Source organism: Mytilus trossulus, chromosome 3, assembly GCF_036588685.1.
Source record: "Mytilus trossulus isolate FHL-02 chromosome 3, PNRI_Mtr1.1.1.hap1, whole genome shotgun sequence".
In the NCBI taxonomy this organism is placed as follows: domain Eukaryota; kingdom Metazoa; phylum Mollusca; class Bivalvia; order Mytilida; family Mytilidae; genus Mytilus; species Mytilus trossulus.
In genome coordinates this window covers 84,367,500-84,655,857 of record NC_086375.1, presented here as the reverse complement: position 1 = coordinate 84,655,857, position 288,358 = coordinate 84,367,500, and the positions used below count along the sequence as shown (strand labels likewise).

At 31.7% G+C, this 288,358-nt stretch overlaps 3 protein-coding genes across 8 annotated transcripts; 1 reads left to right on the top strand and 2 right to left on the bottom strand.

Annotated features, from left to right (window-relative positions):
* Positions 1-53,111: 53,111 nt before the first annotated feature.
* Positions 53,112-261,347, top strand: LOC134712681 (neuroligin-4, X-linked-like). 6 transcript variants are annotated; one of them, XM_063574455.1, is made up of 7 exons: positions 53,112-53,421; positions 248,473-248,622; positions 250,115-250,300; positions 254,105-254,903; positions 256,046-256,143; positions 257,627-257,680; positions 260,202-261,347. In XM_063574455.1, exons 1-7 carry the CDS (start codon positions 53,127-53,129, stop codon positions 261,131-261,133), a joined length of 2,514 nt encoding a protein of 837 aa, XP_063430525.1. In that variant the 5' UTR covers positions 53,112-53,126; the 3' UTR covers positions 261,134-261,347. The 6 variants fall into 6 exon arrangements, with proteins under 6 accessions (XP_063430525.1, XP_063430526.1, XP_063430521.1 ...); XM_063574451.1 differs by lacking the exon at positions 53,112-53,421 and adding an exon at positions 130,139-130,648; XM_063574452.1 differs by lacking the exon at positions 53,112-53,421 and adding an exon at positions 176,697-178,734.
* Positions 66,507-67,791, bottom strand: LOC134709643 (uncharacterized; the record flags this gene model as incomplete). The annotated part of the gene is made up of 1 exon (XM_063569795.1): positions 66,507-67,791. A coding segment is annotated over one exon (1,008 nt), but the record flags the coding sequence as incomplete, so codon positions are not given.
* On the bottom strand, positions 67,794-68,625 carry LOC134709637 (THAP domain-containing protein 6-like). The gene is made up of 2 exons (XM_063569788.1): positions 68,409-68,625; positions 67,794-67,978 (listed from the first exon to the last, which is right to left on the bottom strand). Exons 1-2 carry the CDS (start codon positions 68,614-68,616, stop codon positions 67,794-67,796), a joined length of 393 nt encoding a protein of 130 aa, XP_063425858.1. The 5' UTR covers positions 68,617-68,625.
* Positions 261,348-288,358: the final 27,011 nt, after the last annotated feature.

The following is a 288,358-nucleotide window of genomic DNA, read 5'->3' as shown; positions in this document are numbered from 1 at the left end:
GCACGAACTTAAGCCTTGATAAAGGCTAACTACCATACAAAGTTATAGCTTTATGAGCTTCGGAATAATTAGAATCATAAAAGAAGATGATAAAGAAAATCTTACTGTGGGTGGAGTCTGCTGCTCTGAAAGGGTAAGGTCAAAAGGTACAGAACATATAATGTTCAAAAAGGTTTTGAAATGTAAGAATATACATGTAGAGATTGATTTGTGAAGAAAACAACACTACATGCTATCTTGAATGATTACTCCCAAAATATCGTAGAACACAGATAGTCATATAAAAATTGAAGCTTTTTATTACAATACATAAAATGATTCTATTCTACCTGCTTCACTCAGTAGTTGAAAATATTATTCATGCATAGTGCTTGCTGTTTGTAAATACAAATAAAGGTGTATGATATAGTCTAAGAACAAAAACAAAATAATATAACATGCCGTATGTTTTTATAATTTCCGATTCGTGAATTGCTATTGATATAAACATAGGACAATGGCTTTTCTTGTCTCTGCTTTATCTACATGTTATCCGTATAATCAGTAGAGGATTAAGTTCCATACTGTACGATGTTCATAAATATGTGCCAAGTTACTATATATAGGTCTCTATTTATATCTACAGTTGCATTTGTTAAATAGAACAAAAATCTTAATGGAAAACAATGTACTTATAACTTATAAGGTTGACTATAAATTCAAATTGTTTGATTTAATCGATTTCATTGTTTAAAACGGCAAAATAAAACTCAAGGAATTGGATGACGATGTGTCGGAGTTTATGAACCGTCTCTCAATATAAGACTAAAACGATATACGGAAAGACAAGGTACGAAGACATTTTTATCTTTCATCTTTGTTACGTTATATCTGGTCGACAGCTTTATGTGAACTACTTTACCGACCTAAATTGTATGCAGATTTTGGATTTCAAACAAATTTAATCAACATTGTTTTTCATTTATTTGTTTGATCGTGCAGTGAACCAATTACATAGGCAAGATGTTAACTTTCTGGCTAGATATGAGGGCAAATTATTTGAACAATTCTACTATACAAACAGTGCGATTGTCATTCACAAAAAGATTAACGTTTAAAACTTTTAAAAGGCAACCACCTAACAAATATAAATAAAACTATGTTTATGCAAACAACAAGCTAAGTATTCAACCTTTTTTGTTTTGTCCGACCGTAAGTCATTCATTCGGTGCATTATCCTTTGAATGAAATCAAACGTCAAGAAAAAGCATTCGAAAATTAGCTGGAGTTGATAATTTTTCATAAATGATTAAGGGTTTCTAAAAAATATCGCAAAAATAACACAAATTAGCATTTCTTAAATGATCAACCCTTGATTATAGTAATTGATCTAAAGGCAAAATATGTATCGGGGGTTAATATTAATAGGCCTAAAATTACAAATTTTATTTGTATCGTTTTTAGATCAATTCAATTCAATTTAATATATTTTTTTTATATTGATCGAGGTATTGTTCTTTTGTATAATTTTGAATGCTAGTGTTATTGATCATAACAATATCTTTTAGTGATACCTGGGTGTTGTCGTGAGATACTCACCTTTGAGTTTTCATTGTCTGATGTAGCAGAATGTAGGATAGTTGGCATACCATTGAAAATAATCCAATTCATTTGATATCATTGCTCTTGTCAGTAGAAACTTCACACAGAATACCCTTAATATTTTCATCTATGCCTCTCAGAGTTCACATAACGGGTAACTCAATAAGGAATTACCTTGCAAACTATCTCACCCATTCGATGTCATGATTTATGAAACGAGAAACCCTGTTAGGAATTACCTGGCAAATATTCACATCCCATCGATGTCATGGTGCATGTTACGGGAAACTCTATAAGGAATTACCTGACAAATTATCACAGCCCATCAATGTCATGGTTCATGTTATTCTTCTTCCATTTACGTCTAACCTTAACAATCCAATGATTACAATTAATCACCAAGCATTCATTATCCAGCAATTATTGTAAGATAAATATTGAACCTAACATACGCCATGATTAATGCAAACAAAGGATTGTAATGAGCAGAGAGGGAAATGTTTGATTTTATTCATTATATATTTATAGTGGCATAGTTCTTTTTAAAGTGATGTGTGATTTTGCCCTGTATTTGTTTAATCTAAAGTTAATGTTAAATCGTTTAATAAACTGCCACGTTAATTAGTACGAGCAATCATATTTTCAAAGAACTTGCTTTGAAACAACGAAAAGCAACACATTTAAAAAAATAAAGGCAGCTGATTTAAAGCAAGTGTTTCCGCACACTTTTATCACAAGCTACGGAATAGCATACAAAATAGGAATGGAGGTTATTTTAAAACTATACCCATTCCAAATACTTGAAATAGTTTTATTACTTCAATCGTATGAGGTTTGGAATTATAGGATAGAACCACGTGTGTATTTTACCCGATATGGTAGTTGTATTGGAACGATAAGACCATTTAAAGATAAAACATTACGTCCAGTTGAGGTACTTAGTGGATTTCAATATGCCTCAATGAAAGGTAATAAAATGAGATTCATCCCACCAGCAAGTTCTCTGGAAAAGTGGCTTTTAAATAGAATATTCTCTGACAGGAGTTATCGCGGAGTATGTCCACAATCGTTTAATAGTGAAAGTCAATTGAAATTAGGCAGTTCAAAACAATATGTGAACCGTTTAAGAAGAATAGAACCACACGGTCTATATCTGAATGAGGATTGCTTGGTGCTTAACTTATATATTCCAGTCACAGGTAAAGTCCATTTGAAACTAATTTATCACTTGGTCGATGATTGAGAACTGATTCATACTAATTTAATCAAAGTATCAACAAAAGTATTGTTCATCAATGTTTTTCTTAAATAGACAATTTTTTAAATGTCTCCGTTTGTTGCTCCGACTTATATCTATTGACAATATTTTATCGTAATTTGAAAGATTCCATCATTTAAAATATTCTTCAACATGTCGTAATATTATAATGGTTTCTTTTAAAACTTAGAATATTCACAAAAAAAAAGTGATCAAAGGTACCAGGATTATAATTTAGTACGCCAAAAAAGTACATAATTATGAAAGATAATCTTGACCAAAATTCAATATGCTGGTTGAAATAAGGTTAACATATACGTTATTTTATTTCTAGTAAAATTGAGAATGGAAATGGGGAATGTGTCAAAGAGACAACAACCCGACCATAGAAAAAAACAACAGCAGCAGGTCACCACCAGGTCTTCAATGTAGCGAGAATTTCCCCACCCGGAGGCATCCTTCAGCTGGCCCTTAAAGAAATATATACTAGTTCAGTGATAATGAACGCCATACTAATTCCCAAATTGTACACAAGAAACTAAAATTAAAATGATACAAGACTAACAAAGGCCAGAGGCTCCTGAATTGGGACAGGCGCAAAAATGCGGCGGGGTTAAACATGTTTGTGAGATCTCAACCCTCCCCCTATTCCTCTAGCCAATTAAGAAAAGTAAACGCATAACAGTACGTACATTAAAATTCAGTTCAAAAGAAGTCCGAGTCGGATGTCAGAAGATATAACAAAAGAAAATAAAAAAATGACAATTATACATAAATAACAACATACTAATAGCAGTTAACTGACATGACAGCTCCAGACTTCAACTAAGCTGACTGAAAGATTATGATTATCTTGGCAATTAAACCAAATGTTCCGTTTTAATATTACATATCTCTTTAATATTTTCTTCTTCTGGAATTAAGTAATAATTCTTGATTTGCTTTAATGTTGGGAAAGGTCCTCAAATTTTATTCATAATTTACCTGAAAAATAGGACGACCAGCGAGTGAATATTTAATTTATTTAAACAATAAATAGCAAATATTGCTTTGTAACAGGCATAAATGCAACCTACGCCCCCTCCAATCTTGAAAGTAATCTAACAAAAGGTATTGGAGATTTCTTCCAAATTGCGATTGCAAACATCATATTAGGTACGCAAAAATGTAGATATAAAGGTACAAAATAAGTAGCCTGAACTGTAAATTATACCATTGTGTTCAATCCCGAAAGTGTGAAATTGAAATCTCATAGCTTGGGGTCGATTCATAGAGGGAGACACTTGTCCCGTCGATGCATCGTGTCTTGCTCCGTTTTAAAAAGTAAAATCACAAAAATACTGAACTCAGAGGAAAATCAATTAGGAAAGTCCATAATCACATGGCAAAATTAAATAACAAAACGCATCAAAAACGAATGGACAAGAACTGTCATATTCCTAACTTGGTACAGGCATTTTCAAATGTAGAAAATGGTGGATTGCTCCGGATTTCGACAATAAATGTCTCTTCAGTGATGTTGGTGGATCTAAACGGAATTTGGAAGGCCATATAAAAGTACCCTCATTTTTAGATCCTGACACTTGAATTTTAAGAGTCAATAAAGGATGAACGGATCGTATAAACCGGAGAGAAAATATGATACAAGCCCAAGCAGAAAATATAAACGAGTCTAAATTGAAAACACGTTCAAACCTATGATTGCGTTGGATAAAAACCGCAATTTTTATACGTGTGCATGTAAAACAAATTTCGTTGTAGAAGGGTCTAAAAACAACACAAACAACATTTTCCAAAAGACCAACAAGTAAAACTGCGAGCTACTGCTCACTGATGATACCCCCGCCGCAAGTGGATAATATTAATAGTGTAAAAATATGCAAGTGTTCGGTAAACAGGAAGTTGTCGAGTGATGAATCTGAAAACGCATCACACGGTATAGCTGATTTATATAAATCCTGAAACCAAATTTCCGAAATCCTTGTATTGTAGTTCCTGAGAAAAATGTGACGAAAATTTTCAACTTGGCTATCATGTGTAAAATCATACAAGTGTTCGGTAAACAGGAAGTTGTCAAGTGATCAACCTGAAAACGCATCACACGGTATAGCTGACTTAGATAAACCCTGAAACCAAATTTAAGAAATCCTTGTATTGTAGTTTAATTTCATGCGATTCCCTCTGTTTTATTGTTTACCTTCAATATTGGTCTTCTAAATGAATCTAAGGTAAACTTCTGTTGCAATTGATTAAGGCAATTATGTATATATCAATATCAGGAACTTAAACAACGCATAAATACTCGTTATACTCTTAAAAAAAAATCAAAGATAAAACGAATACTTCATTAATTGTTTATAAGTTCACCCCTGGTTTTGGCTTGGTTTTTGGCTTTGGCTGTTCAATCTTTTGTTTTGTGTAAGCTGTTTTAATAAGGATTGCAAATGGCTATGGTGATGTGTTTGTATTCCTTCATTTTATGGTGGTAAATCGCCATTTGTATTTTCTCCCTTTTTGAAGTACTAGTAGTGTTCAAAGTGTAAATTCATAATTCGCCATTTGAGAATATCTAGAGCTATGGGTAATTCCTTATTCCTACTCATAAAAGAGATTAGCGCTACTTCATGATATAAAAAAAAAAGATGTGGTATGATTGCCAATGAAACAACTATCCAAAAAAGACCAAAATGACACAAACATTAACAATTATAGGTCATCGTACGGCCTTCAACAATGAGCGAAGCCCATACCGCATATTCAGCTATAAAAGGCCCCGATAACATAAGTTCCTTCGTTAAAAGCCATTTTACAATCGCAACGTTTTTGGCTGTTGTTATCAAATAGTTCGTTTCTATGTATATAAACTTATCACAGATACCAGGATTAAATTTTGTATCTATGCCAGACGCTTGTTTCGTCAACAAAAGACTCATCAGTGACGCTCGAATCCAAAAAAGCTAAAAAGGCCAAATAAAGTACGATATTGACGTTGTTTTTGTTGCATTTCAGTGTTCCTGTTGTTCCTTTCTTTTCCTAGTTGATATGTTTTCCTCGGTTTTAGCTTGTAGCCCATATTTGGTTTCTTTCAATCGATTTTGTCTTTTGAATAGCGATAGCGATATTTTTCTGTTGACTTTATTTAACAGACTCTAAATGCATATAGTTATCCTTTGTTTTGTAGGTAAGTGAATATCCAACATATATATATATTTCTATATGTTCAGTAAACCAGGTGAGTACAATTTACAAATCGATTAGACCTAAAGTTCTATGTATACTGTGAATGTCTCGAGATGGTGTGGTCTATTTGGCAAATTAAAATATTAACGTGCTTTTGTCTGTCAACTAAATGATGATTGATAAACAACATGATAAAGGTATGAATGAAACTTAAATTAAATTTCCTTGCATGCTTGCAGAGGTCATTGACCAAGTGAAGTATTAAACATCTTTTATTTATACACGTAGATTAATGAAACCACATGTGTACATGCATCTTATATTTGTGTCGATCGCTTTAAGTCTTATTTTTCTTCTGTTTTTTTGATTTTGTAATTTGTATATGAAATGCATGTTCGCGTTAGAATTCTACTTTGACGGCTATTTATGAATTAACTTTCTGGTTGATGTTTCAAAATTCAATGAGCGCACAACTTCTATTTCGTGCAATTACAGAGAAGCTAATGAATCAGTAAACATGCAGCCGTCAATTAGTGTCACTGCTCCTATCAAAAGAGATTTAACGTTTGTCTACAAATAAAGTAATTGACAGCTAATGAGTTAATTACAGAATAGCAATGAGTAAATTTATACTTAAATAATAAAATTAGATTTCCTGTTGCCCAAGTTAAGCAAGTAAAATTGGTAATGCCTTGTTCTACATAAAGAAGTGTGTACGCTTTCGCTGAATTACATGTCATAACAGGGCCATTGTGTTGTATTTGAATTAGCAGGAAAATATTATGGGAACGAAACTTCATTAGAATTTGTTTCAAGACTTCAACAACTTATTTGAACTGCAGAACAAGTTTTTTTTTAATATTGTTGGGTTATTGTGACTGTTGAATGAGTTCAGATATTTTACAAACAATGTAAAATAATCTTTACTGTAACAAAATTGTTTCAAACGACAAAGTTTGATCATGGATGCTTTACTATATTGTCAAACTGAATACTGTAACTAAAAGGGAACGAATCGCAATGCCATATATTGTAATTGAATTAAGATGAATGATGTAAACAGTTCTGCTTTTTTCTCTGTGTGTAAATGTAATATATCAGAAGTGTCATGCAGACTCAGCCAATATATATGACTATTTATCCATATTAGTTTATAGATAGTTGATCCAAATGTCTGATCAAAAACTGATAACATAATCAAATGAATTAAACAAACCAATAAATATAGGCTATCGAAATAATCTTCCAATAAACAGTCATTAAAGACAAACATTTCTCTCAATGTTTACAGACTAACCTTTTATGTATATACGTATATTGTTACTTTATTGAATAGAAACACAATTTAACTGGTAACTGTGCAGTATTTATTCTTAGTTAAAGAAGTCTTGTATTGCATTTTATTTGCAAAAGTAAATGTTTTGACTGTAAGATGTCAATTTGTCTTTCAAATGCATATTGTTTTTTATAAAGATAGGACAATCTACATCTAGTTTTTGCAGTTAGAAGCACATTGAATGGACCATTTTTTATCTGTAATTTTTGTACCAATATACGATTGCTTATGGTTGTAGTTGCAAGGGTTTTACTTACACATGATATATATTCATTGACTGAATTTTAATGTGCGTATTGTTATGCGTTTACCTTTCTACATTGGCTAGATGTATAGGGGGAGGGTTGAGATCGATTTTGAGCCTGTCCCAAGTCAGGCGCATCTGGCCTTTGTTAGTATTGTATAATTTTAATTTTAGTTTCTTATGTACACTTTGGAAATTAGTTTGGCGTTCATTATCACTGAAGTAGTATATATTTGTTTAGGGGCCAGCTAAAGGACGCCTCCGGGTGCGGGAATTTCTTCGCTACATTGAAGACCTGTTGGTGACCTTCTGCTGTTGTTGTTTTTCTACGGTCGGGTTGTTGTCTTTTTGACACATTCCCCATTTCCATTCTCAATTTTATCACTTTAGATTTTACATTAAGGAATCGATGAAAAGAAGGATTTGTAAAATTGACTCAACTTTCCTTTTATGTAGTAATATTTCAACAGCAGTCTACAAAACACTATATTGAAACTAATGACTGATGAGACAGCCCAAACGCCACCAGAACGAGACTGAGGCTACAACAATTAAAACGTATAACAGCTGTGTCGAAGATGTTCGAAAAAAGCGTCAATCAAATCACGATATCATGCGTCCGGAAAACTTTCGAAAGGAGATTACTAGCTTCCTTGTAATGATCATGATACGAAATGCAACCTCTTATAATGTATCATATCAATTTGTATTTACGCCATATAGAGGCGCTGTTGAAGTATTACCATATAAAAAAAACCCCGGAAACTTCACAATATGAAAGTTGAGTCCATTTTACAAATATTTGTTATCATCGATTCCTCAATGTCAAATCTAAACTTAAACTTTAGATAACGATTGAAGGTAGAAATAATTTTGGTTGTCTCGTGGTTATTCTTTCTCATTGGTGCTTTATCTATGTTTGATTCCTTTCCGCAATTATACATGAACAGCGTTACATCACTAGGAATTTAGCATAACCATTATATCAGTCTGTCAAATGTTGAATGTGAGAAATGTGTTTTAAAGTAGATTATAAGAAAACATAGTTTCAAATACTGGCTTAGCAGCAAGTATGATCAATTGAAAATATAAAATATTTTTTTCAAACATTATTAACTGTGCTTTATAAAATCTTATGGGTGGTACAATGTCATTCATCATATTAATTATTATAGAAGTATCTGTGTTGTTTATACAAGACTTATTCATATGACAAACACCACATTTTCATCAATCACTTGAACTGAATCCAGAGCACACCATTACTAAAACAAACATTACGTTCGGAAAGGTTGATTGGACAACACAATGGAATAGTGTTCTCTATATCTGATGAGTGTATGGCTTCTTGGAAATCAGACTTAAATCTAAGATATACTACATAAATGAATATATATTTTAGCATACATGAAAAGTCCAAATTGTCACTGGATATAAAAACAAGCTGTTTTCTTAACAATAATAAATAACATAATATTGCAGTTGAAAGACACAATACTGTAGGACAAAGCGTTTCGTGCTGTTATATAATACATGCATATCATATATTTGCGTACGGCGGGATATTCTTACGAACGATAAATCACAATCTATAATACTATTAAACTGTTAAGTATACTTTTCCCAACATACTAAAGACGCATTTATTCCAATTTACTGTCAGTTTACCTAGACAATTGTTGTCATTAACTGAGATCGTTAATTTCTTTATGTCGTGCCTAAAGTCAATATTTGGAAGTATTTTGGTTGGATTTTCGACATGTGAAGATGGTATTCTGGTGTCATATTGTAATCAGAAATAAGTTAATAGCGGATAACACTAAACATTATAATTACATACACACGTGTGTTGACTTGAACATAAACTATATTTAACACCATAAGGGAATAAAAAAAATAATCATGAATTCGATTATGATAGGGTTTATGATAAAACTTCCTGCATTCTCCGTTTAAAAAAAAATAAGAAATATTTATTATACGACAGCAAGCCGTTGTTTATATTTTTTATCCACTTGAAAGTTATAGTATCGATAGTCGATATATCATCTTAGAAAGTCTTGACCTATAATGGTTTACTTTTTTTAAATTGTTATTTGGATGAAGAGTGGCACTCACATCACACCTTTTATGTCTATTTACTGATTAAATACTACAATAGGGAACAATTTGACAATGATTGAATATAGGAGTGTCAATCCTGTGATTATGACCCGTGTAACTGTATAAAGCAAAATCCTAAATACACCGTTTGGTGGTGCGCCTGTCAGACGCGGAACGTACAGGTAAATTAATAGGTAACATATGAATATACTATTGGTATCGTTATCGGATTCGACCCGGAAATTGTAAATTATTGGCAATTTTAATTATGTGGAAACTAAAAGGGTCTGAAGTGGTGTAATTTGTTATCAACACCATTGTCCTATTTTAGCTATATATAAAGTTTGATCCTTTAATTTGTGGTTTTTACCCCATGACGGCTGACAAATTATTCGTTACATGTCCGTCCGTTTTATTCGGTCAGTACATCAACGGACTCCCAACGGATAACAATTTTGTCAACTTACAACTTGTATTTTCATCCTTTAGGCGTATGTTCGTGCTATCCGGTTAGGTGTGACCGAGGCTTAAGATTGACAGTCTATATGGCATATCCACCCTACGAAAAAAACACAATAAATCTTTTTTGCGTAATTCTTTGAGTTACAATTTAGATCTCTTCCCGGTAAAACAAATCTAATAAGCTGCTTTTACCAATTCACTCGTATAGAAATCGCCTTAGACGTAACAAAAGATTTCACAGCCTTACTGTTTATAGACATTTTACAGTTACAAATGATGTAATTGTATTCTTCTTTCTATTTCGTATTCCTTCTAACAGAATTTATAGCCGGATTCAATTACATAATCCTTGGCCACTAGTTTGATTTATATACTTTTTATAGCTCACGTTCTGATCGCTGACACAGTTCTAAAGTTGCCAATGGAAACCATATATGGTAACATTCAGATGTCTATTTTCTTTGTCATTTACTTGCTACGTTAACGTACATATATTTGTTAATAGCTTCTTAATTAGAAATAAATCCTGCATTATATTACTTTTAAACATTTTTTTTGTAACTACGTTATTCTGTTTACCTTGGATCATTTACAAGCAAGGAATCCATGTGTTTAATTCCATCAAAACTAAAGTCACTTTTTCATTACGTTCGGCATACAGTAGATCACAAAGACACAAACATCTGTAAATTGTTATAATAGGATAACCTCGAGTGAAAATTTGGCTGACAAATATTTTACACAGAATAATAAAAAAAAAAAAAAAACCCGGTCGTGTAACTAGAACACGTAAAATAAATACGTTTTGTCTTAATTCATCCCATTTTAAATCATTTGCCATTAGGAGTAAATCAAGATGTACATCCAGAAGTGTTGATGTAAGAAATAATTGTCTTTATGCTTTCAGGTGGTTTACTTGATATTAAACTGAAAGGAATATGGTGATGGGGATTATTTTCTATAATTATTAACTAAACAAATGCTAGACGGAAACATCTTGAATTGAAAGTATGTAGTTCCGTTTCTGTTATGATTAAATTTTCAAATTGAAATTTGAATGTGTTTTTTCCCCCACATCAATCTCTATTTTTCTTATTTCGCTCTTCCAAATGGTTGATATTTTTATTCAACACTTTACTTCAGAATAATCCAATATGTACACAGACGTGAAAATAAGGAAAAGAGGCAATGCGTCTAATTTAATATAAACCGACTACATGATAATTAAAATTAAAGGGTGTCAGCTATCGTAAATACTAACAACCCAGGACATAAAATTTAAGTATGACATCCTACGCTTCATGCCCAAGAACACATTCAACTGTATCCAGTATGAGCTATGAGCAATAATCCCTGCTAAACCAATAACCAAACAAAATAATGAATATTAAGCAGAAGCAGCTCACTCACAAGCAAAATATCAAACAGTGTAAAATATAAAGGCATACCTGTACCAAGTCAGGAATATGCCAGTTATTTCCGATTCGTTTGATGTGTTAGAGCTTTTGATTTTGCCATATAATGAAGGCCTTTCTGTTTTGCATTTTCCTTGGAATGGGATAAACATACGTTATGCTATTTTAATAACTTGATCAATTCAAAAACTGAATAACATGTTAATTTAAAATGTTCCTATTAAATGTTCTTTAATCTTTTTTCTATGTACAGATTGAATGATTGAATACTTTTCATTCCCACTACAGTTCAAAAGGTTATCAGATTACTTAGTATGTGTTTTATGGGATATTCAATAATTCTCCTAATGTCTTGAAAGGTTTTAGACGCATAAATCATGCTGTAATGATATTATTACATAATGACATCGGCACAAAATATTGATGTTTTACTATTTGCAGATGAAGGAATAGAAATAGAACGGATTTTTTTTTTATATTTTGAAAAATGTGGTGTTTTTTTTTGCCTGAACAATGGCTTAAAGTACATTGGAAATTTCAACTCAATTATATCATACAGCGACATCAACGATTATCAGACATGAATTACAAATATATAAAATACTTCCTCAGAGTCAGATATGTACATACAAATCCAAATTCCGAACTATTCTATAGTTTTTTAACCGGTCATTTTATGATTGAATTTTTAAGATAATAATTACAGTTTGTCAGAATGCTGCAAAAGCCAATTACAGTAATTTGGCTGTTGGCAGATAATTTATTTTATCATTAATTATTTAATCCAACAGATGATATTCTTTAAATTGGAAACCTTGTCTGAAGATGAAACTATCCAATAAAAAGGACATAGTAATGTTTAAAAATTGAATGAGTTCCGTTTTCAGAGTCTTTCTGTACTTACTGACCAGAAACAAAAGTTCTAGAATTCAGATATAGATAATCGTGAAAATGATGTTTATAAAATGATTCAAGAACTGCATATTTTTCTCTGTTCATTCAAATATTTTGTTATCGATTATGTAATACTGAAGTAAACATTAAATACATCACATGTAAAGATCAATAATCGTAACTTGTTTAAAAGAATAATTTACGTTGTTCGTTATTATTTAATCTTTAAAATTTCATTCTTTTACGATTGTTTAAATTAAAAACTTTAAGACTTTGTCGGCTCAAAATATACCAAGTTAACTTAGAAGACACTCAAAATATCTGCAAACAATTTACTAGAGTATATATGTTATGACCACAACCATCTGTAACATATGAGGATGTAAATGTAAAATTGGGTACACATACGAAGAAGTCAGTTAAACTACTTAAACGGTATGAAAATATGAATTATTCAATATTGATAATGCAGCTAGTTGTGTTTATTTCCTCAAAATAGTAACACAGTTATATTCTGTGCAATGCCAATTTCATCATTGAACACCTTTTCCACAGTCAGGGGTTTATAAAGGGATGAAAATAAGTTCGAAATTTGTGTTCCAATTTAAATAGCTATCAATTTATTTTAGTTGCAGTATACAAAAAATATTAGGTCAATGTCAGAAAAAAATTCATCTTTTTTTTTATACTCGGCGCAAAACTTAGGGAGGGCTCGGTAAAACCTCGCTCTTTCCCAGTTTCTCAGCCTCAAACAAACAGTTGATATTTTTTGGACACTGACCTAATATTTAATATATATCCTAAGAATATTATTGAATATAGTTATTATTAGTTGTCTGTTATTTCCCAATCATCAAAATTTCTGTACAGATCATACTGAGATACTTTAAACAGTATACCGTGCTCAGCTCATTGAGGGTAACGTGCTCATTTTTATTTAACTAATTTCTTAGCAAGTTATTCCTTCAAATGACTTTTTAAGATTCTATTGTTATTTTTCGAAATGTGTTTTTCATGTTTCAGTTTTAGTGTTGATTCTATCAGAAATAGCTTTGTCTATCCTTTTTGCAGCAAAAACAATGTGTTTATCTTTTTATTATTATTTCAGTCGGTCAAATTTTATGATTATATAATTAATGGATGAGTTGTATGTAGATAAAACGTCTAGCGTAAAAAATATAAGCCTAAAATGTTTAAGAATTATTTCGCGTACCGATGATTTATTTTGGTTCAAAAATAAGACTGGAGACATTACAATGTAACTAAATTGTTTTTGTATAATTCCATTTTACTAGATAAGACCCCATCATATATGTATACATACCAAATGCCGCGGGTGTAACTGTTCACGTAGGAATTGATGACTCTATCGGAACACTTGCGTTCAGTCCTAGATTTCGTTTTTAAATCTAAACTGTTTCAATTTCAGATTTAAACATTGCGTTTAAAATAATCTATGATTTTTTTCTTCTTCTTTTAGTAACGTCTTGACGATTGCAAAACGGAAATTTTTTTTTTTCAAAACCAGAATTTTTGACCTCTGCAATTGTAAATAGAGTAAACCATAATTATGTTATTGATAAATAAACAGGTCACGTGATACTTTTATTAAAAAGGTCACTATGAAGGTACAATCATGCTAAAATTGAGTTCTATTTTAAAGACATTATATTCAAGCTTATTCATATTTCAGTGAATACGATATCAGGGATGCGTTTCTTATCTTGATACTTTTAAAAAGAGTTGCTCTACTTAATGAGGCTATTGTAAAGTTGAAGTCATCACCTTAGCCGTAATAGAATATCTTGTCACAGATGAATATGGACATATCTAATTGTCGTAGCCTTAATCCATGCCATGGTCGTTTTATCGTTCATGGCATCCCAAATAAGACTTTTAGATAACTGTTTACTTCAAATGAGAAAAATAACAGGTGCTTGATGTGGAGCTGGATCAGTTTACCAAGCCTGAGAACATGAGATTGATCATCCCCTGTTTTTTTATTGGTTCGATTTGCTCAGACATTTTTCTATGAAATGTTTTGATGACAGTTAAAAGTCTGTTTTTTTTTGTGTATTCGTCGAATTCGTATTAAGTCAAGTTTTTGTCAGATTCTTCTTCTACTGATGCTTTTTCGTGATACTTCTTGGTGTCTTCTGTTTCTGTTTTTAAGGGAATGTTTCATTGCCTAGAAAACTATCTTTCTCTTTAATATCGATCATAATGTCAATTACTATAGATAAGGCGGATGTATTACTGGAGTTGAAATTAAAACAGGAAGTTCCATTAATATTTTAGTACCTCTTAACATTGTCTCATTTGATTACATAATGTAAGACGTTGTCTCGTTAGAACGTTTAGTGTCCGGTTGTCGGCTTAAAATAACCATAAAAGTTTCAAAGATGATCTTTTTGCATGCAACATTATGATTAACCTTTGTAACATGGCTGTAACTTTTTAATTTGACATGATTGATGATTTTATATCTCTTATCAATTTGATATTGTCAGTTTTTGATTGATAGAAAAAAAAAAAAAAATTTCGTCCCCTTTCTAATATATATTGGGAATTTATGTGTACATTTTAACGTGCATTGCACTAGATCTTGATTATTTTACACTATGTATATCTCTCTTATATGAAACGTAATAATAATAAAATAAAACTACTATAATGGATGCTGTTATATTGGGAAAACGCATAATGATATAAATACGTGGTCAGTTACTTAATATATATGCAAAATCAATTACAAATTCGTCTATGGTGCCAGAACGTTAAGTATTCCAGTGTTTCAAATATAAAACAATTCCTGTAGACCTCTGATATTAAAATTTCCATTTGAGGAAAACGCTTGTTTGGTCTTTTCCGTAATAATCAGTTCGTCAACGTGTGTATCAGGTTTTGGGATTTCAACGTATTTTGTTGACCAGAATGGATGCAAAAACATAATATTTTGAAAATGCCTCTTTCCCCTGAATCATTCTTATCGTTCGTCATGAACTGTGATAGTATATGATACTGTTTTTGTTTTAATATTTTAAGATTGCAATCATTAATCACACCAAAATATCTATGCAAAGGGTCTTTGATTAGGTTATCGCAGATATTGTTAGTTGTGAAGTTTGACGTGGAGACAACAACTCTGTGTTAAGGAGTGAAAATAATAAACATTTAACAAAATTATTACGTAGACGATGACGACTAACTGACAGAATGTTGCACGTTATTAAACTATTTCTTTAGTTAAAACACCTTTTATTGTTCACAAATGACAAATGGATTAGGCACAAGTTTTTCAACTTTTCTTTCCATAGAGAGTTCACAAACGAAATATAAACAAACTGAAATAACAGAACACAAACTGCATTTTAGCTGAATGAAAATAGCCCTTTAAATGATGTGAGGATGACGTTGGTTGTATCTTTAGATAACAAATGTATCATACACACGTCGATGTCAATATTGTTATTGTTAATTCGTTGGAAAATTTGTCGACTTAGTAAGAATAAAAAATATTCTGTATTTTGAGTTATGGCCTGAAATTTAGGTTTTCTTTTTATTTTATTTTCAGTTTGAAAGTTTGACATTGACTGGATATATATTTGGATATCGCGAACTATGGTCAACGATTTGTATGTGGACATGTGTTCAAGAAGTGAAATTCAGCATCTCAGTAAGATTACAATATGGAACTATATGACCCTTCTAGGATAAATAAAGCCAGAACTATATTGTTCATGTTGATGACGAATTATTTGGTTTTGGTGTTACAGGCTGATTTTTATCAGTCAAGTTAATAACATCGTATTGACATATCCACATGGTTTTTTTTGGGGAAAAAACATCAGCTCCAAATGTTTGCTAATAAAAACATAGATTGTCAAACATATAGTGTGAAACATGATCTGATTGATTACTATTATAGTAGCTTAGGTTTTTATGGGTTTTTTTTTATCATATTTTGGAATACACTTAGTGCGAATTTACGTGCCAACATCAAATCTTGTTTCTCGACTTGATATTTTTTTACAAAAAACATATTACTACAAAGGGAAATTAGCAGAAAATGTAATGTGGGATTGTGATGTTTAAATTTGCTATACAGAATAAAGCTATGGTGATGGCATATTTCAACGGAATTACAGTTCATCAATGATATCGATAAGCTTTCACAGTGAATTTGAAAAATCAAATTCTTTCACTTGTGTGTTTTATCAAAATACTAATGTAAACAAAGTTAAAGTTTGCTGTTTCTAGTTTGAAAATGCCATTTCGGTGTGGACTAATATATTTATATGGTAAATGAAAACAAAAACATGAATCGAAACTCAGTCACAATGCGAGGACAAAAAAAAGGTTCATTCAACCGACATTCTGGTACTTTAAGATTAAAAGACAGCAAACCATGTCTCTCGTGGGTTATGACACTATCTGTCATGTGTAGTGTCAACTGAAGTTATTCTTCTCTTAACGACGACAAAATAAAAGTTCCAGAGCAACAAGATATAAAAGGCTTAATAAATAATAAAATTGAGAATGGAAATGGGGAATGTGTCAAAGAGACAACAACCTTAGGGGCTTAATAAATGAATAGCTCAAAACAATTCAACTGCAAAACCAACAGCCTTATACATAACGTATACATATTTACTCTACGAACATCTATATTTTTTTATATTCCATTTGCAATTTCCTAAACGATTTTTGGATTACACACATTTTTAAAGTTCTTACAAACGCATATTTGTCGTAATATAAAGTAATTGTGGTTTTGCAATGAGTTTTAAATTGTTTTATGATACAAATACGGAATTAAAAAATACAGATACTTCTTGATCTCATACAGATAAGTTTTGTCTTTAACGCCTAGCTCTGGAGATGGAATGAAATATTAAAGCTAAAGATAAAACTCATAAATTAGATGAATTCATACGCTAAAGATGTGAAGTGCAACCTTTTTATACACAATATGGAATAATGAATTAACTTGATGACGTGTTCTCGGTATTGAACGAAATACTTTTTCCCATCTAATAGTGTTTTTTTGTAATTGATTAATTTGCCTGTAGCATTAACATCATATCAAAATTGAATGTAATTAAGTAATTACGTTTACTAGGTCAAATTAGGAAGAAAAAGGTGTCAAGAACAACGTCTTCAGACTATTTTTTCTATCTTTATTGAGTTTCTTTCCAACAAAAGTCACATTAGTTTAACAGTTCCTTTGAGTATTGTTATGTTGCCTGTTCGCACTGCATGATATAAATGTTATGAAAGGTTATACGAATATGCCGTAGGAAACGTCTGCTTTATGTCGAGACTACAACATGTTAAATTCAATATATATTAAAATACAATTGTAAAATTTGTTGAAGGATGAGAGGAAAATAATAAAGTATGACATTTTAAAATACATTATAAAATGAAAAATAACAGGAGTTGTCAAAATACTAGACATAGAAGTGCGGGATACTCATTTGACCACAATAACACCAACACTCGACTTATCTAGATGACCCGCATATAACTAAAGTATAAAGACAATTAACAATGAACAACTTATTGTCTAGATAAAATGACAGGTACATGCTTAGAATGTGATGACTATTCCATACGTGTTCTCGTGAAAGTCAAACACATGATATAAATCTTATTCTGTGAAACCACCAACAAACATGATGAGCTCTAACTTCAACAAATGAAAAGTGGCGGAATGTAACATGGGAAACAGAGTCAACACGTACATGACTAAATAGAGTATTGATTAGATCAAACTGAACGTTTAAGACTTAATTCAGTTACTAGTTTTCATCCAGGTCTGAGGTACTATTGCTCAATATCAGTCGGTTTTCATACTCGTCGACTGCAGTTAATTCGGTCTGGTTCAAAGAGTTCACGTGCAGTCGATTCAGTACATTTCGTTAACTTTTCAGACAATTCAGATTGTTAATACATTACATGTGTATAGGTAAAAACCAATAACTGCACAGTCTGAAAATAGACTGAAACAATTTTAATTGAATACAAAAGACTTATATGTAAAGTACCGACGTCAACACGATGATTTAAACATGACAACAATTTGTTGATCAGTCTTTAAGTTCAAGTTCAGGCCCAATTAACGATTTTAAATCACGGTTGTTTTACTAGTACACGCGTAATATTCAAACTTTTAATACTTTGTCAGGCCGACTCATTTAGCGTTAGACGGTAAACTTAACCTTTTTAGGAATGGTTGTTTATTTAACTGAAACTTTTGTATGCACTCTAATTTTGTTGTTAAAGTCTATAATTTACAAATGATACCATCAGATAATAACCCTATTCGATCGAATGCAAACAAATTATGACCACAGAAAGAAGATAAATATAATTTAAGAAAAACTTCAACGAAAAACATAAACATTATATCATTATCAAAAACATATGTTTGTCGTGGGTCTCTATGTGAAGATTCTCACTATGTATTCCTCTGTGTATGTAAAATATAACGTTATCTGAATGGATTTGACAGCTAGTTTAGATCACAGAATAACTCATTACATCAGGTCAACATCTTTTGATAGAAAAACTTAATATTCATCTGTCGAACTGTTATGTATCATAGCATACGAGATTACTGTAACCCATATACGTCATTGAACTTTGAATTTCATGTGTCTTCATTTCATTTTCCAAACTTTCTTTTGGTGTTCTTATAATTAATAATGCGTTCATTTATATTGACTCAAACTCATTATATTCTTAGTATGTGTATGCTAATTATAAATGCCTCTTCTAAAATGATGTATATTTGCACACGATATTGTAAGACACGTAACTCATCTCACGATACCACTCTGAATGAGTTGTGATTTAGCATCAATGAATGTCTAGTCAAAACAGGATATAAAACTAGTCCAGATTTTATTACTTTTAGAAAATATATCAATTTTTGTATCTGTTGCAATGGGTTTTATTTATTAATATCCAAACCAGAACGGAAATGATATACTGAATTTTATCCGTTTTTGTACTTAACATGTCGTTGATGCTTTCAGACTTTTTACATCTAAAAACATAAATGTCAGCTGTAATTAGGAATTATTTCAAATAAAGAGCAAGTAAAAATGGGACAATCACAAGTGTATATTAACAGTTGCAAATACTGAATAGAAAACGTTTGTTTCTTGTATACTTATATAGTGACATATAAGTAGAATTGTTCTTTCTTATTTTAAATTTGAACCTCTAATTAATAAAGAAAGTCACCAGTAGTATACCGCTGTTCAAAACTCACAAATCTATTGACAAAAACAAAATCGGGATAACAAACTAAAACTGAGTGAAACGCATTAAATATAAGAGGAGAAAAACGACACAACATTAAAATGTAACACACACAGAAACGGACTAAGCATTAGACAAAATCCTAAGAGAATAACAAATATAACATCAAAACCAAATACATGAATTTGGGATAGATAAGTACCGTGACACGTCTTATAGTAATGACAAACATACAGACAGACTGTTTCATTATCATAGTCCAAAATATTCCATATGAAACAATATCATATATTATAATATAAGTGAAAAGTACAAAAACATATTTTGATCTGAGTTATAATACTGTTATCCAACCACAACTGACTTATTGACACTTTCAATTTAATATCATTATAACATTTATTTTTAAATTTCATAATAATAAATAAGGAAAAAGAAATATTGCATAGAGTCATGTAAAAAAATTGAAATGCGTCATTATCATTTAAATCATTGATATTTGTATTACTCGCTTGTAGATATTGTTTCGCTCATAAAAATAGAAGGCACATCATCCAGCTTGCTAGATCATTCTTGTTGAAATAACAGTTACATATTACAATGACCGTTATGTTGTCCATAGCAAATATTTTTTTTATAACGAACATATTGACCAAAACTCAATTTTTCACTCATGATATAGGTATCTGAAAATCTACAGCTCTCACGTAAAAAATATTTACTTAAAATAAACTTATGATAAAATATATGAATATTGGATTGTTGTTCAAGACATTTGTTTTTACAACGACCTTGACTGGCTATAAAGCCCTCGTACTGTTGGATTGGTTCAAATACGTCTTGTAAATTAACGTGTTTTGTTTAATATAGTTTGAGTCTTCCCCCACTGTTGCAGGTCGTGTAAATTGTCTCCCTTGCCGGCATACCCAATCATGCTCCATATTCCCATTACATTGTGTAATATTGATACAGACGGAAATAATTATTTGATGAAAAAATTATTTTCGAAATAGAATTTTATGAAATATTGTCAATGTTATTACTTTATATGAGTTATGATTGTTATACAGCAGTCGTATCAAGCAGCTTAAGACACAATTTATGACTGGGTTATCATATTACATTATGAATAATTGAACGAAATGATAGAAATAAAAACAAAGGTTGAAAATAATGTCAATATAGTGTAAAAATGCCATCAAAATAATTTGATTAAAAATTAGTTATTCATAATTGATAAAAATAAATATGAAAAAAGTAATAAATAAAAAGTAACGGATTAATCAAAGCATTAGAAATAAAAAATAATTGATTGAATACACAGAAGAAATGAACATAAGCAAAGGTCAACATAATTATGTTAATGTTGAAATTAAAATTTAAAATTACGAGATAAAAATAAATCATGAAATCGCTACTCTTCAATTTGGTTTGGTTGTTTGTTTAATTCACTATTAATACTACAACATGACTGTCGGTATATATCGAAAAACAACAAAGAAAAAATCATAATAAAAGACAAGAGGCAACACAAAACATAAATTAAAAGCAGTTAAGCTGGGGTCACACATTCACGATTTATACTGCCGTCCTTGACAGGATCATTCCCGATAAAAATTTGTCAAAAGTCTGATCAAGATCCTATGAATCGTGGATGAAAATTCAAACTTTGATTAAAATTTATAAAACAAATAATTTAATCACGACAACAATCAGATATTGTTCAGGAAGCGTCGATATTCAACCGTTTCCAAGCGAATTTATCCCGACGATCCCGTTCTCAATCGGCTTCTAATCCAATTTGTATCGAGTATGTTACGACTTCGTCCCAGAGATCAGACATGATCAGACAGTGAACCGACGCTGACGGAAGTTATCCGTTCGAAAACTGTCGGCATAATCTGAATGAGCAGATACTGTCGGAACGTTATCCTATTAAGGTCTGATCCATCGCATTGCAAACGGCTTTGTCTGGTCTCAGTCGTATTGTATTCTGTAATTGTCGGGCCTCTGACGTGGGTATTATTGACGAAATTCGTATTAATAACGGGACAATTCCGGAACGGTTTCGGAAAAAACGGTTCGCAATCCTCACAAGATCTGGATGCAATCTGGACTCAATCGACAGAAAAACAGCAATGAAAAATTTCTCCAGGTCACTCCCGTTCCACAGGACACCGTCCAGAATACACAGAACATTGTTAGGAATTTGATCCGATACAGCAGAACCTGTCACGACATAAGCACGATTGTAATCCGACTAGACTATATCGGCTGAGTTTCCCCGAATGTAACGGGACGCACCTAACTGTCGGGGTGCTTCGCCGAACTATTCGGAGCCTTCCTGATCCGTAGGAATATGTTACGAAATTAAACGACTGCGTTCAGATGATGATAGGACATTCCAAATAATTGGGGATAGTAATCCGACTTTTTCACTTTTCGTTTCGTATCGCTGTCTGATCTCAAACGGGAGCAATAATCGGCAATGTGTGAACCCCGCATTAGGACAAGTTTCAAGTTAGAGACGTGATTGAAAATTTCTCTAAAAATATCTCTGAGTGTAATTACCTATATTGTTTAGATTAATTTCTAAACCAACACTACAATTCCTAAATTTTTAGTGGTTAAAACATTAAGAGAGTATTACACTACATGCCTCTATTCCTGGCGGATATCTATGCATTTACTGAATTATTTTTTATTCTCCCTATTGTCTACTCAAGCACCATTTTAATAATTAATTGAGTATTTTATTCAGTAAACACATGAAACAGATACTGACTTTATTCACCCGGAACTAATCTTAAATATGAGAGACACGTTATGATACCATATATCTTCTCTCAAACTTGTTTTAATTCCTGCATCATATGTGTACTACATGTAGAACACGGTTTTTAGTTCTTTATAATATTGTTAATGAATTCAACCTGCACAAAATGAATCAGCAACTACCATCATTTGTTACTTACAATGCTGATCGGAGACAAAGAATATAAATGTAGGAAAGTGTGAGTGAACCAAAAAGTACCTTAAGGAAATAACGATAAAAAAAGATTAAAGTTAGCCCCCCAAAAATGCGTTCATTTTCGCCAATAATAATATGCGCAAATGTTACTTTTACATCACTAAATTTTTGAAAACTAAAACTAAAAGTTTCAATTTAACTGAGAATCTGCTGCCGAAATTTGACAACAGTAACTGCATTTTATTTTTTCTTTAAGATATTTCCTATAAAAGAGGGACGAAAGTTACCAGGTACAGCTAAACTCATTAATCGAAAATAAACTGACAACGCCATGGCCAAAAATGAAAAGTACAAACAGACAAACAATAGCACACATGACACAACACAGAAAACTAAAATATAAGCAACACCAACTCCATCAAAAGCGAGGGGTGATCTCTGGTGCTCCGGAATGGTTAGCAGATCCTGCTCTACATGTGGCACCGTCGTGTTGCTTATGTGGCAACAAATCCGGTAAATAGTCTTATTCGGTAGGTCACATTCATGAAAGGGAAGGGGAAACATGACTTACATAAGCCATCAATCAGATCTTCTTTATTATGAAGGTGTCTTAAATATAAAATAGGAATATTGAAACATAAATGGTAAAAACAAGGGAATGCGACAAAGAGACAATAAAACCAAAGAACAGAAGTCAATCCATTGGTCTTCAACACAGCATAAAATCACTCACCCGGAGGTGGGCATCAGCTGGCCCCTAAACAAAAATGTGTACTAGTTCACTGAAAATGGACGTCACACTAAACTCCGGAAACTTATAAGTGGAACAAAATTAAAATATATATATATTTACATGACTAGCAAAGGCATCTTCCTCCACTATACCTCCATCCAATGTAAAATGAATACATACAGCAATACGCACAGTAGAACTAAGTTTAAAAGAATTCCGAGGTCAAAATAGGTATCGGAAGAAACTAAGCAAAATGACAATGAAACGTAAATAAACAAAGGTCAACGAACAGTTACTTTCATGAACGCTCCATACCATAATTTAACTGATTAAAGATTATATCTTCATCATATGAAAATCAAACACACTATTTACCGTAAGAGGTTTCGTATCATACCATCGTTAAATGTACGAGAATTTCATAATCCGCCTCATGCCAAGAACTGGTTTCAGAATAATGAAAGTGTAAATGTAGATTGAATGCATTGACTGGGTTTGTTAGTCTTGTAAAATATGGACATAACCAAACAAACAAAAGTTTTGTTCTATGGCGTATGAGGCAGTGCTGTACTTATGCCTAAATCATTAATTAAAACAAGTTCCCAATGACAACAAAAAAGGCCTTATTATTAATAAAAACAGTGATAAAATGGAAGATGCAGTGCTCTGGATAATATTTTAATATGTTAAAAACCAATATGTATGAATCATTATCACAATTCATGTATTTAAACGCATAACGACTAACTTCAGTAGATAAAGATTTATCATCTATAGACATATGTTCGTGCATTATTATGTATACTATGGTTGAATATATTCAGTAGGCTAGGGAGTTGTTGGTAAATAAATGGATCTCCAGCAGACATCAGTAATATCTAACATGTGATCTTCAATGATTAAATTGTGTGCTATTTGTCTCGTATATACATTTTAAACTTGTTGTCTGAACGCAAAAGTAAACTCACAAAAATACTGAACTTCGTGAAAAATTCAAAACGGAAAGTCCGCAATTAAATGGCGAAATTTAAGGCTCAAACACATCAAACGAATGGATAACCATAACCAGTATCATACTAAAGTATTCTTATGAAACGTGTTCACAAATTAGAAATTTGTTCACCATAAGAAATTTTGTCCTCATATATAATATCATCATTGATACATTGAACCAGGCCTTAATTGAACAAAAAGCTGAAAAGTTAAAACAAATACAGTACGAAGATGAATAGCACCGAGGAACCAACATTCCAAAATGTTTTTTTAATTTTAAATACAGCTTAGATAATATATTCCTAGGGTAGTCAATTTTTCGTGTTTCGAAAAATTCTGGTAAACAATTGAATTATTATAATTATGACCATATCCCTGATAATTAATGTCAGCACAGACGATATGCTGAAGCATAACAGAGCTAACATTTAGTACTATTATTTCATATCTGATTCATACAAAACCATTCTTGCATGTCAAGCGCTATTTCCATTCTAATATCAGTGGGTATTTCATTTGGCAAGATCAAAACAGTCTGCACAGCAGAAGACAACAATTACGAATGTTTTGTAATATTATATATACATAATCTCCGTCTCTTCTTTGAAAAATGGATTTACCCTGTGTGCAGAGAGAGCACAGCTGTATTTCGTTAAAAAAAGTTCCAGTTTTCGTTAATTGTAAATTATACCTTACTAAAGAATCTTTTAAACCATACACTACAAGACTATACAACAATACTGATATGCTTATCCGAAATGCAGATTATATCTCAAAATTAAAAATTCAAATTAAAAGGAACAAATGTTATAAGCTAAGATGTACCTGGGAACTATTTACTTAGACCGACGAAACTGAATATAACTACATGTAATATGCTCCTCATCTTTCTAGGATAATGGCTTGTTCAGAACCAGCATAATTTCTGACAAAGTTTGGCTTTGTAGGTGTAAATAAAGGCAACAGTAGTATACCGCTGTTTAAAGCTCATAAATCCATGGACAAAAAAATACAAAAACGGAATAACAAACTAAAACTGAGGAAACGCATTAAATATAAGAGGAAAGCAACGACACAACATTAAAATGTAATACACACAGAAACGGACTAAGCATTAGACAAAATCCTACAACAATAAAAAGTATAACATCAAATCCAAATACTGAATTTTGGATAGATAAGTACCGTGACACGTCTTATAGTAATTTGAATTCACACTGAAAAATAAGAGAAACAAACGACACAACGGAAACACAACGGTAAAATAGAACACACATAGAAACGAACTATAATATAACTTTGGCCATATTCCTGACTTATTACAGTACATTTTTAAAGGAAAAAATTGTGGGTTGAATCTTGTTTTGTGGCATGCCAAACCTCCCTCTTGTATGGCAATGTGAAATATAACATTAAAATGACAACACAACATTACAGGACTACAATATAAATAAATAGGAGAACACAATTGACAAAGAAACAAACGAATAATAGCTGACAAAAGGCAACAAGTTTAAATTGTAATACGCCAGAAGTACATTTTGTACACACAAGACTTACTAGTGACGCCAAGATACAAAAGTTTGAGAGCCGAAACATGTACAAAGTTGAACAGCATCGAGGACCAAAAATTCAAAAGAAATGTGCAAAAAACGGCCAGGGTTTTCTGTTAGGTACCAGAACATCCCTATTATTTAGAATAACTTATCCTTTTGCAAACAGTTTTTTTATAAAATGACTATACAAAAGATATACATTATAAATCTGAAGTTTAACTAGTTACAGGAAACACTCGAAATACTCTACATAACCCGACAAAATGCAACACAAGAAGAAGATACATACGAATAAGTCAAAAAAACCCAAGTGACGTCATATTTAACATTGAGACTGTATGTACCATTTTCTCTTCGACTCCCATTTTACCTTAAGTAAGAAAAATAATTTAGACTTATAAATGGCATTGTTAACTATTGACATTATTTTGCATAACCTTATTAAGCATTTTCTTCTATTTTCAGTGGAAACATCTTAAATTTCTTTTAGTTCTGTGCATGGGCATGCTATAAACAAGACAATTCACATTTAAAAGTGTAACAACTTAAAATTAACTCACTTTATCAAATATTTAACATTGAGCTATTTTCGAAATACTGCAAAATTTACCTGTAGGGAATGAACTATTGTTTCTACGGATATATAGAACCTGTCGATTTTAAGAATGCATCATCATTGCCATTTATTTTGCGATGAATCTTACGATAAAAATCCTCGCAAGTCATGCAAATTTCATCATTACTTACTTTAATTTTTCATGGTTATATTTATAAATTTAATGTTTACAAAATTTTGAATTTTTTGAAATACTAATGCTTTTCTACCTGAGGCATAGATTACCTTAGCTGTATTTGGCAAAACTTTTAGGAATTTTTGTCCTCAATGCTCTTCAACTTCGTACTTTATTTGGCCTTTTTAACTTGTTTTGGATTCGAGCGTCACTGATGAGTCTATTGTAGACGAAACGCGCGTCTGGTGTATATACTAAATTTAGTCCTAGTATCTATTATGAGTTTATTTACAACCACTGGGTAGATGCCACTGCTGGTGGAGATTTTTTCCCGAGGGTATGACAAGCCCAGTAGTCAGCACTTTTTGTGCTGACATGAATTGTCATTGATATGGTTATATTTATAAAAAAAAAAAAAATTTTTTTTTAAATACTTATGCTTTTTTTACGTCAGGCATAGATTACCTTAGCTGTATTTGGCAAAACTTTTAGGATTTTTGGTCCTCATTGGTCTTCAACTTCGTACTTTATTTGGCCTTTTTAACTGTTTTGGGATTCGAGCGTCACTGATGAGTCTTTTGTAGACAAAACGCGCGTCTGGCGTAAATACTAAATTTAGTCCTGGTATCTATGATCAGTTTATTGTCAAAAGATTTTGCTGTGCACAGTGATCTGCTTTAACTTTTTAGGGGTTCCAAATTTTTAATGAAAGTAAATCTGGAGAGGATGCACAGACAAAATATTTTCCAAATCATTTTTTTTTTTCATTTCATAAACAATATATATAAAATGTTCATATATAATTTGGTCTCGCGCATCACTGAACAGACTATTAGTGTTGATTCTCACATCTGGTGCAGAAAAATGTGTACCTCTAAACTTATTGACATCGTATTTTATGAAACGTTAAGAAAGTTTTAGACTAGTGTTAAGGGTAATTATACCCTGTCAAAATTAAGATATGTTAAATTGTATGTACTATTACCAAATTCATTGTATGTACCCATATCGTATTCACGTATATCTGTATCCCTGGCTTTCAAATTTGGGTATCTAAACTTCAACGTTAACCCCATAAAAAGCCTCGAACGCAAGAAATGTATACATCACTATTATTTCTTTATATATGAAATGTGCTTTACATAACTAGCTCATCCAAGTGTTGTTCGATGATGTTATGTATGTTTGTACACTTTAGTTTTGGGGAGTAGCAGTTTGCCTGGTCTGTTGATCTTTTGTTGAACTAAATGTTTCTCGTTATAGGTTATATGATTACATGTATAATATATAAGCCAACTAAGTAATTGTCTGCTTTCAATGTCATCTCTTAAAAAACAAAAGTATTACCTTACATCAATTATATACTTGACAGACGTAGTTATTCCAAAAAGAAACATTTTGATGGTTTCTATTGTGTTTTTTCGTCAATTGACGTTAGTTCATCATCGCTGTTCATATCATCGAATACAATGCTAATATCTAAATAACACTAGCTATTAAAGGCACACAGTTTTCCCGATACAATTACACCACGGAGTATTCTTATCAATTAAGAATACTTTAGAAAGAAAGCAATTTAGCCCATACATCTAATACATCAAACCATATTTGAAGTAATTTAGCAATTTCTACAAACATTGTGTCCTGTCATGCGCAACTGGAACTAGCTATGATTTTTAATATGAAAAGCAATCTCGACCAATAAACAACATGATATGTTAGCATACAAGTGGTTTAAAGAACATGTCACGAGATTGTTATAATTCATTTATTGTCTTCTCAATTGTTGGAAACAACTAATAGATTTAAAAGCATTGCTGCTGGCTAAAGTTATAGAGACCTCATGCAACCGTCATACCAATATGTTTTAGAAAATAAATCATAACATTAATCTTAATACGTGTTTATATAGTTTGTCAGACGTCATTTAAAAAAATGAAGGACTACATGTTTAAATTAAGCATAACTTTCCTGATAACATCAATGCAGATTCTCCTACATATGACATTACTGGAATGTAAGCTGTCACCACGTGTGTTTACTACTCGGTACGGAAGCCTGATAGGTATGATGATTCACAGGAATGGTTTAAGGCCGGTAGAAGTCTTTAGCGGATTACAATATGCATCTACAAGACAAACGAGATTGCGCTTCATTCCTCCCTCAAGTTCACTAGAAAAATGGATTGGAAATAGAGTATTCTATAATACAAGTTATCGTGGTGTGTGTCCGCAAGCTTATATGTCAGGACAAGGAATTTCTAAACGTCCAATAAATTATCTGAAACATCGCAAGAATATCGAAAAACATGTTGTACATCAAGCTGAAGAATGTCTAATGATGAATTTGTATATTCCACGGAAAGGTAAGATTATATTTCTCACTATAGAAGTCCCCTTTAAAATAATTTGAACAATAAAGATCATTCAAATGATAGCAAGAAAACTGGTTATTATCTAGTACAGGAAATGCATAATATTTGTTGTCATGTATTTTTGCACTCATTATCTTCTTCATTTTAATATAATACCGGACTACTCCAAGACAAAATAATATAATACCGGACTACTCCAAGACAAAATAATATAATACCGGACTACTCCAAGACAAAATAATATAATACCGGACTACTCCAAGACAAAATGCACTCTGTTCACACTCGGACTCAAGGTCAAGTTCGAATACATAGAAAATATTCTTAAACAACGTGGACATCAAACGCTCGATTAAAAATAAATAAGTGTTTACATGTAACACATTATCTTTAACAATTCTATTTTAAGCATCAACTAACAATTTATTGTTCATGCACATGAATGACATACATATCAAGTATTCATAAACAAGCAAGGTTGGTGTTACAAACTGTTTTCTAGAAAACATAAACTGCTCTTACATGGTCGAAAACGTAAAGTGGCATCAATTGTGATCTATATGGATAGGAAAAATATATTGTGGAAATGTAATCGAAACATAAGAAAAACAAATGGAAGTGTTGTATAAGACTTGAAAATTTATGCTTATGTGTTTTTTTTTGTATTACTGATGTTTGTATATGTCAGGATTCTGTTATTCAGTGGTTGTCGTTGCTTCACCTAAAAAGATGAGACAACTCTTCACAAAAGACCAAATGACACAGAAAATAAAAACTGTAGGTCATCGTGCGGCTTAAAACAATGAGCCAAGCTCATACCGCATAGTTGATAATTAAAGGCCCCGAAATGACAAACGTAAAACAATTCCAACGAGAATGCTTTGATCGCGTTCCCTTCTTACAAATGTGACCCCCCGAAATAGACTATTTACCAGGTATGTAATACATGTGAAGCAGGATAGGATAACCTTTCCGGAGCACCAGAGATCATCCCTATTTTTTGGTGGAGTTCGTGTTGCTTATTCTTTAGTTTCTAATGTTGTGTTTGTTGTACTATTATTTGTCTTTTTCTTTTTTAGCCATGGCATTGTCAGTTTTTTTTCAATATATGAGTTTAAATGTTCCTCAGATATCTTTCGCCTCTCTTTTATTTACATGAAAATGAACGAAAAACAAAAATGTTACCACAAGCTCCTGACTTTTTAGGAAAGGCAAAATACATAAATACAGAGTGTGGCGGGGTTACACATGTAACCGGGATCCCATCCCCCTAACCTAAGACAGTTGTGTACCAGTACATCATAAGAACGAACAATAATAAGAATCAGTTGAAAAAATACTTAAATCCCCGGATTGATACAAATATAAATACAGCTAACAAAAACATAGAGTAGACGTCGTTTGGTACTTGTACATCCCTACAACAAAAAGACACTAAGTATAGTTCTTAGAGAACTTGCAGTTACTGACAGCTTGTTCAAAGGCAAGTGTATTTTTGCGGAATGACTGCCTCCTCAAAATCAAATGGTCTTCCACTTTGTGTTAAGTTCGTATTTGTTTTTCGCCTATTGCTTGAAATTAGTTTCTGATGTGCCGATGCATGCCTTTTATTTCCCGCATGAAAATTATTCATAATATGAAAGGATCCATGGGTTATAGAATGATGTATAACATTATTTTGTTGTCTTGTCTACTTCGAATTGAATCAGACACGTAATGTGTTCAAGTAACAAGTATACAAAATGCACATAAATGGGCTATTTCTCAGACTTTTATGACTACTTGCATGCAACCAGACCTCGACAGAATTATATGAATATCGAAAATGATGCAAGTAATTGTTTGATTTTGCTACCGATATTTCCGTTTAATTGAAATAAAATGTATATAAAATTGAAATATGTGCAGCAGAGACATCCGGCGGTTTACATGTAATGGGTTATTGACGATAAACTGCCAATGCTATGATAAAAACAAAAATCTAAAAAAAAACAGAAAATGAAAACTAAATAAATTTACGGTTCTCTTTGAAAATAAAAATAAATTCAGATTTTAGAATACTAAGAAATATTTTCACTAAGTAAAGAGAGAAAATCTGGTCGACTTTCTAAATCTCGCCTATGTTAGTTTTTCCGACGAAGAACATCTGTATTTGTATAAAAAGAACGTGCAATGAATTCAGGTAATTGTCAACCAAATGCCTCTTTTTATGACTTTTTTGGGGAAGTTTTGAGATATACAGACAAATGTTTGAAACTGTCCTAAGTCAGGAATCTGATGTACAGAAGTTGTCGTTTGTTTATGTAATTTATACGTGTTTCTCGTTTCTCATTTTTTGATATATAATAGATAAGGCCGTTAGTTTTCACGTTTGAATGGTTTTTCACTAGTAATTTTGGGGCCCTTTATAGCTTGTTGTTCGGTGTGATCCAAGGCTCCGTGTTGAAGGCCGTACATTGACCTATAATGGTTTACTTTTATAAAATGTTATTTGGATGGAGAGTTGTTTCACTGGCACTCACACCACATCTTCTTATATCTATCATTGAAGTAAATTGAGAAGAATAGAAGAATCTTGCGTTTCCATTTGCGGTTACAATTGAAACTTCACATTAATTTAAAATTACTTTTGACATAGAAAGATACAACTGTCCTAATTCCAATTTCCGTAAAGCATATTGAGGAATTTTCTCAAAATAAGTCTTGATAGAAGAGACGTTGCGACCAACAGCCAGTCGTCACAAGGACGAGTAGACAGGATAATTCCATCACTAAGCCTCAGTTCAATTAAACAATAATTTTGCCCAAAACCAAACATTCGGATTGACAACATATAACACGTGTTTTCGTTAAATATCCAACGGGTATGAAGAAAAAGACAATCTACGCGGTATGGCTTATCCTGAATACTAAACTAACGATTGCAAAACAAATAAATATGCATAAATGTCGGACTTTTACACTCGACTATAAGGTATGTTTTTTTCATTGTTGAAGGTCACACGGTAACCTATAATTGAACTCAGATGAATAACTTTCTCATTGGCAATCATGCATTCCCCATCTCCTTATTTTTATAAATATGCCTTTTCTCTTATTTAAGAAAAGAGCTTCGACCACATGTACAACAGCTTTTTGAAGTGTCATTTTACATTTTTCTTTTTCTTCTTCTCTGTGACGGTAAATTGAATACTTAGCGTTTATATTCACATGAATTAATATGCAATGATTAAGTTTTCGGTAATTCAAGCGTAGTACGTGTAAGTGAGGTGTGTTTTTATTATGTTTAGATACTAGTAAAACTGCATATTTGAAAAAGTTAAAACCGCTGATTTATGTTACACGAATACATTTTAAACGAATCTGATTTTAAGTTTCAAAATTAAAAAAAAATTACATTCTGAAACCAAAGTTCTACGCCGACTTACATGTATTTATGTATAAAGTTGAAGTTTTCAGCAAGAATTTACTATTCAATGCACTGAAGCATGCACATCGATCTTAAGTAGGACATACATGTCAAATAAACAATTTTTTAAATTCTATTATACCATTCAATTTTATACACTTTCTACATATTTTGAATAATTATCCAACAAAAAAGTCTTATAAGGTTGCCTTTTTTAATGGAATACAAATTATGATTCTTCACTAATCTTTATTGGCGAATACAAAAAAAAATAATAAACTTAAGCATCATACTTTTTCAGACATCAGTTTTCCTTTTTAAACAAAGGGGCAATACTCTAACGTAAATAATACAATTATTCTAAATGTGTCCAATAAATAACTTTCTCAAAGAACTAGGATGGTTGTTACAGTTCGTTAACGTAAGGACTTAATGGGACAAATATGAAAGAAATCTATACTTTTACGACATTATGATTTCTGACATTGAATTGCATCATGTTTATCGAGAGACAAAAGATTGTTAGAGTTCACAATGTCAGTTCTTTCTTGACAGTTCAATACATCACGTCAATTAAAGCACATTAAAGATGACACTTAATCTTTATTCTTAAGACTGAAACATACATTAAGATGTATATCATAATTGAGATTATTATCTTTCTCTCAAATGTCAATAAATCTTTTTTTGAAAACTGTGTACATGTGTACTTATAGAAATATAAAAAATATGCAACAAATATTCAGCACACATATCACGCCATCTAAATGATTATTCAAATAAACGTGTTATCCACCTTTTTAGTTTCAGATTCTAATTCGTATTTAAATAAAAAGAGATGTCGAATGACTGCCAATGAGACAGCTATCCATCAGAGATTAAATAACGTAGAAGTTAGCTTCAATTGGTCACAGTACGGCCTTTATCAAAACATCATAACACGCTATAAAATTCATCGAAATGAAAAATTTATATCATTTAAATGTGAAAACTAACAATCTTCTTATAACTTACGAACACAATAATTAACGAAAACCTACCCAAGAAAAATTTGCTCACATGAATTTCATCTCAATCGAGCTTATACATGGAAATTTTCATGTGAATTTCACGTGAATTATATTTTTCATGATTTCAACTAATTTGAAATTTATAGATGTTATTTGAAATACTATATTTAAAAAGTTCACGTGAATTTGCATGAAAAAAAATTAACGCGATTTTCACGTAAAATTCACATGAGTTTCGCATGAGATCACATGAAACTCACCAAAAAGTGATTTTATAGTAATTATTAATTTTGTTAAACTGCGTCATAAGAAATATACATGTAAAGTCACCATGATTTACTTTTTTTTTTAGCTTTCATCGAGATAATTCCACTGGAAACTTGTCATACTGAATTTAAAAAAAAAATGGCAAACCTTTCTACATATCGATATAAAAAATTTAAAAAATCTAAAGATCTTTCTGATCACCAAGTTTCGAAGTGTTCCACAAGTACTCACATCATATCATGTTACCATTTCCCAAAGTATACCTATTTTAACACCTAAATAAACTCATCATAGATACTAGAAATGGAATTTTGGTATTTGCGCCAGACGATCATTTCGACTACAAAATCCTCATCAGTGATGCTCGTATAAAGAAAAATAGAGACATATTCTCTTTACGTGAATATAAATATCTAAATGTCTATCTTTGTAGCCTAAAAATTAAAATTCTAAACTTGTAAAGTATTAATCTTTCTACTATTTTTTATTAATACAATTTAAAGAAAAGGTTGTCTAGATTTTTGTACATGTATTTGCAGCCTTCTCGATCTTTTAACATTCAATGTTTACATCGAGATAAGGTCCGTTTAAATGAATAAAAGTCATAAAGGTGCCTCAGATTTTTAAAGTTGAATATGTTTCATATTCTTGAATGGTTAAGTTTGACTATAAAACAAATGTACAATGACTTTCTTTCAATACAGAATTGTTTACTTTATCAAATTCTTTAGAAATATACTTACAAAGACCACTGCCCTTTCCTCGATCTTGATATCTATATCATTAACGGGAAGCTTGATACAAAAAATTATGATAAAAGAGATGATTTTTCATTTCCTATCGTTAACTATGCATTTTTAGATGGTGACGTTCCCTTATCAACATCTTATGTGGTTTATATATCTCAACTTGTACGATTCGCTCGTGTATGTAACAACGTATTAGATTCTAGCGAAAGAAATGTATGTATTAAACTAGTCAAATCATTTAATAAATTTTATCATCGGTATAAGGAAATAATTCGTAAATATAACTCAACATGCAGACTTCTTATATACGTTCAGGTATTTCTCAACCAATCTGTTATATTCTTTACAACTTACAACAATTTCAGTATTCTCCCCAAAAACTTACAAAACCTTTAAACCGACTTATTAAGAAGAGATATGGTCGGACACCCGAAGATAATATGGCAACCAGATAGATAGATGCTTTAAAGTTAGAAAACACCGTGGGATACACAAGTTGGTCTGTATTATCCAAAATCCTAAAATTTCATAGTTAATATTTTTATTCTATGCAGCGAATTTTGCCATTACTGGGAATCTATTTATGATGCTCAAAGTTCAAATAAAAGTCACTTTTCTCAACAGCAAATAAGTTATAATCATCAGTCAAACTTGTATCACCACAGACCTAAAAAATAAATACAAAAGAGCAGTATCTCGTACAAAAAAGGAGTTGGAGGGCAGGTTTTCAATTTTACAGCTTACAAAATTTAAACAGCTTGCATGTTGCTTGCTGCGATGAAATCTTAAAAGGACTAAATAACGTCACAGAATATAACGTCACTCATGTTAGGTAAATCTAAAACATGAAACACAATCCGTCAGTGGCCCCAGCGATAACTGAATTTACGTATATTTACTTAAATTCCTTTATAGGGTCTTTGCATCGGAACTAAACACTTTTATTTAAAAAAAACCAGTTGTTGGCATGACACGGGTTATGTTCTTCTCATATATTTTATGATTGTATGATACTAAACCCCTAACGGGAGGGATTGTGCCTGACATTCATATGATGAAGACATAATCTTTCAATCAGTTTAATTGAGGTCTGGAGCTGGCATGTCAGTTAACTGCTAATAGTCTGTTGTTATTTATTTATTATTGTCATTTTGTTTATTTTCTTTTGTTACATCTTCTGACATTGGACTCTAACTTCTCTTGAACTGAATTTTAATGTGCGTATTGTTATGCGTTTACTTTTCTACATTGGCTAGAGGTATAAAGGGGGGAGGTTAACCTTAAAGTTTGTTAGTTTCTTGTGTATAATTCGGAGTTAATAGTTATCAAAAGTACCAGGATTATAATGTTATACGCCAGACGCGCGTTTCGTCTACATAAGACTCATCAGTGACGCTTAGATAAAATAGTTAAAAAGCCAAACAAATACAAAGTTGAAGAGCATTGAGGACCCAAAATTCAAAAAAGTTGTGCCAAATAAGTATGACGCCATTATCACTGATTTAGTATAAATATTTTTTAAGGGGCCAGCTGAAGGACGCCTACGAGTGCGGGAGTTTCTCGCTACATTCAAGACTCATTGGTGGCCTTCGGCTGTTGTCTGCTCTATAGTCAGGTTGATGTCGCTTTGACAAATTCCCCATTTCTTTTCTTAATTTTATTCTATTTATGTATTGTCTTCCGTACTATGTTCTATGACTGACCGTAATGATTCATGCTTATGTAAAACTGTTTTTAATACCCCAGTCCCACTAGGCCACGATCGCGCTACGATCTGTGAAAAAAATGCAAATTTTGACGAGCGTAGTGCGATCGTGTAGATCGCAGTGAGGTTGTAATACGGTCGTGGTAAGGTCTTGGAGATCGTGATGAGCGTGGCCAACTTTGAACATGTTCAAAACAAGCGTGGTGTGGTCGTGGTGAAATCAGGTCGTAGTAAAAGCGTAGTGAGAGCGCAGTAAGGTCGTGGTAAGATCGCAAAGGTCGCTGTACCATCGTAGCGAGAGCGTGATTCTATTCGGGCAGACAACGCTACGATCTCACAGCGACGTTATCACGACCTCTCTACGATCATCCCGTTCTCACCGCGACCCAACTTCGCTCCCATTACGACCATACCACGTTCACACCACGCTGTTCAAGACCATAGATATAGGAAGAAGTGGTGTGAGTGCCAATGAGACAACTCTCCATCCAAACAACAATTCAAAAATTAAACCATTATAGGTTAAAGTACGGCCTTCAACACGGAGCCTTGGCTCACACCGAACAACAAGCTATAAAGGGCCCCAAAATAACTAGTGTAAAACCATTCAAACGGGAAAACCAACTTACGATTCTAGCACGCTCATACCGTCCTCATCACGCTCTTGCTACGACCTGTCTACGTTCGTACTACGACTATTTAGAGTTCTTGTCATGCCAATTGTCATTGTCACATAAATGTATTAAAGCTCTCCAGGTTTTGTTTGAAACATCAATTGCAATTGAACTATGGAAACACAAGACCCTGTTAATGTAGTAATGCTTCTTCAATCAATAACTCAGATACAAAATCTTAACGACCAAGCCATGGTGTTGTTATTGAGAGAACGAAGAAGAAGGATTTGAAGAACATTCAGACGACGTAGGTCCTTTTGGATTCGTCCTTGGTTAGCAACGGATAGGAGACTCCAGATTGGTCATTATGATCAGTTGATGAACGAGTTAAGAATTGAGGATGAACCTTCCCTCTTCATTTTTTTAAGAATGCCTCTAGTGATGTTCGGTGAACTTCTTAACCGAGTTGGTCCAAGAATTGAAGACGGATACGCTATTTAGAAAAGCCCTATCGCCTGGTCTTAAACTTGCCATCACTTTAAGACATTTAGCTACTGGTGACAAGTATTTGACCTTATAAATGAGAAATAGAAGGAATGAAACAGTATTTATATGGAGTTCGGTGCTGACATTATTGTTGAGAGCGTAGTAAGATCGCGGTATGAGCGTGGTATGGTCTTAGTAAGGTCGTGGGACGAGCGTGCTATAATCGCAGTAGAAGCGTGGTAAGATCGTGTTACAATCGCATAAATCGTGGTATAATCGTAGTGAGAACGTGAAGAGCGTAGAAAGGTCTTGATAAGCGTAGTGAGGTCGCAGAATAAGCGTGGTGAGAACAGGGTAACATCGTGAAAGCAACGAAAATGTATATTTTCATGCCGTTCATACCGCGACCTCATCACGATCTGATTTTATTTTAGATCGTGATGAGCGTAGTGCGATCGTGGTCTAGTGGGACTGGGGCTTAAGATATCAATTTTCTAATCTGAAGCAGAAAAAAATAATTCGTTTGTGTTTGGTGTTATAACTCTTTATACTTTATTCTTGCATTTGACATCGCAAAATGTCTTGTATCATGGTTATGTTGCTGATTTGGTTATATTCTGTGAAGTAAAGTCACCTGTCTTAAATTTTTTCTCAGCAGAAGTAATTTCAGTTAGCCTTCAGTAAAAGCTGTTTTGAAGATAATAGAAAAAGCTTGCATTTTACCCTCGTGTTCTATTTTTAGCGATATCGGCCATTTGCGTATTGGTTTGCAGACGGGATTATTGGACACCTTTTAAAACAACAGGTCTGAGTACACAATTATGTCGTAGTGCATTTCTTTTAGACAATAAATGTTAATAAAAAAAAATCCCACCAGCGCTTTCTTAATAATATATTGAAAGTGTGGTATACTACTGTACTGTACTGGGACAAATTATATAAAAATTATAGAAAACTTCAACGGCTCTAACTAAAAATATGTTAAGGGGGTCTTGAAATCTTTTGAATAACTACTTTACTTTAAAATTCATGAACATTTTTTCAGTGTTATTTCATCCCTCTACTTGCTATATGAGGCAAATCACATGAAGAAATACATTTGGAAGGGGTATACAAAAAAAATGGCAAGCAATACACTGTCCACACTAGGGACTATATTCGTTGTCAATCAAAGGAAGATAACTGTGTACTCGGATCAACATACACATATATAATGATTGTGGTCAAGTTTACTTCAGTAGTTTCAGTGGAGAAGGTTTTGATGAGATACTAAAAGGCGGACGTTAGTGTGATGCGAAAAAATGACGTCAATTTAAAATATAAATGATCCAGCTTTAACTGACATAAAATAAGGACAAACATAGCATGTAAATGCAGAACTGAATGATACCAGCAGTAGTTAATCTTTAAGATCAAATTCATTTTTGATTGATTTCAAATTTCTATACGTTGTGGAATTCTAACCTTTCTTGGAACTTTTAACAAGATTGCTATAGCACAGGTATTGTGGCGTAATAAAGACGAGCAAATTACGACACGGACAATCTGCGTGACTTCTACTTCACTTAAAGCATCAGTGTCAATTACTGTCGGACAGATTAGGAAATTCAATAATAGTAGACACAATTAAGACGGGAAATACCATTAATGTAAAGGTAGCATCTGACAGGGTTCCAATATAGAGTACAATGGCGAGGCTAAAAGCTTTTATGTCAGGAGATTACAGAAAATATTCTAACGCTATAAAACAAGTGGTTTTGATGTAAAAGAGGAATGTGTAGGATCTTTAAAAGCTGTTGCAGATTTAAAGCATGCCATTACATAGTCAGCTTTAGTTTTTACCAGAGTACTAAAACTATTTAAAGTAACTATGCAAAGCTACAAAATATAAAATTCAACATCTTTTCAGTGTTTTTTTTTATTATCAAAACTGATCATGCTATTCCCAAATTTCTGTTTAGAATGTCAAACTTTTTTTTATTCTTTAATACATAAGCATCTAACAACAGCATTAAGGTTCGTGTTAGCTACAACTAAACATCATGTATGCATATACATTGATATACGCTTAAAAGTCAAATATATAAAACATGTGTTACAAGAAATCTAAATAATTTAAACAGTAAAGACAAAGGCCAGCATTTGACATACTTAACATTCTTTATAGAGTTGACAGATACATGTTCAAAATACTCAATGATAGGTAGGATTGTGTACCATATACGAAATAAAACCTGCTGATGATCTTATAGAACTATTTGATTTATTATTTTAATTTTAACATTTCTACACTATCTAAAATTATAAAAAAAAACTATATTCTTGAGGTAATACTTTTTTTGTTTATTTTCACCAATTTTGATTCGGTAATCTTGTGCCGTGTGAGTATTTTTTTCTTAAATGATCTAAGTGAATAGCTTTTTCCTGGATTATCATATTCCCTTATATACATTTTAGATGGTACTTTTTGCCAAAACATATTTGGTAAAAATTGTCGGGGAAAGCTGGCGACATATATCCAAACTAATAGATTTGGATGGCCACTTTGGTAAACATTATTACAATGCACTTTGTAACTCTATCCAGGAAGAAAATAATATATCTTTTTTGTTGTAATTTTACAGCACATAAAGTAATCGTTAAATTTGCTTGACATTATGTAATCAAATTTGATACATGTCAGGCTACTAAAAAGTTAATTGTAGTTACATTTATGATCTCTCCTTCCTACAGAAATTAATTTCAATTCGTTTTTTTATGTTCGGATTGGAATAAATGTCGGATCTGACTAATTACCAACATCAGGCGAATCAGCCAATTTAAATTACTCTCCTGGCAGCTGTAAACGAACATAGCTGACAGTACCAAAGTGAGCTATCACATATCAATTATGTCAAAAGAAAATGTACATAACGTGCCATTTTAATTGCTTACATCCATAAAATAATGATATAATTGTGCAGAATTAATAATTATCTTAATTTAAAATAATATTAAGAGCAGAGCACTAAAAAGTCGCGTGGATTTTTTTTATTACATGCTACGCCAAAGATATTTTTTTAATACAACTATGGAGGGTTGTAAAAGTAAAAGTGGTTAAAAAAGATTTTTGTATCATGTTAAAAAAAAAAATAATAATGCCACAGTTGAGACATATTCAATGAATAAAACCCATTCAGCTTGCTATGAATATAACTATGTTTTATTTTTTAAAAGTAATGAAATATATATTTTACAATATGGAAAGATAAGATAATAGTGATGAAAACATTATTAAGAGACAACCCTTCGATATTCTGAGGGGGTGGAGTTATGAGTACATCTATTTTGAAAGAATATAGTATTGTCAACTTTTGCTAGTCTGACTATTTGTATTCTTCGATGTACTGTATTTTTTTTTGCCTTCTGCTATGGACAAGGTTACTTTTTTCAGATCTTACGAAGGCAGAATTTTCATATTCAATATCCCCCTCTTGCCTTGAAAATGTGTGTGGGATTTGAAAATAAACGTTTTACCGTTAAAGTTTCATTACATTTGTCACAAAAGTACATATAAATACAGTTAGTTACATGTGTCTGTTCATATATTACCCAAAACATTCTTCTGTAGGATAGTTATTGGTTAAATAAGTATGGCTATTGAGACTTGAATTACATTGTATCATATGTCACTGGTTTATATATTTGATTAGTTCTACTCATTCTGTCATCTCTAATTATAATGTACTATAAATGATTGACGCGCGTCTGGCGTAATATAAAATTTTAATCCTGGTATCCTCCATGATGAGTGTATTGATGCTCATTTAGCGCAGCTTCTGCGTCTGAGTTTATTTGATAACGTTTTAAAATATAATGAATGAGATATGTTATACAAACGAATACACACGTTTTATTTAAAAATGGAATATGAGGGTCACTGATAAGTCTTTTGTAGACTAGACGGACGTCTGGCGTAAATACATAATTCAATTATTGTATCTATGATGAGTTTATTTATAATAGTATTATAACACACTTGGCTTTTCACACTTTTGATATGGGTAGCATCTGATGCAGTGAGTATTTTTACATATAAGGTTCCTAAACTTTATACCTGTTTTGGCTTTCGACCATTTTTTATCTTAGCGTCACTGATAAGTCTTATGTTATTATATCAAATTATAAGCACCTTTTGATATCTATTATTTGTGTGTTTCCCTGTCCTGTATACTCTCTAAGTTATATGTTTTGTAGTCCTGTCATGTAATGCTGTCATTTCAATGTTATATTTATCATTGCCATAAAAGCGGGAGGTTAGGCTAGCCACAAAACCACGTTCAATCCCACATTTTTCTTAAAATGCCCAGTACCAAGTGAGGAAAATGGCCATTGTTATATTATAGTTCTTTTTTTGTGTATGTTGCATTTTAGTGTTGTGTGTCTGTTATGTCGTTGTTTCCCTCTTATATTTGATGTGTGCGTTTCCCTCAGTTTTAAATTTTTATTTGGTTTTTTTCCCAATCTATTTATAACATTCGAACAGCGGTATACTACTGTTGCTGTTATTTTCTTCTGGTTTTTCATTGCCACTTTTGATCTTAGAAATGGTGTTGGGATTACCACTGAAACAACTGAACACATAACGAAATTACGATGAGCAAAACCCGTACCATATAGGTAACTATAAAATGCCGCCAAATTACAAAGTTGAAACAATGTAAACTGTGAAAAAAAATATCATAAGGTTACCAACGCAAACCACCTGAAACTGGCTCTAGATCTGGGACAAGCACATGCACCTGAGAGTGTAATTGTTCCATTAACTGAAACAGTTGTGTAACATCACAACATAAAGTAAAAACAGAAATTGTCTTGAAATTAATAATAGACTTGAATCATTTGATCTGAACTATTAAAAAACCAGAAAGCAACTAACAAAATAACAGAATTACACAACGTTCCGTTATAACAATCGTCGAAGTTCCAAATATGTTTATGAGTATATTACATCGTTCTATGTTGCTTATAAATGACATATCGTGAAAATTTTCATTTTGTGTTGTTCTTTCTTTATCTGGATAAAATTCCAATTTCTATAAAACAGTTTTATAGTAGTAAATTTGAGTCCACAATGTTGATATATGCCATCAACTATGTCACATATTGTCTGTTGTTTTTGCAATCTTTAATCCATCTCATTTATAAGTTGTCAATTTCCCGTGTCCTGGACGTTTTCAAGATGTTCATTTTATTGATTCTGTTATTGTGCGAATTCCCTACAGTCAAAAGATAAGAAAAATGTCATTTAGTCGAACAACTGCAAGACATACAATTCCATAACATATTCAATAAGTGGAATCATTAAACAAAATTCATTTCCTTATCTGTCTTGGTGGGCATGTACATAATTATTATCAACATAAAAATTTTCTTTTGAACTTATGGCAAAAAAGATTTCTCTCAAAATGCCAACGAAATTAGTATTTCATTATCATGATTAATTAAAAGGATAAATAATGTTTCAAATAAAATGAATATATGAACGAACCTGTTTAATTATACTATTATTCTCGTGTGCTATTATAAATTGAGCAAATATACTCATCATAGATACCAGGTTGACAATTCTGAACGCCAGACGTGCGTTTCGTACCTTTTTTTCTAGATATTGGAAGAATTTATTTTGTGAAATGTACTTTTAAATAAGCAATTCAGACTTCTTTCAATAAAAATAAGATCCAAAGAAATTTCAAAAAAAGGGAAGTACATAAATCATGAAATAAAAGGTACGGCTATACCAAACCACCGAACATGAAAAAAATAAAACAAAAATACCTATCTCCAAGGTGAATTAAAAAAGAGGAAATCTATAAAAATGACTTAATCAAACACATGACTCTATCAATCAACAGAACAAATGGAAAACAACTGTCATATTCCTGATTTGGTACAAACATTTTTAACTGGGTGTCTAAATTCAAATTTAACTTATTGATCTTTCATGAAATGTTGGGCTCAACTTTTCATATTGACATGCTATTAGTGTTATTCATTAAACTTACATTTCATTTAAACTGAAATAAGTTTGTCATTATAAACTAAAAGTGGGCCGAAAGATACCAAGAGGGACAGTCAAACTCGTATATAATAAACAATATCGTTTAGTAGGATAAGTCTTAAATAGCTTTCTTATCTATGTTGAAATTCTGGGTTTTGTGTTCATATGATATTGAAATAATCTTTGAGATTTTCTTTTGTTATGACGCCTACCCTAATCTGATGCTATATGTTACAATTTAAATCTGGTTAGAATAATGCTTTAAAGTTTGAAATCATATCTATTATCAGTCATTATGAAGTGTATAGATACAATGTATTCAAATATGCTTGTAAAAGAGGGACGAAAGATATCAGAGAGACAGTCAAACTCATAGAATGAAAATAGACTGACGGCACCATGGCTTAAAATAAAAAGAAAAACAGACACATAATAGTGCAGAAGACACAACATAGAAATACAGATACACACATTTAATATTTGCATACTGTCGATTATTTTACCTAATGGGTTTGTCATTTTGTTTTCGACTCATGAGTTTGATTATCCCTTCGGTATCTATCGCCTCTCTCGTCTTGAATGTTCTTTTGGGGTCTTAACATTATTTACAGTTTGTAGACGTATACTCGTTATAGCCTTGCTAAGGTTTTAATTGCTTCTCAGATATCATTGCCGATAATTCCACTGCAGTCAATTCAGTGCTGTTCAAATGCTGTTTAAACAATTCACAAACGTCAATACCAGCTTTTCAACAGACTGTAGAATGACAGAACAGAACTTTGTTGACCTAATGTTGGATGTTCCAGTCGAACAACAACAGTTGATGTGAGTGAATAACTACCAAAATATTCAGTAGCATTTTCTAATTAATTATCGGTCTTTTTATATTGATTCACATCAAAATAGACATTAATTTCAATATTAATTTACTGAGGATTAGACTGGAGCAAACGATGTCACTTTTTACAAGAATTCTTGCTTTACTCCTAGACTTGCACTTAAAAGTCGATACTGATGAACGACTGAGAACTGAGAATGGATTCACTGTGACATTTTTTTGTTTAATTCAAGAAACATAATAGCAGAGTTTCCCTATGGAGTTTGTATCTTTGTGTTTTTATAAATTTGAAAAATTTGATTTATTTAAAAAACAGATATGTGTATTGACATAATTTATGTAATATTGTTTATTATATTCTGAGTTTGTTCCTGGTAACTCAGAAGTTTTTCACAGAAATAATCTACTTGCGATTGGACAGTGAAATATAGTTGTAACATGCAATCTTAAGAATAAATCTGTTGTTAAAAAGAAAGATTATAGTTAATTGTTTTGCCATACTATTCCTAACTTAGGTTTTTTTTTATGGTGAGTTATTTAAAATATTACATCTTGACCTGATATGTCTCAATATATTGTAGACAATGAGAACCTAACCGATGCCTTTCTCATATCTCATTGAGTTATTCTTTGTATGATGCAATTTCGTCTTCATTTTGTCTGCAGTTAGAATGTAATCTCATCGACGTTTATCCCACGAATCTCTTTACACATTTAAGTTTTAAATTATGCTATTTAACAGAACAGGTTCAGTTGTGATATTTACTTTCCCTAGTGAAGTATCTATTTTGAATAAATTAATCCTGTAAGAGTTGTTTACCTTTCGCAGTGTGTTTCCCTGAAATAATACTCTTGTATCAGATCTCTGAGAACTATATTGGATTCCTAATTTTACTGTCAGAATCATCAGACATATATTTACACATGGAATTATACAACACGGATCAGCTGTAATTGATATTTCCATTAATGAAGTCCTGTGGCATCTTTTCCCCTGTAAATTGATCGTAAAGCTTCCATAAAAAAGCAAAAACAATTTAATACTTAAAATAAAAACTCTATCTGCTTGCATATACGTAATTTTAATTATAAAATAATGGTTTAACAAATATGTAACGGTTATAGTTAAAATAACACAAAACAGCACACGACAATGTTGTACATAAATACAGAGTAAAAGGTTTAACCATGTACGTAAACAAATGGGACAACGATTAGGTATATGGACAGGTTTAGTAACAATAACATCTACTGATCCATCATAAAATATAATACAATGGGTTAATAACTATTGAGAAATTGTGGTTTAATCGTATAAATGACGCCGGTTTTTTTTTAAAGTACCAACGTTGATATTGAAAAAAGCTAAGCGATATGATTATCGAGTACCAATAGTGGTGTCAAACAATTCCTGCGGACGTTAAAGGCGACAATAATTTACCGATGGTCAAATCTCATTAATACATTAAACAAATCAAGGTAACAAATAAAAACAAAGGAATTACATGAACATCTACAAGAGAAGCGAGATCAAGTGTGTATCGTCAGGCTTACCTTCTCTCCAACAATACAAGCACCATACTCTTTGCAAAAAAAAAGTAATATAAAATCACTTATATACTGAACTCCGAGAAAATAAAAAAACGGAAAGTACCCCAACAAATGACAAAATCAAAATCTCAAATATATCAAACGAATGGACAACAACTGTCACACTCCCGAATCCACACTCAGTCAAAAATTTTATGATCCAGGGATAGGATATAATCAGTAAACTTACAGATCAGACGACTATACTGTCATCTAAAGATCTAAGAATGAGTAAGCATGTATCTATTGACAAAAGTGCACTGTATATAACAGTCTATAATCTAATGATGCTATTGGTGTTAAGAAACCTCAGTATTACATTCTATGGACACATTTATTCCAATTTACTGTCAGCTTACATATACCTCTGTTGCATAGAAAAGCCATGATGGATTCCAAGATTCCGTGCTTTGAGTAAATAACGAAAAGTCATACAGTATTTTGTACGTAACATGCATTACTGTGATACGGTGGTAATTTAGATATAAATGCGACATTTACTTTATCATACTATTCACCATGTGCTATTGTGTGGGTTTCAAAATCATCCTTTATAAATGATCATATTTGATATGATAGATATATTGAAGAGCAAAAGTAGAAAACAAACCAATTAAAACAGCAGGACACTTTTTAATTTCCGAATATTAGATATTTATTTATGATTTATTAGATCAATGAAAAATTGTTATATTGTTTATTTCACAGCTAATGCTTTTACATAATTAGTATAGACGGGCATATTAAAAGTGCAAGGTTCATATTTTTGATTTGTGGGATTTATCAATACGTTACAGATAACATCCTGTTCGAAGTTAAATACATTACAATATTATAAAGCATTTAAAAAGTTATGAATCTAACTGTATAAGCTTGATAAGTTCAATAAAAATAGAAACAAAACATTTGTATATTCAGTGGGCCGAGTCATATATAAAACAAATGTATCATGTTTTAAAAGCAATAACTGTCCAAGAGCCTAATTGTCTCTGGTATATGATAACTTCTTGGTTTTTATTTTCTTTGAAAATATTTACTGTTGACGATGTTAAAAAGATAAAGACGGGCTGTTTTTGTTTTGTTCAATATTACCCCGACTTTGAAAACAATGTTGTTTGATTTGGTCTAATTTGGTTAGGAAGTGACGCCTGTAATTCTTTATAAGCAAGCCTTTTTATTACGGAAGTGTGGCTACCTACATATTTATACACTTATATATGGGTCAAGTTGTAAAAAAGTCCTGTCTTTGACAAATGTAACATCGCTGAAGTTTTTATGACCCAGCGTTGGTTATACAATGAATTGAATTAACGTAAATGCATGGACATTTTGAGAATAAACAGATATGTTATGATTGATATACAGGGTTAATCCAGGTATCTTTGATGGGTTTATGTCAAATGAAATGTTTGACAACAGTCGATCTATTGTAGCAAATGAACCAAATAAGGTAATCAAAGATAATAAGATGATAGATATCGGGGTGTGTCGTATTAAGTGATTAAAACGGAAGATATCATTTAGGGATAAATTATTGTTTGATTTAGAGTGGAATGGTGGGTAAGAGTATAGATAACGTTAAAGCGAACTTTTAATTTTTTTAACATGTAGCCATACCAAAATGCATATGTTTATATAAACCTTTCTTTGTTCACGCAGGCGTGTGTCTGATATGACCATATGTTTATATAAACCTTTCTTTGTTCACGCAGGCGTGTGTCTGATATGACCATATGTTTATATAAACCTTTCTTTGTTCACGCAGGCGTGTGTCTGATATGACCATATGTTTATATAAACCTTTCTTTGTTCACGCAGGCGTGTGTCTGATATGACCATATGTTTATATAAACCTTTCTTTGTTCACACAGGCGTGTGTCTGATATGACCATATGTTTATATAAACCTTTCTTTGTTCACACAGGCGTGTGTCTGATATGACCATATGTTTATATAAACCTTTCTTTGTTCACGCAGGCGTGTGTCTGATATGACCATATGTTTATATAAACCTTTCTTTGTTCACGCAGGCGTGTGTCTGATATGACCATATGTTTATATAAACCTTTCTTTGTTCACGCAGGCGTGTGTCTGATATGACCATATGTTTATATAAACCTTTCTTTGTTCACGCAGGCGTGTGTCTGATATGACCATATGTTTATATAAACCTTTCTTTGTTCACGCAGGCGTGTGTCTGATATGACCATATGTTTATATAAACCTTTCTTTGTTCACGCAGGCGTGTGTCTGATATGACCATATGTTTATATAAACCTTTCTTTGTTCACGCATGCGTGTGTCTGATAGGACCATCGTCAGGTACGTTTTTATAAAAGGTTTAAAGAGTCTAACAAACATATATAAGTTTGATAGCGTATCAACGTAACATGTCTTCGCATGTCCTTATTTGTAAACACTTTCATATACAAATATGTTCCGTTCTAAATTATAACCAGATAACTAAAACAGTATTGCTTTTAAAGCAGATTTTGAAGACATGATTATACAAGTTATCAGTTAATCTAAATGAATGAAAAGTAAGAGAACGTATAACACATTCATCTCTTCGTTGGTTTTTATGTTGTTGTTAGACACACATTTTAGTAAGATAACAGTAAAACAACTATTTCATCATCACTCAAGTAAACTTTGAAAATGACACAAACGTAGTCTATTGCCACCTACGTGAAGTATGTATCTGTTTAATGTAACAGTTCATTAACATGGTGTTACATTAAACAGAATCAAATGTGTTAACAATGATAGCGTTGATGAAACTGAAAAAGAGCATTCATTTTTATTCTCCTAGGCCTTTTCCTGATATTGTAATGCAACCATGCTTCATATCTTTTTATTTTATTTCAATTACAATTTTGAACAGAACATATCAATACTTTTTGTAAATGCATTATGACAGCACCTCAATTTAATATTCATAAACTGCAATTATAGTATTGATTTTGTAAATGCTAGATTTGTTATTCATGATTTCCTGTTAACAACTGTTAAATCTTGTAACTGCACTAAAAATTCAATTAAACTTTTTATTTCAGCTCATTCATGCGATTGGTGTATGTTGTTGACGTAAATAAGAATGTTTTACTCTTCATTAAGCTCAACATATCCTCCTGTTGGTGTTCAATAAGCTGTAGAAAAGTAGCATAGATATTAAACATGTCTTTTTGGATTGACTTGTCCCTATACTGAAAAGGTCATATAACGTTCGGTGAAATTACAATCGTTCCTAAACGAGCTTTTTGTAACATATTTTTTTCCATAGTCAATAAGATTAAAACACAATGTTGAATGCTGTATCTCTATTATTGACATGTTTACCTATTATGTCTGTTTGTTTTGTTCACACATCGTTGTCAATATAATGGAATTTTATGCAACTGTCATACAAGTGAAAGGTTTACCTAGCTTTAAATCAGGTTTCAATCCGCCATTTGCTACTTAAGAAATGTATATACCCACTCAAGATTATGACTAATGTTTTCTATACTGTTGATGTGTTTGAGCTTTGATTTTGTCATTTGATAAGGGACTTTCTGTTTTGAATTTTCCTTGGAGTTCAGTGTTTTAGTTTTTGTGATATTTTATTTTATAAACTATGTCATACCAAAACTAAAATTTAACTCGTTTCTTCGTTTTTTACTTGTCTCAATAATTCATTTAAGTAATAACTTTATTGTCTCGACATCATCAATCATACTTCATCTCCTTATGGGATTGTTTTCTCATAATTTTATAAATAAAAGCCAAAAATGAAACTGACAAATAGAGGTAAAACAAGGTTATATTAAAAATATTGAGCAGGAAGTATCTATCCAAAATTGAAAGGTGTTAAAAAAGAAAAGCAGTTGCGGTAAAACTGTGATATCGCTCGTTTTACTTATGTATTGTAACTGACTGTTCAAAAGGCTTAAAATCAAAACAGCTGATCTTGAAATGAATAAATCTACAAAGAAAACATTTTTTATGTCAATATCATTTATTTAGTTATATAATTTTGATTTAATTGAAACTTTTCCCTCATGCTACATAGAATAATAAACTATAAGACTTTGAAGTAATGCCTACTTTTTGTTTAATTCCTGTATGCTGTTTTACAAGTCCACACCGCTTTGAATAAACCTGTCATGGTTGTTATTCCTAAAAAGATGCAAGTTTTTTGTATACCCAGGTATATTTCAATTTAGCATATTGTATGCAAAAATTGGTTCTTCTTATTTATTCGTGTGTTCAGTCTCGTTTTCTTTGATGCATTTTTTGTCTTTTTTCTTTCTTTTCCTTTTCCATTGCGTTGGTAGATTTATGCGTTTAAAAATCTCGTTTGGCATCTTCTGCCTTTCTGTTATTGATGAGTGTGTAACGAAGATGCTGGAAGAATCTAGTACTTTATTTGGCCTTTTTGACTTTTTTTTATTCGAGCATCACTGACGAGTCTATTGTAGACGAAACGCGCGTCTGGCGTATATATAAAATTTAGACAACAACCCGACCAAGGAGCAGACAACAGCCGACTAATTAAATGAAATTGTATTGTAACAATTTTGTAGACGTTTTTTTCAATTTACTGTCGAATGTTTGTAGAATTCTTTGCTATTCTGAAGGAGGAACAAAACCTTATCATGTACATTTGTGAAAGAATAGACACATTTTGTTCTCAGTATGTTAAAGACTAAGAGGTAACGGTTATGCTCATCGTCGAAAGTCGTCCGATTACCTTCAGTTGTTATCTGCTTTGTCATTTTGGTATCTGATGGAGAATTGTCGCATCTGCAATTACACCATATCTTCTTATTTTTAAGTTTGCACTTTTGCAATTTAAAACAATGGATTTTGTATTGATTGGTATTTAAGTCTGGTAGCAAATGATTTATTGACTATTTGAAATCCACTTTCTTCTAGCATCCAGTAACTGCACTATGCTTTCTGTCATTAATGCTATGTTTTTTTATTTGTGTTTCGAGCCGATCTATTGAGTTTAGCCATTTTTTAACTGACTTTTACATTTTTCTTATGGTGTATTATACACAACTATTCGGCACAGGCGAGAGGTGATTGGGTGCTCACAAGCATGTTTGAACTCCGCCAAATTATTTAGGTACCTGTCGTTGTCGTGGGTTCAAGTCTGTCATATTTGTTTTTTTTTCCTTAAAGAATTGTTATAAACTAGGTCGATAGTTTTCTCGTTTGAATTGTTTTACATTATTCTTGGCGGAACTCTCAAAGTTGACTGTATGGTATGGGTTTATGTCATTTAAAGGCCTATAATTGCTTACATACTATTGTAATTAATCTGAATCAAATAAGTATAGAGGAGAAAACGTTATGTAGGTAGTATTTACTGTCATGCGTGTCCGGTCAGGGAATGCATGGTTCATTAAACCTAATCAGAGTAATTTTATATTCTTTCAACGAAGACAAATGGCATATTTTCAATATCTAGACTGTGTCATCTAAAACCAATGTTATCGTGATAATATACCTTGTAATCTTTAATTTTGATATTTTGATATTGTTTCTATTTGACTCACGATCATACGAGTATCTATTTGTAGTTAACAACGTTCGAGTGCAAAACAGTTATTTGGCTAATCAGAAAGACAAAAGCTTATCCCTGTTTTGTTTTATTGACTTCGTGTTGCTATTCTCTGTGGTTGGTTGTGGTCTGTTGTTTGTCTTTAAGGCCTTAATGTTGACATTGTGTTCAATATTTGTTTTTTGTTATTTTTTTTTTTACATAAATAAGGCCGTTATTTTTCTCGTTTGAATGTTTTCCATTGTCTTATCCGGGCCTTTTATAGCTGACTATGCGGTATGTGCTTTGTTTATTGTTGAAGCCCGTACGGTGACCTATAGTTGTTAATGTCTGTGTCATTTTAGTCTTTTGTGGATAGTTGTCCCATTGGCAATCATACCACATTCTCTTTTTTTTACATTGTCTGATTTTCTCGACTTAACGTTTATGATTCCTCTTTCTCTTTTAATACATAGACGATTGTTGATTCTAATAAAGCATTTAAACATCGTGGCACCATAATCCAAACAAACAATGCCTCCACGGGACACCACTGGTGCCAAATAAATTTCATACTGGACCATTCTGGTGCCAAACATACTCCTTATACTTTCTCTTGTGCCACAGATCTGATTGAAACCTAATAAAGTGAATAATTGATTTACTTAATAATGAGATCTTCTCTGCTCAATTATATCGATCTTTACTGATCTTATGCATACCTATTTCTTTATAAAATGTGTTTTATATTCATTCGACAGTGGTGTAGTTTGAACAAAGCAATTTAATTATCTTAGATGTTACGTTGATAATTATTTCAAATCTCACAGGACTACTTTCTTTTCTATATTCAAAAAAGGATAAAAATTTCAATTTCGTTGAAGATTTTAAAATTTAAAATTGCACTTGATCATATTGTAAAGCGAATGTGAGTTAATAACTTTGATCCTTGATAACAAAGATTACTACCAGTGGATAATGAAACAAATCGCTTGACTGGGTATTTGTTCTGAGCACATTATTTATTTGCCTGATCGTAGAATTGTAGCTATTGATGTCAGTCTAGTATTTACACAGAGCCTGTGATTCCAGTTTAAATTATTGGACTTCATACTAAATGACAGAAACTGTCTGCTATTATTTGTCATCATTGATAACAGCCACATCATACATACAAAACAATAGTATCACTTTTTATCTAATTCATTTCCGTTCGTAGATCATTCGTTATCGAGTATATATCATAAGTTATGATGAGTTAAAGAAAGAGACATTTTGTAACGATCTTGATGTGAAACGAAGTGTTTCATATACATAAACAGAAGGCAAATCTGGACTGGTTGTCTGTTTTATTGAAGACAAATTGTGTAGACTTAATAAGGTAGTAAATGAGGAATCTGTAGACTGGATGATGGAGTACTTGCTCAGAGAAATAGTGTGATGTATGTTCCTGCTTTATTGATTGTTAATTTATGGGAAAATTAATTCCAGAAAAAAGATTAAGGAACTGATAGTTGATGTTGTAAATCAATTCATTTTCTGCTGTTCAGTTTCCTGTTCTGTTCCATTCCAACCTACTTAACGAGAATTTTATTGTAACCAGTTTGTCATGACGATATAGTTAGTGTTTTATTTTCATACTGTGACATCTAAAGACCGAAAATGATCGAACGGGGGAAGTTTAGGATTTCGCTGCTCACCTTAGTGTACCTATTTGGATGTATTCAATGTAGAAGACATAGTGTACCACGTGTATTTAGTACACCTTCGGGATCTTTATCTGGAATGCTTATTCCATTCTCTAACCCAGTACTTCCACCTGTAGAGGCAATAGGTGGCATCGAATATGGAGTAGCAAAACGGTTTCATCAACCACTTGATTCTGACGAAAGATGGACAGGAAGAAAGATATTTCTAAGTCGAAGTCTCCGTGGCGTTTGTTATCAGCCAATTAGTAATGTTAAAAGATCGAATGCAAACAACATTTATCACTATGAAAGTTACTCTAGAAGATTAGAGCCGTATATTATCCGCCAATCCGAGGACTGTTTGACCTTTAACCTGTATATACCAACAATAGGTAAGTATTGTAAAATGTTTTAAATAAAGTCCTTGTACCTATTTATGTAACTTCAATTGTTAGATAACTACTTTTCCGCAAGCTATTCCGAGTACTTAATTTCTCTCGATGTGGTTAAGATGAAATTGCTAATTAATGTTCATAAAGCTGCAGTTCAAAATTGACCTCAAGCAACATGCACATTCCGTCAGTTGTATTCTATACAATGTCCTCTCAATACTTAACTCAGTTTATATTTATTAGTACAATTATGTGTTTTATAGAAACGCCTGCTTTTATGATTTAAAGAGAAAGTAAGATAATAAAATCGGATAAATGATGTGCTGGAGTTATTGATTTTCACAGAAAATTCTGTCTTAATATAGTCGCTCATTAAACCGTCTGTGAAATTGGTTTTGTCTATTTAATGCCATTTAACGTTTATTGTTATATTCTAGCAGTTTTCAAAAAAATGAATAATTAATTGATTAATTATAACAGCAAGGAAAGTCTCATTTTTATATTTGTTTTTTTTTTCTTGTAAACAAGGACTAGGCTTGTTTAATCTGTCGTTGAACTTGTAAAACTCAAAGCTTACTCAGGCGTTTAAAGAGTAACAATATTTACCCTTTTCCTGGTACAAAACCTGCTGAATATCTTTTCATTATATTGATGTTGTACTCATAAGTGTAATGAACGATTGCCTTTTTTTTTACATAAATAAGGCCGTTAGTTTTCTCGCTTGAATTGTTTTACATTGTCTTATCGGGGCCTTTTATAGCTGACTATATGCGGTATGGGCTTTGCTCATTGTTGAAGGCAGTAAAGGCCGTACGGTGACCTGTAATTGTTAATGTTTGTGTCGTTTTGGTCTTTGTGGATAGTTGTCTCATTGGCAAGCATACCACATCTTCTTTTTTAGATTGTCAGTTTATTAAAATTGTCAATTCTTAAGGGGATGTTAACATACAGAAAAATGTAGAAAAAATATTCAAAATAAGGTTTCACAAAAATAGTAGTTTTTACCTGGCTTTTCGGGTAGACAACTATACCCTATTTTGTTGAAAAGTGACAAAATGGTAATATTGATCATGTGATGTTGTGAGGGAATTTGACGTCTGTTCTACAACAGTATATTTTCGGACTTCATGACAATACTATTTGACTCACCAGGTTGAACGTTTTCGAGTGTTTTAAGAAATCATCTTATATAACGCTTACATATGTTTTACCAAAACCTGCTTTCTGTATGAATCTAAAACGCTAGTGAGTTTAGAACCCCTAGCATTCTGTCGTATTTATTTTGCATTTGGAATATCAGAGAATGGCGCTAATACAGGTATACACGCTTTATTTTCTTATTGCAATGTGTTTGAAAGATGTTTTTCAAAGATGACTTTAAATATCTACATTATTCTCCCTGCCTAATCACCTGTTTCTATCACGTATTTATAAGTGGCCTTATGTCATTGTTTTAGGAGACTTTATAATTCGGTTGAATGCTGATATTATAGTTGATGGCTCGTGCATGATTTTGTAGATTTCAGTCAGAAAGTTGTTTGCAAAATTGCATGTATCTGTAACTTGACCTAAGACTTGACGAATGAATTTAATTGTCTGTATGTACATAAAAGGTTAGAGACTAGGTAAAACATAAATCTGTACGTAGTATCCTGTTTGTTGTTAGGGAGGAGGAATATATAAATATCTTGCCACGTCCGGTCTTTATTTCTGCTTGTTGTATTTGTATCGATCTGAAGAGGTAATGGATATTAGAAGATGTGGTGCATGTATGAGTACCAATGGGACAACTTTCCATCCAAGTAATAATTTAAAAAAGTAAACCGTTATAGATCAAGATTCAGCCTTCAATACAGAGCTTTGGGTCATGCCGAGCAGCAAGCGACAAAAGACTCCAAACATAACTTATGGAAAACCATTCAAACTAGAAAACTAAAGGTCTAATCTATATAAAAATTATTCAACTGATGACATAATTTGTTCTTATAATTCAAGTAGCACTGTAATTTACAATGCACTGTCAATTGCAACCACAGAGCACATTCTGTATGTGCCTGTGCCAAGTCAGTAGCCTGGAGTTCAATCGTTGTGGTTGGTTTATGTCTGTCATATGTGTTTTTCCTAAAGGGATTGCTATTGCTAGACCGTTATGTTTTCTCAATTGAACTGTTTCATATTTTGAGAAGGTTTTTGTTACCCTTGTGATGCTTTAAATTATATGTTCTTATGTCTACTTTGTGCATACTCTGAATGTTTATCTGTCAAATGACTTTCATAATCTGGATATGTAGCAGCATAATTAAATACGTAATACTGGACAAATATTAAACAAATACTGATTGCCGTATTAATCATTTTTCTATGCTTATTTATTCTAATGGATAGACGTTGGAGCTTTTTAGATAGCTGCGGACTAGTTCGCTCTATCATATTTTAAGGTAATGTGCGTGTATGTGATTGTTGATTGACTATTTGAAATCTTGGTATTTTCATAGATATTGATAAACATAAAATTGATTTACTTTTAGAGTGTGCGTTATTATACACCCATGCTTTTTTAAATTGAGTTCACTTTACTTGTTTAAATTAATACATTTACAAATAGAAATGACTCTGGAGATGTGCCTATATTGGTTTAAGTTAAAAATAAGGATAATGTATGTTTGTAAACATTGTACATAGGAAACAAAACAAATCGGGAATATTGCAGCCTTACCAAAGCAAATAAACATGTATTAATAATTGATATTTCAATGTTGAGTTTCAGTGTGCATTATATGCATCGTAAAACGAATAAGAATTAATGACAGTTGATCAGAACTGAAATACACATACTTAATTTTCAGCAAAACAACCCAAAAGATTGTTGTAAGCACTTGATAACGTATGCTAATATAACGCTGTTGGAAATGATATTAAGATTTTTTTTCGGAAAAATATGTTTTACATCATATAAGACAAGTATTGCAACTGTGGTTTGTTTTGCAAATTAATTCTTTTTTTGTTACTTGATTAAAAACAGAAATGATAGTTTTAATTACACACAGCTATTCGTTTTCCTTTCTTCATTCAGTTAAGTGAGCGACATATTAACGAGATAAAACCGCAAACAAGGCATGATTTAATAAAACGGCGTATCTTCCATGCAGTCGGAGTTCACATGCTGTGGACAACACGGGAACTAAAACAGTGATTATTTTCCTATATTAAACTATTGATGAAAGCACATTAAGTATGGTAAAGTATAAAACATTGATCAGACTGAGTTGCACTCTTTTATTTGACGTTTCGATAGGACTAATGGGCTGGAAGGGAAGATGAAACGATCATTTGAAATTGCATGTCGACCTTTCATGATTTAAGGTAATTGTCTTGTGTTTTTTTAATACTACCATATGCATTACTTTTAAAACTAAAACCTTTTACTTTCTATATCTTGTCATAAATAAACACTGGCTTTCCGTCTAATTATGTTTGTCTCATTCTGACATTTTGTCTTTTCTTCAATTAGATTTATCCGTTTAAAAATAAATTGATAATTTACACTGTCATGCACGCAATGAATGAACATTGCTAGCTAATGTCATCTTAATTACGACCTCAACTTATGCAAAATAAAATAGATGGTATTGTTTTCACATATTAAAACGGTATCAAAATGATTTGTTTGGGAAAATAGATTTGTATCGTACTAGAGTCTGAAAAAAGACTGATTGGATACTTTTGAAACTCATCACGGCAATTTTTAACATACACTAATTTGCAATAACTATCCTGGAGCTCTATACAAGAAATTCTATTATCCCCTTGACCACTGTCGTTCTTTTGTAATCTATTAAACAACTGACCACATTCTCCTGTAGTACCCTAACTACTTTCTCATGTAATACACTGACCAATGTCTTCCGTAATCCTTAGGTCATTGGTCCTGTTATATCTTGACTTATGTCACTTGAAACCCTCTTTACCCCTGTTTCCCTAACACTCAGATCACTATCTCTTGCAATCTCTAACCGATGTCTTAGCTTCTGAAATCCCCTGACCACTGTCTCCCGTTGCCCCTGCCCCTATCTACAGTAATCTTCTGACCACTGTCTTCTATAATATCCTGCCACTATCTCCAGGTATCCCCTGCCCGCCTTCTCCTATAATCGACTGACCACTATCTCAGTTGCCCCTGTCACTATCTCCAGTTATCTCCTGACATCTGTCTTCTGTAATCCCCTGTCACTATCTCCAGGTATCTCCTGACATCTGTCTTCTGTAATCCCATGCCACTATCACCAGGTATCTCCTGACCGCTATCGCCTGTTATGCACTTACCTTTGTTTTCTGTGATCAATAGTCAACTTCAGTTTGTGTTACATAGAAAGATTGCTACTGGGGTCAAGCATTGACGATTTATAAGATGTGGTGTATTTGCTATTTACTGATTTTGAAATCAGTAGTTGATAGATGTTTCTAACAATGAAATTGACTTTTGAGAATTCCAAAGTATATTCAGAGCAGATCAATTCTCATATAACTTTCAGCAACTAATGTATATTTCCACATGACATTGCATACATGTTATTTGTTATAATCTGAAAATATAAAATATCACAAGAACTGGGGTGTAATAGTATATCTACATTTATTTCGAGATAGTTATTTGTCTTTATTATTACAAAAAACTCTCTTTTGTAACAATTTACGGTGATGTGATACCCTGACATTTAACATTCTAAATATACTGTTAAATACAGTTTCTTCAGTTTCAGTGTTCTGGATAGATGATCTGTTGTTGTACATAAAAATGTGTCCTTTGGGACGTAGTTTTTGTGTAAACTATGAATAATGATCATGCATATCACTTGTTCAACTTTTAAACCTTGGAATAAATGTTTAAATGCAATATTCGAATTAAAAAAAAGAACCAAAGTAAAATGTTGGGAGACATCAATTATAATACACGTAAGCAATTTGAGACCAATAGACGACCTTCAAACATATATACATGTTTGCAGTGTACCTACTGTCAGAGTTAATCAATAATTCATTTGTATGTTTCTTGGTCTTTTGTGGCATGCATTTCGCTGAACTAGTAAACATCATTTTTAAGGGTCCAATTGAAGACCGCTTTCAGGTACGGGATTTTTGTAACCTGCGAGAGGAACTCATTTGTTGGCATACATGTAGATTGATTTCTGCTATTTGGTGTGATTATTATCTCTTCTCTGTTTCTATTCTCTATTCTAATTAACCGTGTAAATACACAATGAATTGTAATTCAAGCTTTTTGTATTAACAGGCAATCTTTGATCTACAATTTTGTTCTCTTTTAGATAAAATTCCGAGCATGCTATTTATAATTTTACGTAGATGATACGACTTATTATTCTTTTGTTTTCTATGTTGTGTCATATGTATTATTGTTTGTCTGTTTGTCTTTTTCATTTTTAGCCATGGCGTTTTCAGTTTATTTTCGATTGATGAGTTTGACTGTCCCTTTGGTATCTTTCGTCCCTCTTTTATCAGAGCGTGTAATTGTTTTTTTTTTTTTATAGATTTATGGCAATTTTCTGAAGTGTTCAAAGATATGTTGTCTTTTTGCTTTTCAAATGTATTGTTCTCTTCTTTCAAATTTTTACCCGTCATGTGTTCTTTGTTGATGGACATATTATTCAGATTTTAGATGCCAAGTAACTGCATTCTTTCTTTTGGGAATGAAGGAAAATATTGTGTATGCTAACTAACATTTCATATTTGTTTTTCACCAGTGACCTCAATGCAGCAAGGTGAGCTTCCGTCATATATCAAATCAATAATTAAAATTCAGGCAAAACATTAATTTTGATTGTGACACTGCATGCCTACAAAAATTGAAACCGACAACTTTCAATAGCTTATATCGATTAAACGTCATTTTAGAAAACAAATATTCTAGTTAAAACGAAAAGATGACTATTATTGGTTATTCACTTAAAGAGGTAAATAGTTTTTACTCCGATTATATCAAGTAACATGCATTGATGCGTGTAGTGCAGATTGAATGCAAAATTAAGTAAGATAATTGTGTAATCATTGTAATTGGGTATTTACGTTAACTTCAAATTGAGACAGTTTTGTATTAAATGAACCACAAAAAAAACAAACTAACATCGATCGCAGAATGCCGACGACTCAATGCCAATAAAACGTACCCCACCAAATACCTAACTCGATCTGAGGTGGCCCAGAATTGTGAGCAGACATTGTGTTGCTCATTCATTGTTTACCTGATTGGTAACCTCTTAGAATATATAGCACGTTTCTGCAGGAAAAAAAAACCTAAAATGACAAAATAATATTTCCTTCTTATTTAGTACCGTTGCGCAAATATTTAGACTTATCCATATATATTTATAAAATGTATCAATATAAAGATTCTATGTCATATTTTACAACTATCAGAATGTATTGCGTGTTCTTTAAACCATATGTAGTATCATTTCCATTATCGGAAGTCCTCACGGAATAGATACTGTAACTTTCCATAACATCAAAACATCTTAAACGGAATATTTGGCTTCCCTTCTACTATTTAAATGTATCACGCAAAAAGTTCTAAACGCAGATTCTATATGATATGTTTTTATGACTATAATTTGACAATAGTTTTATAACTGATAAATACGGCCAGATGTAATTGAATCAGGGTTCAGTATACTGTCTGGTAATAACCGAGTATTCTATCATCTAGGATAGAATATTACAGTAAAGCATCGTAACAGGTAATATCTAAAATACGTTAATCGTAATGCAGAGTTGTAACTCATTTACTGAACATGTAGATGTAATATAAGAAATAAAATTGAAGACATGTGGTATCAGTTCCATTGAGACAACTATTTACTGAAGTTAAAAAGTTGTTGATATAAGCAATAATAGGCAACTGCAAGCCGTCAAAAATGAGAAAAAAAACCCATACCATATGGTCGGCTATGAAAAATATGAAGAAAAACATTGAGAAAACTAAAGGTGCTTTATTTATAACAAAACACGATACGAAAAACATTTATGACAGACATTTGATCAGACATGTGAATTAATGGCAACCGCTGAAATAAAGGCTCTTAACTTAGGACAGGCACTTAAAAAAAAATTAATGGGGTCAAACATGTTTATGATTGCTGAACTCCCCCTAGCAGCAAACTTCAGGTGAAAGGGTCTTCTCATCAGATCGATAAGAAGCAGGAAATGCTATAATAATAAAAAAAAACAACCAAATCGAACATGACAGGATATTATGTTTCCCAGACAAAAAAAATAAAACGTACAGATCTAAGATACCTCACGTCACTGGCAACTAGTTCAAAGTTAATAATAAATAATAAATGTTCATGAGTTAGAATATATAAACACCGTAAGACGGTATCAAAAACAAGATCATTGGTTGGCGAAACTTCCGTTCTCTGTTATTGCAATTGAAAGTAAATTGTATGTTTAGAAATAACTGAAATTATCAAATGCTGATAAATAAATGCAAATGATGTAAGACCTTTTATCCAAATAAAAATACAAGTATTTCATTCGAAAAAAAAAAAGTTTCCTACTTTATAAAAGATAACCAGGATAAGTCAACCAATACGTTTTTATAGAATATTGTTCCGTCTGTCAATTATTCATTTTATTTAGTAGAAAGAAGATGAATACATAAACGCAGTCTTTTTTTAATATTCGAGACCCTTCTTTTGATGTATCTTTTCAGAATTGTATCATTCACATTATGATGCCTTTCTAAGAATAATCAGTACAAAATATCAAAATTTTAGACCATTGTACTCATCAAACCAGATTGTTGACAACACGTTTTATTATGATTGTTTTCCGCCAAGGATGACTGGGGAATAGAAATATGGTCACTTGTTCTTCTTCCGACCAGCAGTAAAACGCTTGCCGAAGTGGGGCGTCCGTTTGGCTGTGCGGTATGTATCAAGTTCGCAGTCACTTCCGGTCAGATTGGGGACGTTAAATCCGATGCCTCGTGTAAGGAGAGTGACACTCTCTTTGCACGTTAAGAACCTTTACAGCAACTTTTTGAGGGGTCCGTAGGTTCAATATATCCCCATTTGCCAGTGGCAGTTCAAATTTCCCCGACCATTATCCCAGATGGCCTCTATTATTCCAAGGCCTTCCTATAGTATTTATTGTGAACTTGTTCTCGTCCTGAATATGCATGAAATATTTGCCACTGGACGTTAAGCAACCAACAATCAATCAATCAATATGACTTTTTTTTTTCATGAAGACAAGTATACAGGAAATGGTGTTATAGTATATGATTTTATTTTCTGTTTTGATTTACACATTCAGAAGAAAATCAAATGACGAAATTTTGTAGACATATACAAATGCTTTTTATTTAAACTTACGTTTTGCTTTATTACGAAATATTTTGCACATAATTTAGTTTCGTAAAATATGTACATTAAAGGGGTGCTAGCTACGAGATATATAACACATTAATAATTTATGAGAGTGAAAAAGTTTGAAAAGAATTGAATCTGTATTCGTGTGACATTTAGTTTAACCTCTTAGCTATTAGTTGTGCGTGTTCAGTTATTAAAAGGGAAAAGAAAGTGAACGTTGAAAGTTAACAAAGTTTAATCATTTGATTGACTGATTCGATCAACATGAAATCATTCATAAATAGGTAAAAACGATGATTGATATATATTGTACGCTTTATATGAAATTAAATAAACTTTGAAAAACCCAATTGTACGAGTATTTATATCTACATGGATGTTTAAATCACTTATATCACCGTCGGCAGTCTTCGAAGGTAAACTCTATAATAAATTAGACGGCGACTTGACTAAAATACACACGAAACAATGATACATATCATCGAGCCCATGCCCTGTTCATTCTTTATTTTATACTTTTTTATGATTTTGATATACGTTTTAGTATGTTATAAATCAAATACGAGAATTTAAGTCAAATCGGTGAACATACATTTGAAAGCCAATGTCTCTTTGAAATAAAGTTAACTCAATGAGCACAGCTACGGATGTCTTATTTGAGATACAAATGAAAATCATTCCTTTCAAAAAAAGTAGTTTATTGTATGTTTCTGTATTATTTACGTTATTAAAGTTGTCAAAATAATAGTTATTGAGTATTATATTTCATAAGTTTGATCGGTTGTTTTTAAACTATGTTTAACGTCCAGTAGCAATAAGTAGTTTTTGTTATTCCAAATTTTCAGTGTATTAATACATTATAAGATATAAAGTGTTTACCTTGGCACTTTATACCGTCCCTGAATAATATTAACAAACTTTATTGTACCACATTCCATTACTAGTAGTGATCTAAATATACAGTATAATTTTGTAACAGAAAAACATAATCATGTTCTTGTGAAATCTAACTAAAGTAAGTTAATTTAGAATATTCTTATATCACTATAATTGATTTGTTTAATTTGAGCTGTCTGTTATATCAAATATCATTACGTCTTGTTTATTTGATTCGAAAAATATTGTTTTCTACTGGTAAACTTCAATAAAAATAAATATTTCACTTCAAAAATAGCGATTTAATTTGATAGCTAAAGTTGTTGTTAATCACGGTTACATAACCTGTTTTCTCGGAAGCAGTTGATTACACCATTAAGTAAAAATTCGCATGCCGTAAACATGCAATAATATTAATTTCACTTTATTTTAACCTGAAAATTAAATTGTGCTCCACTGGAAAACCAATAATTAAATCATCCAGGGATTGAAGCAGAGATTTAATTTCATCATGATTTCTAGAAATTGATTAGGGACTCTCAAAAGAACAATTTATCTTATCATTTTCATCGCTCTGATTAGATGAAGAAGTATGTTCCCGGTAGTTCAGATATTAAAAAGGTCCTCCCCTTTGAATGAGCAATTATTGTCTATAATTGTTCACAACTTAATGTAAATAGCAAGTGTGCAATGTTAAATACAGATTTCAAACGGTCCATCCTTTTAGAGAAGACTTTATTATCATGTGGTATATTAAGTTGCACAGAGACAGTGTTTACGTCAATCACAATAGTTTGATGCTATGACACATCAGGCAAATGTACTTTTCTTGTAGAAGAATCAATTACCATGCACAATTAAGTATCTGCAGTTTAAATGGAAAATTCGAATTACATTATCCCAAAATGACAATCATACGAAAAAAGGGATACCCCTTGCAATTTATTTTTCTTTGTACGTTATTTAGTTAAGAGGAATGATTTACAGAAATAGTTCCTTCCAGTTTATCTATAAAATAATATTAAGATATACCTTGCACGATATGTATCGAGTGATATGTCTAAATACATTTAGTTTTTTCATGGCCGAGATCTTCAATGAAATGTTTTATAACAAAATGATTTGGTATATGCGATATGTCACACGCTTTGGTATGATAACAAATCATTCGTTTGAAATTTATTTAGATCAATGACGACCTATCAGATATTAATAGAAAAAAAATAACAAAAATACTAAACTCCAATGATAATTCAAAACGGCTCATGCACATAAAGCGAATGAAAAAAACCTGCCATATTCCTGATTGCTACAGGATTTTTATATGTGGACAATGGTAGATTAAAACTGGAATTGAAGCCAGCTAAACCTCTCACAGTTGTTTTTAATTCCATCATATTGACAACATTGTGTGAGAAAAGCATTAGGACATAAAAGGTAAACTATTAAAACAATTGTGGTACATCAGTCAACATTGTGTTTAAATTTTATTCACTATAAAAACAAATCACTATAAAACAAATCACTATTGCAAGCAATGAAGCATTTAAGATTATCCAGGAAAAACAGAATGAATATTCATGTGTTGATACAATATCATTTAGGGTATCAACTTGTTGTTGGGTTCCTGAGAAATTTGAATGTGATAACAGAGTGATCAACTAATGTCCTGTCTACGGTTAAAAAAACCAAAAGCAAATATTCCAAGAAAGGAGCAAGAAATTTAGTTATCATATTTTGTGGCTGTCTGTCAGTTTTTAATACGTTTCAATCTTTCATATTTCAAGGTCTTTTTTGGTTCTCTTTTTAATTGGTGGATGTTTTAATGCATTTCATAGCTTTCCTATAGTATGGAGTTTATGCATTGTTAAACTAAAGCTGTCTACAACCTAATCATTTGGTTTCTATTTGATAGTTAACCAATGAGGGACATTGGTGAAGATTATCCCCACTTAATTACAGATGGCGCTGTGGTAGATCAGGTCCAACCACATCTGTTGTATGATAAGAAAGCCAGCATGCATTCATTGATACTATATACAAACATTTTTATACTGATAATTTAGATATTATAAATTCCTTTGGTTCATTATTATTTATTATAAACTGTTTAATAGTCAATTTCACTACAAATATGTCAAATTATGGAAGCTGGACACTGCCTGAGCTTAAAAAAGAATTAAAAACAAGAGGTGCACGTGTATCAGGAAGAAAAAGAGAATTAATTGAAAGGTATGTTTTTAATGTTCATATGATTAATTTAAAGTGTATATATATATTTGTCTTCTTTGTGTTTAAATTGAAATATTGAAGTCTCTTTTAGATATAATTAAATTTATTGCATATTCAAACATATTACAAGAGAATTGTATATTTCAGACAATATATTACTATTTAGTAGCTAAATATACATGTATATTTAAAATAGATATTAGGCAATGTCTAAAGTAGCTATTTGCAAAATTGTACGGATTTTCCAACTATTCAATGAATATATTTTTACTTATTCTTAGATTGGAATCATATGACAGAAATCAGAACTTTGGAAAAGAAACTGCTGAGGATGAATTTAACATGACATTGCCATCTTCTTCTATATATAAAGATATGAATTCAGAGACAGACTTTTCAAATTTTACATCAAAATCAATAGACATATATCTGGAACCAATAGGAAAAACACTGGACACTAAAGCTAAGCAATTGTATAATAACAGATTTTTGAAATACTTGCGACTGGGGACTGAAAATGATTTTTTTTTTGTAAAATCGGAGTGTCATGCTGAGATAAAAAGAAAAATCACATACAAGGTTGATGTTTGTATTAATAAAGAATTAACTATCATGGAGGCCCAGGTATGTGCTGCAGGTATGGGCCCAACAGCTCATTGTAAACATGTGCAGTCCTCTTTGGAATGACCCAGTTTTCTTGTTTCAAGGAGTTGAGAACAGAAGAGACTTGTACACAACGGTTACAAACTTTTCATCAATGTAAGCCATTTTCTGGTTCACCTATAAAAGCTCAGAGATTGCCAATTTCGAACGAGGGTTTGAATGTAAGTTTTGATCCACGGCCGGAAAAGTTTAGAAGTGTTATTGGATATAATGACTATTTTAGAAATATTTGTCTGAACCATTCAAACATTGGTTCATTTCCTATCCTATATCACACCTTTTTCAACCAGCTAATCCGTATGCTATTGCAGTAGATCATGATTATTTCAAGCTTTCACCTGAGGATCACTGGCTAAAAGACAACAAACTATTTCAAATTTCAGACGAAGACATAATTTCAATACAGGCATTAACAGTAGATCAATCCAAGAGCAAACAATGGCTTAATGAGAGATGCAAGCGTTTGACATCTTCAAATTTTGGCAGAATATGTAAGGCAACAGACAAAACAGACTTTCACAATCTTGCTTTATCATATACAAGAAGTTCTGCATTATATACAGCAGCTATCAAGCATGGTAGACAGTATGAACCAGTAGCAATAGAGAAATATGAATCGATTACGAAGCTAGAAACTGTTAAATGTGGATTATTTGTGTCAAAAATGCATCCTTTTCTAGCTGCTTCTCCAGATGGACTAACAGAAAACAATACATTGTTAGAAATCAAATGTCCGTATACTGCACGAGATGAACTGATCACACCTAAATCTGTTCCTTACTTGTCTGAGGTAAATGGGGAGTTGATTTTAGACCCAAAACATGACTATTACTATCAAATTCAGGGACAACTGTTTTGCACTGGAAAACAAACATGTGACTTTTTTGTTTACACACATGAAGATCACAAATTAATAACAATTCAAAGAAATGACAGATTTATTGTTGAAATGAAAGGTTCTTTAACTTCATTTTATGAAAAATATTTTAAGCAGGTTGTTCTTGACAAATTTATGTACAACAGTTATGATAAGTATTCCTGGTGACACGGGTGATTTCAATGTATCAATAGAAGAATATTTACGTTGTTTACAAATGTATATTGAATTATATGCATACACTAAGGCTTTAAATATTGTTTATGCATTCATTATGTTTTAAAATACAAGTTCAATTACACTTTGATTTTGTCATTTTTAGGTTTACGCATGTCTTGGTATGATACATTGCCTAAGGTTGCAAAGCATGAAAACTACAAAAATTATATCACTTGAAAGTTTTGTTTCTGTTCTATTCATTGCAACAGTAAGGATTTTAAATGTCTTTGCTAATCCTATGAATCGTTCAATGTGGACACGTTTACTGGATATTTTTCTATCTCTTAAAACTGATTTCCCAGTCATTCTGTTACGTTTCTTAAAAAATGTTGGAATATTAATAGTTACGTCGCTTGGTGCAAATAAGTCCTGAACGTTGAAGCCTTTATCTGCCATAATGGAATCCCCAGGATCACATAAGTTAATAAGATTACTCCTTTCCACTATTTTACGGTCACTTACTGATCCGCCGTATGAATCAGAAACATAAGACACCAGACCACTGGGTGAGCATCCTACCAAGACTTTAACTGTGTTTCTGTTCTTGTATGTATAATAAGTAGACTGTTGAGCAATTGGTGACTTCGGTTTCTTAACAGGCATTTCTGTCCCATCTACAAGCAGTCTAGTTGATGGAAATTTCAGCTTGAAATCAGATGGACTAAAAAAGCGGACTAAATCTCGACTTGGCCACAAATCTAACTCCTTCCATTGTCTAGACATAAAGTTCAGCCATGTGATACATATGTTTGTCACTGAATGTTCAGAAATGCCAAACAGTCTACTAAGTTCAAAATTGGTTTTGTGTCTTCTTAGCTTGATAAGGGTTAAAAAAAAATCAATATTAAGTTGGTCCACTCTGTTATACAAGTAGTTCATGTGGTATATTCCCTCTCCAAAAGAAGCCAAGACAAATATAAAGTCATTGTAATTTGCCAACCCTGTATAAAACAATACACCAGCATCATCATGCCTAAAATTTTCTATAGAAAGGGAAACCCAGGATGGCGTTTGACAGCTAAATTCACTATTCAGTGGAACAGCAGTATATAATATGTGCGACTCTGCATCAGGTACTATTGGTGCTGTTGTAGACTCGACACATTCTTCCCGTCCTATATCAGAAGTAATGGATCATTTATTTCAATATTTTCTTCTGTGAATGATAGTTCAGATTTTGTTTTGTTTCTTTTAAAAAGTCGACCACTTCTGTCTGGGGTGTTTGAGGATAATTTTCTTTTCCAACAAAATACAGATGGAACTGATCCTTTTTTCAACTGTTTTCTGCTAACATCTGTGCCTACAAGAATAAACACATAATTAATTATTAATATTGAAAAGATGACCTGATATTTTTTTTTATCTGTTTATCATACACTGTTTTCATTAATCCAGCTTACTTTTAACAGATTAAACAACCACATTAGAAATCATCATAGCAGGGTATGACATGTGAAAGTACATTATCTGTATAAACATTGATAATTACCAAATTATGCTACATATAATAATGACACATTACAAATAAATCTTTCTATCATGTGTTAACAAAATAAAATAAAGAAAATATTCTATTTACATTTCTATTGCAACAAATGTTCTCATTTTATTCTTCCCTTTATGAGATTAAATAAGAATTAAAGAAAAATATCATAAGCGTATTTTAGACTTTTTTTTAATTATTTTTTTAAGTATTAATTCTTTGGAATTTAATTTCAATATACACTTACCAAAACTTGTAATTGATGTGTAATCATTTTGCAAAAAATGATCATGACAAACAACACTGCTTTTGCTTGGTGTCCATTCTTTGTGTTTTTCTTCATAAGAGTTTCTTTTGAATTCATTTAACCATTTCTTTTTTAATTCCCCATTTGTGGGGAAAAGATGTCCACCTCTGTTAGAACATCCAGGTACACAACAACAAGTAAATGGCATTTCAATTAACAAAACTTATAATTATTTATATGTAAAGAAATATCAACACTGTAAGTTTATATAGGATATAGACAAGAGATGCTGTGTGTGTTGGACTTGAACTACAGCACTGCAACCTGGGTAATCATTAAAGGGGAATAATTGACCAATGTCCCTCATTGGAAATCATACCAGATCTCGATTTTGAAATGACAATGTCATAATTTATACCAATCATTCTATACATGGCACATTCTGGGCTGGTGATACTCTCGGGGACGAAACGTCCACAAGCAGTGGCATCGACTCAGTGGTGTAAATAGTTATAAAAGGTACCAGGATTATAATTTAGAACGCCAGACGCGCGTTTCGTCTATATAATACTCATCAGTGACGCTCAGATCAAAATATTTTCAAAGCCAAACAAGTTCAAAGTTGAAGAGCATTGAGGATTCGAAATTCAAAAAAGTTGTGCCAAATACAGCTAAGGTAATCTATGTCTGGGATAAGAAAATCCTTAGTTTTTCGAAAAAATCATAGTTTTGTAAACAGGAAATTTAAAAAAAACACCATATTATTGATATTCATGTCAACACCGAAGCGTTGACTACTGAGCTGGTGATAACCTTTGGGACGAAACGTCCACCAGCAGTGACATCGACCCAGTGGTGTATATAGTTATCAAAGGTATCAGGATTATAATTTAGTACGTCAGACGTGCGTTTCGTCTACACAAGACGCATCAGTGACGCTCACATCAAAGATTTGACAAAGCCAAACAAGTACAAAGTAGAAGAGCAGTGAGGTAAATTGAAGTAAACAAATATTTTGTTCGAAGTATTTACGGTAGTTTAAACAGGTCTCCCTAAAAAGTATCATATACGTTGAATTGTTTAAACAGGGTCCCAGATAGTTTTAACTTGATGAAAAACTTGTGTAATTTTAGAACTTATCCGGAATGGAACAAATAGCGATTAGGTGTTTTAGTACGATTACACTATGAGTTATCTTTTTATCAAAACTTCAAATGAATAGGATTCGTCTTATAATTTATTTTATAGTCAAACGTACTTTATGGAAAAAAACTTTAGTGCAAAAAGGGTTTATACTTTTAGAAATGTAAATGTTGTTTCACTTGCAATTTATAACAATGTGGTATAATAAGTTCACATTATTGAAGCTAATTATGCTAAAAGCTTTTTTTAATGTCGAATACCCCATAAATCTTTCGGATTTGAAGGATTATGTACTATTTAAATATAATCAGCCCTGTGTTTACAGTATTGTTACAGTTTGTATTCTATCGTCGGGATAACATGCTATAATAGTTATTTTTCTACATTTTTATTGAAAATTTTTTGTCCATCTGTACAATTTAATAGTTACAATTATTTTCCATTATGACTTCTACATCTGTTATTATACTTAGGCTGTTACTGTTTTATCACTTTCTTTGTGTACTTTCGGTCATCGTATCTCACCAAATGCTTTAACCAAATTATGAAGGTTACAACTCCGATAATTCCCTGCTGCTAGATAATAATCGATAAATAGAATATCGTAATGGCTACGCTTCCTTTATATTTACTTCAATATAATATCACAAATATACAAAGTTACATCTCAAGTCATTTAACCTTTTATAGAGAAAAATTGCTAAACGCAACACACAGCCAGACTGTTATTATCAAAGTCAATCTTTGGCGCTAAAAAGGTTGATCAACTTTGAGGAAACAATTGATAGAGTGGAGTTTCACAGAAAGACTATGATTATTAATAATTGTCTTATTTGCTAAAATATAACGACATATCCAGTATGTTCGGTTTGGAGCAAGCTTAAATACTTAGTATATTTAAATATATCAATCAAGTGCCTATGTAAAATATGGAACTTACTGAGAAACGATTTATTCACAGAAATTACATAGTATTTGTTATTCTTCTTGGAATATTTTACGGTCATTGTGTTTTGGAACCCCGAATGTATTTAACTCGATATGGGCGTTTGAAAGGGATCCTTATTCAGTTTAAAGATGCACAGTTAGGTCCAGTAGAAGTTATCAGTGGCCTACAATATGCTTGGACTAGGCGTAAAATGTTACAGTTTATGCCACCTATCAATTCACTAGAAAAATGGCTAGGTATAAGGATCTTTACAAATGTAAATTATCGGGGTATTTGCCCTCAAAAGAATTTATCGGATACAAATATACACAAAAGAAACATTATGGAAAAGGAATCAGAAATGATGCAAATGAATTTCTTTCAACAACGTGAAGATTGTTTAAGTTTAAATCTATACATTCCTTTTAGAGGTAAGCCTTTTCAATTGATGCAAATATAATTCTTTATTAATTCAATTGAAATGACACACTTGATATTCAAGAAGATCGAAAACAATATCTTAGCAATTATATAGTCTTATAATAATTGTACAGCTATTGACGATGGTACATTGGAATTCATCAGAGTAATCAATTTCAATTCATGGGAGCTCTTTTCAATCAATATAGTAAGATCCTATGTCATTATTTAATTTTCGTGATCCTTGGGAATAGGTTAGGATCGGATGATCAAAATTCTGTATTACAAATTTCTAACTTCAGTACATGAATTGAAATTAAGTGCTATTTCCAACCTATTTAATATAAACTTTACATAAACCACATGACATAGTTTCTTGAAATTGTCGTCAAGTTAGCGCGAGGTAACATAAAATAAGACGAAAATTTTAAAGGCAAAATACTTTTATTTTTATTTTCAACTGTATATATGTGTATCCCACTAGACAGCCCTCAAATTATTCTATTAATAACTCTCTGTTTCATCAGCAACTGGTAACACTGCTGTTCGGTTACTACACATGAAATGCCTATCTTTTTTGATGAACGAATATGGACAATGGCCACTATGTTTTTAATACTGTTTACAGAGAATTTACCTTATAATCTTAAAACTGAAGAATATACAAATATGATGTCATTTGTAACTATTTCCGTTCTTTGTGTACCGCTTCAGCATAAGTACTTCGTCCAAATATCTTAGTACTGACCAAATGATTATTGCAGTCCTATTCATTTAACATTAGAGTACACATTTACAACAGGATCTTATTGTAACACACATTGTAGTTTTGATGATTGTTTTTCACAATTCTTAAAACAAAAAGCAAATAATAGTTTGATATTTATACCTCACATATATTTTTCATTTAGATATTATTCTATTTTACCATAATCAAACACCCCCTTGTTTCTGAATGTGAACCAACAACATGATGTGAATATTAAATAAATTTCATATTGAGTGCTTACTGATAATATAGGATAGGTTTTCATCTTTCAATAATAGAACAATTTACAGATAAAACAGTGTCTATTAAGCCACGAGATGAATTGTCGATCACATCCAGATTCGTTTTACTATGTAAATATTGTCTTTGTGCTGTTTTACGATTACTTTGTTTGGTGTTAATGAAAGTTGAAAGTATTTTCTATGATTTATCATACTTTTCTATAGTAAATTATATTTATACATTTACGGTCGTATTACTAAATCATCAAATAACTTCCGTAATGCTATTCTGGATATGTTATAGATTCTAAGGTCACAAAGTCCTTGTATCAAAGACTTTGTATTTAAACAATTTCTTTTCTAAGACCACAGGGATACACCAATTAAAGCTAAAAGACAATATAGATACAGATATAAGAACACCGGGGATCTGCCAATCATTTTTTTCATACACGTCTAAAAGACAATCTTAATATTAAAACCTTTCAAACTGTTTTATTTAGTATCAACATTATTGTGGATCTTTCGTTATTTTTCTGCGATGTCTGTTGTAAGTACATTCATTTGTTTTGGTTGTGTCCTAGCATGGAAAGGTTTACAATGGTGTGCTCTAGTGTAGACCTTTTCCGCTATTCCTAGGTAAATGAATCAAACAACAGATAAATTGAAAATGAGTTCTGATTTGTTATCTTCACTGAATCCGTTTACATTTTCATTATGTCGTCGGTTTCTTTAATAAATAACTCAGACGATTGCAAAACACATGCCATTTTTTGTGTATTATAATTTTATGCATTTCATGAATATATTTTCTTCTGATTTTATATCTTTGTAAACACGTCGGTATAAACTTGTATCAATACCCGGTTGAAATAGAACAAAAGAATCGAAGCTCTTTGTAAGAGAAGGCGATACATGTGTACTGTAATGTTTACTTTAGTGACAAAAAATTTTAAAATTTCAAAGAAACAAATACAATTACAATTTTCTTCTCAATTACGAAGTGTTTATTTTAAAAACACCATTTGCATACATAGCCAGAAATTAGAAGTGCTTTTGCTAATTAATATTCATAATATGTAAATGAAAATTGTACCACGTGATTATAGTTTAAACTAGACTGGCTTGATATTGTTAACATCTTTAAAACACGGATATTATAAGTTGCCCGTCATAGAGTCCTTGTTTTTAATCATTCTGATATTTCCGTAAAGTTTTCAGGCGGAAAAAATCAAAACAATAAACGCGAATAAAGTGAATTTTTGTGTTCTCGTGAGTTTATTCTTTTTCAAATATTGGCATTTTAACTTTACGTGGGAACCTAGAGTTCAACGACTACACTTACAAGGTTTGGACTTGCCTATTCTGTGGACATCCAAGTTTCAGGTTTCACCCCGGCAACTTTTTTTTCTAATGACCTTGTTAGCCATTTTTCAACACGAAGTTTGCAAATTTGACGTTTCATCCATTTCAGCCTGTATTTTATACTGCATTGTTAAAAGCCTCTCGCTTCGATTTCAAAATAGCTCAGGAACCTTGATTTTTGCAACGACAGTCATTATGTTTCGTTTAAATTGTGTACATTGTTGTGTATATTTATTTCCTGCCCAGGCAACCTGTCTTTCACTTAAATTAAAGTTATAATAGACATTTTTTCAAAAATGCCTATCATTTCAATATAATTTCCGTGACCCGTATCCGATTTTATTAGTATAATATTCAAATGAGCAAAGAGGCGTTGATTTCTGGAAATGAAGTTTTCAATTTATCTAGTACATAGTTAAACAGAACAATTAGATATCAAGTCGACGACATGGGTATCTTTCAAGTTCGATGAAAAAAATGCATAACCTTCGATTTTTAGAAAAAAAATTACCACGGACGGAAAACATATCAATCTATCAGTTCAGTAATTTTTGTGTCTACCCTTCCATTACATGACTCAAGAAAAATTTCGAAAAATTGAGTAACAATAGTATCGAAAGGAGAAAATCGAGTGCACCATTTTATGTTAGGGCGTGTTTGAGTTGAATATTTTGTCTTGATATCGTACAAATCAAGAATATTTCATACATCGTCTCGCTTCAGATTCTATAATTTTTATTTATCAAAGCTACAGGTTGACTTTATAACATAAAAAAATCACAGTACTAAAAGATGCAATATATGGGTCAAGTGAAATACCTATTAATGAATCACAAAAACAGAGTAGGTGGGTTCGAATAGCTATTTTTTTACTGAAAGTACTTCACGACAGTCTTTCAAGTTGGATGATGAAAATCCATATCTTCGAAAAAATATTTTTTTTTATGTGTGATAATTAGGGGTAATAGTCTTCAACCACTAAAAAAATTTAGTCTGCCCTTCCACGAAATATTATTTTTTCTAAATGTTTATGAATTTTGGAAAATTCCACCTGACAACTGATCATACAATAGTTTTAAGTTGAACCAATGCAGACACGATCATTAACTAATGCTTATTAGCTAGTTGATAAATTTGTCTTTCAAAATTCAAATGACATATAAGGATCGTAATGGTGCAATGTGGAAAAATTTATCGGTTTCCAAGAGCAAAATTGGTAGCGCGTCATCCCTACAATGGCTTTCATTTCCACGATTGTGAAAATGAATTGGCGTAATGGGGAGATAATTTTGACTAAGCAGAATCCTGACTGAATAGTTATCAAAGGTACCAGGATTATAACTAAGTACACCAGACGCGCGTTTCGTCTACATAAGACTCATCAGTGACTCTCATATCAAAATACTCATAAAGTCAAACAAGTGCAAAGTGGAAGAGCATTGAGAAACCAAAATTCCAAAAAGTTTTGCCAAATACGGCCAAATCAAGCCATACGATGAAATTAATAAAACACGTACTTACATTTGATGGTTGTTATATTTCTCTATCTGGTAGTTTTACATTTATGTAAACATTTAAGGTTGAAAATATATTTATATAAAAAATAACACCATAAAAATCGATATTTCTGAGAAATATAATAATCAACTTTATCTGACTTCAAAATTATGTAAGGCATATAAAGTGATATTCTTTATTAAACGTAATATTCAATTTTATAAACTAATTCATAAGTATTAGAATGTATGCTGGTTTATCATACAATAAGTTTTAGTTCTCCTATAAATCTTTCATAGAAAGATAAGTTAACCTTTGATCACGTTTATATACCAAGGAAAACAAATCTAGTATTATTGTATTTAATGTTTAGTTATTAATGACTACTCTAATGGAAATTGGTAAAAATAAACGAAAATAATGACAGAGCAATATTGAAAAGTCTGGAATCCCCTGATGACCAGACTAAATCAGCAAAGGTCAGTAATTATACTCAACCTATGTTGTAGTCAGGAACTTCATATCCTCTATCATCCCTTCACGGCATTCAAGAAATTGTTGTTGGGAATATTCTTTGATATTGACAATAATAGGAAACAGACGCCTTTATAGAAAATGATGTATTACAGACGCAGTGAATTTCGGTATCAGAATACTACTTCGTCAATCCATTTGATTTTTTGACGTTTTGAAGACCACTTTATCATTTAAGTTAGCCATATAGCTTGGCATCATTGGGGGATATCATATGGTCATCAGTCATGTTGGTAATTGTCATAGAAATCAGAGTTAGCGGATATATCACAACTGATAGGTAATTGCTATTGCAATGTAGCCATAACTTCTATTCTTATAATTATATTCAATGCCTAAACAGGAAATTAAGAATTTAATCAAGTTATTGTTAGTTATATTTTTAAATCTGTCTATGAATTTTTGTACATTGACAATGAAAACACGTTTAGCTATAATGTTCCAATCACTTTAAATGGGAAAAAATAAAAAATCAAAAGAACCACACGAGTGTTGTTGGCCAAATACAATGTTTGGAACCATCTGAGTAATCATGTAATGATATATCTAGAAAAGGAAACACATCCAAAGCGCCTTTATAGAATCACCTGCATCAAGAACACTAAAAGCCAAATATTTGAAAGCCTTTGTATAAGACCGAAACATGTGAAAGTATCTAAACTAAGGATGCTTAACTATCTTTTAAAGTTTGTTTTTTTCAAATAAAGGACAGTAGTATTTATATACCTCGAAAATTAATTCAAATGAATGATAGCGTACGAATGTAGGTGACACAGGTGCTCTCAACATTTTTTTGTGCAACACATAGTATTGAAGACTAATTGGATATCAGAAATTAATATTTTGGAGAAAAAATGTAATAAGATTAACTTCAAATGTCCTTATGTTCAATTAAGAATATTGTGAATATTCTTAGACATAAATTGATTTGGAAAGGAAAGTTTATTGAGTCTTCAATTTTTAATAATTCACAAATTAATAATTAAGGATAAAACCTAAACCTCAATTGGTCTTAGCAAAAATGAAACGTGTTTTAAGAATAAATTAAAATCTTTGTGTTAATCAATTGCATTTTTTCATGTATAACTTTTAAGAAAAGAATAAGCTAAAACAATTTAACGTATCGTTAAATAAGTTAGTCTTTTGATATAAGATTCTTTTACCAAAAGTATTTTGGTTTGAATTGTTTCTTTTAAGATTTTCAGGTTTTTCTTTTTACAAATTATATCAAATATCTAAAAAAAATTGATTTTTAACGTACACGAAAATACACTAGAATATAAAAAAATGTTTAACGAAAACAATTGAATTTTTTTTTACTAAAGGCAATGAAAAAAAGTATCCAAAATTTAATAGAAAAATAGAAAAATGCACAAAACTTTTAAAAGTATTTAAAAAAAACAGCTGTTTACTACTTTAGGTAATTAGTGGAACATAACAAGATACTGGGAACTAAGCCTTGACTTCTTATGAAACTATTTTACAAACGTATTTGTTGAATAAATATATTTAGTTTATAAAAGTAAACCTCGTTAAATAATATGACATATGAGAAAATATGGAATCATAAAATTGAGAATGGAAATTGGGAATGTGTCATATCTATCTTACAAAAAAAACACCAATAAGCATAAAAAAACGAACCAACCCAACAGAAAATTTATAACGAAAAGTCCTTATTAAATATCAAAATGATAATCTCAAACTCATCAAACGAATGGAAAACAACTGTCATGTTCCTGACTTGAAACAGACAGACATATACAAGTATAAGTTGTTTTTCTAGGCACTTTACTGATGCCAATTTATTTATCCGTTCGTTTGACATTTGTGAGCTTTTGATTTTGCCATTTGATTTTTTTTTAGAACTTTCCGTTATGCATATCCCCTCAAGTTCAGGATATATTTTATTTTACTTTATAAAGTGCATAAAAATTCAACCTAACGTTGTTTGGTCAGAATTGATTTTTTAATTGCTCCCTGAGTGAAATTGAAGCTGAAAACAGTACACTCATTGATTTACACTTTTACAAGTGCGAAGAAAATTAATTGTTCTGAAAATAAACTCGCTAACGAATAGCCGAACAATAAGATTAACCAATTTTTACTCGTGACAATGCTGTATTGCAGTCTATTCTATTATTATTTTAAAAAGACCCCGATATAACAAGTGAGTAAAATTAACTTTAACAGTTAGAATAACTAGATCAATGGCAAACAAATGGTACTTCAGACGGATTAACCAGTGTTTCCTCGAGTCAAAGGTTTTTAGAAGTGTGTAATAAATCATTTCCTAATGAATAGTTGAGATGTAGTTGGTATATCTTAGTATTCCGATATTAATGACAAATTCTTCTAGTTTGTTATAGCAACTTCAAACTCAGGATTTGTTTCATGTCTACGTATATATCCATTTGTAGAAATAAAACACAATTAATCCTTATAAGGGTAATTGTTATCCACGGAATATATGTAATACAAGGAAATAAAATAGCTGAAGCCATTACTGTAATGTAATACAACCCACTAGAGAACCTTTGGAGATTTATAATTGATTTCTTCTTAAAATCTCATTTTTGGGTTGTGTCTGATTATGTGCTAAGCCATGTCTTTCGTCTCTGTCTTAGACACTAATCCAGTAACTGTAAAAGATAACAGTAAAAATGATGCAAAATTAAGGAAAGCCCATGTTTTCCTGTTAATAAAAGGCATGTTTCTTATATTAACTCGGGGGGAAAATCGATCTTTAAACATGGCGATATAACACAATTCAAGGGAGAGATAATTTGACTAAATAACTCCATTTCTGTCTCATATTGTTTGTTATATTTGAGGGATTTGACATTTTATCGAATACGGCAATACGTCTAATGCCAACAGCGTAACTAATGCGTTTGTTTGTCTGTTGTTTATACTATAAATCCTTCAAAATCGTGTGATAATAGTAGACCACTAGTGTGTTAATGGTAAAGGAACTGGTTTTTTGTCAGCAGTGTTATTTTTTCGCATCCTTACAGAGTCGTCAGTGCTATTATTTCATATCCTTACAGAGTCAGCAGATATTTAATAAACAAAGTGTCATTGACTTCTCAAGTTATCTAAATCTAATCAATACACTATTACACATGGCTTAACAAGTGTTTTCAATAAACAGTGGCGTCTCATACTATCTTAGATTGACAACATGAAATTTTTGCTGTGGACAAGGCTAATATATTTACTAATACAGATGTTCCAATATTCCTCAGCTGATTTTACTGGATTTAAAAGTATAGAGCCAAGACGGTTCAAAAACAATTATGGCGATTTAATGGGTATGCTTATAACTTTTAGGAATATCAAACTGCGACCTGTACTAATCATTAAGGAATTACCATATGCTTCAGTCTTTGATAAAAAGGGACGATATTCTCCTCCTAATAAACAAGAAGCATGGTCAGATAAACAGACTAATGTGTTGACAAATAAACGTAATTATGGAGTTTGCAAGCAACTTCTTTTGCACGAAGGGAAATTGGTTCAGCAATTCCCGTTGCTATACATAGAACGTATGCAACGTAAATCTAAATTCATTGTCTTTCAAACAGAGGATTGTTTATTCATGAATCTGTATATTCCAACATTAGGTAAGTAAATATCTCGTATAAAATATCTTCTTTCCTGTCACAACCAAATGTTATGTCTAGGCACCGAGTATATTTATAGTAGCATTAGCAGTCGATTATGTTGTTAAAATCAAGAACCACTAATGCGCTAAATATTAAACGACCTAGTGTTAAGAACTATCTCTTTAAATTATGCGCTGAAAGTGCACCGGAAATGTCTAAAATATAAATAGAATGTTTTGCTTTCAAACAAATCAGTGCACAAAAAAGGAATCACTATTCATTTTCTGTGGATATAACTATATAATGTGATTGCTTAGGTGCCAATTGTGTATGAATGTTTGTATCATTCTCTTATCAGTAAGATGGAGAGACCACTGACTCAGAGGTGACAAAACCAGTCCATTTTGTGCAATTTAGTAATCATTAGGAAATTAGTTTATCCGTGTATAGAAATATCTACATTTCTTTTTTGTATGTCATGACACTTAATTGATCTTTGACAGGACATATATTGGATAATCTTAGTCACGTGTATTTGACTCGGGGCATCCTAGAAGTTTACGTATTCTTAATGTCCAACCGGATATTTTTTTTAAGGTTTTTGATTATGATTTTACACCAAAACAGGCTTGAAAGATTTCAAATGCTAGTAAGAAATCCTCATTTACTGTTTTGCAACATAATCTTGTATGATATCCAGACAAAATTTCGCATTAAATTCGAATTTGAATGTGGAAACATAATGAAGCATTTGGACCTGTTTTAAACTACAAATGAGCAAAATGATGTTCATCAAAACTCAGTATTAATCCTAACAAGCCATGATACTTTGTCGTAAGAGACATGTGACTGTTCAATGTATGATTGGCCTTATCTAGTCAATCTTTTTGGCCGTAGACAATGGAAATTAGACCAAGCATCACTTCGTTGATGCAAAATTAGAACGATACTGCAAGTAATAGATCTTCAATGACATTTTTTTCAGAGTTAAACGACATAATTCGTATTTTAGCACAGATTATGTATAAAGTACAAATAATCATTCGAAAGAATCTTCCCTGTATACGATAAGTGCGAGGCAAACACAACTTCTTCAATATCAATATTTTTGTTATCTGTACATTCCAATATAGACATATGTTTTGTATTCGTCAAAATAGATCAACTAAAACATTAATAGAAGTAAAACATCCATACGATTACTTGATTGATAGAACAATAGTTATTTAGAGGGTCGTCCTCTAAGGAATCAATGAATGATAGTATCTCATTGATACAATGTACAAACTGATTTAGACGACTGTATTGGTGACTGTTTTCGATATGACGCATTTTATATAGGCATTATAAATGTATAACATTATTTTAATACCAGCTAATAGACTCAGTAAAATTCATGCATACATATAAACAACTAGATCGAGATTTTTCATGTTTCGAATTACTGCAGTATGCTTCCTATTTGTGAAATCATGAAAGCGAAACAAAAAGACCATACGAGTACTGTAATATTTCTGCAACGCAGCAAAAATTCAATTGCCACTGTCCAAAAGTCTGGAAGCAGAAAACAGCCTAAGGCCATTAATGTATCTTTAACATAACTGTCGGGACAGTCTTCATCTGACCGCTAAACAATCATGTATTCTACTTCAGCGAAAATGGACGTCACATTAAACTTCGAAATATATAGGTGTAATACCACAATTTCCCCTATTAGTCTTTGTATTATGTTTACTTTTCAAAAAAATGTGCAAACTTTATCAAATAAAGAAATATTTTGTTTTTTGTATTTAAGTTTTATTATGTCCAGTATTATCAATAAAAATCACATTATGTTTAATTGCATATAAGAACATAATCATGGTAGTTTACCAATTACATGTACACCTTTTTTATCCCGTGTTTAATTTTAAACATATTTATTTATAGTGGATTGGGAAACAAGTTTTGCAACTTATATTAATCCCTTTCCACTTTGCGTGTACAAGCTTTAATAACCATGTAACCACAACAGCAGCACAAAATTCCACCTGAACAACATATGTTAACAAAGGACCAGCTACTGACATGCCAACTCAATACCTCTATTGAACTGATTGCAAGGTTATGTCATATATAAATCCATTTGTGGTTTATTATCATATCGTCATTCGATATACGAGAGGAATATGGTTTTAAAATAAATGCGTTTTTTTTTATGATATGAGTTAATCAATTTGATTTAAAAAAAAAAGTGTTACTTTAATGGCATGACAATTATATCGTAACGTGTTTTCTTTAACCGAAAATCGAAGAAAAAAAGTATATTTTTCATTTTCTTCTCTGAAATATTGCTGATTAAATTCTTTCAAAATATATTAACATGCGTACAACTTTAGCAAAATAATTTCTGAAATTCATCTTGTAGACGAAACGCGCGTCTGGCGTATTAAATAATAATCGTGGTACCTTTGATAACTATTTACACCACTTGGTCGATGCCACTGCTGGTGGACGTTTCGTCCCCGAGGGTATCACCAGCCCAGTAGTCAACACTTCGGTGTTGACATGAGTATCAATAATGTGGTCATTTTTATAAATTTCTTGTATACAAAACTTTAAAAAAATTTAAAAAAACTAAGGATTTTCTTATCCCATGCATAGATTACCTTAGCCGTATTTGGCACAACTTTTTGGAATAAGTCGTATGTAGACGAAACGCGCGTCTTGCGTACTAAATTATAATCCTGGTACCTTTGATAACTATTTAGAGTCACCAAATCTCTTATTTCAAACATTTAAATGTTTTCGTATTTCATTAAGGGTGTAAACCGTTGATTTGTCATACCCATTTCATCTGCAAGTAAGCAACAGATTAGCAAAAAATGAAATCACAAAAATACTGAACTAAGGCGAAAACTTAAAACGGAAAGAAAGTCCCTAATCAAATTGCAAAATCAAAAGTTCAAACACAGCAAACGAATAGATAACATTTCATATTTTAATACACTCAAACTGAAGTCAATAATTACATGATTATATTTACAAAACATTTGCAACGATTGAAGGTATTTCATATCCCCTTACGTTTCATTTCCTTCCCCACTTTACTTTTCATACTTTTAAAACATTTCATTTGAGTGTCATTACCTGACTTGATCTGTTAAATACATCAGATTTGAACAGGTTGCAATCAGGGTGCTTACATTTGCAAAGAGTCTTATTTGTATTTTGATATTGGACTCATTATTATTTCATAAGCAATGGTTTTATAATGTCATCCTTCTATTTATTTTACTGTAAAAGTTAATGACATACTATCCAACCTCTGACGGCTACACATATCAGCCAATCGGAAATAATTTACTGTGTGGATGCGCTTTATACAGACAAGACAAGATCTGTTATCTACGTCCCGTCACGACTTTAATAGATACAGATATTTTCTTATCGGTAATATGTCTCGGCTACTCTTAAGACATATATGGATTTCGTATCGGCTATCTTTGCCTCTTCAACCCTTTAATAATACAAAGAGACTCTCTTTGTCGGTCATCTATTTTCATGGTTTTCCTAATCATGTATCCATGTCTCGTCAAGGCAAGTCTTTTGTTTTTTCATATTCATTGAAACGTATTACCGAATCTATATCTACCGAATTTATATAAAAATCAGCAACATCATGTATGCCACAAGAAGACACGATTTGTGTACCGCCAGGAGCACTTGTGATCATTTCAGGTTAAGATGATATTCGTGTTCCTTAGATTCCAAATTTCTATGTTGTGTTTTGTTGACTATTGTTTGTCTTTTTGAGACAGGGTAACCTTTTTTCCTATGTCGTTGTCAGTTTGTCTTTGACTTATGATATCCTTTATAAATCTCATGCCTCACTTTAAGTATGATTTAACATGGTTATTAGTTGAACAATAAATTTAAATGCATATTAACTCATTAAAGGTCAGTGTAAGAAAATTATTATTATTAAAACCATCTGAATAGAAACTATCAAAATGTCAATATGTGGTATTACTGTTTGTTGGGGATACAAAAACATGTATTTTGAAGGTAGTTTGTGTGTAAAGAAATGTTTCTCTGCTGACCATCCTGCTGTTTCAGAAATCATCATGCAACTCAATTTCAATTGGTATGAATATATGACTTTCCGTAGAAGCCATGTTTCAGATCACTGTTGTGGTTTCAATCAGAAAGTAGCTTTTTGTTTGTTTGAATAGTGTCACATTTTGTGATGCTGAGGCATTTATATCAGGATATAGTGTATGGATTGTTCTATAATCACCGGGGACCGCATGGTGTATGTTATTGTTCATATCTTTTTCTTTTAGCGTATGGATAGTTGTCTCACAGGTAATTAAGCCAGATCTGCTTGGTTTTTGTGTCTTGACAGTCAGATTTGAACTACTAAGACTAACATTTAATCTGTAACATGCTATACAGCCCGTAACAGAGAAGTGATCGAATTGGTGTTTCTTTACCGTCAAAATTAGCTACGTAATCGACAAACTTAATTGAGTAGTGACCGAACTATTGGTACTTTAACGTTAAAAAGATTGACAATGCAGACAAACTTTCATGTGTCGATAATCAAGTTTAATACCGGTAATATTGAAAATAATTCTAATACTATGAAACAAAATATTTCCATGCACCATTTCGATTGAGCGAAAATGGAATTTTCTTCAAAGTCAGAACAGAAAAAAAAGGTTTATGGAAGGACGTCTTGGCATATTACCCAAAACTAAAAGAAATATACTAAACAATTAAAAAGGTGTTTGATAGGAATGAAGTCCTTTATTTTTTCGGACTACAATGTGTACCGTATGTGTGATGGATTTGAATTCAATCAATAACTTTGAAATGATTTCTCATATGTATACACAAAAGGGAGGACTGGTATTTGTACTTCTGTTAAGATATGTATTCGTCCGTTTCACATGCCAAGCTTTTTTCTAGTACAGTTTAAACGGGAAAATTTTGTTGAGAATTTTTTTAAATATGACAAAATAACGAGCAAAACTATTTCTTGCAATGGCACACTTAGAGAATTTTTTTTTATAGTAAAAATCAGTAAAAAAAATTCTCCAAAATATACCATGACCAGGACCTCAGTCCTGACAGTTTTTATCAGTGTACAAATAAAAATCGTCCGCAAAACTCTGCTTGCTGTCATTTTGATGGATCATGCAACATTTCGCCTATTACCCATGAACAACATAGGTTCTCAATTACTAAAACAAGTTCTATAAGATAGTTTCAAATCAGATTAAACATATTAACTTCCTTATATACAGTCGAATTTGTCTATAGGTTACACAAAGCTAGTTCTTAAAACGTTTGTATCAGGGAAAACATTTTCTTTGACTTTTAAAACATGTTGGGGAAACGGATTTCCTAACCATTCACTTATAATATTCCATATTTCTGATTTTTTGTTCGATAACGTAAATTATACGACCTTTTTTTATGACTACGTGAACTTGTGCAATTTATTTTTGCTGGTCTTTAGGAAGACAATTTACAATTGTGCAGTGAACTTATACATAACCTTATAATTATGTTTGGAAACAAAGATAAATTCCCAATATATAAATATCCATGTATGAATATACATGTATTATATGTCGTGTACATGATTAGATTTTGTAGATATAACTACCGCACAGAAAAAGTATCATGGATTTCGAGGCTTTCATATTCAAGGTTTTGAATTCTACCCTTTTTGAAAACCTGTGGAGTTCTAGATACAGTTCCTTAAAACATCAATTATTTTTTTGTAAATTGAGTGCCGTCTCCCTGAACATGCTAACACTTAAGTCATATCTTTTCATTTTCATATTTTTTTCCCGGTTTGTCTCTGCTGTCTTGATTGTTGGAACGATTAGTGGTATCTAACAATATTTACGAAAACTTTCTGAGAATTATGAATATTTCTTCTCTGTCAGATATGGATCATTACCAATGATAAAATGAAATGCCGTACATCACATCTTATAGAGGTTTAAATTTCAAATATTCGTCAATAACTTAAAATAAAGAGCGATTTTGTCTTTTTAAACATTTATAATGTTACATGTAAAGGGTACATTTGTATTTTTTGCTTCGATTTGATAGAAATTTATTTCAGTTTTGTCTGTGACAAAGTACAAGCATAACCGTACGGTTACCTATAGTTGTTAATATTTGTGTCATTTAGGTCTTTTTGTGGATAGTTGTCTCATTTGCAATGCTACACTATCTTCTTTTTTATATGTCAGTATTGCAACAATGTATGATTAACATAATCCCGGGGACATAATCAACAGAAAGGTATGAAAAAGAAAAGATATGGGGTATTCTGTATCAGACGAAAGAAAAACTATTACAGTGTTGAATCCCATAAATATTCACAGTGCAAGCAGTGTATAATAAATAATCGGTGATTTCTACAATTAAATGAACCTGGATACAGTGATGCAAATAATTCTTCATAACAACTTTCAAAGAAACAATGTATAAACTACAGCATGTACAGTGCAATTCGTTCTTGTTCTATGTAAACGTAAGCTATATTTGCCTTTTCATGGAAACGAAAGTATAGAGAGTATAGACGATATAAAGAAAAACACTTCGACTTTAACAATGAAAACTTACACATTGGACATGAAATATTTTGTCGATGAAGAAAATTAAATTATGTCACTTCTGAAATAAGTTTGTTGATAACGTAACTTATTCTGGCGGTAAAGAAACGCGAATTCGATCACTACACTGTTACAGGCTGTAAGTATATTTAGATAAAGAACATATGAGTTAAACTGTACTAAATTAACTTATTTACAGCATTTGGAAACGTTTCTGCTCTCGACTGTTCTAATTGTGAGTATTTATAGGTCCATGTGAATCGATGTCAGAAGTCAAATGTAGATAAATTTTGATTAATTAGATTTATAAATATTTCTCTATGTCAGTTTGTCAATACAGTTTCTGATCATTTAAGCAATTTATATTGAAAATCAACAACACTTGCATTGATCGCATATCTACATAAGACATTAATCTGTTTTACACGATTTGACTGCTTCAGTTCAGTTTTAAGAAAAAAATCATGTTTTATTTAACGTAAGTGAAGGAACTTAAACTTTATTCTGTTTATTACGTTTCTAGATGGGCGTGTGCTCCCCTGCATTCTAGTTTCTTTCGGGTAGTTATTTTTAATTATGTTTTTTGAGAATGTGTACCTCTTATTGTTCGCTTGACATTTTTAATTTTTACCTAGTTTCTAACAAATTACAATGAGAGATAAGCTCAATGACCAATCCCACTGTATAGTTGTAGAATTTGTTCATTCTGGTCTTTAACAGACAGAGGCAAATGTTCTAGTTTTTTCGTGATTAAAAAAACCAACATGCTATACACATAAATTGAAGACGCTTGTTGATAACTGAAGCAGGAACTCAATAGGTCTTTTTTGACTTACTGTCCTTTTGGATAATATCTAATCAATGTCAACAGATATTTTACTTTAATTAATGATGATGTTATATACTTTTCCTTTTCAAATCATCGATTAGAAGGGCAGTCACTTAAAAGTAATTTGTTGCTGCTTTTTCTTTCTTGAAATATTTCTATACTGTTATTGTGTATTAAATATCATAAATCTCCCATATTATATCATAGTATCTCATAAAATAATCCCTGCATGGTCGCTTACTGATTGCTTTAATTGAATTATACATGATTGCTTCTATTTTATCTAAACCTATGGTTTTAGGTTTGCATTGAGCTATAGTTTATTGTGGTATTTTCTATAGATGGATACTGGTTTTATTATTATGACGACAGGATGTTCTATTCATACTTTATTATCCCTTGTCGACTTCGAGAACAGCGCTAGTCAATAAAACATTACAAGCTACATTTGATTTTTTTTATTTGCTGCATAATTACTTTGACAAATATATGTCGTTGGTCTATGGTGAATGATTGTCTCATTGCCAATCATTCCTATCTTTTACATTCTTTTTATTTCAAACCAAAAGTAAAGTAGTATTAAATCAAGGTAACAGCAAGTAGTATACTTCTGTTTAAAATAAGCAAAAATCAAATCCGGGCCACAAACCAAAACCGCGAAAAAAACATAAAATTATAAACGGTTATCAATGGAATAACAGAAAACACTGAACAGCAACAAAAACAAGCGCCAACATACATAATAGGTACCAGGATTATAATTGTATACGCCAGACACGCTTTTCGTCTACATAAGATTCATCAGTGACGCTCATATCAAAATATTTATAAAAATAAGTACAAAATTGAAGAGCATTGAGGATCCAAATTCCAAAAAGTTGTAAAAACAGACTTTTTGAAAACAACTGTCATATTCCTGACTTGATATAGGACATTTAAAGATAAATGGTGGGTTGAATCTGATTTATTGGAAAATACCAAACCTCTCGCGTAAATGACAATGTTAAAAATACCACTAAAATGACAATAATAAATCACAGGAATATTATACAAATAAACACAAGAAAACTCAGGACAGAGAAATATATAAAAAAATGATATAATCGTACATTTAAATATGTAAACAATTTGATAATAACGAAAAAATCATATGAATGTACGACAGTACACAAGTACACAACAGACGAATTATAAACTGCGCGGCACACGAATGTTTTATCGCGACTAAAAATGACGTATTTTGTGTTCATATTATCACGTGCAAGAATATGAAATTGGGATTGCATAATGTTGTAATTATGTGTATTTTCTAACCGTAACACAAATATTAAAATGAACGTGTGTTTGTAATGGTGTTATAACTTGTATTTTCCTTATAAATTGATACTGTGTTTAAACGAAACCATACTGTGCATATAGTAGCCTTTAACTAAATAAAGTGTAAATGAAAAAGCTAAACATCTTAGATAAATTTGAAATAAAAATAAAAAAAACTGTTATATAAAGCAAGATGATGTAAGACCAAACAGTAAACACAATTAATAAAAAAAAACCCATAAAAATCCACTGAAGACAAAACACAAATTCAAGTAAATAGAGGATAGTTGTCTCATTGGCAATCATACCACATCTTTTTTTTTTTTTATATTTATTGACAAATATGAAATTTGTGAAATGTACCGAAAATACAGAATTAAACATTTTACCTGAGATATGTAAACACGATACACGATGGAGCAGAGGGTATGTTTTTGCTGAGAAATGAGAAATTGATAATCGGGAAGTTGAAATCATCCTGTTTGTCATAGATTTTAGTGTAAAGTCGTCCATAATTGTCAATACTGAAGGCAGTAATAAGATCTGAAGCAGTCCTTCTAGTACCAGAAGTATACTATATTGTCAGTTCACTGTAATATATAAGTATTGACTGAAATATTAGTAACGATAGTTTTTGAAAACTAATAGATGATATACACAGCATTAACTGGAAGTCATTTTGAACTGACATTAAGTAAATAGATTTTGTGTTTATAAATGAAACTTGACTGCAAGTTTTTTACATATTCTACATATTTTATATGTATTATACAAATATAGCCTTTGTATGAGGTCGATACATGGATATATTGACCTGAAAGAAGTATATTGACTGAGGACGAAGTTATACGATGATGACTGATGTTCCCATATTTTGACTATTTTATTGATTGTGACTGTTTATTTAACGCATCATGTAAATGTAACGGAATTTGATGAGACTGTTATTAAAGTGAGAGGGTTAGCGCTTTAGAACCAGGTTTAATCCACCATTTTCTACATTTGAAAATGCCTGTACCAAGTCAGGAATATGACAGTTCTTGTCCATTCGTTTTTGATGCGTTTTGTTTTTTGATTTTGCCATGTGATTATGGACTTTCCAAATTGATTTTCCTCTGAGTTCAGTATTTTTGTGATTTTACTTTTGACCTCATACAAAGGCTATATTTGTTATATTATTAATTTCCGACCATGTTTGTATCAAAATCGTTATTTAGGTTTGTTGGAACTTTATAGATATTGACACTGTCTCCTTGACAATAACAACATAGTAGTTGTTATTTCATTTACTTTTGTTTTGGACATCTTATGTATTTGAAGATTTTTTTGTCAAATAATCGATCACAGATATCATTTGTTTCAAAACAATATCCTGAAATTCATCACACGACGTCACATATCGGTTTTTAGATATTCTAAAAATAACCGTGCAATATGCTTTTTGCAGGTCAATATGCTTTTTGCTATCCGCCGTTTTCTCTCTACCTTCGAAAATATAGTTTAACATGTGACTATCCCTAAACGAATCAAATTTGTTAAAATATACGAATTAATAATATATGTCTATATATACCTTGAATATATTAAAGTAACACATGATATATATTTGGTGCGTTTTAACCGAGTTTCTATATTCACTTCACTATTAAAATGTACGTTCAAAGAAACTGAAATTCAAATCATATCGTGTTTCTGATAATTATATATCACTTTTTTCTTTGCTACGTTTTAGTCTATTTTAATCAGTCCAACCATCGTATACTATGACTGCCACATTGTTTTGTAATGTCTTTTAGTCATGAACATTTATATAGGAGATGCCAGATAATTGATATGTTGGTAGAACGATCATTCTAAGTAAACTAGAAACATTGATGTAGACATTCAGTACATTTGATATATCGATTAGTCTTTAAAATTAATTCATTATCAACGTTTAAAGTCATTTTCAATATTGACGGTGACATGTTGTCTATATCGAGGAAACTGTTTACAATGACCGAGTTTATCGCCTGTACTGACACGATCGATGATTTCGTTAGATTATAGATGACTTTTGTCATTGTTGTCATTTTTCATCAAACAAACGTTGTCTCTTGTTAAAATGTGTATTTCAACTATTAGAGAATCAATACGGTCATAGCGAAAGGATGGAAGCACAATTTGGTAAAATAGTTAAACTGATGTAAATAAGCAGCTAAAATGTTCCCTAAAATAACAATTTGTTTTACAAACCCATTAATCCAAAAAGTCAAAGAAAACATCGAAACTGAAAAATTTGGTTTGCAAATAATCTCTTCAACGATATCAGGCTCATTATTAAGTTCGACAGACGCATTTTGTATAGATACTAATCATCAATGATTTCGGATAACATGTAGCTGTCGGAAAACATAAGTTAGTTCATAATCACACGATTTCCCTTGTACCTACACATTTGTATTTTTTGCTATTTTACGTTTTAGATATATATAGTGTCATTTCTAGTTGATCTCCTACACACCATTGTTTGCAAAAAGTACCCCCTTTAATTAATCCTTTAAGTGAACAAACACGCGCATAACGTATTTGATGAAATATGGTATGTTGCTACTGTCTGAATCATCAAGGTTACCAATTATAAAGGTGAAGGTCTTTTATATTCAAATGCGGTTGTAACTATTGCGCAGTTATGGTGTATTTTGGGTATGACATGGTCTGTGGTGTTTTATTTTTGAATTGATCGTTGATAGTTTGAACACTGATTTTCTTGTGGAAAAGTTTGATAATTATTGAAACCATATAATTCAGACAACTGCAGTGTACCGGTGTTCCAATCTCGTAATTCGGTTAGGTTACCAATGCAACAAAATAGCTATTTCACACCTTTTAGCGAATTATGAATTTAAAAACAACGTCATAACAATTCGAACTTTTTTTTACAATTTTTTTTTTACACTTCCATTTGTTTTTTTAACAGATTCTTTATTATCAGTTTACATGTATTAAATGTGATATACATTTACATTGAATGTTAAAACATACTGTTTTGTGTTACCTGTCATCTTGATCTTTTACTATTTTAACTCTAGTGGTATTTCTGTTTTTGACACACTTAATACTAAGTTGTATATGTTTTTAGCATTAATAGTTAGAACATCATTACAATCTCTAAGTTTAGTTTTTGTTCGGTTGATATGGACTTTTGTTTTGATTGATTCTTCTGATTTTAATTTGTCCGTCCATTGCTTTGGTATGGATTTTTTTAGTTTTGAGAATTCAGAAATCCAATTCCTTTTATTTCTTAATTTTGAAATAATCATTTCTTCTGATAAATTTCCTCTTTTATCTATTATGTAATTTATATATAGTATGTTACTATCAATCCAGTTATCAAAGAACAGACACTTTCCTTGAAATTTTATGAATTTGTTTCCCCATATGACTTGTTTTCTGATTTCTAAATAATTATTGATTTGATCATGATGATTGTTTTCACAATTATTTACATTTATCCATGTTTTTATCATCTCTTGATAGAAGGTTGGTGTACTGTTCCATATGTTTTTATCTAGCAATTTTGTGTTATTCACATTCATCTTAAAAAAAATTTTCATTATACAAAATAATTTAACAAATATCATTTTTGGGTGTTTTTGAATATTTTTTTCAAATGAGACATTTAAGGGGAGATAACTCTTTTATATTTAAAATTTATACTGGACTAATAGGGATTTTTTAAATTTTTACATGTAGCAAGAAAACAAGTTCGGTGACACCATGTTTTCTTTTTATTTTCTTAAAACGCATTATGAAACCTATCTTCTCACAATTTATTAAAAAATTGGTTTTTTTTCATGAGCAATTAACCAAAATTGACCAATTTTCCACGACTCGTACCTTAAAAAATAGCATGCAGACCCATACTTTTTATTACATTTTTTAAAAAAGATTAGTAAAATTTTCATTTTGGCAAATTATAAGAAAATTCTGTCTAACAAAATAAATATTCATGAGCTACCTTAAATAAGATATTGATGAACATCAGTGTTAAAGTCATGCAAAAAAAAATTACAAACAGTATTCCTCATGCTGTAACAAGTGAAATAGAAAATTTTCTGAACTTCAAGGAATATTCAATACAGAAATCCTTTATTAAATGGCAAAATTAAAAGCACAAATCTTAACTGTGTTGAACATTCAGGTTATGGTGTGGTTATACTAAGAATGTTAACATTGAATAGATAATAATAAGCATGTTTTCTGCTGTTGTTTTTTTATTTTGGTCGGGTTGTTGTCTCTTTGACACATTCCCCATTTCCATTCTCAATTTTATGTTATCATTGATAAGGTAATAATCAGGATGTTAACATTGCTTAGGTAATAATCATAGTTTGAATGATTTATAAAACATAGCACAGATTAAGTAATAAACAGAGTTTAACTTAAAAATGAAAAGCAAATGTGATATATTGTTTATTACACTAAGGTAGAAAAAAAGAATAGAAATATCATAGTTTCTATTATTATTTTTTTTTATAAATTAACTGTTTCTAAATGTAGGAATGCATGAATTATTCGAAATATGAAAGATTTTCTTTTCCCAGGCAAATATTTCTTTAGCCGTAATATATAATATAATCTTTGGTCTTCAATGCTTGTCAATTTTTATAAACATATTAAAATTAACTTCTGATAATTGTTAGCAGAATAAAAACAAATTTACAGACGAATACATTGAAATAGTTCAGAATATATGTTTCCAGATTTATCAGACAGTGTTATTTTATGTCTAGAATGTAACGAAACAAATCCAGACAGTTAAAAATTCTAAGGAAATTACTACAGTACTGAGAAGTTAGGTGTTATTGATACTTTTCCGAATATTTGACAAAATTCATAAAAAATCTAAAAACATTTTGGTTATTTTCGACTCTGATGACTTTGTGATACATGCAATTAAATGAAAAACGATTATCATTTATCTATCATTAAATCTCTAAAATAAATGGCTTTTGGTTTCCGAGGCATATCGGAAGCAACATAGCATACTTGAATTTGTCCTTAATAAAAAGTTTCGTTAAGAAGCAATATCTTCTACAACTAAAATCAATTCAATATGCTCTGTATCGTATAATTAAACTTTCAAATTCGGAATTTTATCGCGTTTGAATGCTTAATTGGCACCATAATATTGATGTTCTAAAAGTGGAAAGAATCTTTTAACCTTTTTGTTTGAAATCAATAGGCTGGTGATGTATTTTCGAAACTGATTTTAGTCACATGTAAACTATATGATAAAACAATCAAAAAGGACAAATTATCTGTAATAAAAACACACTTTCACAATTTAAATGAGGACACTTTAATTCAACTATATATGATAAAGGTCTGTCATACTCGACCCTTCATACAGGTTTATTGTTTATGTCTTGTTTAAACGACACTAAACTAACAATTAAAGCTGAAATGGTAGTTTTATCTTACACAGTCAATAATCAAGTGTATCAATATTAATATAGAAGATGTTATCATATTACAGAAGGCTTTGAAATACACTTGTTTTTTTCTATATATGACTAGATGCGTGTTTTATTTGATTGACTCAACCAATACTTATTTACCAAGCTGAACGTGGTTTTAGTCCAGTAAAGCTAACGTATATTTATATATGATGGACATGATCTTGTCATTAGAATACTTGGAACTGTAATAGATAATAAATGTTTTTAAACAAAATGAATTTCTCATTCTCGTCTTACCGAAGAGCCATAGCCCTAAGATGAGATGAGAATAAGAAAATGCATAAAGTTTTAAAACATTATTAATCTATCTATTACTATATATATCATGTGTATTTTTGAATATTTTTTGAATAAAAAAATACAGCAAACACTATATCAAATAAGAATGCATTTTCTTTTTGGATATTTTTTCAGCGCAGGCTTATTTGGTGTATTTAGTCACACAACGACTTTCATCTGTTTTAAAGGCATTGTATGTAGACGAAACGCGCGTCTGGTGTACTGAATTATAATCTTGGTACCATTGATAACTATTAACTGATCAGCCGGCTTGTTTAACGAACACCTTTTTAACCGTTTTTAAAGCTCTCTTTTGGTGTTAGAATATATGCAGACGGACAGACAGTCGCTTGCAGCAGATTGATGGAAACATTTTTTATTTAACAGAAACATGATATAATTACTATTGTTAATTTCAAGGTTATTCATAAGCATAATTCAAGGTAGTTTGAAACGAGAAAATACTTTATTATTGATGTTTCAGCGCAGTCATTCGATAACTTTTTTTAATAGTTCCGGTTAAACTTTTCTAATTGGTCGACACTCCACCGTTTGAATATGGAGTACTAAATTGTTGCTATTGACTTGAGAAACTAGCAACAACTTTTATTCTTAAGCGAGTCGAGTGAGAAGAAAAATCATCACATAATACAATCAAAGTAAAAGTACATAACTAGCGATATTCATGTATTAAAATGGCGTACATCAGTACATTTGAGTTGTTCCTGATATTATTTGTAAAATAAATGAGTATCCATTTGATTCAATTATTCAAATTCATTTATAAATCCCTTTTGTCTCTTTTAGGTAAGTCAAGCTTTTAAATCAAGTTGTTGTCAGTTTTTAGTTGGTAAGTACAAGACATTTTTTATTTATGCTTCATATTTTGTATGTACATAAAGAAATAAGTGTAGTACAAAGTCAGGAGTATAGCAGTTGTTATCAAATAGTTCATTTCTATGAATGTGCGGGGTTGTTTTGCACTTCATTGCCCCTATTGTTCCGTTGATTTCCTTTTACATTTTGTTTTCTATTTGTCAATTTATGACTTTCGAACAAATGTATACTATTGATACCTTTTTCTACGCGGGGAATTTTGAACTTTCAGTATTTATCTAACAACTTTCCGGCAGCGCCTGTATATAAAGTATATATCTCCCAATTGTTTTAGAGTATGTGGTTTGATGTTATCTCTTTGGATGATTTTACGGACGCCATCATGAGTTTCACAAATGCCTATACATATGCTCCAATTATGTGCCAAAATGAGCAACTCGAATCGTGTCACATGTGATGCAAGGTATTATGTTTTGTATGTTGTGTTTTGAGTACTATTCTTTGTCTTTTTGTACTTTTCTTTTTTAGCCGTGGTGTTGTCAGTTTATTTTCTATCAACGATTTTGACTGTTCTTCTGATATCTTTTTCCAATCTTTAATCCTTATGTAGGAGAACCAGATAACCCTTTTCTAATTGATGCCTGCTGCTTAGTCGTTAGTTTTTTTTGTGCTTTTTGTTGTCTTTTTTACGTGTTCGATTCTTATCAATGGCGTTGTCAGCGTGTCTTCGGTGTATGAGCTACATTTCCTTTCATATCTAGATTCTCTTTATGATTAGTCCCAAATAAAACAAATATCGTTGACTAATGTTTCTTTGGTAAGTTTGATGTTGAGCTACTAGTATTCCGAAACATGCTTTTACCACCCTTATATGTACAGTCTAAGTAGACTCGAGTATATACATAATATACTTCTGTTATAGTCTATATTTGTTGCTCTTCTTTGTTCTTTGTGTATATCATTTGCTTAGTTTTGCTCGTGGGCTGAAGTTTTCTTTTGTTTTTATCTCTTAATATTTTTCAACCTATTCTATATTGCAATAGTTTTCTTGTTTTTGTATTCGTCATTGTGTTTTATAAAAAAAATTGAGTTTTATGTTCATTTTGTTTGGGGTAATGCCTTTAACTCTTCTAATGTGATGTCCAGCTATATTTTCATTCTTTTTGTGTCAAGTTGTATTAAATGCGTCTCGTACTCGGTCATAACACTGCTTACGTATCGAACCGTTTAAATATCAATGGCTATAAACAAATATAAGTGTCCTATTATGTTCATTATAAAATATCTTTTAACTCTAGTCATGGAGGTGGCCTAAAGAAATTAGTTGCTTGTAATTTCCCTGCTGGTATTGCAGGGGATTTTTTTGTGTTTTTGATTTCAGCTATTTTAACTTTTACGTTTGTTGGTACCTTGACTTTTGACCTTAGACATTATTGAATGAGATGAATCACCGATAATGTTCCTGTCATGAACAACATGCATGAAAAATGACTGGCACTTGAGCTGCTTACATTTTCAGGATACCTCGGCTCATTACTCCTGAATTCCCCTGAGGTACCTTCAGTCTTTTTTTTTTTTTTATAATTTTGAAACTTACAACCGTATAGCACCTTCATTTAATGTGTACAGACCTCGTTTTCTTTTGAATTTTAATTAGATTGGGATTTTATTCGCGTCATCATATACCTCTTGCTCAATATTTTAGGAATCTGGTGACCTATAGTTGTTAACGTTAATGTCATTTGGGCTCTTGTTCCAATTCTAAAAATATCTTGCTTGAATAAAAAACCTCGTTAAATCAAAAAAAGATAATTTACGGACGCTGTAGAACTTACTTTTACTTCAATAAGTCGATAACATTTGATGTGACAGTTTTTGTTGTACCAGTTTGTCTCAATTTACCGAGGTGTTCGCTATTATTTTTATCTTTTTTTCAATTTGTGTTCTTATATTTTAATGATAAGCATTAAAACATAAAGGAATAGTGATTATCATTTCAAAAAGGAAATGAGACTGAAAGAAAATATCAAATGTATGTATTGAAAATTAGCAGTTGTCCAAATAAAAGCGAATCTCTTGAACAAAAGCGTTGGAAACTGACTCAATAAAACACCCATTTCATTTAAACTTGTGTAGATAATTGTCTCACACCAAATCTCTTTTTTAAATTGCACGTATTTGCACTAATACTTTACAAATCTGTACTTCATGTATGACAACTATTTTGTCTCGAAATTCTCATTTGTTTAGTTCTCATTGGCGGAGTATTCCTAAATTCCGTTTAATGATCTTCCTCCACCATGCACACTTTTAAGAGGTTTTACAATTTATAATATCCGTTAGCACGGCACTAAATGAAATGTCATTTTAATAGACTATTCAAATATGTCCATTCAAACTGATTTTGAAGTCTTAGATTTAATTGCTGGCAAATTTGTTTTGAGTATTCTACATTTTTGAATTTCAAAATAGCAAATGTATATAACACAAACATAATTTAAAATTTTATATATTAGCATTTTTAAACAAACGTGTTTATTTATGTAAAAATAAGTACAATTTGATGAATTATTCGTCAATTAAAGGACAAGCAGTAAACATTTTAGTATTATCTGAAATTTTTATCGATATTTGATGTCTATATTTAAGCTCGAGTTATTCCGCTTAATACAGGATTGAGATAAACTGAAAGAACATTTTTTTAATTATCTTTGTACTAAAAGATTGACATGAAATACAAGAAGAAACAATCATAGGGACAATCATAACTAGCAGGTCTAAATAAAACCTTGAAAAAGACATTGCCAACACGAGACGACGAATATAAGAATAAGTCTAAAGATAGATCAACTACATTAAATTTCATTTGCTCCTGAAGGGTAAACTAATCATTTCAACTAGTTATGATATAGTCAATTGTGTATTTGTGAAGTATATGGTTGTCATTATTATTGTAGATTAAAGATCCCACCGAAAGTAGAATGTTCGTCTGGCGTTCTAAATTATAATCCTGGTTCCTTTGAGAACTGTAGTATCTTGATATTTTCCTTAATACCGACACAGGTGGACAGCTTCATGCTTGAATATTTTGACAAACGTGTTTGTTTTTTAAGAGTTATTTTTAAGCGTTACGTTTGTGAATTTTTTGACTATATGACGTCCATTATCACTGTACTAGTATACGTATTTATCAGGTGCAAGCTGAAGGACACCTACAGGTGCGGGAATTCTCGCTACATTGAGGACCCATTGGTGGCCTTCGGCTGTTGTCTGCTCTATGGTCGGTTTTTTTTCGCTTTGACACATTCCCCCTTTCCTTTCTCAATTTTATTCATTTATAGTGGTTTGCAATTTACACAGAAACCTTGCTCCAACAGAGATATAAGGAAAACGACTAAAATTGATACAAAATTTGTTTTACGGCAAAAACAACAAATTGATCGAAACGATGTGTCGGTGTCTCAACTCATAGCGACATGTTTTTGGGGTCTTAGATTTTAAGAAACTGATATGATCTTGAAAATAACAGAGTTTCTCGCTTGTAACCTTATTTGCTCCTATTGAGTCTAAATATTATATGATATTCTCAATTATACAATGAGAAGTCATATCGTCCGGTTTACCTCCATGTCACGGAGTTACGACGACATTCTTGAGAACCTTTAGTAGTTTTATGTCATTGAAATATTTGTATATTCACCGATTGTGGGATATATCCGATTGTTACATTTTGATAGTCTGAAAAAGAGGGACGAAAGATACAAGGGGGACCACGCCATGGCTAAAAACGGAAAAGACAAACAGACAGACAAAAGTTCACATGACACAACAAAGAAAACTAAAGAATAAGCAACAAGTACCCCACCAAAAATTAAGTGTGATCTCAGGTGATCCGGAAGGGTAAGCAGATCCTGCTCCACCTGTGGCACCCGTCGTGTTCCTTATGTGATAACAAATCCGGTAAATAGTCTAATTCGGTAGGTCACATTCATGTGAACTTGCATTGTAGCGGTTGATGCATGAATAGATGGGGCCGTTTACTCTTCTTTTTTTTGTAATTTTCCACGATTTGTTTCTACCGGTTTGATTTGAACAGAAAAATAGTTTTTCCTCAGACAATCGAAATGTTTTTTTTTTTGTTTTTTCGTTCTTTTCATTACTCCTGTGTAAATATAATTATATGGTTTACTTGTTGGAATTTAGATCAGAAAACATGTTTAACCCCGCCGCATTTTGGTGTCTGTTTCAAGGTCGAAGCCTCTGACCTTTGTTAGTCTTGATTTGTTTTTAAAATTCTAGTTCATTTATATTTTTTGGCGTTTAATATGACGTCAATTTCATTGGACTAGTACATATTTTCATTTAGGGGCAGTTGAGGTCCACCTCTGGGTTCGGGATTTTTTAGCTGCATTTGAGACCCATTGGTGACCTTTGGCTGTTTTCTGCTCTTTACTCTGATTGTTGTCACTTCAACATAATCCCTATTTCCCTTTTTTGGATTATATTTATGTACGAATGAAAAAAGCTAACTTTATAATATATTTTTTTTAAACGTCACAATCAGCAGTGTAGACAATGTCTCTACGTTTGTTTATTCAAGGACAAGACACATGTCTTATTAGTAGGCGGTTGGTAGTCAACTAGTCCAGATGGAATTCAACGCAGTAATCAAGATATAACCAAGGACTTGATATGCTATGGAATTAATGTAAATGGTGTGGTTTTTTTTATCAGATTAAATGTGTCACAGTAAAACTATATTGCAAAAATTGCTTTTTTTATATCTGGTATCATATCTAAGATACGGATAAGTTTTGCTTCGGAATGATTTTAGATAAGTATGTCTTACTCTATTGATTTCTTATTTGTTTCTAAGTAAGGTTCATTTGTGGTCTAATCAATGTATTTCTCCGATAAGTATTCCAATCAATTCGTTAATTATGCGGAATAAGACACTTGACGGATTACACCGACTGGCCTAAAAACAACTGGCAATTAGCCAGGCTAAATTAAGTATCTCCGATCTATCATACTGTGTGGTTATAATTGGATGTATTTCAAAGTTTAATTTCGCTAACCAATTTTCTTTTTTTACAGTTATAACATTTCAGTGCAATATGTTGAGTAGAATGGCAAATGTGACATTTATAAAATGAAGACTTACCTTTTTCAATAGAATGATTTTCAAATTGCAAATGAGCTTGGGAATATTGAATATATTGTAACTTGAACGTACAACGGTCTAATTTGTATTTTATAAAACCCTCTTTTGTAGTTTCTGGTATCTTGTCAATGACAGAGTTTCTCGCTTGTAACCTAATTTGCTGATATTGAGCCAAATATGTTAATTATTATGCAACGATTAATCATCGTCCGGTTTATCTACATGTGGCTTTATTAAATGTTTCGGAGTTACGATAACATTCCTTAAAACCTTAAACAGTTTTATTTTCATGAAATTTCATTTTATAAAATTAATGCGTCCTCTTAGCTTTTCTCAGACGTCCGGGTATTGAGCTGATATTTGGGTGATAATTCTAGAAATAAATAGTATACAATAAAAAAAGAGATGTTCAGGTTGACTTTAAATTATATAAACGTAATCTTGCAATGTTTGTTTTTGATTTTTAATATAAGTATAAAAGATGTGGTAATGAGACAACTCTCCATCCATCTCACAATTTGTAAAAGAAAATCAACCCATGGAAAATGCAGTTTCTCATTACCTCTGTAAATTTTATATTAATTATTTAGTTTTCCATTTTTGGGCAGAAGAAATAGTACCGTAAATATTAGAAGCACCAATAAGCGTAATCTTCCTGATAATACCTGTCATGTTAAATAGAAAGGGGGATCGTTATTGGCATATTTGTTTCTACTGTTCAACTGCGTTTATAATATCTCCTTATATTTATTCTTACAAAAACATTGCTGTTGTCGATTGACAGCGTAAAGTTCTTAATCCGTGTGTCAAATACAATGCATGCAGAAGTCCTACAACAATGTTAAAGCATCCTTTTCTAGCTTGCATTTCAGATCTAGGTAAACAAAAATATACGACAGTTATAACTAACACTGAGTTTAAGTGTCACGTAGTGTTTTAGCGATCTTTTTAACATTGTCATAAAACTTGAGGTTTGGCATGTCATTAAACCAGGTTAATCCATTGTTTTCTTAAAATGTCCTATATAAAAACAGGTTTATTGCAGTTATAACCAAATACTTCGTAAATATTTGTGTTTGTGTATGATTTTGTTGTATTTCGGTGTTCCTGTTGTGTCTCAGATTTGTTTGTTTTTCACATCGATTTTTAACTTTTGAACTTCGGTATACTACTGTTGCTTTTTTACATAGATAAAAGTTGACTTTCCCCTAAATAGATGATATCACTAAATGATACCGACCTATCATCTGACCATGATTAACTCTTCTACCCATCCGAACTTGAAATATCGGATACATATATACATACTCTCAAAAAGGTCTCATATTTTGACTTGAATCTAAAAAGAGACAGTTAGGAGAACCCAAATGTATGGACAAAATAATTATTTCAATATCAACGTTTCAATTTATAACTGTTTTTCCGTTTGACTCATTATCTGTATCAAGTTGATATCTGCAGTTTCTGGTTCCTATCATTAAACTAATCACAGAAACAAAAATTGTGATGTTATAATTGCACCGGACGCGCGTTTGATCTACAAAAGACTCATCAGTGAAGCTCGAATAAAAAACAGCTGAAGAGGGACAAACAAAATACGAAGTTTAAGAGCATTGAGGACTAACATATTTTAAAAGTTTGCCATATACAGTTCAGGAAATCTAGAAAAAAAAAAAAAAAAAAATTTCAAAAAATAAAGGTTTTGTTGCATCTACCCAATGGTTGTAAATAAACCAATCGTTGTTTACAGACGCTGTCAAGAGTTGGTTGGCCATTTACGAAATGTCTGTGTCACGATTGATCACGATTTTATGCAATTGACGTAGCAATTCACTCTCATACCCTTTGATTGTGAAATCACTGAAGGCGACTAACGCAGAATATTTATTAAACCCTGAGCAGTACAAAGTGTGCATCAAATTAAGCTGCATCTACTTAATCATTCTGAACACCTAAGATCAACACCGTTCTTTGATAGGGATCTTGTTATTTAGTCTTCAGTTTTGATTTTACGTTTTATAGAGTGTTTTCATGCTTTTACTAACTGTGCACCACTTATTGCGGACCTGTTTTTGTATTGTTATGAGTTACAAATTATGTCAAAAGACCCATCGAAACAACATCTGATAAACAAATTTAATAATACTTTTAGATCTTTGGATGATATTTTGGCTCTCAATAATGACGACTTCAGAATGTATATTAATGAAATTTATACTGTTGAACTCACTTTAAATAAAGCTAATACTAACAATTACCACTGCCCTTTCCTCGATCTTGATATCTATATCACTAACGGAAAGCTGAATACTAAAATTTATGATAAAAGGGATGATATTCATTTCCTATCGTTAATTATCCGTTTTTAGATGGTGACGTGCCCTTGTCACCATCTTACTGTGTTTATATATCTCAACTTGTACGATTCGCTCGTGTATATAACAATGTTTTAGATTTTAACGAGAGAAATTTATGTATTACTGAAAAATTATTACACCAGGGTTTTCGATATCACAAACTAGTCAAAACATTTACTAAATTTTATCATCGGTATAAAGACATCATTCGTAAATATAGCTCAACATGCAGACTTCTCATACGTTTAAGTATTTCACATCCAATTTTTTATGGAAATATTCTTTAAAAACACAAAGGTGTCAGTATTCACCTCAGAAACTTACAAAACCTTTGAATAGACTTATTAAGAAGGGATATAATTACGATACTGTTGTCAAGTCATTCAAGATTGCATATTTTAATATTATTAATATTGAGTCACTGATAAGGTCTTTGCATCGGAACTAAACACATTTATTCGAAAAACAGTTGTTGGCATGACACGGGTTATGTTCTTCTCATATATGTTATGATGGTATGATACTAAACCCCTAACGGGAAGGATTGTGCCTGATGTTCATATGATGAAATCATAATATTTCAGTCAGTTTAATTGAAGTTTGGAGCTGGCATGTCAGTTAACTGCTAGTAGTCTGTTGTTATTTATGTATTATTGTCATTTTGTTTATTTTCTTTGGTTACATCTTCTGACATCAGACTCGGACTTTTCTTCAACTGAATTTTAATGTGCGTATTGTTATGCGTTTACTTTTCTACATTGGTTAGAGGTATAGGGGGAGGGTTGTGATCTCACAAACATGTTTAACCCCGCCGCATTTTTGCGCCTGTCCCAAGTCAGGAGCCTCTGGACTTTGTTAGTCTTGTATTGTTTTAATTTTAGTTTCTTTTGGAAATTAGTATGGCGTTCATTATCACTGAACTAGTATATATTTGTTTAGGGGCCAGCTGAAGGACGCCTTCGGGTGCGGGAATTTCTTGCTACATTGAAGACCTGTTGGTGACCTTCTGCTGTTGTTTTTTTATTTGGTCGGGTTGTTGTCTCTTTGACACATTCCCCATTTCTATCCTCAATTTTATTTTATAAGTCTTATTTCTGTATTTTCTGAAGTATTGTTCTCAACTTAAAAACATTATCAATGTGATGTTATATATATGTTCGAAATACAAAATTGTGGTTTTCATTACTTACAAAACGGTAAATCGTTGCTATAAACACCTGAATTATATGACATCATACATGAAATTCTTGATTACAATAATTTGTATTTTTTTTTTTTTTTTTATAATCAGTATTTGGAACTAATTTTGGATAAGAATAAAAGGTCGTTCATAAAACCTGAAACTTTTTTTTCTTTTGGCCGTTTAGTATTCAATACATTAACTATAGGTACCAGTCTTGTATTACAACTCAAGTTTCCGGTGCATGTCAAAACATGGAGGAAAAAAAATAGTGCATTTTTTTCTGATTTTCTTCCTGAACTCATTTTTTTTGTTTGATTATAGGTTTATAATGAATTGAAACATATATATAGACTTTAAAAAAAATCTTGCATCTTTTGGAAATATCAATCCAGGAAAGTGGAAGGATATCTTGTTTACTGGGAGTGGTGCGGCCTAGTAAAAATAGCAAACAGAAAGTAGAAAAATGTTTTGACTTCAGGATTGCGTATCTTCTTATTCTTCGTGGCAAGACCCTCTTTTTTCGATTAAATCACAATTTCACATTTACATACATGATATGAACAAGTTTTTTTTTCTATGTTACATTTTTTTTATTTTTTTGTTTTCATAGATCAGCTGTTTTGCATGTAAGCCTATGGAGCAGTTAATTACAAGACTGCAACCTATAAGTTTAAGAAGTTGGTATGTCCAATGGTTTTATAAAGTTAAAGATCAGTGATTTGAATTGAAAATTTCCTTTCTGTTTTGATCAGATCTTTCAACGTTTTTATTAATTTTAGATTATCAAATATTACGGCCTCAAGCACCAATGAAGAAACATCAGTTGTCGAAATCATATCAGGTTAATAAAACTTTATACTGTTAATGTTATAATTATATCATGAGGATATGGTATTATCTATATAGTTCAAAAGGGTTCATCTGATTATACATCTATATTTGATATCAACATTTCATTCCGAATATTGAAAGGATTTTTTTCAATGAAATCGATTGATTTAGAACAAACTTTTTTATATTTGATTCTGGCAGGAAATCATTCTTGTTACGGTAACAATTCAATGAATTCTAGTATGAGTCGGATGATACAAGGAAATGAAAAAAATCGCTTGATAATCTTCAACAAAGATTACACAACTTAGCGTCAAAAATCAAATATTTTAACAAAAACATGAGATAAAGTCAATCAGCTTTCTAGAACATCAATACTCATTTCCCATCAGTAATCTCTATTTTTGTGCTAAGTATCGGACTCTTTTGTTTGCCTCAAGAGACGATAAGAAGCAGAACAAAATAAGAAAGTTTGATTTATATATGTCGTTTTACATTATTGTTGCAGAACAACTATATTTTTTTTCTATAGTTTTTTACTATTTTTGTTTATTCTAGACGATAAGGTACATTGTAAATTTGCTGGTTGGTCCTTTTTATAGACTTCTATATTTATATCTATATTTATAAGCACGTCTGAGTCAGTGACATCTCTACAACAGATTTATCCATCGGATCACCAGCAGTGATGGTGATACATGGCTGTATACATTATGTATATACAACTCGTCTAAACATCAACCCAACAATGTTAGATCTGAAAGCAAATTTACAGATCGTACATTGTTGGGTTGATGTTTAGACGAGTTATATATACATATATATTCAACTCGTCTAAACATCAACCCAACAATGTTAGATCTGTAAATTTGCTTTCGCAAATTTTGGTTCTTCCCTCGCCGGGATTCGAACCCATGCTACTGTGATATCGTGACACCAAATCGCCTGCACTGCAGCCGTCCCGCTAGACCACACGACCACCTATGCTCTCAAAAAAAGAGCTTTCGGTGGGCATGTGTTACCTTTCCACGTCAGTTTTAATCTAGCGGCGTACTACAGTACATGATATATAAGGCATGAAGATGTTATTGTTACAGATCAGCTAAATTATCTATAGTAAAGGATCCTACAAATTAATGTAAGATACAGTCACAGAAAATAATTATATTCATAAGTACGTCTGAGTCAGTGACAACCCTACAACAGATGTATCTATCGGATCGCCATCAATGATGGTGATACATGGCTGTGTACATAATGTATATACAACTCGTCTAAACATCAACCCAACAATGTTAGATCTGTAAATTTGCTTTCGCAAATTTTTGGTTCTTCCCTCGCCGGGATTCGAACCCATTCTACTGTGATATCGTGACACCAAGTCGCCTGCACTGCAGCCGTTCCGCTAGACCACACGACCACCTGGGCTCTCAAAAAATGAGCTTCGGTGGGCATGTGTTACCTTTCCACGTCAGTTTTAATCTAGCGGCGTACTACAGTACATGATATATAAGGCATGAAGATGTTATTGTTACAGATCAGTTAAATTATCTATAGTAAAGGATCCTACAAATTAATGTAAGATACAGTCACAGAAAATCATTATATTCATAAGTACGTCTGAGTCAGTGACAACCCTACAACAGATGTATCCATCGGATCGCCATCAATGATGGTGATACATGGCTGTGTACATAATGTATATACCACTCGTCTAAACATCAACCCAACAATGTTAGATCTGTAAATTTGCTTTCGCAAATTTTTGGTTCTTCCCTCGCCGGGATTCGAACCCATGCTACTGTGATATCGTGACACCAAATCGCCTGCACTGCAGCCGTCCCGCTAGACCACACGACCACATGGGCTCTCAAAAAAAGAACTTTCGGTGGGCATGTGTTACCTTTCCACGTCAGTTTTGAATATATATATATATATATATATATATAAGTGCCTATAAATAGCAGCACATGACATACAAATCTATGGGAGTGTGGATTAATCAGTACAGAGATTAATTCAATTACACAAATAAAATTATAGATTGCCTAACAATGTAATTTTAACACTCTATTTAGTATGTAAATATAAGAATGTTTAAAATATTTACAAAATGATGAAAATAAACGCAATATTTCGCTAGACCAACTAGCTTTATCAAGCGTGCATCTATCCAGGTGAAATCGGATGTAGATGATAAGAAACTTTTGCAGCTCATTGTATATGTTGAACTTAGCTGCCTTGAAAATAAGAAAATTTTGCAGCTCAATGTCTATGTTGAATTTGGATTGAGCTGCCTTAAAAATTAAAAAAAAATTGCAGCTCCATGTATATGTTGCTCTTGGATTTAGCTGCCTTAAAAATACATAATTGGAAGTTGAAATTAGCAACGTCCATTGGCCGATATTACGGGATAAAAAGGACGATGCTTTGTTTTTTAAATTATTCTTTATCTTTCCTGTATCTTTTCTCGATAACAACTTCTCTTTCAATGAAAAACACTATCTTCAGATAGACGGTACTAGTATGGGCACAAAAATGGCCCCGTCATATGCCAACATATTTATGGGCCAACTTGAAAAACGCCTCTTGGCTAGTGCTCCATATCAGCCCTGATCATGGTTCCGATTCATTGACGATATTGATTTCAAATGGACAGATTCACAAGAACATCTTAATGAATTTCTAGAACACTGTAACTCTTTCCACCATTCAATAAAATTTACATATGAATCCTCTATGGAGAAAATTAACTTCCTCGATACTACGAGTTACATCAAGAACGGAACCATCATAACGGACCTTCATACCAAACAAACGGACAAACATCAATTCCTTTCTCCAAAAAGTTGCCATCCTAAACACTGCTCCCGTGGTATCCCATTCAGCCAGGCATTACGAATCAAGAGAATATGCTCTAATGAAAATACGAAAGATGCTAGACTTGGACAACTTCGTAAACATCTAGTTGTTCGAGGATACAATAACAACATCATTGATAGCGCTTTCGAAAGAGCAAACAAAACTAGTCGCCAAGAACTTCTTGAGTACAAAGATAAGAATAAAGCAGCTAACAGAACACCCCTTGTACTCACTTACCATCCTGATTTTAAAAATGTGTCATCCATTGTTCAGAAGCATTGGAAAATCATAGAAACTGACTTAAATCTAAAAAAAGTATTTTCATCACCACCAGTCATGGCCTTCAGAAGAACTTAAAACATCCGTGACAAATTAGTGACTTCTGTACTAGCAAAGCAGCCTACTCCATCGCCCGGTTGCTACAAACAATGTGGTCGAAGGAATTGTTTGTGTTGTAAAGCTGCCAATACAAGCAGTTCATTCATCAGCTCCGTTACTAAACAAAATTATACCATCTACTCAAATTCCAACTGTAAAACGGAGAACTCAATTTATATATTAACATGTGACACTTGTGGCATTCAGTATGTGGGAGAAACAATGGACAAATTTAATATTCGGCTTAATAACCATCGTTCATCGTACAAAACCAACAAAAACTGTCCTCTCACAAGACATCTTCGTTCAACGAAACATCATTTTGAAAATGTCACTTTCCAAATTATAGAAGTCAACACCGAGTGGGACACCACGGCGAGAAGGAGAAGAGAAAACTTTTGGATCCACCAACTCCACACTTTAGAACCTGATGGTCTTAACGAAAAAGACGAGAAAAGATACAGGAAAGATAAAGAATAATTTAAAAAACAAAGCATCGTCCTTTTTATCCCGTAATATCGGCCAATGGACGTTGCTAATTTCAACTTCCAATTATGTATTTTTAAGGCAGCTAAATCCAAGAGCAACATATACATGGAGCTGCAATTTTTTTTTAATTTTTAAGGCAGCTCAATCCAAATTCAACATAGACATTGAGCTGCAAAATTTTCTTATTTTCAAGGCAGCTAAGTTCAACATATACAATGAGCTGCAAAAGTTTCTTATCATCTACATCCGATTTCACCTGGATAGATGCACGCTTGATAAAGCTAGTTGGTCTAGCGAAATATTGCGTTTATTTTCATCATTTTGTAAATATTTTAAACATTCTTATATTTACATACTAAATAGTGTGTTAAAATTACATTGTTAGGCAATCTATATATATATATATATATATATATATGTTAATGGTTGAAGGGTGCAAGAACATTAGACGTTCGACCTGTTAGTCAAATGCGTTTTGTTTAAATATACTTTTTCACTTTTTGCTCTTTTTTGTTTGTGCTGTTTTTAGACCCTACTACAACGAAATTTGTTTTACATGCACAAGTCTAAAAAGGACGTGTCAAGGTTATTATCTATCACAAATTCATGTATTTGGTTTTGATGTTATAATTGTTAGATAGCACTCCACAGTTAGGTGTGTAGTTCGCGTTTTGGCCCCTGTGGATTTTTCAAATATGAGAGCTAGTGTGCAATAAAATTTATTTTTGAATAGCTGAGTATTAAAATAGCCTTTTTATTGGGTTAATATGAACATCAAGGTTATGTAATGTATGTAATATAGATATAGGAAGATGTGGTGTGAGTGCCAATGAGACAACTCTCCATCCAAGTAACAATTTTAAAAGTAAACCATTATAGGTTAAATTGCTGTTTTCTGTATGACAGTCCGTATTTGCATGTCCATACCATACATTAATCCGGCAATTATTGTAATGTTTTTATCAAACTTTTTATCGCACGAACTTTGTGATTGAAAAAATGAGGCGAAATACACCCATTTTTCATTTGATCATTAGGAAGATTTATGAAAACAGTTTCCAAAAAGGTATCACTCAAAGGCATTGAAATCCTTGTTTCATCAAAATTTTGGGGGACATGTGACATGTTTGCAATATTTTATGGTATATGTTGCCATGGATACACATAAAAGGAATTAATTTTCACCCTTTCAACTTTTGAAAATCAAAACTATGGAAGATACTGATAACATACATATGCACATGTACAACACAAACAGTTAGGTTAATGTATTAGAAATCCTGGAATAGGAGATGATAAAACATTTTGGGGCTCATTTTTAATTTCATTTTCTAACTGTGGAGTGCTACCTTATTCTTATAGGATTTTGTCTTATGCTCAGTCCGTTTCTGTGTTTGCTACATTTTAATATTGTGTCGTTGTTCTCCTCTTATATTTAATGCGTTTCCTTCAGTTTCAGTTTGTTACCCCGATTTGGTTTTTTGTCCATGAATTTATGAGTTTTGAACAGCGGTATACTACTGTTGCCTTAATTTATCCAACGCAATCATAGGTTTAAACGTAGTTTTCAATTTAGACTTGTTTATATTTCTTCGTTTGGGCTTTTATCATATTTCCCCTCCGGTCTATATGATCTGTTCATCCTATATTGACTCTTAAAATTTAAGAGTCTATCTTAAATTGAGGGTAAATCATATGGCCTTCCAAATACCGTTTCGATCCCTAACATCACTGAAGAGACATATATTTTCGAAATCTAGATCTGGTGTACAAAAAAAATATTGACCCCTTGTGTTTATGGCATAACATCTTGGCCACAAGTTTATTGTTTTCTGTTTAGTATTAAACTTATATTAAGATCCACTTTGTTATATCTCGTGATCAATTTTATTTGGCAACCGCCAATGGCAGTCAGCAGGGTTAAAAAACATCAGTTGTTCGTTCTGTTAGTCAAATGCGTTTTGTTTAAATATACTTTTTCACTTTTTTGGTTTTTTTTTATGTTTACGAATTGCCTATACAGCAGTACCGAATATTCAGTTTAAAATATTTAAATTCAAGAGAGCCATATGCAATCTCATAATTTCGTATTGAAAATCGACAATGTCATGCAATAAATTGACAAAGAACAAATTGTATATGCTATTTGTATACAATACCAGAGAGAGCATTGGGTTTCTGAGTGCAGCCTCTGCATCACATACCTTACACGTCTTTCTTTTGATCCCTTACTGTATAATGCTGCAAGTATTTTGCTGATAGTGACGTCAGAGCTCAGTTCAATACATGCAATTGACTTTATTTGTATAAAAATAAAAACGGGAGAATTATAGCCTGACAATATTAGAAACACTAATTGCTCTGTATAAAACTAAAGCAATCCGCTTATTGGAGATCTGTATCTTTATGTCACAAACATGTCATTGACTTCCTGTTCACACAATCAAATACCATGACCAGAATCGTCCTTTTTGTTATTTTTTTCATTACGTAATGGATCTTGCAATAGAAACGCGTCAAACTAAATACTGTTTAGAATTCCATCAGTGATTGTACCAGATAAAAACTTCAGGTAATATGTGACAAAGAAAAGAAGATAGAGAATAGTTCTTCATGTCAAAACAAATCCGTTACAGAGCTATCAAAATTATTGGACTATAATATTCTTACTAAATATCAGGACTGTATCGACATTTCTATCGTTCGGGCAATAACACTTATATATATTAGCTTGCAATTATAGCATTAATTGTTTGTGAGAAAGAATCAGACATAAAAATATTCTATATTTATGTAGGAAGTATTGGAATTATGGAAAATGATTGAAATTCTGCTGAAATTTAGAAAAACGGTTACTGTGTTCAATAAGGCAAGATAAGGATTTAAATACTGCGCAGAGATTAATGGGGTTAATAACCATGACAACATTCATTGTATGCATTATTTTTTGTAGACGAAATAATAACAACGGAACCATAAGAAGTATAAAAACATATTAAGGTCATCAAACATGAAATTTTAGGAAACGCTATAGCTTTATAGCTCTTCAAGAAAACATTTATTTGGTAATAAGGATACCATATTTTTTTTTATTCAATATTAAACAAGATAATGGACGACCATAAGTTCGTTAATTCACTTTCGTGACGATTTGCCGTAAAATGAAATGTATTGCTTAAAAAAGAGTTTTGTTAAAACGGCAGTCATCCCAAGTAAAATGGATGGCCATTTGTATTGACAGAGCTAATTAACTGTATGGCAGTGCGGGACTTAATGAATTATCAGCGGACGTGAATAAAATATCGTTATCTTACAGGTGAATTGATTTTATATACTGATTTTATATAGAAAATCATTCCAAACGAACCCTTCCTAAATCGATATGGTTTCGGTTTTTATTAACACATTTGAAAATGAAAATCATTAACGCAGTCATAATATGGTTTATAGTCCTTTTTAAAACCTACTATTTTGAACAAGGATTAAATTCTGTCACATTAGAAACGCATTATGTTAAAAATAGACACGAGAAATTAGTTGGACATTTGATGACGTTCCCAAAGGCGACAGGTTTGTTACCAACTGACAATTTTCTCGGAATTGGATATGCATCACTTGGGAATGGAAGAATGAGATTTATGCCTCCGTCATCAAGGAAATGGCGACACAGGAAATCATATTTGAAAAAAGGATACGGCTGTATGCAAAAGGAACCGAACTGGAGGAAGTATGTCCGACAAGTTCCGAAAGAAGTGGCGCAACACATGTATGCAGTCGTGAGCGAAATTCCTGTTAAATCGACGGAATGTTTAAACCTGAACATATACAGGACTCAAATAGGTAAATGCTTAAATATTCTTAATATCTTACTATCGTGATGGAAACATCAGTTGACTTAAATAAGTAAATGTTTTATATTCGAAATGTCTTAGTATCGTGATGGAAACATCCGATGACTTAAAGAGGTAAACGACTAAAAATGCATTTACTACTGTCTAACTTACTATCGCGGTGGATACATCACATAACTCAAGTAGGTAAAATGAATTTTGTTCCTATTTTCAGCATAATATACTAACTGTTTTGGTTGAAACATGACATGACATAAATAGGTAGATAATGTATACCTTTTAAACCAGCATTACATGAATATGTTTTATTGTGGAGGTTGAACAATCACATACTCAAATAGGTGTAAATTCCTGTCTTGGTTGAAACATCATATGTTTGAAAAAGGTAAATGAATGCTATCGTTAATACCAACATTATATGTATTATTGTATCGTTTGATATATCACATGGCTAAAATGGATAATGATTTATTATCCTGATTCCAAAATTATTCGTCTTATTGTCTTGATTGAAACAACCCTTGAATGAAATAGGTATATGCTAAAAAAAAAACAATCAAGCATTATTCATGTATGCCTCATTAACTATCCTGGTGAAAACATCACCCAACTCCAAGAGGTAAAAAAATATGTTCCTATTGCAAGCATGATATACCTAACTTTGTTTGTTTCAAGTATTCCATGTTATATATTGTACCAGCAGTGTGTGTCTTATTATGGAGGTTAAGCAATCACATGACTCAAATAGATTCTGATTCCCGAATCAAGCAACTGACTGTCTTGATTGAAAAATCACATTACTAAAACAGATAAATGTTTTAAACCCTTAATACCAGCATTAAATGTATATGTTATTGTTAGGGATGAAAGATCCAATGACTAAAATAGATTAATGATGTATACCCTTAATTCCAGCATTATAAGTATTACTGTCTTGGTCGAAACATCAAATGACTGAAATAGATAAATGGTGTCTATCCTTAATACTAGCCTTATATGCGTTATTGTGGAAGTTGAAGAATCACATGGCTCAAATAGGTAAATGATTTCTATTCCTGATTTCAGGATTTAACCTCTTTCTGTCTTGAAAGATTCCATGACTAAAATAGATAAATGATTTATACCTTTTATTCCAGATTTAAAAGGTCTAACTGTTTATTATATGTCTACTCTCCTGGTTGAAATATCCTATTACTGCAATAGATAAATGAGTTCGCCCTTAATTCTAGCATTATAAGTATTACTGTCGTGGTTGAAACATCAAATGACTAAAAATAATAATAATAATGAAAAATATGCTGTTGCTGTCCGTAAATGTATACACCTCTGTAATCTTTTACACTTAATGTTTTATTTTGACTTCGATAAATAGAATTGCAGTACTAAATGTTGGCCCCTTTGACGGCAATGCTAATTTTTTTTTAGCAATTATCTCCTAAAATGGCGTTTTTTATAAACTATTTTTGGAAAATCTGCTGTTGTTTAATTGGAGATTGATATCAATTTCTGATTTTAGCACACTTAAATATATATGGTCCCGTAGGAAATCTTGGTGAATTTCTGTTTTTTTTCTACAATACCTTTACAAAATAAAGATTTCGCAAAAAACTTTCCAATTTTTAAAACTTTGATTTTTTTTTATATATATTAAGGATTTTTTTTTATCCAAAGCTTAGATTATCTTTAACCCGTATTTTGCACAGTTTTTTGAATTTTGGGTCCTCAATGCTCTTCATCTTTGGACTTGATTTGATTTATAAATATATTGATCTGAGCGTGACTGATGAGTCTTATGTAGACGAAACGCGCGTCTGACGTATTAAATTTTAATCCTGGTACTTTGATAACAATTTACACCACTAGGTCGATGCAACTGCTGATGGACGTTTCGTCCCCGAGGGTATCACCTACCCAGTATCAGAATTTCGGTGTTGACATGAATATCAATTATATGGTAATTTTTTTTGGAGTTTGGGTCCTCAATGCTCATCAACTTTGTACTTGTTTGCCTTTTAAAATATTTTGATCTGAGCGTCTCTGATGAGATTACGTAAACAAAACGCAAATCTGGCGTATTGGATTACAATCATGGTAACTATTAATCAAAAGAAAAAATACATGTCTGGCCCTTGATTATATACATTTGAGGACAAATTTGTGCTTGCATTAAGCGTTTTGCATTGGAAAATATATAAATGATATAAAACCCAATCACAGATAGTCAGTTATTTTTATCTCTATGCCATGCTCCCTTCATAACATGGCTGCGCCCATGTAACTTTATTTAGTACATTGTAACCTATACCAATGCACTTTTCTTGGTAAATATCTACGACATCTTTCTGATAACCTTAAATAAAATGTTTAGCATGTATGCATGTACATTCCATTTTTAGAAATCCGTTTTATAATTCTTGTTAAACAGATGTCCTGATATAGACAATTCTAATTACATACTGCAATATAAATGCTGGATTAAACATTTTCTTTTTTAAAATGTTTATTTCATAGAGTTCACTTTGTCATCAAATATTTGGAAACAACTAATTTTAGTGAGATAATTTTAAGCACCATACCGTTTTGTGAATTCATGAGTTCCGAGTTCAATTCATGGAAGGGGGATCTCTTTTTTTATGTAACTGATAACGAAGCGAAATGCCATGAGAAGACAGGGTAACCGTCCTTGTGTTTTACTTTCATTTATACATATGAATTGCATTTGCATTCTAAGACTTGTGAACTAAATATGTACACGAAATAGGCATAGTAAAGCACGAAATTATTTTCAAACGATTCTTGTTGTTAAACTCGATAGATCATACTAAAAGCTCTCCTATACAATTGCTTTTTAAATTGGTACGGTAGGAGCTGAGAGAATATAAACAATAAGAACCCCACATAGATTTGTAATTTATTCTTTGAGATTTAAGACATATCATGCAATTATTGCATCACTATTCTTCTAATAAATCATGTAGCAGAAAAGGAATAGCAGTCTGTCTTTGTTCGAAAACAATAGGTATTCTTCTGTATCTTGATAAATAAGGAAACATGAAATGTACGTGTTTTGAAAACAAATCTTTTAAAGTTATTGTGCAGAAATCTTACTGTTAAAACCTCTGCAACAATCGATATAAAATGTAACATTTCAGTGAACATGAAATGTAAAATATCGGTGAACATCAAATGTATAATATAAGAAAATATAAAATATAATGTTTTAGTGAACATCAAACATGCAATATCTGTGAAAATCAAATTTAAAATATCAGTGAACTTTAAATGTAAAACATCTGTTAACATCAAATGTAAATTATTAGTGGACATCAAATTTTAAAAATCAATGAAAATCAAATGTAAAATTCCAGTGGACATCAAATAAAAAATATTAGTGGACATCAAATGTAAAATATCTGTGAAAATTGAATTTGAATAAAGGCAACAGTGGTATACCGGTGTTAGAAAGTCATATATCGATTGAGATATATAATTGCAACAAAAACAAACGCCAACATCCAAAGAAACGAACTATTTTTCTAATTCATTCTTATGTTGTATTGTAAAACCACTGTCCCAGGTTAGGGGGAAGGTAGGGATCCCACTAACATGTTTATCCCAGCCATATTGTTTATGTATGCGGCTGTCCCAAGTCAGGAGCCTGTAGTTCAGTGGTTGTCGTTTGTTTATTTTTTTTTATATAAAGAAGGCCGGTAGTTTTATCGTTTGAATTGTTTCACATGGGTATATCGGGCTTATCATAGCGGACTGTGCGGTATGGGTTTTTTTCATTATTGAAGGTCGTACGGTGACCTTTAGATGTTAATGGGTTAAAGGCTAGCCACACCTCCCAGTTTATGGCTATGTTAAAAATTGCTAAAATACAGTACAATCACACGTAAGAACATTCATTATAGAGAAACATACAAAGAAATAATAAAGTAGGCGACACCACAGACAAACCCCAGAACAATAAAAAAAAAAACGTTCCCCATCAACGACAGGCACCTAGTGATATCTGAAAACAGTGACACGCTAATGTTTCTAACTTGAAATCTCAAATATATATGTGAATATTAATTAAATATAGTTTGTCGGTGAATATAAAATATAAAATAGCAGTGAAATAAGAAGATGCGATTTAAATGCCAATGAGACAGCTATTCCACCAAAGATTAAATGACGTGGATGTCAGTCACTTTGTAGCTCATCGTACGGTCGTAAACCGTGAAAAAAATCAACAACAAAATATGATTAATCTACAATATCATCAACATTTTTATCTTGATGATATTTTGATCTCTAGTTGTTCACAATTATTCACAATTAGTTACTGTAGATGATTTCTGCTGACACCCTATTGTACTCTTCTTTTTTTTTAATTTTTGCGACTGCCAATTTCAACAACCTGCATTTAAAGTCATTAGCATTTTGATTTTTAGACTCAATTAAAATGCAATAAAAAAAACAACAGATTGTTGTAAACTACTTAAACAATGTATACAATTTTCTAAGAGCTCTTTAGGGAAGTAAAGTTTTCATACCCTTTCAATTCTTCGTTTAGATTCGTCTTATTCAAACTAATGGTTTTCTTCAATGCGACGAACACATCTATGTCGTTTCAGCTCATTTTTATCTACCATGGATAGTCTAACCAATAAAACTTAGAAATATGTATACGGATAACAAACATTATACAATGTCTATGCTTGAAATCAAACTCATAGATTTTTTTCTGAAATCAAACTCATAGATTTTTTTCTGAAATGGAAATTCATAAAGTTTAACAACTAATTATGTTTTTCTTATATTGCAATTGATTGAGTATTTACATTTTAGAGTTGCTTCGCTTTTTATCTAAACTAAGATAATGCAATGAATTCTACAACTCTCATCGGAACTGTTAGTATATAAACCATTCATTCTCACCAGTGATATTATAAAAAAATCTGTGAGATACTTTGAAATTTAACCCAGATATCATAAATGTCGGCTTTCATCTGTTACACACATGTTAATACATGTAGAGAAACTCAATATATAATTACTTTTCAATTGTTATATGTTTAACAACCTACTCATTGTATAATGAACAACCCATAAATCATCAAAGGCGAAACATTACAGGTTTGAACGTAAAACAATATTGTAAGTATGTTTTTATGTGAAGCACTTTTATCAAAAACTTGATGATTTGGAATTTTCATGCAAAAAATTTCATTTATCCAGTATCCCACCACTAGATTTGCTGAGCCTTCTGTAAACATCTCATTTGTGAATTCAAATCCCTAATGATTAAAAAACGGATACATTTAGGTGATGTTTTGAAACACCAGTTACCAAAACTCGGTCGTAAAATAGTCTGATATTTTTATTTGTATCCATTCGACTGATTTTTATAGTTCGTTCTTATGTTGAATTGTTACAACACTCCAATGTTAGGGACAGGTTGGGATCCCGCAAACATATGCAACCCAGCCACATTATGTATTTATGTGCCTGCCAAAGTCAGGAGCCTTCAACATAGTGGTTGTAGTTTGTTGCTGCCTTACATATTTGTTTTACGTTATTTAATTTGTACATTAACTAGACCGATAGTTTTATCCCAAATTCATGTATTTGGTTTTGATGTTATATATGTTATTCTCGTGGAATTTTGTCTGATGCTTGGTCCGTTTCTTAGTGTGTTACATTTTAGTGTTGTGTCGTTGTTCTCCTCTTATATTTAATGTGTTTGCCTCGGTTTTAGTTTGTTACCCGATTTTGTTTTTTTGTCCATGGATTTATGAGTTTTGAACAGCGGTATACAACTGTTGCCTTTATTTATTGTTTGAATTGTTTTATATTTGTCTTTTCGGGGGCTCTTATTACTGATTATTAGGTATGGGATTTGCTCATTGATGAAAGCCGTACGGTTACCAATAGCTGTTAACTTCTGTGTCATTTGGTCTCCTGTGAAGAGTTGTCTCGTTAGCAATTATCACACATCTTCTTTTGTATATGACGTGGTAAAAAATACGAGTTAAGTGATGACATGGTTTTTTTTACAACAAACATCTAACTTATGTTCCTGTTGATATCAGATGCGGTATGATTGTCAATGAGATATATCTCCATCCAAGTTACAATTTGTAAAGGTTAGCCATTATAGGTCAAATTACGGTCTTCAACACGGAGCCATTGCTCTCACGAACAGCAAGCTACAAAGGTCCCCTAAATGTTTAGAGAAATGCTTTCAAACGGGAAAACCAACGGTCTAATATATATACTAGTAAAAGACGAGAAACGTAAAACACTTATGAACTACATCAACGAACAACAACTGCTGATCATCCGATTCCTTACTTAGGACAGGTTTAAACAAATGCAACAGGTTTAAACATTTTAAAAGGTACCAACCTTCACCCTTATCTGAAACAATAGTGTAACATCACAACATAGAAAGACTCACTATAATGTTTACCTGAAATGACTTGACTCAATCAAAAGACATATTAACACTAGAGAACATTACACTGAACGAATAAATTTCATCTATGATACAATGAAAATCAAAAATTAATAAAATAATGGGTTTATAAATAAAAGCAACAATAGTATACCGCTGTGAGATTTTATGTTAGAAAAATAATAACCTTGAATAAATAGCCGCTATATACAACAATATATAGTTTTCATTATTTCTAGAGTTTGATTGTACCATTGGTTGTTGACCAGAGGTCGTTGATAGTAATTAAGCGATACATTAACTTGCATATTTCAACTTTATCTTTTCCTTAATATGTTCTGACACTAATTTTGTCTTTTTTTCTTTTATATTTGTAATACGGCTTTCTGGACTGTATTAAAGTAATATTTTTTGGTGGAGATGACTTAACGATACCCATGTGCCTGTTTGAAAATTACCTCATTATAGATATTTGATTTTTTTACAGTGAATTGCCGTTTTTAGAACGACTATATTGATACTCGGGTAAATTCCGTAAGAACTGACAGTTCAGACTAGTCTCTTCCAATGTTGATAATGTGTGTGTATAAATCTTTTGTTTATAAAATACTATTACAATATAGAATCCACATAATTGCATATATTACGACCATTAGAGAAATCTTCTTTTATACAACGTGGTATTTTTGGTATTGGAAATGGAAATTAAATTTCGCATGCTAAACCAACGTCGTAAATCTGTTCTGTATCCATTACTATAATGTGATTGGAAGCACAACTCGGACAATTTAAATGACTTTGTCTCGACAAAGGTCTTCCAATCTTGTTTTTTATATTTAAAATATTTCTATACACAGCATTTATTGCATGATTTAATTTTACCTTGTCAGTGTTTCATGTCCTGTTATATTCTGATGCTTGATTCATTTTTCTTACTATATAATTTCCTTTTATACTTTGTCACGTTGAATACATTATTTAAAAAAAAAGGAGAAACAAACGGTCCAACCATGACATTTGAGTATATAACATCGTTTAAACAAAAAAAATCTTGGGTAGAACACAAATCGAGGGTGCTCGCATAAGGCAGCTTAACTACCTAAAAATTTAAGGGTCCGACTTTGAACCGTCACATGTTGTGGTTGCTTTCCAAATTATGGGGCTATGTTTTACTAATTTACTTATTTTATTCGATTTGAAAGATACATATAGTTGAAATTCTGTTAGATTAAGTTGCACTGTACGTTGTCCTTTTACGGCCTATGGTGTGTAAAAGGGATGGGAGGGTTGTGTGCACGTTATCGTGGTTCAACTCAACCTCATGGTGTGCTTGTATTGAGTAATGCTATTCATACAATGTGTTTTTATATAGATAAAGGAAGATGTGGTGTGAGGGTCAATGAGACAACTCTCCGTCTAAATAACAATGTATCAAAGTAAACCATTATAGGTCAATGTACGGCCTTCAACACGGGGCATTGACTCACCACGGACAACGAGCTAGAAAGTGCCCCAACATTACTAGCGTAAAACCAATCAAAAGGGAAAACCAACGATATTTTTGGTTACTCATGTTATCCTTTTTTTTATATTATTTGAACATCTATATTTTCTTTTTCATGTAGATTACATAGTTAGATTGTTGACTTGTATGAAATTGACTTTGAGTAACGTCTTTGACTAATTTCTTAGTCAGAATCATGGTTTTCCTCTGTCTGTGCTGAAATCCTATACTTGTACCAGTAGATCTGAAATGTGTATATTGATACTAAACGAAATATTCAACAATAAACTAAAACAGCAATATGCTGTTAAAAGAGATATCTAATTCATTTACTTTCGTAACTTTAGTAGAATAATCCTTAACCGAAGCGTTGACAAAGGCATGCATTTTGAAGGTAGGGAAAAACGAATGATTTCAGACATAAAACTCTCAGTGAATTCGATATATTTTAGTTTACATTCAGACTATATATGACATACACATAGTACAGTCGTGAGTGCATCATCCAGTATGTTTTCAGTGTCCATAACGGCAAGATTAATTTCATTACAATTCGCAATCAACAGTCTAAAGATTTTGCATTTTTTCCGTTGAAGTAAGTTTAATTTCATGCTACTAAGTTGAAATAAACCAATATTGTTCGTATGATTAATATTGAAAGTTTTCTTCCAAGTTTTTTTTTATGATTTTGGAATCCGATATAATTACTTATTCCTCAAAGTATATTTGAAAGGTTCGAACGTTTATTTTAATATATTTCTTTATCTGACTGACAGCAATTTTGAATCATCTTACTGAAATAATTAAATTTTGGGAAACAAAGATTTTTTATCCGGATAAAAAATACAAGATAAAGACTGATGCATGTAATAATCAATAATCAGCTGATTTGACATATGCATACAGTTTATTATTATTCATTAACGTGTAGAGAAATCTATGTGTACAAATTACACCTCTTCTTCATGTATCGTCGTTTTGCTGATGAAGCTAGTTATCAGTTTGAGTATCCCACGTAATGATTGAATTATTATCGAGACAAATGTTGTAAAAGACAAGATTAATGAGGGATGGCGATACTAGAAATGCAGCCTTAATTGGTGACAGACAAACACCTGATGTCACAGAGTATAAAACAGTCAAATTAATTGAAATGTACTTCCGAAATATTTACATATATGTGTCTCGAAATATTTTAATTTTTCAGAGTTATTATTGAAAATGTCTTCAAAGATTGATCAAAGCTTTTACGGGTGTTATGAAAGCTGTCATGTCAGCAAAATTACAACGAAGAAGTTGAATACTTGATTCTAATTAAAGGTCCCGGAGGAGATAAATGATTGACATTACAATAATACCACTAAGTAGTGAAGCATTTACAGTACACAATGCATACATCATACGATATACGTTTTGTATTGAGTGTTATAAATTTCATTCACTGTGAACGTTTTTAGTACTTTTTAAACGTTTGTCATTGCTTATATTTTGTGTTTCGAGAGAGAAAAAAAACTTCTCGTTTTTAGTACTTTTGAAACGTTTGTCATTGCTTATATTTTGTGTTTCGAGAGAAAAAAAAACTTCTCGTTTTAAGCAAAACCATTTGGAATTTGGTTCCTCGATGCTCGTCAATATTGTACGTTATTTGTCTCTTTTAACTTGTTTTATCCTAGCGTCACTGGTACGTCTTTTAATAAAAACCGCAATGCGTGCAAGATTTCATTAAATCCTGCTACGTATGATGAATTTACATTTATATACCGACTTAACAATAAAATGATACCGACAATATTGCACGTAAAAAATCCTTAAGGAAATCACCACATTACGTAAGGTAAACATTTAAAGGAGACTAATCTAAAGCTACATTTAATAGCTTGCTATGAGGTCTGTGACCAATTATCACTATGAAAGTCAGAAGTAAATATTCTTTGATTCATAATAATCTATTTCATATAAAAGTACCACATACCATTCTTTAATAGCTCTGAGAACAGATTCCTAAGATTGTGTTATGAGATTGTTATTATGGAATAACGCCATAGCAGAATGGTTATATCTTCATTATAGACCTCCAGACTATAATAACATTCTGCTATAGTTGTTGATTACGACTAATTCTCCTTTCATACTCATAATTTACATAAGTTGTATCTAACAATCAATTTGTTCTATTGGGACTGTCATTTAGATTATTGTTTTACGGACATGTAGGTTTCAATTTGTCTCATAGTTGTTCAACTTGTTGTTTTTGTGTAACTAAGTTGAAATTTTTAAATATGGATAAAGAACAAAACATGTTAAGTCAGATGACTAGCTATCTCTTTCAGTATTAAGATAAATAAGTTGATTTAACTTCAAGCGAAAAATATCACACGAATGTTCAAGTAATATGTAATAATGAGTTTTTTCATGCTTTGTAGTCTACTGACTACCGCAGAATTTCGACTCGTAGTCAACCAGTTATAATCTTAGATCTCGCCTAAGTTTTTCGTGACGCGTCTTTTCAATTGACTTTAAATGTACGTGTTACTGTCATTATCAACACATCATCAGAGTAGGATCTGCGTACCCTTTCAAAGTACAGGCAGGTTTTTTTATGATCCCTATTCAGTAATCCCGTCGCTATCAATTAAACCATAGAATTTCGTGTCCCTCAGCAACGTATACTCGTGATTTATCTGTTGACTATATTAATTTTGGTATATCCTTCGACTAATATTCTAAGTATTTCCGCCGTCTGGGTATTTCCTTTGACTAATAATCTGAGTATTTCCTTTGACTAATAATCTGAGTATTTCCTTCGACTAATAATCTGAGTATGTCCGTCGACTAATAATCTGGGTATCTCCTTTGACTAAAAATCTGGGTATTCCTTTGACTCATAATCGGGGTATTTTCTATGACTAACAATCTGAGTATTTCCGTCGACTTATAATCTGAGTATTTCCGTCGACTAATAATCTAGCTATCTACTTTGACTAAAAATTTTAGTATTTTCGTCGACTATTTATCTGGGTACGTTCTTTGACGAATTATCTGGATATTTCCTTTGACTTATAATCTGAGTATTTCCCTCGACTATAAATCTTGGTACTTCCTTTGACTAATAATCTGAGTATTTTAGTCGAATAATAATCTGGGTATCAAGTCAGGAAGATGGCCATTGTTATATTATTGTTCGTTTCTGTGTGTATTGCATTTTAACGTTGTGTCGTTCGTATTCTCTTATTTTTGAGATATTAAGATAAAACGTGGCACGGTACTTGTCTATCCCAAATTCATGTATTTGGTTTTGATGTTATATTTGTTATTCTCGTGGTATTTTGTCTGATGCTTGGTCCGTTTCTGTGTGTTGCGTTTCGGTGTTGTGTCGTTGCTCTCCTCTTATATTTAATGCGTTTCCCTCGGTTTTAGTTTGTTACCCCGATTTTGTTTTTTGTCCATAGATTTATGAGTTTTGAACAGCGGTATACTTCTGTTGCCTTTATTTATGTCCTTTGACTAAAAATCTGGGTATTTCCTTTGACTTGTAATCTGGGTATTTCATTGACTAATAATCTGAGTATTTTCGTCGATTAATAATTTGGGTATTTCCTTTGACTAGAAATCTTGGTATTTCTTTCTTTCTTTCTTTTGTTACAGAAAACCATCAACGTACTGATGTTTATTTTCCGGCGCATGCCTGGTAAATGTTTTTAAAACAAATGTATGTGAATAATTTTTGTCAAAACATAAATTATCAAAATATTTCTTGTTCAAAGTTCATATATTTTCGTATTTTCAGTTTTTACAATTTTTCTTTGTTTTTTATTTTATGCAATTTTTTAAGTTTTAAACATTACATTTTTTATTTTTATTTTTTGGTATTAGATAAAAACAAGAGTATCTGTTTATTTCAGATGAGGGTAAGTATCAAGGAGCACGTTGTGTGTGAGTGCACGCTTGAAGTTTTCTGTAGTGGTGTTTTTAGTAATTTCAGAGGATAGTTATTCCAGTCTTTGATGGTTTGACAGCAAAAAGAAAATTTATAGCTGTCTTTATTGCATTGGATTTGTCTGTATGATTCTTTATTGGTGGATCTTGTAGTAGACTGACTCTGTTGTAATACGTTTTGCGATGGAATGGCTATATTTTCATTTACAATTTTGTGAACATTATAAGCCTTGTTCGTAGTCGGCGTTCTTGTAAGGTTTGCCATTTCATGGTGTCTAGCATCTCAGACACACTGCTGGTATTATGATGTCTATTGCACACGTACCTTGCTGCTCATCTTTGTACTTTTTCTAGTGATTTTATATTTTCATTTGTAAATGGGTCCCATACAGTACAACAGTATTCCAACTTTGGTCTGATGAGTGTTTGGTACGCTCTTTCTTTAATTGTTTGCGATTGGACTTTAAGGTTTCTTCTGATGAAACCTCAGGATTTATTTGCTTTTGCAGCTGTTGGTGTTCCATTTTAGGTCTACTGAGATGGTGATACCTAAGTATTTTGCATGCTTTACAGATTCTAAGATGTGTCCATACATGTTATAGTAAAAGTGGATGGGACTTCTTTTTGTTGTTATATTCATGATGTTACACTTGTCTGGATGGAAAGACATAAGCCAATCTTTTTCCCATTGTATGGCAGATTCTAGAACTTCTTGAAGCTTGAGACAGTCGTTTTGTGTTTTAATTTGTCGGTAGATTATACTGTCATCTACAAAGAGTCTGATTTTGCTATGTCGGATGTAATCTGGGAGGTCATTTATGTAAATTAAGAATGGTATTGGTCCTAGCACTGTACCCTGTGGGACTCCTGATGAGACTGGTATTTTTAAAGATGACATGTTTTCTAAAATTACTGTTTGTGTTCTGTTTGAAAGAAAGGATTCTACCCAGTTAATGATTTGATCTGATATGCCAAAGTATTTCATTTTGCATAGTAATCTTTTGTGTGATACCTTGTCGAAAGATTTAGCAAAATCCATGATTATAAGATCTGTTTGTATGTTCTTGTCGTTGTTTTGGAATAATTCATGTATCAGTGAGATGACTTGTGATTCACATGATCGTTTTGCCCTAAATCCATGTTGTAATTCATATAGAGTGTTGTTTGTTTCTAAGTGATTCATCATGCTGCTTGCAAAGATATGTTCGAGTAGTTTGCAAGCTATACATGTTAAGGATATAGGCCTGCCTATAGTTGCCTGGGTTGTGTTTGTCCTCTTTTTTGAATACAGGTGTGACATTTGCGTGGTTCCAGTCAGATGGTACTTTGCCTGTTTGTAGTGATCTTGTACATATAAATATGAAGATATCTGTACATATATCGATGTTTTGTTTTAGTACCTTGCCTGCGATGGTGTCAGGACCAGTTGCTTTATTTGGGTTTATGTTTTTGATTAGTTTGTAAACACCATCCCTAGATATTCTAATGGGTTCCATTATAGGGTGTTTACTAGGACCTTTGTCTGGAATGTTAGTGTTTGTTTCAGATGTAAAAGCAGACTGAAATTGTTTGTTAAGTATATTTGCTTTCTCAGATGGACTTGAGTGCAGTGTACCTTAACTTCGCAGAGGAGCTATGCCGGTGTTTTCGTTTTTCTGGCTTTTAATGTAGGTGTACAGTTTTTTCGGTACATTTTTGAAGCATGGTTGGTCTGGCTCCTTGATTTCAATATCGAAAATCATATTTTCTATGTATTGCCAGTACGAGTTTCTCATTTCTTTCTGGAGCTTGGTTTTTATTTCTTTGTATTGTTTTTTATACTTGGGATTTTTCTTTTTCTTTTTGTATAGTTTTTTTTTCTTGTTGATGAGCTTTTTAAGTTGGTAAATTACCCAAGGTAGTTTCGATTTGTTACCAATACTTTTTGTTGGAATATTCTTGGTGATAGATTTTTGGATGTTAGTTTTGAAGGTGTTCCAAAGTTCATCAAGATTTAATTTATCTTGATCTTGTTTGATCTAGATCTTGTTTAAGTTTTTCGTATGTTTCAGTAAGATCTGTTTCTATTTGCTTCCAATTTGCCTTTTTGTAGTGAAGTACTTTATGAGCCTGTTGTTTATTTTGTGGCATGATCACTTGCTCCAATTGGTGGTAATGTTTCGACTCTATTTACAAATGATGGATTGGTCATACACAAAAGGTCTAGGGTTGTGTCGTTTCTGGTGTTCTTGTTTATGACCTGTGTTAAATTGTTGTCGTTTAATATATCGAAGAGTTGTTGGTGTAGTGATGCATCAGGTTTACTAGGTATGACTGCTGGTGTGTTCCAGTCTATGTGGCCAAGGTTGAAATCGCCACTTACCCAGATATTTGAGTTTGTTTTCTTGCATAGAACTCAGTTGAGTGAGATACCAAGTTGTTCTAAGGATTCTCCTTTCTCTGATGGTGGTCGATAGTAAGTGCATAGGTAAAGTGATTTGTTACCTTCATAAGATAGTTTTGCCCACACATTTTCACAATTTGTATCGAGGTCTTGATCGGTACCTGTATTTGTGATTTGTGTGGATGTAAACTGGTTTGAGATAGGTAGTAACACTCCCCCGTAGCCATCCTTTCTGTTTTTTTTGTATAGATGTTGTATTGGGAGGCTGTGATGTATTCATATGGAGAGGTGTCATTTGAGAGCCATGTTTCAGTACCAAATACTATGTTGGGCTTACAAGAGTCAATGATGAGTTCAACTTCAGGTTTTTTGTTCTTATTGACTGAAAGTTTATTGTAAGCACTCTTAGTGGTTCTGAGTTTTTAGCTGTGTGATTTGTTTTTTTTTGTTTTTATCTTGCTTTTTAGTTTTTGATTGTGTTTGATTTTTCTGGATTGGTGATGATGTATGTATTGGTGAACCAATATCTTCATTGTCTGATTCAATGCTTGTTTCTAATTCTGAGTATGTATTTGACAATTGAAGTATGGTGCTATTGAAAAAAGTGGTTGAAAAGTTTGGCATACCACAGTTTATACATTCCCATGATAGGTTGCTTTTGTCAAGTATTTTATACATTTTATTGTCGATACCTTGACAATTTATATGGTACCATTGTCACAGCATACAGCTGTTTGTTTCCAAGTGCAGGCTTTATTACAGGATCCACATAGATATTTTGGTGGACCAGGGTTTGGCTCTGGTGCATACGAGTTTGTTAAGAGAATGCTATATAGGTATGTCAATACCAGTCTATCATATTTGATAGTTTTAGTTTTTCTTGTGAGTACAATCATTGATGTTGTATGTATATTTGATTTACATGTTTCTTGGTTTGATATTGTTACTGACCAAGATTTGTCTGGTGCCTCTTTATTTACTTTGATGTTTCTGTTTGAGCTTACAGTCTTGCAGTTGACAATTAAATCTAGCTTGACACAATAACCAAAAATAATATGAGGGTGGTTGTTGTGAGTACTGCTTTTACCGTGTTCATGGTGTTTGAGACAGTGGTAAACGAATAGAACATAGCTGGAAGTTAGTAAAGATAGACTTACAATACAATATTAGTTCTTCGTCCCTTGGGCAACACAAGGGTACAGGTAACTGTCTCGTTTAAGCCTTGAATATTTTGATAGTTTTCTACAGATTTGTTTACTTCCGGTTTACATGTGTCACATGATCAATCTTGGCGGTAGTTAATGTCAACTTGAAAATTTAACAAAGTTTTGAATTAGGGTTATTTAGTGTTTGAATTGAATGAGAATATATGTGATATCATCAAAATATGATGTTTCCAGGATGAAGATATTTAAACAATTAGTATTTCAAACAAATTTCAACTTTTCATTTCATTTGACAAATAATCTTAGTGTTTCCGTCGATTAATAATCCAGGTATTTACTTTGACTAATAATCGTGGTATTTCCTTCAACTAATAATCTGAGTATTTCCTTTGACTAAAACTCTGTGTATTTCCTTTCGCAATAATTTGGGGATTTCATCCGAACAATAATATGTGTATCTCCTACGACTTGTAACTCGGATCTACTCTAAATTGTTATTTCGGTATCTTCAACGATTAATAACTTAATTTGATATCTACAGCGAATAATAACATTGTTCACCGCATACTTATATGGGTGATTTCACCAATTAATTACCTAGGTGTCTTCCCCAAATAATAATCTGGGTATTTTTATCGAATGATAATTTGGGTATATAGACTGAAAAATAACCTAGGTATCTTCATCAAATGATTACCTGTGCATTTTCATCGAATAATAACCTTGATATTTTATTCAAAAAATAACCAGTGTGTCTTCATCGACGATTAATCTAGGTATACTCGTAAGTCTTATGGAGCCAAGTCCAGCAGATGTCCAAACCTAAACTTAAATATCAAACTAAATTCATAAACTGGATTTACAATAGGAAGATGTCCATCATGTAGGTAACGACCCACTGGCCTCCAAAAAACAGTCAGAATTGCTTATGACAAATGGTCCTCCATAGACTACAACCGAAAAAGATATTTAGATACAATGTTATCTTTAAAATACGAACAAAGGAGACAGATAAGTTTTGTTTTCGTGTATTTGCTTCGGTAATGTTAGTCTTAATCAGACATCTCTCTTGTGGTTAATTAATATCTGCTCATTCTAATTACAATGTACCAGAATTTCCAATAGCTGATATTAATTTTGCCTGTGTAATGAAAATGTTCTGCTGTCTCTTTAGACATTCCCTTATTTATATAAATTATTTGAAAATTGATCGACCAGGACTGTATTGACGGCAAACCTGATCGAATAATACCTGAAATAGTTTGAAAAATCACTTCCATTGTTAGCATATTTGATGTTCCGAAGCATCATATGATATTACGACCTTGGAAAGCACTCAAATCTAAAACTTGTAATAAGTTTCAAGTATACCTTCAACCCACTTCAATAGACCTATACGATGGTGAAAAACAGTTCATGACTAAACACATCGAGTCATTTCTTGGTTTTGAGATTTTGATATTTTAGTTATGAAACAGTATACTAAACTTTACCATAAATAGTCTGTTTTTCGCTACCGAATTTTCAGCTGTAATTGATGATGTTCTTTGTGTCCCAACTCATAGTAGTTGTATCTTTTTTTTTTAACTTATGCGCTATGAAATAATCTGCAGTGACATTCCCAATTTGTTGACTGTTGTCCGTGTGTTCCTTATAATTGTCCCATTGTATCATAAGCATATTGCCTTTATCTATAAAAAGTTATTAAAAAAAGATAACAGATTATCATGTTATGGTAATATTCTTTATCTGTTATATTTTTTACTGTTTAAACAACATTCCATTTTTAAATGGTACCTTCATCACATGCAAATGTAGAACAATGTCTGTACGCAACCTAGATCGCACGAATTCGGCCTACGCGTTTCTGTTTCCAGAAGCTGAGTTGATACAATCTACTATAGTACACTTATTACTTATTCATAATTAAGGATCTCATTAGGCAAATAAAAGTGCTTCACTTCACTGAACAAATTTAGTTTTGAGACTAACGTTGTATCTGTATTGTGAAAAATGACAGAATAGATTAGGGTTGATACTAAAATGGTTACATCTGCAATTATTGACTATAATTTCAATAACACCCTTATGCCACAAAAGCTGATAATCACTAACAAGAACCATATCACTTCTGTGACACAAGTATTCATGTCATGTTTAACTAAAGACGACCTTGCCAGTATCGATAACTATCTAGTAGATATCTTGTGTGATTGAACAGCCTCTCAGTCCATATTAGATTTGACAACATTATAAAGTTACCGAAACATAGTTATTAAAGCACGCCTTTAATGACACTTCTACATCCTCTCAAATAAGTCTCACAGAGACGTGAATAAATATATTGTAATGAGACGAGGAAATAACTGTCTTTGAAGATATCGATGAATTATTTCGCAATTTGTATCAAAAAGAGTACTTGCAATATTCTCAGAACTTTACATATACCACATCGAACAAAGAAATTGTTGTTATCTTTTCCTCGGAGAGAAATAAATGTGCTTGCTTTCTTTCTCTGTTATTAAAAAGGAGAAATTATATTACGATATTCTTAAAGTAGTTATTACTGATTGGAGGTTAACCATTTGGAAAACGAAGTTAAATGAGTTTAAATGATACCTTTCGACAGATGGTGACGCAAGATTGAAGATGCCGTTACAATAATCAGCCAGTTCTGGTTGTAATGATTATTTTGGAATAAGATATTTAGGATCCAAGTCAGGTTCATTTATTTAAAAACGGCAGGAAACTGTTCGCAATCAGAAATATACAGGGAATTGAAGACTAACTACCGGAGCGGTTTCGGAATCACGAAGCAAATTACGGTATCGTCCTCATCGGGAGTTACTTAATATACCAATTAAGATGAACGCATAGACGTATATTCTTTTGCAGAAAACTTTGTTGTTGTTCAGGACTTTGATTTATAGTCAAATTAAATGGAGCAACGCTCCTAATGGATATTAGCTTCTGACTTTATTATCAAATAACGTAAATCGGATCAATGGACAGGGTTCTACCGATATAAATTTTCTTTTTACTTTCATTTCTATTCGACTAATCCGATATTTCCTGTAACTGGCTTGTGAATATAAATTAGTTTAAGTTGCATTTATCAGGAATAAATCACTTTAAAAACGGCTGTTTTAAGCCAATTTAAATTGGACTAAGGGTTTTGTTGAGACCCATGAGTTACATGCCTAATGGAATATGACACTAAATTGTTGGCTCGAAAATAGAAAAGGCGAAAGTTTTACGTATATATTTATAACTGTATGTGGAAAACATCTTGTCAATTAATGTTCGTAGCTGTAGAACACTCAAGAAAAACAGCTGTTTAGTTTACGCTGGAATGACATTCTGAAAAGAGAAATGTGTTCGCTTGGATTATTACATTTTATACTTTTCGTTACTTTGTTACCTTATCTACTTCCTGGTTGTCTGTGTTTAATTGAGAAAAAGAGTTGGGGACAACGGAAGATACCTATACGGACAGGTGTGGTACGAGGTGTGACTGTTAATTTCCCTACAGCGCCATATTTAAGACCGGTTGAGGCATATTATGGAGTTGATTATGGCTCTTTGAAAAGAAATGTTCTATTTACCTTTCATCCGCCGTCTGCCCCTGTTCCTAATAGAAAAGTCGAATTCATAGATTGTTCAAAACCAAAAGGTATATGTCCACAGCCGAAGTATGATTTTAAACAATTGTATGGAAAACTGCTTACGGATATGGTTGAGGAGTATATCAAAATATCGAAAGAGCCCAGATCACAGACGGATGACTGTTTAAGCCTAAATATTTATACCACCATACCAGGTAAAGCACTATCAATTTTATTTCTTATTTCTGCTTTTTGTAAAACAGTTTAATCCTTGGTGAAACATTTATCCCTAAATGTATTGGTATAAAAGTGGTTTTTTTTCATATTTACTTACACTTATTAGAAGTAATATAATTACCGATCATACATTTTTTCTCAATTATTGGAAAAGAAATGGGATCAAGTTTTGTCGAACAAACTTATTTGCTTGTAAATAGAAAATGTATATATGTTGCGTTAATTTGCAAATTATTTCTGATTGAAAGTCCTTAACAATTAACCTTTGCACATTCTGACACGTGCAACATCTACACAACGCAACATTGTTTGTATAAATCTACAGTTGCATATACAAGTCTTCTTCAATTAAGAAATATATTTCTCAGATATGATCTGACGATCAAATCGTCATTCTTAGCTATTTACAAATTTCTATTGTCCGTTCCGATCATTTAATAATCTGGCAGGAAGCCGGTTGTCGTTCTTTAAATCTCTCTATTTGATTGGTCTTGACAATTCATTTGGGATTAACGTCAGCGTAGGTTTTAAGTGCCATTCGAGCACCTGCAGATGGCTGATAAGTTTCTTTCTTAAGGAAAAGATTATTTGTCTTTGCTTATACACTTGAAACGGGACGTTAGTTGACATTTCTGTTTGAAGACTAAAGTATATATTCACTACCACATCTGATGTAGACACTGTAGTCATTTTCAAATTGAAATAAATGACAAAACAATAAAATAACAATTTACAAAATGATAAATGATAAAACAATAAAAACATCAAGTCTAACTGATAAAGTTTCTAAAGTGTTCTTTCTTATTGATTATAGCATTTAATGGAAGCAGGAATGGAAACTGCATTTTAAAATTAAGTAAACACAAAATTACTCAGTGAAATAACTTTTACGAATTCAAAGACGTCAATTATAATATGAAATTGAGATTTATTCTTACATTATACAAAATTGGTGAACGTTTTTTAGTACCCTTGGAGACTTTTTTCCAATTAAATTAATAGCAGGACTTTGTCCAACAAAATAGTTACAAACTCAAAAAGCATGAAATTGTAATATATTTTTTTTCAACTTAGTCTATAACACTGTTGATGGACTATCAGTCCCCGAGGGTACCATCAAATCAGTACGCAATATTTCGGCACTTGCATGTTTTGAAACAAAACTTTTTTAAAAAGTTCATTTATAAGTTTGGAAATTATCAAGAACTCCATCATGCAAAGTTGACCTTGGCTGAATTTGGATATTATTTGTATGACCTTTTTTTGTCATATACATGTAGTTTTTTGACTGTATGCGTTCCTGAATGGGATAAATCACGAAAATCGTTTCGAACGCATCAATTATAGAGTGTGATGTTGGAGAATCATCAATAAAAAAAAAATAAGGAAGAAATAAGCACTCTAAGGTGAAAAAGCAAACTTTGCAATAAGGAAAATACATTCAAAACTATTTTAAAAGGAGTAAATGGTTAGTACGTTTAAGTAAAAATGTTAAATAGTCTATTTATGCTTGATTTGCAAGTTCCGCAAATAATGGTCAAGTCTTAACGAAAAATGTAAAAAGTGAATTCTATCACGGATTTGAAAAAAATATCACAATGATCATCACAAGACAGGGAATTATAGTTAGGATTTAGTCATTATGTCTTGCTTTAATATAACATTGCTGCTACGATACTAAGTACAAAAAAGTTGACAACATCTTGAAGTTCGTATCATTATTTGGAGGATTTCAGTGAACAAAGGGTTATCAATTTGTATAAAACTAGAATATGCGGTATGCTTGTCAGTGAATATATCTACCCATAATGAAAGGACAAGGATGTGTAAAACATGACAATAATTCTGAAAACATTTACCATGTAATATTATTACATAAAAATTTGTTTTATACAATTACAACCATTCCTATAAAACATTCACCAAGTATATCAAACATGGAGGACCAATTAGAACATTTATTTTTATGAATGAAATACATATATTTGTAGTAATATTATTGTTTAAATTTATAAATTTATTGTATGAATTGGGATTTCTTCAGAAGTTTTCTGTATTCAAAGATTTGCCATTTTAGAAAAAATAATGATGGTTGCATTTATAAGGTGTGTCATTTTGAGAAGAATCTCGCTACCTTAGCTGGTTATCGGTAACTCCAAATTTTGACCATAAATTAAGATATATAACAATTCTCAAATTTCAAATTAGTCAAACACAGAATTGGTTGGTTCACATATATATTTGAGGCAGTCATAATTGTGTGATTTTACTTTAACGAGTTTTTTAAACCTTTTGTTACCTTCTTGTTAGCAAACTACATGTATCAAATGTTTGACGTTCCATAGTTATCAAAAACAATATCAAGATGACATCCAACATATATAAAAAGAAAAGAAAAGTTGTGTAATTGCCAATGAATCTACTATCCACCAAAGACCAAAGAAAAATAATGTTAACATCTGAAAGTCACTGTACGTCTTTCAACAACGAGAAAAAATCGTTCGGTAAAGTGCATGTACGTACATTGTCAATTCTAATTGATTAACGTACATGTAGACAGAAATTTAGAAGAAGAAGAAATACAAAAGTCTACATTAAGTAATTTTAAACCCCTAAATCATGGAAGGCTAACAGCTATTGAATTGGAAAAAATATACCAGTTACTGAAAATAAATCAAATCTATTCTAACTATAATCATCTTCCATTTAACATTTTCAAAATGTATATTTTTTTTTGTGTTTATTTTTACGTTGTTAGACATTTCTTATAACTTGTTACAGCACGGTTCTTCGTTTTCTGAACAATTTCGAAATCCTAAAAAAAGAATTGATGTTGTATTGATATATACGAAAAATTTCAAATGTTTCTATATTTTATAGTTACGATTTGTTTTCTCGGTACAGATAATTTATTTCTGATTAGGGTTTTAAAAGCGTACTGAAGTTACAAAGAAACCAGTTGAACTCTGTCTGACAGGTTTGAAATGTTAGAAATACATTGTTTTTAATAAACTATGTAATGTATTTTAAGTACTTTATTGCAGTATTCATTTTTCTACTGTCCCTCGGAGAGCACTATCCATCGGACTAGCTCTTTAATTTAACTTTTTCATCAGTAAATGTAAATGATATTCCATTTTAATAAGTCGGTACTCAAAGAACGCTGATTTTATAACAGAAACATCAGATAAATAAAATGATTTAAAAATACACATAGGAGAGTAAGTGCCATCAGTAAAACCAAGTTAAAACAATCCTAATTTGTTCAGATTTTACTCAACAGAATTGTCTACAAATAGAAATAAACTCCATCCATCGAAAGAACAAAGTTGAATTCCAGCGGGAAAAGGTATCATTTGGTCTAGATTGATTCAATACTCATCAAACAAATTTGATTACGAAGGCTGAAATATGTGTAGCGTGATTGTGTTGCCTGAACGACCTGAAACGAGAAACAGATAAGCAACATGTCTTTCTATTAACATACAATAAAATCTTCATAAAAATATAAGATACAATTATGAATCAACAGAGACTCCAAGGGTAACATAAAAATATATCATTTCTCAATCAGTCGCTTTTTACGATTCTGCCGGAAGTATTTACTGCTACTCTAAGCTACCTATATTAACTGTCATGTTTTTCATTGGAGTTTTCCTTCAATAACTCAGTCTTCTTGTCATAAGATAAGTTGTTTTGAAAGACAAAGATACTTAAATGCCGGTGGAAAGTATTTATAACAATGTATTACATTGAATTAATTAAAAACACAACACAGCAATATTAAATAATATCAAGATGATTTAAAAGCGCTATTAAAATATGTCACAGCTAAATCTCCGAGATTATTTTATTTTGTCGTAAACTCCTTTTTTTTTTTTTAAAGATTTATCATGTAAATGTTTTCTAAAATTGAGTAAGAATATAGAAATACAGAATTTTCAATATCAATGATTTACATGTACAAGAAATGTTTTCAAAGGCAATGTATAACCTTAACTACAAGTAAAGAAATAAATTTGCATTTATTTTATTTTCCTATATTATTTTAATATATTATTTTGGAACTTTACTTTAGAAACTACGGTTTTGTTTGGTAAAGAAGCACTTTCTTAAGAAACAAATAAAATTTTTGAATCATTGTTGATTAAGCATACGTTTTTATGAATCGATATTTCTTGCAGAAGTCCCCTAATCTATATTCTGCTACATTGTATCACTAGATTGCTGCATCATCTTTTCAAACAATATTTCATTGTTTTCAGTTTTTAGCTGCACTTTAAATGATACCTTAGGTTTGCCAGCCAAGACAAATGTGATTACGAGAAATGATAAATGGGTCTGAGAATTTGCATGTCAAAAGAAAGATTTAATTACCATCAATAATTGTTTGTCTGTATTATCTCCGTTATAAATGGATGTAGACGTGGAGTCAAATTTACGTTGATAATGTTTGGTATTAAACATAAAAAAATCACAGTAAAGTTATAAGGGTCTTTGTTTTACCAAAACATCACGCATGTTATTAACTCACTACAGGTCTAATTATTTCCTCGATTTTGCTGGTTAGCTTGTAAATCCAAGCATTGTCTAGTACTAAACTCTTCACACACGTCACACAACTCCTACACCCTCTTGACCACAAACTGTTTGACACGTCATACAATTCCTACACCCTCTTGACCACACACCGTTAGATACTATCACATCTCACACAATTCCTACACCCTCTTGACCACAAACCGTTTGGTCCTACCACACGTCACACAATTGTATAATCCCTTGTCACCATCTTACGGTGTTTATATATCTCAACTTGTACGATTCGCTCGTGTATGTAACAATGTTTTAGATTTTAACGAGAGAAATTTATGTATTACTGAAAAATTATTACACCAGGGTTTTCGATATCACAAACTAGTCAAAACATTTACTAAATTTTATCATCGGCATAAAGACATCATTCGTAAATATAGCTCAACATGCAGACTTCTTATACGTTCAGGTATTTCACATCCAATTTTTTTATGGAAATATTCTTTATAAAGCACAAAGGTGTCAGTATTCACCTCAGAAACTTAAAAAACCTTTGAATAGACTTATTAAGAAGGGATATAATTACGATACTGTTGTCAAGTCATTAAAGATTGCGTATTTTGGCGTTAATATTGAGTCACTGATAAGGTCTTTGCGTCGGAACTAAACACATTTATTCTAAAAACGGTTGTTGGCATGACACGGGTTATGTTCTTCTCATATATGTTATGATGGTATGATACTAAACCCCTAACGGGAAGGATTGTGCCTGATGTTCATATGATGAAATCATAATCTTTCAGTCAGTTTAATTGAAGTCTGGAGCTGGCATGTCAGTTAATTGCTAGTAGTCTGTTGTTAATTATGTATTATTGTCATTTTGTTTATTTTCCTTGGTTACCTCTTCTGACATTAGACTCGGACTTCTCTTGAACGGAATTTCAATGTGCGTATTGTTATGCGTTTACTTTTCTACATTGGTTAGAGGTATAGGGGGAGAGATAACATGTTTAACCCCGCCGCATGTTTGCGCCTGTCCCAAGTCAGGAGCCTCTGGACTTTGTTAGTCTTGTATTATTTAATTTTAGTTTCTTGTGTACAATTTGGAAATTAGTATGGCGTTCATTATCACTGAACTAGTATATATTTATTTAGGGGCCAGCTGAAGGACGCCTCCGGGTGCGGGAATTTCTCGCTACATTGAAGACCTGTTGGTGACCTTCTGCTGTTGTGTTTTTTATTTGGTCGGGTTGTTGTCTCTTTGACACATTCCCCATTTCCATTCTCAATTTTATTAATGCATCAGATGGGTACAAATACATCTAATAAAAACACAGAATGGACGTGGCCGGGAACTTGTATATTACAACAACAAAAAGACACTAGGCACAGATCTGAGAGTACTCACAGTTACTGGCAGGTAGTTCAAAGTCACTAACATCTAATAAAAAAATCATGCATATAAGACTTAATTATCAATCAGTACACATCCAATATCCAAGTTTGTTCAAAAGACATTAGATTCTGTCATGTACATTTAAGACGGCTAATGCATTCAGTGAATTAACTATTTCAAGAGAAATGTTTATTTGTCATACCGAACAGATATTTTGTCTTCACGTAATTAGTACAAAAAGAGTAAGCAATATATAAAAGAGCGATTTGAAGGGTTAGATGTAACACATTTGCAGTAAACGATATTTAATTCAAATGAATACAACAATTACTGAAAAGATGACAATTACAAAGCAATGTTGTTACAGGTAATATACACAACTTTTGTTTAATATAATGGTAACGCTTATTTTAAGGTATCATTATGTAAAGTAAACGTGTTGGGTGATTTTGCAAACTCATGTGTATGCTAAAGGAAAGCGATACAATTTAGTTGGCGGTAACATTCGTTTGATCATAGCTTTGCTTTGTAAAAAGTTTATTTAAATGTTCGTTCGAGACTATGTGCTGTAAGTGTAGCCCTGTTGATTGTGTAATAAATCGTCTATATAGAGGCATAACACACAAACGGGCGTATTGATACACCTATACGATTTTACAAAGTCTGAAAACTATGGTCTTTGAATGGAAGTATATTAACAGTTGTCTAAATAGGAGTAGAACCGAAGAACCTGGTTATTTATACAACAATGCAATATTACAAAGTCTGAATACTATTTCCCCTGAAAGGTAGTATTATATAGGAGTTGAAACTAAGAACTAGGTTATTGTCTTTTCAAGAATACAGTATTATAAAGTCTAAATACTATTTTCCCTGAATGGTAGTATATAACGATTTGTCGACAGATGATTTGGACTTGTGATGTAACTTTCCGTTATAAAACTTCACCTTTAATCTTTTCTCGGGATCTCTAAATATCGATTCCCGAAAATCAAAGCTATAAGTATACAGTCAATCATGTCTCCCTGTTGCAATAGGCATGATAGATTAATCACTCTATAGATCGCTTTCAAATTTGTATCCCATTGTTAACAAATCTTTGTATGTAGCAACAACAGTTTATATGTGTTAAAGAAATCGCTTCGCTCGCAAACAATTTAAGAAATGTACGACACTCAGCAAGGTCCTGTCTCTGATGAGAATTACAGAAAACAAGATATATCCTCATGTACATACCAGAAAAAGTCATTCATCATACGTCAGAAACATTCACTGATATAATTAATTATGAGAATCCAACTATACAACAAAAGTGCATGATATATTGTTTATAAATTACTTATTCTAAAACAACTGATATATTGTTTATAAATTATACATTCTAAAGCAACTGCATGTTACGATTATATTGAAGTGGGACAGCTGAACACTTAAGATACCATTGAAATAAAACAAAAAGAAAGCAATAAAATCCATTGTTTAATTAATTCTAGGCAAAAAGTACTTATGATGATTGTGATTTGATAGACCTTATTTCTCGTTGTACTGCAGTTTTGTATCTAAATCTTTGGCATTGTAACATATTTATTTGGCGAGTTATTTGAGACCGTCTAACGTTGTGCACTGTTTAATACTGTATTTTCTGTCCAAGTGACTGTCTCTTTGTCAATTACATCGTAGCACTTCATATTTCTTCCCATAAAGATATAACACATGTATTAGCAGGGGAAATGTTCGTGCGTGTGTACACAATAGACAATTGTTGCTATATTGTGTAAGCTGTGAAGTGGTGTATTTATTTCAGTTGAATGATAGACATTCTGGTATATGTGTATGACATTAATTAACGTTCATAGACTGTTCTATTGTGAGCAGAGTAACAATATAGTAAGTGCGAACATTCATCGTCCGTGCTAGTGTATCAAGAGTAGATTTATGCAGTGTAAACTTCCATACTTTTTATCGTATATTACCGATCGCCGAAGATTTGTTTTCGGCATTTGTTGACGAAGCAATTATATTAGTTATCTAGAATTTTGAGTGGTTTTAATAGATTTCCCATACCTCCTGTTTATTAATGATCATAATACTTATAAACCATTTATTTTCTGCCAAACAAAATTGCTACACATGAAAACATAACGCCTCATTTGAGAAAACTTATTAACCTTAAGATGATGGGACGACATTAGCAGAGTATTGACAGCAGCCTTCATAATCGTTTGTATTTTAGTCGTGCAGGGTGTTAACCTAAACATTTAAAGGAAAGTACAATGATGCTTACATGTTAAACGATAAATATTAATGTTTGTTGTCATTTTCGTACAATTCGTTGACGAAAAATAATAAATAGAAGGGAAATAGAGAATAATGAACTGCAACTTCGTACTTTTTTTGCCTATTTACTTTTTGTGATACTAGCGTCTCCGATTTTGTAGACAAAACGCGCGGCTGGTGCACATACATAAAATTGTAATCCATTATCTATAATGAGTTTATTTATAACCACTGCGTAGATCCCACGGCTGGTGGAATTTTCATTCACCGAGGGAATCATCAGCCTTGTAGTCAGCAATTATGTATTGACATGAACTATCATTGATATGGTCATAATTAGAAATCAACTGTTTTCAAAACTTAAAATGTTTGAAAAACAAATGCTTTTATACCTCAAGATTGGATTATCTCAGCTGTATTTGGCAACAATTTTTGGAATTTTTGGTCCGCAATGCACTGGGACTTTGTACTTTGTTTGGGCTTTTAATTGTTTTTGATTCGAGCGTCACTGATGAGTATTTTAATATTTCAAACACTGTTTGATAACAAGAAACCCTTTCGTCGCAGCAGTATAAAAGAAAACGTTTTATGAATTTATATTATTTGTGAAAAAAATGCTTTAAATCTAGTTTTTAATTTTTTAACCTGTCCCTAAAATCAGCTCACCAATTCTGTTTCAAAATAATATTCAAACATAGCTAAACATTGTAATGGTTGGATGCGAGAATAATTTTAAATTTTCTCAACCAAAGACAAAATATAGTATAATGTTTTAACGTGAGAATGTTTTAAAATGTACTTCACTACAAACATTATTCAGTGTCATATATTGAGGCGACAAAGATTTTAGATTTTGTTCATTTTACAAATCCAATCATTATAAAAGTAGAAAAATATTTCGCATATCTGTCATATTTATTTGTGTAATAAATATAACCTTACATTAACAAAGTGTGCAGTGATTATGTAGTGATTGTACTAAGTATGATTTTTTTTAAACCTTTAACTTTGTTTTGCTATACACATTTACGTACTATATTTTTAACAGACGAGCAGGCGTTTGTCTGAATACATACAATTCATACACTATATCTGCAGTGATGAACACATGTTTGATGAATTGATTCAAATAATTAGGCCACAAAGTAATTAACACTAAAAAAGATAATTAAGTGCGTGACTTCTTTCCATCAATTAATAGTTTTCTACAAAACTTCACCTTCTACTTTCAATTTGACACGTATTGTGAACATATTTTTCATTTATTATTTTTAATATATTCATTTTGTATGAACCAAGTTATTTGAAGATGTCCCGTCCCTTTTTTCAAAAGTTCATTGCTCAGTTCCAAGACCTAATGGATAAATACTCTGAGTCTACTACACAAATAATATAAGATAGTCTTGAGTTATAAATTCTAGGTGCTCAAGTTATACAAGTAAGATATTTATATAGATATAAAAATGGGCTTAGTCCAACTTTGTCTACAGAAAATGTATGTACCAAGTCAGGAGAATGACGGTTGTTCCGTTGTTTGACAACTTTTGATTTTGTCAGTGTTTATTTCTTTCACCACTTGCTATATGATATTCTGTTAGCTAAAACTGCAAAATTAAAATTTTTATATTGACCGAATTCATTCATTGAACCTGTAATAGAAACAATTTATCTGCATGATTTTCAATAACATATAAAACGGCAGGTCCGTTCAGGAACTATGTAATTAAAGTCAAATACAATTACTAAAGTTTCTTAATTCTGTTCGACTTGCGGTTTTGCTAGGGCTTTGTGTCCTTTATAGATGTCTGTCTCATATAGACGAAACGCGCGTCTGGCGTAACAAATTATAAGCCTTGTTTGATAACTATTTCTACTCTGACCATTTAAAATCTGTAAAGTATGGCTATAGTAGTATACCTCTGTTCAAAAGTCATAAATCGATTTAACTGAAACAAAGCCGGGTCACAAACTAAAACCGAGGGGAAAAGGGAATACTTTAAATTATACAAATACGCTTCATTGTCTATCATAGACAATTGTACAACATACTCCGATAACAGCTAGGAAATACCGACCAAATTGTTGATTTGTGAATAATTGCAATATTCATGATAGTATATATATATTTGTCATTATTACACATTTCTTAATTTTTACTGCATAATATATCGACTATAATAAATATGTCTTTTTTGACAATTCAGTAATAACTTGATCACATATTTCATTGGCAATCATTACTCAATTTCCTGGGTTTTTTTTAGATACTTTTCATGTACCATTTAATGTATCTACATTTTTATTACCTCGATTGTATCTTCCGCTTCTTTCAAACATACTGACATAAGCTTAAAAAAGTAAAATTAATTGCACCAGGAATTAGGAATGCTGTTTTAGCACCAAAAAAAATACTTTCAATTAAAAATATACAGTCCATTTCTGAATAACAGTTTGAGGTGCCGTAACTTTTCAAATAAGAATACTGATTGAAAACCGTTTTACGTTTCACCAGATTTGTTTGGGTTAAAAATAAAGTTGTCAAGACAAAAACATACATCAATTAGCTTAAAGTAAAAGCTTAAATTTATCTGTTAGATACCATAAAAGTAGCAGACAGTCAAATGTTATCGTTCAGTCATGATTAGAATCGTTACGGGAAACCATTTCCAGGATACGTGTTTTCGGGCATTAAGGATTGTTTCTGAAGACACAGAAATCATGAATAAAGTAGAAACAGGTTTCTTGTCGTTTGTGTTAATAAATAACTAGACACATAGAAGGTAAACATACTATTTTTAAAGTTAATTTGTTTTTATTTATTAAGAAAAAAACTAAACAATGAAGTAGATGTCTGGACATTTTTATTTATTAGAGATTATCTTGCGGATGGAGTGAAGCGTATTTATGAATTATTCACTCCGCGCTGAATCTAATCATAGAATACTTCCATATTCAAATTGTAAAAAAATGTTTCTTATAGAATTCAACAGAAACAAAAATAGTTGGTTCACTGTATCTTATTAATTTTTGTTGATTCCGGCATTTAAGGTTAAAAATAACTCATAAAAATTACCAGGCTTATAATATTTAGCGCCAGACGCGTGTTTGTCTGATAAAGTTGAAGAACTTTTAGAACCTAAAGTACCGAAAGGTTTTGCCAAATTCAGCCATGTTAATATACTTCTGGAGTAGAACATCCTTAGTATTTCCAACAATTTAAAGTTAAGATAAGTGTTAACCTCTTAAACTCTACATTGAACTGACACGAAAACTTTTAAGTCTTTAGAACTGTACGTATGCCAATACACCCTAACTGTAAAATACTATTAATAATTGAAAACTTTTGACAGTTCTACCCTATATGTTCTTTTAGGGTTCTACCTCATAAACAATTTGGAACTAGATGGATAGATATATATTTTGATCAAGTATCATCATATATCATTGATAAAAAGTAAAATAACAAACAAAAAAAAAACGAAATCAGAGGAAAATCAAAAATATCGAAGGGCAAAACCATAAAACTCAAACACATCAAACGAATGGATAACAACTGTCATAAAACTGTCTTCAACCTCTGACTTGTATGACAGTCTCAGAAAATTCCAAAATTTTATGAAAACAATATCTGATTATACAAATTTCTTTAATTGGCTAGTCGCAGTGCCCCTTCGTAAGTTCTTCCATAGGACAGAATAATTATATCACAACAGTTCTACTGTAAAAGTATTTTCAACATTTCTAACCTTGTAAATAGAACGAATCCTCTTTTTTCAGTCTTGTAGTGTTTAAAACAAAAACGAGCATGTCAACCTTAGATGTTATTTAATTTTAAAACAATAAGCAAGATAACCTATTGACTTATTATATTCATTGCGAATGAAATGTATGTTCACTTGTGTTACTATGTCTTTTGATTGAGTTAAGCCATTTCATTTGATATTTTAAAGTGTGTTTTTCTATGCTGTGATGTTACACTGCTGTTTCAGATAAGATAGGAGGTTAGTACTATTTAAACGTTTAAACCCGCTGCATTTTTTTTGCACCGGTCCTAAATTATGAATCGGATGTTTAATAGTTGTCGTTTGTTGATGTTGTTCATAAGTGTTTCTCTTTGTCTTTTTTTGTTTTATATATCAGACCGTTGGTTTTCCCGTTTCAATGGTTTAACACTAGTCAATATTGGGTCCTTTATAGTTTGTTGTTCTATGTGAGCCAGGGCTCCGTGTTGAAGACCGTACTTTGACCTATACTGGTTTAATTTTATAAATTGTGACTTGGAGGGAAGGTTGTCTCATATAGCACTATACACTCGTGGTGTTTTGTCTGTTGCTTGGTCCGTCTCTGTGTGTGTTGCGTTTCGGTGTTGTGTCGTTGTTCTCCTCTTATATTTAATCAGTTTCCTTCGGTTTTAGTTTGTTACCCCGATTTTGTTTTTTGTCCATGGATTTATGAGTTTTGAACAGCGGTATACTACTGTTGCCTTTAATTATATACAACATCTTCTTATATCTATTGAAACATTTAAGACTTTTAAATGTGCACATTTCCAGACAGTATGCTTCATACATCTCTGCTACACCTAAATACAATTAACTAGTGCTTAATGTAAATACAATTAGGTAAATCCAATGTAGAAGTCTAAAAGACTTTACATGAATAATTCTAAATAAATAATTTAAAATAAGCGTTATTTTTCACTTGAAATACATTACATGGATTCCGCTTTATATATCTCCCTGTAAATTACAAAGTATCGAAAGAAGTGGAATTTTGGGAAGTAAAACGACATGAAAGACAGTTGAACACGTCAATCTCATTGATTTAATGATCCGCCATGAATCTTCATGTCTCTGAAAGATGCAATTACTTTGTCACAATCGGAACCTATAATTCACAATTAAGATAAAAAAAAAAGAAGCACAGAGAAGAATATCAAGAAGTATTTGTGCAAAGTGAAACACGTCTACCAAATTAAACAACTAACATCTATTTCACTAACACGGTTATGTATAAAAGAGGGACGAAAGACACCAAAGGGACAGTCAAACTCGTAAATCTAAAACAAACTGACAACGCCATGGCTAAAAATGAAAAAAACAAACAGAAAAACAATAGTACACATGACACAACATAGAAAACTAAAGAATAAACAACACGAACCCCACCAAAAACTAGGGGTGATCTCAGGTGCTCCAGAGGGTAAGCAGATCCTGCTCCACATGCGGCACCCGTCGTGTTGCTTATGTGATTACAAATCCGGTAAATAGTCTAATTCGGTAGGTCAAATTCATGAAAGGGAAGGGGATTGTAGTTACGACGTTAGGAACATATCCGATATCATTTGTGAAACGGTTATTCCATAACGGTCAACCAACTCGTGATGGCGTCCGTAAAATTTACGAAGGGATGATTTCAACTTCACCATTTGGAACTCTTGGTTTAATAGCTTCCTTGTGAGCAGTAACCCTCTATCAAGAAAATCATAATAGGAAATGCAAGCACGGGAATATCGTATCAATTGGGAGATATATACCCCGTATGCAGGTGCTGCTGGAATGTTGCTACTTAGAAATGGAAAGTTCACAATTGGAAAACTGAAATCATCTCTTTTGTCGTAAAGTTTTGTCTTCAACCGACCTTCATTGTCAATTTCTAGATGTAAGTCAAGATATGAAGCCGACTTAACTGTATCTGTAGTATAAAATGAGGTGTTTTTTTATTGCCCTGTTTCAAGCACTGGATGTATATGTGTCCTTCGTTGTGTTGCCTATTTATCTTGAATATTACATCGTAACGGGATTCCAACGTTTCATCTGTGAAATATCATTGAGGATCAGATAATTTTATGTAATATGTTTATACATTTCCTACGTTAATAAAAAAATATAACTGGCTCATAAATGCTGTGTTGTTGTTCTCCTCTCATATTTAATGATTTTCCCTCAGTTTTAGTTTGTTACCCGGATTTGTTTTTTCTATCGATTTATCAGTTTCGAACAGCGGTATGCTACTGTTGCCTTTATTAATCTATCTATATAAACATTTGCGAAAACTAAAACAACAAAAATACAAAACTCCGAGGAAAATTCAAAACGAAAAGTCTCACATCAAATAGTAAAAGCTCAAACACATCAACGGAATTGACAATACAATGATGTAAGAATATATAGCAGTCAGTTTGGTAAATTTTATTATCATAAGCCCGAAACATTGGTGCTATACTTTATATAGGAAGATTTCAGTTGGACTGTAAATAAATTTGTTACAAATCATATGCCAAATTTTCATATAAAACAGATTTTTTTGTTTCACTTTTTTTGAAAGATATGTTCGATTTTACGAGAAAGTGTGAAAGTGTCGTTAAAGAAGACCTTTTTGTTCAATAAACTGAATGTGATTTTTTTCCTTTGTTATATTGGTAATTTCAAGCATTTCTGTCAAGTTTTGTCATAATCAGTTCAATAGTTATCTAGTATATAAAAAAATCTGGTATAATTAAAGACGACATCTACAGCGATTCGAGCAAAATTTCTTCGACAAATCCAAACCAAGCCGCATCAAGATAGAATGGAGTGTGGACCAATAAATGATAAAATATCTATCTTATCTGCATACAAACAGTTAAATAGGATACACAAGCTGATTTTAAGAAGATAAATGAACCTCTTTGTCTTCTTTGTAAGGTCTCTTTGGGTCAATTGTAACCTCTTATTTCCTCAAATTTTAACTTTTCAGGCCAATAAATACATTTAATGGGGTAACTTTCACTCCTTTATGGTAGAAATGTTATAAGAAATGAGTAATTGAAGCATTTTAGCAGAATTAACTATCCATATAAAAGTTTACTGTCTCCAAGGAGGTTTCAATAAGTCCTTACGTAAAAATTAAATTTACGCCGCGTTCCAAAGAGGGACATAAAAGGCTTCTCTTTTCAAAAATAACTTCTCGTTACAACATTAGAAATAATTTCATCTACTTATAACTATATATGTATTTAAGTATATTACCTAGGACTATGTTATATCACAGCAAAATATAAGAAATAACCATCCCCTCCAAAAAAATAAATATATGCACTTAGTATGGCTTGTTCTGTCAACTGAATAGTCATGGTACAGGCCTATTTCAAGACAATTTTCTCATAAAATGTGTTTTGGCGACTCAAGCCACAATTTGTATTATTTCACTTAAGCAAGAAATTTTAACACATGAGAATACTCACAAGGCCATAGGTGCATGTACAGCTTCCCATATTAGGTGTAATACCACCATTGATTTTCCCCTATTAGTCTTTGTTAAATTTGCACTTTTCAAAAAATTGTGCAGAATTTATATTTGTTTCAAATAAAGAAATACTTGGCATGAGTAAAGTTTTATCCTGTCCAGTTCTATAGAAAAATTTCCACATAACATTTCATTGCATATAAGAAAATAACAATCATTGGAAGTTAACCAATCAAGTTTCTCCCTTATTCTATATGTGCACAAGGTTTAGTCACCATGTTACATCAAGATTACAAAATTTTCTATAGAAATCACAAATAAAAAATAATGGTGTTTTGAAATACCCAAGACATATGTTTATGACTCCGAAATAGTTTTACTGCAATAAAATGTAGAATTAATTACCTACAACGGTCAAATTCAAGGGAATATTTTTTTCGACCTACTTTCGTATACAACCGGCTGTGACATACCATGATTTGGTGGTATTACACCTTAACTAAATGCCTTATATAAGGTTAATTCAGTTTGAAAATTTAAAGTGGTTTTAGCGAGCTGGGAACTAAAATATGCTCTTAAAAAATCGCAATAATACACCTCTGGTTCTATTTTTCATTTTACCACGAACATCGTGCGTTACATATGATAAGACTTCGGTTCACCATCATATCAATTGAACTATCTATCAAGTTCGATGATAGGTGATCAGATATTTCGAGGTTGAAACCACATTGAAACCACAATTTGTCTATTAATTATTTAAAACGGTGCACACCATTATGATCACGTGAACGAATAATTGTTTTAATTTTGGTGAAGTATATTTTCCTCCTCTGTTTTGATTGGTAACCCGAATTTGTTACCTCACAATCGGTGTATTACTTTTGAACACCAGTATAATACAGTTGTCTTTATATAGAAGGATGACGTACATTAATCCGTGCAAAATGAGAACAAAGGTGTGATGGAGTGGCGGAACTGTTTACTTTAAACAGGTTAAATATTCAAAGACCCTTTTGAAAACTCATTTATTGGACTTGTTTAAAAATTAGAAATTTTCAATTTTCAATCATTTTCCTAAATTCTTAAGTAATTTTTTTATACAGTGCATAGCTGTATAGTTCAATGTCAAAGTGTTTAACAGGGTCTTATCAGAACAAGCTAGTAAACGTACCGTGACAAATGAAGCAATGAAAACTAACAAACACAAACCAAAAGCAATAATGTTGAACACGGACAACTCAAAACACACCAATATAAATATAGTTACTAGTATTCGTACGATTTAACGTCCCCCACTATTTTGAAATGTTGCGCCCACAATTATTTGACCATTACTTTTGATGAATTAGACATCACGAAAAGCTTTCATGTGAAACAAATTCCTTACATCATTCTGTTTCAGCAACCAGTTTCTTTGAATGTATCTGTTAATAACAACAATACATCAATAGACATAAATAAATCAACAAACCCTCCTTCGTGTGTCAATTATCATTTTATAGCCATACTGTACCAACGTCGGACAAATACTTGTAAGAGAAAAGTTTTTTGTATTGAAATTTTTTGTCTATGCCAGCAAAGGTGTTTTACTCGTTTAACCGTTAATGATCAACATACAAGAAGAAAATATGCAGATTAATGTTCAAGCATGTAATGTGGTTTCTTAAAAACAAGATCCCAGAGAGGTTCACAGATTTTCAATTTTTCAAAACCATTTAGAATATACACAACAGATAACAACAACGGAGCGAATAAGATGAGTTCGAAAAGACTTTTTTTGCCTATGATGATTTCGAAAACGTATAACTAAAATAATAAATACTTCAGTTAATTTAACTGTTAAGTACAACAATTAAACTAAGGGACTTTAAATCTGTTTTACAGATCCAAATTAGAATATATGAATACACAAATGAAAATAAAAATTGAGCAAAACGTAGTTAATAATAAAAAGTAGCATTTAAAATGCCTAGTATCAGTGTTATATTTAAATGTATGAAATACTCACAATGAACACTTATGATTCCCATTATTTACTGTATGAAAAGCAACCAATAGATATAGGAATAGACTTGATATCTAATATAATATTTGGTTGGTATACAGATAGGTATTCGATTAATTTTCATTTACTGAATTCTACTGTAGTATTATCCAACACGCACTTATGAAGCAGCATGTGTGACATTTTGTTATATTGTTTCATTGCATACTTAATATTGTTTATTAACAATGAGGTAACGGTACTTTACTCGTCCATTTTACTCAATAAAGTTATAAAACAAAGACGATTTGTGATTAAAATGAAAGTAGTTTACCGAAGTTCAAACTTCGTTCAAACATTTAAACAATTTAAAACTAGAAAAAAACCTGAGTGAATTAGATGGACTTATATTGGTTTATGGTTTTTAAAACAGCGAAAAATATAACACACACACACAGAGCAATTTAATTACTTACACGCAACTAATATATATTATACAAGACACTCCTTCCCCTCAAATACCAAAAAAAAAACAACGAATTAAAACATTATAAAAAACGTACATGTTAGAGCGAATTAACTATTTATTGTGTAATAACGTAAAAGCATTTTTATTTAGAGATATATACAAAGAGAGAGGAAATGGTTTGGTGGTATTACACCTTAACTAAATGCCTTATATAAGGGTAATTCAGTGTGAAAATTTAAAGTGGTTTCAGCGAGCTTGGAACTTAAATATGCTCTTAAAAAATCGCAATATTACACCTCTTGTTCTATTTACATTTTACCACGAACATCGTGCGTTATATATGATAAGACTTCGGTTCACCATCATATCAATTGCACTATCGATCAAGTTCGATGATAGCTGATCAGATATTTCGAGGTTGAAACCACAATTTGTCTATGAATTATTTAAAAAGGTGCACACCATTATGATCACGTGAACGAATAATTGTTTTAATTTTTATGATGTATATTTTCCCCCTCTGTTTTGATTGGTAACCCGAATTTGTTACCTCACAATCGGTGTATTACTTTTGAACACCAGTATAATACTGTTGCCTTTATATAGAAGGATGACGTACATTAATCCGTGCAAAATGAGAACAAAGGTGTGATGGAGTGGCGCGAACTGTTTACTTTAAACAGGTTAAATATTCAAAGACCCCTTTGACAACTCATTTATTGGACTTGTTTAAAAATTTGAATTTTTCAATTTTCAATCATTTTCCTAAATTCGTAAGTAGTTTTTTTATACAGTGGATAGCTGTATAGTGCAATGTCAAAGTGTTTAACAGGGTCTTATCAGAACAAGCTAGTAAACGTATTGTGACAAATGAATCAATGAAAACTAACAAACACAAACCAAAAGCAATAATATTGAACACGGACAACTCAAAACACATCAATATAAATATAATTAGTAGTATTCTGATGCTTTAACCTCCACCACTATTTTGAAATGTTGCGCCCACAATTATTTGACCATTAATTTTGATGAATTAGACATCATGAAAAGCTTTCATGTGAAATAAATTCCTTACATCATTCTGTTTTAGCAACCAGTTTCTTTGAATGTATCTGTTAATAACAACAATACATCAATAGACATAAATCAATCAACAAATCCTCCTTCGTGTGTCAATTATCATTTTATAGCCATACTGTACCAACGTCGGACAAATACTTGTAAGAGAAAAGTTTTTTGTATTGAAATTTTTTGTCTATGCCAGCAAAGGTGTTTTACTCGTTTAACCATTAATGATCAACATACAAGAAGAAAATATGCAGATTAATGTCCAAGCATGTAATGTGGTTTCTTAAAAACAAGATCCCAGAGAGGTTCACAGATTTTCAATTTTTCAAAACCATTTAGAATATACACAACAGATAACAACAACGGAGCGAATAAGATGAGTTCGAAAAAGATGTAAAATTAAGTTTAAAACGTCATTTCAATCGTCAACTGATAGGTTATTGTACGCTGATTCCAGAAATATATGGTTTCTATACAATATTTTTTTACATAAGGGAGATAATTTGTTACTTCCGGTTTGAAAAATGTTACTTCCGATAATATTTGAATATTTAATTGACACTGATTCCAAAATGATCTGGTTCTATATACTTTTTTATTAATAAAGAACAAAAAATAGCTACTTCCGGTTTACACAAGGTCACTTCCGGTTGTTTTTTTCAAGGTTAAATGGTTTGATACCTTTTGCCAAAAGTCTCATGGCTATATCATGTATACATATGAGCTGAAAACAAAGGTCAAAAACTAGAACGTCAAATTAATCTATGACCTTGAGATCAATTTCAAGGTCATAAACCAAGGACCTCAAATCAAAAGACCATAGGTCTTAATAATATTTGGTTAATCAGTTATATCACCAAACGCGTATTTTTAAATACAAGAGGGGAGAAAACTCACTTTTAAGTTTAACGTACTCTTGCAATCAAAATTTATGTGTTACGACATGTCGCAAATAACAATTTAGAAAAAATAATATGTCGATATCTTATACGGTTTCTGGAAATTAGTGGAAATAAGCCAAATTCAAAAATTAGAATATGACCTTGACCTTTGACCTTGACCTAATTTTTATTTTTTTGGACCAAGGACCTCAAATCAAAATATCCTTGGTCTCTAGCACTTATGGTTTTCAAGATAGAAATGCATATCACTTATATCAAATGCATAAGGGGAAATAACTCTCATATGGAGCGTTCATATCACTTCGGTCAAAATAGGACAAATCATGCGAAGGATATAACGAGCAATTTTGTAAAATAAATTTGTCATAATATTTTACGGTTGCGAAGGAGATGCGCTAACAAGGAAAACAGTGTTTGGGGAGATAACTCCTACAAAGAAAAGTATTCGTTTACGCAGGGTAAATTTCAAAAGCGCATAAACTGTTCGATATCATATACCAAATATTTAAGCGACATATTGCGAAACAAATGTTTATCGCAAGAAGAAAATTAGGCGGAAGAAAAAAAAAAAAAAAAAAATAATCAGAAGAAAAACAATAGGTCTTTCCACAGAAAAGTGGAAAGACCTAATAAATACTTCAGTTAATTTAACTGTTAAGTACAACAATTAAACTAAGGGACTTTAAATCTGTTTTACAGATCCAAATTAGGATATATGAATACACAAATGAAAATAAAAATTGAGCAAAACGTAGTTAATAATAAAAAGTAGCATTTAAAATGCCTAGTATCAGTGTTATATTTAAATGTATGAAATACTCACAATGAACACTTATGATTCCCATTATTTACTGTATGAAAAGCAACCAATAGATATAGGAATAGACTTGATATCTAATATAATATTTGGTTGGTATACAGATAGGTATTCGATTAATTTTCATTTACTGAATTCTACTGTAGTATTATCCAACACGCACTTATGAAGCAGCATGTGTGACATTTTGTTATATTGTTTCATTGCATACTTAATATTGTTTATTAACAATGAGGTAACGGTAACTCGTCCATTTTACTCAATAAAATTATAAAACAAAGACGATTTGTGATTAAAATGAAAGTAGTTTAGCGAAGTTCAAACTTCGTTCAAACATTTAAACAATTTAAAACTAGAAAAAAACCCTGAGTGAATTAGATGGACTTATATTGGTTTATGGTTTTTAAAACAGCGAAAAATATCACACACACACACAGAGCAATTTAATTACTTACACGCAACTACATGTAATATATATTATACAAGACACTCCTTCCCCTCAAATACCAAAAAAACCAACGAATTAAAACATTATAAAAAACGTACATGTTAGAGCGAATTAACTATTTATTGTGTAATAACGTAAAAGCATTTTTATTTAGAGATATATACAAAGAGAGAGGAAATAAAAAAAATATTCAGAAGATTTTTTTATATCGACTTCTGTTGAAGCATTTATTCGAAATGGATTCATTAATTATTATAGACTGCAGGTTTTAATGGTGCATTCTATAATCATTGACGTAATAATCATCACTATATAGGGGAATAGCACAGTTTATATAATAATTGATATCCATGATTCTAGCTTATGTCTCGATGTAAAAAGTATTTGTCATGCCATATATTGATACTTAATTTGATAGAACTATAATTTTGTATATATAAAGGGAAGGTTTGTGTCAGAATGTGGTATTTCAACTATCATGGGTTGGAAAATCCTTATATTACATTTTAGTAGGAATAATTCATCAGAAAGAGCCGACCTGTTGCAAACCAATATTTAGGTACTTATAAGAAGAACATATATAATTTGACAAAAATGTAAGTTAATGATGAACAAGTCACTATGTATTTTATCAATCGCAGACAAATGTCAAAGAAACACTTTACAGAAAACACATGACTGTGAGGATTTTACTGGTAAAGTATTATAGTTTGTGTTTTAAACGCGTTGAATATGTACTGATAGCATGCAAGATCAATTTCAATAAAATTTCCCTTTTTTGGTTCAGTTCATCTTCCTATATAGCAAAAATGCTAATATCTTTTAAAATAAGGAAGATTGTATATGATATATTAGCTATCAGAAAATAAGCGGACGAGGAGAGGTAAACAAGTTTTATTTCTAACATTGTGTGATCAATAGGTAGATTGAAAACAAATCAAATTACATTTGTTTGTTTCACGTTGGAATTTTATATTGTTTTTCTTAAAAACTTAGTCTTAATATATATACAGATATTGACTGAATGAACAACGTAAAGCTTAAAATAGGTAATGTGTGTATTGATATTTAAATGAAGCCTGGAAATGCGCTTATGCAACCAGCTTATAAAGCTTATATAGACATTTATACAGATAAGCGCCCCCTGAAGTTAACAGTATTGTGCATTTATAATGGCACACCACCTTCATGCGAAACATTATACAACTTTTTTAGTTACAATCAATCCGTTGAAACGCCTTTTTTAACACCAAAAGTTCAGTACATATTTCTTCATCCTGATATAGACATTTTGTAAAATGTTTTCTGGTAAGTGAAATTTGATAGTATCAGTTGAATGTTCTTAACGAAGCAATATTTAATTGGTATTCACTTTCTTCAGATCGATATATTTCATCACAGGAAAGAAACATGATATTGTTTGTACGATTTAACCAGAATTGAGGTTATTAAAGTAAAGATCAAATAAGTTTGTATTGAGTTTTCAAGCTCTCTCTTGTGTATATGTATTTCCATCAATTGCACAATTTGATGAAATAGATATAGATAATATGGAAATTAGACCTTTTGATTATAAACATGGCTGTCTTTATCAAATACTACTCCGTACTATCTTTCAAAACCAATAAATGTGCAATAATGCCGAAGGGACATAACAAATCATTGATAAAAATACTGAATATCAATCCTTGTATATGGTACTGGTAAATATTTATGGAGATGCCTGTTAGCCTGTTTATATTTTATCCAAATAAGTTACCTGATCATACATACAATCTTACTGATTTTATTAAAATTTCACACGATTCAGGCAGTTCTAAATAATATTGTGTAAATTTAAAAGTAAGTAATACAGCATCTTATGCTAAATGTGTTTATATTATGTAAAGTTGTTATACTCAAAGTATATATATTGACATAAGAAAATGAGTAATAAAATCTTTGATTGTTTGACAGATACATACTTCTTGATAAATATTGATGACATTACACACTAATAATTGAAGCAAAAGGGTAGATAAATCCGAACGGACTATGTTCTCATTATAGAAATAGACTTAACAGTTCGTTGATCATTGCTCTTAAAATTTACCATTCATCAATATAAGGATTTGTTGGTAATGACTTGTTTTCTGTGTTAATAAATATCTAAGTTATATTTCACAGATGGTATTGTACACGTGTTGCAATTCTGTAATTTTGTTTGGGTCAAAGAAAATATAAATTTATTCATTTTGTTACTTTGTGACGATAACCGACCACATTATGGATATTCTTTTGTCTCGCAATGGTCTTTATTTACTTATTTGCAGACCAATCAGAATATACTTCCATTTCGACACAGACAGTCTTGCTGCGATTGAAATTCGTTGAATTCACTCCTTTGCTTTTTCTCTCGTTTTATGTTTCAACATTGTTCAATTTTGTTAAGGAGTTTTTAACGTTGGTAACCTGCTGTTGTGTAATGGCAATACACAACCGTATTTATCATTTTCATTTATTCAGTTACTCATTTTATACATCATTATTTCTATTTCTTTCATATTTATGCATATACATGAAGTGAAGTTAATTTATTTATTTCTTTTATTTTAGGTAAGTCTTCACAATATATGACTGATGCGGTTTAAGGTAGGAGTTTTCATATATAAATTGGATAGCAAACGCCGTTCTGTGGAATCAATTACCTGGAGTTTAATGGCGATAAAGGCAAACATTAGAGGCAGTAAATGTTAAACAAAGTGAACATGTCATTTAACAATCCTTGAAATCAGAGAAATTTAATTCCCAACAATGGTAGGAAAACAATTAAACAAACTAAAGTAATCAATCAATACAATGTTTCCACAAGAAATGGAAAAAAAACAAGTTACAAAACATTATTTTTTTATGTCAGAAAACGATTTGAATTGGCGATGACAATGATACCTTTTATCTGCACATAAAGGCCATGTGAAATATTGTCAACACTTGACGTCTGTCGTCGTCAACTTGTCTTTTACAATCTTTTCGAAAACTAAAGACAAATGTTACGTAACTATAATACCTGGATGTTCCTTAGTTTGTCTGGATAAAATTGGTATCCGGGGATTTGACCTATCAAAACAATAACCGATGTTGTTAAAATAGATCATAGGGGGGACATGCAGAATTTTGGCTTATATATCAAAAACTAAGAAAACAAACTGGACAACCCATGAAGAAGTTATTGGCCATGCAATCTCAATTTCTATTAAATTTCAAATCTTTGCTTATATCTCATAAAACTGAAGTTAGAGCAAACGTACTGGTAGAAATAATCAAAGTTTCCAGAGCCATCGTATGCAGAATTTTCTGAAACATCGGACAATTGATTTTAGGGGGAACATTTTTTCAGAAAAAACATTCAGAACGACTAGATGCACAACTGTTCATTTTGAAAGAAATTGTCATTCCCTTTTAGTTAATGGTTACAATGAGGATTTCTACTCTTTTCCGAAATATGTTTTTGAAAATAATGATAGAGTGTATTTTTGAACATTTAAAATCACAATTTTACCCATTTTATAATTTTTTGGCCAAACGCTTATGGATAAAGTCGACTTTTTATTGAAAAACTGTTAAGCAAAAATAAAGACGATCTACAAAGAAGACAACATGGACGAAATCGTCAATCGAGCGCTACATTATTGTTCTTTTCAATGACATTTGTCTATCTGAACACTTTGATAGATAGGTAATAGTACAATACAAGACCTACAAAACGGTCGAAATAAGATATAAAAATAAGCAAACATAACTATTTGCAATTAAGCAGATATTCTTATAATAGTATATTTGTTTAGAGGTAAGTAACTGCGACATGCGAATTTTAAAGTTACAGCCTGAGTGTTGACTTGATACTTTCAATGAAATTCTTAGACATCTTGGCCACCACGGACTCATTAGATTGCTGTTCTCTCTCAAACTATATATCGCATATATAGCTTTTTTATAGTTGAAACGAGAAATGTTGGTACTTGTATCCAAATGTCTGTTTATGATTAACAAGTTGTCATCCCCAAAACAGTTACAAATCCAAGCACTCAATTCCTAATTGAATATGACTACAGGCGAACGTTTACTTTTGGAAACTGAAATCTAAATAATATTCTGATGTTTAGATTTTCAGATTCCGAAAGTGTTTTGTTTTCCCTAAGTAATCATTAACGGAGCTAATTTTACCGCAGCAGGTGTGGTTTTTTTTTTTATATAATACATGCCTTTTAAGTGATGCACGAGTTTAATACCTAAAACTTAGAAAACAGATGAAAATCCTATACACAAATAAAGATTTTAAAAATATAACCAAATCGAGGCATGCTATCGGAGCTTTGCATAAGGGAGAAATATTTCTGTAAATACAATAATGTCAAAATTTGTCTAATTAAATTCAAGTATAACTCAATCGTTCAAAAACATTCATTAACGTGGAATACATTGACTGGTTTTGTTTTGGCTTTTTAAATTTACTGTTTACAAATTTTACTCCGAGGGCATCTGTGATAACAAGATCTTTTAAATCGAGTTTATTCTACCGATTTTGAGTATACCTAGTTTTTAAAAACGAATGATCTGCTTTCATATTCTTAAACAGATACATTGAAAAACATTATGTGTAAGACGAGCTTATATTACGACAAAAATGGCTTGTAATGATTTGCATTGGTTGGTCAATGTAGATGCAATACTTTTTTTTAAACTATCTTATAATTGAACTGTATCATCGGAGTTGTCTCGCTTTAAATACTACTATCTATTTGCTGCTGATTTGATCGATGCTTACACTATTATCTATAACAACTGTACTAAAAATCAAATAGGAAAATTATCTAGCAATTATGGTCTCATATTCTGTAATATTTAATATCAAAAGACTTTTTAACAACTGTTATCCATCAAAGCTTTTGTCTGGTCGAAGATAATAATCTGGTTCTATAAAAACTTCTGTTAAATGCGCATTGATCCGCTGAAGGATAATATATCTTCGTTTGAAGTAATAATATATATAAAGATTTAGATGCTTCCGATTATTTATTTTGTTATCATAAGTATCATATTCAGTCTGTATCACTAGCTGGTCATATTGCTTGCAACGTTTCTTCGAATTTGTGTACATTAGTAGTTTTCATATTTTAAAAGGTTTTAGCGTTTTGAAAAAAGGTAAATCAGACAAACTATTACTTAGACGGACTAAATTTATAAAGCGTTGTTTTCATTATTTAGCATACTTTTGTAGCAACGTAAGGTGTGCTCGTCAAATTATTCTTAATCCCTGCATTAATTGTTTTCTTGCTTTAAAAGAATCAAGGTAATTTACAAAATGATTTGTCAATAATGGTTTTTTTTAACTTTTAGATAAATCTTAGTATATTTGTAGTAAAATATGTGTATTATAATAAGAAAATACAAACAGAATTAAGTTATCAAGAAGTCGACCAAGGGTTTGGTTCAGGGCATTTTGATCTTCTTTACTAGAATACACACGTTAAGATACACCAATCCAAATATTGAAGACACAGTTACGTAGAGATACTTCTCAACTTATTATGTAACTATACTTTATAAAAACTTGAATCCTCCGTACTTTAACAAACCTCGAATATTCAATTTATTTGAAGTATAATAAAATTAACGGTATCAATTTTCGTCAATTTTCTTGCACCAGATGCGCATTTCGACTTCAGTGATGCTCGTGGCGAAAATTTTTGAAATCAAAAGCTTATATAAAGATGAAGAGCTATAATCCAAAAGGTCCAAAAAGTATAGCCAAATCCGTGAAAGGAATCAGAGCTTTGCATGAGGGAGACACATTCCTTAATTTATAATAATTTATATTATTTTAATCAACCGAACCATGATCATTCGTTATCTATGAAAGTAAGCATCATCGAGAAAATTTATCACCACACTAATAGTCCAGTACTTAGTACTCCTTTGCGAAAAGATAGAGAAAATTTCTGGATAAGGGAACTAGGTACTGCAATGCCATATGGTTGCAATGACAATGTTAAAGGAGTAGGAAATTTGTCAAGTCCAGCCTGCAGTGATGTTAATGTAATGAGTTTATTTAATACTACCTTACGAATCCAACGTAGTCATGGACAAAAACGTTACCATCGGCCTAATGTAAAAAAAGGTCTTCCAAATCGAGATCGGCCTCTTGAAGCTTTGATGATCTTCTTTCTCATCTTCATCATCCGTTAGGGTGACATTACATTAGAACTATTCTTTTTCACTGCCGGTTAATTTTCTAAAATGTTTGAGAGATTATGCACTTGACAAAGGAGGAACCAATAAATTTTCTCCAATATACAGACTTGTCAGTATAATTTGTGATGTTGCTCTTTTCCGTCTCTTTAAACCCGTAAGATCGGAACCTTTACATGAGGAAAAGAGGAAATTCCTTCTTGTTCACTTTACCAATAGAGGAATTGATGCAATCAACATCAGCAACATTCTACATTACAAGGAGGTGACATAAAAAAATCCTATTTATTTTCAAAATCAGTCTGTTCCTATTGTATCATACAGTTACACCAAAACCATTGCACCCAAAATATTTAACTATAAACAAGCATAACAGGACCTTGATTTAGAACAATACATAATAAAACCTCTGACATGTAACTGTTCCCACTCGCCTTACAATTACAACCTCTCTGGACATGTTATTACTGGGGATCTAAACATAATTCAACATGAAAATCTCCGAAAAGTGATTTCTCGTGGTCCTAAGTTTAAAGAACCCCAACACATCAATTGGAACCATAACTTCAAAATAATTATGGATTCCATTGAGAACTACACCAGAGCATGGGCTAAACGAGAAGAAGTTCAACTGGACACTTTGTCAGAATGGGTCAAAACAATCAGGTCTCTGATAAAACGTCGCATTCATAAGTTGAAAAACTGTGTGAATGATCGACCTTAGTCCATTTTCAGTGACAATAAGGCTGTAAAATGTCTATCATCTCTTCAAGATAAGTATGTTGTTGTTCCTGCGGACAAAGCTTCAAATATTATTGTCTTTATATGTAAATTGTATTACTACGAGTGTCTTATAAGAGAATTAGAAATAAATGAGCACTCAGGTAATCCCACATACAAAAACATATCATTTGACAAAGATGAGATTTTGGCGAATCATAAGTCCTTCATGGCTTCTTTGAACATTGCATTGAACAACAAATCGGAGGACTTACCTTGTTTGTATTGGATACCTAAACTTTACAAAATTCCGTACAAACAACGGTACATTGCCGGTTCATCTGCTTGTTCTACTCAAGAATTGACCATTAGATTGACTAAAATTCTGTCCGCAGTTTAAGAGGGTCTTCAGATATAATGTGAAACTGTTTACTCACGTAGTGATATTAATCATATGCGGATTCTTAAAAACTCTAAAGAACTTCTTGATAATTTCAAATCTCCGTCTTTTTCTGAAATTAGTTCTATTAAAACTTTTGATTTTTCAACCTTGTTTACAACCATTCCCCATGTGAAATTGAAAAACCGTCTAAAAGTAATAATCCACAATGCTTTTCATCATAAAAATGGTAGCATACGCTATAAATGTATCACTATTGGATACCATAAGGCATAGTTTGTTAATAAGGAACAAAAGGGTAAAACATACTACACAGAGGAATAAGTGATCAGTATACTAGAGTTTCTTATTGGCAACATATTTGTTGAATTTGGAGGTAAACGTTTTCAACAAATTGTCGGCATTCCTATGGGAACGAGCTGTGCGCCTCTCCTTACCGACCTCATCTTATTTTCATATGAATCGGAGTTCCTTCAGACACTTATCAAAAACAAGAAGATCAAAGAAGCCAGGTTATTTATTTCACTTTCAGATATATTGATGATGTTCTTTCCACTAACAATCCGAACTTTTCTGATTGGGTTCCATTAATATACCCACCAGAACAAGAAATTAAAGAGGCTACAGACACGACTTCCTCCGCCTCATTTTTAGACTTATACCTCGAATTTGACACACACAGTCATCTCAGTACCAGAATCTATGACAAACGAGACGATTTTAATTTTGAAATTATAAATTTCCCCCACCTTAGTAGTAATATACCAACTTCACCTGCATATGGAATATACATTTCCCAACTTATTAGGGATTCAAGAGCTTGCAGCTCCTATTCAGACTTTGTAAAATGTGACCAGTGTCTGAGCAGAAAGTTGATGAACCAGGGGTATGTCAAAGAACGTCTTGTCCTTTTTCTAAAAAAGTTCATCGGAAAATACCCAGAACTCGTTGATAAATATTCCGTATCAACTTCACAAATAATACAAGATGGTCTTGAAGTAAAGATTTTGCGTACTGACGTTGGTTATCATCTTAATAACGTTTTATAGTATTCTTTTATTTGTCTTTATTAATATAACTTGTTCTGTTAAGTCAGTTTCTTTTAGATATTCTTTTGAAGTAACTCTGTGGTTATGTAAAAAATCATACTTTGAACGACAAAATTATTTCATATACTTATATTACTTTTACCTATGGATCTTGACATACTACGAATTACTAAAATATTTTATTCAATAATACTACTTTTTCTGTTAAGTCTGTTTTTTATGATATATATATTTGACTTGAAACTGTATCCCATCATATTTTGAACCACACATTATTTTATTTATTATTTTTACTTTTACTGTTAAGTCTGTTTTTTTGTTATATCAGAGACATAAAATACAATTGTATTATATGTCTCTGGTTATATCTACTTTACGTGACTATGCATGTATGTATGCCGTCATATTTTGAAAGACAAAATTATTTTTATGTCTACCTGTGCGAATTTTAAACGCGCAATTTTACACCAGCAATGAAAACCTTCTATCCTTTACGGGTAGACTTTACATAGATAAATTAAGTCGTATAAGAAAAGCAAAATGAATATGTTAAATTTGATGTATGCCTTTTTGTCTTCGTTACATTTGTTGGTTTTATAGTGATATTAAGATGATTACACAATATTGACTGCTGTACCCCTATTTTTGACATTTTTACTCTTTGAGTATGTTTGTTTTGTTCATACATCGTTGACAATGTAATGGAATTTGATTCGACTGTCATACAAGTGAGAGGTTTAGCTAGCTATAAAACCAGGTTCAATCCACCATTTTCTACATTATAAAATGCCTGTACCAAGTCAGGAATATGACAGTTGTTATCCATTCGTTTGATGTGTTTGGACTTTTGATTCTGCCTTTTGATTTTTGATTTTCCCTTTTGAATTTTCCTCGGAGTTCAGTATTTTTGTGTTTTTACTTTTTTCTAATATTTTGTAACAGCAAATTGTTATAACACAAAATATCTGTATATTCAAAATTCCTTACAGAAAAGATAAATTTTCTTACTTACTATTTTTGTTTGCTCTGTGATAGAACTGTATCTGTTTGTTTTGTCGTAGTATTTTTTAGAAGAAAACAAATACGATTTACCAGAGTCTTTGATCAATATGATAATATATAATATACATTTGATGGCTAGTATTTTTAGAACAGAATTTGTACATGTTTCATTGTCAGAACGAATATAGCATTAGTATTGTCTGATGTTGTTTCTTTCTTTGATCTCCGTATCTACAACATATTGAAAAGAACATTAACGACGCATTCAAGTCAATAAGCGAAGTAATGCCGATACTGTGGCTACTTTATAAGTAACAATAAATGCTTAATATGAAACAACAATAAAACTGTATTTAATAATAAAAATATATAAGATTTTATTAGAGACTGATTAAGACAAAACCATTTATCTGTCTTTTAATTGTTTTTATTGTCACGTTTTATGTAAGCACAGCCTTTACCATCTTGAAGTATATTCTTGATGCTAAAATTGCTATTGCCCGTGTCACACTGTCCCGATTTTTATATACGATGGACATCCGAATGCGAAAATTGTAAGTTCGTACGAAGTTGATCCCGATCTCGTTAAAATACTAAAAAGTGACCGAAGCAAGTACGATGAATAACGAAGTCTATTCGATGGTTCCGAAATTATATACGATAGCAAAAGATGGACATACGAAGGTTAACCGAATACGGGTATTTAAGCTCCATATCTCAACCGAAGCCTACACGATGGACCACGAAGGCTATACAATGAATTACGTAGGCTACACGATGGATTACGATGATGGCGCGATGGCCATACGATGCCTAAAAGTGTACAGCTTACGATGCATTAAAATCATATGCCGAAGGCATCACGCGTTTTAATTGTTTGATCAATATTGAATATATATATTATATTGTACATTTAATTTCTGGTTTAATCATAAGACGTCAAAATGCGTTCTACCTGTTTTGAGCTCTTCAACGATACGAACAGAATTTCGACAACAAATCGTGTCTGTACAAGTCTGCCATGCATCGCGGGAAATCGATCTTTTTGTCTTATTCTTATAAACTTAGTTTAATATCTCCTCGCCTACTACATATAAGTTGCGTGTAGATAAAATTGTTATGGACACTCTAGAACCAAAATGCTCAAAACTTGGTATGGTGTTACTCGTTAAGAATATCTTAAGCGCTATTGACTTTAAAGTTCAAAGGTCAAGGTCATAGTGGCAGTTGTAATACAAGGCAATATCACCCTTGTGGACACTCTAAAATCAATATGCTTTTAAAGATTTTAACCACATTTGGTATATTGTTCCTCCATGTAATGATCTTACATTTTTTTACGTTCAATCTCAAAGGTCAAGGTCATGCATGGTTCTAAAGACAATATTAAAGGTATTTTCAGATTCTGATTGTTTTGGTTGATTTCTAAAAAAAATAGTTTATGTATCAAATATGTATATTAAATTTACCATTTTCTGCATATGTCATATACAAATATAGTGTCCATATTTGTCCCCAATTTGTTACATACGGGGGATGCCACGCTCGGCATTGCCTTGTTTGAACTGTAAAATGTGTGCACTAGTCTGAATAATCACCCATAATTAGGCCCATGTTTACTGATCTATCTTAAAGGTAAGGCAATGGGTTCGTTGATCCCTTTTATTCAAAAAGAGCTCTTTCCAGGAGAATATCATAATAATATAGACAAAAGGAAGGATGTGTAGAAAGCAACAAATGCGGCAAAATATGACATATAGAATACAAAATAGTTATGGAGTAAACATTCGTGTGACAACAACCTAGAAGATACATAAAAAATCAGAATAATGAAGAAAAAGTTGTATCCCTAAATACGTGTACCTGCAGTGTTGGTGTACGAGGCGCGTTTATGATTTTCATTATGTTACTTGATACGAAAAATTGACAAAAAATAATATTTAACTTGTAAAAGTAAATCCTGAGCGTGTTATAGCTGCTCTTCTTGTTCCATTTGAATTAATAGAAACAACGCTGTCGCCTTTCTTGTTCTCATAGAATCATATGACATAAGCTCCATGTTTTGTGAACGTCTTTCTTAACTGTCGATTTAGGCTGACCAGTGCATATCGCGCATGGCACTTTAAATGTATTTAAGCGCGAAAATTAACTTACAATAAGCTGGATTTATTGCAGTCGTTGTTCCATCTTGTCGTCTTCGTACTTTTATTCGATGGCAACACGACGGGATTACGAGGTAATCACGAAGTCGTGTTGCGATTGTAAGGCTTTCGGGTAGCTTCTTGATTCATTCGTGTAGACATCGTAATGTCAAAACTGCCCGATGGAAACGATGGAATCACGAATGCAATACGATGCTCAAAGATGCATTCCCGGTGACATTACGATGGTGAGGATGGTGATACGAACTCAATACGAACCCTCAACATCGGACGCACCTTCGGGGATTTTTTAACTGTTAAAAAAATTAGAACCCTTCCCGAAGATGTCACTGAAGACTACAAAAAGTGGCCGATGGTTCTACGATGGTTAAAGATGGAACTACGAATAGCCCGATCTGGATACGATCAGTTCCGATTTTGAAAATTTCAATAATCGTGTTGCCACCGGCGTAAAAATCGGGACAGTGTGACGCGGGCATTAAGGAACACAATTTCTGTTTTAAATGTTTGACTTACAACACTTTAATCGTTAGTGTGTGTACATAAAATAGACGGTTAAGATAGGTTCTATCAGTCTTGCATCGCTTCTTGGTCTTATCATATTTGTGATCATGTATCCTGATTTATGAAAATTCCTTTATACAAAATATAGAAAATTTCTGATTTATTATTACTTAGATGGTTAATCTACATTTTATGGTTCCCTTGACACGAAATTTTTGTCATAACTAATGGCAATTATTTGTTGTTCAACTGGTAAAATCTTAAATATGATATATAATATCTTAAATCAGTATCTTATTGTCTACCCTTCAAAATGTCTTAAAACGTTTTCATCCCAATAGAATATTCTTAAATATGTCAGCATCTTTAGAGACAAATTGGTTCTATTCATTATTAGAAAATTACAAGCAAAGGAAGATTGAAGCTCAACATGCTTCAATGTACGTTTGTAAAATGAAACAGCAAAGTTTAGTTAGAACTTTTGCCGTAGGCTTGATTTAGCTGTCAGGATCATACATCCGTGATTCTCAATCACTAATGTTTAGAGGAATACTGAATTACCAACACTGATTAAATCTTTTAATACATTGAAATTGTTCCATTTGATATTAGACACTTTGTGGGAAACAGGAATTTCCCATAATTTTAAACAAAAGACATTCCGAATTTCATATAAAAAATTCGAAAAAAACCAGTTAATATGAATATAAAGGGATGTGGTAGGATGAGCAACGAGACAGCATACATACTGACCAATGGACAATACGGGAACAAACACAGATTATCGCGCGGTCAATGACAATAAGAAATATTCATTGATGGTTGTTTCGAAGATGATATTATTTAGAAGCATATGTGCCACAAAAGATTAACGTTTAGTATTATATGAGATCGGTTGTTTTTTGTATCTTTTTGTTCTTAATATATGTTACCTAACGAAACCATTGTGAAATATGGTCTTTGTCTGTTAACTGTTTCTTTTCTCAAAAAAAAGCTGGTTTTTTTTTCAGCTCAAAACATGCAAAATCAAAGAGGTAGCATAATGTCATATATCAATATTGAGTTGAAAATTACATACATTATCGGTCTATTTCGATATGAATGTTTGCAGAAAGCAAAAACATAAGACAGGATTGTACACTTACGCGAAATAAAAAAGAAAAGTTGAAATATGCAGTCAGAAGGGTTGAAGAAATACACAAACAGATAGCACTCGTTATAAAAATTAAGGAAAAACAAGATTCTAATAATATCAAAAGTTATATGAGGTACTCCAGGAATGAGGCTTGCACTTTTCTGAAGTAGTTCAAGTATTACGGTCAAACAAATTATTCAACTTTAGGGACAAAACTGACAGATGATACGTTATGACAATTTCGGCGAAACAGCAGCGCTCCTGACCGAGAGAGTGAGAGTAATACTTGTTTATATACATACAATAATACACCATAATTTAACTTTAATTTGCAATTGAAAGCTTTTATTTCGACACTCCAAACGATTTGAAACCCGAATATCAAATCCCGATTAAAACAATTATTTTACGCAAGGATTGATAGACATCCGATGAGATTTTGAAATGAAGAAAGCCATTTTGATTGTCATTTATTTTCTAAAAGCTCAGTTGATAATATTTTAAACTTTGATTGTGACATAAAATAAGAATCATTCATTAATAATTCAGCTATTGAGTAACCTAAAATAGCTGTTTAGTTTGTGAAATAAAAGCAGCATGTTATATTATAAATATTAAATGTGACAATATTGAATACTAACATCCTGAAGGCAGAGTTAAACGTAGTGACACCCAAAGGGAAATCATACATCTAATTCTCTAATCATAAACACTATAGTGGTTGAATTATTAAAACAAGCCAAATAAGTGAATATAACCTACAGCAGAGTTGCACTCAATCAAGGTTAATTCGGTAATAGATGAAAATGTATAGAAATGGAATCACTACCAAATCACACATGACTGGTTCATTAAAATGTTGTTTTGATTATTATTTTCTTTGGGTGTTAATATACAGAAATTGTTTTGCATTTTCACCGTTTGATTTTTTGACGATGTCCTGTCATTTTATATATACACATTTTAGATAATGATTGCATCTTATATATGTGTGTGTAACATTACGGTGTTGTGTCTCTGTTGTGTTGTAGTTCTCTTATATTTGATACGTTTCCCTCGATTTTGGTTTGTGACCCGTATTTGTTTTTTCTCTTCCGATTTATGAATTTTGAACACATCAAAAACTGAAATTGTCATTTATGCAGGCTATCTTGTTATGTCCCTCGATATTGACACTGAACTCGAATTCATACATGACAAATCTGATTTTTAGGATTTTCTAATTATATAGTTTCCTTTTCACAAAAGTAAAAGAGATACGAAAGATATGTAGGTCGAAGACAAAATGACAACGTCATTAGTAAGAGAAAAAAAAGTAAAAAAATATTCAAGTTAAAACATAAAGGACAAAAACGTTGTAGTGCTGCGGTTTGCATGTTGTGTCGACTATCATATTAGTTCTTTGTGCGTTGCTCTGTGATAAGTGTTCTTGTGTGAACGTAAACTGTCTTTCTGTCACATAAGAGGAAGGTTTTGCTACCCATCAAACCAAGTTCAATCACCAATGTTTCTATCAATGTCCTGTATAAAGTCAGGAGTGTGGCAGTTGTTACCAAATAGTTCGTTTCACTGTATGTTGGTCTTTTTTTTTGTTGCACTTTAGTGTTCTTGATATTTGCCCCGGTTTTAGTTTTTAATCCGAATTTTTCATACTCAATCGATTTATGACTTATGTTAACCGGTATTATGTTGTTATATTTTTTATGAAGGAGCGTCTTTACACGAAATTCGATCAAGCCCCAGTCAAAATCCCAACGCAATTAACAGCTGTTACATGCTGTGTTAACTTTTAACAACTGATTTGATCTGTAATTTTGATTGTGTCATATTTCCAATTGTGACATTTTGACTGGGTGCTGATTCGCATGGCGGATGATGTATGCATAATAAATTACCTTTCCAGGTCGATGCATCCGGAACTGCTTATTTCTCTTTGTACATACGAATCACCCAGGTTTCGTTTGCTACTTGAATTTGTCTCTTCTAAAAAAAAGAGAAGTATTTTATTTTCCTATCACCAGATTTTGGCTTTTGTGTATCAAAGGTTCGTAAAAGAAGTTAACTTTAGGGATTCTTGAGAATTTATCGGAAAGTACCAAAATTATCATCAGGTTGATGCAAAATGACGGTGGCTATTGGTACTATAAACAAGATCCGTTCAAAGATTGCAACACCACCATTTGACGTCACACATTATTGACTTATTCAGGTTTGTTATAAAAAAGGGTAACTTTAGAAAATTTCAATAAAGGTTTCATTCTAGGTTAATTCATAGGCATAGGAAACCGACAAAGGTAAACTAATATCGTCCTTTTTTCACCGTGAGATCTTGATATATAATGAACAGACTTTCGATATTGCCTCCGACATCAAGAAATTTCAACATAAGACAATAACAATCAAAACCAAGAGGTAAACAAAGACTCACAAAACCAAAGGACATTTACATCAACAGTTTTAAATAATAAATAATAAACAACACAAACTGCACTAAAAACCGGGAGTAAAATCGGGTGCTTAAGGTTTACAACTTAAGTAACAACCATAATGACATTATTCCATTAAGATGATAGGAATTGAATTGGAACTTAAATTGAAAGATACTTGAGGTTTTTTTTGTTCAAGTTAATCATTAATGAATAGATTGGTTATAGTTTTACATATTTGTGAGTTGCCATATTCTAAAATGAAGAATTTTTGGGTCAGATACTTATAAGGATGTCTCTCCGTTTACGTAGATCGAAAATTGTTTTCCAAGTTATATAAAATTGCCATTGAATTAACGTTTAGTTTGGATTCATCTTTTTAATAACAAAAATTACCATGTACATACGGTATAGTATGCTTGATTTGACAATGGAAGAGATGGCGTTATAAGAACACAGTGGTTTCCGTGCAAGAACAGAAGAAAATATACTTTTTGTAATATTTGAGTCAGATATTCCAATAAAATCTAATTAAATCTTACTTTCAACAATATGTGTCACATTTTTGTTCCATTAAATACAAATATAGCCTTTGACCATGACAGGAGCATGTATGGAAGCCTGGATTGTCGAAATGATTTTACACCATTGTAGTAATAGCTTTATTAAATTGATATAAACGCATTAACCTGCACTGAGAGGTTGATTGAATAGAAGTTGATGCAAGATATTCACGTTGGTTGTTTTGGGCGTGAAATAAACAAGAAATGTAATTTGTTTCTATCATTTGTTTGTAGTTTTTTTATGAAGTATGATTGATGTATTTGTGCATTTTGGTATTTTTAAGATGAATATATTTATAATTGGATATTAATATTTACACTATGAATACGAAGATTACTTATTGTAAGACCACCAGCAATACTTGAGTTTTGATGGGAATATATCAGCTTTTTGCGCAAGATAGGCTACTTTAAAGATAAGCTGAGTAAGACAGTATTAACATGACACCTGTACACTTAGCAGTGTCAGTGTGGTATATTTTACAAATCCAAATCCCCAACCAAAATTTGTGTCAGAACACGGATCGTAACGTAAAATCTGCAAAATTGTTATAAAAATATAGTTTTCAGTTATATGTTATTTTAGAACTTGGGTAATTATACATGTAACAGATATAAAATATATTAATTAAAGAAGTGATATCGTGGGCGATTATTTTACAAAATGGATGTTTCACACTAAGCGTCATGTATCAATATAATATTGTTGACAAAAATAAGAGTCATCATTATTCTTCAACACTTGTTCTTGTAAATGATGAGGCTGCAACAAGTAATTATTGTTTTTATTTATTTTAATCAAGAATTATATGGAAACTTTATTCATCCTACACTTTTGTAATTTTAGTTTCAAAATGAATGAATGTGACGTGGTATCCATTTCCTCCCTACAGCCGACCTGCGAGATGAAAAGTTTCCGCTTACATTATAGTATTCTAATTAATCTCAATGCGTTTTTAGTTCATTTATTTGAGTCAAGAAGTGAACAAGTATAGTACTGTAGGGGTTCTCAGAATTGACAAATACAGTATAATATATAAATTGACAGGTAAACACTTTTGGAACTAGATGCCGCAAAAATGTGAGAATAAATGTAACTGGTATATATATCTGTTTAGGGGCCAGCTGAAGGACGCCTCCGGGTGCGGGAATTTCTCGCTGCATTAAAGACCTGTTGATAACCTTCTGCTGTTGTCTGCTCTATGGTCGGGTTGTTGTCTCTTTGGCACATTCCCAATTTCCATTCTCACTTTTATACACACGGAATTTACATGATTTAAAGAACGATTTAAGCATACAACTTCAGACAGATTCAAGTTTTCCAAATCAGTCAAAACTTGGTAGAAAACATTTTTTTAATTGATACTTTAAGGTATAAAAGTGAATAATACTTCTGGAACTTCATGCGCTCGACAAAATTATTCTGAATTTACCTCCATCTGGAACTATCAAACCACATCATTTGAGAACAAAGTTAAATAAAAAACGAGCACGAAGGAAAATTTGAATGGTAAGTCCCTTATCAAGTGGCAAAATCAAAAGTTCAAACACATCAAACGAATGAATAAAACTGTCAATTTCCTAACTTTGTACAGGTATTTTCAGACGTAGGAAATGTTGAATTAAGCCTGGTTTTAAAGCTAGCTAAATCTCTCATATATATGACAGTCACAGAAAATTATTTATAATGACAAAGATGTGTGGATAAAACAAACAGACATAATAGGTCAAAAGGTAAAAATTATACAACAGTCAACATTGTGTTATAATCTTAATCACTATAAAAACGAACAAATATGTAGCAAAGAAACATGAACATTAAAGATAAAAATGGGGAAATATCTAATATGCATAGCTATCATGTTAATTTGTAACATACTAGTTCACAGATACGATCTCTGTGTTTTATCCCTGGAGACATAACTTGGGAATGTTACCTGTATTAAAAAACATGTTTAAAATCTTAATTTTAGGAGGTCTACGTAAAAAATTGAGTACAAGTGTTAACGCGTAGAAGTTCAGGGCATATAGATTTTGAAAATATGCTGCCCATCCCTATTTGTTTTACCTTTGAATAAAATAATTGTGCATATAATTTTTCCGTTCCGTGATATAATTTTTCACGAATCTTCATAGTAGGAGTGTAATAGTTAAGCCGCAAAGAGAGTTCCTATAGAAAATTGTATAGTCTATATTTACAGCATTGTAACCTATCGAACGTATGTTTGATATTGTCTTATAAAGTGGCAAAACAAGTTGGTTTTAGGAGAATAACAAAATATAACATAAAGGGTTATTTCATAAATACTGGTTTGGACGAAACTTTATATATGTAGACATCACGAAACAAAAGTAAACATCTTATAAATAAATTTGCCAAATAAAATGATAATGATATCACCACCGGTTTAAGATGGGGTTAATAGTACTCAGTCTGTGAGTTTCTGTGTTGCGTTGTGGGTATTGCGGACTATCGAGGTCATTGGTTATCAGGTTTAAATGATTATGCCAAAAACTACTTTGAATATATAATAAATTGTATCTACTTTGCTCTAAACACCACCATAAATGAAAATTGATTGTCAAAATCACGTTATTTATCAAAATATTATGTTACATACCCCCTATGTTATGATTTTTACGAAATATGATGCAATCAACCGTTACATACTTAATTTAAACAATGAGGTTTCGACATCATCTCTAGATAAATGTTCACATTGTGTCAAATTTAACGGATCAACAAGTAACCATATAAAAATCCTAATTATAAAGACTTTAATATTGCCTTTGTTTACTTTCTTGGAAAGCGTATGTCTAACCCCAGAAAATTATATAAAAGAAATAGAAAACAGTAGCTATAAATATATTTGGGATGGGAAACCAGACAAGATTAAAAGAAACATGATGATTGGTCCATATGAGAAGGGGGGTCTTAAAATGGTAGACTTTAAAAGTTATTTTGTGGCTTTAAAAGCATCATGGGTAAATAGATTTGTAAATGGTAAACTTGAGACTTGGAAGCTTATACCATTTAAATACTTAAATGTCTCAAACAATATTTTGTCAATATTTAATATGAATTTTAGTGAAATCAAATCTTTAAGATATCTTAAAGATATTCCTGTGTTTTATAAAGAAGTAATAAAGTCTTGGAATTTGACTGGCGGGGGGCAAACAAAACAACCAGTCACATTTTTTGATATTAGAAAGCAAGTAATATGGGGAAATAAATCTATAAAATTTTATAATAAACCTATTATATTTGAGAACTGGATTAGGAGTGATCTAATTTACATAAATGATATCTTAGATGATAAAATGTCATTATCAGAAATCTACATTCTAAACAAATTAAAGTTCAAAATAAAGTGGATCGCCGAATTTCAAAAATTAAAAAAATCTATACCAGCAGAATGGATTCAAATTGTTCAAAAAGAGAACTCTGTCAAAACTACAATTAATATTCAGAGAAATAAAATCGTATGGAAAAATAATTTTATTGAGACTACATTATTAACAAATAAAATGTTATACAACTCTTTGGTAAATACAAAACTAGAGTCGTCAATAGGGATAAACAGATGGCTTAGAATCCTACCAATACAAGAAACTCTTAATATGAATCCATTGTACAAATTTATTTTTGAATATATGACTGAAAATAAATTAAAAATATTTATATGGAAATTATTACATTATATTGTTCCAACTAAAAAACTGTTATTGCAGTGGAAAGTAACTAAGACAGATAAATGTAATTTTTGTAAGCAAGAAGAAGATTATGCTCACTATTTTTTGAAGTGTAGATATTTAAATAAATTTTGGCAAAAAATCTATGAACTCTTTAGAAGAAGTAAAATAGATTTTGATATTAAATTGCAACATCTGGTATTTGGATATAAAATCACAGATAGTAATTATTATTTTCTGAATTGTATACTAACAGTATTAAGTTTTTCTGTATATAAGTCATACTATGTATCCGAGCAGAGAACAAAAACTGTTGATGTCTTTAGCATTTTTGAAAATGAATTTAATAAAAGAATAGATGCATATAAATCAAGATGTCCAATATTATTGTCAATTAGAAAGAATTTTTAGCATTGATAAATCTCTGCATAAGACAACTATACAACTTTATATTATTTTTTATAACTTAATAAGTTGGATCAGCTGTTTATTTCCCTGGATAATCAGTGGAGTGTAACAGGGTAAATCAAGAGAAGCTTGGACTCTTTGTGAAACTTGTAACAAGCAAGATTAGATGAATAAATATTATTATGTTGTTAAAAAAAAAAAAAAAAAAAAAAAAACAAGTAACCATATTAAACGCTAACGTTAACGAATCATTATTAATAAATGAACATAAAAATTCACTGGATTGCAAAATTTAATAATTGAATACCTTGATACGTTATCATGCTTGTTTTCACTTGACTTATATAAAGCTTAAGAAAATTCTTTCATACGCTTTTTTGTATGACAATTTGCTAAATATAAAACGACATAGTCTATATCTTTGAAAGATGACATTACAGTTCAATTAGGAAGTTTTAAGAAATAATGAATATATAACAGTTTGTAAATTTAAATTCAGTATTCCCTATGAAACAAAATTCGCACAATACCAATCTCCCCATTATTTACGTTAAAATTTCCTGTTGACTTACAAGGCATGTCTATTGATATTTACTACTTGATATGACCTTGCAATAGTGGTATTAATTTGTGTACATGTGCTTCCGCTAGTCTATTATACTTACAGCAACGCGGAGATGGATATATGCATGTTAGTGGATGATAACCTGTTCGTTGAATCTGGTTTCACTCTGATCTGTGGCCATGTGATTCTGCTTTTATAGTAAGAACCATAAGAATGCTTATTTGGAGATGCTGACATTATGGTTAAATCTGGTGTCACTCTTATCTGTGTCCAAATGAATCTCCTACTCTACTAGGAGCAACGAGAAGGTGAATATCTGCATGTTAGGAGATGCTAACATTTTCGTTGAATCTGGTGTTACTCTGATCTGTGTCCATGTGATTCTTCTATATTACTTAGAACCAGAAATTTGATGAAAGTACAATATGAGATGACGGCATGTTCTTAGAATCTAGTGTCACATTTATCTGTGTCCATGTGATTCTGCTACTATACTAAGAAAAACGAGAAGGTGAATATCTGCATGTTCGGAGATGCTAACATTTTCGTTGAATCTGGTGTCACTCTGATCTGTGTCCATGTGATTCTTCTACTTTACTTAGCACCAGAAATTTGATAAATGCCCGATATGAGATGACGACATGTTCTTATAATCTAGTGTCACTCTTATCTGTGTCCAAGTGAATTTGCTACTACACTGAGAACCACGAGAAGGTGGATATGTGCATGTGAGAAGATCCTGACGTGTTCGTTAAATCTGGAGCCACTATTAACTCTGTTGATGTAATTCTTTAGCTATACATAGAACCACGAGATGATATATGCATGTTAGGAGATGCTGAACTTTTCGTTGAATCTGGTGTCACTCTGATCTGTGGCCATGTAAGTCTGCTACTTTACTTAGAACCAAAAGAAGGTGGGTGAATGCATATAAGAAGATGCTGAACTGTTCGTTAAATCTGGTGTCACTCTGATCTTAGTCCATGTAAGTCTGTTACTTTACTTAGAACAACCAGAAGTTTGATATTAGGAGAAGATGACATGTTCGTTGAATCTGATGTAACTCTGGTCTATCTCTATGTGATTCTGATACTATACTTATAACCATGTGAAGGTTGATGAATGCATGTTAGGAGATGCATACCTGTTCGTTGAATCTGGTGTCACTCTGTATGAGATGCTTACCTGTTCGTTAAATCTGATGTCACTCTGTGTAGATGTGATACCATTGTTGAAATTAAACCCTGATTAGGACGAGTAGTGTATTCCTACAGATGCTGATCGGGTCGGTGGATCTGATACCACTTCGGCTGATAACTTAAGAATTTTGTAATAGTTGATGTATTGGTATCAGATGATGAAAGTCGATAAATCTGGTGTTTCTCATACATTCCGTTGATCACGTTAGAACCATGAGAAAGTCAACGTATGTAGGTTAGGAGATGCAAAACTCACGTAAGAACCATGAGAAAGTCAACGTATGTAGATGAGGAGATGCAAAACTCAGGTAAGAACCATGAGAAAGTCAACGTATGTAGGTCAAGAGATGCATAAATGGTTACCGATCTGATGCTTAAATGTGTTCATTAGATTCCGGCTGATAACTTTAGAGTTGTGTGATAGTCGATGTTTATCCAATGATATTAACTATTCAATGAACATTGTGCAAATATTCACGTGATTCTATCTACTTTTACTTTTATGTTAGTCTATTTGAAACTGAACTCATTACTTGAACATGTTACACATGACAAAAAAAAACGGTAGCAAATCTTTTTATTTTCTACTATCATATCAGAACCATTCGGCAGGTGCTCCTTGGGATAAGTAGCCAGAGCCTTACTAAAATTTAAAACAAAAATGAGACTTCATGGGAGTGCAAATCAAAGTCTAAGGAAATAATGTTAGAACGTGAGTCATCTTATGACATCCAAAAATGAGTAAGACCAGTATCTTGAAGTAGCAACAAAACAAAAAAACAGCTTGATTTACGCAAAAACTACTAAACAAAAGATAAATTTCGCTGACACAACCAAGAACAAGCGCAATTTGGTTAAACTTTTTTGGGACACGCCAGATTTTTGTCTGGATTCGTATTTTCTATGCACTGTAGTTTGGACACGTTTATCATTTCGTCGTTATTCTTTTGACAAAGATTTTATTTGCCTACACTTCATTTTTGTTCTTTTAATTTATCTTTTTTACATGGCTTTTGAATGTGCAAAAAAAGTATGTAGAGGGTTTAAAAATATTTCTATTGGTTTTTCGACGGAATTTCAAGTCCGATATGTGTTGAGGTTTGTGTTGCTGTAAATATTGTTTTCATTACTATCTTTCTTGGATTTTTGTCTTTCCACCGATTTTCGTTTTGACTATACTTTTGTCTGTTTGAAAATATTTTCCCTCTTTAACTTTCTTCTCTTTTCTCAGTTTACAATCTTTGAAATATTTTAAATGCACATTATTCATAATAACTACTTAAACAAATCTTTTGACCACTGATGGATTTTTCATGCTTTGTTGCACAATTCCATATTTTGTTCTAGTTAGAAATTAGAAGTTGAACAGAATGAATGTTTTGCTGTGATGACCTTCGGGTGGACTGTATGTTGTTATGGTGTTGCTATTTATTGACAGATTTAAAACTTATCCACCAATTCATCTTAACAAAAGCTGAGTTAAGCCTGATTTTGATGTTTTTGTTATTGTGCAAGATTTAAGGTTCATTTTCTCGATTGAACATTTACAATTTTAGTTCTATGGATTATATACACACTTTGCGGTTATTTTTTGGCGCCTTAATGTAGCACTCTAATCGGTGTATTGTTGCTTTATTCGCGGCATTTTTCCCTCAGAGTATATACAAACTATGAACTATGTCAGTATAAATAACAGAAACAGACATATGTTAAATCGTTTTGTGTTTCCATGTAGGTTACTTGTTTGTTGTGATTCGTCACGGTGTGTCCTACTTTTCTTTGATCTGAATTTGTTTAATTCTTAATAGACATTGCTTCTAAGGTAATAATCATTATCAATTACATACTCATGGACTATGATAATCTCGTTCTGAATCTCGTATGATGATTTCCTTAATTTTGGCTTTGTCTAGTGTACATAGAATCTGGCTGTACAAACTAAAAACTGTTAGTCTTGAGGTTTCTATGTTGTGTCTTGTGTACTATTATTTGTCTGTTTGTCTTTGTCGTTTTCTTGCCATTGCGTTTTCAGTTTATTTTCGATCTATGAGTTTGAATGTCCCTCTGGTATCTTTCGCCCCTTTTTACAGATAAACTTTATCGATTAACAACATTATATATAATTATGCGCAAATCATATTACTACATTGCATATTTGATAAAAAGACTGTATATATGTTTGTTTTATACCTGACAGATCAGAACACCTGCCTCTTTATATTTTAGGGCCATTCTGTCCGTGGTAGTTAACAAGAAAGCTTTATGGATAACATATTCATAGTAATGTACGTTTATTTGCATTCAACCATAAAAACGAACGATCCATACTTCATCGAAAACGCAACAAAAATTGATTGAAATTAATTTGATTCCTATCACAAATACAAAGACATCAATTAACATAAAAACCTTTTAATAATATTAATTACTGTCTAGGATCACGAACAGTTAGATGCAAAGTGGATATCAATCCCACGGGAAGTTCAGTATATTAAACAGAGTTTTTGTAACCATTGTTTCGTATACAAACTTATTAAATTAGCATGCGCTGTGATTGGCGTTTCGGCATTGTGGACAATAATAGGGTACTGTATAAAGATCTGGTAATTGAGTTAAATACTATGATCAATAGAGGATTCCGTCAGAAATTATTATAAATCTGGACACGTTATGTTAACGGCGGTAATGACTGTGACAGTTCGATGGCAAATGCACAACATCTCAAAAACCTCCCTAAATTGTTTTCGTACAAATTATGTCTGACATATCTGCTAAATCAGTTCGTTTGGTTATTAATATAAGTATGATTTGTTGTTTCTAGTATTTGTCGAGGTTAGGCACATCATCTTATCATTGCTTTGTAGTCAAAAAGATATACTTGACTTTTGTGATTTCAAGAAAATATTATTTAATACAGTATTTTATATCATTAGTTTTGGTATAATTGTTTATTCATATTGAAGGACTGTTATGTAAGCGTAGATTTGCTTTATTTAGAGGTCTGTGCCATCTATATTGCCGGGAATTGTATATTATTCACCAGTTAAGTGAATGTATATGTCTATATATATTCCGGAACTCATCCTGTTGAATTTCAGTCAATGTCTATTGTAGAGTTCTAGTGGAAGAAGTAATCGCCCATCTGTATTCTTGAAAAATTCAATATATAATTTGTGAACTAACTATTAAATAGATTAGCAATTATACTACTTGACTCCGGTGAACATATTGGAATTTGTATTTAAGGAAAGATTTTTGAATAATTTTCTAGACGTTAGAAGTGTTATGCTTGTTCTGACAAGCTTTTTAATTACAGATATCATTCAAACAGCATGAAAGACGTTTATTGGATCGGAGTGTGCATTCTTATATATTCAATGAGATGTTTTGTTAATTCCTGGTAATAAACAAATGTACGTTCAAAAGCCTCGTTTGTTAAAATTCTCGTAAATGTTGTTACATATCGTCTTCTCCGAAATTATTTTTGACATCTTCAGAAAGTAGAAGCTGGCTAATTCATCAGAAAATAATGAAGAATTTTTTACCATCGTGTAGACAAGTAGTATAAACAAAAAGTTCATGTTCACCCATCAGAATGCAAATTAGTCGATTATCTCGAAACAATGCTTGCTGTGTCGTGATACTTTCTTCTTTATCTCTACGTCTTTGTATTTTGTGAAAAATATCGATGCATTGATGCTGACACAGAATAAGATTTTACAAATTGATCAGTATTTGTCAAAACTTCAAGTATTCGATTCTGCAGGTTCACTATTTTTATTCTTTAATGACCCTCTGTGATTAATCCATCATACTCGCATCAAGTCAGTGATTGCACAGTAACAACAAGTCGTGTCTGATGTTTATTCCATGCTGTTGACGCCGGATTGTTGTACAGTTTATCAAATCGTTATAGAAGTGTTTTTGATATTAGATATAGATTTAATTAACCAATACATCGTAGTTTATAAGATGAGTTTAGCAGTCAAACTCATGCAGGTATATTGCACATGAAATATTCCCACTTCAATAATCCTTGACGGAATATAAAAATATTGGAAGCCTTAGAAAAACTATTACGAACGCCGCCAAGATATAACTCAGATACTGTAATCATATTGCACCGGAGAGTGTTTCGTCATTGTTTGATGATGATTCCGCTATTTTGATACAATTGGAAAAATTTAATTTCGCCATTCAATTAGTGCCTGCAGAATGAACCGTGTTCTGTTTGATCCATAGGTGAATGTTTGCAGTCTTATGTCAACAAATACGTGTGATCGGGTGATTACGTTACTCTATTTATTGGTTTATAAAATCAGGAAAATATTTATCATTATGACAATAAATAACTTTCTACAGTTGAAGGAATATTGGATTTGTAATTCCTCTGGCTTCATAGGAACACTACAAACTATGTGAGCTTCTTGAACAAATGATCAAAATGGGTGTTACAACAATGACAGATTATTGGTTTTCGTTACTTTGTATGTGGCTGTTAATTTTTAAAGGATGTATAGCACCGGTATCAATTCATCAACTAGCACAAAGGCCAATTACTACCTCCAAAGGAAAGATAAGAGGGGTGTTAGTTGAATTCCCAAGAGAATCTCAACTCCGCACAGTTGAAGGATATTTTGGAATACCTTTTGCCTCTGGGTCATTAAGATTTATGCCTCCGTCTGAGGTTATCATGCATTCGAAATTTGTTAAAGAAGCAAATGATTCTTTAGCATGCCCTCAAACTAAATGGCGAGACAGATTATTTTCTGGAAGTGACAAACCGAAAGGTTCCCAAATCCACTTTTATCGGATAATGCAATCAACAAACCGACAACACGAATCTTGTCTCGTTTTGAATATTTTCGTACCTCCTAGGGGTAAGTACCTTAAACGGTTTTCTTTTATGTTTCACTCTTTTACATATTATTTGTTTGAGTCTATACTTGCAAAGCAACAGGTCAGACAACACGTTATCATTAAATGTAGCAAATGATAAACCGCTTAACACCGCAGAGTATTTAATGAACTGTTTATAGGGTTTTACAAATAGCTTTTTAGTTACTTGTAAATTGAACGAATCTCTAATACATTGGTCCATTTCTATACAATGTGTACACAATTACAACTTAAGTACTAATATCTAAATGTTTTTGGTTTAAAAATGTAGGTTTTTTAAAGGCATTACCAGTTGAAATTATCTAAATTTTCTACACATCTTCAGCATGTTGTACTATGATTTTCATATTTATATAGTATGTTAAAATGACCATGAGTTTTCATAATTTCAATTTATATTACCCTTTTCTATGTCAAGGTTGTTAACTTATAATTCTATACAATTTAAATGAATAAAGCATGTTGATCTTAAGGTGTTATTAAATTTCTGACAATTAATATTTTTTAATGTTTTTCTCATACAATAATCATGACAATATAAGCTTCTACATTCCGACTGATTGTTGAGTTCTTATAAAAACGTAGTTGAACCTAATCAATAGCAGATATCAAAGAAATCTAATGAAAATGACAAGATCTCCTAGTCACTGAGTCGTGAGAAATTCTTTCTATCTGTAACAAATGGTAACGTCTCTAATCATTAACTTCTGTTGGACTTTAAAGGCAATGCAAAGAAAGGCTGACTATCAAAGAAAAATCGGATATTATCGAAGAGTTGTAAAAAGCCCTTGAAATCAAGGACCTAATTAAAGAAATTGTTGGCCTCAGTTTGTTTTATTAATCGTAAATTGAATATATATTCTGTCTCTAGACATAAATACGACTAATTTGTAAAACAATTGGTAATCTGTGTATTAAGCGCAACCTCGCAACTTACCAGAAAGATACGTCAGATCTCATGTTCTCAACGGTAATTAAAGTATAAATGATTTTAAAATTAGGTATCCATTGTATATCATACAATGACTGAGAGAAAAGTGAATGCCATATGTCATTCTTTTATACGAATTAATATAAAAAAGAGCTTGAAAATCGATTTATAATAAATTCGAAATTAACTGAGAAATATATGAAAAAATATACAATTATAAAACTTAAACCCAATACCAAATAAAAAGTGTTAATATAAATTTAAGTGTAAAATAAAAATAACTAATAAACAATGAACAATAGTGGTCAGGTTTTCTAGACAGTATATGTATACCATTAGAAGGAATATAATGATAAAATGAAGGTTCTCTATACAAAACAAATTTCTGGGACGGTTCTTACTTCCTACAAGACAGATTTCTATTATTTCATTTATTGCTAGAAGAAGTTACAAGTAATACAAATTTTTGTAGCAAATTTTAACTAAGATAAAAAAAAAGACTGCATTTTTTCGTTTATTCCTGATTTTGAAATATACTGTAATATTAAAAAAAGGAGATGTTGATAACTTTCATTCTCATTCAAAGTTGTGGCTTACAAACTATCGAAAGTCCCAAAAAGGAACTAGTTATAATATGAGTACCAAATATTCTAAATTATTAAACACAAAAACAAAAAATTCACGTGTATACATTTTTGCATCATTTGAATGCTCACAAATACTAAAGTAGGCAAGCATTATTCATTCCAAAACCACAAATAAAGATTGATTTGTAGGTTTGTTCTTTTGATTTCAAGCCCTCAGCCTAATGGGTAATGGAATGTGTGTAAAACTAAACAATAAAGAAGTTTCATTTGGTTTCAATTTGTCGTATTACCGAATTAAAAACATTTGACGGAACCATGATGACATCAAAACCACAGAAACCATCATATCTGAATGGGAAGGGACAAACAATAATAATAAATCACAGAAACATATTCAGATGAGTCTTATTTTGTTAGCATGCACCCCGTAATAGCCAAGTGGACTAAGACGTTAAATTAAATAATGATTGATAGTTTCCTGTCCGAGGATGGTAGTTCCTCCATGGTCATCAATAAAGACTGACCACCATCACAACACAAAGAAAAACAAACCCAGATTAAACCAGATTCACTGGAAGATGCAGATAAGAAAGAAAGGTAAACTTGCCGTCTTCTTCGTCCCAGATGAGCGAGTGTCTTTTTGTAAAGTGAAATTCCTGAAGAGACATATAATGCCTTATTTACTTGTGATAATAATTAAAGCATAAACATTGAGCTGACACAAGTTAACAGAAAACCTATATTTTATCTATTTTCGGAAACTCTAAATCGCCATGTTTGTCAGGAATTTCAGGGTGATAAATTGTAAGGAATATTTTAATTCTACATTTCCTTAAAAACATGATAAATCTTAACTTAAATGTCTACAATTTTTCTTCGAATTGAGACTTTTATTGAACGTTTGAAACAGTTAATAACATATAGTTACCATCAATTGTAAATGTTAGTTGTCGCAAAAGTTCAAGAACTCGTTGAATTTTATACGAACTGATATTAAACTTTCAGTCACTTCTAATGATAGTCAAGGTCTTGAGTTACTTAAAACGAAATTATAGCTGTTAAATACTAGTTATATGTTCGATTCTATCTATATGTCTATCATTGTTAAACAATATTATAATGTATGTATCCAAATGTATTTGCTTCATATCGCGAAACTTACAATTTACATTTTGGTGGTACAGGAAAAGTGCAGCCAACCAAATATGTGTTGTAAACACTATATGCATAAGTATGTCCCACCCGGTCAGACATCTTTACTGTATATCATGTGTTGTAATAACTATATGCATTACCTGTATCTCCCACCCGGCCAGACATCTTTACTGTATATCATGTGTTGTAAACACTATATGCATAAGTATGTCCCACCCGGCCAGACATCTTTACTGTATATCATGTGTTGTACGATGTGTTGTAAACACTAAATGCATTACCTGTATCTCCCACCCGGCCAGACATCTTTACTGTATATCATGTGTTGTACGATGTGTTGTAAACACTAAATGCATTACCTGTATCTCCCACCCGGCCAGACATCTTTACTGTATATCATGTGTTGTACGATGTGTTGTAAACACTAAATGCATTACCTGTATCTCCCACCCGGCCAGACATCTTAACTGTATATCATGTGTTGTAAACAATGTATGCATCATATGTCCAACCCGTCTTGTTTTATACGTTTAAAATTGATTGCTCATATTTACAAATAAAATGTTCGAATATGAATACTGACAATATCAAATCGACCATACATTTTTTTATACCAATTTTCATAGAAAAAATTCTAAAATTCAAATAAATACAAAAGTCATGTGTTATAACAATTGTTAGTTGTCTGTAGAAAAATATTGAAAATTTAAACGTATAGAGTTATTCCTTCGTCTATGAACATTTTGTTTTTTTTCCTTTCTGAATTTAATATAAATGGAAATTGATTGAATGCAAAGTAGAATTTTCTCCCGAATCGTTGTGTCTTGATACAAATATTCATAGACTATCTGTTAGCCTTATGAGACACCATATTATTTTATTGAATAGTAACTTAATAAAGTAGCAAGTCTTTTATTCTGTCTTGAATATCAAGTTATCAAATACAATTGTCTTTGTTTTTTATCAAGTTAAGTGATAGTGTAAGGCGAAATAGCTATTCTCAGACTCACAGAAAAACATATTGCATGATTACATGAGTAATTGTTGAAATGGCACAATGATTTGGAAAATATCTGAATACCAAGGGCATTTAAAGGTGATCACGTCAGTCCAAGCATGGATGCGTTTGTAATGTTTTAGATGTTTTGTGACTTCGAGGCGACTGTGAAGTGAATATTGGTCCTAACAAATAATTCTACTAACATTTGAGTCCAACAATTTTGTGATTTTTGTTGTTGAAAGCTGTTTATGATCATATTAGTAAATAAAATGCTAGTATAAGAAGGTCTAGAATTTTCAGTCATGCTTCACAACATTAAACTATCCTTGATTTGGAACTTAACTAAAAGACTGTTGGGATATTATTTGAATTCCATATTAGATTGCCCCTCTCTAAAGCCTGGTGCCATTCATAACTATTACCATGTCGAAATGTCCTATTGTAATGTTTATTTGTATATTTCTTTGTTGTTCTGATATGAATGTTGTTCGTATTTATTTGTAATGTAAACCAGATTCAACCCACCATTTTTTCTTAAAGTGTCCTTTACCAAGTCATGAAAATGTGGCTATTGTTATTTTATAGTTCGGTTATGTGGGTGTTACATTTTAGTGTTTCTTTTGTGTCGTAGTTCTCGTCTTATATTTGTTGTGTTCCCTCATTTTTAGTTTGTAATCCGGATTTGTTATTTTTTCAATCGATTTATGAATTTCAAACAGCGGTATACCACTGTTGCCTTTATTCGACAAAACCCGATAATCTTAAAATATCTGTACAACAGAATGAAAAACACAGTTTTGTCAGAACCAAAGTGTTGTCACACGAAGATTGAATTATTGTTAAATGTAAGTTTATTTACCGAAACCCTTATTTTTCTGATAGATTCTTTTGCACTAAAAAACTAATTAAATTACTAATCTTATTCTGTATAAAATGTAGTTCTTAAGGATCATCTCTGAAATACGCCTAAACGCACTCGTCAGAAATGACAATTTAAGACTAAAGAAACAAAAAGACACGCATCAATTATTCATGTCTGTTATTCCATCTGACGAATTTCTAAATGTGACAAAAAAGTATTTCTTTATGGCTAGGTGTAATTTTCTGTTTTGTACGTAATTTAAATGATAAAGTCAAACATAGTAGGTAATTTAAATCATAGAGTCAAACATCAAAAGTGATTTAGGAAGATAATGTTCACATGTCTGTGAGAAGAATAAGAATGACTAGATATCACTAGTCCCGTAATTACCACTGACAGACCTCATTTTGAAATTGGCGCTTTATTGAAGACTTAATGAGTTTGAGAATGAGAAGGCTAAGTTGAGAAGAATATCTACATCTTTTGTAATAGGAGGAAGTCAGATTGATCCAATATCAAAGTTGAATGCAATGAAAGATGATAATGAATTTGTTGATTGGCTTATTGATAAGGTGTCATATTGTGTATAGAAAGTGTAAATGATGGGTTAATTGTTTGCTTGTTCGCTGTGTTGCTCAGTATGAGGACAGATCGATGGCTTTTCCTTACGATTTCAAAACATTTATTTTCCTGCCCCTTAATTGCATGTATTACTTCAAGAATGTTTTTGGCTTAAAATAGATAAATGCATTTGATAAATTTCCTCTTTACATTATTAACATTGTTCCATTGTTATAAATTAAAAAACACACACAAAACTGTTGCATTGAAAAATCCTCTTCCACTTTTGAGGATTATATATTCTTCTAGTTTTTCGCGTCTTCTACCATTTGGAAAATTTGTACTTGTGTATACTTAAATTACAATCAATTAACCTGTTATTAGACAGAAATAGCTGTCTTGGTACTAATCGGGTGTAAAGTGTTTAAGATTTAATTAAGTATGTTCGTGTACAGTGTAAATTATTATTTTATGGCTGTGTTCGCAGACTGTTAGGTTTTTTTATGATCATACACCAGGATCCGTATTTGATTGTCCTATCATGATCATGTGCACGGAATCTTATTCGTACCTCCTTAGGCGTAAATGGGCCTGAATTTTTTTCTTGAAGCTTCCTGTGTTTAATGCTTGTCATGGATTTTAATGTATTTTATTGTATCAGAGTTACATTTGGTAATAGCTATATATCGTACAAAGTATGATCGTTTTTGCACTCCCTTGTTTGAATCTTGAGCATTGGAAGTTGTATATGAATAGATTCTTACATTGATACGAGTGGAATATTGGATTTATTAAATCGCGATAGTTAAAATATCAATTTTAAAGTCCGAGCCTCGACGAGGACTTTATAAAATTTATAATTTAACTAACGAGATTGGATCAATCCGATAATCCACGAGTAACATTAAACTTCGCTAGTTTTTAGATTTTTGTACTTTGGGTGTAAGTCTGCAAGGGAATGATGAAAACTTGATATTAGCGTTGACATCAACGAGACAAGACAGTTTTACTCGTTCAAGAGAAGATACCACTGAGACATTAAGATATATCAATCTTCGGCAAGCCTTTCTGTTTCTTTTCTAGTTCAATTTACACGAAGAACTTAAAATTCAAAAATAACCTAAATAACATACAGTGTGCTTCAAAACGGATAGTCACATCATGCTATACGAATTGATTACAACTGTCATATGTCTTACTGGGTACAAACGCGCTTGTTACATATAAAATAATGTACGTAATTAAAAACAAATCCATCGTATAGTTGACTGAAATAACAACCTTAACATGGAAAATTGAGTAGATCGCTGTTGGAGAAATATACATGAGACATATATTATACCATTAAATGACAGACATACGAAACAAAAACATTAAAGAATATGATATTGTCATTTACTATAATCATATTGCATAATAAGTCCATTCCACGTGAAAAGCTATAAAAGTTTGATATATCTATTATTGTTTGAGCAGTAGGTTCGTAGGTTTAGATGGTAATTGCTGAAGCAATAGGTTTATTTGGTAGATGGTAATACATTGATCAGACAGAGAGAACTGTTATTATTAATGACTTGTCTCTCTCAATCTTGATAAGCCATATATAGTAATACACCAGGGGATCTCCTTTTGTGATTAGGTTCATCTTGACCACAATAATTATTGCCAAGATGCCGTTATAATGTAGATAAAGATAAGTCTTTTGTTTTACGGTACAAAGTCGGTTGAATGAGTTATAATTGCTAAGAAGGAAAAAAGACCCAAGTATGCGTGCGCTGATTCGTAATGCTATTTAGATCAGGATATTCATATAGTATATAGGAAAAAAACGAATATAGTCAAGCAACTGTAGTCTTAATTAACCAAATGCAGACCCAAACATATAAAACGGTATCCGTTTTTTTCTATCTAGAATAGGCGTGTTTGTGTGTGGATGTGTTGTTATATCATTGGCCTTTACTTCAGTTTGCGATACATTTTTATGTAAGGGTCATGATTTGAAGGTTATAAAAAATATTAAAGTATAGTTATAACTTTTTTTCTCTGACACTTATAAAAGCAGAGTATTGACATGAAGTTGCCATCGATAACACGTTGGGTCAAATGTTGTTTTAGTAATCAAAGACATCTTTGATTTACAAAGGCATGTCTAGCAAGACAATGATTCGACCTAATTTGAGACGGTAAACATGGAATTGTGAGTGTATCCTTTGTAAGAGATAACTTGTTCATGTGCTCAGCATTGCTAAGTTTTTGGAAAGAAAAAGTGTAAAAAATAAACAAATAATTAATCAAAAGAGCCACTATGAAAAATCATTTCATAGATTAATTCGACCGGCAAAACATATATTTTATATATTTAGTATAACGAGTTGAACGATTTATATATTTTTGTAATCTATTAAATGAATTCAAACATACCTGTAAAATCGCGCTTTAACTGATTGATATTTCAGTTCATTAAGTGCCTTCGAATTTCATCTCGCTGGTAATTAGCGATAGATGGGCGTTTAGTTTGGAAATACGCACGAAATGCTAATTTTTCATTAGAACTTGATGTATGGTTTATTGTTTTCTTTGTAATTCTTGTGCATATTTTAGTATCTTGTAAATCTAATTAAAGAGTTTGAGTCAATTCGGTGTTAATGAATTGTGCGCCCTTTAAAGGTTCGACGGTATTTTTGTAAGTAATACAATGTTTTCCATTGATCGTTATTTCTGTATTGTCATGTTATTTATTGACAGTTATTTCTGTAAAGTAGCGCCTTTCAAACCCATATATATTTCAAGCATCATTTTTTTTCTCTGAGAATTTGTTATCATATAATGCCCATAATAAGCAATATAACTAGTTTGCGGAAGCGTACAGAAATAACACCAATAAAATGAAGCCTGTTTAGCAATTTTATTGGTTTTTAGTTTTATGTCAGTCTGTTTTAAGGTTTTTACGTTTAAAGGAAGAAACCTTAACGTGCGAACGAGATCAATTAAGAAGTTGACGGAAGAAACCTATTGAAGATTCACTAAAAAAAAATAAGTATCTAAATATATTCATATAATGTCCTTTTTTTATTTTATTTTTTTTATTTTTGGAGCTCGTTGGAGGCCCCTTTCCTCTTTCATTTTGGAAAAGTTATAAAATAACAATGAATCAGTCAACCAATCACTCAATATCAAGTTAATATCTAGAGTGTGGCCATTATACGGATTTCTTATACATAAATGTTTGTGGAACATAGGAATGCCACCAAGATGTAATCAGTAACGATTTTAATTTTTCAAAATTTCTTTAAATTTCCCATTATTCAGATTGTCCGTTGTTAAAAAACCCGAGTGATCATTGTTCCCTTAAACTTAAGAAATTAAATATTGTCATAGTTATAGTTGAAGGAGAACTAATATGTGTATGGTGAATGTTTGTGTTTGTGTGAGTGTGTGCACGCATGTAGGTTGTTTTATACAAAATGTAGGCTGTCATTATCTGCTACATTCAATGGTTATTGAATGGTATTGTACCTTGATTACTTCAATAAACCGTTCTGTATATGAGGTACATTTTGAAGTTGAGGGTTGAGTGCTCAAACATTCGTTTATGTTCCCCTTTCCTACGCTCATTCGAACATACAACTTTTCTGATTACCTCAAAAGAAACAACTGAAGACGTTTTTGATTGTGAGGCGCACTAAAGCAGTTCCATTTATTACATTATGATAACATTCGCTGTGATCAACAAAAAATAACAATATCAATGTCAATTAAAACAAACCACACACAGTTAAAGACACCTAAAGGTAAATATGGTTTCAAAAAAGTATAGGTGTCTATATACACATTGTAAGATCCAAATCGTCCTGGCAGTTGTAAAGAAATATAACTGAGGCTGTAAGAAATTTACCATCAACATTTTCCAAAGAATAAAAAAAGAAACCATTTATATGTCAGGAACATACCTGTTGGTGCGTAATATGTACCATTGTTGTAGAATACTTATTACATGTATGTAAAATTGCTGTGAAATATAATAAGTTATAGATATGAAGATAAATATAGTCTGCTTACTAAACGCAGTTAATATTAATTTTCAAATTTTTTACATTCATGATATAATTCTTCAGTTTTGATGTAAGTTTTAGAGTTTGAATATTTGTATAAACAAACACTTGACAACAAAGAACATTATATATTTATTTTCTACTCTTAATCAAATATGATAAACTCTCTGATATAAAAAGTTCAAACTTAATGTTAAAGTATTAATAAATATCTTTCATGTATTTAAAAATAATATTAAATTCTGGAACTATAAATCCAGACATAATGTTTTTATTTGTTTTATTCTCTGGAATATCTACAAGTAAATTAATGTTAAGGTGGTACCTAACACTACAGGGAGATAACTCTGTAAAATCAGTAGAACGTTTTAATGACGTTGTGTTTTTAAGGGAATATTAAGCTTCTCAATTATCAAACTTAGTGTTTGTCAAACTGCTATATAACCAGTGTATTTTTCTGATAAAACGGTTGGTTCAAATTTTTAAAAATTTTAATATTTTTGTCAAAGGATTAAAGTAAATGCTTTGTTAAAATTTTATCAGAATTAAACGAGCCAAATTTTTTTTAGCTAAAGTGTTAGGTACCACCTTAAGCCAATATAAGTAATACATAGACGAGTGAGGCCAATAATAACATTAACTTCGAATTGACTGTAGACGAGTGAGGCCAATAATAACATTAACTTTGAATTCACTGGTCTCTTGTATTAAGTTTAAAACTAGAGAACAATATCTACAATAAAGAACTCTTATAAAAACTTCTGTACTATTATTTGTCTGTTTGTCTTTTTATTTTAAGCCATGGTGTTGTCAGTTTATTTTCAATCTTTGAGTTTGACTGTCGCTCTGGTATCTTTCGTCCCTCTCTTGATTACTGAATCGCTCGATATTTTACATCATTTTAATTAATATCTTTTTTCTTTGAATTAATTTTGCATATGCTTCTATTTAAACAGTAACATAACTTTGCAACATTACAGTTAATTCAAATACGGAGTAAATTGGTTGTAGGAGAAACTGTTTGTGAGATATGTACGGCGAGTCATCTACAAAGTTCGTGTCATCTACAAGACGGACACCAAAATATGTAAAACACACATTCATTGATTATAGTAATACTGTCTGAAAGTGGTTACCATGTTATTAAATTCGGAATGACTATCATCCATTTCTTTGGATTGTAAAACCTAAGAATGTAATATTGTTTTCCTTATCACAACACATATTAGATACTTCGCTCATCTTACTTGATTTATCAGGGAACTGTTGTACTTTCGAACCATACAATATTATTATTTCCTATTATTTGGCAGATTGCAATTTTATCAAAACATCTTTATTAGGCATAAGATGATATTTATGTTGGTTTTGTGTTAAGGTTATGTTACACGTAGTCAATATTAAAGGTTTTATAATGTCTGGACGTTTTATAGTTGAAGACAAATTATTTTGCACTGTTTAGCAAAAATTCAATTTATAATACAAGTGATGGCACAGAGAGCATTTACCAAACATGCAGCTCTAGACTTGGTGCTTTTTTAACTGCAATCGGAATATAAATTATAAAAAGATGTAAATACAGTTTTAAATGGGAATGTGCATATTCTAACACTATCTTTCATTTATATGTTTTAACGTCAATGTGTTAAAATAATCTTCTTCCATTCCCTTACCGATTGCTTCGAAACTTGTTTGTCAAAATTTCAATTGTAGTTTTAAAATTTTGTTAAAGTGAATCTAACGTAATAAATAGAACATGCAATGATTTGTAAGATAAGTTAATTGCAATACTTAAATTGAAGGACATAATGCCACTTGGGAATTATTCCGTCCGACTTAGAGCATTTAGTTGGTGTGGCTGACGTTAAACTCACTAAACTAACTCAATATTTATAATTGTACGATTGAAAGCATTTTAACAGATTCACTAGGAAAATATAAAGTTGTCCAGACTTTCTTCCTTAGGCATTCAAAATGATTGGCTAATAGGGTGTATTAGTAAAGAAATATTTCCTTCCTGTCAGTCGTTCGGATCAATCTATAAATTTTAAACTTGCTTCGTGTTAAATAAATGTCTACGATCCTCAAAACAATGTTTTCTTCGAAAATCTTGTGAATTGAATTTTCATTTTTATTTTTTTATGTTTGTTTATATAATTATTAATATTGTAGCATTACATAGAGGTACTTTCCGATTTCGTAATTTTGTTGACCTCCGAGGCATCTTATGATTCATATTTTATTTATATGGTTTTAAAACCGTAACACGTTTGCACATTTCAAGTCTGAAGCGCTTCTATGCTTCATACAAAATGTGCATGAATGAACGCTTTTACATCTCAATAAAATCACAAAAGAATCATTTAATTCTTATATGTTTAACTTTAAGGTCTAGTTCTTCAAGGCGTCAGTTATGTACACATGAAATTATCTAAATACAACACGATAATTACATATTTACAGTTTATTAAGTTTCCGTGTAAATATGTAGTTGTTTATCCATTAATTCGCAATAGTATGTCCAGTAATCAATATAGTCAATCTGTATGCAGATTGAAATGTCTTTGTACCTTTGACGAATGTGACCTTAATCACACTGTCCAACAAACTTGACAACAAGCTAATTTGTATCTTAAACATGCTGAACATTGTAGTTACATGTAGTAGCAGTTATTACTTTGCCAGAAATGACCAATTCGTCTTCTCTAAAAACTTGTCATTTTTCCTTGGTGTAATTTTCACATGCTGGAATAAATAAATGTTTGATATTTAAAAAAAAAAAAAATGTTCACAATTATGCCTGGATCAATCAATTCCTTAATTATTTTATTCTTTTAAACGCTAAAGACCTCTAGCAAACATCATACTTCAAGGGAACATATAGCTATATTTTCAAGATATTGTATTTCTCTCATGGAATATATTTCTTATTTGTAGGGATTTTATTTTATTACTGTTTATTAATAATAATCTGCATTAACTTTAACTGTTGTTTTTCAAAGAACGTTTCGTTTCCGACTGACAGAAATTAAGAGCTGATGGTTATTTCTTAAAACAAAGAAGAAGAGATTATCCCCATTATATGATCATGTCATTTTTTATTCGATGCGAGTATATGACAAGACAATTTTTAAGGATATATATAGAGTTTTCAATTAATAACATTTCAGAATTAATTTACCAAAGGATCGATAAGTTTAAATGATCGTATCTTAACTTACGGGCTTTATAAATAACATCGACGTACACGTTAGGATGAGGTATTCAACTGATAGTTCTACATGCACAAATTGTTATAATAGTTCTACAGGTTAATTCCAAACAAAATCTTTGTATTTCAGAGACTTGCAATATTCTTTGTTCCAAATAAAAACAGTAATGCATTCTTAGGTTGAAGTGAGGGTTTTAGTTAAAAGGAAAGACTGGATAACTAGAACACCTACTAGAAACCAAGTTGAAACATTAATAAAATTAACGGTACCAATTTTCTTGCACCAGATGCGCATTTCGACAATACATGTCTCTTCAGTGATGCTCGTGGCCAAAATATTTGAAATCCAAAGCTTATATATAAAAGATGAAGATAATTGATAGGTTCTCGTTGGTTGTTAAGGTGTTAAATACATGCAAGGGACCTTCAAATGATCCGAATAGACCATCAGCTGACATATGGTAATAACATTCCAGTCGTTGTCTAAAAGTTCATCTCTGTAGATCGCATGGACATTACTATTGAGGATTTACGTCATATACTTAACATTTTATACAACTTATTTCAATAATACAACAGTGGATGGTATAAATTCAGGATCTTCAGACATGGCATCAGACTGGTGCCCTTTAAGCTGTGTTCCATTTCGTTCCATTTCGTGAAATAAAACTTGAAATCTCATTTTAATCTAATGTTGTTGGTAAAAAGTTCAATAATTGTTGACTTGGTGTAATTAGGTTTAGAATTGACTAATTTACGAAAGTAAACACCATTGCAGCTGTCTAGAGTCTCACATTGGAATGTAAACCTTATTTAGTGAACGTCCAAAGATTCATTTGTCACAGAACCAGTTGCGTGTTTAAAATAGGAAAATAAAATAACTTTAAAATTATTGCTTTGCAAATTTGATTCCGAAGAATTGTAAATAGCCAATTTGTCATCGATTTGGACCCATGTTGTATAGAAGTTATTCTGCCTGATTACTTTTTCATTGAGTTATTGTGAAATTCAATATTAACTCTCAAGATGAAAGGAAGGAAGTCCCTAAAATACTTAAATGATCGGATAAGAGCATGATTTTTAAATAACATATCAATTTCAGAATCAAGTAAGCCATTGACGATAGTTAGCGGAAAAGAGAATTCAAATTTCATTTGTGGAAAAGATTGTTGGTTGAAAACAGTTACGTCTGTAGAGAATAGCCTTTTTAAAACTTAATTTGATTGGAAATCACAAAGTCTTTGTGTAATAAAAACATCTTCCAACACGTCATTGTTATAATGTTTTGTCATATGTAATCTAGTGAAGATATTCTACCTACTAGTTATCAGTAGCTTCTGAAAGAATTAGAAATGAATTTATAACAAAATTACGAACTAATAAATGGCCTGTACTAATCATGCTTAAACAGGTTTCCTATATTCTCAACTTTTTTTTGGTACTTCCAAAAGATGTTATAGTTCATAACTGTAATCATGAAAATCTAACAATTATTCAAAATCAAATCAAATAATTATAATTATGCAACTATACATTACTTTTTATAACATAACAGTCAATACAGATTATAGCTTCACGAGCCTGATCTGGTACGCTTAAACACGTGTAGTACGGTAAAACGTTATATCGAAATATTATGAGCCAGACTTGTGTCTATAAAACACTTGTAGAACGGACAACTTGCGTTAGACCAAAATATCACGAGCCTAAAGTGAGTGTATCAAAAACCCGTATAGTACGGACAAGCGTTTGATTCAGACATCACGAGACTAATTTCGGTCTAAAACCCCGTTAGGTACAGGGAAGCAATTATAGCTTAATAAACAATCACGGTATCATCTGGTACTCCTATAACAATGTAATACGGACAGGCTTTAGATCCAAACATCAACAGCCTAAAACAATGTAATACGGACAAGCTTTAGATACAAACATCAACAGCCTAAAACAATGTAATACGGACAAGCTTCAGATACAAACATCAACAGCCTAATTTAGGTCTTCAAAACACGTGTAGGACTGACAAGCGTTATGTTCACAAATCACGAGTCTAATTTGGGTCTAAAAAACACTGATTGTACGAAATGCAATTTTACCATACTAGTAAAAGAAAGTACCAAATGAAACGATGCAAGGACAGCAAAAACAACGATTCCAAAACAATATTTACGACGAGTAAATCTTATTGACCTCGTTTTAGTAGGTAATTATCTAACACTGTGATGGAAGACTTTCGGAATCAGAATGGACACATCAGAGAATGATATAAATCTTACTCCAACTTTGTGTCAGTCAGTATAAAGGAACAATAACATTTAGTGCTGTTTCATTTGCCTCACTTAGCCACTACAATAGAGCTTTTCGTATGGAAATAATACCATGATAGTTGTATAACGGCAAGTTGATATTAACCAGGCGCGAGCATCAGACTTAATAGGGAAGAAAATTATTAACTGCCGTCTTAACAAAATTATGATATCTCGCTGAGATTTTGTTCCTATTAAAATGATAAAAGAAAGGGCAGATAACTTTGTAAATTTTTATCAAAGAACAATTTAATCAATACAAGCAATATCCGGGTTTGTTGTTGCAGGACCGCAGAAACTGATATATAACTCGTCATGGCGGTCGGAGTTATAATTGAATATGTCAGTAGCATGCTCAAGCTTCGTTTGATCTGTAGAAATGAAGTTTTCCCTGGCGAGTTTTTTTAGACATAACTTTGTTACCATGTTAAATAATAAAAAATAATTTCATTATTCCTTTGTCTGTCATCTATAAGAGGTTGTAGGGAATAAATCGAGAATCTATTCTTTGAGAGAGAAATAAACTGATTGCTCTGAACGTATAAAATAAAGGTTGAGCTGGATATAAAATATGTACTCGAGTGTATAAGAAAATTGATGTAATGTCACTTTTGTATGACCGTAATTTTTATTATAAAAGAATAATTTTCATTTTTTTATTTTCATTGTTACAGATAATATAAAATGTACAATAGCTATTTCAGTAATCATTATTCAATTATAAAAAAAATCATAAGTTTGCCAAAAACATACGGAAACATAATTATCATCTATTGACCGAATCAATTTTGCAAATGTTTCTTGTGTTGCTCTACAAATATTCCTCATCCTAGTCTTGAGAAAACTAGCCAAAATCAATCAATTGACCAAATGACTGTTCCCTTAAATTAATTGATGAGATAATATGTACTACAAATTCCTTTTTGTGTATGCAGTACATGATGGAACAGAAAGGTTATGATTTGGGACACAAAATCGCTGAACCTGAACGAAAATTAAGTGTCCAATGTAAATCAAAGACGTTATTAGAATATTTCTGAATGAAAGAAAAAAAACAGAAAAAAACGGAAAATGAGATACTATCTAGAAAGACTTTTTTTGTCAGTACCTATTTAACATAATTTTTTATTTCATTTCCCTCTGTTTTGTTTCGAAATTCTGAAATTTGAATGCTTTATTTTTGTTTATCCCATATTAAAAATTAAATGAAATTTTTACTTGGAGAATTTAGAGTTCCAATATTGTAATTTGTAAATGTGCAAAAATTTTCAGTGGGCAAGTGCACGCTTTTACAATGTACTTTTACAGTTTACACTAGTTAGCAAGCTGATTCATACATGAAAGTAGACTAACTAGTCTCCCGATCAATAATTCATACCCTATCTCTAGATATAGGAAGATGTGGTGTGAGTGCCAATGAGACAACTCTCCATCCAAATAACACGAACCTATCTCTGTCTATTTTGAATTATATATTTATAACTATTGTCTCCTAAGGTAAAATAAAAGTGGCATTCATTTCATTACAAAATCATACCTTGTCCTGACTTACGTATAGTTGCCTTTACTTGCATATTAGAGCGGACTGGTTCAATGAATTTGTGTACATAAAGTACAAAAACTGATATTGTTGATCTGAGTATAATTTCATACACTTTTATTTTCTTGTATGTTTGTTTGTGTCCAGGTCAGATTAGTGGTTCTATATCTTATGGTCGAATTTGCCACTGGACGTAAAGCTATCAACAATCAACCAATCTAATAGTAGAACTTATTATTGAACAAAATGTCTCCGTTTTTTCCCTAAACGGTTATATATACAGTTCACAGAACTTAACACAAATATTAACAATAAATATTTTTTTCAATTAATCAAGAATCTATAAACATGACCTAAAACTTTGGTTTATAATCCAATAAATGTTTCAACATAAATGGCGCCAAAGTGATTACAGCAACAAATCATTTTCCAACAAGCAATAAGTTGTTCTACAAACAAGTAAGATCTTTGCAATTATAACTTTCAGCGCTCACTCTGTTAAGTATTATAAGATAGGCATATCAATTATTTCTAAACAAATTTCTTCTGACAGCAGAATGGTTCTGTGGAAATAATTTACTTTTTACAATCAGACATTGTTTTGGTTGTGGTTATTAGCAATATCTGGTCATTACTGAAATTACATGAAAATTACTAGAATTCAAGACATTTAAAATGAAAATAAATCACTTTCGAGCAAGTATAGTTTTGTTACTGTAAACTATGTAAGTGAAAACTAATTTTTGAACAATTTGAATGAGTGATACAGATTTTATCTATAAGCATTGATATTCTATTTTAAACGAATGAAATACATTCAAGCAGTCGTATTCTACAAAATTATATACATGTACATAATTTAAAGTGTAACCCAGTGTTACTATAAGTGTAGAGTAACTATTGTAACTGTGTGAATATCAAAATCAAGCCAGCTAGAAAACAGAATACTTCTGAGAAATATTAAAAGTGAATGTAACCTATGTAACCATTGTAACTGAACAACTCAGAAATGTCTAGATTTTAATTTAAAGTGTAACCCATTGTTGCATGAGTACACATGTAATCGTTGTTAGCTGTATTAAACTTGTAATTTGATTGGGAATGAAGCCGGTAGGGGAAAGGCACTTCATAGTTCTTATAAATATTGAAAGTGAATGTTTTAAACCTATGTATCCCAGCAATTTTGATTAACCAACCAAGTATTTCTGTATTATAACATAGCAATTGTTTACCCTTGAGAAAAAATGCCTGTAAAATGATGATGTGATTAAACTCTGTACATATATACGAAAACGGAGAATGGTGCTGTTGTCATTAATGCTAAGATTCTCATTGTTTTTAGGACACATTTCTAGACACGTGAAATGTGAACTGAATTGTAATTTGTGGATAGTCTTTCTTTGGCATGCTTACCACATGTCCTATTGAAATTGTTTTACATTGAATTATCTCCCGCTTACCAGGAAAAACATATAATATTCGTATGTACACCATCTCTTGATTTAACAACAAAAGACCAAAGTATAACCAACAAGGCTGTCTATGTAGACTTCACTTTCTCTTTATGATTGAAAAAGTCAAGAGAACAATGTAAATTTCATTTCAGTGCCAAAGTTAGTATATCAGACAATGTGCTTGAAAAGACATTTAAAGTACAGAACGCAGAGATCACAGTCATTACGATACTTATCAAACCATTTACATCGAGCTATGTAACACTCATCAGATTTACCATTATAGTTCTGATTATAATGTACTGCTACCTAAGGACCTCATAATTACACTTGAATATATTTAATGTTTTCATAATGTAATGTAAATTGAAAATCAGATAGTTACATCAAAATAAATGATTGTTCTAGAATTTTAAAGTACATTTGTCCAGGTCTGCATGATCACATACACCAACAAAAGAGCGCAAGTCTTCATTATATGCATTCATTTTTTACGCTTACATATGCACTTTTGTATAGTTACAACTACTTCTCAAAGTTTGTAGCATTTATCACATTCCTCCCAATTTGACCCCCAAATAAGACAGAATTAAATCAGGAAAAGAACAGTGCTATTGTAACATCTAATTTGTTTCTACTTAAAACGTACTTATGACGACTCTATAATAACTGTTACATAACATAATTCAATAATTAACAAATAACCTAAATGTTATTTTCATCACGAGATATCAGCACGTGGCAGATTAATGCAATGTTGTTTTAGCAACTTTTTTCAGAAGAGGAAATTGCATTCCATGGTATGCATAAATCTAAATTGCAAATGAAATACCTTTATCTCAGTACAATAATCTTCGTGTGTATACTCTTGAGATGTTTTAAGTAGAAATAAATTACTGGTATCATTAATGAAACCAAAAGACAAAAAAACTGGTATCAAAATAAACATTTTACAAAAACTAGAATTGAGGAGCACGAGCCTCAATAGCAATCTGTAATATGTTAAACTTGCGCTGATGTAGGGAATAGTAAGGTTCGTATATATAACGCTAACATGTTTTGTCCTATGAAAATTAGAAAAAGTTGTATATATATATACGTAAAGGAGCTCGAGATAGCAACTTAAATTTACAAGAAACCAAAAGACACAAAGAACTTTTATTTACACATTTTAAGTTTTGAAACATATCGCAAATTTTCCAGGAAAAAATTGTTACTCTGAAAATAAGTTTGCTTGTTAAAATAATTAAAACACATAAACATTTACATCGTTTTTAAAAACGTCGTTGATGGATGTGACATCTGTAGCAAAAAAAAATGTTATTTTTTTTATTTTGAGAGTTGTCGTTATTTTTTATTTTTTAACTTATATAGTATAATTGTAAATCATCTGAGTTAAAAGTAGGATCACGTGACTTCCTGTTCCACTAAGCGTCGACATTATTTCCTCTAAATTGTACTTTTTTCAAATTTTCATAAACGATTTCAAACAGAACATTTAACTGTATTTGACGAATGACGTTTTGCTGTTCTAAGTTTGATCCATGTTTGTACTATAATATATTTTAAGTCGCTGCATTTAACAATATTTTATGGCTACTTTCAGAATTTTAATCGTTTTAAAGGCGTTATGTAATCGACAATTTCGATATATTTTTCACGCTATCTTAGCTCTTACGGCAGAATAAAAACCAAAACGCCTAAGAAATCCATTGTGACGCATTATATATAAACAGCAGTTTTAAATCCTGTTATATAGTTATTATAACAAACATTACATTCATAATGATAGTTACACTAGCATTTACTATACTCCCTGGAAATTATAAATTAATAAACGAGCTATGCATTTGGTATCCTCCCTGGAAATTGTTATTAAATAAGCGAGCCTATGTTAGTGTTAAATATGGAATTGTCCAATCATTATATATAACTAAAGGTAACGTGTAACTGCTCAATAAAAGTTTGTGAACAGCCTCTGATTTCGATGGTGATTTCACATTCATTGCTGGTGTTAAGCTATGCGTATTATATGGTACACTCAGTTTGTATATAGAGTATTTTAAAGAATACTGTCATTACATTTACCCAGCTTCATTTACAGGATGACCAAGGATTTGTATAGTAGGACTTTCTATACAAATCCTTGAAATTACTTATATTGCTCTGAGACTTCTATAACAAAAGTCTCAGTATTGCTTAAACCATAGATCAAATAGTTTAAGCATAGATTTAACATCTAAAACTATTAAAAAAGTACGATATACATCTGTCTTTACTATCACACAAATACGGAGCGTACATAGTGGATAGTAACTTTTTCTATTTAGAAAGAAAGGTCATCTGAATTCTTATTTGACGAACAAATATAAGTTGAAAAGGAAAAACACATTAACATTTAAGGTAGACCACAAGTATATATTTTTTGAGACAGAATTTTTTTATAATTTGTCAAAATGAAGATTTTACTATGCTCTTTTCAAAAATTTAATAAAAAGTATGGGTCACCGTGCTATTTTTCAAGCTATGAATCGTTGAAAATTGCCAAAAATTTGGTGAGTTTGTTCATGAAAAAACACATTAGTGTGCATAAAAAAAATTCTATGAGACAGAATTTCGAAATAAATTGTGAGAAGAAAGGTTTTATAATATGTTTTTAGAAAAGAAAAAGGAAACATGGTGTCACCGAACTTGTTTTCTTGCTACAAGTAAAAATAAAAAAATTCCCGATAAGCCCAGTATAATTTTTGTACTAAAAGAGTTATCTCCCCTTAAATGGCTCATTTGAAGAAAAAAAAATATATTAAAACAAAAAAAATGATATTTGTTAAAATATTTTGTATGATAAGAATAAGTAACAAGTTTTCTTTAAATGGAAATAACAGTCTAACCATTGCATTGCAAATCTGTCTCCAAACTTGCAGATTTAGGCAAATAACTAGACCGATTTTGTTCAGGGATTAAACAATCCAAGATGCCGGTATACCATGAAGTTACCTTAATGACATATAAGGAATACCGACCGTGCAAGGGCTGTATAGCCAGTCAAGGTCGTTAAAAACTTCCATTTGTGACATATAAGGCAACACATAACCATATGTATAATAGAATCATCATGCAGACGTCATTACTTGTAACAAAGTCAAATCACAAGATAGATATCTAAGTATGTTCTTGTGAACCATTTAGAGAGATATTATTTTTTCTCAGATTTCACTGGTTCTGATTGCAAGGAGTGATGATTATCATTAGCTTTAAGAAAAAACTAGAACTGCTTGTCTGGAATTGGTACACACTTTTCGAAATTTTACAAGACCAGCTAATATTAGCCTATTTCGATACTATCTAACGTCCATACTGACGTGTTTGCAGGCTGTTATCACCTATTTCGATGCTATTTAACGTGCATACTGACGTGTTTGCAGGTTGTTGTCGGTATCTGGCATTCCTCTGTATATCTGTCTGAGTGTCCCATTGTCAATGTCCGACGGTATCTAAGTACGTTCATTAAAAGTGATTCAATACTTGCATATTTCAAATGATTCGTTCTGACAGTAATTTGTCCGTTAATTGATCAAGTAACTGTACTAATTGAACAAACGTTAAACACACTAGATAGGTTGTTCAACGAAACATTTATTGAAGGTCTTACGGTTACCTAAAGTTGTTAATGTTTGTTTCATTTTGATATTTTGTGGATAGTTGTCTCATTGGCAATCATACCACATCTTCTTTTTTATACTATATCCCGGATTGGAAAGTTGAAACTTCAGAATTGACTTAATATAATTTATTCATCAATGCAAGTTGGACCGTTGATCTCAGAATTCACTTTAAACCTCTTAAGTTCCCTTTCCATACATCTCTGCTATTACTCTAGATCTTCACTTGTGAGGGGTTATCATTATGTGTTCTCCATTTTCTGTTGCCATATTTGATGCGTTCCATGTACGTTGCAGTCTTGTACTTTTTCAGTATATTTTTGATGACTCTGTAGTTTATTATTGTTCATTTTGTAGCAACTATAATGATGTCTTTATCGACAGTTTTTTTTTCTCCCTGTTAATTGTTCCCAGTTTGAATATATTTTTGTTTCTTAATTAATATTCTGTTAGAATAACATTAGGGATGAGTTTTTATTGCCAATTAAAAAGATCAACATGCTTTTAATGTTTATTGAAACTTTCAGCTCCAAAGCCTATTCCAGAAACCTTAGAAATAATTATTGATTCTGCTATTTTGTTAGAACAAATTACAGTTTTGTGTTTACAGAATTTATTGCCAACCCGTTTGCAATCTGATGTTTTATTTTTAATATCTAATTTGTAAAAGGAGGTAAAGTTGATATTTTATACGATTCATTGAAGACACTTAGAGGTCACTCATCCGATCAGAAGTCAAGCTAAGCTGAAATTACTCCGAACGAACGAACATTGATATTATTGCTGATTATTCCAAAACGATGAAGGGTTCATCAAGGAACTTTACGATACAAACAAACCAGATGTATTTTACACTGAAACTATACATGGTTCTTACATGTAATGCATATTTCAACTAATGCTATCAAACGTTTCAATTTAGATTTATTTGTATTTATATACAACACAAAATAAGTATAAAACATGCGAATACTACTCTTGTAAAACATATTTTAAGTTAGTCCGAGATTACTCTGACTTCCAACGGCTGTTTTGCCTGACAAGCTGGGGCCGTGGGACGTCTGGCAAAACAGCCGTTGGACGTCAGAGTCTTCTCGAACTAGTTTTAAGTAACAAACGTTATAAAAAAGTTCTTGTTTGAAAATTACATTTTGGAATTTAATAACTTAAAATTTTTGAAATAACAACTCTTGCTCAAAATAGATATAAGAAGTGGTATGAGTGCCAATGAGACAACTCTCCAACCTAGATAAAATTTGTTTAAGTAAACCGTTATAGGTCAAAGTATAGTCTTCAACACGGAGCCACATCAACAAACGACAATTACTGAACATCAGATTCCTCAATTAGGACAGGTGCAAACAAATGCAGCAGGTATAAACGTTTTAATAGGTACCAACCTTCATCCTTAAGTGCAATAAGAGTGTAATATCACAACATAGAAAGTATTACATCAAAAGCATTTATAAAGCTTTATCAAAAGTCGGAATATTGACAAACATGCATGAACTTGTAAACTTTCGTCGAATAGTTTCAAACGAGAACTTAACGTAAATTTAATGAAGAAACGCATATTTACTTTATATCTGTAATAACAGTATAATGTACTTTAACATTTCCCTTGACGTGCCTTTTATCCTATACTTTGTCTACAAATTTTATAAAAATCTCGTTAATTTGTTTTTAATTTTCATATTGAGACATAAAGCAAAGCTGTGATTTTTATCAATCTCGCTCATTTGATCCAATGTTATGATTTTATCTCTAACCGTGATTATAAAATTCTTGTTTACATAAAAATTGTAATTCAACACATGTAAACTAAAATCGACAGTATGGTGAAAAGTACACCCGAAATAAACAGTTTTGAGATGATGTTTGAATAACATTTCTTGGAAATTACACTGATAATGAATAAGTTTCAATATCTTTTATAGAATAAATTGAAAACTTTAAATCTTAATTTTCTTTGTTAGTTAGCATATGACAGGACGTGAAAAGGTTTCATACAACCTTACAACTACACTAACTTAAGTACAGATCTTTGAGTTTTCCCAGTTACTGACATGTAGTTTAAATCCAATGACATCAAATAAAAAAGAATACATCTTAGAATAAAATATCAATCAGACAATGAGCACATCCAGCTTCCAATAGGTTAAGTGTAAACACAGTCAGAGATAAATATGAACGTGTGCAATGCTCGGAGACAATTATCGGCAGATTTTAGAGCCATACTTGTGCTTATATACATGTATATAATAATGATATTATTAATAATATAAGAAAATCATTATTGATAGCTTAATATAACAATAGTCAAAGATCTACTTACAGGGTTGAATCGGTAACTTTTTAGATTTGGTGTATAGTATTTATCTCAATATTTCGAAATAATTTAAAGCAGAAACTCCATTGTGTCTGTCAGGTGTGTAACCTCTCTATGGGCAATATAATGTGTTAACCATCGTATCAATATATAACAAATGACTTTTGTTATGAAAAGGTTACGAAAAGCATAAACAAGTAAAGACAAAAAAAAAAGTTGTAGCTAATTAATACGTTTTCTAGACATTTTGGACTTAAAATTAATACGTTTGCTTCAAAGCGTTTCCTTTCTTGAGAAAAAAAAAACTATAACATCAGACTTCATTTAGGCGGTATATTTAGTTTGTAATAGTATAGCTGCACTTTTGAGGTTATGCATTTTGGCAGCAAACAAGCGTAAACATATTTGACACCATTATACGTAGATCTACATCAAGTCACATGTCTAGCAAAATTAATCAGTCACGTCAAAGGTTATTTTGTATTGCTTTGATCAACGATGATAATATAAAGTAATGTGCTTTTCCTAAATAAATTAAAATAGGGAAATAATATGTATTCAAGATAGTTTCTTTAATTAATCAAATTTGAAATAAACCCAAAGCATCTCAAGTTTTGTTTCACAGTTATGTTGATATAGTTAGTATGTTGACAAGTTCTAAAAATTCTTCCGCCCAGACATGTAATATAAAAAGAGCTGAATGTTACAACTACAGTATTTCAGTTGATACATTATTTGATGAACCCGCACTTCAAAAACAACAGGTTTTCAATTGTCTTCCTAGACCAAAGTTATATTGTCAGTCAAATGACATGAAACATTGACTGAATCCTGAACGTTTTTTTGTGTTATGTTGTGCACAACGTCTTTGTTTATCACATCATATGTGAATGTATAAACCACAGGTAATTGTTTCAGAAAAAAAAATCCTATCTCAAAAACAGCATTGAAATATCAATATTTAAATTGAACTCAAGAATAAACTCAAACATGATATTTGTTCGAACTGTACTATTTTGTACTCGATCACACTTATTCAGGCGTTATATTATGTCACCGAGATAGTATCTTAACAAAAAGACAAGACAAATAAAGTCTTCAATAGCTTCTGTCTGACGCTTTACAAAATGGCTTTACTACTTACTACATATTTATATTTAGCACGAGTACAATGAAGCTTTATCATTTTATTTATCAACCGGGGTGTTTGTATACAAACTTTAACTTTCTACTTTAAGGTAGACTGGTTGCCTATTTTCAAAACGACGGAATTGTTTAATAATTTGCTGAAACGTTCTTTATAGTATGTTTGTTGTGTGTATGGGTTGCCTATTTTCAAAACGACGGAATTATTTAATGATTTGCTGAAACGTTCTTTATAGTATGTTTGTTGTGTGTATATGTCCAAGATATCTCTTCTTTGTACACATATAGTCATTTGTTTCATTTAGACCTTTGTCATTTGTCCTTTTGTCTTTTCTTTGTTATGTTTTGTGAAATGGAACTGCGCTGTCAATGGTTTATTGAACATTGAAAATGTTCCTGGTGCAGAGTCGGTATCCTTCGTGATGTTCATCGTGACATGGAAAAATAAAGTAACAGGTCTGTTTCGTTACAGTCATGAAACAAGAACGGATACATTTTAACAGTGTAAAGAGAGATAACTCTAAGAGATTTTCCATTAAATGTAGCATTGTATCTCATTAAGCAATTCATGACAATACGAATAAATGTTTGAATGAACCAAATTTGCAATAAAGTGTCCCAAGTTTGTTTGTCGCATATTGCATAACTCATTAAGTATAACATGCGTATATTTTGCCTGCGGTTACAATCAGCAAAAATCTTTAATCTTGCATTGTAACAACTTTAGTAATTCATTTTTTTTCATCTTGTTGAGCAATCTTTATCATACATTCACAAATATTCGTCAAAGTGTATTGCAGATAAAAACAAATAAGAATCTTACCACACAGATACATAGTGTTTCCTGATCGTTTCAAGCTGTTACTTTCAAATTTAAATTATCTACCAGCAGATCATCAGTGCCTTTGAACTTGTAATATTTTACGGTCTTAATGATATAATAACTTACATTTTACCTAGCTTCACAGTATCAAAACTGCACTGGGTGCACAATTTACAATCATTTACAAAATGTATGGTGATAATCTTCAAGGTTTTTTTATGAAATAAACCAATTCGTTGTTTTGTCATTTGTTATCATGCATATCTTTCAACACAGCAAAATATAGTTAAAACTAGACAAGTTGAAGGACGACTCCGGGTGCGGGAGTTTCTCGCTGCATTGATGACCTATTGATGGCACTCGGTTCTTGTCTGTTCTATTGGTTGTGTTGTCTTCGACACATTTCCCATTTACATTTTCAATTTAACAAAAAAGGTCAAATTGAATATCACCAGATAAGTCTTTAGTGACAAAAGTAAACTAACGGGAGTGTCCATGTAATAAAATTGAGAATGGAAATGGGGATTGTGTTAAAAAGACAACAACCCGACTTAATAGCAGAAAATACCCGAAGGCCAATAATAGGTATTCAACAAAGCGAGAAAATTGTTGACTTTTCAAAATGACAAATTAAAAAATGTCACAGTGATACTGCGTTGTCAAAGTGTTGAAAATAAAGAAAAAAGATACAATACATAACTTATTTTTAAAGTTTTAAGGATGCATAGTTAGTTAAGCACTGGTGCAATTTATGTACTCCTCACTACATAATCTTTGTTCGTGAGGAAGTCGGTTCAAACCTATTTTTCTATGTACTGTATGGATTTAATACTCAATTTAAGGAACTATATAAAACGTACATTTGTAAGTACACACGTTCATTATCACTGTAATAGTATATATTTGTTAAGGGGCCATCTAAAGGACGCCTCCGGGTGCGGGAATTTCTCGCCTGAATGGTGATCTGTTGGTGACCTTCTGCTGCTGTTTTTTTTTGTCAGGTTGTTGTCTCTTTGACACATTCCCCATTTCCATTCTCATTTTTATGCATATAGATAAAAAAAAAAATTAGAATGAGCAACTTTTGACTGTTTCTTGAATAAATGTAAAAACCAATCAAACCACATGTAGGTGAAGTTTGTGTACCCGCATGTTACTGATTACTAATTACACTGTTACAACATTCCACAAACATGCAGTCACTTCTCAGCTTCATTCATTTGTGTCTCAGAAATTTACTTGTCAGCTCTTTTTTAATTTTTAATAACCGTAAGAGCTAAATTCTGTCTTTTTCTTCTGACATTTATTTATTACATTTATGGTGGTCACAAGATAAAAATGCCGTATATGATCACGATGTTCATGTCCAAACGTATATATGATTTCCCAAAGAATGTTTTTAACTAATGACGTTGCTGTCTTATCAACATGTATCCCACATCTCCTACCATTCAAAATAAAACTGCACTGCCGTGGCCCATTTAGCAATGTTTAAGGCACAGCTGTAATTAGAAAGCTCCGTATATCTCTACACGGCACCAACTGCAACCTTAAAATCGAACGGAATCTTCTTTAACAAAACGGAGTTATCACGCTTCTGTTGATATTTTCTATATATATATATATATATAGATCTCTGACAGCATATACAAGGGAAGTTGTTGTTTCTGTAATAGATGTCTGATTGATTATCAAATTAAACAAATGTTTACTTCTGTCGGCTGGTGACTCTTTCAACAACGAATTTGTATTTCCTATTTTAACTTGACATGTGTTTGTTGCCCATTTATGTCAATTTATTCGTATACAATGTTTTAAATGCTGTCGCTTATTGGTACATAGCATAAAGTTTTCGCCGCCAACACTTTTAACATTAATTTTTTTTAGGATTAATATGTATTAAATATACATGAAAAAAATCCCTGAAACCATCGTTTGGTTTAAACTGTAATAAAATAATGAGCCAATCAAACAATAGATTACATTTTGATAGATAAAAATGGTACAGAAACTGTTTTTAAAATCGCAAACAATATAGCATCAACGTAATTAAGTATAATAATAATAATAATACTTTATTTCCGTAAGCAAATACAGCTTATTGGATTTACACAATATAAATATCCAATAGATAATATACAGCATAATATAACATTTATACACAAATTATACAAATCAATGAAAGAATTAAGCGGAGTATGACATATAGACATATTAAACTAAAAATAAACATTTGAATAATTAACCAATACGTGCTTTTTCTGCAGAAAATAAATATTTTCCTAGGTTGTTTAGCTCTTTGACATTTCTTACAGATAACAGTTGTACTAATTTAAAAGTTGATGGTTTCTCATAATAATAACTCTTTAAATATTTACATCTGATGTCGTTATATTTATCACATTCTAAAATAAAATGATGCTCATCTTCAATAGCATTTTTATTACACATACTACACAAACGTTCATTTCTGGCTATATTATAGTATCTACCTGTTTCTATACATAGTGCATGAGCATTTATTCTATATCTAGTAATATAAGATCTATACAAACTGTTTAATGGACGACTGAGGTAAAATTGCATAGTGTGGCCATCATGTAAATACTGATACAAAGTACATTTCGACGAATTTTCAAAATACGATAAACCTTCAGAAATATAATTATCTATTACTCTTTGTTTAAATTCACTCAAAAATAATTCACTGTTTCTAACTCTCTGTGAAAACCACACATAGACTTCAACAGTATCGATACAACTGTATAACAAGAAATTTGAAATGTTAAGTGCAAACAAAATGATCGTTAAAAGTTTGTGCAGATTTGTGAGTATATTTAATTGGTACATCCAAACATATGGTCTTGTTTTACCTATATTGATACGAAATATTTTATTTCAAAAAGTTAATTCAAACCTAGTGAAAGTTGAAAGTTAAAGAATGTAAATGACATTCCAATATAGGAGAATGCTTAGCTTGAATTGTTTTGTTTTTTCTTCTGCACATTTTGAGAAACTGCGTTTGTATTATTTCTATAAAATAACTACCGAATCAGTCATGCTATTCAATCTTGCCATAGTGTGACTGTATTAATTAACTACTTCTACGACTCCCAGTTTTTTAAGTAAATTCACTTGTGATTTATAATCTCTCGAAGACTTTTTTGTATCTAAAGCATTTCCAACAATTCCATTAGACTTAACGTATTTTTTTCATTAAAAACATCTGATAGGCAACGTTCTGTGGCGATATCCTATTTGCTTTTCTCTTATCGTCGGCTATTTTCGATGCGACATTTCATGTAATTCTCAAATAAATGAGATGAGGGTCGTTTCCGAGACCATTTAAATGGTCTGGGGATAGACCGAGGTGTTTGTTTTGTCTATAGACTCATTTAACAATCATAGATCTATACAACCTGATGTAGTGTAACTCAAAACTGGTAAAACTATATTATATATAAAAAAAAAATCTTTAAAAAAAGAAAAGCTAGTTTATACAACAACAAAACACAAGTTGACTGTTATTTTTGACAATCTTTTACATTTCCTATCTTGTTGCAAATTTTTCATTCATATTCAGGGCGAGGATAATTGAAAAATCAATCATAAAATAATATCGGTTAAGCTAAACTGGTTAAGCAAAGCTGTTGGAAGTAAATTTTGATTGTCACTGGACAAGGAAGTTGTGGTGGACGACATTTCAACTCATCAGTCAAACAACTGTTGCAGGTGTTCTTTAACGTCTTATATAAACGTATAGTTCTTTGACAGTGATGATATGATATATTGATAAAGTTTGGTAATACTTTGTCACGTACACAATTTGTCTTTGTGAAATTTGTGAAAACTACAATTTTTCATCAGGTTTTCAAAATAATTAATGGGATCGTAGAATAAAACTTTTGTTTTTATCGTAACAACTCACCTTTTGTTTTAGATTTCTTAATCATATTTTAGTCGTTTATTTTCTTTTCATGATGGAAGCATTGCATGTTAGCGATTTTGTTTATTACACAAAGAACGAAAAGTAATCAGCATTTGTTCCCGGAAATATATGAAAATGAGTGTCAGGAATCACTAGATAATTCATATAGTCATAATCAATGAAATCACTGGTTTGGTCATCTCCGCTAGCCAATGGTTACGATTCACCCCACCGGTCATTTTCCCCTGAAGACTGGATTGTAACCATTGCCTTGTAAAAACATGGTATTTAGTGTCCAATTTTATGAACCCGGTTATTTTTAACGGTTTTCTCACATCAAATTTTTTATTAAGAGAGATATGCCTCCATACTTATTTATCAACCTTTGACGTACGAGATTAACATTTAGAAACTACAGAGTTCGAATTAATTTTTGCTTTTCAAATTAAATTTTAGAAATGAACACCATTCAACTTACTGTCTTTTTATTGTTTTATACATCTATTTTCCTTTTAATACTTATTATATCGTGGAATCTTTGATATAAAAACAAGAATTGAAATGGCGTCTCCACTTGTTATAATGGACGATCATCTGACCTTTTATGAGTTAATATCTTATACTACTTCTCTTTCACCAGTTTATAATGAATCTATATAAATGTTATACCACACGAAATGGAACTTTTACTTCAAGGGCATAACCGTTTAACATAATGATTATGCTGTAAGCCTTCATCATAAAGCAATCTGAATAATGAACAAGCTATTCCAAACCCTATCATCAGGCAAAACAAATTGCCTTACATAGTCTGCACCGTCCATAGATGTGATGATAATTCTTAAGTGAAATTATTATCAACCTAATCAACGAGTCCGACGGCATTTATCGATGACACAGAGTAAATCATCCCTGAATATGCCTAACTAAGCAAAAGTCCACCAACCCCGTCTCATTGATTGGTGGGTGACTTTCGATTAGGAGGAAAACAAGATATTTAGTTGATATTTATACTTGATGTTTGCTTTAGATAGCTTGACTTTTAAATTCAATCACAAGAAGGCTGGCGGTGTACTGACAGTAAAGATTAATCTTCTCAAATTTTTGTACCGATTACTTTATTATTAATATGTACGAAGACCAAATTAAATAACGTACAGGAGTTAGTGCTTGTTGTTATTCTTTTCTCTATCCTCGAATGATGTTAGAATATACATGTAGCAAAAGAAAACCTAATAGCAATGCATGTTTTTGATAGGATAACAGCCTACACTTGCTGTTTATTATTTGTAGACTTAATGAAGCTTTAAAATATATCTTATATTATTAAACCAACATGATTACATGACGTATTCGAAGGAATTTAGAAATGAAACACATAATATTTAGTTTTTTTCTTTCTATTTTGGAATAACATTTACATTTTTGAAATACCTTCGTTTTAAACATAATATAAAAAATGGCATTGAAATCCATTCCGATTACCAATACATGTTTTAATTAGTTTGTAGTATTTTACTTTGAATTATAAACCCATTTATTCACTAGAATATCTCCAAATTACCAATTGGATTTTAATTCAGATTGTTCATTCCACATTTCCACAATTTAAGAAGATACAGAACTCGTTTCCATGCACTGACTCTACCAATTTGTGTTTATCCTGGAAGCTTTATATTGCAGTTATAAGTCTATTATGTGATCAATTGTGAGCCGAACTGACAGTAAATGTAGTTATCTTTAGAGAGAATAAGATTTGTAATTGTTAGTTAACAATAGAGCTTGGAACTACATTTCGTGGAGGTTGTAAGAAGATTATGAACGATGTCATTAATAATCGCTTCATTTTAACTCGCTCATTCAGATCAAGGCAACGAATATTAATTTCTCGTGAAAATACAGTTTTTTTTGTTTGTATTCATTTCTGCTGTTTAAGTAGCTTTTTGTGTATCAAAATAATGCTTTTTATCCTACATCGTCTATAAAAAGTTATCATATCGCTGTTACAACATAGTATGCTTGGTAGGTACCGCTGCAGGTGAATTGTCATTATCCAAGGGAAGCAGCAGTTCAAAAACCAGCGTTTCGGTCTAGGTGTAATTTGTTTTTAAATTGCGGGACCTGTGGACTGCCAGCATGTAAAATAGATCATTTGAAAATATTTCATTTTAATCCCAAATAATCTTTCCTATCTATATGTCCTGAAATGACTACAATACATATTTGCTGCTGGACGTTAAATATTAATTTATTAATTTATCAAACGAAACTTTTAATTAAGAAAGCATTGGAAGGTTGTACAGATCTAATAAATCACACTGTTCAACTTTGACCTTGCACTGTTCCTAGGACAGATCATTTAATTGATACAAAGATAGTCGGGCCATTTTTCCTTTTAAGATAATTAGCAGAAGTACGCTCTGGAAATTTTCAATATTAATCATTATGATTTAGGCGAAATATTAATAAAATTGTCTGATTATGTTAGAAGGTTCATTCGTTCTGAAATAAACTTTAGGCAAATTCATTCAGAATGCACGATTTAGGTTTGCATCTTGAAATGTAAGATGTACTTTAGAAAGGCGATTTAAGGATGATGGCTCTATCCATTCTTATATTGCATTATATATCATATGGGAAGAAAATGATGATATTTTTACGAAATCCTGCATCAGATAGAACAATTAACAATTATCTTATACTATATATATATATATTGCCAATCGTTGTTGCTTATATTGTGTCGTCCTCTTTATAAGACCATTTTAGTGTACTTATGAATACTTCTTTACCCCTACAATCTAGTTTTTTTTATGGAACCACCTCTCTAATCTCGTGATAGTGGGCTCGCCTCAAATGAGAATATTTGCCACTGGACGTTAAACACCTAATTTATCATAATTGTTTATTGATATAGTCTCTATTTGTGGAAAACACTTTAGCGCTACATCTAAATATACAATAATCTGTATGTAAACTGATTTGTTTTTGCGGAATAGACAATTTTATATGTGACTCTTGCATCTCCTATAATGTTAGTTTATTGTCAGGTTTTTATACGTTTAAGTACAGCGACTAATAGAAGAAATAGATCGGAAGCCGAGACAGGAACCACAGCATGTTACAACGGATACGTTCTGTTGTTGTATCAAACAAACATTGAAAATTATGTACAAACATCTTCCGTGTGATTGCCTTAATTTTCTGAGTAGATAAAAGATCTTCTAAACTACCATAACCTATGTCTTGTAAGCTTTTAAGGTAAATTGTTTTATGAGCATAGTTGTTTGTAGTTAGGTAATGTGTGAGCGGATTCAGGAGATTTCAACTAATTTAGATAACAAATGATAGCAGTATCACGTAACATAGTAGCTTTACATACAATAAAGCTTGTATCCTACAATACGTACAATTCTTAGCTCAGTATAAGCTTTATAACTTGTTTCCTACTACTAGTATACGTACAATTTTAAGCTCAGTATAAGCTTTATAACTTGTTTTCTACTATACGCACAATTCTAACTTCAGTTTGAGCTTTACAACTTCTCTCCTACTGTACGTATAATTCTAACCTCAACTTGTTTCCTACTGTACGTACAATTCTAACCTCAGCTTGTTTCCTACTATACGTACAATTCTAACCTCAGCTTGTTTCCTACTATACGTACAATTCTAACCTCAACTTGTTTCCTACTATTCGTACAATTCTAACCTCAGCTTGTTTCCTACTATACGTACAATTCTAACCTCAGCTTGTTTCCTACTATACGTACAATTCTAACCTCAGCTTGTTTCCTACTATACGTACAATTCTAACCTCAGCTTGTTTCCTACTATACGTACAATTCTAACCTCAGCTTGTTTCCTACTATACGTACAATTCTAACCTCAGCTTGTTTCCTACTATACGTATAATTCTAACCTCAACTTGTTTCCTACTATACGTACAATTCTAACCTCAACTTGTTTCCTACTATACGTACAATTCTAACCTCAACTTGTTTCCTACTAAACGTACAATTCTAACCTCAACTTGTTTCCTACTATACGTACAATTCTAACCTCAGCTTGTTTCCTACTATACGTACAATTCTAACCTCAACTTGTTTCCTACTATACGTACAATTCTAACCTCAACTTGTTTCCTACTATACGTACAATTCTAACCTCAACTTGTTTCCTACTATACGCACAATTCTAACTTCAGTTTGAGCTTTACAACTTCTCTCCTACTGTACGTATAATTCTAACCTCAACTTGTTTCCTACTGTACGTACAATTCTAACCTCAGCTGGTTTCCTACTATACGTACAATTCTAACCTCAGCTTGTTTCCTACTATACGTACAATTCTAACCTCAGCTTGTTTCCTACTATACGTACAATTCTAACCTCAGTATGAGCTTTATAACTTGTTTTCTACTATACGTACAATTCTAACTAAGTTCAACTAACATGCTCATGCTAGTTTAATTGTTTTAAAATGGCCGCACGAAAAACTTGAACATGCATGATATATTCAACCGTTGAAATCGAATGGTTGTTGTTTGCTCTACCTTCTCGTCGCATAAGCGTTAAACAAACAAAATCCAATTCGCAACCTCTCTTTTTTAAACAAAGTCAATCATCAAAAGCTACACTGATATCGTTATGTATCATACTTATACTTATACCACTGTACTTTAAGGATTTAAAGTGAGTTTTCTGACAAAAAGATGGTTTATAATTGTTATGTTTGTCTTATAAGTCTCCTGCTATTAAAGCTCGACAGCCAAGGGTTGCTTGCATAATCCTGAAATCGGCTTATATCAATGTAGTGCGCGCTAAACTATTTAATGTTGTTTTTTTTTTGCTTTTCATTTGTATGATATAAAAAATCTTTATTTATTACAACATTTACCACCGTTTGTCTTCATGCATTCGCTAATTTTAATGATAATCGCTATTTAAATCATAAACATTAGAAGCTTCATAAAATAATTACAAAATATTGGGGATGTGTAGTTAAATTATTATTTCCTTTCAAATGATAATGTAAATGAAACATGCAAATCACCACATCACTAGATTATAAGTCGATGGAATTTCTTTTCATTCTAAGCGTACTTTATATCATATCACCAGCTTACCATTATTTAAAATCAGTTTAACATGCAATACACACATGCTATTTCCATATCGTAATTGTGGAATTAAGCAAAGAATTTTATAAATCACCATTTCCATTCCTAGTTATACAATTGTATTTGATTGAATCTGCTGTTACAAACTACATTAAGATTGTAGATAGAAAAACAAGACCTTCAGATTCGTATAATAAAGGTAAGGCTTTGTGGATAAACTATTTCATTTCAACACAATGGAATTCATCTCAATATAAGATCGAGTTCTTTGGTTTTATTGTTAGCAATCTTTGATTATTCAGATATCAGATTTTATTTCGACATTTTCTTTAACATCATCGAGATCGATTGACGACGTAATGTAAAGAATCTTTTGTTTTAGTTAAAACAAGCATCTCAGAGAAAAAAAAGACGTAAATTAACTGGAAAGGAGCGACCAAGCATGTAGAAACTATTGTAAACTATTTGTATAAAAATGGTATTCCAGACTGACAAATGTACTGTACTATAAACCACCACAATAATCGATAGCCATATCATAACTGTATTGGCGATATAAAGATTGGAATATCATCGCGATGTGTTTGATTTGTTTGATTAAACTAACTACTATATACAAGATGATTTTTCTTGGGAAAATAATGAATATGCCATTAGATTATTATCAAGCAAGGAAAAGAATAATCCGAGTCATCATTTATTGGTCGTATAAAGTATAATGAAATGTGACTTTTTAAATTATAAACTAGCTTGTTAACACGAGCACCACGATTGGTGCCACTCAAATTTGAATTCAGATATCCTTAACATTTAGATTAAGTATCTGAATTCAGATTTCCTTAACATTCAGATTTGTTATCTGAATTCAGATATCCTTAACATTTAGATTTTTTCATCGAGTAAACAAATCTTCATGTTAAGGATGACTAAACTTAGATAACAAATCTAAGTGTTAAGGATGTTTACATCAATATACCAAATCTAAATGTTCAGGATATCTGAATTCAGATAACATATCTCAATTATCAGGATATCTGAATTGAGGTCACGAATCTAAATATTAAGGATATCTCAATTCAGATAACAAATCTAAATGTTAAGGATATCTGAATTCAGATAACAAATCTAAATGTTAAGGATATTTACATCCATATTACAAATTTAAATGTTAAGGATATTTACATCCATATAACAAATCTAAATGTTTAGGATATTTACATCCATATAACAAATCTAAATGTTTAGGATATTTACATCCATATAACAAATCTAAAGATTCCAAATCTAGATATTAAGGATGATATATCTAAATGTTAAAGATATCTGCATTCAGATTCCAAATCTAATCTGTACCAAGATAAACTAAATGTTCAATGTACCTCAATTGTAAGGTATACCAACCGTCATTTCTATAAACAGAAAAAATCAAGGTTGTTGTTCATGTCATAATGAATGGGAGAAAGCCGTGACTATAAACACATTTTTCAAAAAAAGAAACATATTTGTCCGAAGTCATTCAGATCAATATATGAACAAGCATCATTATAAAGAAACCTTGTAGCAAATGTCTAACAGTCAATCAGCCTAAAACAAAATTAAATTAGCTAAACGAGCAAGCCAGTCTGAATAAGGTTATTTCTTACAAACAAACACCAATTGTATCTCATATCATTCTCTATCAAAGGAATCAATTTCGATATCTGTTTATATCAAGAGGAACGTTAAGTTATAGAGTTGTAATATAGTTGACAAAATCGATGTTATTTCATTCCATGTTGTGTCAGTCTAGAACTGGACAGATGAAGTTAATTAAACAGGCCATTCCTTCTAATCTTCTAAATGGTTTATGTCTGGTAAGCGCCTTAATGGTTGTGAAATGCTATGCGACCTGCTCATGTATGGTTTAAGAACAATAACCTGTTGTGATTTGTTTTTAAACAGTAAAATGTCTGCGTTTATAACTAAACCGAAAGGAACGGCTTCCCTTTAATGTTGTCTACAAATAACCAATTCATTATCTTCACTGCTTTTTAAAAGAACAACCATAACGGATGATTTTAAGATCTTCTAAACTAGATTTGTAAGAATTTTATACCTTTAATTTTTGACAGTTTTGTGCCATGGTTCTAGGTTAATGGAAAGCGAATAGTTTAACCACCATAACCCTTACATGAAGTCCTCTAAGATCTTACCGCACATTGTAGGTCGTAAGAAGTCATATAAGGCGTCTAGAATACTGTTGGTCACGATTCCGAGCATGAGCCAACCGGTATTGTTGGTCATTTTGTCTTCTTCTAAAGCTTACAAAACATAAGGGGCCATAAAATGAACTTCAGATATAAAAGAAGAATTGATATCATTATGATTAACTGCATACTTCGTTCAGCTTTGACTGGTACAAGCTCATACATTGTTATTACACGATTTATTTAGTTATTTAATAATAAGAGTTTTAAAAAAAAAAAAAATGTTATGGCTTTAGAAAACTATGAACTCTTTTAGTCTATCTGTTGTATTGCTTTCACTACAAATTTTTATTGACCATTCGAATCATTATACTAAGTGTTTTTCTACTATTTTGATGTAATGGAAGCCCATATAAAAATTTGGCAATGTAATGTGTTGCATTTTATACTCATTATTGGATGCAAAAGCCTAGATCGTTGGGTTAGAGGGAATATCTATTCCGTAGAAGTACAAAATTACAAATTACCAGATTTAAGCATATTTTATAACACATTGAAAAGTTCTAAATATAGCTCTTGGTTTATGTTAATCAAATACTCTGGCACCACTAGTGCAGAATAAAATTGAATTATTTGCCATAGCCATGCTGATTTATAATAACAGTTTAATAACCAAGTACAGTAATGTTTCTCGATGCAAATGACACATTACCGTATTCATACACTTCAAATATTCAATCCTGTCAATAATCACCGTCTTATAAACAATCATATGTCTATTTCATAACTAACGAAATCATTAAAATATCTTATAGCATTCTTTAATCATATTCAGTCTTCTTGGCATTAACAAATTCGTAGTATGATTAAATATTTTTTATAATATTGTCTATCAAAGGCGATTCGATTTTTCCCCCTTGTTTTGTTTTTATACTTTTGGATAAATGGTTTTTGTTTGGAATCTGATTTGACTCGTCAAATGTGCTTATGTATCAATACAAGGTAAGAAAACTCTGGGATATGACCAACGAATAAAACCAAGACGTAAACTGACGAGGAACCATACATCGTTAAACATCAGAACCATTGATGTTTTGGTCATTGGCTAAAACATAAAAAAAACAATAAGCATTGTATTTTTTTTTTTGCGTGGTTTGGTTAAACTTTCAAAATACGTGACATTTTTGGACATGGTTGACTTTAATTAAGTTTGATAGTTTGACATTGAGATTGTTCATATGACAAAATGTTCTTTCGATGAAGTTAATGTCAAAGTTAATTATATCAGACATGTTTTACTTTTAAAAGAATGAAAATCGATGTCAATAAATCTGATTGGATGTCTACAAACTAATTTTGATGGCTTTATGCGCTTTAAATTTAAACAAACTGAATTTCAAAGACAACAGATATAACCCAGTGCTTCCAATAATGCCGTTTCTATTGTGTCTTTTGTTTCATACACATAATCAAATCTACTTTTGAAGAAGGTGGACACTTAACTGGCTTTTTAAATAGCAATAAAAAAGACATTGACTATTTAAATGGCAATTAACATATAGTTTTAAAAAGGCAGACTGCATGCATGTAGGATATTTCAGACTTGTAATCGCGATATAAATGGCGTTTTTTTGTTTGATCAAATTAACTAGTGTAAAAGACGAACAAAACAACTGACTCGTCTTTATATTACCTTGTATGAATGTCATTCGGAAGGCAAAAAAAATCAACAATTGCATGCATGTGTATCAAATTTATATATAAATGTCTATGCTGTAGAGATAAAAAACACATGTTTAAATAGAAATGTTTTCGCGGTTGGCCAATATTCATATTGACCCTGAAATTGTTATTCATTAATTTCAAAAACATCATACATATTGGTATAAAAACTATATCTTTTCTCAACAACTCAGACGTCGAATATTACAGTTGGACGTCATAATTTTGTATTGCTGATGAAAACAATCTCAGTTTAAGATACATGCTTTTCGACTTCGTACTTTATTTGGCCTTTTTAACTTTTTTGGATTCGAGCGTCACTCGTGAGTCTTTTGTAGGCAAAGCGCGCGTCTGGTGTATTATACAAAATTTAGTCTTGGTATCTATAATGAGTTTATTTATTATGAATAATATGTTTTATTAAAATTAAAATTGCTTGCCACAACACGTCATAATCGTAAGTGAGCCAAATGCGTGACCACATGTATATGCGTTCGCGTTCACACGTTTACACCACTTTTGATATCGTGTATGTATGACTGTAATACTGTTCCAAATACCTGTGCCAATTATCGGAATTCACTCACATTAAGTATTGTAATAATTAAATTTTGATTATGAAAACTATGCGTATTTTAAAATATCCAACAATGAGGCATACACATTTGTATTTTTGTTGTTGTTTTTTGTTCATATATATCTGCCCATGAGACATAGCGAATTTCAAAAGAATTAAAATGTCTTAAATTGCTATTCCGAAACTCGTTAACTTTTCATGTTAATAAAAACGCACTACTCAAAGTTTTGCAATGCTTGATTTTAATGAACTATTGCTCTATAATTATGTTCGTATATTGTATAAATTGAAAGCTTGTCTAATTGTCTCTCGCCAAACAAGTTACTTAGCCGATGTCGGGAAACGTAATGACATTTTCAATATTCAACCCATTTTGATACATAAGATTTTTATCACCATGAGAGACCAGCGTTATAGATCAGCGAATGCAGTCAATAATAACTATTTCAATACGAGATTGTGATCGATTCTTATGATAGAAGAAAGTAACAAGAAAATTTGTTCTATGGAGTATGTTCATGTCTTTCTTTTATTAGAGAACGATATGCCTCTTTAACGCATGCGTCTCTGGACGGAAATCACCCGAGTGATTAAAATAGCAGATGGTTTATAGTTTTGACACTAACAGTCACAACTATTCTATTAAGTTTGTCAAACAGGAAAATGCCTACTTATTTTTACCAAAGTAAAACATGTTTTCATTGCAACTTTTGATTTTTTTCTCAGTTTTAAGATGGATGTGAAATTTATTGGATTTTAACGTGAGTATTGGCAGAGATGGCTTATGGTTTTATGACACGGTTGTATTACTTTGAAGTTTATCTTAATTGATTGATCATTTAAGATGAAAAGTGCCAATCATTTCTCCTTCAGTATAGTTCCGTTACCACATACTTACCAATTGGAATTATGAATTTTTTATTGACAAAAATTTTCTGTTTGCTTGTTGGATTTTTTACTGGTTGCATAGCACCTGTGTTGATAAAATCCCACGCCAGTACAAAAGTAAGAACCCCCTACGGTGAAATAAGGGGCCTGTTGGTGGAACTCCCTCATTCGGCACATCTGAAATCCGTGGAAGCGTATTTTGGCTTACAGTTTGCGTCAATTCGTAGCCCCAGTGGCTCTCTCCGTTTCTCAGTGGCCAACACTCCAAAGGAACGTTGGAACACAATCAAGTATATAAACGAAACAAATGTTCCTACGTGTCCTCAAAGGAAATTCAAACTGAAGGAATTAAATAGGAAGTGGCCCGCTGCTGTAGTTGAAAAAATACAAAATATAACATCATTTGTTCGCGATGTCACTGAGGACTGTTTGAGATTTAATATATATGTTCCGACAACTGGTAAGAATTTTATCTATATTGCATTTGGCTTGATAGGACTGATCATTAACACATTTGAGAAGCTGAAACATGCCTGGTTTTATTATCATTTTAACAAGAAGAGTTTTAGTAAAATTTCTTATTCTATTTTTTTTTTAAGTCGTTAAAGTTTTCACTTAACAATATTTATGGTTAAATGTTGTTAGAAGATGCAATATAACAGTAGTTTTAAAATAATGATGAAACATTCCCATCAAATGTTGAAAGCTATCTCAATTTCCATTTCAATTCCTTTTATTGTTGTGTAAGCCTTTTGGCATAGCTCTCTCAATTTTATCGTAGATAAGGCGAAAGCATACTGAGTGCAGATATCGTTTTGCTTAATTTCGAGTGTCCTGAGCGATTTTGATTTGTTGCTACATAAGCGGCACGTAAGATGCAATTCCAGATTGATTGCTAATTTAAGATGGGATGTGCCAAAAGATTTTCGTATGAGCTATAATTTACACACGAGAAAGATTCAAACATGAAAAAATCGTTTATTAAAGTTTTGTTTTTATTTGCTGCATTAATTGATACTTGCGTTGCACCAGTCTTTAAACAGCAATATGGAAGTTCTAGAATAAAAACTCCTTATGGTGAAATGCGAGGATTATTAATTGAATTTCCTCGTCACTCAAATTTACAATATGTTGAAGGGTATTTTGGATTACAATATGCTTCAATCCAGAGTCTGTCACTTCGATTCTCTGTGCCAAACACTCCGAAGGAACGCTGGAATATCGTAAGGGTTTTTAAAAATTTTAATGGCCCTGTCTGTACTCAACCGAAAATCAGAACCAAACGTTTAAATGCATTGCTGCCTAAAGGATTTGTTTCAAAATTTGAACGTTTGTCTTCCTTTGGTCATAAGATAACCGAGGACTGTTTAAGACTGAATATGTACATTCCAAAAACAGGTAAGTGTTTGTACTTTTTGTGCTCTTTTGTTTGGTACATAGTTGGATGTATCATTCGTTTTTAAAAAGTTGTTTACATTCCATGGATGATCTATTCCGTCAACTTAAAGATATATTATTATATAAAAAAAAAAAAAAAAAAATACTGGAATTTAGATAATTCAAAAGAAATGGGAAATATTTGGTCCATCAATTGCTGAAACCAACATAAAATGTCTGAAGAAAAAAAAATGGTTGTTCGTATCATTATGTATAACATTCTCACATTTTGCTGTTCTAACCCCCATGTTTTTTTCTGACTGTTGTAATGCAACTCCCCATGTATTCTCCTCATTGTTGTTTTTCAACTCCTCATGTCTTTTGTTGTGTGATTCCCATTTTATTTTTCGCACTGTTTTAGTCAAATTCCAAATACATTTACCAAACTCTTAACTGTCTGCATGATTCCCAATGCATTTTTACACAGTGAATCTGTACAATTTGTTCGTGTTTATATTTCGCTCTATCTTATTTCAAGATATACAATATTTTTATCTTTTATTGTCCATTCCATTACATGTATGTAAAACATTTCGTGCCGTTCCACTCCATGTTTTTGCATCTTTTTCTGATCATTTCTACGTTTCCATTCTTGTTCATAACCATTCGCATCTGATCCTTTCTAATTCCCAATGTTTTACATGAGGTATCCAAATATTTTGACCATTTCCGATGAAGGTCAATCAAGAAAACAGCACATTGCACTGTATTGTTCTTTTAAATGTTTATAGAATCGGGTAACATGAAATACAGAACGGACAATTACCTTTCGTTAGATACCATTAATTGTCATCTCGATTTTTTTTTTTTTTTTTTTTTTTTTTATGAGGTGGGCTATATATAAGGTTCTTTGGGTTGCTGTCTAATTCATGTTTAGGCTATATAAAAAGAAGATGTGGTTAGGCTATGCCTTTTTAGCCTTACTATTAACATTGACAAATTACAAATATTCTCTTGTTCCCTCTTCAGTGATGCTCAAGGTCAAACTGTTTTGAAAGTTGTAAGGGGCCATTGTAATTTTTTGATAAAAAGAAAAAGTTGATGGAATCGACTATGATGTATTTCGACAAATCTTCACCGAAAGGCATCACATGACAATGTTTGCTTTGATCGGTCATAGTAAACTTGAACAAACTATCTTTTAGAAAAATAAATGTTTGCCTGTATTGGCCATGGGTGATTCCTTAACATCTCCAATGTAATAATTCAATAACGGAGAATTGATATAACTTATTTAACCCCGCGACATGTTCTTGTGCCTGTCACAAGTCGGGAATATTTTTGTCCTCAAGGGAATTTGTTGTTTATGATGGATTGTTGATGGTCTCTGTTAAAATCTATTCACAACTGTTGTAGACTCTCTGAATTTAAAAGCTTGAGATATACTATAAACATTTGTCTGGTATTGACTTATTCCTTGTCTCTTAAATGCCTTTCGATTAAATTTTAAGGATTGTTTTGTTTGTTTCATTTCTCAACATCTATTTGTATTGACAATTGTTTGGTTTATTTTAAATACAAAAGACGACCAACAGTTAAAAAAATATCAAACACAAAACTGGAAGATCAGCAACACAAACCCCACAAAATTTAGGGGTGAACTCGGGAACTTCTGGAGGGAAATCTATTATTTTTCAACTAGTGGTTTATTCCAGTTTGGGAGTATGTCGCATTTATAAATTATCCTTGGGAAAAAGATGACGGGATTGTAGCTTCGGCAAGCGAGACCACAAGTCCAACATATCATTTGTCGTGAGTGACGTAGATATTTCATAGATGCCAACAAAATCGTGATGGCGTCCATACAGTTTCTAAGGAATGACCTAAACTTTACGCTTAGGAACCCATTTGCGAAATTGCTAAAAAAAATATGTTAACCTTTTTTTAGTGTTAATTTTGGGGTAACTTAAACAATAGCCATTAAATGTTAGAAGGTTGCCTTAATGAAATATGTTTAAGTAAAATACAATTCTTATATAATAATTTCATACAAAAAGATTTCTAAGAATTGATTGTAGTTGATTTTGACTGTTATCATATGTAATAATTTCAAAGATAGCATTGTCTGGATAGGTTATACAGTTTCTTAATTTAAAGGTTCTCTATGATGAAAAAGAGCCTTGCTCAACGATTTTGTACATAAGAAAATGTCTGTACCAAGTCAGGAATTTGACAGTTGTAATCCGTTCGTTAGAGCTTTTGATTTTGATATAATGACTTTCCCTTTTGAATGTTCAGTATATTTGTAGTTTAAAGTTTCGTCTCTGATGTGAAAGAGGTGCTTGGCTGGATATACTATATAGTTTCTTTATTTCAAAACTTCTCTGTTGTGAAATATGTGCTTGCCTGGGTACGCTATTTTGTTTCTTTATTTCAAAATTCTCTGTTGTGAAAGAGGTGCTTTCCTGGATATACTATATAGTTTCTTTATTTCAAAACTTCTCTATTGTGAAACAGGTGCTTGCCTGGATATACTATATAATTTCTTTATTTCAAAACTTCTCTGTTGTGAAACAGGTGCTTGTCTGGATACGCTATATACAAAAATGTAGTTTCTTTATTTCAAAACTTCTCTGTTGTGAAAGACAGGCTTGCCTTGCAATGCATTAAAGTTTCTTTATTTCAAAGCTTCTCTGTGGTGAAAGAGGGGCTTGACCGGTTATGCTATATAGTTTCTTTATTTCAAAACTTCTCTGTTGTGAAAGAGGTGCTTGCCTGGATATGCTATATAGTTTCTTTATTTCAAAGCTTCTCTTTTGTGAAAGAGGTGCTTGCCTGGGTATGCTATATAGTTTCTTTATTTCAAAACTTCTCTGTTGTGAAATATGTGCTTGCCTGGGTACGCTATTTAGTTTCTTTATTTCAAAGCTTCTCTGGTGTGAAGGATGTGCTTGCCTGGGTACGCTATATAGTTTCTTTATTTCAAAGCTTCTCTGATGTGAAAGATGTGCCAACTTGGGTACGCTATATCAATGTATATAGTTTCTTTATTTCAAAATTTCTCTGTTGTGAAAGACAGGCTTGTCTTGCAATGCTTTATAGTTTCTTTATTTCAAAGCTTCTCTGTGGTGAAAGAGGGGCTTGACCGGTTATGCTTTATAGTATCTTTACTTCAAAACGTCTGTGTTGTGAAAGACATGCTTGCCTGGCTATGCTTTATAGTTTCTTTGTTTCAAAGCTTCTCTGTGGTGAAAGAAAAGTGTGCCTTGTTTTGTTATAAAGTTTCTTTATCTCTATGTTTAAAGCTTCACTGTGATGACACCATTCATAAAGCATTGTAAAAAGAAGGTAAACAATTTCATCTTGTGTCCTATATTTTTCCATTTTTATTTTTAACGATCTAAATAATTGTATATTCAAATTAGATCATATACATTAGATATAGCATCTATTGACCTTAGAATAAAAGAGTCAATTGTTAAATTTGTATTCTGAATCAGATACATAACTATTTGAGGTATTTGACATTTCATCCGTCACTGTTTTTTCATATACTGGAGTTTAACATGCATTTAAGATCAAACGTTTTGAATATATATGCGTAAATATTGCATTTAAATGGATTAATAATTTAGATTCTTTTTTTCAATTATTTGATTGTGTTCTTGATTTTGTTTTTCGCTTCTCGTGAACTTGATGTATTCATGTTTTATTTTTGTCATTTCGATATCACGTAAAATTCAATACTTCAAAGTGAAAAAAAAGAGATTATAAGATAGTTGTCTCTGCTTAACAGTACACGTCATAATAATGTTGATAATTCATGAATAGTAATGCCAACTTTAGCAGGAACCAGCAATAAGTCAAATTATACGACAGCTATGTGTAATTATAGTGCTTTGATAGCGCCAGTACTAATACTAAAAAGAAATTCCATCTAACAAGTTTTATTTTTGGCTTCATTACTATTTTCATTTATAATTGACTCTGATTTATTATGAAACATATCTTCTAAAGCTCCGTATTCTTTCATAGCGTATGGAGAAAGCTTTCGCACCTGTCGTTCGTTGAAACACAAACACAGCATACTTTTCATCCTCCGCAACAATTGGGAGGTAGAGATACCATGTTTCATAATATAATGAATATGTTTCCTTTAGACAAATTGTTAATTAAGGTAATTTTTTACTCTTTATTCGCACATGTTGTTTGTATCTTCGTGCTGATTGATTCCTCGCGCTTATTAGAAGAACGTCTGCTTTTTGTAGAAGGAAAGTGCGCGTGACTAACAGACGAACATCATTGACTCTCGTGTGGATGGAACTGTCCTTGTTACTCTCTATGAAAGGTTTTCTGTGATAATCTATTTACTTTTCTTCGCTTATCAGGCCATTATGACTTTGATCATTGAGATGTATGCACATTTACAGACTACTTTGATGGTAGCTACTTCCTTTATTGTTTAACACCTTTCGAAGTTCAAGGCAAGGTTGTTAAAGCTAGCCATTAACTATACATTATAAACTATAAATTTCAAAGTTATATGTCTGAAAGGATTTTGAAAAGTCATGTTCCTAATATATAATTGCTCTAGTGTAGTCCTGCAAGTATATATCTATAAACATATCTGGAGTATAATTATTCTGTAAAGACAGAAACCTTAAAATACAGAAAAAAACAAGTGATGAAAGCTTAATATATTATATATTGATGAATCAGATTGCCGTGTTATTTTCGACAGGGGGTTTAAGTCAAGGCAATTGGAGTAGTTATGTCTTATTGCCCGCCAAAACCAAAGAACAAGATTTTTAAAAATATTTCAACATTAGATTATACAGCAACAGAAAAGTTATAATCACCAATAAACGGAGAAAGAACAATTCACAGCTTCATTTTTATTTATCTGTCACTTCTGACATCTGATCAGGATTTAGCCAATGAAATTGTCGTTTAGACAGCAACGACCTTTACAAAGGTGCAGGCACAAGTAACAAAGAAACTAACAGTAGTCACTAAAATGTTGATGGCGGAAAATTATTTTCGACGCAAGACTAACACGCATCACAAATTATATTTATCTTTCCTGATAGATCAATTTCCGTTTACCCACAAAACATTAATCAATACTGGACTAACAAAAGCAAAAACACATTAAAACATTTTCTCCTTCATGAGAAAATAGGATTTTATCCATCATAAAGTGGTCAATCACTGAACGTTGTTTGGTGGTCACTCCAACATTTACTGCTTCAGTAACCAACGATACAGGATACTAATTACGTGATTAAACGTCGGAGCCAATTCCGTATTAGCGACGTTTAATTCGTTTTTAAAGTTTAAAGCACTGCTAGTCATGCGCATTGATTTCTATCTTTTATACATAGACTTTTGCATCAGTATGTGCCTAAATAAACCGTTGGTAAAATTCGATTGCTATATCCTAATTGTCAGTATTATATATTCATTTTTCCGGAAATAATTATCCGTCCAAAGTTGATTGCTAGAGAAATGAGCGAGTTGGTCAATGAAACATAAGAAGTCAATTGAGACATCGTTGAAGACTGATTAGCTTTGTTTTGTAAATAAATTGTACAGTGTTGAAATTTCCGATGAGCCAGGTTCGTTATTCAACTTATTTGACATAAAACGAAGTTAAATTCCCCATTAATGACTACTGTTCATTTCTAAGTATTGACTTCCAATTTAATATGTCCTTAGGTATAACTGTTAACAGCCGGTTTAGTTGTACGATGTAAGGTAGTCTGAGGCTGTTGAGAAAATGATCTCCAAACTACTAGTATGCGAAAATTCGGCTGTTTGATATGTTTTGACCAAATGCCATAGAAAGAAATAATCATAGGCCTACTTGCCCTTCAATTATTAGAAAAACCAATATCGCACACTTAGCTATAAAGAACCTTGAATTGGCAAATGCCAAACTTACTGTACAAACAAGTAAAAAAACAATAATCAAATATGATATACTAAAAACGTCAACCACTGACTTACAGGCTCCTCATTTTGGCCAGGCACATGCAGAATGTTAACAAGTTATTTTCTAATAAATTGTAGCACCAAAATATTTCCTTGCATCTTTTATTAACAGTAGTTATAAGTTAGAAAATAAATGTATATGGATACCAAGTGAAAAAAAATCATGCCAAAAAGGTCATATTGCTGCTTTTCCATTTCCTTTTTCCAATTATGTAATTCATATAGGGGCAAACTGTTGACTTCATTTGATCCAGAGTAAACGGACAATGTCTGTATATAAGATATTAAACGGTCAGACACCTTTAAATTTTAAACAATATAGATGACAATGTTAAAGCATATGCATTTTATTTGAATGCAACACATAAAACTGTTTTACTTTTAAATGCAGTATGACATTTTTATGATGTTCTTCCCCATGCCAATATAGTTATCTGAATCGATGAGTAGAATCTGAAATTCTAGAGAAATATGATTTACACGTTTCCGTCATTGTAATTACTTGAATGAACTTTGTATCCGTGTGCCCTTAACATCTCCGTCATTGTGATGATTTTAAGAAGATTATGTAATTTTAATTTGTCAGTTCCCTTAATTTCAGAAACATATTGGACAGATTCAGTTCTAACGGTTTGATTATAGCTTGGGGGTTTTATTCATTCATCAGTATCAACATAAATTTCACCTTCCTCCAATATCGCTGTCATTAGAATTAAAAGAGAGTGGGGTATTTTTGGAACCTACTTGTTACAAAATAAATTACTAATTTGTAGAACATCATTTATTAACAAATGAAGTCCTTCTGTCTGTGCTCAAGTATTAGAAATAATTGACTAATCAAAGCTAACGACAGTAGTTGAAGAGCTCTTTGATAGTCTATATAGACCTCTTCATTTCTTCATTTGTTTTGATAAAGTTATCTTATAAAGTACAGCTAAGACAACGTACACTGCTGGTTATGTAAACAAAATATGTTCCTTGTGGTACTTGTCAATGTACCCTTGTTCACACGAGCTCGAGGAAACACGTTTAGAATCATTAGATATATTCCTGGTAAAGAATGGTTGGAACTCGAACTCGTAATAATAAGTTCCATCTTTGCAGTAGGATAGTGTGAATTGATTCCTAGTTTAAATGTTTTAAGATGTAAACGAGATTGTTTTATTATTCAGATGGAGTTCGATTGTATTTTTTATACCTTTAAGTCTCTTAAATCCATTTAATTAATTGGTGAATAAGGAGGTTTTATTGACGAAAGAGAGAGAAAATTACACACGCATAGTATTTTGTACTGATAATCGTGCTTTTATGTTGCTTGTACGTTTTAACAACTAATTTATTAGGAAAATTAGTATAGAGTCTTTAAAACCGGATACGGGATACATCTACTGTAGTAAAACAAATGTATAAAGCATGCACGTGTATTGAATATACACAAATTTATCATGAAATTTGGCATTATCGGAAACTATATACGCTTAAAATCAGAAGATATAAAAAGTTTAGCCCTGGCTACCACTACAAAAGACAGTAATTGTTAAAATTCTTATTATCACTATGTCATACTCAAAAAATGTAAAACAAGTATGGTAAGATTCTGGTAGGCCACATTTATTTCGTCTTCAAGGAGTTATTTTTTCAAATATCAAAATTAATGCGTGGGTGTATACATTTTCGAACCAAGCTGCTTTTCGGTGTGAGACAAGGCTCCGTGTTGAAGATCGTACCTTGACCTATAATGGTTTACTTTTATAAATTGTTACTTGGATGAAGAGTTTTCTCCTTGGCACTCAAACCGCATCTGCCTATATCTATTAGAACTTAAAACAATCTGTTTGGCTATGTAGAATACAATCAACAATGAGCAAGTTATACCTTAACCATATAGTCACCTATAAAAGTTGCATAATTTGTATTTCTATGCAATCGGCATTAAAACATTCATCACAAATTTGTCATACTGTAACCTATTAACTTAAATCCCTTCATTACCATCAAGTGGTTAAATTAAAATGGAATATTTTTCTCTGAAAAATGTCAATTACACATTGTAAATTACGAAATCAATTTAGCATTTCAGAAACAAATTATGTATTTTATTTGGTAATTATAGATGACAATTATTCTTTATTGTTTTATCAAAAGCATATAATTTTCTTTAATAAGTTGATGGAAGAAATTTGTGAACGCAGTAAACTTCAATTGTACGTTATAAATTTTCATCGTCATGCTATTTTACGACATCAAAGACCAATATTCTTTTGATTTAAGAAATGATTGGTTATGAAATATTGTCTTAAAAAAGAATATGTTCAAATTTGTGACTTTCTTGTAAGAAGATTAATAATAACATGCAAGATGATATAATCATTATCCGAAATATATCCTTTGAACAAAAGTAATAGTTATCCAAGAATAACAAAAAATACATGAGGAGAATGTCGCCATTCTTCTTTTGTGTTTTTTTTTTATCATATCTTATTACCATCGTTTCACAGCGCGGCGAAGTTCCATTTATATCGACGACACAAACATTGAACAACAATACATATCATAAAAATGTACAGAATATACCACAAGGCGATTGCATATACTTAAAGTTCATAATAAAGATGTAAATATGTATACTTACAGTATAAAATACACCGTTTGACCATAAACTAGCATACGAATCAGTCAAGTTAAATAAAAATAAAACAATTGAGGTCAACTTGAAGAGATCGGTTCACTCTCTTTATTCAAAACTTGTCCAGACGATGTCAGGGTTATATTAATTATAGATGTTTGTCTTTTTTATCGACTCGTTTCATTTTCAGTTAAATCAAAAATTATTTCTTAGAGAACAGTTTGCCATATGTTCGTGGATGATTGTTTCTGTCTCTTCTAGAACAGTTTGTAAAATTGTTTCTGTCTATTTGAAAACAATTTGTCATATATTCGTGGAAGATTGTTTCCGTCTATTTGAGAACAGGTTACCATATGTTTGTTTAAGATGGTTTCTGTCTATTCTAGAACAGTTTGCTGTATGTTCGTGTAGGACTGGTTCTGTCTATTTGGGAACAGTTTGTCATATGTTCGTGTAGGATTGTTTCTGTCTATTTGAAAACAGATGTTTTTTGTCCATAGATTAACGAGTTTTGAACAGCGGTATACTACTGTTGCCTTTATTTACCAAATGTTCGTGTAGGATTGTTTCTGTCTATTTGAGAATTGTTTGCCATATGTTCGTGTAAGATTGTTTCTGTCTATTTGAGAACAGATGTGTTTTTGTCCATAGATTTACGAGTTTTGAACAGCGGTATACTACTGTTGCCTTTATATCATATGTTCATGTAGGATGTTTTTTTGTCTATTTGAGAATAGTTTACCATATGTTCGTGTATAATTGTGTCTGTCTATTTGAGAACAGTTTACAATATATTCGTGCAAGATTGTTACTATCAATTTGAGAACAGTTTGCTGTATGTTCATGTAGGACTGGTTCTGTCTATTTGAGAACAGTTTACCATATGTTCGTGTAGGACTGGTTCTGTCTTTTTGAGAACAGTTTGCCATATGTTCGTATAGGATTGTTTCTGACTATTCTAGAACAGTTTACCATATGTTCGTGTAGGACTGGTTCTGTCTTTTTGAGAACAGTTTGCCATATGTTCGTGTAGGATTGTTTCTGACTATTCTAGAACAGTTTGCCATATGTTCGTGTAAGATTGTTTCTGTCTATTTGAGAACAGATGTTTTTTGTCCATAGATTAACGAGTTTTGAACAGCGGTATACTAATGTTGCCTTTATTTACAAAATGTTCGTGTAGGATTGTTTCTGTCTATTTGAGAATTGTTTGCCATATGTTCGTGTAAGATTGTTTCTGTCTATTTGAGAACAGATGTTTTTTGTCCATAGATTAACGAGTTTTGAACAGCGGTATACTACTGTTGCCTTTATTTACCATATGTTCGTGTAGGATTGTTTCTGTCTATTCTAGAACAGTTTGCCATATGTTCGTGTAAGATTGTTTCTGTCTATTTGAGAACAGATGTTTTTTGTCCATAGATTAACGAGTTTTGAACAGCGGTATACTAATGTTGCCTTTATTTACAAAATGTTCGTGTAGGATTGTTTCTGTCTATTTGAGAATTGTTTGACATATGTTCGTGTAAGATTGTTTCTGTCTATTTGAGAACAGATGTTTTTTGTCCATAGATTAACGAGTTTTGAACAGCGGTATACTACTGTTGCCTTTATTTACCATATGTTCGTGTAGGATTGTTTCTGTCTCTTTGAGAACAGTTTACCTTTACCCTATGTTCGTGTAGGACTGGTTCTGTCTATTCTAGAACAGTTTGCTGTATGTTCGTATATTATTGTTTCTATCTATTTGAGAATTGTTTGCCATATGTTCGTGTAAGATTGTTTCTGTCTATTTGAAAACAGTTAACCATATGTTCGTGTAGGACTGGTTCTGTCTTTTTGAGAACAGTTTGCCATATGTTCGTATGGGATTGTTTCTGACTATTCTAGAACAGTTTACCATATGTTCGTGTAGGACTGGTTCTGTCTTTTTGAGAACAGTTTGCCATATGTTCGTGTAGGACTGTTTCTGACTATTCTAGAACAGTTTACCATATGTTCGTGTAGGACTGGTTCTGTCTTTTTGAGAACAGTTTGCCATATGTTCGTGTAGGATTGTTTCTGACTATTTGAGAACAGAGGTTTTTTGTCCATAGATTAACGAGTTTTGAACAGCGGTATACTACTGTTGCCTTTATTTACACAATGTTCGTGTAGGATTGTTTCTGTCTATTTGAGAATTGTTTGCCATATGTTCGTGTAAGATTGTTTCTGTCTATTTGAGAACAGAGGTTTTTTGTCCATAGATTAACGAGTTTTGAACAGCGGTATACTACTGTTGCCTTTATTTACCATATGTTCGTGTAGGATGGTTTCTGTCTATTTGAGAATAGTTTACCATATGTTCCTGTAGAAATGTGTCTGTCTATTTGAAAACAGTTTACCATAAATATGTTCGTTTAGGTTTGTTTCTGTCTATTTGAGAACAGATGTTTTTTGTCCATAGATTAACGAGTTTTGAACAGTGGTATACTTCTGTTGCCTTTATTTACCATATTTTCGTGTAGGATTGTTACTGCCTATTAGAGAACAGTTTGCCATATGTTCGTGTAAGATTGTTTCTGTCTATTTGAGAACAGATGTTTTTTGTCCATAGATTAACGAGTTTTGAACAGCGGTATACTACTGTTGCCTTTATTTACAAAATGTTCGTGTAGGATTGTTTCTGTCTATTTGAGAATTGTTTGCCATATGTTCGTGTAAGATTGTTTCTGTCTATTTGAGAACAGATGTTTTTTGTCCATAGATTAACGAGTTTTGAAAAGCGGTATACTACTGTTGCCTTTATTTACCATATGTTCGTGTAAGATTGTTTCTGTCTATTTGAGAACAGTTTACCATATGTTCGTGTAGGACTGGTTCTGTCTATTTGAGAACAGTTTGCCTTATGTTCGTGTAGGATTGTTTCTGTCTATTTGAGAATTGTTTGCCATATGTTCGTGTAGGATTGTTTCTTACTATTCTAGAACAGTTTGCTGTATGTTCGTATAACATTGTTTCTATCTATTTGAGAACAGTTTACCATATGTTCGTGTAGGACTGGTTCTGTCTTTTTGAGAACAGTTTGTCTTATGTTCATGTAGGATTGTTTCTGTCTATTTGAGAACAGTTTACCATATGTTCGTGTAGGACTGGTTCTGTCTATTTGAGAACAGTTTACCATATGTTCGTGTAGGATTGTTTCTGTCTATTTGAGAACAGTTTACCATATGTTCGTGTAGGATTGTTTCTGTCTTTTTGAGAACAGTTTGTCTTATGTTCGTGTAGGACTGGTTCTATCTATTTGAGAACAGTTTACCATATGTTCGTGTAGGACTGGTTCTATCTATTTGAGAACAGTTTACCATATGTTCGTGTAGGATTGTTTCTGTCTATTTTAGAACAGTTTGCTGTATGTTCGTGTAGGATTGTTTCTATCTATTTTAGAACAGTTTGTCTTATGTTCGTGTAGCATTGTTTCTATCTATTTGAGAACAGTTTAGCATATGTTCGTGTAGGATTGTTTTTGTCTATTTGAGAACAGTTTGCTGTATGTTCGTGTAGGATTGTTTCTATCTATTTTAGAACAGTTTGTCTTATGTTCTTGTAGGATTGTTTCTATCTATTTGAGAACAGTTTAGCATATGTTCGTGTAGGACTGGTTCTATCTTTTTGAGAACAGTTTACCATATGTTCGTGTAGGATTGTTTCTGTCTATTTGAGAACAGTTTGCTGTATGTTCGTGTAGGATTGTTTCTGACTATTTTAGAACAGTTTTCTGTATGTTCGTATATCATTGTTTCTATCTATTTGAGAACAGTTTGTCATATGTTCGTGAGGGACTGGTTCTGTCTATTCTACTCTCTTGAAGATCTGTATCTACTTCATATATTTTGTACTTATTTAAAGTGTTTAAAGAGAACCATTAAGAATATGACACATTTATACATGAGATTTCTATTACGCCATATTTTTATGTTTATCTTGACTGAATCTCTCTTGTCGTCAATGTTATCCTTTTGAACTAATTTTGTTTTGGATGAGGCTTTCCTGTAATAACGAAGACATATATCATTAGTTTACAATGCATTTACTGTTTCTCCCTTTATATATATAGTAAATAATAATTGCTGCAAATGTATTACAAAGTACCTACTAATTTTCACTTTATTGTTTTTCTTCTAAACGCGGACGTCTTTTCCTAAAGAAACTGATGTAAAAATCTATTAAGATGAAAAAAAGTGAAATTTTACTCTCATCTAAATAATTCTTAGTTTAAACGTTTGCCCACTTTTAAAATCCTACCCATCTACGTACCTCAGAGGCCAATAAACGTGCAGACTTTGTAGAAGTTGACGTATCTATTGACACCTTTTATCACTTTGCGATTTCAAAAATGTTTGTGTATTGTATGAGCGCATCATTTTTTTAACAAAAAAAATAAACCAATAACATACAAAAGCATAACTGATTGACTTACAACAAATTGTTATCTGCACCTCCTGTTTTGATAATGTTATACAACTATCTTTTTAAAGAATATTCCCTAGTTATTGGCTGTTATTTCTCTTTTACCACGGCATCACGATAATCTTTAAATATGAAAAGTACTGTTTTAGTTGATGTTTTTTATTTCGGTTTTTTTTTGGAGGGGGGGATAAGGGTCGAGACAAAAAATACAATTCGATTCGAATCACATAATTTTCATTTGCCGAATGTGGAAGGGGAGACAGCTATAGCAAATGTGAATAAAACAGACAACCTTTGTCAAAGTTCAAAGTTGAAGACTATAACACACAACTTACAAGTCGACATCAGCCTTCAAAGGAATCGACAGAACTGTACTGTTTTCTTCAAATTGATTAACGAAATACAAAGTAATATGTTTTGCCTAGTATCATAAAATGGACAGTGATTAGTGCATATTGAATACTAATTGAGTAAAAGCGACGTTACAATTAATAATAGCAAGGTCTTTAACAACCTTGTTTGATTTTATCTCATCCATAACACATCCTATTGTATTTTGTATTTTATTATTATTCAGGTTTTATAACGACTATTGATTTCAAATTACATACAGTAACAAACTGAAGTAAATGAATTTCTTTGAAACTTAAGATAGATTTACACCTGTATATATCATTTAAATGTCTAAAACTTCTAAGATAAGATAACATTTAAATATTGGAACATATTTATAAATGATAAAAAGATATTTCAAAGAGAAGAACTGTAATTTTATGTGTAAATGTAATTTTTGTATACATTTGATATCTTTCTAACTCTGGAACAACCACTGTAATGAGTTTACTAGCATCTGTATTGATCATTATCTGCTGTTATGTATGTACAATTGATAGGAAAGTCAGAGGCTAACCCAAGCCATAATACGAGAAATTAGGGCTTCATAAAATATAACATTTTGTAAACCTTTTGCAATGATATCGTTTATATAGAAAAAAAAATAGTATATACAATTCACCTCTATTCATTGGTTTTCGTGGGCTGTTGTCTGTTTATATATTAATTTTTGCGTTTATTGTTTTGTCAAAATACATGCCGTTTTTTCGTTTTAATTTGTATCACATTATGTGTCGGGACACGATCTAAAGGTAAGAGGGTTTCTTAGTATTGTAGGCTATAAGGCAACCTTTAGTTCTCTCAATCAATAGAAAATATCTGACTCAATGGACTTTTCTCATACCACGTATCCTGTTTTTATATTGGGGAAAATAATTTTTGACCTCAACTCCTATTGAATATCGGAGCAGGAGTTTTATTAAGTATTGTCAATGGTAAGAACATTTAAAGATACAATATCATTATTGTGTCCAAACTAGTTATAGTCATCTGGGAAAGAAATATAATCAGGTTTCTTATTATTTCTTCGGATAGTCAACGAGGTGCGATGTTTCTAAAACGTACAATTCCGAAGAATGATCTCTTACACAAAAAAAATGCTCGGCAAAATACATACAATAGTAAACACATCTTAAAGGACACATTTGAAATATCTGGAGGAAAACACTTTGTTTATTTACACAAATGTTTTTGCTATCCTTGTATAGATAAATTATAAGACTTCAGTATTAGTCCGAGCGCTTATTAAACTTATAAACCAGGCAATAAATTAAGTAAGAGAAATGAGATAGGAACAGGAATAATTAAACCAATATTGTCTGTCACTTTAGTTGTTTGCATAAGGTAATTGGTCTGTTAATGTTCTTACAACCTAGGTTTTCACTATTCGTTGTTTAACGCTCCTCAAACTATAGCTGTTTCTAATGTTAAACAGATCATTTACCATTTACAGCTTGTCTGTATAATATCATAAAAACTGCCTATGCAAAAATTTGATTGGCTTTTGACGTCAATATTGGTCACAGTAAAATCATGAGATTCCGGACGAATAATAGTCATGAATAGAAACAAATCTATATTACAATAGATTGGTTAAAGATAAAGTTTAAACAGAGTTCTCTTCTTTGTTAGGCTTTGACATCAACCTCGTTTATAGCTTGAAGACAATTTTATGTATATTTTGATTGCTTTTATGATTGTCATTCTGTATTTCCGATCAATTCCAGAACACTTTATGACTCTTTTACTTATGCTAACATACAATAACTGAACGTCAATCAGACAAAATATGTCGTGTTTGCATGTTAAACGTCTTTTATGGCTAGTCTCTTAGTTTTCATGTTCGCGACAGTCTATATCATAAATCACGAGTGATATCCGGAGCTTTTTGTTCATTTTAGTAACTGGTTATCGTGTAGTATATGGATAATCATCTTAATATAACAAAAGAAAACACAAAATTGGACTTTTATATTAGAAAATGGCACGTTGTAAAACAGGGAGTAAATGTTGTTTGGCATAAAACTCCATCATGTCTAAGAGTTTCATGTGGTGATTTCATTAATTTGATCTTACTTTACTTCCGTTCGTAGATGACAGAACATGACAGAAACCTTCCGAATCAACTATGTATAACATGCAAACAATGGTTTAAGTTCTGTCAGACATGTCTACTTGACCAGCATTAATTGTATTTATCAAACATGAATCTCATTCCTGTCAAGATGTCATAATAATTTCTTTATACCAATCTAATACAATATTTTAAGTTGTAAGTGGTAGCAGCAAGCACACATATATACAGGACCCATATTTCGTTAACCATATTCCTGTAAATGAACTATTCACTCCAACAAAGCAAAAATAGAATAAATACACAAGCAAATAAACTCATCATAGATACCAGGACTAAATTTTGTATATACGCCAGACGCGCGTTTCGTCTACAAAAGACTCATCGGTGACGCTCGTATCCAAAAATGTTAAAAAGACCACATAAGTCGAAGTTGAACAGCATTGAGGACCAAAATTCCTAAACGTTTTGCCAAATACAGCTAAGGGAATCTATGTCTGAGTTAGAAAAACCTTTGTATTTCAAAAATTCAAAATTTTGTAAACAGTAAATTTATATATATAACCATACCAACCCTCGTCGCAGAAAATGTTCCTATCTGGAAAGCTTTATCATGTTTTGATTTGAATTAACAATGATCAGAGAAATTTGAATTCGCTGGTTTTTTACTATATATTCTGAAAATGATTACTCCTGTATCTCTCCAATTTCTTTCAGACTTTGCTGAAACTTTTTTTGAAAAATTGTATAAGTTATAGGAAGTGATTAATAGAGAAAATTACATCTCTGTATAACCTGTATGTAAATCATCTCTGAAATCATTACTTTTTATCAATATATAACAAAGTCTTTTATTACTTGCAAATATTACCGACTGCAACTATGTCATTCGATATAAAAACATGTCAGATAGAAATGTTTAAGTTGCATAAGAATATATCAACACTTTATTATTCGTAGATCGAATACATAGAAAACAGACAGAAATTGAAATTCAGCAAACGATGATATATATATTGTTACATCCTCAGTCATAAACCACCCCCGCACACGCCTCATCCAAAAAACAATAAAGGCACAGTTCTAAATAAACATTATGAATAATACTTGTGTCAATATTTTTATTCTCTAACTTTTTTTTCATCTTTTTTTTAACTTGCATATTTTTATGTCAATTCCTTTTCTTTGAACATCGGTATACCACTGTTGCCTACATGTCCCTCCATAGTCCAAATCAGTCGAGGCCGTCGTTTAAATCAATAAAAAAATCCAAATCTAAGCACTTGTTTATATGTATATTTGCTGAAATGTCAACCTGTAATGACAGTGTTTAAAATCTGTAGCATATATACTATAAATGCAAATTGACTTACATTCGCAACAAGCGAGGATGAAATTTACATCCGGAATAAAATCTAATCGAATTTCTCTTGGTTACGTAACATTTTATAGGAACCTTTAGCTACTGACGATACTTGGCGGCTCTGACAAAAGAAATGTTATTACTTCTCTCTCTCTTCAGTGATAAGTTTACAGTTAATTTTATTACAACCATTGTAATAATAACTAGGTTTTATGTTCTCTGTTGCTAAGAGGGGCTTAGAAGGCACAATTGACTTTTAAGATGTTTTGAATTGTAATAGAAATAAATCATTTACTCAAGACTGTCAAAATGAACGTTTCATATTTAATATCCGTTATCCTAAATATTAAATATGTCACTTGTTACGTCACATGCATTATGACTAACAAGCTCTACCATGAAACATAAACCGATTTCAAACAAGAATTACTTATTCTGTAACGACCATGTTGGATTTCATCCGATTTTCCCAGTATTAGTTTGTTGCCTTCATTTGTTGTCTTAATCGATTTGAGATTTGAACACCGGTTAACAACTGTTGCCTTACTTTAACTTCATTTTTGAAATCATTTTTAACGTTATTGGTGATCTCATCGCTCAATAATCCTGATATTAATTCAATAAAGTTTTGAATTACGGAAAACTACTTCGTTAAATTGGTCTGTTTCAAATCCGAACAATGGCATTGGTAGACAAACCAAAAAGCTAGGATTTACTGCAGCAAGACTTTAAGAACCGACTGGAATTACTACATAAGATGTATGGTCAACGTCACGAATTTCGTTGAACAGCTTGTATGTACCGTGTCAGTGCAGGCTCAGAGAGCGTTTACTCATGTTTCGATTATTATATCTCATTATCATTTTCCACTGCAACTAGTTTGATTATGGCTTTGACACTTAATACTAACATATAATTATCGCTCCACTGACTGATTTTAATCAGAAATTGTTAACCTGATGGAGGTCTCATTCAGTTCGAAGGTAGTTTCTACTATATGTCAAACTCTTAGTCCCCTTTAGCTTAGAGAAGTTTTGTATATATCTTACCAAACATCTGCCCTTAAAATCAATTTTTAAATGACAGAAATCATTAATATATAACTTGAGACTACTGTACTGGTGAGTTCTCTGACAAGGGACAGACATGACGTAAAGTCAGATACGATCGATGTACGCAATTAGAATAAACTTTTTCTTAAAAGTTATCAATTATACAGACAAAAAAATAGATCTTTGAATTTGTGTTTTTTTTTGTTCGGTAATAACATTGACTTGTGTCTTTTATTCGATTGATGCATAACTAAATGTGTAATGCCATCGGTTATGAACACTTAGATAAAGGCAACACTAGTATATCGCTGTTAAAACACTTAGATAAAGGCAACACTAGTATATCGCTGTTAAAACACTTAAATAAAGGCATCACTAGTATATCGATGTAAAAACACTCAGATAAAGGCAACACTAGTATCTCGCTGTTAAAACACTTAGATGAAGGCAACACTAGTATATCGCTGTTAAAACACCTTGAAAAGGCAACACTAGTATATCGCTGTTAAAACACTTAGATAAAAGCAACACTAGTATATCGCTGTTAAAACACCTAGAAAAGGCAACACTAGTATATAGCTGTTAAAACATTTAGATAAAGGCAACTCTAGTATATCGCTGTTAAAACATTTAGATAAAGGAAACAATAGTATATCACTGTTAAAAAGTCATAAATAAAGACAACACTAGTATATCGGTGTTAAAACACTTAGATAAATGCAACACTAGTATATCGCTGTTAAAAAGTCATAAATAAAGGCAACACTAGTTTATCGGTGTTAAAACACTTATATAAAGGCAATACTAGTATATCGCTGTTAAAAAGTCATAAATAAAGGCAACACTGGTATATCGGTGTTAAAAAGTCATAAGTTGGTTGAAAACAAAACTCAAAACGAGGGAAACACAGCAACTTTTTAAAAGAGGAAAACAACGAAACAACAGAAGACACTTAAAGTGAAACAAAACCAACCGACACTGCAACACATAAAAACGAACTATTAGATAACAATTGCCGTATATGGATTTATATATCCTGCCGATATAATGAACTCATATTTTGGCATTGCTTAATGTCACGGTGTTTTCACACCGTTTGAGCATGTAATTAAGTGGTTGTCGTTTTTTGTTGTCTGTAATATATTTTTTTTGTTTATTGTCTTAGCATAAATCAAGACGTTTGTTTTCTCGTGTGTCATGTCGCAACTGATTATTCAGCATGTGTTTTGTTAATACATGTTGTACCCGAATCAACTTTTTCTCCATGTAATTATAATTCCTTTGTCTAAAACAACATAGTATATGGGTCCATACTTTGAACTGGTACGTGAATATATATACATTGATTGACTTTTCGCTTTTAGTATTCAACTCGCCTACTTTTTGTCTTCAATACTAGAAGAACTATAGATACACGTTTAGGTTAGAAGCGAGAGTAGTTTACTGATTTTCGTTCAGAACATACAAACCAAGGGTAAACAAAAATAACAAAGGAAATCACATTTAGTTCGAACGGAGCGAGACCGGAAGCGTCAATAGCACAAGCGTCTTCTGCTATGCGTACAATAAAGTTAAGAACGTACAATAAAAATACATATCGTCAGTATAACTTGACATTATGACAGACGAGACCTTGATTTACAAATTTTAAATGCTAATTTTTAGTCAAGAATATAGTTTTGATATGTTTACATGTTATTACAGTCATTCCCTATGTAATATTAGTATTATCAAAGATGTATAAATCCATTACATCTATGGTATTATGTATTCAAAAAGTTTGAATACACTGGTACACGGGTAATTGAAAAAGTCTGAAACTATTAAATATGAGTCTCCACATTATTTTAATCAAAGAAAAAAATCAGCCAAACAAAAGTAAAACAATAAAAACTCAGAATGTCCAAAAATATAAGGAAACAACATAACTTAATTGTACATTAATTTTGATAGGAATAAAATTGATTTGATACCAAAGAAATTGAACACAAGACTGGTATCGTTCATAGATGATTTCTAAAATATCCATGAAGTATAAATCACTTTCATATTTGAACCACTTGATATGAAAGAATCTGCATATTTCAAAAGAATTCTTTCGTTCAAAGAATGTAAATATTGATGTATGGTTTTTTTTAACATCGATGTTTCAGTAGCAAATCTTTAGTGCATGCTTTTCCCATTAACATTTATACAAGTTTCCCTATTCTCACTTTTGCATCTGACAAACATAATTCGTGTTACTCCAAATCTTTTTTGCATCCCGTCTTTCAGCTTAATGTACTAGATAACTTCGAATGGATGGTTGATATTGAAACGTTTCTATAGAAATAAACACAAAAACTGAAAATAAAGATAGTTCTTTGAACTAAGGTAGTGAAAGAAATGGCGTGAAGAACCCCTTTGTCACATTATAACGGCTCATATTCATTAACCGCCATAACTATTTCTCTGGCACCTGTCTGTTGTCTTCATCAGAACAGAGAAATAGACAATTTTGTTATGCTATCAGATTCGCTTTACCTCCAAATACTTTTTTATTTGGAGAATTTTGGCCTAGGTCTTAATGTTGTTAACATATATTGCTTGTTAGATATTCAAGGTGTTGTGTTAAATAGTGCATCTTGATAATTACCAAGCTAAATTAACAGTTGATCATTAAGTTGCAATTATATTTGACCTTTTAAACTCTGCGAATTTTCATTGGGTTTTTTGTTTGTGCATAGTACCGTTCTTTTCAAATTCGATTCTTTATTCAAACTCAAACCTAAAATCGAAAAAGACGTACAAAACCAGAATCAAAAGAAAATTATAAACATTCAAACCTTCTAAAGATTTTCTACTATTTTATCTTTTGTAGATTTTGATACATGCATCGTTAAGCCTTTTCTTTGCTCTCATTCGGGTTTAAACGAAATTTAATATATATATATATATGTTAAGATAACCACTCAACTTAATTAATAATGAGACGCCGATGCTTATTATAAAAAAAGGTAAATTCACAAAAATACAGAACTCCGAGGAAAAGTTAAAACGGAAAGTCCCTAATCAAATGGCAAAATCAAAATTCAAACACACCAAACGAAGGAATTACAACTGTCATATGCCTGAAATGGTACAGACATTTTCTTTTGTAGAAAATAGTGGATTGAACCTGTTTCTTAACCTCCTCTCACTTGTATGACCGTCGCATAACATTCCATTATATTGACAACGACGCGTGGACAAAACAGACATAATAGGTTTAAATGTCAAGAAAAAGGGATTTTAACATACAGTTCACTTAAAAGAATCACATTGTTCCCTAAAACGCAGAATCTATTCGTTACCAGTGTTTTTATATACATATCAATATTCATAATTCAAATTTTATGATAAAATACCCAGAGCTGCGTGTACCATTTATCTTTCGATTAACTTATAATCAAGCATTCAGAATTTAAAACGGATCTATTACTGGTACAAGAAAAGTTTAAATCTACTCAAAATCTACAACGATGGTAGTGGGATGATAATACAGTTATCTCTTTTGAATTATGTTAGATGCGTGAGGTAAATAATAATCATATGTAATCGCGTGAAAATTCATATCCAATTTAATAAATGAGATTATTTTCAATGAAGTAAAAATACTAAATGATAATTTAAATCTGAAGTTGTTATGTGTTTATGTTTTTTCTCTTTCTTGAGGATTCATACATATGTCTCGCGTAATATTGATACAATCAAGTTATATTTGCTCTGCCTACTGATTTCTTAGTTTCTAATATAATTATTACAAACACTTTGAAGTCAGGGTATAATTATAAAACATGACTTTTGTCTTGATTTTATGAAAATATATTATATTGGTAGATATATAAATGAAGGAGAGCTCATGTTAAAAAGTCCATTTCTATGATTACTAAATTGACATTTTTTACCGCATTTGTAATTGACATTTGAACTAAAGAATATAAAACAGAAGAGCAGAACTGAATAGAACAGTTAATGTCCGACTATTAATCCAAATACATAAATCCACCTTGCAAAGAACAGTGTGGTCGTTGGTAAGTAAATTGTGGCCGATATCTTTAGCCACCTAGCCAAGCATATCATGGACGATTGTTAATCTAAAGAAACAAATCTAGCGTATATTATTAACACCACTTTATTTTTTCTAATATTATTGTTTTTATTGTTAGCTCGTTTACAACTGAATGCAGCTTTTATACATAATGATAAATAAATAAACAGTTGTAAAAGATACACATTGGAAATTACTATAACATCTTCTACTTGAATAGAACTGAAATATTCATGTAACTGTGTTAATGTCTAAGACAAATAAAATGGTTTAGTTATTTCTAGAAATTGCGATTTGTATGGCATCATATTACGTCCGGGTTGTTTGTTTTGTATGGTTGACAAATATAGAGAAAAACAATTCAAATGAGTAGTGATAATCTCAATTGATATGTCTTAATGTCAGATGGTATGTTGTCAATGCAAACGATGCTATCAAAATGATACGTAATGTTTCACCTGGAATTGATATTTGCACGATATCATTTGTCTTCACGTGTTCCATGTGCATACTCCGAAATGTGAACTGCAAAGACTAAACATAAAATGAATTGCTTCACAACACAACATCGCGTAATAATTTTGCGACTAAATTTCTTTTCTTTTAATGATTAGATTAAATAAGTTCGGTTGTACAATTATAGAACGTCTTTGAAAATGTCAATGTCATGCCGTTAAAGCATTTGTTTTTCTCTCGTGTAATGAATATGTAGCTCCGTTAGACTTTACAAATTATTGTAAACTAAATGTTTGGGCATTATTTAGTTCCACCAAATTGAAGATTTACGTTATTTTCCATATTGAAATAAACATTTCCTATTTATCTTGTAACAGATACACAGAATGTTTGATTCAGTTGGGACTGAAATTCATAGATGCTACATGCTTCAAGCAAATTGTATTACTATAATATAGAAATAGTGATTCATGTTGATCTTTTGAGTTAGTCACGAGGCAAATTCCAAACTAATCATAGTGCACGTTGTATGTTCCCCTTATGGTTTATAAAATACTTATAATATCCTTTGTTCAACATGCGAGTCCTTGATATACTTTAAAGTATTAGCTGTCGCATGTGCTTATCACTGCCTGGTATATTTACCAACGATTAGGTTTTGATCTGTTGGTGCCTTGTGTGTTTATTATCTATTGTTTTCTATCCTGTTGCTGTCTTGTTTGTTTATCGTCTATTGGGTTTGTTTTCTGCTACTAACTGAAATGCATAATTATCATTTTCAAGGATCGGTGTACGTTCTGTTGCTTTCTTATTTGTTAATTCTCGGATTGGTTTTGTTTGGTTGCTGTCAAGTGGATCTATCATTGCGTTTTGCTTGCTGCCTTCAATCTTTCACCATTGTCTCTTGTTTCATTGTGTTTCTTGTTGCTTGCTTTTATGAAGATTTTAGACTTTTGCATATTACTGCCTACTAAATATACCATTATCTTGCTTTGACTTTGTATGCCTTTTGTGTTTGTTTTATTATCTTACTATATTTTGTTCTCTAGTTGCCATTGGTGATTATAATTGTTAAGTTTCTTGATGCATGTGTTTTTAACATTGTGATATTTTTTTTGGCCATACCATTTCGACAAGAGAATGACCCGCCTGATTTAACTTGAAGTTATATTGAAGTTAGGTCATCACCGTTTATTTAGCAAGGTTCAATCTTTTTGAAATAAGTTCATCAATCAATCAATCAAGTCAAATAATACTTTGCGTATATGTATACATTTAGGATTGAGCTGAAACATTTGAATAATTCGAAGTTTTATATGGTACTTAAAACAATGTTTAGATATAACCGATTAATATTTTCTGTAAATACTTCCTTATTTGGTCTATGAACGCCAGTCAGATAGTCTCAGTTTGTACTAACTTGAATAGTGACCTAATCAAAATCGGACACCAAATTGTAGACCCCCATCAATACAGCCCTCTCAGAACTGTCAGATAAATGTATATCGGATTGATGTATGTAGCTCAATCCAGTAAATGAAGTATGCAATACAATTTGATTAAAAGATATTCTTTGATTTAGGGTGAATCGTGAATCTTACACATGATAACATTCGTGGATGAAAAGTGCAAGCTTTTTGAACATGTATAGGATAGAATGATAAGTGATTTCTACTTCATCTTGACTTAGGAAATAGGTAAATGACACGCATTGTATGGTTATCACATAGTGATCATTTATCACAGCACGGTTTTGTATTTTCTGTCTTTACTACTTGTAGTTCAAACAATAATGTATGATAAAATAAATATAAGTAAAATAAGTGTAAGGGACACATTTCTGGTTTGTTATCTTCACCAATTTCTCAGTATCGGTACGGCATTCAGAGAGCTTTTTGAATTTGAAATTATTTATGCAATTATTTATAGTTCATTGTGCTGGGTCAAATTTATAAACAAGATTAAGTTGATAAAACTGTTTTATTGTTCCTAACTGAAATATAAAATGTAGGTCCGTTGGAGAAGTTCTTTAACTAAAGTTGTATGCTGTTGTCAATTTGAAAGCTCTAAATTGTAGGCGTAAACCTCAAAGCTCGGATGTCGCAAAATATTTATTGAGAGTAACGTAAACGATTTGATTATTACGTTTTGTGTGTCCGTGAGTCTAAGTGTGTTTTTGTTTGCCCAAATGTTACCGCTTGAAGATAAATTTAATCAAAACGACGACATTCTAACAAATATGTGTCTGTGGCAATCACTTGAAAATTGCAGTTAAATTATACAAGTTATTCTTCTCATAGAATTTTGACATAACTTCGTAGACTATAAAAGATTGAAAAGCTTTAAATTGTAGTCCATTGTTGATATTAAGTACAACGAACTTTCATTTAACTGTATAAATGAAAATAATGATCTATTTTCAGCATGTATGTACCGAACGGTCGTGTATGCTTTTCTTCTTTTATAACTAAGTCAAGCAGTTTTGATTCTATAAATTTCGATGCATCGATTCTAAATTAATATCTGACAAGAAAAATTATTCATGCTGTTGATTGTAGAAGGAAATCCCTGCTGTAAAATCAAATGTAAAAACTGGAAAGGAAATGTTAGAATATTTTTGCTCAGTCAGTCTGGTATTTTCAAAGCTTGTACTGATGGAAAACTTTGGTTAATAATAACGTCATTTTCCGATAACAATATTGAAAGGTCTACATATAGAAAAGCTCAAAGGGCAACGCAAAATTAATATAACTTGTCAACTAGTAACTGCGTCAAATTCATAAAAGATTATCAATTTCATATCTTACTGAAGAAAGTAAAATAACTTTGTAGACTAACACTTTCGGGTCGATACTTTTGACGAAACATCATTTTCTCATTTTTGAAAATCGCTTACTGGCCGCCAACTCAATCAATATACAGATCATATCGTATCGGTAACCTAATCAGCAATGAATCACAAACGCACGAGTGATCTAGCTTTGCTATTATTTACTTGTCACAGTTTATTAGGAAATTACAGAACTTCTTTTGATCAGAACGAGGCGTATAATTGGCTAACGCTTTTTTCACTGAAGACAAAGAAGTTCAGGTCCGTTACCAACTGAATGCGTTTGTAAAAGACGTGAATATTACGATGTTAGAAAGTTTTTGCATCCAAATTATTGGCATTTATATTGTTTCATTTGATGTACTGTCATATGTTCATTCCTCTGATTTTTTCACTGACATTTTACCAGATCTCATAAGTTGTTATTGGCTTCATTGTCTCATGTTCATTTGAATAACAAGTAAGATGCACGTAAAATATGAGACTCGTGCATACCCGTCTCCCTGCATTTGTGACATTGCTAGCAAATGCATAAAATGCCTTAATGCTGACAAGATATACTTTGTTATTGATACGAGCGACTATTTTAATTGACACATTACATTTGTTTATTTCTAAGATTCGAATGTTGCGCATCTTGCAAATCTTTTATTCATTGGAGTACTATTTGTTTTCAGTAATGAATACACTAGAGAACCCAATCTATCATCAATCATTGAATAATTTCGCACCATTTTATGATGAACTGACAAACCTTTTAACGATTGAGAGATTGAAATAGTCTAAGAAGGAATCTGACTGTTTTCATTTACATGCTTATTTTATACGTTTAATTTATAGAATTATAAATCTACTGCTGTTTTAGACAATACAAAAATATAATACCGACGAAAATCCTCTTTGTAGTAGTTTATCTGTATAGTACAAGCGATCATACCGCATGCTATGCTGTACAATTTATTTAGAATATGTAATGGTGGAATAAGAGAACTAGATATGGAAGGACAGACATATAGACAATATGTTCCGCCATAATCCTTTTTTTATGTTTGTCTTTGTGTAATTCATGCACAAAATGGTTTCAAAAGAAAAGGACTTTCCCATTCATCTCTAAAGATTGCAACTGACTTATAAGACATCGTATACAATAGGAATATTACACTCCCAGCATTTTAACACTGCAGTATAACTAGTAAATGTGTTGATAGTCGTTAAAAGTCATATAAACTATGGAGTCTTGTCAATTGTTGAAATATGTTTGTCTGATATTGCTGATGGTAAATCTATAAGTTGTTCTGATTTATTCCGCTTGTAGTCAATCTTATACAGCTGAGTTACCTCAGACAAATCAGAGTCTTACTTTTAATCGTTATCTTCAAACATTTAATTCTGCTATATAAATGATGCCCTCTCGTTGGATATTTTAAGGTTTGGTGACTATGTTGAACACATTCCCTCCTATTGATTGAAATACGATGTTTTGTATATTGACTTGCACAATTGAGAGTTGGGTATTGTTCAAAACTAACGACAGAAGAATGACTTCAATTTCCTCATTCAAAACGTGTTATATATTAACATTAAATCAGCACATAATACTGTCCAAGAGCTGATGTAAAATTCGTCTTCACTGCATTTCAGTCGAAAAGTCAAACATTTGTCTTAGATTGTCTATCTCAAGTTTTCGATTTGATTTTTGCAGTTTCAGAGCGACGAAAAAATTTAGGCTAAAATGTAATAAAACGTGATTATGTGTTGCTTCATAATCCCCTCCACAGTCTATCAATATAGTAGAAGAGCAGTTTTTTTTTTCTCTCACAGCAGATGTTATTGTTTTTTTTTCAAATTCAATGAAATCAAACAACGGTTTATAGTATTGTAACGAGTATGACTATTATTCATTCTTCATAAACGCAGATTTAGATAAGTCTTAACCCCGATGAAATCAAAAAGGTACTTGAAAAGCAACATTCTCAACTTAACATCTCCATCAAAATAGGCGCCACCTGTTGAGCTAGATTTGGTTTCCCTTCCGGTGCAGCTGAGATTTTGAGTGGGTTTGTGTTCCTCGATTTATACTAATATGGACTATTTCATCGTTTTTTGTTTATTTGATGGTATTGTCAACTTTGTGATTGAAGATACATATAATAAAGATTATTTATCTTTTCTTTTTATCCTAAACCTAGTGAAATCTATCATGTGATGATATTTTAAGAGTGAAATGAAGTGTTTATCTCTTTTTTGCAGTCTGAAACGCAGCTGCTAATGTTCATCGAAATTAAACCGATGAAAGATATTATTGCAATATCACAAATTATATAAAAAATGTTTGATAACGATTGTGATATAAGTTAGATAAAAGTCATTTACTTTATAAATAAATCAGACGAATAATGATAAGATGATCAATTTATCTAACCTAAAGTTCTGTTTTTATAGTACGCGACCTTCTTCTTGTGAAAATGCCATATCAAACTCAATTTAAAAGGAGACCAAAGCAAAGGGTGGTTATACGAAAGCACATGCGTGAAAGTGCATACTTTCAACACCAAAACATATTATACACTGATACTCTTATCCAATAAATGTCAATTTTGTATTTTCCTGACTTTCGAATTTTATAACAGCATCAGCAGGACACGTCTGTTGTAATCTGTATTGATATAGTCTTTAAGTAAGATGATTTAAAAAGCAAAAGTCACTGCTTGTTAGTCGTATTTATGTCTAATAATGATCATAGTTTTGAAATTTCCTCAAAGTACAAACCCGATGTATTCCCGATTACAGTCTCTCTTGAGTAGGAATGAACATTTGTATACAGGGTTTAATATGTTTTTAATAGGAAATTTATGTTCATTGGGGTTTTACTGTAGCTTGTCATAGATTTAAAGCATTACATGTATTATCATGTTAGATACAATAGAAATCAAGCGATAAGATAGAAAATAGATTTATACCGTCATATTATATTAATTTTTCCTGTCTTTTCAGATTGGAACAACACGTCAAAGCTTCCTGTCATGGTTTTTGTACATGGCGAATCATATGAGATCGGAACCGGAAATGCATATGAAGGGAGTGTACTCGCTAGTTATGGAGAAGTTATAGTTGTTACTGTTAATTATAGATTGGGTGTCTTAGGTATGTAAAGCATTATCACAATTGCTATATGTCTATATTGTGGTATTATGGTATTGTGCCTATGATTTGCCAATGATAAAACTTTATGCACCAACGACTTGGAAGGACATGTTAAATAACTAACATGGTCGGGTTGTTGTCTCTTTGACACATTCCCACTAAAAAAAAGTAATGCAGAACATAACTATTTATTATCAACAACCTTGATATAACAATATTTAACAGAACTTTCAATACTTTTGAATAACCAAACAGTGCCAAAGTCGTAAATCTACTACTAACCGTGTATTGAATTAAGCCCCGCCTTCCTACTAAGCTAAAATTGAATATACACGGTCTCCACGAGGACGCTTTTATCCAATCATATTCATAGACATGTATAGGAGGTAAGATGATATGTAATACAGCATCTTACTAAATTAAAGACTGCCCCTTATCTGAATACTCATTTTGCATATTTAAATCTAAGTCATTCTTGGATTTATTCCATCTACTTTAGTCTTGCGCGAGTTTAGAAATTAACATTTTATATCAACACTGCTTCAGATAAATTGTTGAAGACCGTATGTGATTTTAAAGATATATTTTCAAGTTTTGTAATGTAGGGTTGCTGTCTTTGGCATGTTCATCTTATCTCTTTCTGATTTGTACAAAGCAAAACAACATGTTAACACTTGTGTCAGTATTTCATATGTTCTACGTTACCTGCCTCAATTATGATAGTAATGATTTGTTTTAGTTTTTGCTGTCTGAAGTATCTTAACAGTCTTGATCTAGAAATCTACATTTCTGTTTTATTCCACAAGTGACCTACTCTGCCCTACTTTATATTATGAAAAAGCTGTATGTTTTTCTGTCTGGTATATCTCTTTTACTTTAATTTTAATAGATATTCTTTCCAAAAATAATAGAAGTATCCAGCAGGCATACTTAATGTTTGTAATTTGTCTTGCAGTTGGAATAATCACCCGGCATTGACATATGAAGTCCAGAACTGAGTTAATTTTGAACTTAGCATCAAATCAGATTTACCAGCTATTTAGGTTAAAGTCTATCAGCCTATTTGGCAAAAAATAATTTCAAAGGAAGGGTGAAAATCTCAAACATATTTCTTCGGAGTACACAAACTGAGTTTATCTTGCCGAGCTTTTGGCAGTGTTGATTTCACAAACACAGATATCGTATGTTTAGCTGATTGAACAATAATTATACGATGACATTCGACTCCAGTCCAGAGAACTCACAGTAACACTCTACAGTCCACAGAACTCACAGTAACACTCTACAGTCCACAGAACTCACAGTAACACTACGTATGAAAAATAAACAACTCTTACTAGGTAAAATACAAAATGGTCAATATAAAACTATTAATTATCTTTACAATATAACGTTACTTTTCCTCTCCTAGGTTGCTTTAGTACTGGTGACAATGAAGCCAGTTGAAACTATGCATTATCTTTACAATATAACGATACTTTTCCTCCCTTAGGTTTTCTGAGTACTGGTGACAATGAAGCCAGTGGAAACTATGCATTATGGGATTTGTTTGCAGTATTGTCATGGATACATGATAACATAGGTGCCTTTGGTGGAGATACTAACCGAGTGACATTATTTGGACATGGTTACGGTGCAGCATTGGTCAATATTTTATTATTATCACCAATGGTATCAAGTTAGTACTCATATGATTTATTGATTGTTTTAGAAAAATATAGCATACATTGAATTATGAGGTGCGTTTACCATATGTAAGGGTACTAACGTTTCATATTCCTTAAGATTTGAAAATAATAATCTGGTCATGTGAGAACTGCAAAGATATAGCCTGGCCACAAAACAGAATGAACACAAAACATTTAAGCAGTAAAATACAGGATGAAAGTGTGGACAAAAGTTGAAATGTAAATTCTCGCGACAAAGTCACCAACTTCTGCCAGAAAAAGTCTCAAATTCCCCGAAGTGTTTAGAAGGTGTACTAGGCATTGCAATCACTGCACATTCAGCGTTTTGGTGGTCAATTTAAATGTTCTAACGAATTTCTAGATCACTTGTTTGATTAAGGCCGGTGGAAACGGTACTTAGTTACAGTTATGTATATTCTATAACAACTTGATATTCTTCACAACCTTCAGTAAGACCTGGACGATGTTTTATTAAATCCCTATGAATGTCAGAACTGTAAGAAGAGAAAAGTGACACTCCAAGACATTCACAAATCAATATCCGTGTTTCACTGGCAGCCTTGTGGATAAAATAATAACTGAACCAGTTATCGGATAAGCAAATGGTCAGTTTCTTTTTTTATAAAGCGCATATAGTTTTGAGCAAAATAACTGTTGATAGAAATTGAAAACAAGCATTACAAAACCGGTGTTAATAAGATAGGTAAATACTCTAAACAGCTAGATGGAAATTAGTATATAAACATCAAAACGTCATTAAGGTGGTATGGGAGTCTAAAATAAAAATACTTTGTCAAAATGTAGTATCTATTGATACATGGTCAAAAATATTATGAAAATGATAGGTCACCGCGCATTTTCTCAAGCTACAGGTTGTGACAAAATGACAAATTTTGTATGGATTATACAGGAAAAAACAACATTTTGTGAATAAAAACTAAACAAAATGATAGAATTGTAAAATAAATTAGGAAAAGATTGCTTTCAGACGATGATTTGAGAAAATCAAAAGAAAAGATAGGGTCACCGTACGTTTTTTCCGGCTAAAAGACAAAATAGGAAAATGTCATGTAATGTCCTTCAGAAAATGCACTGTTTTAGAGTTACCTCCCCTTAAATTGCTAAATTAATCTACACTTGTAAAAAGATTAATATTTCTAAGTTATATTCTTATAAATTGATTCTTTTAAATGACAATTCACATTAAACATCTGCATTCCTGCATCAAACTTTGCTAACTTTAAAGAAACTATGGACCTTAGATTCTCTGTTTTTTACAATCCAAGATGGCGAAAGACACCCATACCACCTTAAGAATGCATTTAAACATTTTGTAAACGATGAATATGAGTATTCATCATTATAAAAAAAAAATGGCGAAAATCCAAATATCATTTTACTAAATGCACAAATCATTTGCTTACCATTTCTGAGGACCTGTTTTCGCACCAGTTTTTGGAGTGGTTACTATTGCCCAATCTTTAGTTTTCTTGGTTTTATCTTTACATGTCTGTCAGTTTATCTTCGACATATGAGTTTGATATCTTCCACCTATTTCTGAAACATCAATACATTCGGATTATAACAGTTTTTTTGTAACTGACATCAAGATGCTTAATTGATTAAATAGTTGTTGGATTTGACAGATATGGTTTAAAACAGTTAGTTGCTATTTCAATGCGAGGTTAACATGTTTATGAGCACCCAACTTTTCCCGACCTTCTTATATAGGACCTTTTTGGACAGTGGCAAAACTGCACACAAACTAAGAAAAAATGTTAATCATCAGATTAGCACGAAGCACAAAAACAATTGGCTTAGGTTGACCAATAATATTGTGGAAGTTTATAATGAGTGCTCAGTCTTCCCTTTCATATTGAATAGGGTTTATAACACAAACTTAAAATATAATGTATAGTCACATTATTAAATATGATACAAATTTATTGATTTAGTACGGTAATTGAATTTAGCCAAATCATTGTAATATCAATGTTTGATCGTTTGTTGTTGCATTGATATTTGTTCAGCCTCCTGTATTCGTGATTGAGCAAATTGTAATTAACTGTTTATGTCAATGAAGAGTTGTGTTTGTTAGTATTTCGTTTTTATTCGTGATGTATTTTGGTTATTTGTGTTGTTTTATTACTGTTTCATTGACATATACCCCCGCATCTCTCTTTATTCATCGTTTGTTCACTAAACTGACAAATTAAAAATTCGAAAGACGGTTTAAAATAAAAGCAGTCATAAATTGTCTTTATATTCTCAAAAGAAAATGTTTCTTTTCCCTTATTTCTATTAGAGGGCATTAAAAATTTAAAAGATAAAAAAATATCATTAGAAAAACATTTAATGCAAATAATAATAGCTAAATATAACTGTTTACAGACAAAAATCGTCTGTCCAATTAGAAGCGAGATCACGACCCATCTTCGCATTAAATGATTATCGGTGAAATGTTTATATTGACAGTGGAACTAATTAGCCATGATGTTTGCTATTCGAAGTCATGGGCGAGCTGCGTTACTTTTAAGAATCATTTTTTGTCACGATTGTTTTCTTCTGTATGTGACATTTTTATGTACTTTTCTTGAGTGGAACTTTTTTTCAATTCTAATTAAACTGCTGTTCGGTAAATCATTGGAATGAAATTATTTGCTGAAGTCGTTACAATTCCTTGTCCAACAATAAATGCTTCAAAAAACTAACTTATTGGTCAAACTGAAAAATGTTTCTCTAAGATTTTGTTGTTTAACCTTGGTATGTTCTCAATGAATTTATGATATTTTAACATCAGTTAACTTCTAGTTCATGACATAACACGTTTTGAAACGACGGCATTATTTTTTACAACATTTAACTAAATCAAGTAAACGAATTTTGCTTAATACAATTAGCAACACGACGGATTTAACATGTAAAGCAAGATTACCTGTATAAAAATAATCCATTTCTTGAAAAACTGACATTATCCCTAGCATTTGTTTTTAATATTCTCTGTCTTTTTTTATCTTTGTTATTCTTGGTGTCCATCGTTTTTGTTTTGTTTTTTTGTTTGTGTGCTTGTCTCGTTGTTGTCAAGTTAAGCTAGCTAAAAACAAACAGGGTTAATCCCCCATCTCCTACATAAGAAAATGTCTGTACCAAGTCAGGAATATGATAGTCATTATCCATTCGTTTGATGTGTTTGAGGTTAGGATTTGCCATTTGATTAGAAACTTTCCGTTTTGAAATTTACTCGGAGTTCGGTATTTTTGTATATGAGATTTTCGTATCATTTGCCCATAGTCAATATCCGCAAGAGACGAAAGCTTGAGAACTTATAATGCCCGAGAGTTGATAGTACATCTGATATAAAAAAAAAATGACTTGTAATGATTTTGTTATAATAATTTATGCTACAATAATGAAGAAAAATTACAGTTTCATATATTGATCCTTTTAAGTGGTTCTAAAGTAGTAGCTATAAAAAAAGGTTTACAGACGAAGGACTCAAAAATGTAATATTTCTGATATGAAATTTATCTATCACATGCATAAACCGAGAAGAAATACAACAACATAATATTTTTTTTTTATATTCAAAATGAAAACAAATCTACAAACATAACGATATCATACAACTTATATCATGAATATATGGTATTAGAAAGGTCAGGGTACTTGTTGCATTTTTATATTGTAATGAACAGTATTTCTGACTTTACACGAATGACTGATGTTAAATAGAAAAGACATAATACTTATGATTGGAATTGTTCTGTAATATATTGGAATGATTTTTTTTACAGCTCGACTTATTCAGCGTGCCATTTTACAGAGTGGTTCAGCTCTCAGTCCGTGGGCAGTATCATTTGACGCTGTAACATGTACTCAGTGGTTAGCTGTAAATGTTAATTGTTCTCAATATTTAAGTGATTCAGAACTACTTGTTAAATGTTTGCGCAATAAAACAGCTACTGAACTAGTAGAACACGTGCCTTTACCTCCCAAATATTATTCCTGTTTTGCACCAACACCCGGTGGTGGACAAATGTTTCCGGATAATATAAGAGAACTTTTAAAAAGAAGAGACACAGTATTTTCTCAAATCCCTGTTATGTTTGGTGTAACTAGAAATGAAGCTTACTCATATCTGAAGCAACGGGAACTTGAAGAAGGAATCACAAAGGAAAGAAAGGCTCAGATAATTCGAACATTTGTTCACAATTTGTATAAATTCCACAGACAGAAGTTATATGAAATCATTGACTTTCAGTACACTGAGTGGAATAAAGAACAAGATAGGAACACTACTCGTGATAATGTGATGGACATGTTAAGTGACGGTTTGTATGTCGCTCCTGTGGTAGAAATGGCACACGAACATGCAAAGCGGGGTGCTGGTACATACTTTTATAACTTTGGATATTCAACACAATCCGAAAATTTTCCTCAGTGGTCTAGTGGTGTTCATGGCGACGAATTACCGTATGTATTCGGAGCTCCTCTTGTTGATGGTATTTCGCCATTTCCCAGTCGTTATACGAAAAACGAAAAGAAATTAAGTGCAGCTGTAATGCGATTCTGGACAAATTTCGCAAAATCCGGGTAAGACGATTTATTTATCTAGCATCATCTTTCTAACAAATTTAAGATTATTTTTGATTTTGTTTTTTTCATTTCTTTTGCTATAGCTATAAAACCAGGTTTAATAAACCATTTTCTACCGAGCCATGAGTATGATGTTTTTCCCCATTCGTTTGATGTATTTAGGCATTGGATTTTACCTTTTAATTGGGTACTTTCCGTTTTGATATTTTTTTTATATACATTACAAATGAAAATAATCAATGGAAAATGTATTCAACAAATAAAAGTATTTAAATATATTAAGCTTTATTTATACTGGAAATTGTAATGGTAATGCAAAATCATGTTAAGCGTTAAGCCAATACAATAACATGTGAAACAGAATGTCAATGAAAATTCATGGTTAAACTTTGGTCTTTACAATACTTCTGATTCCAATATTATTCAGTGTCTTCAGCCTTTAACAATATAAGTAAAGATTGATTAATACAAAATATATTTTATTACTTTTATAGAAAGTCATTTATTCACACAAAACCGTATTTTACCCTGAATTGTTCACTACATTCGGGATGTTTATATACAAAATTTAGTCCTGGTATCTATGATGAGTTTATTTATTCACAAATAAAGCAACACAGTATGAAGGAAGATCAGTTCTGATGAATACCCCAAATAGTACTTACATACAGACCACACAGTTATTTATAAAGCTAGCAGACTATAATCATGTCTATATTGTTTTCGTCACATGATGTCTGTAAAAAAAACTTTTTATAAACAGTTAATACAACGTTGTTTTCAGTATCCAGTTGACATCTTTGTAGAATAAGATGTGATTGTTAGATTTGCTGGTAAATAGAATAGAATATCAATGAATTATTTCTAAAACACAGAAGTAGAATCTTCATTTTTTGTGTCTACCTTATAATTGTATTGTGGCTATTGTCGCCATAGACTATAATATTTCAGGTGGTGCGTTTAATTAAATACATTTGATCTAACTAGTAATATTGCTGGTTTGTAGACAAAAACAATAAAAACTTCGCAATCCATTCCAGTTCCCAATTTCAAATTCCGATATAATTAAACTATATGTAAGATATAAACCATATTTATATGACATTGTTCAACGTTATTTAGGAAATGTTATATTGCAGGGATCCGAACGTGCCGTTAAAGGATACAGAACAGGACAAATTTTCGGACGTGTATTGGCCGAAGTATGACATGGCTAAACAACGATATTTTCATATAGGTACGTATAGGGTGGTATATTTTGCTAAAAAAAACTCATTTTAGTAGACTTTTAGTCAAAGCTCTCCACTTTTAAAGTTGAAAATGATAACTTTTGAAAAAGTTTTTCTCAAGCCCATCAGTCTTTGGAAAATATTCATAGCACTGGAATATTTATGAACATTAACGTGAAAGTTATCTACGAAACTTCAAAATTGATTCAAGTGAATTGAACAAAATCAGAAAGCAAGTACTGACAATTAAATATTCAGAAATGCCATCGATATTGTTATTAATTAAAAAAAAAACACAGATTTTTCTAATATATAATTGCATGTTATTTATGCGTTCGTTGCAATAGTCAATAGGGGTACATACAGCCTTATATGTACATTAGTTGTAGTTCTATAACACGTGTGTTTTCTCATTTTGTTTTTATTGACATTTCGAACTAAATACAATTCAAGTTTAATTCTTACATCTATAACTTCTCATTTTTACTAAATCTAAATATTAATAATTGGTGTACTTGAAAGTATACCGTTGTTTATCATTTTTAAGATCATATACACACACACGCATATGTAATTCGTTGTTTCAAAGAAGAATAAGTTTCCCATATAATACATAAAAACTTGTCTGACTAAATGATCTGCATTGTTTCATTAAACAGAAGTTCTAAGTTACACAATGTAGATGGAAATTCGATGGACCTCATAAAGAATTTAGATATAAAGTGTTTAACATTCTTTTTAATGGATATCGATACGACAGATGCAATGGGTAACAAATATCAAAATGGCCATCAGAAAGTCATGAAAGCAAATCGTTTTCGATAGCAAACGGGAACACTTGTCAGATAGTATTTTATCTGCCAATTTTAAACACAGGTTTTCACCTTTAGATTGATCGACAAACCACCCTTCAGTTATACGTGGGACAACAGCATCATACTATGGTACGATGGTTCTAAACTTGTTTTTGCTAATATCCTCGTCAGAGTGGGATAAAACAAAAAATAAGATGTCATTAGTCCGATAGTATTTCTTCAGAAACTTGTTTAGAATCTATGTGTACTCAGTCTTTTTAAGTTGTGGTAAAGTGAAGTAATATTTTCACAAAATTACCCTCTTGTATCATAATTAGAATTTTAACTCCGTTTAAACCAAAACTAATAGTATTGGTTTTTTTCGTTTTATCGCTCTTTTTTGTTGATTCCTTTGAGTATTACCTGACAATAAATCAACTGCCTTAACTTAAACGTACACATGTGTAGAAGTTTCGAGAAATAATTCCTTTATCTGACAACCTGAGACTATGATATCCTAACCATAAAAAGATATAAAGATATAATAGGTATAGATATATATCCTAGCTATATAAAGATATAGTAGTAGGTATAGATATATATCGCGTTCATTTTTTGTACCGGAGTACAACTTATCTTGCAAAAATTGGCAAATAGTACAAGTAGTGTAAAAGTATTATTTCTCTTTTGACATCAGAGACTAATCCATGCTATGGGGAGATAGGTGAAGAAACATGTTGGGATACTTTGGGTATGTACTCTCTGTGCATGCAAACTATATAAAATAAATACTAACAATTCAATTATATTCTATAAAAGTCATTATAACAAATAAACATTCGTTCATACAAATTTCCTCTCTTTACATTTCTTAAAAATAAAATTTTAAATTGAATGTGCATGACAAAAACATTGATATTTAAATTTCCAAAACAATAACTTTGGGTTTTAATCTTCATATTTGCTGTCAGTGCATTGCATATTGAACTTACTAATACCTTTTGCATTGTTAAACTGTTTTTGGCCGATAGAAAAGCTTCATTGCTTTATTGCACGTTTTTTAACAACAAGAAATCAAAAATTGTACTTTCAACTAAAATTTCAAGATCTGTATTCGGCGGTTAAACTATTTATCTAGAATTTACCAATGTATCGACTCAGATGAGAAGTCGAAATACAAATCGATAGTTTATGTTTTTCTTATCTATGTTATACGTAGTGGCATTGCCTTTAGGTTTAGGATATTGTATATGTAAGTTAAACATTGTCTTGCTTAATTGTTACATAAGCCGTTTTGCAAATAGAAAAGATCCTAATGTATTTATCAAATATATCAATACATAGATTTGCTTGCAGACACAGTAGATACACATAAGTAATACAAAGTGCAGTACAGTAGAGAGTACATTAGATACTAATAAGTTTTAAGAAGTGCATAAATAGGAGGGACAGTAGATACAAATAACTTATGATTAATATATAGAATGTAAATAATTACTGTTAGAATAACGATTTTACAAAAGAAGTATGGCAGGATAAGGCCGCGTTAAAGACCACTCAAATCAAAGATTAGAAATTATTTCTCAGAAAGAAAGACTAAATTCATTAAATAACACCATTCATTTATTCGAATCCTGGTATCTATAATGACTTATTTACAACCACTGATTCGATGTCACTGCAATTGGAGGTTTCAACTTCGAAGATTTAACAAGCCCAGTAGTTAGCAACTCTGTTTTATTTTCTCTCAGTCGACTTACGACTTTTAAATATCAGTATACTATTGTTGCCTTTATTGACATGAATTTTCATTGATCTTGCCAGAACTAGATAGTAAATGTTCATATTTTCAAAATGCAGATCTGCCCTAAAAAAAAATGTATATGCAAGTTTTGTCTGTTTTTATTTCTGTATGTGTTGATATTGTCTGTTAAAAAAGAAATAAAATCATTTAGTTCCTTTAAAAAGCGTATCGAAAATTTAACAAAACATGGTTCTCTTTGTTTTATCTTGAAGACAGTGAGTTTATTCGATTGGTGTTTTTTGGCGCAATTCTTCTAAACATATCTATGGAATAATAGACGTGTTGTACAAAGTTATCAAATTCTCTGCTCAAACCCTTCTAAGTCTTTATTATCATTCCTATGATTGGTGTAAAGGGAATGATATAGCAAGACAAAAGTAGTTTACCGAAGTGCATTATTGTCAATGAGAAAGGTGCATGTACGAAGGACTTGATAACGAAAACGTTTACATTATGTAGCTCATGCAAATATTTGAATATATTCTGCAATAAATGATAATCACAAATATGAAAACTTGATAACATCATTCACAAAAACAGAATATAAAAAAAAACAGAATCTTCCTGTTATACCAGTCTCGTTAAATGTAGTTAAAACAGATGCTTTGGTTTGTTTTAACATTTTATTGGAAATTTTACAGGCGTATCTCGAAATATTTCTATATAAAACATATGTTTTGGAAAATTATACGATATGCTATCTTTGTTGATAGAATATCTCGTATATTTTGATAAAAACAGATCATTCTATTTAGTTCTTTAAGTCTATAATGGTTTCGATGTATATGATGATAATTTAAAAGAACATATTTTGCTTACCTCATCAATCTGTTTGAATTCCAGTTTACATCTGCTAAAAGTCTGTCGGTTTTTTTTATTTGACCTTGTTAAACTAAATGATTTGATAACTTTGCCACATAAACTATCAAATAAAAAGTAAATCGAAAAAAATCAAAAAGGGAGAGTTCATAAAAACTGACGACACAAACGCTATCAACTGACAGAACACGTTCTGTAAAGTATATTTTATTAAAACAACTTTTTAAAAGCCACAAAAACATAGTTTCTGATAGATTCATTTATATAAAAGACTGACAAAACAGTTATACACAGAAAGTGCAGACAATTGCAAGAGGTAAATAATCGAACAATATAAGATCTATCTTATCAGATTTGTTTTGTTTTACATTCCTTTTTAGCAATCTTTACTTTTTTACTTCAATGCCTATAAATACCTTTCTGAAAATGTGGTTATTAAGACATTGGCGACTATTGCTACAAAAGGTTCTAGCCTTTTTCAGGAATTAAGATAAAATAATTCTGTATGCGAAAATATTGGAATTTTGTGTCCAGAATGAGTAAGATGCTAATATTATCACAAAATCCCACACTTAAGTTATTCACAGGATTGTTTTAATTGAGATGAACAAGATATATAAACGATCGTTTGTTTTGTAATATTTTACAGGTAAACGTCCACAGATAAAACATCACTACAGAGGATCAGAACTGGCTTTGTGGTTGAATTTAATACCACAAATAAACAAGAAGCAAGATCCCAATACGGGTATCAAACCGGAGGCGTCTCAACACGAACTTCTCGACTGGAAAAACATATCTACGTTTGACGATCCAGACGGACTAGTATCTAAATTCACTCGTTTATTTCCATTACCGCCTCCGACTCCACCGGTCACGCGGCTACTCAATGATGTCCACGTGACTAATCATCCGGCGTTTGATGGAATGGACCGCAATTACCATAGATCAACACCGAGGCAAACATCACAGGAAGAAATTACAGATCCACCGAAAGACATTTCTACAAACGAGAACACTGCGATTGCTGGAGAAAGAACACAAGAATCTTTAGCAACAACTTCCGTCCCACTAAGTATCACTGTAGCAATAGGCTGTTCTTTATTATTCATTAATATTTTAATATATGCCGCAGTTTATTATCAAAGAGAAAGAATAAAGAAAATAAAACAAGGTGAAGCAGCTAACGCTAGTAGGAATTCACAAAGTAGGGGGAATAGCAACGAACCAGACGGCGACGAAATTACAACTGTTCCGGTTAATCATTTATCTGGATCACTTTCGAATTCTAAACCAGATATTCAAAACAATCCTGTATATTCTGTTATATCGAAACAGTCAGACACGGCTGATAAATATAGTTACACACCAGTGCCAACAAACACTAATTCTCCTATGCATCGAACGCGAGTACCTCACTCGCAGACAAACTCAATTGCTAGTTCGAGTAAAAGTGGCAATTCTTTAAATCATATTTCTGGCAAACCACCGGAACGTTCACTACATGGCAGTGATCGAAGTGTTAATAAACATAATCAAACTTCTGGTTCTGGTTCAAATAATGCAATAACGATAGTATAGTGAATGTAGGTAGTTACTTTGTATAAAGTGTGTGTACATTTAATGATGAACTTTTTTGTAAATATTTCATTTTTACCATTGTGTACATGGCGACAAATGGATTAGTATGTATGTGTGCTATATGTGTTGATATCATTCCTTTACATATCCGGTTTGAACTGATTTCATATCATTCTTAATGAGACGATTATTTAATAAAAACTTTTGAAAACTATGAAGAGTTGACATGACAAGGTATTCTTTACCATAATGTCTTTTAAAAAGAAGAAAAAATGAGTGAATACGGGAAGCTTGTTCGGGGTATTTTAGAAAAAAAATCACTCCACACAAATTATCATCTTTTCAAAGTAACAAAAAAGTATAAACATATGTTCTGTATGCAAAATGTAACAAACACAGCTTTTCTTTGCTGGTTTGAATGTATTTCTGTTTTCGGAAAGCACAGTTCACCAACATTGATATGAAGGATACTATTAAATAAAAAAACATCGTGGGAACCATTCATTATAGTTACTACCTCAAGTCAGTTGTGATGATATAGTGTGTTCATCCTACAGATAACATGTTCAGTACAATAAATATCGGCGGTGAAAGTGACTTGAAAAAATATACTACCTGTTATGTCCAAACTAATAAAATAGAATACAATGAAATATTTGGTGATTCAAATGAATCCTGGTTTACCATTTTTGAGCAGATAAAAGAGTAGTAGAAAACACTGTCTAGTGAATTTTGTTTTTCTGTTGTCTTAAATAAACGTGTTTTTATTTTCAAATTAACACGTTGTCAAGTGTTATGGTTTTACGTCTACAAAAGATTTATGTATTTGTTGATGTATCAGCGATTTGTTTTTTCTTTGTCATTGTGTTTTGTTCCTACTTAAATATTTTCATTACCACTTGGTACCTTCTCAATATTTTTCCATTTACTGAAATATATTAGTTATATTATAGCAATTCGGTTATCTAGCACGATTCCTACATACATTTGCACCTATAAACAGGTTGAGATCTCATAAACATGTTTAACCCCGCCGCATTTTTGCGCCAGTCCCAAGTCAGGAGCCTCTGTCCTTTGTTAGTCTTGTATTGTTTTTAATTTTAGTTTCTTATAACGGATACACTGAACAATGCAAACCATACTTCAATGCGAAGTTAGTAGGTAAATGTGCAAATTTTGAACCTTAATCCACAACTTTTATTATTATGCAAGACAGATAATATCAAACAATAAGCAAAACATAGAAGATATGAAATTGAGATCATTGATACACATCAGAATAAAAAAACAGATATATACATATGATCAACCGTATATACGCATATATGTCCGAATGTTGTTAAAAACCTCCTATACTTCTATGACACATATGTTGTCTCGAAAGAAAGACTTAAACACAATTATATAAACTGCTTGATAAAGGAACTTATTGATAATATATCTGGTCATTTGTAACACAGTTATTGGATACTAGTCAATCATAGCATGATGGCTTTCTTCAACAAGCAACTGTCTATAAAGAAAATTTTAATTTAAATTGGCAAGGGGGGGTATTTCAAAATCCATAGGTAGAAAAGAAACATGTGAACGTCATTGTGAAAAATGAAAAACGAGGGATAGACCAACAAGTATACACTACGCCAACAAAACAATAATTAAAAAAAATACTTAGCTACATTAACCCAACAAAACAAATGTGGTTTCGCGAGTTTTCCAGAATGCATCGTGTTTCATTGGTGGCATCAATACATTTACTCATGGTAAGTAAATTTTCGGTGATAAGTCTAATTCAGCGTTGTCAAAAATCTATGAAAAGGTGACGTGATAGTTTTAATAATTCGGACATATCCTTGATCACTTTTGTAATACAAAGGAATAAAGGCAGTTGTTATACTTTTTCTCATTTCTATGTATGTTATTTTTCGTTTCTATGTGTATTTTATGTTTCGTTTCTACGTATGATGGTGTTTGAATTTCTTGTACTTAATTTTACTGTTGTTGTTTTGTTTACCTCTTATAGTTGACGTGTTTCTCTCGGTTTTATTTTATGGCCCAGAATTTTTTTTCTCCCATTTAATTTATGACTATTGACACCGGTATACTTGTGTTGCCTTTATTGTAATTTTTATTACCTTAAGGTCAACCAAATTCGTTGCAGTGTCAATAACACTTTCAAAAGACGAATCAACTTTAACACATGCAACCGGGGGGTTCATTAACTTCATTGTTAGTGGCAACCCTCTATCAAGGACATCATGATAAGAAAAGCAATGTCTCGAATATCAAACGGGAGAAATATATTTCATATGCCGACGATGCTGGAATGATGATACATAAAATGGAAACTAAACGATTGGTAAGATGAAATAATTTCTTTCATTCTTAACCAGTAGATATGGTTTATTTCTAGATGTAAGTTGAAATATAAAGCTCACTTAATTGCATTAGTGGTATCTTTCATTTCAATTTCGATGGGTCAGATGAGTTGAACATCACAAATGTTCTATATCAGCAGGAGATGACCCTTTTATGACTTGCATACATGACAGCTGAAAAGAATAAATTCAGTTTTCTTTCATGAACAAATGGGACACGTAGATATAATGTGTATATTTTTTGAAGGAAAAGTCGTTCTTAGTAATAAGAAAATCACTAATTATTTATCGCTTAATTATCTTCAATTCAAGTTCTACATCTCTCTGAATAATTTAAAGTATGGTAATTATGTTGATCGCATTCATCGCTTTGAACTTCTAATAAAGGTATCATATTAACGTTTCACGCTCATTATACATGTAGTAGTATAAATCTGGCCGATAGCTGTTTTCCCTTTTAAAACGATTCACATTTTGTTATGCTGGTACTTTTTATAACTTTTTTATATGGATTAACTCAAACATATCCTCGCTAATCATAAAACATCTCTTTATTTTATGACCAAGAACAGTAAAAAGGCTGTGTCACTGATTTAGCTTGATGTTTTCATACAACCGTGGCTCGTTGAACTATAACTGTAAATCTAAAAGAATAGAATTATCTTAAAACTACCAAATCTCAATGTTGATACATTTTCGTTTTAATGGTATGAAATAACCAAATAGTCATCTTTTGTTTTTTTGTCTTATAATCAATCTGTCCCCTGTTTGGTATTCGTAAAAAACAATTACATGTTGCTGCCTGCAACGCAAAGACGTTTATTAAAATTATTTCAACATTTTATGGTAAGTTATTACATACATTATCACTTTGAATGGTGTAAACCGTAAAACACGAGTTTCGTCTACAAAAAGTCATCAGTGCTGCTCGAATTAAAGGCCAAACAAAGTATGAAGATGAATGGAATTAATGACCCAAACTTCCGAAATATTTTGTCAAATACAGCTAATGTAATATGTTATTGTGGATACAATCCTTACTATTTTGAAAATCTAAACCAAATGTTAGCAAAAGTTGCGAGTACCAATAATGTATTGAACTTGATCTTAGTTCTACGTTGGTAACTCTTAAGGCCAAGTTCGGATGGATATCTAGAGTAGATAGGATTGACATGGTCATATATAACACCTGTTATGATTGGATATAGCTTTCCCGCCATTAGAACTCAATGAGCCCTGAGTTGTGGCAGGGTTACTAGAGATCGACTCGATTTCCCGGATGTTATGATGTCGATCCAATCAAATTTGAATGTAAACATATTCAGAGTAGGGGCCTCGTATTTCCGGTAATCTAGAGTCCTTACTCTTCAAAATTATTTATCGTTCATATGGAACTTGAGTCAGTACTCGAGTTCCATCCGAACTTGGCCTTAAGTGTTCCGCAATATATATGGTACGTCACATTAACTAATTTGTCTTGCTACTGTTGAACAAACAATGGCAGGTAGATTCTATATCATTGAACTAATCGGAGAGAAACACATATGAATGAATTACAACATTATCACATGTATACTTAAAAGACATTACAGCGAAATCAGTAGATTGCGTTTCACAACAATGGCAAAATATCGCGATAAAAGAAAGGCAAAAGATATCAAAATGATAAGTCAACTCATAAGTCGAAAATAATCTAACAATGATATGACAAAAACGTAAAACGACCAAGAGACAAACAACTTACATAACACAACATAGAAAACGAAAGGGCTTTTCTCACGTGCCATAGAGAGGTACTCCAATTTTGACGTTGCTACATTGAAATGGAAAGTTCATAATTGGATGCTGAGAGCATTTCTCATGTCGTACATTTTTTATCTCAACCGACCCTCATTATCGAAATCTTGATTGAGAACCTGATAGAAGATACCTAGTCAACTCTGATAAAGTGCAAATACGCAAATCGAAATAAATAAAAGCAAATATGTGTTCGAGAAAAATCTAAGATCAATTGCACCTGTTTTGTGATTCTTGACAAACATTAAACAGACGTTGCAGAGAAGCTAATAAAATTTGAAGAACGTTTATTTTAACAGGAAATGTTTCCAACATATTATGCTGTGTAAACGACTATATTTGTATTCTCAAGCAATAATATCTGGCTCTGAATGCACCACTCGTCGTATTTGAAATGTGTGCTATTCTGCTCTACAGAAAACACTCATCATCTTTAAAAGAAGTAAAAATGCTATCTGCTTAAAATGTTACTTCTATCGTATTGTCAAGATGTTAAATCACACACAGCATCATTTCGACAGTTATCTTATCAGCAAGTGGTATTAAACTCTCTGGTCTTCAGGCGACCCATATTACATAGAAATATAACTAGTAAGTAAATAACAAACTTTAAAGTAAATGAACAAAAAGAGTCCATGAAAACTGATGTAATCAAACGCTTTAATATATCAACAAACAGAACAAATAGAAAACAACTGACATATACCTGACATGGTACAGGCATATTCCGGACATAGTAAAGGCAAATTCCTCACATGGTAAAGCATTTAACTGCCATGGTACAGATATATTCTTGACATGTAACAGTCATGTTTTGAGGTTCATCCTGTTGTAGAAAAGTTGCCTGTAAGTGGTAAAATCCTGGTTTGCATGTGACAGGTTTTTTGGCAAGTTTTTATTATCTATGTGATAATTTCCCTGCTCTATTTATGGTATTGGTAAGTTGTAAGTATTTGCTCGTTATATGGCAATCATTGTAGTTATTCAAATCAGAACCTGTAAAAAATTGTTTACGACAAGGTTCTTAATCGACATTAAAATGTAAAATTGTTTACGACAAGGTTCTTAATCGACATTAAAATGTAAGCATTTTTACAGTTGTGAAACAATAATCCTATAGTTTGAACTACTTCCGATTTCACTTTGTACACTTTTTGCATAGTTTTATAATTGGCAATCCCAGCTCATTATTTAAAAAAAAACGTTACAAAAAAAAAGACGTTTCTTGCAAAATGCTGCAACTTATTTACAAAAAATCTTACACATTTGTTTGTTTTTATAATGTTTTATATAGTCTTGCAATGTTGACTGATGTACACTTATTTTGACAATGTCCCCTAATATATAGATATATGAAGATGTGGTGTGAGTGCCAATGAGAAAACTCTCCATCCTCATAACAATTTATAAAAGTAAACCATTATAGGTCAATGTACGGCCTTTTAAACGGAGCATTGGCTCACACCAAACAACAAGCTATATAGGACCCCAAAATGACTAATGTAAAAGCATTGAAACGGGAAAAACACATGGTTAAATCTATATAAAAAACGAAAAACGAAAAATTCGTATAAATTACATAAACAAACGACAATTACTGTACATCAGATTCCTGACTTTTAACCTTCTCCCTTTTTCTGTAACTAGTATAACATAACAACATAGAAAACACACCATAAAATATCAATTGGAAGACTTAACTCAATCAAAAAACGTAAATTAACACGCTATGGACGAATATATTAGGTATTCTGAACACACATCGTTGTAAATATATGGAATTTTATGCGACTGTCATTCAAGGAAGGGGTTAAGCTGGCTATAACACCAGATTTAATCCACCATTTTAATTTCTAAATAAGAAAATGCCTGTACCACGCTTTTTGATTACGGACTGCCCGTTTTAAATTTTCCTCGGAATTCGGTAGTTTTATTTATTTTACTTTTTACTTCCGATCAATTTAAGTCGTAAGAAACTTTTTTTTAAAATAGCTGGTGTAACGTCAAGAATGGCACATTTAAAGTTTTCAAAACCTTCCTTGATCTGTAAGGTGGTGAATCATAATCATTAAATAAACAAAATGCATTGTTAAAAGTGTTGCACCTTTTACCGTTAATATTAACACTTTAACGATTATCATTGGATGACAATAACTATGTGTAACTAGTTAACGGAAGCAATAGCATTGTAACTGACTATATCTGTGCACATTCATTAAACAGGAAATGCACTTCGAATATTTAAAAGCATCTTTTAACATTAACATTATTTGCTATCCTTTTGAACAGAGATTACTTTAGTCAGTACTCTTGTTTATGGGTAGAAATGTTTCTTTTGTATTTTAAACCTAAAAAGATCTTAAAAGGGAATGCACCAATATGAACAATCAAATAAGGATTGATTGTTTACTTGCCAAAAACAATGCGCCGTCAACAGAATTGATCAAGTATTAACATTGTTTTTTTTAATATCTCAAAGTTATTCGTAAGCCTTTTAATTGCCTACAAAAATCAATTAAGACCAATTAAACACTACCGCATTTTTTTTAATTAAGCTTGAACACAATTTAAGGTTAACAGTAATTTTTACGAAATGTATAAGAAGTATTTTTTTACAGAAACTTTTAAGATCAGAACAATGTTAAAATGAATCACAATTTTAAAATTCAGTTTTTTCAATATATGTAAAACCATGACAGATATTGAAACGTACAACAAAAATGGAGACAATGCATATCATAAGTTGAGGAAAGACAAAATAAACCAAAAAGACTAAAGATAATTACAAACAAAACTAAAACATTGAGCATCATAAATGCGGCAATAACCGGGTCGAGCTCGAGATTACTGGAGTGAAAGATATATACTAACAATGAAATCATACTTAAACCTATTTTTGCCAAACCTTTCAGCGATATAAGATTCTGCGGAAGGGAGAGACAGAACGGCTTCAATTGTGGTTCATGCTAGATGGGAGTGGCCACTTGATATCACTTTTAAATTTTTCCGAAATGACTATATTGTGAGGGTCAAATCAGTAAATGGATTAAAAGCGCAATAAGAATAAGTCTAAGAATAATATTAATTTTCAACAGTCTAATTTCGAAGGCTTTAAGTCAAACTATAAATTTGAGTTCTAATTAACTGAAACATTTATATTTTTTTCCAAGTTACGATTTAATTAAAACTATGATAGAAAATTGACTCCGTGTCATTACAAAAAAAAAGTCAGCTAAACACATATCTTAATAGTCTTTAAAAGTACTTGATTAAAAAAGATATATATTTTGATGATAGCAACAAAAGCATTTAGTACAAGAAAAAACAATTATTATTGCGACAAAGTGATGACACATATTGCTTCCAGATATGCATCAATTATGTATAAACATAGACATAGAAATAACTGTCTAGTCCTTAATGTGATTAGAAAGATCGCGATAAATAGATCATGTCAATTTATTTTTCATACCACCCTTTAGATCAAACCTCGACCATTTTGTATCGGGTTGTACGTGAGTGCTCTTACCTAAACCACTGTTAACAATCATTTCTCATACTATAATACATTAAAACAAATTGAAAAAATTTCTCAACTTTGATTATAAAAAGAATAGTCAACGTAGAATCAGAGTTTGTGAATACAATCTCGGATTAAAACAAAACGTTCTCCCAACCAAAATTCACCAACGAATTGTACATGTCATATACAACAACATATGTGTTATGATTTTAACAAACAATCAACATTCATATGTGAATTGAACAAACTGTGCTTCTCTTGTCGACTTGTTCCTTAATTCATGCGACTGAATTTATTCCTGAGCTTCTCAGTAAGAATGGACAGAGGCTAGCCTTCTCATTTACCTTCACTGTCCGCTATGTTACTAGCGTCATTGAACTAAACAATTTTAAAGTGTCGAACATATTCATAACATTGATCTTAAAATAAGACAATAACAATCGAAACCAAGGAGTTGACAAAGACCCACAAAACCAAAGTACATTTACATCAACAGTTATACATAATAATTAAGAAATAACACGAACTCCACTAAAAACCGGGAGTGAAATCAGGTGCTTCGGACAGGTAAGCATTTCCCGCACCGTATACGGCACCCGTTGTGTTATTTCTTCGTTCAGTTCGGTAATGATTGAAGGTTATTATGACTGAGGAAGAATATCAGATATGGATTTCTGACACACTTTTGTCATAATGGCCAATCAGCTCATGATGGCGACCGTAAAAGATACCATAAATACAGCAAAAGCTAATTCATGTTTGGATTTACATCTACAAATGATCAAAGAGGGTCGGTTTAGCACAAAGCTTAACGACAACCAAAATAATTTAAACTTTTCAAATAGTGGTATTTCAGTTTTTGTGTCTAGGAAGAACAATGATAAAGTCCATTTGTCGACGCCACAATCCCGTCTCCTTTCTCTGCTTTTGACATCAACCCATTTGATGTTGTACTACACTCCACCATTTTTGTTTTCTTAATAATGTTTTTTCTTGTCTATAGTCGTGTGCTAATCGTTTTGATTATGTGTTAACAGTAGACAAAAGTTATTTGCCTATCATGTCGTATCACCAGTTGTGACTCATCAACGGATTTCAACCGATGAGTTATTCTATTTATAGTACAAATGGAAGAAAACATTCTGACCATTCCGGGACAACTGAGATCATTTCCAGATTCTGATTGGTTAAGTTTTGCTCAATTATAATTATTTCTTCTGTCTGGTGTTTTATTGACTGTTATATCTCTTTCCGTCTTTTATTAAATTCTTCTTTCTTTTCGTAGTTTTGTTTTGTTTCCTCGTCATGATTTTCAATTTTCCTTTTTGAAACCGTCTTCCGTTTCGAACATAGTCTTTCATCTCTCTTCAAATAATGGAATATTAAGGTAACTTAATACAGAAAAAAAAACAACAGAGAAATTAAAAATATCCAGTTTTTTTAAACCGTTTATGTTGAATATCAATTTTGATCGAAAACACGTTACAGACGTAAATCTGCAAAGTATAAGAAAACAATGTCTTTCTAAGATGTACGGTGTACTTTACTTGACTTTTGAACATAAATTTAATATTAGCTCGAAACTCCTAAGAGAAAACTGTAATAATTACGCTTTAAATATAGTCTTTAATCTAAACAGTTCCTGTCACTGGTGGAATTTAGATAATGAAGTTCCAGAGACATAATTTCGTAATGATTTTATTATACTCCGTTAGCTTGACATTTTCAGATATAACTTGGTTTAAGTTTTGCCTTTTCCTCAATTTCAAAACTGTTTTACTGTTAACTTCGTACACAGGAGAATAGAAAATCCATGACTAGAACAAAAGCTAATAGACATTTGGGAAATGTGGCCCAACAGATAGAACTCATCAGTATATTTATCTAAATAACATAATAACATCATAATGATTAAGGCTGGTAAAACAAAAGGTCTTATTTGTCCATAATTATAAACAAAGAAACCATTGTGTTCCCTCAAATGCCTTTTAAACAATGAATGTTTTGTTTGTAATATATACGGATTAATCGTCGGCAAGTGACCGAGGCAAACTTACATACACCTTCTTCTAAACATGTCGTCGTCGTAATAATCGGAAACAAAGTTTTAGCATGTGGTAAAAACTAAAATATTAGTCCATAATATTTGGTGCATCCAAAGCTCTTCTTTTATCTGGAATGTTGATATATAAACTCCAAACATGCACAAGTTTTTACACACATCAAAATTAAAAGTGTTATCATAAGTGGGCACAGTTGAGATGTGATTATGGCATTATTGCTTATGAAATTAATCATTTTGTATTGGCTGTACACTTCTACGTATTCTTTCTTCATATATTTGTGAAAGTTAATGAATTAAGGCAACAGTAGTATACCGCTGTTTAAAAGTAAAAAAATCGGTTGAGAAATAACAAATTCCAGTTTGCAATTAAATCGGGGGAAACACATTAACTCTAAGAGTAAATCAACGAAAGAAAAGAAACACTGAAGTGCAACAAAAGCAAACGCCAATTCACCATACATAGAAACGAACTATTTGATAAAAACTGCCATATTCCTTACTCTTTAAGAAAGTAATGGTGGGTTGAATCTGGTTTTATGGCTAGCCAAACCTTTCTCTTATATAACAATGTTAAACAATCGTTAAAATCACACAATTACGTGACAGGAATACAGTACAAATAAATGCAAGTAATTTCATGATAGAGAAATGTATAAATAAATAATATAATAGTACATGTCGACATGTGGTGAATTTCATTGAATTTTAGTGTTATTATCAAATAAAATTAACGGTACCAATTTGCCTGCACCAGATGCGCATTTCGACATGTCTCTTCAGTGATGCTCGTGGCCAAAATATTTGATATCCAAAGATTATATAAAAGATGAAGAGCTATAATCCAAAAGGTCTAAAAAGGTCCAAAAGGTCCAAACCTTCATAATATATTTTCTTTTAATTTTTAGAGCAAAAGGTTTTAAAAAGGAGCGAACGATACCAGATGGACAGTCAAACTCATAGATCGAAAAGTCAAATTGCAATTGCTATATTGGTACTTCAGTAAGCGACAGCTTGCTTTAAACCCTTATTTTTTGTCTGAATCTTTTTTTTAACATAAATCAATGTGTTTTTTATAAGATATGTCATAAGTACTTTTAAAAAAGTAACTAGAAATTAGCTTAAGTTTTGACACTTTCATTTAATAGCATCTTTAGTAAAAACAACATGAATTACATATAAAATCAACATGGTTTTACATATCATGTTTTCGACTTTACCAATCTAAAAAGCATTTTATTATCGTCACATATAACTGTTAAGTCAGTGGCCTTTTTTGTGTTTTACTGTTGTTATATCTGAATGTTTATCCTTCGGGGATATATTAATATTGCTCATTGTAGATATCAGGAAGTCTATTATCAACATGTCTAGAGTAGACCGATCTTCAGATTTTGACAAATTGAAAAGACCTTATTTTGAGATTGTCTTCATAACTCCTTTGATCATCTGAACATGAATAATCCATCATAGGTTATCAATTAAAAACAAATTTACTTTTCATAGTAACGATAACAAAATACACAATCATTGTATTAGGCTTAAGGTGTCGTCTGTTGCTGTGATGGGAAAGAACTTCGAACTATAAAAGGACAATAGTTATCAAAGGTATCAGTATTAAAATTTAATACGCCGGACGCGCATTTCGTCTAAATAAGACTCATCAGTAACGCTCAGATCAAAATACTATAAAGTCAAACAATTACTAAGTAAAAGAGCATTGAGGACCAAAATTTCAAAAAAGTTGTACCGAATACGGCTAAGATAGTCTATTCCTGGAATAAGAAAATTCTGAATTTTTCGAAAAATTCAAAGTATTGTAACAGGAAATTTGTAAAAATTACCATATAATTGATATTCATGTCAAACACCGGAATGCTGACTACTGGGCTGATTATACCCTCGGAAGCGAAACGTCCACCAGCAGTGGCGTCGAACCAGTGATGTAAATAGTTATCAAAGGTACCCGGATTATAATTTGAAACGCCAGACGCGCGTTTCGTCTACATAAGACTCATCAATGACGCTCAGATCAAAATTGTTATAAAGCAGAACAATTACAAAGTTGAAGAGCATTGAGGACCCAAAATTCTAAAACACACAGCGAAATTATTCATTCGTCTCAAAAACCAACTCAAAATATTGTAAACATATATGTTAATCGTTTACAAATCCATATTTAGAATTATTCTTTGAGTTTTGCTCGTTTCGTTTTTAGAACGGTCGTCCATATATAAAACAAAACGGAGACCACATTGGCAAGCGAAAAGTTACTTTCGAGGTGTAAAATATTAAATATAACCTTAGCAAAAACACGGAAATGAACATCATAATCACCAAATATTATGTGATCGTTTTATTAAAATAAAATCGTTACCAGAAATATTTTTTTATCAGTGAACACTGTAAACGAACGTATGACTGCAATTATAAATGGAAACAACTGTGACTTACGCACTATTGTTAACTATACTTTGGTGAATCCTAATACACTAATGACTAATACACCAAGGTCAACTGGAATCAAAGTTTAAAGGTTATAAGAAGTTCAACAGCAATCAACTCAACAAAAGATATAAATCGCGACTCTTTTTTGCTCAATGACACAAAGCTCATCTTAAAAATACTACAATAAGGAAGCTTTAAATTTACATCTGCCTTTTCTTTAAAGATCAACTCTTGATAAGATTACGCCTTGTTAAAGACCATGTTAGAAACAGAAACAATATGTACTTACTTGGGAAATCAGAATGGCTTTGTTACATGTATTCAACGTTCGAGTAAACTTATAATACCGCCTTCAAATGAAAATAGATCACAAACTAACAGAAGCATGAATATAATCCTATTAAAACAGACCCACCTTTGAAAGAAAAGACATAAAAATTCAAATTCAAAATCAGTTTGAAACGTAATTTTAAAAGTAAAAGTTAACTTCATGTGTGGTATCGAAATCAGTGATTTGATAATTTAATTTATTCAAAGTAACTTCCCAACGTTGTTCTACTACTTTTTACTCGTAGCAGTGAGTGTTATTTACTAATTCTATTAAATATAATTTAGAAGAATCTTTACTGAGAGTGGAATATATGAGTTGGTATAACTTGTGTCACTGCGTTTATCATATTCACCCACACAGTAAAACTGACCCCTATCATTCTTAACATGTACCAATGTTTTAATATAGCATATTAGTGGATTATTATACCCCCGCTTTAAAAAAGGGGGGGTATACTGTTTTACCTCTGTCTGTCCGTCCGTCACATTTTTCTCAGGAACTACAATACATGGATTTCTGAAATTTGGTTTCAGGGTTTATCTAAGTCAGCTATACCGTGTGATGCGTTTTCAGATTGATCACTTGACAACTTCCTGTTTACCGAACACTTGTATGATTTTACACATGATAGCATATTGAAAATTTTCGTCACATTTTTCTCAGGCACTACAATACAAGGATTTCTGAAATTTAGTTTTAGGGTTTATCTTAGTCAGCTATACCGTGTGATGCGTTTTCAGATTGATCACTTGACAACTTCCTGTTTACCGAACACTTGTATGATTTTACACATGATAGCCAAGTTGAAAATTTTCGTCACATTTTTCTCAGGCACTTCAATACAAGGATTTCTGAAATTTGGTTTCAGGGTTTATTTAAGTCAGCTATACCGTGTGATGCGTTTTCAGATTGATTACTTGACAACTTCCTGTTTACCGAACACTTGTACGATTTTACACATGATAGCCAAGTTTAAAATTTTCGTCACAAATTTCTCAGGAACTACAATACAAGGATTTCTGAAATTTGGTTTCAGGATTTATATAAGTCAGCTATACCGTGTGATGCGTTTTCAGATTCATCACTCGACAACTTCCTGTTTACCGAACACTTGCATATTTTTACACTATTAATATTATCCACTTGCGGCGGGGGTATCATCAGTGAGCAGTAGCTCGCAGTTTACTTGTTTTTTCTTCATTTTTGAAGCGAAGGAGACAGCCAACGATCAGATTTATGTACAAAAGAATTATCGTATAACAAACATGATAGACAGCAATCATCTGTAATTGCATGCTCATGATAATTACATACAGCAAGAATAGTGAAAGGGGTGGGTATTCGTGATTGATAGTTCCTAACCTGAGACAATAGTATCACAGCACAACATAAGAGCAAAACTGTGAAAATCAGCCTAACATCGAAAATACATACATGTAATTTATTTTTGATTCGGGTTAAGCACTGAATGGCAATTATTTTCTTTTTGCATTCTTCAATGAAGCTTTTTAAACTACCAATTAAGCTTAAAAAAAAATCAGGACTAGTACTGAACCAATTATGGAGGGATACATTTTACAAGGTACCTAGTACATCATGGACCGCACGACACTATGATGGTGCGTGATGTATCCTAAGTGTTTCTATGCATTCTATACACTGGTATACCAGGGACCGTCCGTCAACATTCTAGTAAATGATGTATTATAAGTGTCCCTTTCTTTTCAAAACACTGATACATCATGACCGCTTTCATCAGGGACCGTCCGTTCATAACAATATTGAAATAACGTCCTTACATGCTTACAACTCCCTGAAACAATTTGACTTTAGACGATTTTTTGGTGATTTGGACGACATTGCTAGCAATACTTTTATGCAATCCAAACATTGGATGCCCCGTTTCCAAGTGCTGCATTTTTTTTCTTCAAAAAAGACATTGTGCATGCACGATTCTCGTATCGTTTTTTTGGGGTAGGTATTTGTAAACCCTGTTCATGTGTTTGATGATTTAGCGAATTTCTTAAAGAAATAAGGCGATAGCTAATCAATTTAACATACCCTTTCTAAAACGTTTAAAAAGATAGTGTAGAATATTTTTGCTTATGTTCCTATTTCATCTAGGTCTAATATAATACTGAATGTTTATCAATTGTGGAATATGTCATTGCAAAGTTAAGGTGTTTACGTCATTTACATTAATTTTTGGTAGCTGACACGACAAAATAAAACATTTAACGAAATTGATAATTCCTTTTTCATGTCCACTCGTATGCTTAAAGATTCGTGTCCAGTAGCCATTGTAGCAGTCATTCAACATTCTTTATTTCTTCTTATTTATTTGATATCTTGAAAAAAGTTCTTTCTAATATACATATAAAAACATTTCCTGGTTCATTTCTTGCTTATATGCTATCTCTGTGATTTCATTTCGCACAATCATTGTTATGTCCATTTTTAGGCCTTGCTCTTTGTAAAAATAATGTGAAAATGGTTGTCATTGATATTATAGACAAACTTTATTACTTGATCGTGTTCATTTTTTATCATTTGATTCATGTCTTTTTCATTTGTGATGCTACATAGACAATACGTTTAACAGCAATAAAAGCTATAAACACACATTGTTATCAGTATTGTGTTCATATTATACTTCGCGTAAGGTTTAATACGCTAAGCTGAACCCGTCATTTTTGTCTGAACCTTATATCACAGATATAATGAGATAGACTTCTCGTAGGATTAACAGTAATATTGGAATATCGTATTAAAGCAAGACATATTGTCACAATTTGAACATAAAATCACAATCTTTATGTCTGATGTAATCCAGAATGTATCATTATTCTTTTCACCAATAATTTGTTTCAAGAATTAAAAACAATATCGTCGAGTTAAAGACAATGAGACAGTGGCATAACACCACAATAAAACAACACAGCCTGGAGATATCGTGAGGCCAACATATCGCCATATAGAGGTCAACATACGGCCTACTTGGCACTATGACAAGACAATCAAGATTTAGATTGATTTAATTTTGAAATAAAGAATTTTGTTGTGAATTCCATTATGAAGTAGGTGCGGTGTACACGTCAATTAGATGACAAGAATCAAACGACAAGAATAACAAAAAGGCAGAGTACTCTCAATATACAACAGTATATACAAAATACCAAAACATTAGTCGACAAATCAAACACATCATAATGTGTCGGGAATAAGCATTTATTATTTATTTTTATTATTGCGTTTTTCGGACATTCTAATTGACCGTAATGCTGTGGCGTTTGTTGACTATGTTAATGATCGTATTTGACTTCATTTATGGTTACATAGAACTTCCTCTCCAATGTATTAAGAGGTTTCGTAATGAACTTATCAGGATGTTTATAATACGTAGTTGTTAGGCTGTTGTTAGTTGATATTCGTCAAGCAAGCCAGGGGAAAAAAATATATAAATATATATTCTTCTAGCCATCCGGAGGTTCCTGCTACAATTCATTTTTTCCAGCCATTCATGACCAAGAATCTTAAATATGCGTATTGTAACATCCAATCGAGAATGTAATGGCAAAAAATTTCTGAGTGTTAAAACAATCATTACACCAGGTTAGTATGCCAACCTCCTTTTCAAACACTGAGAATAAGAACTACTCATATGGTGCATATTTCCTGCGCGCACGTTACTCATTATAAACTGAAGATAAAACGTTCTTGAAAAAGTAATAATGAAAAATACCGAAATAAAAACAGAATTATTATTGGAATAAACTCCTTAAGAACCTACTTTGATTTTTCTACTGGCTGTTCACGCCAATTCCCCGTAAATATAGAAAGCTTGTCAAATATGACATAAAGAAGAATATTAACATCGAGTGTTATGCAACGATTACGCTTCAGAATTAAAATCCCTTTGCTATAAATTGTACGAAAACGTTTCCATTCACTAAAACAAATTAAAATGTATGATTCCTAAAGAAGATCCTAAATTCATCATTTCCATGAAGTTTGAGTCATTTTTTAACACAAAGAAATAAGAGAAAAGTATATCGTAGGCTCGTGTAATTTTTCCTCAAAGCAAGGAATTGATTATGATATTGAAAACATATATTTTTTTAAATAAATTAAACGAAATGAAATAAAATAAAAGGGAGGAATTAACCTCAACTCTGTTACAATACAATCAAAGGTACCACGCAAATATATACTATTCACTGTCTAGGCATATCAGTGCATGTTCATATGTTTCCGTTGTAGTAGAGATTTCCAATAAAATGACTTTACTCGACATAACCGACCTAACTCAACGTATTTCGTCCTACTGAATTGAAGCATGACGGAGGGGAGCATACACTGCATGCATGTTTTGCTTTTTGAACACGCATTGTTGCTGGAATATGCCTTCAGTAAAAATCAACCACAACTATTTTATTTACTCTTTAAATATTTTGTCTTAAACTTTGAATGATTTTATTAACATAAATACTATGAAGGAACAAGTACATTACCAACTTGTAATCAAACACACCCATCATTTCTTGTCATTTCACTTGACCCATATCTTAGTTCTTCTCACATTATGAATTTTAAAAACTACCAAGACGACATTTAGCATACACATATTAAAATAACAAATTCCGAAGCGAGAAGGTTGCCTTTTTGTTGTTTTAAAAAGAATTAACGTTTAAGGTAAATTCCAACACACCCGAATGAAAAAGGTGTACTCGACTTGTAAAACAAAATAATATTTTTCTATAATTTAATTGAAGATAATTTGATGTGGGCAGAAATTCATATCAATGATATATTTTTCAAAAGTACTTTTTCGTCTTTAACTATACCAAATTATGGGGCGAGGTTTTCGTTTAAGTATACCTAAACTTGCATCCGAGGATACAGGGGTAGAGGGCGTACTCCCCCTTTTCAATCGATAAATAAGAAATTAAATATTATAAAACATTAAAAATCGAAAAGAAGAATATATCTGATAACGACACACAAAATCAATACAAATATCAAATAATAAGTTCATTAAATTTTGCAATTATATCTGAAAATCAAAGTCATTGTCAAAACCATGAAAGACAACTCCAATGAATCGTATGATAGGTAAAGGTACGTATATATACGTGGTCTTATGACAGTGAAGTTTAGGCGGGAATCTCAAGAATCACGTGATATATAAAAATCATGATTTCTTTCGTTTTTCATCGTCTTAGAAATATTTGATATTGATTAAATTTATTATGAATTGGTTTCCTAGTTTATAAATACTTAGTTAAAACTTGAGTAACGCATTTTACAAAATTAATTGGTTAGCAATAACCGGTCCCGTTACGTGCGTACGTCGAGTTAGGTACGTATGTCATTTTATTGGAAATCTCTAGTAGAACGTTTTAGTCGTTTAACTTTACTTTGTTTTATTCCTTTTGCCTCCATCAATACAGATAAAGGTACTGATGGAAATAAATCTAAATCAGCAATTTCAAAAACCGATTAAGATTTCACGCTTAATTCCTCTCAGTTTACGAGCATACGCTATTATTTAAAAAAAAAAAGTAAAATAACAAAATACTGAACTCAGAGGAAAATTCTAAATGAAAAGTCTCTAATCAAATGGCAAAATCAAAGCTCAAACACATCAAACGAATTGATAACAACTGTCATATTCCTGACTTGGTACAGGCATTTTTGATGTAGAAAATGGTGGATTGATCTGGATTTAAAGCAAGCTCAACCTCTCACTTGTATGACAGTCGCATCAAATTCCATTATATTGACAACGATGCGCGAACAAAACAAACAGACAAAAAAGGTAAAAATGTCAAAAATACAGCAGTCAACATTGTGTGATAATCTCAATCACTAAAAAAGAGGGGGGAAAACAAACAAATGTGTAACAAAGAAGCACACAATGGCATATGGACCAAGCATATAAGCAAAAATTAAAGGCAAGAATACGCAAATTTAGGTGTCTGTCCTATAGAAATTTGTTTTTAAAGTAATCACGTGCCCTCTTACTTTCTATCATAAGATATTCATTCCGATCATCAATTCTCAAAGCGTCCATTGCATTCGCATTTGGGTCTATTTTCGCGTCAAATGACACTGCTGTTGATAGTGAACATTTTCTCATGAGCAAACGGATGTTCGAAAAAAAGAGATTTTAAATGATTAGTTCGTGGACACTCTGTATGTGTTATAGCTTGGAAACCTAGTAAAGCAATGCCTTTGAATCTTGGGGATGACTTTGGTATTGAATTTTAGTCTTCTTTCCATCGATAGTAAAAACCCTTTTCATCGTGGGATGTTCGTATGGTTGTGCTTTAAATGTCAATTCGCAGTTACGTCTGGTCAAAATCGGGTCTTTCCGTACGTTATAAGGAGTGAATGCCATAAAAGACAACTCATTGGAACAACTCTTTGAGGGGTCTGAGGGTGGCTTGTTGGAAGCTTAAGACAACTTTTTTCCTGTCCTACATAACATTGTTTTCCAGTAGCAGTTCCTTTATTACTGTCTTCCCATCTTGCAGAAACTACCTATTGTATGAGGTGTTGATGTTCTTGTCGTGATTTATTTACCACAGAACGCACGCCACAAAACCAGGTTCAACCAACATTTTTTTTAAATGTCCTGTACAAAGTCAGAAATATGGTCAGTCATTGTTATATTATAGTTCTTTTCTGTGTGTGTTACATTTTAACGTTGTGTTTCTTTTGTGTCGTTTGTTTCCTGTTATATTTGAGTGTGAATACACTTTATTATAAGACGTGTCACGGTACTTTTCTACCCTATATTTATGTTTTTAGTTTTGATGTTATTTTTGTTATTCTCATCGGATTTTGTCTATTGCATAGTTCGTTTCTGTGTGTTTAAATTACATTGTATAATGGTGTGTCGTCATTCTCTTATATTTCATGCGTTTCCCTCGCTTTTGGTTTGTGACCCGGATTTGTTTTTTTTCTACATGTATAGGTGTCCAATAATTATCGACCACAGTATTGACTGGGGTATAAAAAAAGAGTCCTCTAGAATATTCCCATATATACATTGGTAAAACCATTGCTTATACAATTAAGCAATGGTTTTACCAATGTATGTATGGGAGAATTCTAGAGGACTCTTTTTTTATACCCCAGTCAAGAATCAGTCAATACAATTAAGCAATGGTTTTACCAATGTATATATGGGAGAATTCTAGAGGACTCTTTTTTTATACCCCAGTAAATACTGTGGCAGATACAAATCTACGTCCTATCGGAATGGGTCAACAGATGTGTCATGCAGGACGGATATAACGCTCTCTACAACCTGGAGATATTCCTTTAATTTCACTGTGTACTACACATATGGCGGACATCAAACCCACCTGCTGGATAGATATAATATATCTGTGGTATATATAACGACATAGTCTGGCTATGGTTTAAATTAGGAGTCTTATCAATAGAGAATAAAAGTACTTGTCTGTGATTATAAAGTCATTTAGATCTGGTTATAGTACCCACGTCAATAGTACTAAGTGGACGTCTTAACTGAAGAGACTCATTAGGAAACGTATCATTGTGTAAAGATCCTACTATTAACCGACATCCAACAGACCATGATGGTGATATTCATAATATTACTCCCACTGCTTCTCATCTAAGGTGTCTCTCAATATAAATATGTCTCCCAAATTTAACCTCTCTACTAACTAATTGACAAGATTAGCGATTGGATTATGGCATTTAGATGTGGTACAAGAATATAAGATAAATGGTTACCTCTGGCTAATAAAACATGTAAGAGTCAAGTGTACATGTAATCCATTAGGGGTGGATCAAACATGAACAGTCACTGAAAGACGGGCTTCTTTTATTAAACCGTTAATGCTAAGGCTAGTTGTCACTTAGAAGGTTTTCTTTTAGCCAAAGGATTGTTGATACTGACATCCGTAAAGAAAAACTTTGATATAAAACGTTGAAATTCTTTGGTGGAACAGAATCTTTTCCTAATTCTTTTCAAACTTGGATTAACTTTGACAGAATAGGCCATTCAAAGTGTCGTTTGAAACTGATGATTATCGTCGTGAAAACTAGAATGAGTTCCAAACAGAGTGCTTAAAAATAATGCGGAGAAAGGAAATAAAAGACAAAATTATTTCAATCACTGGTAAAAATTTACAAAGCAACTCATCAAAGCTGATATATAGACGAGATAAAACCCTGAATGGGTAAACACTAAATATTCAAAAACGAACATTCCAAATATTATCAACAAGTCAAATTAACCCAAAACAAGTACGATTTGAGAGTGCTCTTGGTAACGGACAGCTAATTAAAAGCCAAAAACAATAAATAATGAAAAAGCATGCACCAGAGACTAAAATCAACAACAACACATCCCAGGGATTTAGTATTGTAACGCCATGGACGGTCAAAGAAGACATGACTAGTGCAAAACTAAAAATGAATGTATCGACAGGCAGAATGATAGTTAGGGGGTTATCTTTGTATAGAAAAACATCAACGTGGATGTGTCTCTATACATCCCGCTTGAAAAGAATACACATTTAGTTTTGTTGATGACAAAATCGATATTTGTGCCAATGTAAACTTTATTCAAAGTTCTTATTGCAACATTGGTAAGATAAGTTTTGCTAAGCCTTAAATAAATGTACACAAGCACTATTAGTTCGCTTTGATTTTTATAAGTACGAGCAGAGAATGAATATTATGAATTTGAAAGTAAACCATCTATCTTATACTTTTGAACTTTCTGTATTGTAGATTCACTAAGATTGGTCAATGTCTTTTTATATCTAATGCGTTTCCCTCGGTTTTAGTTTGTTACCCCGATTTTGTTTTTTGTCCACGGATTTATGTGTTTTGAACAGCGGTATACTGCTGTCGCCTTTATTTAGAAAGAAAACAAAATCATGTATAATTCAGATCTGGAGCGAACCCTTAAAAAGAATAACCGACTCAGTTTATGTCAAGAAACGAAAAATTGTATATCAATGGAGTTAGAAGAGGAGTTATCGATAATCTATCTGTACGTATGCCTCATTGGAATTGATTTCTTGATTAGATTTTTTCTATTCTAGACATAAAACATAACGTTGTATCCATTGAGACCTGTAAATTCTAATTTTAAGGTCATTTTAGTATTTTCATTAACCGAAATAATACTCTTTTCAATTTGAAACGAAATCCCTTTCCACTTAGTTTTTAATTATTAAAAGAACGAAAAGCCTTAGAATTCCTATATTTCCATTAGTATTGATATTAAACTGCATGTTATTCTGGAATGCGGCGCCATTTTGTCATTTATTTCTTACTTTTTTATTTCCAAAAAGACTATTTCTTGATATCAAAAATCAGTGTAATTCTTGATACCAAAAATGTGCGTTCTCTCACACACGAGCCCTTACACTGTATCTGATGTTTCTGTTTTGTTTCAATAAGGATTATCTCAGAGTTCTGAATTATCATAAATCGTAGGAAGTTTTGTGTTTCGTAAATTTTCAGGTGTTATGTTGAATAATGATAGTAAGCTCTTGTTTCTTTCATAAGCAATTATTGGTTTCAAGTAAATCATATTTGCGAAGCCAAGCTTTTGTGAATAAAGTCCAGGTAATCTTGTTTTTAGTTTTTGCCCCCTTTGTTTATATAAACAATACCAAAATTTCACATAACTTTTTCGAAATTGTCACTAAGCAACAAAATTTCAATTTTCTTTAATGAAAAATGCAAACAAAAAAATTGATTGCCCATAACCCTTCAGTTTTGTATGTTTCATGAGCAGATGATTATATAATATAGTCAAATATGAACTTATAACGCCATCAAAGTATCATTCTTTACATAAATTTTAAGAAAATCAACCAAAAACTTACAAAAAAGTACTAATTTTTGCGGAGTTATCTCCCTTTCCAATGTTAATTTCCATAGGAAAATAAAAATGCTGATTTTGAGTTTTTCTCAAGTTAGATGTTATGGGACTTTTTTCTATGAATATTTAGGGCTTAATGCTATTAATTAGAATTAAAACACTGTCTGTCTGTCTGTCTGTTTTCGTCATGCTCTAAGTAACTGTTAGCATTCTTTGGACATTTTTATTAATGCTGCTTTGCTTGCATATATATTTTTATTCTCTTTTTATAACGTTAATATATCAGGCTGAGTTCATTTATATTGTCAGGCATCTTTTTTATTCTAGTTATCGATTTAAGAAGATTTTTTTCTAGAGATTAAAAAATGACATAATATTTTATTGACATCATATGCTCACGTGCTTTTTTTTTCAATTCGGAAACATCGTTACTGACTGTCCTATATGTCATATCTTAATGTGTTGGTTTTTTTACCATACAAAATCAGCTGTTGACGGCAGATAATTTCATTTATAGTTTTTATCTTTTAATAACTTTTAAGACTCGCTCAATTAAGAGCTTAAATTGACACATATTGATAGATAGTGTTGTCATATTAACCAATTCCACCTATTTGACAAATCATGTTATGTACCGTGGTTCAAATGTTTTGTTTGTTGCTTGAATTTTGATTCTGAAAACAGGTCTCGGCATCATTCGTGTTTGTGCGTCAAACGAGTGCAAAGTTTATTCGTTCTTTGATATTGCATATGTTTTATTACAGTATATTCTCCGCTAACTCCGGAAAACAAGTCATATTTAAAGTTGTATTTACTTTGCTAGCTAACATATGCATATATTTAGATATTATTTTCTTCGTTCTCTGTTTTTCTTCATAATTTGAACGACAGGTTTATTCCCGATTTTTACGCCGATAGCAACACGATTATTGAAATTTTCTAAATCGGGACTGATCGTATCCAGATCATAGATATAGGAAGATGTGGTGTGAGTGCCAATGAGACAACTCTCCATCCAAATAACAATTTAAAAATTAAACCATTATAGGTTAAAGTACGGCCTTCAACACGGAGCCTTGGCTCACACCGAACAACAAGCTATAAAGGGCCCCAAAATTACGGTAAACGGACAGAAAGTCACAGGACAAAAAGTCACAGGACATAAAGTCACAAATTTGATAGGACGAAAAGTCACAGGACAAAAAGTCACAATTATTTTTTTGACAATTGTATGAATATATAAGAGAAAGATCTTGAAATATTTTCTTTTTATTACGTCTATTTATTTTTCAGTGTAGGACATTGATCATAAGCTTTGTTAAATGAAAAGTTATCAAATTTTAATCATGCAAAGGGGACATTTCTTGGCACCATGAAGCCATTTAAGTACAAAGTCACTTTGACATTTTGTTTTCAGAACAATTATTTGTTCATCATTGATATTTATTGAATAAATTTTAATTACAAAGTTGCTTTATATATAAGAGTTCAAGAAAAAAACAAAAACTTTGTTTTCAAAACTATTTTTTCTTGTTTAAAGAAAAATACTCTAAAAACTGAATTGTGACTTTTTGTCCTGTGACTTTTTGTCCGTGACTTTTTGTCTGTGACTTTTTGTCCTGTGACTTTCTGTCCTACATTCAAAATTACTAGTGTAAAACCATTCAAACGGGAAAACCAACGGTCTAATCTATATAAACAAAACGAGAAACGAGAAACACGTATATATTACATAAACAAACGACAACTACTGTACATCAGATTCCTGACTTAGGACAGGTGCAAACATTTGCAGCGGGAAATATATGCAGGCTATTTGTAGGCCATCTTTAACCATCGTAGAACCATCGGCCACATTTTCTAGCCTTCGGGGACAACTTCGGGAAGGGTTTCTTAATTTTTTAACATGTTAAAAAATCCCCGAAGGTGCTTCCGATGTTGAAGGTTCGTATTGAGTTCGTATCACCATCCTCACCATCGTAATTTCATCGGGAATGCATCTTTGAACATCGTATTGCATTCGCGTTTCCATCGTTTCCATCGGGCAGATTTGACATAACGATGTCTACACGAATGAATCACGAAGCTACCCGGAGGTCTTACGATGGCAACACGACTTCGTGAAGACCTCGTAATCCCGTCGTGTTGCCATCGAATAAAAGTACGAAGGCGACAAGACGGAACTACGACGGCAATAAATCCAGCTAAATGTAAGTTAATTTTTGCGCTAAAATACATTTAAAGTGCCATGCGCGATATGCACTGGTCAGTCTAATATGGCATTTAAGAGAGACGTTCACAAAACATGGAGCTCATATCATATGATTCTATGAGAACAAGAAAGGCGACAGCGTTGTTTCTATGAATTCAAATGGAACAAGAAGAGCAGCTTTTACAGGCTCAGGATTTAATTTTACAAGTAAAATATTATTTTTTGTCAATTTTTCATATCGAGTTACATAATGAAAATCATAAAAAGTAAAATCACAAAAATACTGAACTCAGAGGAAAATCAATTAGGAAAGTCCATAATCACATGGCAAAATCAAATAACAAAACGCATCAAAAACGAATGGACTGTCATATTCCTGACTTGGTACAGGCATTTTCAAATGTAGAAAATGGTGGATTAAACCTGGTTCTATAGCGCTAACCCTCTCACTTTAATAACAGTCTCATCAAATTCCGTTATATTTACATGATGCTTTAAATAAACAGTCACAATTAATAAAATAGTCAAAATATGGGTACATCAGTCATCATCGTATAACAATTTTAAAAGGGGACAATTTAACCGAACACAAAAACATCTTCTATCTACGAACACATTAATTGATTTGAGTGTCTGACGTCAGAAAAAATTTGTCATTCAATGTGCATACAAACAGTTTTAAAATTTACACAAGCAATGTAAGCATACAGGGTAAAAAATCAAAAGTATGTAAGAATAAATTACAGAAATAGACCGATATTAAAACTAGTCCAAAAGTTATAGGTAGAATTTATGAGAATCCAAAAAAAGTTAATACCACTACGCGATTGAATGATTTTGACGTTTGTGGTTCAACGTATATAGTAATTCATAATAGAAAGATATCATAATGACATATAATAGACCAATATAATACTGACGGGATGTTTTAAAAAACAGAGTCACGTAAACGCGCCTCGTACACCAACACTGCTGGTACACGTATTTAGGGAAACCAACTTTTTCTTCATTATTCTTATTCTTAGCTCACCTGTCCTAAAAGGCCATGTGAGCTTTTCTCATCACTTGGCGTCCGTCGCCGTCGTCGTCGTCGTTAACAATTTTTCAAAAATCTTCTCCTCTGAAACTACTGAATGGATTTGAATGAAACTTAGCATGATTGTTCCTTAGATTATCCTGCACAAAGTGTGTGCTTCGATTTTTGATCCGTCAAAAAACATGGCCGCCGCTTCTTAAAATAGAACATAGGGGTCAAATGCAGTTTTTGGCTTATATCTCTAAAACGAAAGCATTTAGAGCAAATCTGACATGAGGTAAAAATGTTCATTAGGTCAAGATCTATCAGCCCTGAAATTTTCAGATGAATCAAACAACCCATTGTTGGGTTGCTGCCACTTAATTGGTAATTTTAAGGAAATTTTGCAGTTTTTGGTCATTATCTTGAATATTATTATAGATAAAGATAAACTGTAAACAGCAAAAATGATCAGCAAAGTAAGATCTACAAATAAGTTAATATGACCAAAATTGTCAATTGACCCCTTAAGGGGTTATTGTCCTTTAATGACAATTTTTCACAATTTGTTCATCATAGTTGCTAACTTTAAAAAACCTTCTTCTCTGAAACTACTGAATGGATTTGGATGAAACTTAGCATGATTGCTCCTTAGATTATCCTGCACAAAGTGTGTGCTTCGATTTTTGATCCGTCAAAAAAACATGGCCGCCGTTACTTAAAATAGAACATAGGGGTCAAATGCAATTTTTGGCTTATATCTCTAAAACGAAAGCATTTAGAGCAAATCTGACATGGGGGTAAAAATGTTCATTAGGTCAAGATCTATCAGCCCTGAAATTTTCAGATGAACCAAACAACCCATTGTTGGGTTGCTGCCACTTAATTGGTAATTTTAAGGAAATTTTGCAGTTTTTGGTCATTATCTTGAATATTATTATAGATAAAGATAAACTGTAAACAGCAAAAATGATCAACAAAGTAAGATCTAAAAATAAGTTAATACGACCAAAATTGTCAATTGACCCCTTAAGCACAGGGACTCGGTTAGGTTTTTTCAGTATATGGATATGGATAGTAAACTGCACATTGCCAGAAAACAAAGAAATAGCGATGGCAACTTTAAATACGTTAATATAGTAATGCAAATAGACAGGAAATAATAAAAAATAAATTAAAAACATTGATTTACAAAATTTTAATCTGCTAACCGAGTCCCTGTGCCCTTAAAGGGTTATTGTCCTTTAATGACAATTTTTCACAATTTGTTCATCATATTGCTAACTTTAAAAAATCTTCTTCTCTAAAACTACTCAACCAAATTCAACCAAACTTCAACTGAATGATCAGTAGGGTGTATAAAATAAAGTTTGTGCTTTATTTTTTATTTCGTCAAAAAACATGGCCGTCATGGCTAAAAATAAAACACAGGGTAAAATGCAGTTTTTGGCTTATATCTCAAAAACTCCAGCATTTAAAGCAAATAAGACAAGAAGTTAAAGTATGTATTATGTCAAGGTCTACCTGTCCTGAAATTTTGCAGTTTTTGGTTATTATCTTGAATATTATTATAGATACAGAT

Bases quoted from the DNA above. Each gene is read 5' to 3' on its own strand.
- LOC134709637 (XM_063569788.1), bottom strand. From the start codon at position 68,616: ATGCCATTTACTTGTTGTTGTGTACCTGGATGTTCTAACAGAGGTGGA. The intron at 67,979-68,408 runs GTAAGTGTATAT...TTATTCTTGTAG, and splicing joins CACATCAATTACAAGTTTTG to GCACAGATGTTAGCAGAAAA.
- LOC134712681 (XM_063574451.1), top strand. From the start codon at position 130,201: ATGTGTTCGCTTGGATTATTACATTTTATACTTTTCGTTACTTTGTTA. The intron at 130,649-248,472 runs GTAAAGCACTAT...CTGTCTTTTCAG, and splicing joins TATTTATACCACCATACCAG to ATTGGAACAACACGTCAAAG. The intron at 254,904-256,045 runs GTAAGACGATTT...GTTATATTGCAG, and splicing joins ACAAATTTCGCAAAATCCGG to GGATCCGAACGTGCCGTTAA.